Source organism: Sorex fumeus, unplaced genomic scaffold (assembly GCF_029834395.1).
Source record: "Sorex fumeus unplaced genomic scaffold, SorFum_2.1 ptg000037l, whole genome shotgun sequence".
Lineage (NCBI taxonomy): Eukaryota > Metazoa > Chordata > Mammalia > Eulipotyphla > Soricidae > Sorex > Sorex fumeus.
In genome coordinates, this window is record NW_026606094.1 from 32,272,642 (window position 1) to 32,560,999 (window position 288,358).

General features: G+C 35.4%; 1 protein-coding gene and 2 non-coding genes across 3 annotated transcripts; 1 reads left to right on the forward strand and 2 right to left on the reverse strand.

Annotated features, from left to right (window-relative positions):
• Positions 1-1,207: 1,207 nt before the first annotated feature.
• On the reverse strand, positions 1,208-178,432 carry SEMA3C (semaphorin 3C). The gene is made up of 17 exons (XM_056118107.1): positions 178,295-178,432; positions 83,940-84,100; positions 82,623-82,685; positions 73,791-73,910; positions 67,397-67,487; positions 64,518-64,637; positions 63,435-63,577; positions 61,184-61,298; positions 60,897-60,966; positions 60,193-60,337; positions 52,704-52,926; positions 26,028-26,116; positions 22,729-22,770; positions 19,451-19,608; positions 12,971-13,038; positions 9,411-9,541; positions 1,208-4,074 (listed from the first exon to the last, which is right to left on the reverse strand). The coding sequence occupies exons 1-17, from the start codon at positions 178,395-178,397 to the stop codon at positions 3,661-3,663; spliced, it is 2,256 nt and encodes a 751-aa protein (XP_055974082.1). The 5' UTR covers positions 178,398-178,432; the 3' UTR covers positions 1,208-3,660.
• On the forward strand, positions 29,258-29,360 carry LOC130027908 (small nucleolar RNA U13). Its single transcript, XR_008793114.1, has one exon. It is a non-coding gene; the product is annotated as a small nucleolar RNA U13 (small nucleolar RNA).
• Positions 139,371-139,473, reverse strand: LOC130027909 (small nucleolar RNA U13). Its single transcript, XR_008793115.1, has one exon. It is a non-coding gene; the product is annotated as a small nucleolar RNA U13 (small nucleolar RNA).
• Positions 178,433-288,358: the final 109,926 nt, after the last annotated feature.

Here is a 288,358-nt window from a genome sequence, read left to right on the forward strand (position 1 = left end):
TGGGGGGATACAAATTTTAGGAAAAAATAATCTTCATAAGTTTTCCATAGTCTTGTTGTGTGTACAATTAAGTAAAATTCTTAATGCTTTAAGCAAATATCATTAGTCAAATTATTTCCTTGGCTAGATTGAACTTTTTTTTTTTTTAATAATTTAACTCAAGTATGCTGCAAGGTATTTCTTGATTCCAATTAGAATAGGTAGGAACTCATCTTTTCCTTAAAAATTTTATTTAGTCAGGAATCTGAAAGTATCAGAAACATTTTGACTTTATAAGAGATACAATAAAATTATATCAAACTGAATTTAGTTCAAAATGTAAGTGAACGAAATACTGAGAAATAATAATGCAATTGGGGGGTAGCACATAATTATTAGGTTGAAAAATTTGTTGAGAAAAGTACATTTTTCTTCTTAGTTGAGATTTGAATCACAAAAACAGACTGAAAATAAAAATCTCTAACACTGTTGCCATTCAAATGTGTTAATAAAGTTATGAATTAAACAGTGGCTTTATCCCCCTACTTTTATAAAGGCTCATTTTACCTGGCAAGGAGTTATTCGATCCACTGACAGCAAACTCTTCAACACAGATCTTTGGCGCATAACTTGACAAAGAACACAACTGAAAGAGGCCTTCTTGTTTTAGCAAGATGTCACTGTCTTCTAAACAAAGAAAATATTTAGACATTTATTGATTATTTACCACATGATATATTTTATCGTAACAGTTTATGGTATGAAATTGAACAAAGTGTTATGACAGAGAGATTCAATACATTTACTAAGCAAAGACAGTAAACTCCAATTTAAATACAAGGAATTTGACTCCAAAGCACAAGGACTCTGAAACTTTAATCTGTTTCTACTGCCAAACAACATAGTTTAAATATCCACCTCACGTGATTGGATGTGCAAGACTCCCCAAAGAGAAAACTAATGAGTTCCTTGCAAATATGAAAAGCATCATGGAAATGCATCTAGAAACTGACAACACTGGTACTTCTAGGTTTCAGACTTTAAAAATGGGAGAGAGTGGTGCAAGGTGACTTTTTCCTGTATGTCCTGGAAGTTATGAATTTTAAGATTTTTAGATGCATTACATTAAATAAAGAAGACAAAATAGAAAAATGCGATTACAAGGTTCAGCAGGTTCTATAATGTCAATAAGTATTTACCCTGAATTAAAAATAAAAGTAGACAACTGTGAAGAAATCAACGTTTTATTTTGACAGGCAAATGATTCCTTCAGTATCCAATTAAATATTATTGTGCTAACTACATTTAGTTTTTTTTTCTTACACGGAGTGAACATTCACTGTAATGACAGCTTCATCATGCTAAAAATCTATTCACAAACCAACACTTTGAACAAAAAGTGCTTTTCTAGAGAATTTTATATACAATACAAAGGAAAATAATACATTAAGTGACCCAAATAGTCAAACTACACAAAATAAAACCAACCACCAACATTCAGTACATGTTGACATTGTTTTAAAGAAAATTTTCTTTGTATTTGGCAGTAATGTTCAAGATTTCTACACATTTAGAAGAAAAGTAATAAAGTATATACAATATAATAATGTTCAGAGTAGAAGATATTAAATTCAGGCACAAAAGATATTTCACAACCAAACACCCTTATTGTCTAACAGTCTTAATTTACATGAAGCAAGGGGCACCCTAAAGTATGACTTTAAGTTAATTTTTCTTTCTTTAACTCTGTACATAGGGTAGATTGGCCATAAACACAGAAGGTGATCTGAGTTTAATATTGGGACATATTTCTATTTCTCATCTAGGATAGAAAAGAGAAGTTTAATTGCACCATTTAAATAAGTACACCTTTTATACAATAAACTGTTTCAAAGATTATTTTAGAATCATATTTATTAGGAATAAAACCTTTTAAAAACAGCTCTTCTAAAAATGTACTTTACTTATTTTGTATATTTTGATTACTCTTTTGTCTACTGAAGCTTCCTTTCATATATAATAATCTACCATTACTTAGATAATAAATCATATGCTTAGATTTTGATCAATTAAACTGATTTTCACAATGATTTTAGTTCTTAAAGTTTTACACTGACGTTTTATGTGGCAGAGCTTAAAAAAGATGATATATTCAACAATTCTTGGATACATCTATGTACTGCTAATTGAAAATAAACTATTAATGATATCACATAATTTCTGTTTACACCTGGAAGCACAAAAGAGTGTTTAAAAAGCAAAATAAAGAGCAAATACTTTGTTTTAAAAATGATAGTGCGATTTTTTTCTTATTTCTATCACTTAAACATTAGTTGTAGTAAAAAATTCCTTAGTATTAAATTATTCAAATTAAATTATCCACAGAATAATAAGAACATAATTTTTTTATATTCTAAACTTACTACATTTGTATTTATTAGCAGTGAGCTAGTGCATCAACATTCTTTTAAAAGAAAGCATGTCAACTTGCTTTTACGTTAGATATTTTTTCATTTCTCTAGAGAAAATGAGTACCTCTTCAGCACACACAAAGTTTATTAAAAAATGAATGGTGACTTAAGAATGAGTACGCTTTTTTAGGTTGATCTTCTAAAAAAGCTGTGACTTAGTAACTGAAATTAATTATTGGAATTAGAAAGCAATCACAGTTTTGATAAACTCTTAATAATATTACATTTTCTTATGGGTCATTAGTCTTTTTTCCACTTTGGTGGTTTCACCCCTCATATACAAGTTTGATATGACCAAAAATGTTCTTTTATTTAATGGTTAGGTAAAGCAATTTCTTTATTATTAACTAACATTTTTTCTTATACTGTCTAGCTTGCCACATTGATTAGAACATGAGAAAAACATAGCAATCAATAAACATTGCAAGAATACATTTCCTGAATCTAGAATAAATTAATTTCCAAAAAGAAAGTATTTTGGTATGTATGATAATAACATAAGAATAAAAACTTAAATGCTTCCATGAAATGAAATACTGCCAATCTAAGATGTCTATGCTGAGGGTTATATAGTTCACTTTCCCGAAATAAGGGAAGAACAGTGATAGATATCAGCAACTTACAACTTTTAGAATCTTAAAAGCCAATAATATATTTCACTGAAAGTACATAAGCTCATTTCTCTTCAAGAAATAAAATTGTCTTACTCAACATTTAGGCACCTTCTTCCTTGTTTCTTATCAGGTCTACATCTTTTGACTGCTACTCTGTCACATGCATTTATTTATACAGCTTTCATGTAGTTTATAAAACTGGCATTTTACTTTCACACATAAAATCACTGACTTTAAGAAATTGAACCCCTAGATAGGCAGATCGCAGGTTTGTGGCCCTTGTTCAACTAAGGGATGCAAGAATTCTCATCTGATAGCCACCATATTGATTTTGAAGACTAGGTAAATAAAGACATAAATAAAATCTGGAGTTAAGTTAAATACTAATAAGCACCATGAAGACTATGGCATGTCTAGTGCTAGTCAATATCATACAAGAAAATGCATGCTCATTTCAGTTCATGTAACATTCACATTAAGAGTAATTGCCTTTCTCTGGAATTTCTCATGGATAAAGCATAAGATTCTTTGCTCAAAATTTGATCATTGAAGACAGACCATTTGCTACGGGAAACATAAACTTCATCTAAGAAAAATTATGACTCCGGCAACTGATTCCTCCTATTTCGACTTTTCCGACTGTTGATAAGAGCCTTTAACTTGCCATAGTCCCCTCTCATCTTTTGTGATTCTTCTCCCTGTTGATGATGCTGCCGAGTGTCTTTGCAATACTGATTAATCATCTGCATTTCTGAGTGGCTGAATGCTCCCATGATGTCCTTTGGGTGAAAGGGCAAAGCCCTTACAGAACTGGCCCAGGTCCATGGGGACCATTTATCTGTCACAACAGCCACCATCTCAGAATCTAGAACTTTGAAGTTGATCTTGGCTATGGTCTGCTTGAAGCTGTTTTCTGTTGCAATGCAGTGATATAGTCCTTGGTCAGAATCCTGAATGGAGCGGATCAGGAGTCCTTGTGAAGTGGCTATGATTCTTTCGTTCAGTTTGACCTAAGGACATATCAGAGTTCATAAAAATAATCTGTACCATTTAAAAATATATCATTAAAGAAAATACATGGTATAGTTCACATTCACAAATTTGGCAGAAACTCTGAAGATTAAATTATCTCCTTTTTGGTAGACATAAACTTTTGGTCGGTCATATTGCCTTTTTTGTGTGTGTGTGCAGATCATAGGGACACTGACTTTATTAAAAGGAGGTAAAATTATCACCTAAATTGCCCAAAATAACGAAGTGCATTATTTTAAATAGAAGATTTTCCACACATAAGCATAGAGTATTAGTTGCTTTTGGATTTTGAGTCACAATGAAATTTTCAGATAATTTAAGGTTTTGTTTTAGCTTGGGATTCTTGTCTTTTATTATACAAAAATACGTATTAGTTGAAATATGATATAAGGTCTGAGTATTAGCTTTTTCCAATGAATGAGTATCATTAAAACTAAATATTTTATAAGAAAGGAACATATTTTAAATATAATTGAGGTGTTTTACCCAATTAGCTCACACTAATAATTAATTGGGATGTTATTGACTTTTTTTCTTTTTTGGGTCACACCTGGCAATGTACAGAGGTTATTCCTGACTCTGCACTCAGGAATTACCCCTGGCGGTGCTCAGGGGACCATATGGGATGCTGGGAATCGAACCCGGGTAGGCCACATGCAAGACAAACACCCTATCCACTGTGCTATTGCTCCAGCCCCGGGATGTTATAGATTTTAAAGACTCCTAAAGATTTTTCTTTGTAATGAAAGTCAATAAATATCTTGGAGACTAATATTTAATTACTTCAAGGCTTAAACTTGAGAATTTATTATATGCTTGAAATCCATCCTCCTCATAGCTACAGCTATAGTTTAGTAAATAGCATTGTCCTCCCGTTGTTCATTGATTTGTTCGAGCGGGCACCAGTAAACGTTTCCATTGTGTTAACGACTCGTTGTTAATGTTTTTGGCATATCAAATACATCACAAGTAGCTTGCCAGACTTTGCCATGTGGGCAGGATACTCTCAGTAGCTTTCCAGGCTCTCTGAGAGGGGCAGAGGAATCGAACCTGGGTCACCTGCATGCAAGGCAAAAGCCCTACACTCTATGATATTGCTCCGGCCCAGGTTAGTGAATAAACAGTTAAAAACCTAAGTAGAAAAAAGTTACTTGACATGTGTAACAGGAATGTTACTTGACAGAAACATTCTTTCTCTAGGAACAAAATGAAACAAGATCAAAGCAAACTAAATGTATATGACTCCTTTTCTAACTGGTGTCTTTCTGTGTAGGCATATATTTTCTCATCAATAAAATCCAAATCAAAGACTAGTTGTTATAGATAAAATGTAACATTCACAAAAACACAAAGCACAGTACAAAAATATAAGCAACAGAACAGAACTTGGGCTGGTGAGGGAGTACATCAGATAATGAGCTTCTCTTGCATGCAATCAAATCAGATTCTATCTCCTGCACTACATATAGTTCTTCATGTAAAATTAGGAGTGACTCCTTAGCATTGAGTCCGGAGTAAGCCCTGAGCACAACCGGGTGTGACCCAAACATCATCACCACCCAAAATAAAATAAAACTAGAAGAAGTAGTACTAAAAGGTATAAAACAAAGTTTTGGTGTTAATTTTTAAATTAACTTAGTGAGAAATTCATTAAAAATGAAACAGAAGTAATATTTTTCTATTCATTCAAAATTGGGAAAGATTTTGGAGTCTGAGTTTTAGGGGATAGAGGATTTACTCCTTGTGGTGCTCAGGGGCTCAAACTGGGCCATGGATGAGGTCAGGACCTGAACCCTGTTTTAGCCTGGTGTCCAATTTTATAATACTCATATAATTGCTATATTGGTTGGTAAAGAAAGTACAGTTCCAGAAATTTATAGAAAATATACATATTTTCAGAATATGGAGTCATTAACATATTGCTCTTTAAAATAGAAAGAACCCCACAAAAATAAAAGATAAATAACATGGCAGTTTTAAAAATTATGCAGCCAATAAAATCAAAGTAACTTCATGTGTATATACATATGTGTGAATGTGTAAGTATGCGTATGTGTAAGAGAGAAGAAATGTAAAAGAGACAGTGAGGGAAAGAAGTGGGAGGAGAAGAGGGGAATAAAAATTATAATAGCTGGAGGAATATAAAATATTCAAAAAGACAATTTTGGTATTCTTATGCTTTGGTGAGTAATATATTTTGAAATGGAGTGAAAGAAGTTTTTAGTTTTTACTTTATGCTATTCGGTATAAATCATTTGTATTTTCTTCCCTGAGATTTTACCATTTGTCTTACTTTTAAAAATGTGCATTACTGGGACCAGAGAGATAGCATAGTGTGTAAGGTGCTTTCCTTGCAGTTTGTTGACCCTGTCTCCATCCCTAGCACCACAGATGGTCCCCTGAGCACAACCAGGAGTGATCCCTCTGCACAGGGCCAGAAGTGGGTGTGGCCCCCTCAAAATATTCATTATGTACATATCATTAGTTTAAAAAAGTGTATTTACTAAACTATGGGAAAACTATAATAAAATATCAATTTATTCTACTAAAGTAAAAATAAATAGAATTATGATTTGCTTAAATTCTGACCACAACAGATTTTCAGAATTGTATTAGTCTTCCTTTTTTATTTCTTTTGCTTTTAGGGTCACACCTGGTGATGCATAGGGTTTACTTCTCATTCTGCATTCAGGAATTACTCCTGCCAGTGCTTGGGGGACCATATGGGATGCAGGGAATTGAACCTGGGTTGGCTGCACATAAGGCAAATGCCCTACCCACTGTGCTATTGCTCCAGCCCCCAGATTTTCTTTTTACGATTAACTTATTTCCTCATTGATCATGGTCTTCCTATAAACTTGAATTAGACAGAAAATCAAGACACTAATTTTGGAGTTGACACAAACTTGAGCATCCAGAAACAGAACTGAAATGTCACTGGGGATAAAATCAATAAAACATACCATTTAATTTCTCTGGCACGTTTCTAGATTTTATATATTAATTTGGTAAAAATTTAAATAACAAATCTAGTCACCTGAATGTTATCATATATTGAACTTTTTACCAAATTATAAATTATCATAAAAAATCTGTTAGACAATCCCTTTTTTTACTGTAGTTATCAGACACATGTATGCATTGTTTCTACCAAGGGTGACTTTGCACAGCAATAATTCAATAATTTAAAAAATTTAGACTTAATTGTACTGCATATATTTTAAGATTTCCTGTATAACATCTTGTTGCAACAACAGCACTCAATTCATACTATTTATTAATTTAAGATTAAAATACTGTTGTCACCATAGATTTGGAAAAGGGGGGGCCCTCAAACTTGTCTCTAGTTTATCTTTTCTCTAGACAATTACATCTCTTATAAAAGTGGCCATTAGTCAGTGACACAAACAATTTCCCAAACAGCTCATAAAATCTTAGGATAGTACAGTTAAAAAGTATTTTTTCATATGGAGCTAAAGTTTATTTTAGTTACTTTGATGGAGTAACCATGTACTGTGGTTTGAAATTGTATGTGTTCTTCAGATTCATAAATAATGTAATTGCAATACTAAAACTATCAATAGGAGAACACATGTCAATGAGAAGACTTTATCAGACTTCTTTTTTTTTTTTTTTTTTTTTTGCTTTTTGGGTCACACCTGGCAATGCTCAGGGGTTACTCCTGGCTTTGCGCTCAGGAATTATTCCTGGCAGTGCTCAGGAGACCATATAGGATGCTAGGCGTCGAACCTGGGTCGGCCGCGTACAAGGCAAACACCCTACCCGCTGTGCTATCGCTCCAGTCCCAAGACTTTATCAGACTTTAAGATACATTGCTGTTACACCTTAGACTACCTTACGGCTTTATATGTACACGTATATATTTTTTACTCTTCATTCAATTTGTCTCCTGCCCCCGCGCCTGGCTGTCCTCACTGGGGCCCCTTGAAGGAGGGCAGGTTGAGTTTCCCTCTCTGCCCTGAGCAGAGCCCCGACAGCTGAAGGCCTCTGGGACTCAGCCAAAGCCATGCTGAGACCACTCTTCACACGCTTGGACAAGGAACCGGCAGAGGAACCCAGGTGTGCGGGACCCAGGGCTGAGATCTTCAAGCCTGCTCGGTTCGGGACTGGGCCTCCTCCACCCAGCTCCTCCACATTCCAGTAGCTAGACAGTTACACCTACCAACTTCTGTGTAACCCCATCAACGGCCAGGATACAGAGACTCTAAAACCAAGCTCCTGAAAGTGTGCGGCGGCATTTGCGACTGCACGACCTCTTACTCTCTAGTTCTCATTCTCAGAGAACCTGGCAGGCTACTGAGAGTATCATACCCACCTATATGCCTGACTGGGAACACCTGTAAAGGTGATTAGAGGGTGCCCCCAAAGCTTTGATCCCTCTCGAAGAGCTCGGCAAGCTACTGAGAGCATCCCACCCGCACGGCAGAGCCTGACAAGCTAACCGGGGCGTACTTGATATATCAAAAACAGTAGTAGTGAATGGTCCTCATTCACCTGACCCTGAAGCAGGCCCCAATATGTCCACTAGCACATGACAGGGATGAATGGAGACGTTACTGGCCCACTCGAGCAAACTGATGAACAATGGGGTGATAGTGATTCAATTTGTCAGAACAGTGACATCAAAATTATGGAATTATTTATAATATTTTACCTTGTACCATTTTTTCATGATTCACTTTTGATTTAGCTATTTTCCATCACTGGGAGGTGAATATAAGTATCCTTTTATTTGAAAATCTAGTCCTCCCCACAATATCACTAAATAAACAATGGTTTCATAAACAATGATTCTATATATTTCCTAAACCAAACCTGAGAGTTATGAATAACAAAGTCATGGAAACATTACCACACAGCAGAAGAATGCTCTCTGCTGTAAAGGTTTTAGTTTAATGTAATTTCTTATGATGGAAAATTAAACTCTTTTTAAAGGCCCCTTTTCATCTTGCGAATCACACAAAGGTGCTGTTGTGTGAAGACTTGGCTTCTGGATCTGCACACATCTTGTTTCTTTTACAAATGCTTCCTCACATCAATAGCCCTGTCAGAGTGCCCAAGACCTCGTTTCAATCATTATGTTACAGAGGTGAGTGAGCGGAGAGGATTTTCTAATTAATCCATCAACTCTGCGGACAAAGGATTTGAAAGAAGGTGGCACTTGTCATCCCATAGACATAAAAGGATGTTCATATGCTTTTCCTTTTTTGTTTGATCTGAACCTGGTTGAATAGTGGTGATTTAATGCTCTTTTCAAAGCCCTGATTGATTGCTGCTGTGCGTTATTACTCACCTCTTTCCTTCTGTCTTTGTCTTTCTGTAACAGCCACTTGATAGATGCCTGTGGAGACTTGGGAGCGCACTCAAGGAAAGTGGTGTTATTTTTTACTCCATACTGAACAATTTCAGCCGCATTTCTATATGCTGAAAATAAAAAAAAAGTAAGGGGTGAGAGAAAAGAAACAATGGAATTTAGAGTGTATTTTTCTAGATGAATGTTTATTTCCCTGTAAGTCTGTGGTAAACTACTGGAGCCTTCCAAAGGCAAATTAATCACTTAACAAAATGACCATTACATACTGTTTATTTGTTGTGTTCAATCAAATGGGAAAAAGAAAAAGACATGAGACAATCCATGTTTTTTCAAGAATCATTTTACTCCAAAGAATGTACTTAATACTGTTTTGAACATGTAATTATTATAACATCTTTGTAAGTTATATTTTCTCAGCTTTTTAGAATTGAGCATGCTGAGGCTATGAGTTATAAGGAACAATATTCTAATTAATGAGCTACTGAATGCCAGAGAATATTAAAGTCAGGCTCGTACCACTCTTAAACTCAAATTCAACATGTGATAGATAGATGAATCCCAGGAAAAGTCAGTGAGCAAAGAAGTGGCTGCAGAGGACAGTAGTGATTAGAAACAGTGTTTGGAATCAGAAGCCCCAAGACTTCATCAGTAATAGCTGAGTCCTTAGCCAATTTAGTTGAATTCTCTGATTTATTTATTTATTTTTTTTCCTGGGGCAGAAGGGCATCTCAAGTGGTACTCAGGAGGTCCAGGGTTCTCACTGAAGATTCTTGCTTTACACATGCTTCAATGCAAGGGCCCCAAGGGTGGTGCTGCCTGGTCCCTGGTGTGGCAAGGAACCCAGGTGTTGAGGAACTCCAGGTCTCTCCCTCTCAATGTATAGAGGACCATATAGTAGCAATAATCAAATCTGGCTGCATGCAAGGTAAGTTTTCAATTTTATTTGGCTCTAAAACATTCAGTTTATTATCTTTTCCTGCAGGTTATTTACTAAAATTCTTAAATTGGAAGAAAATTTAGTATAATTCTGTGATAATTTAAACAAAAAAATCTGCATTTATCAAGTGGAGATAATAATAGATCTTACTTTAGTACAGTTATTGAGTCTAAAGTAAGGTTGTACACACACACAAACACCTATTTTAGGTTCAGACACAAATTCAACACTGATATTTCTTAATTCGTACCTCTGCTGTCCATACCTACCAACAAGACCACTACTACTGTGAATGGAAAGTCACACACATTTATAAAGTACTCAACACATGAGAAATAGTAATCAGATTTATTCTATCAGTATGATGTATGGGACAATATATTTTCTCTTTGAAGTTAGTGTAGTTAATGCAGTAATACTATTACATTTTGTGTATTTGTTAGAGAGCTGCTCCTGGTTGTATTTAATGGACCACAAGGTGCTGAGGGTTCCCTGATATAAAGTAAACACTCCAGCCCTTTGAGCTATCTCACTGGCCCAGAATAGTATTCTTTACAAAATAGAAGCTCAGATCCAAAGACTAGAAATAGTCATTCCAGTGCTAAGTTTTACTAATTGTAGAATTGTAACATCCTGTTGATCTTAGGAGTACCTGTTTATAATTATGGTTGATGAGGTAGGGGAAGAGAGTTAATGAAGAAAAAAAATGTAAGAATACAATATTTCTGGGGCTAGCAAGATAATAAAGTCTTACACATAGCCAACCCAGGTTAAATCCCTGGCACCCCATATGGTCTCCAGAGCCCTACCAGGAGTGATCCTTAAAACACAGACAGGAATATGCCTGGAGCATGGCCAGGTGTGGTCCCCAAACAAAGAAAAAATATAAACAAAATAATACAAAAATACCCACAGTATTTCTATTTCAGGATGGAAGTTATGGGATTAAAGTTATTAAAAAATTCAAGGCAAGATTACCAAAATTATAAGGAATAAGTACAAACTGTAAACAAAGGCATTAAATTGCACTAATGTTCAGAGTAGAATTATTCAAATTACATGAAAGGTAGAAGCATCCAGTGACTGATGATTGCAGAATGCAGATAGGAATATGCTGTACAATATTATATTACTTATTCTTAAATAGGAAAGAAATTCTTATATGTTACTATATAAAAAAAATTCATGGCAGGGTTGAAGCAACAGCATGGGGATCAAAGTGCCTGCCCTCAATGGGGCTGACCCTGGTTCAATCTCTGGAACCATATATAGTTCCCCAAGTACTGGCACCACCAGGAGCACCGGATACCGGAGCACAGATTCAGGAGTAAACCCTGACCACTGCCAGGTATGGCCTAACATTCCCTTTTCCTCATAAATGCTGAAGGCATAAAGTAAGTGAAATGGGTCAGTTATTAGTGGATACATACGATTTGATTCCACTTATATGGAGTGCAAAGAATTTTTTACATTTTTTAGTCATCATGAGATACAGTTATAAAGGTGTTCATAATCAATTTTAGTGATACAGTGTTCCAACATCCTTCCCTCCATTAGTGTCCATTACCCACCACTCTCTCTTTCTCTCTCTCTCTCTCTCTCTCTCTCTCTCTCTCTCTCTCTCTCTCTCTCTCCCCCCTTCTTCTGGGCATTATGGTTTGCAATACAGAGACTGAAAGGTTATTGTGTTTGTTCCTTTCCCTACATTCAGCATGCAGTTTTTATCCAGAATGATCATTTCCAGCTATTTCTGTCATCGTGGTCCCTTCTCTATCCAACTGCCTTTTCCCCAAGCACTTCAAGCAGACTTCCAATAGTGGACCAATCCTTCTGGCCCTCGTTACTACTGTCTTGGGTGTTAGTCTCATACTGTACATAGCAATATTAAAGTTAGAGGTAACCAGAAGAATGGAGGCTAAACAAAGACGAGAAAGAGGTAAATTAGGAGCTAGTATTTAACGGTCTTAGAACTTCATGGGAAGATGAAAAATCTTTGAAATAGAAGGTGTGAACACATGTAATGCCCCAGAATGTACACTTTCAATCAGAATGCTACTGCAGTTGTTCTTTTAAAGAATAAACAACTAGAAATGTTTTTTTTTATTATTCAGAAGGCAAACTGTAGCTAAGAATTCAACTGCAATGACCACCTGTGTGAAAAACTAGCAAATACCTTTAATTTCCAAGGGATTTTTGTTTCCAGACACTTGCATTCCTCATCAGCCTGAGAAGACTTACAAAGAGTACTGAATTTTTAACTGCCATATACAAATACCAAGAATTTTTCTAGTAATTCTTTTTTTTAATGAAAAACCTGGATCATAATTATTTTCCTTAGTGTGGTCTGGAGCACTGTTGGGATTTACCAAGTTTGATCACTAGTCAAGATTGATACCTTGGGGCTGGAACGATAGCACAGTGGGTAGGGCGTTTGCCTTGCACACGGCTGACCAGGGTTCAATTCTCAGCATCCCATAAAGTCCCCCCAGCACCACCAGGAGTAATTCCTGAGTGCAGAGCCAGGAGTAACCCTTGAGCATTGCCGGGTATGACTCCAAAAGCACAATAAATAAATAAATTAATTAATTAAAAAGATTGATACCTTTTAGATTAAATCCTCTGCATTGAGTCAGTGGATTGCCATGCCTCACGTCTTGTCTTCGGCTCCTCCTAAAGCAAAGATATATTGTAAGCTGATCATACTTAAATATGAATTAAATTATTTGCCAATTGTTGAATTTTATGAATCTTAGATTTGTCATATACATATATAAAACAATTGCATTATATAGCACAACAAGCAAAAATAGAGCAACTGAAATTCTACTAGTAATGCATGGAAAATATCAACAATGCAATAAGAGAGAAGGGAGAGAGCTCTCTTTAAAAATTGAAGATATGAGAGTGTTTACTATCAGTGCTAAAAACCCCACATATGAATATCATTGAATTGGGTTAGCTGTTATGTCTTTCAAATTTTTCACCCTGAAGGATAAATCAGAATATTTAGTAAAAACAAAAATATTAAAATCACATAGGCATTACTATATTTATAGATTGAAATTAATTTCAAAATCAATAATAAAAAATCACTTTAAAGGTATATATAATAGCAAGTGTCTATAGTTTATGTAATCGATAGACTATATATATACCAAATCTTAAAATTATAGTTACAAAACTTTGTTCCAGCTATAGAATTATTTCTCAAAATGTTTAAGAATAGAGTGATAGTAGTGCGGGTGTGGTGATTGCCTTTCATACAGCCGACCCAGCTTTGATCCCTAGGATTCCATATGTTTGGTTCTCTAAGAATCACCAGGAGTGATTCCTGAGTGCAGTTAGGAATAAACCCTGAGTATCATCAGGTGTGGCAACAAAAAATACAAAAAATTCACATGACACTTAATGTTATATGTTATATTTTCATAACTAAATTAATGAATACACAAATTATTTAATCTTGTGTCAGGAAAGAAAATTAATTCTGTACTCCAGACTAACTCCTCTATCAAGTTTTTACTGCATTTATTTACTATATTTTGAAGATCACCAGGATTTACTCCCACTAACTTGTGAGTATATATCATATAAGCACCATACCAGGCTTCGAATGACTGAATCGGTCTTTTTCAGTCATCTAGATAAGCAGTACCAATGACTGAATTTATTGAACAATACTGTGAACAATACTTTGTGATTCCATATTAATAATCAGGAAAGTCACGATGAATTATCTAGATTTATAGTATTCTATAGCCAGAGATTTCAGACGTTCTTATGGAGAAGAATGTTAATAAGGCCTGGCTTCAATGATGAAACTAGTAAGGTGACCATCTGAACCCTTTTTATGTGTAGATTCCTTTTAAGACATTAATCTAAGATTATAAATGTTTGCTAATAGCACAGCATAAAACTGCATACAGAATTTTGTTTTGGTTTTGTTACAGAGTCACACTTGGCAGTGCTTAGGGCTTACTCTTGTTTCTGTACTTAGAAATTACTTCTGATAGGCTATGGGAACATATGGGATGCTGGAAAGTAAGCCCCTGAGTTGGCCTTGTGCAAGGCAAGTGCCCTACCTGTTGCACTATCTTCTATGGTCCCTGCTTACAGAATTTGATATTTAGGACATATTGCCAGTATTATCTCCATTAGATTCTATTCTTCTGAATAAACAATGAAATTATTTGCTTCTCACACAGAAATAATACATAAGTGCTTTAAGACTAAATTGATTATTTTGTTACAAATCTACACATATAGATAATTAATAGAATAAATAAAATTAGAGGCTAAATTGCAATCCTTGACAGAAATAAGGTTGAAGATGATAAATGTTCATATCATTTGCTATGGTAACTTCTTTATTAGGTTACTTACTGTGTCAATGCTATTTTAAAAATTATTACATGAATGTATATATTCAAACTGTTTCCAAATACCAGTGCATTTCTTTTTACCAACAAATGAACTTTCTATCCATATGAATTACTCTAAGTGAGCTTGAAGTTTCAGTAATATAACTAATGCAAAAATGAAACTGGGTAAGTTAACATTATTAAAGGAAATTAACATGGAAAATATTCCAGATAATAATATTGATCACCTGATATTGAATTTATAAATAAAACAAACACTACATAAAATAGTTTGGGAAATAATTTATTCACATGTTACTCACTGTGAATATATGCATATTTAAATCTGAAAATAATTTGGACATTATATTAGTACAGTGTTGGAGCCTGACCAGAGTCATGAGGATGTTCCAGGAATGTGCTGCCCTGCGAACAAGGCCGTATCACAGCTGCAAACAGCTAGGAACTCTTAGTGAACTGGGTTGGGGTCAGCATGTTCCAATGCCTTTTGTTACAGATTAACTGTGCTAAGATTGGATGAAAATTAAACAAATACCTTATAGGGTTATTGTGTAGGCTTGCATAGATGTTGATGTGGAATACATGGGAAGTGGGATGCAAAGATTTACAACGTGGTCTGATTTACTTCATCAAGAACTTTGTGCATCATTAGACTACAAAATAATATGTACTTTTGATCTTATGTATTTTGATCCTATGTACTCTGATGTATGCTGGATGATTTGACTGTCAACCCAATAAAAAGGGGCTACGAAAGCTATTCAGTGCTAAATGGCCTGAGTGAGCTATAGCCTTCCACTTTCAAACATTCCACATGCCTTCCTTATCTCTGCGTCCCCGACCAATCACTCGAGAGCTAACAGTACAGATATTTCTTATTCTTGATTTTGGGTCATACTCGGCTGTGCATAGGGCTTACTCATAGCTCTGTGCTCAGGAATCACTCCTGGGAGGGTTCAGGGAACCATGGGGTCCAGAAATCAAAGATGAGTTGGCTATCTGCAAAATCAATGCCCTACCTACTCTATTACTGTGCTGGGCCCTAGTATAATTTTAAATACAATTTTTACTAAGTCATCCAGAGATGACTATTACTAAGCTATTTTTTAGAATTAAGATACTACTAGTGACAAAAAAAAAAAGACACTAATAAAAATAGCACTGTAGCACTGTCCTCCCATTGCTCATTGATTTGCTTGAGCCGGCACCAGTAACATCTCTATTGTGTTACTGATTTTGGCATATGGAATACTTCACGGGTAGCTTGCCAGGCTTTGCTGTGTGGGTGGAATATTCTCAGTAACTTGCCGGGCTCTCTGAGAGGGGTGGAGGAATCGAACCCGGGTCAGCCGCGTGCTAGGCAAATGCCCTACCCACTATGCTAGAGCTCCAGTCCAATAAAAATAGTTATGATAACTATTTTAGATACTTTTTCCTTCCCTACTCATGGTGCATGGTTTATTGCCAGACATAATGTGTCAGTAAAGAACTATAATATTGTTTCAGTTCTTTGTTTTCCACAACTAGATGATCAAGATTATAAATGTGGTATTGGAAGGACAATGTGAAAATTACATTTAAGTATATATCTTTGAAAGGATAACTGTGGTTATCTTTGAAAGGATAACAGGTAAGAGAATACAGAACAACTGTGTAACCTCATATTTTAGCAGAAATTTTAAAGACATGGGCTGGGGAGATAGCTCAAAGTGCTGTAACACATGTGTTGCAAGCAATGGGCCTGGGTTCAATTCCCAACAATGCATGATCCCCCTAGCTTCTCTTTGAGGTGATTCCAAAGCATGAGACAGGGGTTGTTCCTCAGCATCACTGGGAGTGGCCTAAATTCCAAAAATAATATTGAAAAGCATGAAAAAAATGTATCAAGTATGCAGTGTTGGTCTGTAAGGTACAGAGATTTAGTAGAAAAATATTTTTTGCTTGCGAAATAAAATATGAGAAGTTCAAAGTCAAGACCTGAATGTTTTGTAGGGAATGAATACAGAACATCAATTTCTTCATGTTATATAAGAAACTGGTCTGCCAATAGAACTGTGGTAAAATGCAGTAAACTAACCTCCAGCAACTGCCAACACACACACACACACACACACACACACACACACACACACTTTCTTAAAAAAGTACTTTATCTCTCTCTCTTATGAAATTTATTCCAGATGTTAGACATTTCAGTTTGTATTTTTATTTTTAAATTATTGTGTATATTTTTGGAGGAGGGGGTGTTACACTTCTGAGCATACCCAATGGTGCTCAGGGTTTATTCCTGCCTCCATACTCAGGCATTACTCCTGGCAGTACTTGGGGATCATGCAGTGCCTGGGATTAAACTTCAGTTGGTTGCCAAGAGTCTTATCCTTTGTTTCATCGCTCTAGCTCAACTCTACTTTTTAAAGAAAAGAGCTTTGCTTTACAATGAGTAATAATTTTAAGTATTGTGTTACAATGATTAAAGCATAAAACAACTTGATTACTACAAAGAATAAACACCCCCCATTTTTTATATTACATTTCCTTGCACTTGGTGCCTAAATTCAAATTTCCAACCCAAGCAAAGACAGCTATCAAGGCAATGGAGTTGAGAAATTCTTTGTAGATAGAATTGGGTATCAAGAGAATATTGACTTTGTAAGCCTTCAAATTATATGGAGAAAATTAGAATATTGGTGTGAATACCAGGTGTATTATTTTACTTTATGCCTTTAAACAGAACTTAAAATGTTATAAACTAAGACATGTACATCTGCTCCAGATTTATATTGCTAACTACTCAAAATCCACATTTGACTATCTCTACATCAATAGTTACTATTTCTTTTATAGTCTAATATACCAGCAGATTCTGTGAACTCTGTTTCACCATCTCCAACTGTACTATTTTCGTGCAAGCCACAGTTCTTCCTTATCTGGACTGTTACAGCACTCTAACTACCCTGCATCTTCTCCTTCCCTTCCAAACCCTTCTAATCCCAGTTATCCCAGTGTACCCACAGATCTTTATACATCAAAAGTCAAACAATGTTACATATGTTCTCAGGACTCCACAGTAGTTTTTTGTTGTTGTTCTTTTTACTTCACTCTGAATAGCCTTTGGTAGCTTCCTAATTCCTCCACCTTCTGGTGCTCTAAATTCACTTCTTCCCACCCTTCTTTTTTTCTCATTCTAGTATACCATTCACCTTGACTCTTTTTATGAACAATACCAGCATGATCCAGCTTTAAGGGTTTCTGGTCTTTCTCCATAGAAATGCAGACTTCTCAAATAATGCCTGATGCTATTTTTTTCTTATTTTACTTAAGTCTTCGTTCAGGTATCACACTATTCGTTTATTGTCTGTCTTACCCATCTAGAACTTACTATATTTCAAAGCAGGTTTTTTTTCTTTTTTTATTCTTTTTCACATTTTTATTTTATATACCTAGCTCAAAGAAGAATGTTTCCCAAAGTGAATTATATCATCCACTAGTGGCTGTTGTAATGGAGGTGGGGGGGGCAGTAGTAATTCTTCATTATCTGGACTGTTAATCAGGAGTCTCTGGGTGATATTTTTTTCTGGAGAAAAAAAAAGTCAAATAATTTTGGGTACATCTACTCTAGATCACTCTCCAGAACAAATAGTTTCATGAAAGAATTATTTTACAATGAATAAAAAAGTAACAATAATCTTTTATATAGAACCTAGCATACAGAACAGCTAGGTCTATTTCAGTCTGAAAGGCCTATATTTGTCAGTCCTGAAAGGCCTGTATTTTCCACAGAGAACAAAGAAGCTATAAAACACCATGATTGGACCTAAATTCTCTTTTCTGCTGATAATAATTTTTATTGGTTTTGGTTCTATGACTAATGATGACCAATATGTAAGCATCACAAAACAACTGTGTCCATGGCTGACCCTGAATTTTGCATATTATTTGTTCTATTATTGATTTCACTATTGGCTAACCCTCCAAGTTGATGTAATATTGTAGTTGTCTGCCCGAGCCCCCCTCCCCACACCTCTGTTTTTTGGACCACACCCCACATTGCTCAGGATTTACTCTTGGCTCTTTATTCAGGAATCACTCCCACTGGGCTCAAGGGACCTATATAGGGTGCTTGGGATAGAAATTGAATCCAAGTCAGCTGCATGGAAGACAAGCACTCCACCCGCTGTACTATCTCTCCAGCCTCTCCTTTCTTTTAATCTAACTAGAAATCATGCACTATTCCAGGGTTTACTCAAAGCATGGTCATCAATCAAAGTTTTGAAAGCAAATCAGGGCACTAATCCTGAAGCAATGCTTTAGGTTATCTGAACTATAAGAGGATTAAGCAGCACTGAGAAACTCTAAATGGGTAAGATCCTAGGCTATCAAAGCACATAAAACAAAAAAGATAAAAAATTAGGCAATGTGAAGCAAAGTTAAATGAGACTTGAAATATCTGATTAGCTGCAGATGCCAGATGGTGAGCTGTGTTGCCCAGAAGCTGTAAAGGTAGAAAAATACATTTTTCAAACACTAACTTATTCTCAAACATCTCAAGTTCTAAAAAGCCTATTTCCTCATTCAAAAACTATATGAGGTGTTGAATGTAGAACTGATTCTAATGCTGTAGACCACCTTGTTATTATCTAGTGACACCAATTATTTTCTTTCAGCACCACTCTATGATGTCAATTTGACTTTCAACTCACCGCTTCCCAGTTGGGTAAAACCTAGAGCAAGAATGGCCATCCCAGGCGCAGTAAGGGTCTCTTGCCAAACAGCAGTCAGCACAGGCTGTACCATAGATGTGACAGCGATGCAGAGACACTTGGGAAACCCCTTCATTGGAGCTCACGTACAACTGTTGCTATTAGAGGAAAGATGATTTATTTCAGATGTGGAAATTAAAAGAAAACTTTCATCAATAGCATATTATAGCATAACCTCACAAACCCTTGGATTCATTCTGAAATAGACTAAAAATGAGAAGCAAAGTGCAGAAGGGTATAATGCCAAAATAAATAGAATTTTCCTACATTACTATGCCTATAACTTTACCACTTTCCTGTTTCAAAAAGAAATTAGGAAAAAAAAAGTAAAAGCACAAAGCCCTATGTAGAATGCTTGTGTGTTTCAGACATTGGGAGTCATTGTTCTCTCTGATTTGAGTAAGAAATTACAGATTTAAATTATGTTGTCTTATTATTATTTCTCTTTGAATGGTATCTCTTTACAAAACACAAGATAGCTTTCTTATTCTTTAAGTCTGGCAACGCATCACTGTAAATTTGAAAATGTCAATTTAAAATAAAGAGGAATTTTAAGTTCAGGGGTGGAAAAGCACACATAAAGAAATAGATAAAAATCATTTTTCATGTTTAAGATTAAATATTACTCCTTAAAGCAAATTGAAATTACTTAGAATATCATTTCTATTTAAACACAGTTTACCTTTTTGTATAATCCTATAGTATTCATCACTAAGACATAAGGTTTCATGATCTCTCATTTGCAGAATATGAAGGACTTTTTATGATACTGCTCTAAATCCCTTGGCTGCATAAAATGGCTCCTAGGAGTTGAAGGGTCAGTTTTCTAATTAACACTCCTTATTTTACAAATCACTGACACTACATAATTCAAACTAGCATACAATATCTTTGCTAGGATTTGAGCACACACTTGGATATATAAATGCACGCACACGCATATCTATACATTTCCATATGTATATTCAATCTAATGTTAAATCAGTAGCTGTGCCTTTGATGCATTAGGCTTGGCAGTTAGCTGCTTCTTAGAGTCCCTCTGGCACCTAGGACATTTTCTTCCAATGTGAACCTCTGAAAAAGGGTCAATCATTTTCTGGGTAATGAAAAAAAAGATTATTTAAATAAAAAATTTAAATTTTACGGAATGAAATGTGATATGAAGTTTGATTGGAATTAAAACCTGATAGTGTATTATTACTTTCAGTTATCATGCATTTAGTACTAATAAGCCAGATTCTATTCTAAGCATTTTATTTAAATTAGCTCTTACTACATTTTGTTCTTATAAAACTTTGTAGCATACTTATTACATAATCCCATTTTTTCCAAGAGAGAATGAAGATTTATAAAAGCTACACAGCAAATTTGGGGTGGAACCTGGATTAGGTGTATTCAAGGAAAGCATCTAAATCCCTGTACTATCTCTATGGGTAATTAATGTATTTTAAAGAAATTGATTTATTAGAGGAAAATAGACTATTTTATCCTAGATATTTTCTTTTTATAATACAGCTATTTTCTTCTATAATGTGTGTGGAAATAAAGTAGAGAATAAAGCAACAAAAATGATATTAAAATGGATTGAGCATAGTGAACTTTCTAAACTCATGATATTTAAATATATTCACATATTGACAATTTCACACTGAAAAAAAATGTGATACGTGGTTTTGAAAAGAAATTCCCATGAAATCAATCACTGTACCTGAAACCTAAAGGTTTCATTAAAATACTTAAATTTATTGACACTATAAGATGTTGAAAACGGATACATTTTCTTGTGTGTCTCCATGTGTTTATATTGGAATTTCATGCAATGTATTGTGAACTACAAGTTTACAAGTTAAACTACAAGCTGAAACTTGTAACTGTATGTTGGATCTCTATGTTATATAATTGCTTTGTGTTACTTTGAATTTTGTTCAAAACTTTCTCTTTCCATTAAACTACAGTAAACAAAGGTCTCACCCGCTGACTTCAAAGAATCCTGACTTGGGATCAACTTAACAGGACATTAGGGAAAATGACAAATGGCTTCTTATTACTTGGGAAAATGTTTGTTATATATCATACAAACATTTTTTACGGTTGAGATCTTTAGTTCTTTTTGTACTCTATTTATTTTTCATTATAAAAATTTAATCATGTGAAAAGAGTACAGGGCTAACTTTGGAATATGTCTTCATTGGTACCAGACCAAATATGGTGAAGATTACTATAGTTATGGCAAAATTGTGCTAACACATAAAATCATTATTTCAATATTCCAAAAAAAATAAGACAGACTCTTACAAAAAGCTGTTCCCAAGGATCGACTAAAGCAGCTTATATGCACTAATTCATTTGTGAGAAAGGCTTTGTATTACAGAGAAACAGATTACTGAACTCAAATTATTTTCTTATAATTTGTGATCAAGTAAGTTCTATGATGTCAGTTCTACTCTGAAGCATACTCCATTTCTAATCCTTCATTTCACCCTGAAGAACTTTTATGGAGGTTGTTGAAGAGTTTGTTCTTTACATATTAATATTTACACTTCTCATTTCTATGATTGGTGTATAATTGATCATAGAAATGGAGTCATAGAAATGAAACATATAATCACAGATTATGAAATTAAACATTTTTGATCATTACAGTTCAACATTTCTTCCCAAATCCTAAATCCTGATATGTTCATATGTTCAATCCAGATAGGTTCATATCTGAGACAGATGGATCTGTTTAAATGACATATATAAATCCTATAAGATAGAACTTCTTTAGACATAAGCATAAAAGTCTGTACTGCACATTTCAAGCATGTGACAGCAGCAGAAAATCAAAAAAGGATCGATTGCTATTCTAAGCTCCTGAGAATGTTTGTGATATTATAGTAGCCCAAATATCTTGCTAAATTCTTCCTTCAGAAAGATAACTTTTATTTTGGTTGGCTTCACACACTGGAATAGTTGAGGAGACAGACTCTACAGAGCATTAAAAAATCTTATATAGATTGTACTATTTTGATAACTTTTATACAAAATATATAGCTATTAGGAAGATAGTAAATGATACACAAAACTTAAAGGCTATCCTGTGGTATAGTTTAGGTAGTATTATTTGTTAAGTACTATAACTATAGTTAAGTACTATAATGTTTTCAGAAATTATAAAATGTATATTTTCATAATATCATTTTGACATGCATATGAAATAGCTTTATTATTTTTACCTTTTTAGATGAAATTTTCATCGTTGTAATTGGAGCATGATTCTGAAAAGTTAGAAAAAACATTAATTACCCAGGGTATCCTTAAAAAGGGCTCTGTATTTTTTTTTCACAGAAAGGTCAAAAAAGTGCTTGGGGACTGGAGAGATAGTACAGGTAGGGCATCTGCCTTGCACGGGCTTGACCTGCATCCATCCCTGTACCCCATAGGTTCTCCTGAGTCTGTTTGAGCAATGATCCCTAAACTTGCCTGAACAATATGAGAAGCACATGAGAGAGAGAGAGAGAGAAAGGGAGAGGGAGAGAGAGAGAGAGAGAGAGAGAGAGAGAGAGAGAGAGAGAGAGAGAGAGAGAGAGAGAGAGAGAGAGAATATAAAATATTTGAGGGAACTAAAAAAAAGTTGTATATTTAAATATTATGTCTTGAAAATAAAAACGTATATTGAAATCTAAAGATAAATAAGACTGGATGATTGGATCTGGGGACTTTGGTGGGTAGACTTGTGGAATAATGCCTCTTTTTATTTCCCCAGTGCTGTCTAAAACACTATTATTTAAGTGTACATGTTGCCTTGGAAAGATACATTATTAATTCTCTTTGTTAAAAACAAAGAAACATTTTTTGAAAAGCTCCTCTTTTGATAAATATGAGTTAGTGAAGGAATTTAAGTTTTTGAGATAGTGATTCTTTTTGAAAGCTGCTCTATTCATAACTTTACAGCTCGGTATAACAGCTAAGATCTTTTCAAGGCAACTAGAAATAGTTGTACCTCCAGGTTTAGATTTAGGGAAGTTGGATATATTTTCAGAAAATATTCTGTGAAGAGGATTAAAAGAATGAATCACAGTTCCACACTCTATAAAAACAAAGCATCTGGTTTTTAAAAGTTACATGGAACTTTCTGCAGTTTATCAGTGTGACACTTAGCTAAGGACTTTTTCTTTGCGATTTAAAGGCATTATTTCCTCATAAGCCCATCACAGTATATCATACACACCCAATTATTTTTACCTCACCTCAAAAAATGTGACACAAACACCATGCTGAAGACAGCAACTGTATTTGGTAACCCAGTCTCTTAATTTAGCCAGTATCAATCACTGGCACACGCATCCTTAGGAAAGCTCTAGTTTTCAGTCTCTCTCTTGGACTGATGTTTCCCACATGCATTTTTACTGACTGTTTTTCCATTGGGAGTTTATTCTTCATGGTGATAACACTAGCATAACTTGAACAACAGAATATAAGTAGCTAGTACATGATCAGAATAACAGATTTCTCTATGGCATATATGTTTGGGTTTGTGTCAAACTCACTTAACTAATGGTTCCGGATTATCAAAAAAAGGAGATATTTCAGAATTAAAAATGAAGTGCTGCAGTATGACATTTTTGTTATCTTCAAGTAATTCCAGAATAAAGTACTTTATATTATTTTGGCCAGCCAATTTGTCCCCATTAAATTGAATGAGAAAAATAAATTTTATATAATACAAATTTTGGTTAATTTAGTGAAACATTCACTTTTTTTTAAGTAAGGACTAGGAAAGGCACTTGAAGCATAGCTATTGCTTTATGAACAGTTTCAAAACACTAATAAAAAAAGAACTTTTGGAATACACCCAGTGGTGCTCAGGGCTTACTCAGCTCTGTACTCAGTGGTCACTCCTAAAGAAGTATGTCCCACAATGACAAAGAACCTTAGAGAGAGTTGAAGCTAGTATTAAAAACTGTAAATTTAACAGCAAATCTGCCAGATTTTCTCTGGTTTTGTTTTGTTTATTTTTGTTCTTTTGACATGCCTGGCTGTGCTTAGGACATGCTCCTGCTCTCCTTGTGATACTTTGGGACTGTATCACATGGTGAATACTGAACCAGGGTTGACTGTGTGAGTTAAGTACCTTACCCTCTACAATTCTTCTCTGGTCACCTAAGAGGCTTCTTAAGAGGCGTCCACACAGTCCCTGCTCTCATTATTTTATTATTTTAGTTCCTGCAGTGCCAGATATTGAACCAAAGGCCTCGCACATCAAATGCAAGTGCTGTACTCCTAAGCTACGTCCCCTGTATACCTGGTCTAATTGTAGCTCTGATTTTGTATTTGATTTCTTTTTAAGTTTTTTAAAATGTACACTCTATTACCGCAATCTAACAGTATTGCATCTTTATCATTTATGACGTATTATGCTGCAAATTTAGTCAATATTTTTGGCAACTGTGGAAATGTATATTAATATAATAAATATGCTCTGGGTCCACTTAAAACATAACAGGACTTACTGAACTCTTAATCTTCTGCTCTAGGGTTGAGAAACACTGCTTTTTCAATTGTTATAGATTGATCTTTTATCATCTATGGGTATGGTTTCTTAAATGGTTCATCTAAACATAGAAGTCTGCAGTAGGACTGATTCCATGCCAAAGTTTCTTTGCAATCCTAGAAATGTCTCTGGCTGGGCTTTACCCATCTTCCTAAATACTGGTAAAAGGGACCACATGAATTACAATGAGCTACCTCTTAGGGATTACAGTGTGTTTCAGCCAAATCTAAACTACTAGGTTTATAGAGGGATGAAGAATAAGTATGCTTCCCCAGGTAGGTTAGAGTATAGAGGAATGAACTTTACTCTATATGCCTTTTTTAACTGTGTGTGTGTGTGTGTGTGAGAGAGAGAGAGAGAGAGAGAGAGAGAGAAAGAGAGAGAGAGATGCCTTTTCCACTGTGTTTGTGTGTGATGTCTTTTTCACTGCATGTGTGTCTATTTCATGTATGTAAATCCCAAAGACAAAGAGAATAACACAATGGGAAAACTTAAATTCACACAAAACATTTTTGACTGGTAAAAGAAAAGGGGTAGGAAGGGGTAATTTTATTTAACTAGATGTACATTTGAATCCAAAGCAATAAAAAAGAAGGAATAAAGCAGTTTTTCTTGAAATTCCTGGCTTAAAAAAATAAGAGAAAGTTTATCTAACAATCAGAAATGTGAAAGCTTTGGGATTTTAGTGGCTTGCAAAGCAATGATAACAGCCCTTTCATGGAAAATCTAGGCCTTGACCACAGAACTCATTAAAAAAAATGAACAGATTCTTTAAATTGTGATGACAATTGATAAAAAGAATCCTTTTATGTTAAGTTAACTTAGAATATATATTTAAAAACTCCCTTTAAAATTTATAACATAGATTTTAGTGGGTCTTTTATCAAATATATTCTTTCTCTAAAATGACTATAAAAATGAAAGAATTCCATTTTTAATTTACTATCTATGTTCTAAGATTCAGAGAAAAGATGTTCAAACCTTGAAGACTTCCAACTCCTCCAGAATGAGCTCACCACTGGCAGAGCTGTTTGTCGGAAGAACCACCACCTTCTGTACTGTACCCCGATCTAAATCAAAGAAAGAAGCAATGAAATAATATAATAGTTTATTTGGAAAGGGAAAGGAGCCTGGCACAGTTTTAGGCACATTCAGATAATTTCAGGATAATGGTCTGCTCATAAATGATCCATCATTGGGTTTAGGGGACTGTATCTGGTGGTAGGGATTTCAAGCTGGTAGGCAAATTCTTTAATCCCTCTATTATCTGTCATTCCCAAGATTCATTAATATTTTTCAAAGGAAAAATGTTTAGATATAAGTTTACTGCTTTCAATTTATTTAACCATTCATATATTTACTTAATAATCAGGGATATATATTGGATTGCACTGGAGCGATAGCACAGCGGGTAGTGTTTGCCTTGCATGCTGCTGACCCAGGTTCAATTCCTCCACCCCTCTCGGAGAGCACAGCAAGCTACCTAGAGTATCTCTCCCGCACGCCAAAGCCTGGCAAGCTACACGTGAGATATTTGATATGCCAAAAACAGTAACAAGTCTCACAATGGAGACATAACTGATGCCTGCTCGAGCAAATCAATGAACAATGGGAAGAAAGTGCTACAGTGCTGCATCTGATACTGATTTTATTCTAAATCATATGCTTAAACTTAGATCCTATATATTTAAAATACATTAATATAAACACCTTACCACATCTTTGGTGTATTTATAATTATGAAAGAGGAAAATAATGTGCAAATGTCTTAAGAAATAAAAAATTCTGTTTTAAAGTCAAGTGTCTATTCTATTTGTTTATTTATATTTTTTTGTAATGGAGCCAAGTACCTATTCTTAAATTGCAGATATGAAATTTTAAGTGAGACCCTTAAATCTCAAAACCAAGATTATAAAATAGCACTGCCAAACTTTATTAACATTCATGTAATAATTAGATCATACAAAAATATTGCTACAAATAAATTTTTATAATTGTATTACAAACTTCAAGTGCTAAGAACCAAATATTTGATATGCAGCTGTTTAGAGGCAGTAAAATATTTCATTAATAATTCAAAATGGTTTTCAAATCATAAACATAACTGTGGCTTTACTCCAGACCTAGCATACCTATTCGTAAAGAAGTCTATTGTTTCACAATTTTTTTTAAGTTTGAAATGTTCATTTGGATATTCCTAAATTTAGATTAAAATGCAAAATTTGGGGAATTAAAGGAAGCTATACAAATAAACAATTCATTAATACATGTAGTGCATTCAGAAGTGTTATTTCATTAAGCAATTTCTTAAATTACATAATTTTACCAACCAGGTACACCTTATGTAGTCTCAGAAATTAACTCAGATTTCAAAATCTGGAGCTAAACTAAATTTGTATTTTTGAAAGTACAAATATATTTCTTAAAAAAAGATATTTCTATTAAGATACACAAGTTAGGTAAGTAACACACATTAATTTTTGAAGTCTGAGCATAGCTAATAACTTATAATTCTAAAGATGCAGCAGATACAAGAACATTTAAAATATTTTTTGAGGAATGTCAATATAATGTTAAAATGAACTGAGTTGCACAAAATTTAAAAAATATTAAGATCATTAAATGCTAAACACCACAAATATCAAATCTCACATTTTATATTGACCTCTATTTCAAAAGTCAGGGTTATTTGTGAATAAATATCCCATGTATCATCTTTAGTTTATTTCTAATAAAAACTAAAAAACTATTAATGAATATAATTTCAATTTTACTAAAGAAGAATTGAATGCTTGTCAGACAAAACTTATAAGCACAATTTCTGAATATAGTTAGAATACATAATATGGGCACTTGATATTATAATTTTCAAATTATATTCTAAAATTCACAGATTAAAACATTCAAAAATCAGCAACATCCCCAAAGTTTTATAGACTCTAATAGTAATTAAAGAGATTTTAAATTCTTCATTTCACTGATCAGTCTCCTTAAACTCAGTCCTGTTAAAAATCTGTCCAATTTTTCTTTGAAAATAAGTATTTCAACTATAATCTGGATATATTATTTGGGAATATGCTAAAGGTTACGTAGCTACTGGAAATAGAAGAATGTGTTTAATGATGCCTCCCAATTTCTATTAGCAATTCTCTTCAAGGAACAGTGGAAAAACTTCTATGGGAAGAGAATATACCAAAACCATGAAAACTAAAGTATGTGTATGTGTTTTGGGTGTATTCACATAAAATGAGAATATAAAACTATCTAGATTATATTATATTAATGGTATTTTAATTTATTTATTAATTTTTATTTTTGTTTTGTTTTTTGGCTTTTGGGGTCATACCAACGATGCTCAGGGATTACTCCTGGCTCTGCACTTAGGAATTACTCCTGGTGGTTGAGGGACCACAGGTATGACAGGGATCAAACCCAGGTCAGCTATGTGAAAGGTAAATGCCCTACCTGTTGTACTATCTATCTCTTGGTCCTACTTCTTTATTTTTAAGAAGTCACGACAGTTCCCTGCTACAGTTTCCAAGGACAACTGTGGCTCTATGAACAACATCTATGACCTCTTTTTGAGTATAGACTGAATAGAATGTTTATAGTCACAGTACCAAATAAAATGCATGAAAGCAAGTCTAAGTTACTGGGGTTCCAAAGATAAAACTATCAGTGCTGAAAATAATTAAGTATTCTTAAATGAAATGACTTACTTCTTTTATTCTTAATGTTTAAGCATACTATAAGAAAATATTTTACATAAATCATCACTTTTCTCCCTAAAGAAACCCACAGAAAACATTATTCATGCCATTAAAAATAAGCTAACAAAAAGGATACTTCAAAATGAGCTATGGATTCATTTTGAATTAAAATAGGAATTTATTAAAATCTCTTTATTTTGTTACCTTTTTTCTGTTTTCTTGAAATAATGAGTAGATTCCACTTATTTTAAGACCACTAATGGTCTAAGTACTTTTTCCATAAAATAAAACTCATTATGAACTTCTCCTAGACTCTAACAAAAACAGTTTGTATTGGTAAATCTGTATTGGTAATCTTTCTATATGAAAATGAACTTTATATAACTAGAAATCTAAGATCTCCACAGACAAAAAAAGATTTTTTGAATATCTAGTATGTGCCTGGCTCTATGATAAAAATGTATTATGTAAGTCTGACTTTTAAGTAAAAACATATTCAGGCTCCTTTTCCGGTTCATAAGCATGATTACTCGGTGTTCACACATTTGTGTGACATGTGCTTCCCTTAAGTCTTGTAATACACTGGCACATTACCCATCTGACATAAAAGAAATAAGAAAAAAAATCCATTTTAATTTCTTTAGTTTGGTTCATTTAGAGTTGTGCTGGTATCTTATTAGCTAGTATTTTGACAAACTCTTCACTACACTGGTTCCATTTTCATCAGTTACTACAAATGAATATATTACATGTATGCCAGCTTTCATATACATTAATTAGAATAGCTAATAAACAACTTAGTTTACATATTAATAGAAGAAAGAACAGCTTTAAATCCCTGTGGTACTTTTACTTTACACTATTAATAGTGGTTGATTCGGATTCTATGAGACTACATAATTTGGAGGAATGATTTTGTAGGTAAAATAACACAAATATACAACGTCACAGTTGTTTGGGTCCTTCATAGTTACAAATAAGGGACTTTAAAATTTATGCTAAACTTATTTCTAATAGCTATTTTGTTTAACCTATATTTTTTAAAACTTTTAATATTCAGCCAAGAGATTCTTTTACAGATCCCTTCAGGTTTACATTTTGGCTCTTTATACTCTCTTTAAAAGTATTATCTCAGGCATTCTTTATTCAAATTCAAATCTCACTGGAATTGAATTCTATTTTTTAAATTTTTTTAGTGAATCACCATGAAGTACAGTTACAGACTTACAAACTTCTGTGCTTGCATTTCAGTCATACAATGATTGAATACCCATTCCTCCACCAGTGCCCATTTCCCACCACCAATGGTCCCAGCATCCCTCTTACCACCCCAGCCTGTCCCATCCACCCTACCCGGCCTCTGTGGCAGGGCATTCCCTTTTGTTCTCTTTCTCTTTGGGGTGTTGTGGTTTGCAATAGAGGTATTAGATGGCCGTCATGTTTGGTCTGTAGTCTACTTATGGCCCACAACTCCCATTCTGAGCAGGTCCTCTGTAGGATAACATTGCTTTGTCCTTTCTCCCTTGCCACAAGGTGCTTAGGTTTATCAGGTCACACCCACCAAAGTGCTCCTGAGACACTCCCATTCTTTTGTTTATCTGTAAGCACTTCTCTATGTTCTCTTTCCAAAACAGTTAATCAGCTTATTCCCCTAACCTGTTTCTGTTAATTTGTAAGGTCAGATCTTTCTAGGACACTTATATTGTAAGTTAATATTGCCTTTCTCCTCTCCTTATGTCTTTTGAATGTTTATTTTAAAGCAATGTCCTTTTGTATAGACACAAGAAGATAATTAATATAATGCTTTTGTAACTTGGGATTTAATTGGCTTTGAATATTATTCATTCCTGGGCATCTGCTTTCTCAACTTAAGTCTCAGTTGCCCTCACTTCCTAGCGCCCCCAACAGCAGGGTCCTGATGAGGGACTGGATGGAACCAGGTCAAAGCGCCATGATTCTTAACTAGAAGAACTTGATCATGACAAATGCTGTCATGATCCAAAAGTAATGATGAGACTAGGACCCCGCTAGGGATAGGAAAGACAAATCTGGCCTGAGCACTGTAGTCTGAGATCGAGATGGCCCCAGGAGAGTAATTCTATAAGCTTAATGCATCTCTTACTATGTCCACACAAAATGATTAATAATATGAATGCTTATATATTTGTTGGACAAGGAGAGGAGAAACACACCCATGGGGTTGCACCTTTGAGTGGGTGGTCCTGCTGAAACAGAATATGTCCTAGAGGCAGCATCCTCTGAGGGAAAGAACTTTACCCCTATTGATTGTGACCACATCTATGTGTAAGCCCCAGTCTCTCATGGTTTGGGGATTTAATGAGACTAGAAGAGTGGGCTGGGGCGGGGGGGGGGAGATCAAGTTCGAGAGCCAGAGCTAGGAAAGGGGGATTCCAGATTGGGGCCCGGGAGAGAAGGAGAGAGTGAGAGAGACAGAAGTGAACAGTAATGAGAATGGAATAAATGGCATCTGATCAATCAACCGCCCTGGCTCTAGCTTTCTCCGCCGTCTGCGCCAGAGCCCAGGCCACCCCAAATGGGGGCCGGCCCCAGCCCCCAAGAAACTGGGTGGCCGGGAGAGAGCCGTTGGGGCCACCCCCTGGCCGCCCTTGGAGTTTTTTACAGTACTCCTAGCACCCTTTACTTGGTGGTCCCTTTTCTGTCTGAGCTGCCTTTTCCCCCAGCAAGTGAGGCTGGCTTCTAAGCTGTGGATTGATCCTTCTGGTACTTATCTCTATTATTCTTGGATGTTAGTCTCCCATTCTGTTACTTTATATTCTACAAATGAGTGCAATCTTTCTATGTCTGTCTGTATCTTTTTGACTCATTTCACTTAACGTGAGACTCTCCATGTTGATCCACTTATATGAAAATTTCATGACTTCATCTTTTCTAACAGCAGCATAGTATTTCATTGTGTAGATGTACCAAAGTTCTTTTAACCACTCATCTGTTCTCGGGCACTTGGGTTTTTTCCAGATTTTAGCTATTGTAAACAGTGCTACAATGTAAGAACAGATATCAATTCTACTATACTTTTTTGCATCTCTGTGATATATTCCCTGAAGTGGTAGGTATTTCTGGGTCAAATGGGAGCTCAACTTTTAATTTTTTGAGAAGTGTCCATACTGTCTTCCTAAAGTGTTGAACCAGTCGGCATTCCCACCAGCAGTGAAGGAGAGTTCCTTTCTCCTCATATCCGCACCAGCACTGGTTGCTTTTCTTCTTTTAGATGTGGACCAATCTCTGTGGTGTGAGATGATATCTCATTGTTGTTTTGGTCTGCATCTCCCTGATGATTAGTAATGATGAGCATTTTTTTCATGTCCCTTTTGGTCATTCAGATTTCGTCTTTCAGAAAGTTTCTGTTCATTTCATCACCCCATTTTCTCATGGGGTTGGATATTTTCTTCTTGTGGATTTCAACCAGTGACTTGTATATCCTTGATATCAATTCCTTATCAGATGGGTATTGGGTGAATATCCTTTCCCATTCTGTAGACTGTCTTTGTATTTTGGTCACTGTATCTTTTGAAGTGCAGAAGCTTCTCAGTTTAAGTTAGTGGGACTGAATTCTTAAGCACAGAGCAGAGTTCTAACAAGTTATCGATAGTTACCTGATTGGTCAAGATCTCTTGGATTTGGACTTTCAGAAATGAATATCTGAACCAACAATGTATACCATTTTACAAGGATCCACTTTATACATCTTTCGTATACTATGTGATTCTTTCCACAAGATATATACTCTTAAAAGACAGATTTAATTTAGACCATTTTAATTAGGCCATACTACAAGCCAATACTTAATGGAAAAATCAATTTTCAAATTCTAGAGATATTTCAGTTTGCTGTGGCACCACAATACAGTCTCTCTCTCTCTCTCTCTACATATATATATATACGTTTGTATATGTATATATATTTAGTTTTTCTCAAAAAATTATCAGCAGTATAAACTATAAAACCTATAGTTTTATTTTAACAACATAAAATCACAAATACTTAGTCTCTCTATAGAAAATGCTTTTGCTCTACTCATGTACTTTACCACTCACTTATATCTATACGTTTCTATCTATCTATCTATCTATCTATCTATCTATCTATCTAGTGCTGAATTTTCTTTCATAAACTTTCATTCATTGATTCAACAGCAACAAAAAATGAATATTTCAACAAATCTGGCACTCTATGCACTCTGGACGCAAAGATAAGTAGTGACAAGCACTAGAATTTATGGTCTAGAATTTAGAGTTTTAAGGAGTGTGTTTTCATTAAAATGCTAGTCATTGAGAGATGTACATTCCAGAACATCCATAAAACTCCCAATCACTGGTGTCTACATAAAATTTCCTTTGCACCCTTTATTTTGGAGATGATAATATAGTTAGCTCTTCAATATCATTCTTGAGGTATTGAGAATGGCATTCCTTAAATGTACTCCGAACTATAAATCATTTTTACTGTTTTTCACAAAATGAGATATGGTTTTATGTCCTAAGGAGAAAAGCACCATGACTAAGATATCCTTTCAGTGAAAGAGAATATTTTCCCCTTCAAGTCTCTTGGCATCTGTGTAAAATACAAGAGATAAGTGTGTACTTTGTAATGAATACTTGTTATACTTAAGGTCTACCCAGAATCTTTTTTGTTTCTTTTGGTAATAATATACTGATACATATTATGGAAACATTTCTCCCATTCTAAGACTCTCGGTGGAGGATAACAATTCTTTACATCATATCCATATATTTTTACCAGCTCCAAAGACATGCACATTTTAGGGAAACTGAATAAAGCATTTCTTTGTTCTAGTGATTCCAATAACTATGGATGTATAAGGAAGTCCTCCTAAGACATAGGTAAGTAAGAAGCTCTTTCTTTCTGAGATAGGGACTGCTAAAGCTGTGTAAATCTAGTAGTGCTGGCACTGTCCAGGTGATTACTTGCAGGATCTTTATTTGAGAATAAATAATATATAAGCACAAGAGAATGAGGGGGAGATGAGTTCCTGGCAACCTCATCACATTTAACACAAATTCAACTATGACTAAAGATTCTCCAGAATTTTCTAGCTGAGCCATGCATTACCACGTGTGCGCATCCACACACACACACACACACAAACACACACACACACACACACAACCCATTCTTTTCTTTTAACTAGTTTGAGTCTGGTATACAGTTATTTTCAGTTGGAAGAATCCTGACTAATAAAAAGTAAATAAGCAACATATGTAAATTGCTTACATACTATCTTGAACACGGTATACTTTCATTAAGTGCAAATTTTTTTTTCAGTTGTAGCCAACCACTTAGGAAATTTTTGATACTACAGGAGTCATCCTTCTTTTCTGAAACTTAACTTGCTAATTTATTAAAGATTCCTGGAACATACTAAAGCATTATGGTATGGACCAAGTAAAACAAATGTTATAAATTGTTTATATAATGAAAACCTATATACCAAGACATCGAAAAATATGTTGTCATGAACTACCAATAGTAATTTTCTCCTTTTGCTTCAGCAAATAATCAAATAAAATGTCCAGAAAAGTCTCTTTCTTCTTTTATATAGTTTATGTCATCTATTTTTATAATATAAGAGAATACAGCACTATTATCCTAATGTTTCCAAACAAAAAAAAATCTCCATTTATAAAACTCCATTTATAAAGCTATCTCACACAAGTGATCAAACATAGTTCATTATCCAATTGTTCCTTTGATATTTATCTGCAATTTTCAGTTTTATTTATTTATTTATTTATCCTTGGAGGATTTAACCTCAAAATTTCTATGTCAAACATTATGTTTGCCTCTGGGCTTTTGGTTGCTTAAGATTTGGGGAAACAGTAATACTTAATACTATTGTCCTTCTCTTCCCCTCATTACTAACCTGTAATAATATACTTTTTGAATGTTTGACCTATTCAATTGCACAAGTTACAATAATCCGAAGGATCCTAAGCTGTCACAATCTTGAAATTCTTAACAAGTTTAAACAAAGGATGTTGAATTTTTTTTGTCACTGAAAGTTATATTGCCAGTGTGATTTTTGGTAATTAATCACACATACCAAGGAAGAAGAGATTTTATTCAATTTGCAAAAGGCAAACATGCAATTCCAACATCATATATTCACATCTATATTTCTTCTTTATCTGCACTGCAATGACCCTAGATGTTGACCTAAGTAGTCTTATGCTTAATTTAGTGGGAAACTGTTGCAGGAAAATCATTTTTTCATTTTATTACTTAAAATTAGTATTACAAAAGAAATTGTCACTCTCTGTTAAAGGATAATTCTTTTATTTCTATCAGTTAAGTATTTTAAATCAATAAGAAAAAGCTATGGCAATAAAAGCTTTGTATTTAAATGATGGACAAATTACTAGATAATTTACATTTTTAATTTATATTAAACCTCACCAATTGGTTCCTTATTTTTTTGTGTCTGTTAAAATAGACAATCATAGCAGATTTCTTCTTAGCATTAGGTTATCAATTGGCTGCTATACTGTTTTATTAACTTTTTTAAATTAAAAAATTTTAACTGAATTATAAGCTTGAAATATTCATTAGAAATACTTATTTGTACTTATTAAAATCTTTATTAGCAGCCTACCCTATATACTTTTAAGAGATGAAAATTCTATTTCTGAATGACTCCCTGTTACCGAAAAGATAGGTTTTATTATTTGGTCATTGAACAGGATTTCTAACCTTAGTAAAGTGCTTTTCACACTCCACTGTAATTTAACTGATATGATCTTGATAACTTTCAGGTTCAGCTGTTGTAGCATGAGTCACAGTGGGTTATCAATTGCATTTCCACAGAGTCTGCTAGACCCATGGCCCTTCCAAAGTCCAAATCAACAAATGCTTTAAGTTAGTTAGTCAGAAGAAAGATCAACTCAGAATGATCTTTCTCATATACTGGATATAAACAAAATGTAGTAGAGGAATAACAACTGCCAAGAGGCAACAGGAACTGAGAACTGGACTTCAGTTGGAAGCAAACCACAGATGAGAAAAGGGTGGATAAGATAGGGAGGAAGACACTGAGACAAAGGTGGAGGAAGGTGGTCATTGAGGGTGTCATTGAGGTATAAAGTGAAACCCTATCAGTAACTGTAAAGGACAGTGCCTTAAAAAAAGGAAAAAAGGAAATGCCTGACATAGGGACAAGGGGAGGGTTTGGGTGTGGGTGGGTGTGTACTATAGACACTCAAAGAAGGAAGTTGACATTGGTGATAGGATTGGTGTTGAGACATTGTATGCCTGAAACTCAATCACAAATGACTTTATAATCACTGTGTCTTAAAAAAATGAATTTAAAAAATTTTAAATGTTATTAGGTATTTCTCAAAGTGGGCTGTTTTAAAAAGCTTGTAGGGTCAAAAAAATTTGGAGAGTACTATGTTAACCTTATTTAAACAATATCCTTTGATGCAGAATCATTAAAATATTTTTTTTAACTTTGAGATCAGTGTACGAGGATTTTCAAATTAATTTTGTTCATCTTAATTTTATTTGAATTCCAAGCTCATACTACCCTTGTTCCTTCAGTTCTCCAAGATGGAGAGATAGTACAGAGAAAAAAATTGCTTCCTAGGTCCGCAGCTGCCATGGGTTTGATCCCTAGAACTGTATAATTTCCCCAAACACCACCAGGAGTGATCCGCTAGCACAGAGCCATGAGTAAACTCTTTGCAAAAGTTCAGCTATTGCTGTATGAGTCACGATGGGTTATCAATTGCATTTCCAATTTACTGTTACTGATAAGGTTTCATGCCCAAACAGTGAGCCCTCGATCCCCTAAAATAAACAGTTTCTCCAACTATGTCTTTCATATTGCATCTCTGAAAATCACTTTGGAATTTTAGTCAACATTTGGATGTTATTACCCAAGTCATATCAGAAACAAATTTTTTAAAAGAATTTTAAATAAACTTTATTGAAGAACATTTAACAACTCAACTATTTTAGTATTGAAAAATAAACAACGTAATTCTAACTTCTTTCTCCTTAGTAATTGTATTTGATGACAAATAATTAAAGACTAGATTAGTTATCATTAATTTTTATACATTTCTAACTATCTTTTTCTTTATAATTTCAGCTAAAATGACAAGGATAAAATTAGTGGCATTTTGATGGGGGGTATGGTGCCGCCAACAGGTAAATCTGTACCTGTGAGGCGAGTGCATCAGCAGCCTGATGGCACCGTCAGACTTTCAGATACCACAAAATTGCTGCTGTGCCTTTGGCCAGACCCCAAAAACTTGAGGCAAAGTTTACCAAGAAAGCAAACGGCCAAAAGTTAGGTATGTGGGAGACACACCCACAAACCACCTCCAGCTCAGCTATATAATTGGAGGCATGGCCTCTCTGGTTCCTGATGGAACTGCTTAACGGCCATGATCCCAGAGACTCAGAAATGAATCTTGGAACCCAAAGGCTTTTGGCAGAAATGTGTCCTGTTCCTGCAGTAGGTTACTGGCGCTGGGCGACTCCAGGTGGGAATAGGTTTCATGCCTTGGCCTGTTCCCCTTGGTGGCCTGGTGACTGCCATCCTCCAGAGGCCGCTGGACAGTCAGGTTTGGGCCTGCAGTGACGAGACACGCAGGGCCTCACCAGATGGGAGTGGAACAGGCCCTTTGCTCCCCATCCCAACGAGACACCAAGTTGCCGCCTACAAACGGCCTCTCTGGCTCCTGATCAAGCTGATTAACGGCCATGATCCCAAAGACTCAGAAACAAATCTCAAAACCCAGCGGCTTTTGGCAGAAATGCATCCAGACTACATACAAGGTGGCTGCCACCTCAGAGCTTATTGGAAAGCCAGGTATGAGTCGGCGGTGATGGGGCAACTAGCAGTCTCATGGGAAGGGGGATGGTACCGGCTCGTCCTTCATGCCCTACCGAGGTCACGAGTTGCCCCCCAAGAGCAGCTCTACAGCATGGCCATGGCTTCAGAGGCAAACGGACTTAGTCCAGAGCCCAGCAGCTCGCAGCAGAAAAGTGAATGGACCATACGTTTAACTATGGCACCATGCCTCCCCAGGATGGAAAGAGTGTTGCTACCTTCCACCTTCTCCCCACCCCCGGCAGCAAGGTGGCCGCTGTCTCGGAGCTTATAGGAAAGCCAGATATGAGCTGGCGGCAGTGACGGGGCAACTGCAGTCTCATGGGAAGGGGGTGGTACCGGCTCATCCTTCACGCCCTACCGAGGTCATGAGTTGCCCCCCACGAGCGGCTCTCCAGCACAGCCATAACACCAGACACACAGAAACCAATCTCATAATTATCTGGCTCTTTGCCGAAATCCAAAATTGCGCGATCGCTACTGCAGCTGCACGACATTATATGATTCTCATAACCAGCTATAGAAAACGAAGTATTTCACAATGCCTTTTCAGCAATTCTGATTGTTTGGGGGGTAGGGGGTTCTAAACAATAATGGTGCATCTTTAGTCGAAATAATGAAAGTAATCAATGTAGAGAAGAGTTAAGCAGAAATCATCTGCCTCACAGGCATTGCAAGGGGTAGGAGGGGGTTATATTGGGCTTCTTGGTCGTGAAAAATAAGTATTGGTAAGGGAAAGGTATTTGATCATTGTATGTCCGAGACTTAAACCTGAAAGCTTTATAACTTTTCCCACAGTGATTCAATAAATAAATGTAAGAAGAAAAAAATAAATAAAATTATGAAAAAAAAAGTAAGGTGGAGTTCATGCCCAATTCAATCAGCTAGTCAGTGGCTGAATAAATAGCAGTACTCCTACATAAAAAAAATAATGGCACTTTGCAACATATCAGAGTGTTCTAGAAGAGTCCTAAGCAAATATATATATATATGCATATACATATAACTACAACAAATATTAAACTCACAAACATTAAGATAAAGATAAGATCTGAAGTTAAGCATTTTCAAACACTGCAGACATGCAATTAAAAATTCTTTCTGGAGGCAATATGTAGTTGGCTATGATGGAGTAACTGGTAACAGAACAGCCTTCCTGTAGTAAACAGCTATAAAACTGGAAAAACTATAAGAGATCATTCTTTTCTAGGTAATGAGTAACAGACAGCAGTAGATTAAAAGAAGGGAAACTCGAAGTAATCTTCATGATGACCACTTTCTATCTGGGATAAATTTCTCCACAGTGGTGCTAGTTTCCAAGTAGTTCATGATAATCCCATTGAGATGAAGAAGAAGATAGAGAATTTGGGGGTGACAGAAACAAGTAAGGTTTGTGATGTATCATAATAGAGAGGAAGTGGTCCAAAATGGGGTTTCAGAAGTCCCTGTTGGTTTGTGATTGATTCCTTGGCTATATACTAAAAGAAGGAGAACATCAAAGGTTTAACAGATTGCAGCTGTTACAGGGAGAATGAAAGAGATTAAAAAAAAAAGGTTTAACAGTTGTTCTGGGTGAAGTTGGAACTCTGACTCTCTGAGAGTAGCCAGGTCACAGTGATACCTTGTTAGGACTCCTGGCATCCAGTTCATATTAAAAAAGCTGAGGTTACAGAATAAGAGCAACATTCCAGAGTAAGGTGTAACTCTTGCCTGCTCTAGCAAAACTTAGAACCAAGATCCATTCACACACACAAAGGAGAAAGTTCAGTGCTTGGGTCATGCTAAATTGTCTCGACCTGAACACAAGGCTTTTAACATAGAGTAAAATATGTTTTAACAAATTCAAAGTAATCAACTAATAATTGATCACATGTTATACGAAGGATTAACATGCATTAGGGGAAAATAACAGAATCTTATTTATCCAAGGTATATCAGAATGTCAATTATTCAGTAATCTCAAATTAATATTTTTATACAATGAGAGGAAAGACAGAGAATAAGAATGTGTGATCAGTAGTGAAGAAGAGAGTTGAGTAACTCCCATACGCTAGGCTTAACAAGCAACAATTTTAAAGTTGTTACTACAGATATTGTAGATATTTAAAATAAAAAGTAAATTCATAAATTAAAGGAAGATGGTTTTAAATAATTTTTAAATAATACAAAGAAAAAAAGCAAAAATTAAAAAGTTATTAAATGAATATATTAGAACTCAAATACAATAAGTAAAAAAATTAACCCCATAAACTTAATAGTGAATTGTGACTCAAAGGGTCAAAGAAGTTAATGTAAAAACATAAAATATGTACAGTTGTAAGCACCAATTATAAAAAAGATTTAAAAAGTTGAAAGAGACTTTGGTGCATGTATTTATTTTATCAAATGGTCTAACTAGAAATCTCAAAGGAAATTAAGGAGTGATTAAGGAAGAACATATAAATATATATGCATATATATAATAAATGACTGAAAACTTGCTAAGTTTATAGTCATATTATGCTACAAAAAAGCCATTCTCAATATCTAAAATGAGTAAAGAAATAGGAGACGCACATAGACGCATCCTATTTAAACTGCTGAAAATAAAACACAAGTCACAAAACCTTTTAGAATCTAGAGTTTCTGTATTTATTTTACCCATCCCCTATTTTCAGAAGAAAAATTTAGCAAGTTGACTATACCTGATGGTAGACTACACTACACTTGCCTGCCCTGGAACTACTACTGTCACTGTTTCTGTCCTCCCGTTCATCAATTTTCTCGAGCGGGCCCAGTAACGTCTCCATCATGAGACTTGTTACTGTGTTTGACATATAGAATACATCATGGGGAGCTTGCCAGGTTCTGCCGTGCAGGTGAGATACTCTTGGTAACTTGCCGGGCCCTCGGAGAGGGGCGGAGGAATCGAACTACCATTTGCTAATCTAAGAAAACTTGGCACGAGGACAAAGCTGATCCCCATCCCTGCTGGAAATGATGGAGACAAAACACTTAAGCTCAAGTCCAAGTCCCTATCAAACATCTGAGAGAGACCTACCATGGGGTTTTTGTTTTTATTTTTGTGCCACATCCTGCAGTGCTCAGGGCACAAGGATAACTCCTTGATCTCTCCTTGACTATAAGGAGAGATCTATGAGGGTGGTGAGATGGATCCTGGGTTAGACAGAGGCAAAGCAAATGCCCTATCCACTATACCATTGTTCTGGTCCCTATTTTTCAAGTCTGTAAACAAATATTTAATAAAATTAACATACAATGACATTTCTGAAAATTGTGATAGCAATATAAAATATTGTACCTTCCACACCACCAGCACCACCACCACCACCACCACCACCACCACCACCAACAACAACAAAAGCCATTTGTGACATCTTATTGAGCAGAAACATAAACAAGATTTTTGGCATGTGAGTATGAGAACTATACAATGTTCTTAATACAGATCCATTCTGGTTTTTTAAATTCCAAGTCTGAAAATTTTTCTCTTTTCAAATTTGTTTGGTGGGAAAAAAAAATCTGTCCTGACATGAACTATTTTGGCCACAAAATCTTATCTGTAACTATTTGAGGTTATTTGGTCTGTTTTTGTTACATTTGGCTTGAAAACTTATTTGTTTCGATTCAGAAATACTACGTATCACCTGCAGTGTAAGATTCTGTAAACAATCTTACTGGTGTATAAATACATATTACCTTTTCCTATTTAAGTACTTCTTAATGCTGAAACACATTTTGGTTTCAAATATGAGAATATAATTCAGGATTTTTTTCTCATTTATTCAATTTTTTAAAGGTAAAGGCCCTCCCATTGATCATCGATTTGCTCGAGCAGACCCAGTAACGTCTCCAACATGAGACTTGTTGTTACTGTGTTTGGCATATCGAATACGTCACAGGGAGCTTGCCAGGATCTGCCGGGCGGGTGAGATACTCTCGGTAGCTTGCCAGGCTCTCTGAGAGGGGCGGAGGAATAGAACTCAGGTCGGCCATGTTGGCTGCGTGCAAGGCACACGCCCTACCACTGTGCTATTGAGAGATATTTGTTTAGAGAAATGTGAGAAAAGATATTTAATGATAATTAAATAAAACTATAGATGAAATTTCTATATTTCTATAAAAGATATTTAATGATAATTAAATAAAACTATAGATGAAAATTCTAATTATTACTAAACAATATTCTAGAGAGTATAAGTATTTCAAAGCAGGCAAGTTAAAGCTATTATATCAATTCAGAAAACTGCTACTGACTCTGCTTCAGAACAGGTATAACCCATTTGCTGAAAACTTGCGCCTTTGAATATCTGTGATGGATATCCTTAGGCCATTGGCACTCATGAGCAGATATACATTTGATATCAGTTTTTACATCATGAATAAAAAGAAAAATCTACGTCATTTCCCCTAGCTCTACCCGCAATGTTGTTCTCTATTTCCATTTATCCCTGGTTCTTGGCACCTACATATGGTAAAATTTTGACCAAATCTGCCTTCTGTAATACCATTTGTTGTTTTGTCTATAGAATGTGGCTATAGGAATTTTCCCCACTAGGTGTGGCCCCAGAACAAAAATAAAAAAGAGAAAGGGGTGGGGACAGAAGATCTGAATAGACACCTCTTCAAGGACAACGTACAGATGTATGACAAGTTTATGAGAAATATTATCTATCATGGGCTGGAGTGATAGCACAGCGGGTAGGGCATTTGCCTTGCACGCAGCCAAAATGGCCGAGCCGAGTTCGATTCCTCCGCCCCTCTCTGAGAACCTGGCAAGTTACCGAGAGTATCTCGCCCACACGGCAAAGACTGGCAAGCTACCCGTGACATATTCGATATGCCAAACACAGTAACAATAAGTCTCACTATGGAGACCTTACTGGGCCGGCTCGAGCAAATCGATGAACAATGGGAGGACCGTGACAGTGACAGTGACTTATTCAAGATCAAAGGAAAGAGCTTTTGTGAAACTTCTTTTAAAATGTACTTAAATAATTTAATGTTCCATCTGAAATTTTTATCATTCTTTTCCTGAAATATAACTTATTTATTGTTATGGAAATTATATGCTTTATTTTATAAAGATCTAGACCATATACAGAATAGGTCTGCTTCTCTCCTGAGGACACTTGTTACTTTCACATTCACTCTATCATCTTGGTAAACACTCCTTACTTTTCTACAAATTCAGTGAATCCCTCCACAGTTAGTCTAATCTCCATTGTCCCCTAGAGAGACCTCAAGGGCTGTCAGGATTCAGCTGACACTTAGCACTGTTAATGACTGCTTTTATCTACATCTCTAGCGCAGCCCATTCTGCTGAAGTATAGGTACTCCAACACCCTCTTTGGCTTGTTCAGCTGAATGATCCACCAAATCTTTAACTCAGTGTGAGACAGACCTGGGCTTGAGCTTAATGCTGTTACTAATCACTGAAAGACCAAAAGCAAGCCATCTAACCTATTAAAACCTCAATTTAGTCAACTATAAAGTGAGAATAATGAATTTATCTCACTGGTGATCTATGGGATTATAATGAGATAATGTATTTTGAAGCAATACATTTAGTATCTGATGCATTGCATTCACTGGAAGGAACAGATAAGTAGGCAATGCAAAAGGAATCTATTTTCTCTCCAAATCTGTCCATTATTTCTGTATTCCCTTGATCAGCAATGGTACTTTTCCACTTATTTGTCAAGCCACAAATCTGTAACACAGTCTAGTCTTTTGTTTTCCGACCTCCACCTAAATCAGTTTGCTGTTATCAGGTCCTTTCCTCTTTCTCAATATTTCTAGAACCTGTTAATTCTTCTCAAATTTTAACTTGTTTTTGTTCCAATAAGCATAAAAAAGAAATGTTTCTTTTAAAGAAACTTTTTTTTTATAAATTAACCTAAAGCTCTTTTTGTAATACCTTGTCACAGAGAGTACAGTTAAATATCCTGTCCATATACAGAAACCATGAATTAATAAATATGTATCACTTTGAGGCATTGATTTATTTTGTTTTGGGGCAACATCTGGCTGTGTTTTAGGAAGTATTACTGGTTGTGTGCTTAGGGATCATTTCTGGTGGTCTTGGAGAAACTATATCCACTGCTGGGGATTAAGTAAGAGTAGCTCTGTGTTAAACATGTGCTTAACCACTGTGCCTCTCTGACCTTTAAGTCACTAATTTAATGACAATTAGATAACAATATAAAATTATCTAAGTATTTATCAGGAAGCTATTTCCTTCCTGGATTCTTCAGGTTATTATATATAAGTTTCACTATATTACTCTTCATGAAAAATTTACAATGCTGTTTATGAATAATTCTTCATTTAATTCTTTTACTTTTAAAATATTTGTTCAACTCTATTCTTTCTAAGGCCATGAACCTTGATTATAAATTTCCCTTAACTGACTTTTTCTCCATGCCACTTAACTTCAAATGACAATATAATTTGCTTCTTTATAATGGCCATTTCTTAATTCAGTATAATGTAACATATTGGCAATAATATTAATCTCTGGCTGTGTATTTCAAGCACTCATAAGAATTCTTACTATACAATAGGTGCCAATAATAATTACTGAATTGATTTGAATTGCTTCATTCATTGGATACTGAGCTACCTAGAGAAAAGCATGTTGTTATTCTGTGTATATCATCAATGCTAGTGTAGAGTTGGTAAATAAATTTTAATAAGTGAATCCATAATATCTCTTTCATGTATTACTATGCAATTCTGTCCTAGCTGAGGGTTATAGAATGTAACATACTATTTATTTTTGCATTGATCAATAAAGTAAGAGTTTTAGAATATAAAATTTGGTTATTTTTTTATAAATTTTAGTAAGTGAGAAAGGTTGGGATAAACCTGGTGGTGCTCAGGGGCTATTCTGACTTTGAGATCAGGAGTGACTCTGGGTGGTACCTGTGGGAATATATGCTATTGTGTCAGGGATCAAACTTGATTGGAAGCATGCAAGGCAAGCACCTTAACTCCTAAACTCTTTCAAATGCACATATTTTAGAAATTTTTAAGAGAAGTATAAAAATAGCTTTATTTTCATTTTTTCAATTGTTATAACTTAAGAATTAGTTGCACTGCTTTGTACTACAATTATAAAATATCGCCAACAATTTTGTATATTAAAATAAGATGGATTTATTATTCTGATAGTTCAGTGGACTATAATTATAATATAGATCTCACAGAGCTAAAATCAGCATGCAGGAGTCTTTAATTTATTTCTGGAATTTCTTTGTATTTTACAGTTCTAGAGACTATCTGAATTATTTGGCTTAGGTGCCCTACTTCTATCATCTAAGTCAATAAAGTCTATATCTGAGACATCTTCCATTGTCACATCTCTCTTTTACAAGAACAATAAAAGATTCCCTACTTTTCAGAAGTCATAGGATTAAATGGGTACATCTAGAATTTTCAGAAAAATTTCCTCTTCTCAGGATCTATGAGGGATTTTTCTAGTTGGCCCTCTGACTGGGTTGAAGACTTCTAATCTACATCATTGATCATATATTCAAACACTTTTTCTGTCAAGTAAGGGAACTTGTGCTGAGTATAAAAAAAGCTTCTGGGTATATGGTTCTGGGTATAATACAAAGGTTTGAAATCTTTGTTTTTCCACATTAGTGGAAGATCAAAGAAAATATGTAATTAAGCAAAGTGAAAAATGTATGACCCTATGTGGTATCCTTACCTCAGAAAATTCAGTTTGAATTTTTTTTCCAATTTCTACTTCTATTCCCATTTTAAAACAATCAATTTTCTTCTTTGATGAGTTTAATTATTGCCCTTTCAATAAAAATATTTTTTATAGTGGGCTTAACAAAAACTTCCCCTACAATTATCAGGGAGCTATTGACTTCCTTCAGGTAGTCATTGAGAGTCTGGTTTAGTAGTCTGTGAAGCCTCTTAAGGACAAAGGCTGCCAAGTCTGCCTCAGGGAAACTTGGCAGCACATAAAGAACAAAAACACAGTGCGGTTATTTCTGTGTAACATACAGACAACAGACATTATAAATTAAAGTCTTTAGGCTAGAACATTTTCTTGCATTCATACAAGTGAAGAGTGAAATGCAGACAACAGACAGGAAAAAAAGTTTGACTATATCTGTTTTCATCTAGTAGGATGTCAATGATTTAATAGTAAGAGAACCAGAGTTAGAGAACAAATCACTGCTATCTCTCCTCCTGGTGAGTTCCATTACTACCTTGTCTGAAATCTTTCATATTTTCAAAAAAGGAAAAATTTCATTTTAATGAGACAAAAGTGTGCTCAAGATAATTATATGACTTTTGGTACATATAAAAAGAATTTTAAACACAGCTATAAATCCTATTTTAAAACAATTTTGAAATTAATGAAGATTCAGTAATGAATACAAATTAAATAATAAAAGTGAAATCTTCATTTTGGCATCTTCTTTTACCCCTCCCTCCACTCCCAAACATTAGCTACTTTATCCCTAAGCATGTGCTAAATGATATTAAAATAGAAGATTCATAGTCTATGCACTGGCATAGGTACTTCACCCATAAATACAGTCTGCTCAGTTTGTGCTGTCACCTTGTAACGTGCATCATGTTCATTTGAAGATTAGGAGTCAACGTGAGTGATGTCACTCAAACAATGCAGCATTTATCTTAATGTTGAATGCAATATATGGACAATATCATTATGACATATGTGACATTTAATTTGCTACAAAAGGATAAAAATGTAGAAAATCACTTTAACTTCGTAAAAGGAGACCAATATAATGCAGTGATGATAACTGAGAAAAAAGGTACAGGAAAAATTCCTAGAATATTAAGTCAGACAATAGAGCTGTGTGCTGGTTGTACTCTTTACTAAATATGTATGTAAACTTAATTTAGTGAGCTTTTGCCTAGGAACAGTTGCTGGTAAGTGCATAGCATTCATTTATTCATTCATTAGAAATCTACTGGGTGACAAGTCGGAGTGAGACATGAGGATATAATGCATAAATCTGACAACTTGCCTTATTTTCTATAGAGCCTACAATCTCCCAATCCCTATTAATAAGGGTCACACAAGCTCCAGTGACATATCTGGTAAAGGGTAACCATGACAAGTATATTTAATTAGCTTCATTATAAATATGAGCGGAGCGATAGCACAGCGGTAGGGCATTTGCCTTGCACGCAGCCAACATGGCCGACCCGAGTTCGATTCCTCCGCCCCTCTCGGAGAGCTCGGCAAGCTACCGAGAGTATCTCGCCCGCACAGCAGAGCCTGGCAAGCTACCCATGATGTATTCGATATGCCAAACACAGTAACAACAAAGTCTCCAATGGAGATGTTACTGGGCCTGCTTGAGCAAATCGATGAATAACGGGAGGACAGTGACCGATAGTGACCATTATAAATATAATACAATTATTTCAGAAGCTCAAAATGTATTTTTAAAGTAAGTGCAATACTAAGTAAATGTGTAATCCAAGACAAGTAACAAAACAAAATTTACTGGGGAAGGGAGTCTTGATTAGAATAGCACGGGCTCCCAGGGGTGACACAAGTTATACTCAGACATCACAACACTACCATTTATATAACATTTTTGTGAATTTTGAAAGATTCCTTTAAAAGAATGTATCGTTACCTTTAAAAGAACAATTTAAAGAAATATAGGGTTTTCAAATAAATTCTTTTCAGCACTTGGTCAAATATTTATTCTTAATAAACGGTCTTCTTAAAGGTACATTTAAATAGAGGTAAGTTTCTTGCAATTAGCAACTGCCACATGGACCACCAGTTTCTTTTATGTCACAAATCCTCTGTTTTTGCTCTCCTCCACATGAGCATGCTATACAACACCATAATTCATCATCTTTCTCCTGTCAATTTAGTTATTGTTGCAGTGTTCCATTAGTATTCCCTACAGTGAAAATCCCTGTAGAGTCCTCGTAAATTCTCAGAAGTTTCCAGATTCTGCTTTTGAAAGCAGTGAACCATAATGCTATTAAAAATGAGTGACTTATAAGGGGATTTGTTCCTTACTCCTAAGTCTAGGCATTTTTCTTAGAGTGACATTCAAGCGCAGTGTCAAACTGACAGCAGTCTTTCCTACACTCAAATGCCCTGCTCCTGCTCTCAGATTTTACATGGAGTGTTTTAAGAAGTTCCTTAGAAATCAAAATGCTTGGCCTGCGGTTCATTAAATGTGCCATTCCAAAACACGCGACTGCCAGAAAGGGTTAGTCACCATGAAGGCAGTCATCCTATAACTCTGGAAGGCAAACATGGGAACGGTTTAGTCACATATGTGGCACATACTTCAAAACTCCAAACTTTTAAAGTACTTGCTGGAGCCAACATTCCAATTTAGTACTCATCCAGTTCAACGGAAGCTAACAAGAAGCATAAAACACTACATAATACATAAGAATTTTGGCAGAATACTATACATATCGGTCTTATATTTTTTAAAAAAGTCATAATGACATTAAATCATTCTAAACCTCTAACGTCCATTCATAAGAATATTCTTGCTTTTTTTTTTATCAGAAGTCACATGTATTTCTGATTCATGAATAATATTAACAATATAAAACTGACAGAATATGTCTGAAGCTGACCAAGAAACTTAAATATTTTCATAACTTTACAAACAAAGGAAAATAGGCAAAAATCTCTCCACAGTGCAATGCGGTTGGCTTTGGATAAATGTCCTGGATATAAGCAGTAGGTGGCAAGGTTAAAATAGAAATGTTAATCCTATGAGAATACTCGTCTGCTATTTTACAGCCCTTCCTAAAGACACATATAAATATATAAATACATACATATATATACAACATAAAAATATCCAGAACTCTAAAACTGAGAACTAAAATATACAAACAAAATACCCCAAATAGAAATACAATGACCAAAAGAAGGCACTGATTTTAAGCTGTATATATTTTTTTTCTAAATATGATCTTTTTTTAAGAGAGAGAATAACAAGAATGTATGGGAAAATTAGAAAACTTAGATTTTTGTTTAAGGGCATATTAGCTTTTATTCAAGATAAGATTATGTTGGTCATAAATGTGCATTTATATATTATAGTTTCTTGATAAAAAAACACCTTAAGAAGTATCAATTTAAAAAAAGAAGTATCAATTTCTATAAAATTATACATGAAGTTACATAGTAAATATCACGGTCACAGTCACAGTCCTCCCGTTGTTCATCGATTTGCTCGAGTGGGCCCAGTAACGTCTCCATTGGAGACTTTGTTGTTACTGTGTCTGGCATATCGAATACGTCACAGGGAGCTTGCCAGGCTCTGCCGTGCAGGCGAGATACTCTCGGTACATGCCGGACTCTCTGAGAGGGGTGGAGGAATCGAACTCGGGTCGGCCATGTTGGCTGCGTGCAAGGCAAACGCCCTACCTGCTGTGCTATCGCTCCAGCCCATAATAAATATATAGTCAGAAAAATGTTTCTGGTAATAGCAAATAATAAATATCTTAGACTTCACTGGCTAAAAGGCTTAAGGTAATTTCTCAACTCTGCTATGAGGCATGCAAGCATTCAAAAACAAAAAACAAATTATGGATGTGGTTATAATCTAATATACCTAATTAATGAAGGCTGAACTCCAAAAATATCACAACTTTTACTCACAAGTTATTTTTCTTATTATTTAAAAATATTAAATATATATTTTTAGTTTATGGGAAGAAGTGTATCAATGGGTTCGATTTGGTCTGGGTTGTAGTTGGCTGAACTTTAGACCATACACTGATAATACTAAGGGTTATAAATAAAAGAGAAAAGGTAAAAACCCATGTACTTGTCTATCTGTGTACATATTTGTGGGTCCATGTGTCTATTTATTCATCTAATCCTGGCATCTGTCATCACATAAGAGAGGCAGGGCTACAATGTATATAGCCAGATTGCCAGCCTCTAAAAGTCAACAAGAGTGGTTTACTCTAATGATCTAACAGTTACCACTGAACTCACACCACTACCATGAGAAATCCCTGGCATTTGAGAATTTGGTAACACCTAAGACTTATTTTATAAATCCTAAGACATTTAGAAACAAGAAACTAACAAATACAGGACTAGAGATCTCTGATGCTCCAGAGCTTCATTCCAGAAAAGACTATGTCATTTACTTTTAGTAGCAAATAAACACAGGGGACTACCCTTTTGAATGAATTTCAGCAGCTATCCAGTAATTAGCTATGGAGAAATTATTTTATATTTTAATATGCAGGTGAGAACAATTCACTAGTATTAAGTTATAGTATTGTCCAATTGATTATAAGTCCAAATGAAGGACTATGGCTAAGTGACTTCCCACTGGCACAGAAAATGCTGTTGGCATATGAATTGCGATGGCTTGCAAATTCCTATTCTACTGATCAAAATACTCACGGATTTGTAAGCAGACATTAGCCCAATTCCCACTACATGCAGAAATATATTACTAATTGCTGTTTCTCAAAATGACACATGTTTAAGTAGCACGGTAGCACTGTCCTGTTGTTCATCGATTTGCTCAAGTGGGCACCAGTAACATCTCCATTGTGAGACTTGTTGTTACTGTTTTTGGCATATTAAATACCCAGGGGGAGCTTTCCAGTTTCTGCCTTGTGGGCGGGATACTCTTGGTAGCTTGTCAGGCTCTCCGAGAGGGACAGAGGACTCGAACCTGGGTCAGCTGCATGCAAGGCAAATGCCCTACCTGCTGTGCTAATGTTACTTTGCATTTCAGACTATACAGCAGCAAGTACTGAAAGGAATAAATGGAGTTATTTAAATGATTAAAAACCACTACTGCTACATTTTCTTATCAGAAGAATAACACCTTAGCAAAATCAGCTGTAGAGGTGACAATGGGTAAAGTTTCTGATCTAGCATCATGTCATTAACCCTGTTATAGTTTCTAAGTCAAGGATTCAATGGAGAGGAAATCAAAGAAAACTGTCAATAAAGAAATTGGCATTGGAAACTCCTTCAGATAAAGAGAATAAAATCAAAGACTAAAAATGGTCAAAGAAGGAAGAACTATTCTTCATGCACAGAGCAAAGAATGAACCTGTGGGAAAAAAATGCAACCAAATATGCAAGGACGCAAAAAGAGAACAATGGAACAATGCCAAAAGATTTTCAATCTCAAACCAATATGAACTATGATCATAGAAGAACAGAATACTTATACCTTTGGAGTAAGTATAAAAATAAAGAAGTTGGGGTGGGCTGGAGCAATAGCACAGCAGGTAAGGAGTTTGCCTTGCATGCAGCCATCCCGGGTTTGATTCCCAGCATCCCCTATGGTCCCTTGAGCATCGCCAGGGGTAATTCCTGAGTGCAGAGCCAGGATTAACCCCTGTGCATTGCCAGATGTGACCCAAAAAGCAAAAAATATATAAATAAATAAATAATATAATAAAAATAAAAAAGTTAACAAAAAGCAACTAATGAGGAAAACAGCACTTTGCAAACAAAAGGGAAAGTAACATTTAGGAAATTTTATTAATTAGGAAAGAAATATCCACATCTTCAAGTAATTTAAGTCTAAGTTACAAGTTGTTCTATATGACTAAAATAAAAATTGCACCTCTGCACATTTTAAACTTAAGTTTAAATACATTTTACTATATTATTAGACTAGTAGAAAACTAACTGTATAGGGTAGCTGTGATACTAGGATAATATAAGAAACAATGGATGGCAAGGTATTCAGTGATACTGGAAAAAACTGCTCCCTAACAAGCAAACTAGAGTATTTTGCAGTTGAATTTAACTAGTCAGATTTGCCTCAAAACTTCATTTTAACACAAGTGTTCAGTCTCATTTTATGAGTAGTAGGCTGATGCCCAAAAGTCTCCATTTCTTTCAAATCTTGGTTCTTGGGCCTGTTGATTTTGCTAGTCTGATAATCACATTTTGAGGACCACTATTCTAGAACATATGAGAATAGTTATTCTGTATTTTATAGTTCTATAACAAGAATATCTACACTTGATTTGTCTATTAAATTGACAAACTAGAAATTGTGGGTATATTTTAGTACTCTTACTATAGTACTGTCCTCCTGTTGTTCATTGATTTGCTCGAGTGGGCCCAGTAACGTCTCCATTGTGAGACTTGTTGTTACTGTGTTTGGTATATCAAATACGTCATGGGGAGCTTGCTAGGCTCTGCCGTGTGGGTGAGATACTCTTGGTAGCTTGCCGGGCTCTCTGAGAGGGGCAGAGGAATTGAACCCGGGCCAGCCAGGCTGGCCGCATGCAAGGTAAATGCCCTACTGCTGTGCTATCACTCCAGCCCACTCTAACTATAATAAAATTATTTGCATTTAGTTATTAAATTTACTTTAAAATGTATATTCTAAATTATGAAATATACATATCTATTAGATTCATTACTTCCAGTAGAATCATTATTATGTATTACTATACGATGTGTCAGGAACCACATATGTGGAATAAAATGTACCTATCTACATATTCATTTGTATCTATCTATACATAGTAGATTTATTTTTAACAGGAGAAACCGTCTTTTTATCCTATTTGCTTGGTTCTAAGATCACTTGAGTATATGGAATCCTAAGAAATAAACCTCAGATTCAATAGCCAAATCTTGGCTCTGTGTACAGTTAGTCTTGTGATGTGGAAAGCATTTCTGCACTTAAAGCAAGTTGTGTAAATTCTGTTTCCTTGTCTGAAAAACAGGCCATGAAAACATGTCACAGCAGAACAAAACAACTTAAAAAAATAAGCAAAAGCAAACAAAACAACAACCATAAAAAGGAGCTTAACTCAATTTTATAGAACTATAAACTCCCTTGCTGAGTAATTCAGAAGGAAGAAAACTATGGAGTTTTATTAACTCCATTATCAAGGGGTTTTACCTAGGACACTTTCAGGGAATATTTTGATAGAGCTTAGCCTGTACAACACAGCTGGGCATTGCCAATCATCTGTTACTGCCAGAGCAATCAACTCAACTCCATGCCCACTACACTTTACTACACATAAAATTTGAGCTCAAGCACTTACCAGTTCCTAGAAATAGGACATGGTATCTGCCATCAGCAGCGTTCACTCTGTCCACAGCTATCTTTGTGTATTTGTAGTCGGTGCCTATACGAATGATCAAGGGCCTTCTGTGGATTGGGTAAATTGAATTGTACATGAGAGGATGGTTTCGAATAAAAGTGACAACATCATCTGGGAACTCCTTGGTGGTTCGCATATTGGGTGTAAATGCTCCTCCAGGGCACTAAAATAAAAATAAAATAGAATAAAAAAATTTCCAAAGAACTGTATTAATCAAAGGTCTCGGATGTAAAAGTCTTTAGTAGTTCAAGTTTAAAGTATATTTACTTAATATACTTAAATGATGGTAAATAAGCCTAACTATAGTGTTATCTGGAAAAGAAACAGACATGTGTATAACCTGATTAGTTGAGTAAGGTTAGAAAGTCTATTTTTCCTCTTTGTTTTCAGGGCAGCCAGTGGTATTTTACATATAACTTTTTTACCCCTATCCACCAATTTTCTACCTCTTTTCTGTGCATTAATTCTGTGTCAGGATGTATTACTAGACTAAAACAAAACAAAATCTTTTTAAGATATAACCCAATGCTGCTACAAGCAAACAATTTAGATTACAATATTCAATTCAACCAGAAAGCTGATATAAAAGAATTTTATTCCATCTCTTCTCTGCTCCTAAATGAAGAATCTATGAAGTTGGACATGACGCTGTAAATAAGACCCTATAATTCCATTTTGAAAAATACCTCAATGATTTCTCTTACATTCATTAAAAAAAACTGCAACAGCTTAGCATGGCCCATGAGCCTCAAAGGTCTGATCTGTGTCTACCATTCCCATAGTAGACCCTGCTCTTTTTGAATCTATTCATGCTCTTCCATTAGAACCTTGAAATTCGCTATTCCCCAACTGTAATTTTTTTCTTTTACCTCCATCAATTTTCCATTCAAAAGTTACACTCTTAATGATGATGACACATTAAAAATAGCACCCACATAATCTTCAATTACTTAGCTGTATTTTTCTTCCTTTCTATATAATCTAACTATATATTTGAATCTTACATTGCCTGTATGGCCCCTTGAATATAGGCAAATGTTTTCCATAACTTGGCATATTCTATTCATGGCTGTACTCTCAGAACCAAGGAATAGTAGAAGCATGAGAGTATCTATTTGGAGCTTAATGTGTCTATTATATCTTCTATTCAACTTTGGTGCATTTGGCCTTGATTCTGGCTAAGAGAGGAACTAGTCAGAATCCTTAAGTTCAAAGGGGCAGAGAGAAAGCAATAACATCATTTGAAAAAGAGCTGCTGAACAGCTTTAGCAGTTCTGGAAAGAGAATGTGACAAGGGCCTTTGAGGGGAAGATTACATTTATAGGGCATCTGAGGCCAAACTCAAGGGTAAGCTGGGAGTTGCTGAAGCTTGGAACTCAAACTCACTAAGGAATCCAAGTGTTAAGTTATATGAGCAAAGCTATCGGGTGTAATCTTTTTACACAAACAATATTTGTCTGACCCTATCAAACTTTTGTCAATTTATATTTACTTTCAAAAAAAGTACTTTGCAACATTTTCTTGAAACAAAAGAACTCTTGTTCCAGATTTTATGATTATATTTGCAGAGGTCTGAGGTAACAGGTAAGCAATGATATAAATTCCATAGGAATAGCATAGGGCATTTCTAGTAAGCGGGTAGGCTTGTGGACAGTGACAAACTGGAACGTTAGGCTTATAAAAAGATGACAATGGATAGCTATTTCCAGTGGTTAGGTATTGTGAAGGAATATAAAGTCATGTAGTCAGTAATGGGAGAAGAGATACGTAGAATTTTATATGGAATTTACCAAAATTCTACTGTTGATTCAGTGAAAAGCAATACAACAATTCTAGGATTTAACAAAGCATGGCAAAATCTGGATTAAACTGCTACCGCAGTTACTGGACAATGCTCATACCAAGGCAGTGAGAGGCAGAACCACAACTGCAAGTAAGTCTCAGCAAGTTAATCATGTGGCCTCTCTCATTTACACTGTGTCATCTGACAAGCAGCTCTTAGATTAACTTTTACCGATTAAAACCATTAAAATTTTTATAGGGCCAGAAAATAGTTTGTTTTTGTAGAAAGCCCCAAGAAGCAATGAAATGACTTCACAAAAGAGAGAAAATGACACAAGCAACAGAACTAAACTTCTCATTTGTTATCCTATCAACTCAATTTTCATTTTGGGTTCAGATGTCTTACTTTTAGGAAAAAAATTATATTTGAATATACATGCTTATAAATTTCCAACAGTGAAAGCCAAATGAAGACAAAGAATTCATTTGTGGGTTTCAAAACTGATGGCCGAAGTTCCACACTTTTGAAAAGTATAGAATTATGAATATTTTCTACCAGTACTCTTCACACCAACTAGAAAAAGGGAAATGCATTGCTCACTAAATGAAAACATGGAAAGAGCAAATAAATGGGCAGTTAAAATAGTTCCCTTCCTTTGTAAAACACCACTAATTATAGCATGCTAAACTTAGATATCTCAAATACTTATAAAATTCTCACTTTTAAGATACAGAAAAACCCAATATTACCACATAGTACTATGCAATTTAAAGTCTTATGCTTTACTCAGTGATCTAGCTAGGTAGACATTATGTGTTTTATTTGAATAGTAATTATGTTCATATGTGAGTTTACATATATATATATCTGTCGTATTTCTGGGTTTAACTTAACGATCATTAAATACATACCAAGTATTCTTGAGTGGCCCCAAACTATTGCTATTATTATTAAATTTAACTTATTTTATTTTTAAATTCAGTATCTTTATTATTAAACTATTATTATTGAATGGACATTCAACCCAATAAACACAAATCAGTTATGTTCTGTCCATTCAACTGGTCCTCATTTGTGACTTTTGCTTATACTCATAATAAACTTTCTGCTCAGAAACAAGCAACTACTGGTAAGAATTTATTTCAAAATCACAGAATAAAGATATTTCTCCTTTTCTCTATTTTATAAAATAATTATTTTCAACAATTTTTTCTATTAGTTAATAGAATATAGGGAAGATAAGACACAGAATGAGTGATTGTGATAAGAAGAAAAGTTGATTAACCTTTGGGAAGTCCCTCTGCACTTGTGAGTTTACTCTGTCTGATACTGTCAGGTATCAGTGGGATGCATTCTACCTAACCCTCAGTCTTTGATATGTGGTGATACATGAACGCAGATACACAGAAATCTCAAGGTAATATAATGCCATGAGCCACCATAAAATAAGCTCTTTGTCCATTCGTTAGGCTGGTGATTTACTCTACAAACAGACACTAAGTAATCTGGGTTAAACTTCTCCTTTAAGTGTTTATTTGTCTCCACTTTTGGCTTTCTGTTTATCAAGCGGTGATAACACTTCATTTTTGAGTAAAGATATTTGGAGTGCCTGGATCACTAGTGTTTTAGGTGAATTTAGAAACAATAAAAATGCCATGTTATAGACATGTCAGCAATGATTGCTCTTGACTATGTTTTTATATCTGTAGGTGTTCTTACACATTTGTTATCCCATTAACTATATTTCTGTAGTTCACTTGATGCTCCCCAGTAACTGGCCTCATTTCCATTATTCTTTTTAAGTATTAATATCTTCCTATAATTTATATTCTTCTATTCAACATACATTTTTGAAGAGACTAGTAAGGCATATATAAAAAAAAGAAGCTTGGGACCAGAAAGATAGTATAGCAGGTAGGGTATTTGTCTTGTGTGTGCTGATATGGGTTCAATCTCTGGCCTCCCATATGGTTCCTTGAGCAATGCCAGGAGTGAATACTGAGTGTAAAGTCAGGAGTAACACCCGAGCATTGTTAGATATGCAATGCTCCCCCCAAATAAACAAAACAAAAGAATAAGCCTTCTTTTGCCTTTTAGACAGAATATTATAGTAAGAAAAATGAACATATTCAAAGCAAAAGAACAAAATATATACGAATAGTGTAAGACAAATATAAAGTAAGTGACAGCTTTACTCATAATCAATTATCATATGTTTAAGAGCCAGTATTTTTCTTTTGCTTGAAGGATAAGGGAGCTACTCCTGGTAAAACTCATCAGTCTGTCTAAATAGTTCAAAGCTCAGGTTGAGCAATGCTGGGGACCCAGGACTATAACCAGAAGTATGGGGAGATGGTCTGAGCATACGTTACTAGGGATGGAACTTGGGGCCTTAAAGATGCAAGGCCTGTGCTCCAGCCCTTTGTGCTATCTTCATGATTTAGTATTTCTAAGACATATTCAGAGAAGGAAAAGCCCTGAAGACCAATTGTATCACAGAAGTCTTTTGAAGACACACTGACAAAATCTGCAGTATTTAGGGAACATAACTCCAGGAGCATTTATAGATCATAGTATACAAAGTGGAAGGAAGAGGGAGTTGAGTTTGAAAAAAAGCAGAAAATAGAGGTGAAACTTGTCAGAAAAAGAGTAGCTTGATGATTAAGGGAAGCTTAAACAGTTGGAATATGAGTATTCCAAATGTTCCTTAAAAAGGTGGACTTAATGCTAGATAAGTAAATGAAGTTAGTTGCATTCCACCTACTTTCCCTCAAGGCCTTTGAAATGTGTATACTGAGAGACACTGGTCTTATGTGCAAATACTAAGCAAGCTAGGGAATTGCATTTGAAATTTGTTAGTTGTAGGGGGCGCACCCAGCAGTACTAGGTGGATAGAGTCACTTCAGGTAGTGCTGAGGGGTGCAAAAATCCACTCCTGGGTGTTTGGAGATTACTGTTACTTTATTAGATATCCAAAGAATTGCATTAAAAATTCACATCTGGCATTAGCTGGCTCACCTTCTGTATACTTATCCTTCACATTACCTATTTTGGCTGTCATACAGGCCATGCAGGGCTCTAGGGTTCACTGATTTCTATATTTGCCTTTCAATCTATGCTATAATATTTTCCTGTAACATCCTTACTTATACAACTTATCCATGTTGTATGATTCAATCTAATAATTTTAGTATGCCTTCCCAAACAAGGTTTACCTCTAAAAAAATCTCTCTAGACTGCAATATGGTTTTCTCTTTATTCATGTTTTTATATAATGATTGGAAATGACATGTAATTGACTTTATATGTGTACATGCCTTACATGTTCAATATTCTGTACTGAATGTTCTTAAAGAGTTAAAATAGAAGTAATTTTGATGTAAGAATAAGAATAATCCATAATGCATGTGCAATAAGGGGGAAAAAGCATCAGAAAGGAGTTTTTCTTGCCACCACTAAGTATGCAGATCATGCATTTTCTATGTTACTTGGTTATACCTGGTACTGGGTCTGTTAAAAATATCATAAAGGCAGATGGTTCTGCTCTACATATAAATAGATGTCAAAACTGAATACTTTTTATTAGATCCTGCTTTAACAGGATATTATATGCAAACAAAATCTTCTAAAAAGCTTTATGCATGTTGCAACAGACCAATGTAAGATGTTAGTTCAGCCACAGAGGGAATCTGTAGTCTTTGGCTGCCCTTTGCAACATACCAAAGGTGTCTTGTTTCTTCCACAAACGAATTACTTATGGAAAAACATTATGACACAATTGGCAGACTTCTTCCTACTGACTAGGGCTTGCTGGTTGGGCAGATACAGTTTGCTAACACAGCTATCAACTCTGACTTAAAAGAAGGATCTACAGAGAAATTAGAATGAGAGTATAAGATTTCTGCCAGTGTCATTTCCTTGGAATCCAGTCATTTATTTATGAGGTTGACCTGGCAACTGAGCTACTGTAGAGGGAAATAACGTTGATCTGTCATTGGGAAGACTGCAGAAGCTACATTCTTAACCCTGGAGAAGAGGGAAGCTTTGGAGTTACTTGGCTGGAGGTCTTCTGGTTACATGAGCAGGATATTTAATCCTGGAATCCCAGGGAAGACAGGGTGGAAATGCAATGCCCATTCTGAATCAGAAACCTGACTTCACGGAGTGTTGCTCAGTGTAGGGTGGAGGGACCAAATAATCAAGGAGGTATGCTTTTCCAGGAGGAGTTCCAGAGGTCATTCCTCCACCCTGCCTCTTGAACTCCCAGAGGATCACTCGACTGACAATTTTTTTAATTTAAAGGAGCTGCTCTGGTCTCAGCACCAGATGTAAGAAACCACATTATAGAAATATGTCTCAAATACTGACTACACCCTTTTTTCATGGAGTCTGCTCCAGATGTGTGTCCTGAAGCCCTGGCTTATTCTGTACAGCTTTTAAACAGGGGAAAAATAAATTTTCCTCTTTAGGAGCCAAAAGTAGGACATTAGACGAATTTTCTCTTATATGGATTTATTTTACTTTGCTAGAAAGCATTTATATATCTCTATATTTATATAGAATGGCCATCATTCAACATGAATTCCTTTCTCACTATCATCCTCAGAGTTCTTTGGAGTTGCCATTTGGGTAATGACCCCAAAATAGGGTAGGCAAGGGAGACTTTTCCTTAAGTCAGAATTTTAAAAATGCTGATTTGTAGTAATGGTGAATTAGGATGGTGCAAAATGTTTGGTTTCAGGTTACTGACTCTGGTGTATCTGAGTCTATAATTGAAACATCACACACTCCTCTGAGCAGGTATTACAGGGCCAAAAGCCCTGATTGAATCAGCAAAGTTCTCTTACCTGTTTGGTTTATCTGAGGGATTTTCTTGCAGTGTGTTGAGTCAAATAAAAAAACAGAGAGCAGGACTATAATCATTAGTCTTTAAAAATATTAATTTCCATCTTCCAGCATATTATTTATAATTTCAGCTAGAGTTGTGTCCAGAGTAGTTTTTATAATCAAAAACAATAGCTCAGATAAGGCAATTATTACATGCTCAATTAACATTTAGTTAATTAGAATTAAATAGCTCTAATTTTTATATTTATAAACTATTATTTGAATTACAATATCTCTTTTGTAGAAATGATTTTTCATATATACTATTTTCTTTATTTGATACAATTGTAACGTACAATATAAAATAAATATGTCATTGCAGTTTAAAATCTCTACACGAATTGTTATCTCTAAATCAATTCTTAGATGGGTATTTGTTCATGAGATTGCCTAATGTGAGGAAGGTTGTGACGAGAAACTGGAGTTCAAATTCTCTGGAAGCTACTAGAATATTTATATTTTCAAAACTTTAGCTTTTGTGGCCAAGAAGTTAGGAAACTATGCTTGGCCTAACATACCAGTTATGTTATGATATAAAAGAGGTTTTACCAGGAAGAGCACTAGTAAAAACTGCAGTGTTTATACACATGGCATTTTAGTAACATTCCACACAGAGAAATGGTGAAATGAAAATTTGTAGCAAGATCACCAGTAGGTAGGTCAATTGTTATATTCAGTAAGCATAAGCCTGGTTTCCTTTCCTTGTTTAATCAAATTTAAGTGCAAAATAATAATAAAGAAAATTTCCTTGATACTTACAGTTCCAGGGCGAGGATATGGAATTCTTCCTTGATAGGAAATAAGCTGATGATTGGGTCCTTCTTTGTGGGCAAAAGGCCCATTAAACACAGTCTGTATGTCAGATAAATGATACACACATACTGCTGATCCTTTAAAAACTGAGCTAAAAAGAGAAAACAAAAAGAGATTCAATTTCTTATTTTTGTTTTTTTTATGGGGGGTGGACCACACCTGGGGATGCTCAGAGCCCATTCAGAGATCATTCCTGGTGGAGTAGAGGGAGTATATGGGATGTTATGGATGGAACCCAGATTGGCTGCATTCGTGCCAAGTGCTCTTCTCTCTGTACTGTCTCTCTGATCTCAAAGATTCAAGTTTTATTTTGAAGATTTAATAAATATAGTTATTTTTACATGGTATGAAAGTTCTATTTGAATTAGGAGTTTAAAATAATTTAAAAAATATTTTCTATATTTATTCATGTTTTGTAATCCACATCGTCCTCTTTAACAACATTGAGATATAATCATTATAAATATAAAAACTATTCTGAAAGCATTTGTTTAGTTCAAATATATTTTGGTAATTTGGAAAAAGTAGGTAACATAATGGTATCCTAAATGCTTTGTGAAATGAGAAGTTAAACAGAAGAATGGTTTTATAGTAATTACTACTAAATAAAACTTACTGTTTACCTTGAATGGTAATGGTTTAATAGTTACCTTGATGTTGTAAAAATACCATATACAAGTGTTGTCCTTGGATTATCAGTTTCCAGCAGAAATACATCCTCTAAAAAGGAAATTCATAAAACATTTGACAATTGTACTAAGGGGCAAAGAGTAAAAAAATACTTAAAGAAATATATGAATGGCATCCAGATCATTACTTCAACATGGCATATTATTTTTACTGAAAACATGTGTGGAAATGAATTCTATAAGCTTATTAAAACATAAACTTAGAGCTCTAATTAGAAATTATTATTTTCAATTGCACATCTACATACCTAATTCATCAAAGTATGTTTCTGGGCCATCTTCATCTGTTACGGAGCACACCAGTCTTGCTTTTAAGAAGGTTGTCCACTTGTTGACAAGGCTACGCAGTCCACCAGTGTCATTCTGAAATCATTTTATAAACATATATCGAATTATCTTCATAATATTAAAGTACAATAAACGTGAATTCAATTTGAATTGCTATTTGAGAACCTGTTAAAATCTAAACTTTAGAAATGAAAACCATGTCTGCACATTAACATGAATCATCAGAAAGGAACATTTAAGATCAACAGTGCTATAAAAATAGTCAAAGTTGCACTATTAATCTCCTGTAACATGATATCTACTGAAAATGCTTCAACAAATAAATTTAAATATACTCATCTGTCTGAGTTTTCTAAATAATATATGACAAAAGTATTTATGAAACTGTTATGGAAAGTACATAATTCAACTTGCATTTTATTGAAAACTTATTGTTTACAAAATGAACATGAATTATGGGAGACTAAAGCTTATAAATTCTACCATGACTAAGAGGCTAGCTATTATTTAGAATAAATTGTCATAAACAGCTCTATTTTCTCCTCTTTGTTCTTCTGCATTATCATTTAATCTTTGACACTACTAATCAGATGCTTTCATATTTATTATATATAATATGATATATTATATATAACACATTTATAACACACACATATATAACACATATATTAATATAAACAAGGCATGGAAAGAGGCATTTGGATAATTTACATACGGGTCCAAGTAAGAATATATATATATTTTTCTGTATTTATTGGCCCTTATGCTGGCTTTAATGTTTTACTTCATATGACTGAAAAGAAAATGAGTTGCACAATCAGTTGAAAATGTAGTATTTAAAGATAAAGTATTGACTATACTCAGAACCTTAAGAAAAACTTTATACAAAGGATGCTAATAGTGAATAATTCAGAATCATGATAATTTTGTATGGCTATATATACTTCCTTTGCATACACACGAGCATGCTTATTTGTACTAATTATAATTTTATTTTACAATAACTTTTTTGGGGGGAAGCTTCTTGAGCAGCTGGGGGTCTGGGGTGTATTCTTAGCGACACAGTTCAGTGCTGCAAGTCTTCTGGGTTGGTGCTCAGGCTTAGCTATGCAGTGCTGCTCGGGGCTAATGGTATCTGAGGGATACCATGGAGATCCCAGAAATACTCAGTAAAGAGGGTGCTTCTGGGGATCAAACTTGCCTCACACATGCAAAGCCTGCATGCCAGCCCCATTAGCTATTGCCCTGATCCCCTAAATAATTTCTTAATTTTCACTGGTGTAGAGCATTTTAGTATTTGTTTAATTCTGTGCTTTGATACTTCCTTTGCAGGAATTGTCATTTTTCTCTTCAGTTTGCAGTTATTTGTTTTTTGTATCAATGTATTAAGTAGAAAATCAAGCATTAATCAAAATGGACAGTTTAAAACTACATCCAATTATTTTCTTCGATGAAAATTTTTGTTATTGAAAAACACTATCTTTTCATAATGAATAAGCATTAATAAGCATGATTATTACTGATTACTTATACTAATTGGAATAAGCATGGCTCTTCATGGCCAGAGAGATAGATAATACACTAGGCAGGGCATTTGACTTGCATGTTGCTGACTAGATTCGATTACACTGGCACCCCTTACAATTCCTGATCCTCACCAGGAGTAACCACTGAGTAAAGAACCAGAAGTATACCCAAAGCTCATTCAGGTATGGTCAAAAAAATAAGAAAACCTGTTCTCAAAATTTATCTTTAGTGGTACTGGGAATAGAACTCAAGGTCTCAATCATGCAGGGAAATTGCTCTACCACAGAATTGCATCCCTAGCCCTTTAAGATACTTTATTAATTTGTAACAGTCACTGTCACTGTCACTGTCCTCCCATTGTTCATCTATTTGCTCCAGTGGGCCCAGTAACATTGTGAGACTTGTTACTGTGTTTGGCTTATCGAATATGTCACGGGTAGCTTGCCAGGCTTTGCTGTGTGGGCAAGATACTCTTGGTAGCTTGCTGGGCTCTCTGAGAGGGGCGGAGGAATCGTACTTTGGTGGGTCGGTCCAGTTGGCCACATGCAAGGCAAACACCCTACCTGCTGTGCTATCGCTCCAGACCAGTAGATAACAAAATTAGAAATATCAATTATTGAAAAAAAATATATATAATTTGAATGTTATATTCTTTCTTCATGTTTGAACAACATTCATACTTACAGGACATATTCTAGCAATCATGGAATGAATCTGTTTTGTGCTTCTGCTACTGTCAGTCAGTTTCTCTTTGAAGAAGAAGTATACCTTTGCATCATTTGGATCAGTGCCATCTGGAATTACATGTGCATCCACGAACATAGGTTCTGGGAAAAAAAACACAGAAACTTTGTATCATCAGAATGAAAATCCATCTCCTGTCATCTACACAGACCACAAGCACAGGCCTTTTCAATCTTTAGTATAGAAGAACAATGCATTGTTCAGAGGCAAAAAGGGCAAATGCAGTAATTACATCCACTCTATGTACCACATTTGGAATATCAAGTGCCCCAAAGTATAGCTGTAATCTGTTAGCTTAAACTATTTTCTCTGTCAGCAATACAATCTGGAAGTGCAGTAAATGCAGAAATTCTTTGTGAGCTGATGAGTTTTTAAAAATTGAAATGCTATTCTACCACTTATTTTCCATGCAATATGATAGTGATTTTATAGGAAAAAAGATTTTGGGTTTAGAAAGAGTGGTTTTCAAAGTATCGCATATGAATTAAAAATCACTGAAGCAGAATGAGACGCCTGGAGTCCAAGATCTGAAAAAGTCCATTTTTTTTCTTAAAATATAGCATATGAAATGAAGGGGAAACTTTTCAATGAAAAAAAATGCAGTCATTAGAAGACACAGAAGGATTCCTTATTTAAAGAACAAAACAACTTTTAGAATGCTCAATTTCCAGATGTACTAGAGGACCAAACTGAAGAAGTCAAGACAATGCCTTCTTGTACTGGTCTATCAGCAAAAACGGAAGCTTTCGTGGTAGTGATTCATGTTTAGCTGTACAGTTCTAAGTGAACTGCCAAATACAGGGTCAGCTAGAAATTTTACCCAGGAAAAAAATGACAAGGATCTTCGTAGTTCCTTCCTCGTTTAAGCATCAGCAATTGATTGGAACTGTGTTTTGAAGTCAATAAACATTTTACAATGCAAATTCCATGTGACATCAAGAATCAGAAATAGTTGTATGCTAATAATCATAAATGTATGGCTCCATTAAATATTTACTTAATATTTATTAAATATTTTCTTACCACTAAGCCATTTGGAATTGTGTTGATCAGTTCTGACTGGATTCCTCTTCGTTAAGCTTCGGAAAATAGCAGCATCTGTCCCCATAAAATCTATATACATTCCAGAGAAAAGCTCCTCATCTATTGAAAATGAAAAAATGTAAACACAATTTAAGTTTTTGTACAAGAACTTCATTACGAGATATCACAGATACTAAAGTGCATATAATTGGTAATTGGATTTCATTGTCCATCAAATGAAAAAAAATTGAAAATTATAACTGGTGTTACTGCTGTCTCCATGAACACCATTATATTTATTTATTTATTTATTTATTTATTTTGCTTTTTTGGGTCACACCCGGCGATGCACAGGGTTTACTCCTTGCTCTTCACTCAGGAGTTACTCCTAGTGGTGCTCAGGGAACCATATAAGACGCTGGGAATCGAACCCGGGTCAGCCACGTGCAAGGCAAATGCCTTACCCACTGTGTTACTCTTCAGCCACAATATATATTTTTAAAAATCAAACCCAAAAACACTTTATTCTACATCAAAGCAAAAATTTCCCTTCCAGAACTTAATTGCATCAAATATCTTTGTTTACAGAGTATATGAAATGGGAGAAACACACAAATACTAAAGTTAATAAAATATCTTAATTAACTGCTTTCTTCCAATAAATACAAAATGTATTTCTAAGTTTCTAAACTTAATATCTAACATTGATAGTTTTAAGAAAGTTAGAACAGTTCAGTTAATTACCAAACTGAATTTCCATTTTCTCATTTGGAAAATATGGGAATTTGATTATTATCACAAAATATTTCACCACATATTACAATTCTATAATTTTGCTAAGTAGATTAAAGTAACAGCTCTTACTAATTAATGACAGGCCCATTAAAAATAATTAAAACTGTATGTTTTGCCTTCTCTATAAAGTACATTAAGGGAAGCAAAATGCTTCTTTTGTAATGGTAACAACAATACTGTGTTAATAGCAGGCTAATAAAACAATCATATATTGCATGAGAGATATCCATATATCATTATAAAATTAATATGTGATATTAATACATAAAGACATAAAAATATATTGTATAAACCAAAAATATATCTAACAATCAAATTAATATTAATGGAAAAATCTGTTGCATTAATTTATGTATATATAACAGACGTTTACTTTATTTGTTAACATCCTTATCAGTTTATTTTTAGTAAGAAAAGTAACTTTTGAATTGGTATGTGTCCCTTGAGTATAAGGTAGTAAAACATATTTTTTAAGTAAAAAAAATATGTCCACTGAACAACCTTGCAAAGAAAGTTCATTGGTGTTCTAGAATTACTCCCTCTGCTACCTTAATGTCTTAGGCATTCTGGCAAGCCTGAACATTTTGAAGTACTCTAAGTTCACTGTGTAGTAATAAAAAAATCTGTTGGCCAGTTCAGAATGGAATGTTTTTAATATATGCTCCCAGGTCATGAACTGGCTCCATAATTTAGCAACTAGGTGTGGCATAAATTGTGAAGCCAAGTTCTGCTTCCTAGGCAAGCAGGGGTCTGAATCCATGAGAACAAATAACTAAATGTGCATAAAAAGATTCTGAGTGATTTACCATCATTGACTATACAGATCGTACCCCCAGACAGTGAATCCTAAATTTATGTTACTACCTAGATTGATTAATATAGTTATCATTGATCATATCTGATTCCAGGAAGGAAAAGAAAACCGGACACTGAGAATTGTATACAGCACTCAGATGAGACACATAGAGGGCCAATTTTAATCCTATTGTTACCATTGCATTAGTTATATTGAAGCTATTAAAGACTGAATGTCTAATTGGCTTTATCTCCTGTCATAAATTCTAACTAATTTTAATAAGTTTGGAATAATAAGTGTTCTACTTAATTTTGTATCAATATGAAATAATTGATTATGTAACTTTGGAAAATATTTCAGTTGAGAGTAGTAGGTAGATTTTCATAATTTATTTGTAAGGTTTATAAAAAGATATATGTAAATCTTTTAATTTCAGTTAGAAAACACTTTGTGGGCTAAAGAGATGGTACAATGGGTATGGTGTTTGCCTCGCACACGGCCAACCTGAGTCAAATCCTGGCAAACTAAATAGACACAGAAGCCTCTCCAGGAATGATCCCTTAGCTCAGAATCAGGAGTAAACCCTGGTGCACTGTCAGGTGTGGTACAAAATCAAAACCAAAATATTTTTCTTTCCAATTATACTTATACTGGTGAGAAAAATTTCTTGAATTTTTTTAATAAGTGCTACTGATATCATCTGACTTCTGTTGTACTATTACATGACTGAAAATAGCAAAAAAAGCATCAAATTTGCACATTAAGATTAGATGGTAAAAAATATTGTGCAATGTTAAAGTAGGAGAAATGTAAATATTCTCAATATCAGAAAAGTATGTATAAAAATATTTTTATGTAAACCTGTGAACATTTTTGTAATTGGTTGATTTGATGTAGGAAATGATATCGGTGCCATATTAGATGAAAAATTACACTTATAATTTAATCATAAATTTTCATGGAAATGGAAATAAAAATTTCTATGTATCGGCTCATAATTATCATTATTTTTTCATGCAAGATAATTAATGCCAATGTCCAAAATGGGAACACCACATCATGACGTTTTGTCACTGAATTTTCTTTTAGCTTAGTTTTGTTTTGTTTGGGGCTATACTCAATGGTGCTCAGAGTATTATTCCTATTGGTGTTCCAGGAAATAGGTGAAGTGTGGGGGCTTCAAATAAAGATGAAATCCATGAGTCTTAACCACTGTACTATCTCATCAGGCTCACTGAATTTCTTTTTTGTTCTATACAACTCCTTCTCTACTTTATTTTCAACTTACTGATCATAACAGACACAGTGTTCACATTGGGGTTGAAAGAGCAGCGTCCTTTTCCAGATTCACACTTGGAGTCAATCATGAAAACTTGGTCCTTAATTAGAAATATAGAAATAGATAATGTAGAAACAATAAGTACATGAAATAAGGATGTATAAAGCATTATACACAATATGATTAAGTATTTAATAATTTAGCTTAAAGTGTTTCATGTAATCATTTATTTATTTAGAAAACATATATTGAGCACCTATTATGTGCTAGGTATTAAAATGCTTGGAGAAGAACCCCTGGGCCTTCAGCAGTGCTGTCCCCAGCAGACGTGTCTGGTCAGGGGTCACAGAGCTCTGAGAAGCAGCTGGACACGGTCGGGGTTCATGGTGAGTGGGCGAGACTCGAACCCCATCCTCCCTGCAGCAGGGCGCCACACAAAAAAAAAAAAAAAATAAAAAAAATAAAATGCTTGGAGAAACTAAAATTCAAAGGGAAAACATTCCTTTTAGTAGATGGAGAGCCTTATTATTAAATTATATAAAGTAAGCATTACAACTAAAATTCAAAGGAAATATATTCCTTTTAGTAGATGGAGAGACTTATTATTAAGTTAAGAATTTTAAATACCCTGAAAAGCAATTCAGGATATTTTTGAGCATGAAAAATAATGAAAGAATCAAAATGTTGCTTTAAGGTTGGGACTCACCATGTGATTCAAGAAAACTGAAAATGACAGTTATGAAAACAAAATACAGTCTCAAGGAAATAATTTAGTTTTCAGTTGCAATAGTCCAGGAATTAGGTAATAATAATCTGAAATGCCAGGATCTTAATGGTCACGGTAAGAACAGTAAAGGAGGAGGATATTATGTAAAGTTAAAATCAGCAAAGCTTGGAAATCAATTCCCAATTGGATGGGGATCAGGAAGACGAAGAATACAGAGATGACTTTGAAGTTTTGACTCCATAATAAAAATAAAACTAGCTCATTTTTGTTGATTGAATTTGGTGTCTTGGCCAGACATCCTTGAAGCAATAGGGAATCATAGTCATTTAGTCTGAAAAAGTTCAATAATATGAACAACTCTACAGGTGAGGAATGTATGACATGTCCAAGATTATGCAGCTAGTGACAAAGTACAAAACAAAAATTCAGTGTTCTGTTTCTTAACTATGATTTCTTTCCTTATTCTTTTTCATTTTCCAGATAAGATTTTATTTGAGAGAAGTGAAAAAAAGGGAAAGAACATTAAAAAGGTCCCTGATTATGGAAAGGGTCTTCTAAAGGAGGTTTTCCTCTATGTATTATTTCTAAATAGTCATCATCTATATAAAGCCTAAACTCAGTACAAAATGATAGAATTCAACAAAATGCACTAAGTCATAAAAAGTACCAGAACTCCTTTTAGGAATATTTAAAACATATTGCTCCTTTATTTTTGCATGCTATAGGATGAACCTATTTTTAAATTTCTGAATAAAAATGTATTGATAAAAAATTCATAGAAGGCAATACAATATACTTTAAATTTGAAATACCAATACAATATTGGACCTATATACTGATCAGCAACCTTTAAGATACATTTCCAATGATGCTGATGAGAATGCGTAACCTTAAATAAGGCACATCTTCAGCTTCTAGAGTACCAAGCAGACTGACACACAACCACACATGTATACACACAAAGAGATGTTCACTAATACTCCAAGGTGGTCACAGATTAGTACTGCATAAATGGGGAAAAAACACAAGAGTAGGAGGCCATCCAGAAATACTGGGAAATACTGGGAAGGAAATTAGGTCCAAAGGGGACCATGGTCAGATAAAAGGTTGGTAAATCCTGTACTGATACATAAGAGGTACTGAATCTCTCACTTTGATGTCAATCACTTCTCACAATTTAAAGTCAATGTCTCTATCAAAATTTTATTTTAGGAAACTTGTGATTTCAATTTATCTCTTTTTTATCATACGTTGCTGAAAAATTGTCAACCCTACCTTTAATAACGTCAGCGCAATTAAGAAAAACTTCCAATTGTCTAATCTCCCAAGTTTGGCAAAAACAAATGGCAGAAAATCTGCAATGTTATGTAGTAAAGTGTAGTATCTGTATTTACTAACTATATCCTTTCTTTACCATTTAAATTACTTTAGTTCCTACATATTACTCTTCCTGTGAACAGATCAATTAAGAAATTCCATATATTCTTCACTGAGATAATGATTTTAAATAAATAAATCACAATTCTGGTTGTAAATGAGAAAAGAACAAATGCAGGAGAAAGGGAATGAGTGCTAAAAATACAGTGATGAAGGGTTTTGATCAAAGAAGTTTATATACAAGACTATGAACATCTTCTTGTCAAGAAGAAAAGCTACAAGAAATTCTGAGAAAATATTAGTGACTAATTTATAACAAAAATTATAGGGTATAACTCTAATCCCTATGATATTCAAAGTCACCTGTGACATTCTTGGTCAGTCAAAGATAAGGTTGTCTGCTAGATGACAGGTAAAGTCAGACAGTGATGAGATGTTGTAATAATCCAAGAATGTGCAAAAACAGGGTTAAATATACTGACATCTCCCCCCAAGCATATGATCATCTAATCTTTGATAAGGGGGCAAGAAAAGTGAAGTGAAGCAAGGAAAGCCTCTTTAACAAATTGTGCTGGCAAAACTTGATGGCTACATGCAAACAAGTGGGCTCAGATCTCTGCCTAATGCCATGTACAGAAGTAATATCAAAGTGGATTAAAGACTTCAACATCAGACCGGAATCCATAAGGTACATTGAAGAAAAAGTTGGCAAAACACTCCATGCAATTGAAGCTAATGGTATCTTCAAAGATGTCACGCCACTGACCAAGCAAGTGAAAATAGAGATAGACAAATGGGACTATCTTAAATTAAGAAGTTTCTGCACTTCAAAAGAAACAGTAACCAAAATACAAAGACAGGGAAAGGATATTCGCCAAATACACATCCGACAAGGGGTTGATATCAAGGATATACAAAGTACTGGTTGAACTCCACAAGAAGAAAACATCCAATCCCATCAAAAAATGGGCCTATGAAATGAACAGAAACTTCCTCAAAGATGAAATCCAAATGGCTAAAAAGTACATGAGAAAATGCTCCACATCATTAATCATCAGGGAGATGCAGATCAAAACCACAATGAGATATCATTTCACACCTCAGAGACTGGCCCACATCCACAAGAACAAAAGCAACCGGTGCTGGCATAGATGTGGTGAGAAAGGGACCGACCTTTACTGCTGGTAGGAATGCCAACTGGTTCAGCCCTTTTGGAAAACAGTATGGACGATTCTCAAAAAATTAGAAGTTGAGCTCCCATTTGACCCAGCAATACCACTCCTGGAAATATATCCCAGAGAGGCAAAAAAGTATAATCGAAGTGACATCTGCACTTGTTTGTTCATTGCAGCACTCTTTACAATAGACAGAATCTGGAAAAAACCTGAGTGCCTGAGAACAGATGACTGGTTAAAGAACTTTGGTACATTTACACAATAGAGTACTATGTAGCTGTTAGAAAAGATGAAGTCATGAAATTTACATACAAGTGGTACTACATGGAAAGTATCATGTTAAGTGAAATGAGTCAGAAAGAGAGGGACAGACATAGAAAAATTGCATTCATCTGGGGAACATAAAGTAACACAATAGGAGACTAACATCCAAGAATGCTTAGATTAGTACCCGGAATTTTGCTCCATGGCTTGGAGGCCAGCCACACCCGCTAGGGGGAAAAGGCAGCTCAGATAGAGAAGGGGGCACCAAATAAAGGGTGTTGGGAGGATCCTCCCAGGATGGGAGAAGCATGCTGAAAGTAGACTATAGACCAAACATGATTGCCACTCAATGCTTCTTTTGCAAACCACAACATCCATAAGGAGAGAGAGAACAAAGGGGAATGCCCTGCCACAGAGGCAGGGTGGGATGGGGACGTGGGTGGGGGAGGGATACTGGGATCCATGGTGGTGGGAAATGGGCACTGGTGGAGGGATGGGTATTTGATCACTGTATAACTGAAACCCAAGAACAAAATTTGTAAATCTGCAACTGTAACTCAAGGTGTCTCACTAATAAAAATTTAAAAAAAATATTAACAGTTGATTTTAACTTTTATTTGTTTTTGACATTTTATTTGTTTAAGTTATTATTTTTTATGATATTTTACTTGTTTTTCTGAGTCAAACACTGGAAGAAATGGTAGTGGATATAAGAGAAGAGACACAGTTAGGAAATGACACAGCAACAATCCTAGAGTCTTTGAACTGCTAAAATTTAAATGCTATCAGGAAGCTCTAAATTAGTACGATGTAACAATGGAAGAGTAATGGGACATATTAAAGCTTATTATTCTATATGTAATTGGTATATATCCAAAAATATTTTTTGAGAACCAGTAAATAGCTTGTTGAAAGGCAAATGAAAAGGTGTTGGATAATGTCTCAGAAACACAAATCAATAATTGATTAACCTGGCTTGCTTTCAAATTACTTTTAAAAACATGGAGTGTCTTATAGTAGTACTAACACAGGTATTTGCAATAATGACAGCTTCTAAGAATCACAAAATACATGTGAGCTGAGAACAAGAAGGATAATTATTGCAAAATGCCACTTTCCACATAACTTAGCAATCATTTTGTGAAAGAATGTTTTATTCTAAACTAAATAACATAAAAAATACATCAGATGTTTGTAAAATTGTATCCTATATTTAAATTCTAATTTAAATACTATAGATATATTATGGTGTCATGGGAAGATGCTTTGGATACCAAGGAAAACATATAAAGGTTAAAATTAATAACCTTTTTCATACTTAAATTGCCTCTTCAGATGTTGATGTTATTTAAAGAGATTAATGAAAATTCTTCTTTAAAACATATCTTTTGAAGTGTGACTAAAGCAGTTCATACTTTAGCAAAGTGATTAAAATTTATTTCATGCTGGTTTTTCAAAGGAGATTATTTCTTTGGACAGGCTTTCCAACCAAGCCTTGATGTACATAGTGGGCAATTTGTACATGGGAAAATGATTCTATTGAATCCTGTACTCTGAAAAATGTTATGCTATTGTTGGCTTGTACAGTGACTGCATAGTCTTCAATGGAGTGTCAGACAGATTGCAGACGTCTGGGGCAGGAGTTTATTTAATCAATTGATCACAGGCATGTGGTTGTAATGACAAGCTCAATGCAGCCAACTGTACTTTTTCAAGAAGCATAGATTTACTTTTTCTTTAAGAATCTTAATATTTCATGTCTTTCTAAACCACTTGAAATGTTTCAATTCAGTATTAAGCTATAATTATTGATTTACTTTTAAAGACTTTTTATTCACCAAAAGACAGATTAGTACAAACTTTAATTCTGGAATAAATATATTTAATAATAAAAGAATAAAGACAAAATCTTTGTTAAATTATAGCAATCTCATAAAAGATTAATCTTTCTCAACAATACATGACAATAGTTATACTTAAACTTGTCTATAATTTTTAATCCCTAAAATTGTTTTAAGACATGAATTAAGAACTAGATTCACTAGATTTGTTATACAATAAAACCAAATTACAATAATTTGTTTTGAAAAGTATTTGTATTATATGAAGCAACTTGTTTGACTAGAAAAATAAGAGAAACTTTTTGTCTAACACAGTGTTCTTAGTTAATAACTGTAAAATAAGATAACATATATTCAAATATCATAGATGAAGGTCCAGGAAGCTAATACTGAACTATGTCTTAACCATGTTTTGAAAAATATTTAGAAATGCTTTTCTTTATGTAAACACAAATCAAATTTTGCAGTTCTTGAGCCAAGTTAAATAATCTAGTAAAAACTGATGATGACCTAAAAAGAAAGATTATATAGTTTTACTTAGTCACCTAGCATCCTATCATCTAAATATCATAACACTTAACACATTTGAAAGATGAATGAGAAAATACTTAGCTTGAATATAAGAAAGCAGTTTTACACTATAATATTCCTTTGACATGGAGCAAATATTATGAATGCCTAATTATGCTTTTTTCTCCATTATCGTTATTCTACTCCAAGATACAGATAAAAATACATTATTAGTAAATAATATAAATGAATACATAACTTATTATTTACACTAACAAAATACTGTTATTTATGTTTATATGTCACTTATTCAATAATATACACATATTGAGTTGAGGGGAAAACACTATACTTTAACTAGAATATAGGAACCAAATGTATTACCCTTAATTTTAAAGGGCTTGGAGTATTTTAAAGCTTATTGACATTTCTAAATTTCTAACTCTTAGACATAGTTATAAGAACTGCTTTACACACTAAAATTAAGAATGAAAAAATGTTACACTTACCTCTGATCTCCTCCCTCTGTTCAAATAAGTACAGACTGGGCTGAAAGCACCACTCCCACAAACATACAAATGAGTGCGGTTGAAAGTCTGAATCACACGAACAAAGTTCCCACAGCCATGCTAAAAGATTAGGTAAATATTCAGTTAGTAAGTTTTACTGTTTCTAAGTATGAACTTATACTTTGCTACAATTTTCCTTTCAGTTCACTTTGTTTCTTATGATTCTAGCTAATGAGAACAACATGGTTTACTCCACTGATTTGTTTCAGGAGGAAGGTGTCTTTGGTCATGAGTAAAATAGTTTTCTCATATTTCAACATTTTATATACTATTAAGTTGTAATGTTCTAAAACATGTTCTTAAGAAAGAAATTGTAAGTTACAGATTGCTTTCTCAATTTTTCTCAAAACAATATACATGTACACACATGTTATATAAAGATGTTTTCAAAGAAACTGTGCTTATACAAGCAGACATGTTATTACAAGCAATGTCAAACTTATTCCTTTATAGTTAGTGAGAAAAAAATTGTGCAAGATGCCAGCACTATTACTTTCTATGAAACATACAGTAGTCATCTCCTTATCGTCGACACCAATTGTTAAAACAGAAGTTGACAAAATAATGATTTGGCTTGGGGTCACACCTGATGGTGTGAGGGGATAATCCTGGGGCAGGGCTCAGGGGTCCTTCCTGGCATAGTACTTGGGGAACCAGGCAGGCTGAGCATTGAATAAAGACTCCTACACTCAAAATATTCGCTCTGACTCTTTGAGCCATTTATGCAGCCTCTAAAGGTTGTATATTTAACTTAAAGGTAAAGGTAAAGGTAAAGGCCCTCCCGTTGATCGTCGATTTGCTCGAGCGGGCCCAGTAACGTCTCCATTGGAGACTTTGTTGTTACTGTGTCTGGCATATCAAATACTCTTGGTAGCTTGCCGGGCTCTCCGAGAGGGGCGGAGGAATCGAACTCGGCTCGGCCATGTTGGCCGCTTGTAAGGCGAATGCCCTACCCGCTGTGCTATCGCTCCAGCCCTATATTTAACTTATTATTAATCAAAATTGTGTCATATCTTTTTTCTATTACTTGCTAACAAACATATATTTCTATATACATAATTCTATACAGCAATTTCTATTATAAAATTTTATTATCAAGTGATCAATTATTAACTCTGTATTAAATAAATTATCCCTTAAATATCAAACTATATCCTTTCATTTTAAGACATGGCATTTTTGTTAAATATATAATGTCATTCGCTTTTGAAACCTATTTACTGGAGCATGTGAAAGCTGATTATACAAATGCAGATGATAGTATGTTTTTCGGGAGAAAAACTATTGAGTGCAGCATGCATATAATATGTCTATGATATTGGAGCAATGTGGATTAATTTTTCATAACTCACTTTGCTCTAAGTTCTATACATAATTTTCCCTTAAGACATGAATTCAATAGTTTGATTAATAATAGATTATGCTTGATTAGTCTTCGTTATTAAAGTCTACCATCATGAATTATACTAATATTAGTAAAAATGAGAAAAATTAATAGGTTTTCATATTTCAAACAGGTCATACTTTCACATGCCTCTATCTCTATAACAGAGATATAAGTGTATTTATTGCTAACATTTTGAGAATGTATTATGTGCTAGATGTATATATAAACCATTATACATAATGTTATTTTAACTATTTGCCAGAAAGTTTGATTTTTTACCTTTAATGTGAGCTACATTTATTGAGCATAACATATGCTATTTAGACAGTTAGCAGTTATTCTATTTTTTTTAAACAATTCAACTCTTTTTAGAAAATAAGACTGAGAGCTTTCTTAGTTCACCTGATAGGTTATAGCATGGGAAATGAGTAGAGCAAATATTTGCTTTTGTTGGGCAACCATACCTGGCAGTACTCAGGGCTTAGTCCTGATTCTGAGCTTTATTCTGTGGGTAGAAGAGTAAACTAGGCTTTTATTATAATTTTTTGGGGGGTACAGTGTTGGTCAGACACAAGTGTTGCTTAGGGTTTACTTCTGGCCCTGAGATTAGGGATCACTCCTGGCGTCTTGGCCATTGATGGGGTTATGTAAGCATTACACCCAACAACTATGTAGGCGTTACACCCACCAACTGCCCCTGGCTGCCGTGTAATCCCATCAATCCCCAAGACCCAGAGACTATAAAACACGACTCCCGGAAGAGAACAGAGTAGTCTCCTGACGCCGCGCCTGGCTGTCCTCACTGGGGCCCCTTGGAAGAGGGTGAGTTGAGTTTCCCTTCCCACCCCGAACAGAGCCCTGGAAGCTGAAGACCTCTGGTTCCAGCCACAGCCATGCTTAAGACCACTCTCCATATATTCGGACGAGCCTCACACATGAAGGAACCAGCAGAGGAACCTAGGTGTGGGGACCCGGGGCGTAGATCTCTAAACCTGCTCAGATTGGGACTGGGCCTCCTCCATCCAGATTCCCCATCTTCCAGTATGTAGGCATTACACCCACCAACTGCCTCCCTGGCACCCCCGTATAATCCCATCAAGAACATCAAAGTAAAGAAAACCAATTGAGTTGACAAGAGTAATGTATGAGGTTCTTTCCATTTCCACTGCGCTGCCTTAGTTATTGTCCAGATTACTCTGTCCAGACCATTCTAATCTAATCAACTTGCTCTACGTATGCACTGTAGAAGATGCTAGCAACACTGGAATGAATCGATTCAATTCCTGCTTTTAGAGAAAGGAAGGCATAATAAATACATCATCAGGTTGCACTAGGTGCTGCAATCAGGATATATATGTATATAAATATGTATACACACAAGTACATATATATGTCTATATGTATATAATTGCTAACAAAGGTAAGAGAAGAGAAAGAATTGTGCTGCCCAGGGTGAAAAGGTCAGAGAAAGGTGTCATTTGAGCCGGACTAAAGAGTAAGCTAGAGATACCGACAAGTAAAAGCACATAGAAAGAACATTCCAGGAGAAAGCAGAATATGAATTTTAAAATGGAGGCATGACTGTGCAGGATTTCCTTGGGAAACAATGCCTGGAGGGAAGAGAAGTTTATTGTGTGATGAAACTAGAAAAGTAATTAAAGTTACTGTCCTCCTGACCTCAGCTTCAGATGAGCAACAGAGAGTAGATTTAAACATGAACTCATAGTGAGATAAACTGAGTTCAAACTGGCTTTACTTTTTACAAGTTGTTTCTATTTGAGACATTTATTTAGCCTTCCTCTGTGCTTCAACTTTTGTATCTGTATAAGGTGATGATAATATTTACTGTAATAACATACTCATAATAAAAATTGGAAGGTTAAAAAACCCATCACAAATTCTGGAGAGTCTTTCATGCCTGTGTTCAATTCTAATTTATCACTACAAACCCTGAAAAGCAGTCATGTCATTTGTTCCATGCATAGGTTAGTATAGTCCTGCCCATTGTAAGCATCCGATAAATGTTCCAAGAATGAGATTTCTGCCAAAGTCAATACCATTTATGCCTTCCTTTAGTGGTTTAATTGTATTTCAAAGTAATTTTATTGTACAATACTAAAGAAAAGTTGGACTGCTATCATACATAATAGAACACTGTTTTATTTACGCACACATGTATGCCATTTAATAAAATGCCAGAAAAATCTAACTAAAATTCGTGTTACTATGTTTGAGCAGTATGGTTTATTTCAGAGTAATACAATATTTTATTTGTGTACGTGTACATCCTTTTCTAAGCGCTCTGAAAATAACAAACCAGTAAAATAGGAACTATGAGTAGGTCTATTATAAAGCATAGGAAACAAAGCACAGCGTAGGTAAGTCTCCAAGGTCAAGAGCTGATAATAGACTTTGTTCTGTTACTTTCAACATTTCTTTCTAGGCCTTCTAAGATTTCCGTACTGAAGATACATGTTATATGATTTAAAAACAAATGTTTTCAAAATTATGTCTTAGACATAGATGAATGAAGCTTGAAATGATTGACTTTTCATGAACTTTACTATGCAAAGAGGGTGAAAAAAATCTTCTTGGCCTATATTTATTTATGGCGGAAAATAAATCAAATATTCTTTTATATCTGTTTTTAAGGAAAGTATTTTCTAGTAGTTTAGGGTAATCTCATAACAAATACATGGACTCTGATAACCTATAGTATCAGAGTTCAGAAATGTGTGCCTGTAATGCATTATGTCAATAAATGCCGTCCTGCTGACTTTTTTCAGTGAACTCTTACAGCACTTCCCCTATGTCCTATCTTACTGGTCATGTTTGACAGTAAGTGCTAACGCTGAAGTTCAATTTATTTAGATAAGAATAAAATTTTAAAATAAATTGAGCATATAAGAATGTGAAAATGTAAGGAATATCGAATATTCCTCATGTATATTCTTACATATTCCTCATGTAAGAATATGAAGAATTAGGGGCTGGAGCGATAGCACAGCTGGTAGGGTGTTTGCCTTGCATGCGGATGACCTGGGTTCAATTCCCTGCATCCCATATGGTCCCCCAAGCACCGCCTGGAGTAATTCCTGAGTGCAGAACCAGGAGTAACCCATGAGCATTGCTGGGTGTGACCCCAAAAAACGCTAGAACAACAACAACAACAACAACAACAAAAAGACTATAAGGAATTAAAGAAATGGGAGGTAAGGTATATGATCTTAATTGAAGCAGATAATTTTCTATATTTATTCCAAGAAATTATTTTCTTTATAAACAACTCATTAGAGTATGTTACCTAAATCAAATTTTAAATCACTTTACGTAATTTTCTAGCAATATCTGTATCTCTTTGATAAACTTAACTTTTTTCACAAGAAAAATATGTTTAAGTAAGGGTTGTTTGGTTTGGTTTTGCTTTTTTCAAAATAGTTACAGTGCTATAATAATAGAAATCCATACAACACTATGAATTGTCACCTTATGTTTTGCTAGTATATGATTAATAAATTTTAAAGCAAGAAATTTGAGCAAAATTTACTTTTAAAATATTTGAATAAAAAATTCACTACAAAAATGATTAATCAAAAGTCATTAATAAACTAATCAGCCAAGACACCCAACTGTCAAACTTGAACAATTACTTGGAACAGATTCCATGTTTGCTTGCTTCCACTTTATTTTTTTCCAGAGATTTTCTGAATTTTATGAAAATGTCTAGGTATAGAGCTGGATATTGGAAATAATGGCTTTTACTATACAGCATATCCCATTTGTGAGTAATGACTTATAGCTAAATATGCATTGAAGTAAGTACCAGAGTCTATCTGGCTGACACACTGGGGAAGGCAGCCAGCTTAGTCTGGTGGGGAGAGAAAGCTTTCCAAGAAAACTGCACCATCATCCAATGAGATGAGTAGATGCTTCCTAGGTTAAAAGGATGAGACAATGTTCAAACAAGAGGGAAGTCATATGTGTTGTCAAAAGCTGAAGGAACAAAACGATACAGTATAATTGAAATTTTAAAAAGAAAAGGGAGAAGGATAGGAAAGATCAAATATGATTGCCAGTCAATATATCCAATCTTCCTTAAATATTACAGTCACATATATCAGGTCTTTATCTTTTGTATGTATCCTTAGTGTTTACCATATTCTTCCTGGAGAGTGATATGTTTTATCTACAAAGGGTACAGATAGAGTCGTAATGCACTGAGTCAGACAGTGTTTTCTACTTGGTAGTAGTGCAGTTTCGGTGAGTTCCAAGCTCTTAACTGATTCTCTTTTGTTATCATAAAAATGTGGATAATCACGAGTGACTTTGATCTGAAAACTAAAATAAAGTACTTGGAATAGTCATGAAACATCATATTATGTGCTGTTATTGTTTAATAATTATTGTAAACATTAACATATGCCATGCCATCTATATATCATATATCTCTCAAAAATAAGGGCTATAACTTATTTACCTCTTGTTCTTCACAAATGACATGTGAGAATTATGACTTTGAATTCCCATTTTATAATTAAAATATAGGTATTTATGCAAACAAATCTAAGACTGTCTTAAAAGCTTGATTATTTAAAAAGTATAAAAGGAATGCATGTTCTGTAGAACTTCAAAGACATTTTTTCTCTTAAGTAAATAAGAGATGCATGAATTTGAGTAGCCTTATTATTTCTCAGTATCCAACAATATTGGCTGTGCTACTAGAATAGACACCTTCATCAGTTTTTTATATATATTTATGGGCTGGATAACAAAATTTAAAGCTCTCAATGAATGATATTACAGCATGAAAAATTTGAAAGCTAGGTAAATTTAAACATGCAGCAAAGGTTTCATATGACTTTAAATTAGAAGAAAGCAGTAGAACATTTCTACTTTGCTGAAGGGAGAAAGAAAATAAATTTGCTGAGATCTTCAGAATATGAAACACTGATCTCTAGAAAGAATGTACAAAGGTATCCAAATACTACATATTCTGGCAATTGTATTAAAACAAATGGAGAAAAAAACCTTTCTGAACAAAGGACAATTTAAGTCTGATAATCACAACCATAGAATGTAATTATGGCAAAGGACAAGACATGACCAGGTAATAGTTTAATGGATACATGATTATGGAAACAACTTCAGAGAACAAGAAAGGTCTAATCCACAGCACACTTCAATCGTCTGGAACAACTAAAATTCTAGAAAACAACCAATTCTGTGTAAACCAGTTACAATTTATTCTTTATTAGAATTACTTCCATATTTTTCTAGATCCCCTCCCCCTTTAAACTAGGATACAGGGGATGGAAAGATAGAACAGGGTTAAGGCTTGTGCTCGGCTGATGTGTGTTTGATCTCCTGAACTTATAAAGAACACAAGGAGTGATCCTTGAGTACAGAAACAGGAGAAAGCCCTGTCAGGTGTGGTCCCCAAATAAACAAACAAAATACAAAAATTAAGAATAAACTTGGATCCAGAATATCTGTCAGCAAATACACTTTTGCCAGCTTCTACTTTCTTTTCGTAAATTCCTTGTACACGGTGGACTATGAAGTTAAAAGTATAAAATCCAGATGGCGGAGTGATAGCACAGCAAGTAGGGCCTTTACCTTACACACAGTCAACCTGGATTTGATCCCCGGCACCCCATACAGTTCCCCAAGCACCACCAGAAATAATTTCTGATTGCAATGCCAAGAGTATATTCTGAGCATCACCAGGGGTGGTCCCCCAAAGCCCCTTGCCCCTTCCTCCCCACCCTACCCCACCCCACCCCACCCAAATACGATCCAGAATTGAATCATCCCAAAGATTTCTCTCTTCAAGAGCACACTCCAGTGACAGCTAAACATTTACACTGGAGTTTTCCTTAGCCCTGTCTTGATTTTAAACCTTCTCAGAACATTATATCTGAACTGAAAAATGTAATGTTTTACATTTCTATTTTTATACATATTAAGAAATGTGATGTAAAAATAAAATGTTTATACTGCCATCTCTCATAAATCTTTTCCTATTTTGAATCTATTTGATGAATCTCTGAAACTCTCATTGTGCTTAAATATATAGCCTTCATTCCCACAATCAGCATTCCTTAGCTCTACACTTAACACAGTAATTAGGCAACATTGTTTACACTAAATCACGGTTATTGTTTCTTATGACCTCAGACCTGCCTGTGCGTATATGTGTGTCTGTTTACCAGTTTTAATAACCAATCAACAAATTTGAATCTCATACCTCTGTTTACATATATTTTCACGTGTATTTTATTAATGCTGAATTTTCTAATAAGATCATAAAATTGAGGAGCCAGAGAAGTGTCTACTTTGGCACAAAATACTCCTCTAACAATTAATACTATACTATGTCAGAAACTTAACGAGTTACCAGTTAATGATTATTGACTGAGTTATTTAAAGTCTGAATAAATAGATTTCCTTATCATATTATTTTTGTAAGCGTAGGTGATTTAGATCCTTGTTTCCAATATGTTATTTTTTATGGTTTGAGACAAGAAGGTGAACAAACATTTATGCTTAATTATTAACATTAAGTGGCTCTTGTTAATTAAAAAAACACTCTATACATTTCTTTTATAATGTTCAAGAAGAACCTGATGTATCAGATTTAGTACATTGCTTTTTAAAATAAGTGTAGATGTATCTATTGTTAAATAAGTGCAGATGTATTTATATGTGGACTTGCCCATATATATCATGTAAAATATATAATACATTATATAACATATAATATACATACAATTATATAAACATATATATAATTTTATATATAAGGAAGTCTATAGGCAAATACATATGCATACATATAGACAAGTATATATGTATATTTAAAGAAATGCAATTTGTACAAGTGCTGCACATTGAACACGTATTATTATTTATAACTGCCTTGGTAGTTTGTCTCTGTGGTCATCTTTAATTAACACAGATACCATTCAGCACTACTGATTTATGCCTCAGGAATGCACTGCCTAACCACTACCCTTTGCAGAGAATCGCTGGAAAAGCCCACATGGTATCTGGGAGCTGCTCCAGACACTTGCATTATCATTATTTCAGCAGCCTGCTGAGAATTCTGCAGGTTGGATCCACTTGGAACAGGGATTATTACTGAAATCCATCATGAAATGTGTCAGGAAAGGTACAATAACAAAAACAAGGCAGGACATTTTTACCCAGTCAGGAATTCCTAAACCACAGTGATTGAGAGTTCCAATCTCTTCTCATTTACATTTTTACCATGTGTTCAGGAGAAGATTTAAAACAGCAACATCCTTTGTTTCACTTCTGGCTGCACTCAAGGTGCATGGATTCAAAGATCAAATATTTAAGTCTTAGAGTTTTGTAGGACTCACTGTGGGATCTTTGCCAGCCATTTTGCACTCTTCAACTTTGATTGTAGATGCTGGCCAGAAAACCTGCTCAGAAAGGAAAAAAAAATGGTTGAATAATATCACTTGTATGTATGAAAGCTCAATATTATTTATTTACTTAAAGCTAATATCTATATTTAAGGTATATTTATATTGATATTTCAAATTCTATTTTTTATTTTATGAATTCAGGCCAATAAAGATTTTAATACTTCATTCAAACAATTATGCTTTATTTCTTCCATTAACTTTTCCATTGACAGATCTCAATAATGTGTTCATTTACTATTGAGGTAATATTAAAAGAGTATTTATTAATGTATACAATATAATGTTAATTTTCCTCCTTTGACTTGTAGACTTTAAATGAATACTTATATAACAATGAATTCACATATATTGCTTTCAATTTAACATTAATTTTGGTTAACATTGCAGACTAGTAGATTTATTTTAAATTAGTTCAGCGGTTCTTCAACAGCTATGTGATTTGGAAAATCTAAGTCTTCCACTGTAAAATATTGTGACAGCATTCTAAATTATTATAGTGTTGAGTCAGGTCTATGGGGCTGCTTTTTTTCCCCAAATGTCAGCCTGCTTCCCACTGGTAAAAAATTATTTCAGAAATTTTCCTGCTATAATAAATATTATTATTACTCTCTACTTATTTACTCCAGTGAAGGTCTACTAGTTTCCTGGTTGTAAAATGAAAAGTCACTATACATCTGTTCAAACAACAATACATTTAATAACAAACAAACAGTACATTTAATCTTTTCAAGAATTTATAGGAATAAATATGGAAAACAATGTAGAAAATGCTTTTATTTGATATTTTTCATGGTATCTTGCATGAATTTCTTTTTTCTTTTAATTTTATTATTATTATTTTTATTTTGGGGCCTTATCCAGCTGTCTTCAGGGCTTACTAATGGCTCTTTGAGCAGGTATCAATCAATTCTGACAGGGTGTGGGGGACCATATATGATGTAAGGGATCAAATCCAGGCTGTCTGCATAAAAGATAAGTGCCCTACATGCTGTACTTTCTCTCCAGCCCTCTTTTTTCCATTTTTATATGTGTATACATAGGAAATATTCTCTTTCAAAATTCAGATTTTGTTTGTCAAAAATATAAAACTAGACAGGAAAATGAAATTGATTATATTTCAACCCAACTATTTAGTGAAATATGGTCAGTACTTAATATTGTTCTAATAAAATACATGATATTGCATTATGTTTCAAATTTTGTAAGACAAAGCCACCAAGGAGATCAAAACTGTCTCATAAAACTTACACTCAGAGGTTCTTGACTTATATTGTTAATATTCAAGGAAAGAATGTGATCTTTACTGCCCACATATATCCGGTCCTGATCTTCATCCATTAATAATATCCTGTAGTCTAAAGGATGGTGGGATAGGCTGAAGTATTCAGAGGTCTTGGTTTCTCGGAGCTCTGAAATAATTAACAACACAAGAAAAAAAAAGAGTAACTCAGTTATGTTATTCTATTATTTTAACAAAAAATCTTTTTTAAAAAAAATTTTTATTAGTGAAATACCATGAGGTACAGTTTTAGACTCACAAATTTTGGGGTTTCAGTTATACAATGATCAAGTACCCATCCCTCCACCAGTGCCCATTTTCCACCACCACGGGTCCAAGTATCCCTCCCACCCCCCATTCTCCCCAGCCCACCCTGACTCTGTGGCAGGGCATTCCCTTTTGTTCTCTTTCTCCTTTTGGGTGTTGTTGTTTGCAAAAGAGGCATTGAGTGGCAATCATGTTTGGTCTATAGTCTACTTTCAGCATGCTTCTCCCATCCTGGGAGGATCCTCCCAACACCCTTTATCATTAACAAAAAAGTCTTACATGAACAATGACCCCCAAATTCAAGATACATTTGTTGTTACAACATTAAATTATTTTAAAAAGTGACTTGTTAGTGGCCGCTTCAATCCACTGTACTCACAATGAATTAAGACATAATGTAATAAAAAAAAGTTAAGGTTTGTGATAATATTTCTAGGCTGAAAAATTACATTTTGAAATAATTCAATTCAGTTTAAAACTTGTTCCAATAAATCAACCAAAATATATGTATAACAAATGAGCAGACTGAACAAATGCCTAACACAATGAAAGTATGACTGTCTCCCTTCCATTTCTTAATATTTTATGGTTGTTGAGAGCTGAAGAGATAGTAGAGAGAGTAGGACAGTTGCCTTGCACATGGCTGACCTGGGTTTGATCTCAAGCAACACTAATAGTCTCCTCAGCCTTCTCAGGAATGATTCCCTGAGCACAGAGCCAGGAGTAAGCCCTGAGCACAGCTGAATGTGACGTGACCCAAAAAACATAACCATAATATTTTATTGCTAGGCTCTATCATTTTTGGATTATTTTCTGATATATATCATTTATATATGATATATATATACACATATATATATATATATATTTATATATATGCACTGTAGCACTGTCCTCCTGTTGTTCATAGATTTGTTCGTGTGGGCCCAGTAACATCTCCATTGTGAGACTTGTTGTTACTGTTTTTGGCATATCGAATATGTTACAGGTAGCTTGCCAGGCTTTGCCATGCAGTCGAGATACTCTCGGTAGCTTGCCAGACTCTCTGAGAGGAGTGGAGGAATCGAAACTGGATCGGCTGGGTCGGCAGCATGCAAGGCAAACGCCCTACCTGCTGTGCTATTGCTACAGCCCATATATATATATATATATATATATATATATATATATATATATATGCCCTACCCACTGTACTATCGCTCCATCACACACACACACACACACACACACACACACACACTTCTTCTGCAATGTAATTCTAATTAGTTGGGTGTATTTTTATTTCCTGTGAAATACTTGAAAAAAATGTTTTATTCAGAAGATAATGTTTATGGTACTATGGTTATTTAGGAAGGGAAAAACATAAATTTTCAGCTGTTCTGAATTCTTTTTTTTTTTTTTTTTTTTTTGGTGGGGCATACTGGGCAGCATACCCAGTGGTGCTCAGGGCTGACACCTGGCTCTGCAATCAGGGATCACTTCTGGCGGGCTCAAAGAATCACATGTGGTGCTAGGGATTGAACCCAGGTCTGTCACTGTCACTGTCACTGTCCTTCCGTTGTTCATCAATTTGCTCAAGCGGGCCAAGTAACGTCTCCATTGAGACTTGTTACTATTTTTGGCATATCGAATATGTCACGCATAGCTTGCCAGGCTTTGCCATGAGGGCGAGATACTCTTGGTAGCTTTCTGGGGGCTCTTTGAGAGGGGCAGAGGAACCAAACCTGGGTCAGCCGCGTGCAAGGCAAATGCCCTACCCGCTGTGCTAGCCTTTAGCAAAGCAAGTACCCTACCTATTGTACCTCAGGACCCAAAACTTTTATTTTTAATGGCTCATAAATTCTATTTTGTTAAATTATAATCTTAACAGAATGACAAACTCTAGAAAGAAATCTTCTTCCTAGGAATTAGTTTAAATAACTTGAAACTCCATCATGGTCATTTGACTTAATTACACCACAGCCAAGTATGAGTCCTGGGTGTCATGTGCTGGCATTCACAAATTAATGATGAACTATTTGTAATATTTCTGATCACAGCATCACAATTGAATTTCTAGAAAATCGAATAGGACTACAGTTTGGCTCCAAGCAAAACTAAGAATTATTACAGGCTGCCATATACTAAGAATACTTGTATGAGGAAAGGGAAGTCACAAATCCAACTTGTTTGCAGGCTTATTTGTTTTTGCTCACCAATTCATAAAGTCGTTCAAAATACCTTCAACATAATTTTGTGCCCATCTATCCAATGATTTAAATTTCATAAAAGTTGCACATTATTTTGAAGCCAATCTGTGATGCTAAACTTCCTGCAATTATTTTTTTTGATAGCAATCAGCATCAGTTTATTATAATAATCTTTTAACATAGTGGAAGATGAAGAATGTACCTCAAGATAGAAGCAGTCATAAGCAACAAACCTATAGTCAACATTCTGTTCAACAGAGAAAAACTGAAAGCCTTCCCTCTGAGATAAGCTATTTAGTCTTTATCTGTCTTTATATTCTCAATAATAAAATGATTAGCAATAGTAATTATACAGAGCACACCCATGTAAATTAACTGAATATTTGTAAATATTTTAAAATATTTGGTCCCATCAACGGCCAAGACGCAGAGACTATAAAACCCAGCTCCTGGAGGAGAACAGCGCAGAGTCTCCTGCCCCCGTGCCTGGCTGTCCTCACCAGGGCCCCTTGGAGGGAGGAGGGTTGAGTTTCTCTCCCACCCGCCCCCGCCCCAAGCAGAGCCCCAGCAGCTGAAGACCTCCGGAGCCAGCCACAGCCATGCTGGGGCCACTCACCACACATCCGGACGGAACTCATGCATGAGAGAACTGGCAGAGGAACCCAGACATGCGGGTCCCGGGGCTGAGGTCTCCAAGCCTACTCGGATTGGGACTGGGCCTTCTCCACCCAGTCTCCCCATCTTCCAGTAGGTAGGCGTCACACCCACCAGCTGCCGACAGCGCCAGATTGGTCCCATCAACAGCCAAGACACAGAGACTACAAAATCCAGCTCCCGGAAGCATCTTATTATCTTTCCTTTGGAGAACCTGGCAGGCTACAAAAAATATCCTGCTCGAATGGCAGAGTCTGGCAAACTTCCCATGTTGTACTCAATATGCCAAATACCAGTAACAATGATGGGTCTCATCCTCCTAATCCTGAAAGAGCATTGAAATGGCTCTTTTAAAATCTCAGGGCCTGCTCGAGACAATCGACGAAAAACAGGATGATTGTGATTGTGATTTTAAAATAGAGAAAACAAATATGTTCTAATAGGTTTTTTTTTTTACTTTTTTAAATTCATTTTTTTTCTTGAATCACTGTGGGAAAAGTTACAAAGCTTTCAGGTTTAAGTCTCAGTCATGCAAATATCAAACACATTTCCCTTTACCAATACTTATTTTTCACCACGAAGAACCCCAATAAACCCCCTCTCCCAGCCCCCCCCCCCATTGCCTGTGAGGCAGATGAATTCTAGTTAACACTCTATCTACTTTCACTAGATTCACTGCTTAGACAAAAGATGCACCGTTATTATTTAGTGTTTACACCCCCAAATCAGACATGCAGAAAAGGTATTGTGAAATAATTTGTTTTCTACAGCTGGTCACAAGAATCAAAAAGATTTTGGATTTCTGGTATTTTACTTATTAACCAAGTATTTCTGCTGAGAGTCAGATAGTTATGAGATTGGTTTCTGTGCTCTGGAGCCATGGCAGTGCCGGAGAGCCACTCGTGGGGGGCAACTTGTGACCTCGGTAGGGTGTGAAGGATGAGCCAGGAACAACCCCCTTCCCATGAGGTTTCAGTCGCCCCCATCACGACCAGCTCATACCTGGCTTTCCACAAAGCTCCCAAGCAGCTGGCATCTTTCTTTCCAGAGGGAAAAAGGCAGAAGGGACCAACACCCTTTCCCCTCCGGGCAGGCACGGTGGCGTGGATTAAGGCATAGTCCATTCACTTTTCTACTGCAAGCTTCTGGGCTCTGCATTAAGTCCTTGTGCTTCTGGAGCCATGGCCGTGCTGGAGAGCCGCTCGTGGGGAGCAACTCGTGACCTCGGTAGGGCATAAAGGACGAGCCGGAAACGCCCCCCTTCCCATGAGGTTTCAGTCGCCCCCGATGAACAACCGGAGGACAGTGCTACAGTGCTACATTAAGATTGAATCACTACTTATAAGAAAGACATAGCACTGTATAGCACTGTCTTCCCACTGTTTATAGATTTGCTCGAGTGGGCCCAGTAATGTCTCCGTTGTGAGAACTGTGTTTGGCATATCGAAAACATCATGGGTAGCTTGCCAGGCTTTGCCGTGTGGGCGAGATACTCTCGGTAGCCTGCTGGGCTCTCTGAGAGGGGCAGAGGAGTCAAACCCGGGTCGGCCAGGCCTACTGCATGCAAGGCAAACATCCTACCCACTGTGCTATGGCTACAGCCCAAGAAAGACATAAAAATACATCGACATTTAAATAAAATATTATTTTCATACTTTATGCCTTTTTTAACTTAAGGAACTGAAATTCTAAATTTATTAACACATGATATTAAAACATAGAATCTGATACATGCTGTAGCACTGTAGCACTGTCCTTCTCCCTTTGTTCATCAATTTGTTTGAGCAGGCCCAGTAACGCCTCCATTGTGAGACTTGTTACTGTGTTTGGCATATCAAAAATGTCACGGGGAGCTTTCCAGGCTTTGCCGTGCGGGCGAGATACTCTCGGTAGCTTGCCAGGCACCTCAAGAGCCTGAAAGTAGTTGAGAGGTCGCAAGGTCAACCCAAAAAGCAAAAAAGAAAAAAAAAAGTGAGGATTAGAGGATAGGCATTTGCCTTTTATGAAGCCAATCCAGGTTTCATCCCTGGCATCCCATATGGTCCACCGAGGACAAACAGGAGTAAGTCCTGAGCACAAAGCCAGGAGTAACCAGAGCATCACTGGTGTCACCCCGTCACCCCGAAACAAAACAAAAAACAGGAAATGAGGATTTTCTTGTGCTGACCATGGGGTTGGCCTGGGGCAGAGAGATAGCTCAGCTGTTTCAGGACTTGCCTTCCATGTGGCCAAACCAGGTTTAATCCCAGCACCGCATATGGTCTCCCAGGCATTGCCAGGAAGAATCCCTGAGAGCAGAAACACCCTGAGCTGGGTGTGGCTTTATTATCTGATACATAATGGAAGAGAAATATAGAAAGAAAACAGAGACTCCAAGAAATGTCATCTAAAAGTTGGTAAGGACATAGACTATATTTATTTGGCTTAAAATTATGGGTATTTTATAAATCTTTGCTGTTCATCCCCAGGAGAAAAGAAAGGATGCATATTTATATACACAGTGTATAATATATATTAAAATACAGTACATCGTGGGCTGCAAAGCAGACATTCAACCACTACCTTTGGAATAAATAATTTTCCAATGAAATATACATAGTTTCTTGCTTCATTTATGGACTTGGGGGCTGTATCTGTGGTTGCTCAAGGGCTATATCTGACTCTGTACTCAGAAGTGTCCCCAAACAATGCTTAGGAACTATATGTGGTATCGGGGATTAAGTCAGTCACATGCAATACAAGTCACTTAATTCCTGTAGCATCTCTCTTGTCCTACTGTTGTGTGATATAAATGAGGCCATGTGACAGATCTAGAAATTGAGGAATACAATAAAATGTGCAGTGGGTATTCAAAGATTTTTTTGTGTTTTTTTTGTAAGGTCTTAAAATTTGACACAAAATAAAAGAGGTCATTTCTATCTCTGCCTTTGGTGAAATGTGTTCATAATAGGTGTAGTTGACAAGACTATTATCTGAGAATGACAAACATCCCAAAACAAAAGTTCTTTTAGAAATCATTGAGTTGTGTATCTGATCCTGGAACAGGTCTAACACTGGACACTTTAGATATATGGGATAAAAACAAACACTTTGTACTCTTTCAAGCATCTTGAATTGAGGTTTGCACTCCCAATTGAATGGAAATAATAGAAATGAATACAGTCTGAAAATGTCTTTCAAAAATTCATAACCTGTATCTAATACCTTTCTACTCTGATTTGTTTAGTTTGGATATTTCTTATTTTCTAAAAATCCCTTCTTTTACCCTTTCAACTTCTCTTTCTAATATACATTGCAATAAAAACAACCATGTGGTCTTACCTGGCAAAATAAACTCAACCAAATTTACCTTGCAAATAACAAATAATGGTGAATTTCCATTTAATGCCTCCATTAGAATATAATTTTTTGCATTAATTCAAATATAAGAGATAGCAATAACTTCATTAACTTAAGACCTCTCTGCTCCAAGAATTTTATCTATCTTTCTGAGCTATGAAGCTACCTTCAAGTTCAATGACAGCTGGCATCTGTTAAACTACGAAGATTTAATTTAGAAGTTCCTTTTTAAAAACCGAGAAATAAATGTTGCTATTTTATCAAAACGCTGTTTAGAATTTCTGTTAGTAGACATAGTTGAAGTTTGTAGCTTGGAAAGAAGAAAAGTCAAACTAGCAAAAAGAAAAATGCTAAAAAATATTTTAAGAAGAGATGAGCTCAAAACAGTGAAGATTTCTATATATGAAAAGAATGACTGAAGAATGCATCATTTTGGTCTAATGTAAACCCAAGTTAAGTCAACAAATGATTCTATAATTTGGCCTCAATTTAAGACAATAACTGATTTAAAGATTTCTATACGACTCGATTGAAAAAAATCACAATTATTCGTCTTCCATCTAAACAGTCAGAGTATCCCTGTCCTATATTTCTTTAAATCTTAAAAGTGCTGTTTTTTTACAGTTAATTGTGCTATTTCTTAAGACTTGCTTGACTGATTTAAAAAGAACTTTGACTAAGAGTATATGGTACTAGAAAATGCAGTGGACCCTCAAAGAGTAGTGTAGGTCTCCTTCTCTCTGAGATTATCTTGGAAGCAGCATTGAAAAAAAAGTAAGTGCATGCCTCTATCCTGAAATGCACATTAATATAAATTTATATTATGGAAAATTATTGTAATACCCTCCACCCAATGTTCCTGAGGGAAAATTTGCAGCATAGTAGGTTTACCTGAAATGCAAGTACTCACATAAACCTCTTTTTGTAATGGAAGCTATTGAGAATCTTGAAATTTAACCAACACTAGCAGACAGGTTTTCCAAAACATAAGCCCTGGCAATAAGCTTATGGGTCTACCTGAATATAACCAATATATTGCAATAGCCTTTAAACACAATTAAGTATATAGTAACAGATTGTCTGTTAACTCTACATACCTAACAACATTAAGAACTAACCTTTCTTCTGTTAAGCCAATTGGTGATCTCAACATTTCTAAATAGAATACATCATTAAGAAGTTATCCATGTGTTAAAAAATGTGAGCTTGGTGGAGGAGAATAAAGAGTATAGGCTTCTCTTTTATAAATAATACATATGTTTCAGCACTTAATAATAGTATATTATTCTGAGTAGAGGTAAACTCATTTGCTCAGAATATTGCATTTTTTTTATTTTTAGAGGCTTCAGCACCCCTTCATGATGAAAACCCTAGCCAAAATGGGTATAGAGGGAACTTTCCTCAACATAGTTAAAGCCATCTACCACAAGCCTACAGCAAGTATCATCCTCAATGGGGAAAAACTGAGAGCCTTCCCTTTAAGATCAGGGACGAGACAAGGATGCCCAAACTCTGACACTGCTATTCAATATAGTACTGGAAGTACTTGCAATAGCTATTAAGCAAGAAAAAGATATTAAGGGCATTCAGGTAGGAAAGGAAGAAATCAAACTCTAACTATTTGCAGATAATATGATACTATACTTAGAGAACCCAATAAGCTCCACCAAAAAACTCTTAGAAACAATAGACTTGTATAGTAAAGTTGCAGGCTATAAAATCAATACCCAAAAGTACATGGCTTTCCTATATGCAAACAGTGAGAGAGAGGAAAGCTACATGAAAAAAACAATCCTGTTCACAATTGTGCCCCAGAAAATCAAGTACCTAGGAATCAGCTTAACTAGGGAAGTAAAGGACCTGTACAAAGAAAACTATAAATCGCTACTTCAGGAAATAAAAGAGGACATGAGGAAATGGAAAGATATAACCTGCTCAGGGGTCGGGAGACTTAACATTGTCAAAATGGCAATACTACCAAAAGCATTGTATAAATTCAATGCAATTTCTATAATGATACCCATGACATTCTTCAAAGAAATGGAGCAAACACTCCTGAAATTTATATGGAACAATAAGCCCCCACGAATAGCTAAAGCAATTCTTGGGAAAAAAAAATGGGAGGAATCAACCTCCCTAACTTTAAACTCTACTACAAGGCAGTAATAATTAAAACAGCATGGTACTGGAACAAAGGCAGAACTGCAGACCAATGGAACAGGGTTGAATACACTGACATCTCCCCTCAATCATATGATCATCTAATCTTTGATAAAGGTGCAAGAAATGTGAAGTGGAGTAAGGAAAGCCTCTTTAACAAATTGTGCTGGTATCACTGGATGGCTACATGCAAAAAAGATGGGCTCAGAACTCTGCCTAACACCATGTACAAAAGTAAGATCAAAATGGATTAAATACATCAACATCAGACCAGAAACCATAAGGTACATTGAAGACAAAGTTGGCAAAACCCTCCATGACATTGAGGCTAATGGTATTTTCAAAGATGCCACGCCACTGGCCGAGGAAGTGAAAACAGAGATAGATAAATGGGACTATCTTAAACTAAGAAGCTTCTGCACCTCCAAAGAAACAGTGACCAAAATACAAAGACAGTCTACAGAATGGGAAAGGATATTCGCCGAATACACATCTGACAAAGGGTTGATATGAAGGATATACAAAGTACTGGTTGAACTCCACAAGAAGAAAACATCCAACCCCATCCAAAAACGGGGAAATGAAATGAACAGAAACTTTCTCAAAGAAGAAATCCGAATGGCAAGAAAAGCATATGAGAAAATGCTCTACATCATTAATCATCAGGGAGATGCAGTTCAAAACCACAATGAGATATCGTTTCACACCACAGAGACTGGCCCACATCCACAAGAACAAAAGCAACCGGTGCTGGCGCGGATGTGGCGAGAAAGGGACCCTCCTTCACTGTTGCTGGGAATGCCGACTAGTTCAGCCCTCTTGGAAAACAGTATGGACGTTTCTCAAAAAATTAGAAATTGAGCTCCCATTTGACCCAGCAATACCACTCCTGCAAATATATCCCAGAGAGGCAAAAATGTGTAGTCGAAGTGACATCTGCACTTGTTTGTTCATTGCAGCACTCTTTACAATAGCCAGAAACTGGAAGAAACCTGAGTGCCCAAGAACAAATGACTGGTTAAAGAAACTTTGGTACATCTACACAATGGAGTACTATGTAGCTCTTAGAAAAGAGGAAGTCATGAAATTTACATACAAGTGTACAATATGGAAAGTATCATGCTAAGCGAAATGAGTCAGAAAGAGAGGGATAGACATAGAAAAATTGCATTCATCTGGGGGATATAAAGCAACAAAATATGAGATAAATACCTAAGAATAGCTGAGATCCACACCAGGAGGATTACTCCATAGCTTAGAGGCCAGCCGGGTATTCTAGGGGAAAGGGCAGTTCAGATAGAGAAGGGAACACCAAATAAAGGGTGTTTGGAGGATCCTCCCAGGAGGGGAAATGCATGTTGAAAGTAGACTATGGACTGAACATGATTGCCACTCAATGCCTCTTTTGCAGACCACAACACCCAAAAGGAGAGAGAGAACAAAAGGGAATGCCCTGCCACAGAGGCAGGGTGGGGGGTGTCGGGGGGATATTATCCATGGTGGTGGAAAATGGGCACTGGTGGAGGAATGGGTATTTGATCATTGTATGACCAAAACCCAAGCACAAAGATTTGTAAATCTACAACTGTACTGCATGGTGTTTCACTAATAAAAAAAAAAATTATTGATCTCAAAAAATTCAACCATGTGTTAGTTGAAAATTAATTCCCAGGAACTTTTTATTAAATTATAATTAATTAAAGCTAAAATAATTATTTGTATTGATATATGAAATATTTTTATTAACTGAAAATTAAATCACAGAACCAATGGTTACTCATTAGCCATATTCATTATTATTCACATGCTATTAATTTATTCTATGCATATTTATTGCGTCCTTACCACAGTAGGCTAGAGTTTTACTTAAATTAGATGATTTACAACTGAAGACACCATGCCTTTAGGGCAACTTCAACTATTTATTTTTAATTTATTTCTGACAACCCAATTCCTGCATTCTAGTCATCTATTTGTCTAGTCTACCAATGTATTCTCCTCTATGTGAACCACAGTTTTCCCTCAGGCAGAATGCACTGTATACCTTCAAAGTAAATCTTTTGGATATCTTTTCCTTCAGAGATATTGCTCTTGACAGGGTAATTTCCTCTCTTTGGATATCTTACCTCTCAAGAATTTTAAGTAGAATTAGGTTGAATGACCCATATTTTCCCTCAGGTCCATGATTTTGAAACTGGGTTGGAACTTCACCTGTCCTTTTAGGAAATCAGTAAATTTATAAGACCTTCTTACAAGGTCTTAGTGGGACCTTCTGCAACTACAAATTCTAATGTTTTTCTTTTGTTTGTTTTGTTTTGGGGCCCTACACAGTGATGCTCAGAGGTTACTCCTGGTTCTATGCTCAAGAATTATTCTTGCTGATGCTGGGGGAAACGGGTAGACTATATGAGTTTTAATTCTTGTGACAACAGATACCTGAAGGTATGCTGAAAATGCATGTGCTCAAAACCAGTAGACCAAATAGGTACTATTTTGGGTATACCCTTAAGAAATAGTGTTGTAGATGCTTTGTTAATGTTTATTATTCAATTAGCTTTCAAGGTTTGTTTATACCTTAATAATATTCCTATTACACTCATAAAATAAAATTCAGTGCATTTTAACAAGCTAACCGGTCACACAGAATTGAGCAAAAGAAGCAAGAACAAGGATTCAAACCAATGTAGATTCCTTAATCTGTGAAGTAATTTGGATACTTTTCCAATCAGACAGGTAATGCAATCGTTGGTACTGTCATGTTCTTGCTCTATATAGGAGTCTATAAAGTGCAGAGTGTAATATAAAAAATGCTACAATTTCTTTCTTTCTACTCAAATTTCTTTGCTAGTTTGGGGCAAAACTTTTATTGAGGGACAGCAAAACAACTTGAAAATGATCAAATTCTTAGCAAGTTTTTCTTACTAAGCCAGGGTATCATGACCCAGAAAAGCTACACAAAAGCAAGACAACTCCAATTTTTATTGAAATACAATAAAATTTGTTTGCTGATGTTTGCTCATTTTCCTTTGTGGTTTTCTCATCTCTAAAATGCTGCCTGAAAGATCATTTGAAACAGCCTAAAATGGCCTCATGTAGGTGAAAAAGTCAATTTTTTCATGATTTTTTTTTTAATTTGTGTATGGGTGTGGTGAGCTAAGTATCGGCAAAATGTGTAAAGGATGAAAGAAGAAATAAGAAAAAATGTTTTATTCTTTTGGTCAATACAGGGCAGTTGTGAACACTGATTCATCACTCACGTGTTGCCTCTCTGCAGCAAAATTCTCAAGAGGGCCCACTTTTTGCTTTTAGTAGATTCATGGTTTAGATATTAAATTATATGGCCACTGTACTTTTACGTTTCCTCTTTTTTAATGATCCACAGTGGCTTTCATATACTCAAAGCATCAAGATCCACATTCTCATAATGGTCTCTGAGAACTGCCATGGTTTGGCTTAAATATTTTACTTGAAAATCTTTAACACCATGACTTGTCTAATTTCTTTGTTTTCTCACCCTTCGATCCTTTCACATCTTCAGACTTGCTTACCTCCCTCCCTTCTGCCTCAGGGTCTTTGGGCATGTTCTGCCTCCTGCTGACAGGATTCTTCCTGCCCTTTTCTAACTCCTACTCATAACTCAAGCAGCAGTTTCAGTGTGATTTAAATCGGGCCCCTTCATAAAGGCTTCCTTGATCCTCTAGATGAGGTCAGGTCTCAGGTCTGCTGATGTTTGCTCATTTCCCTTTGTGGTTTTCTCATCTCTAAAATGCTGCCTGAAACATCATTTGAAACGGTCTAAAATGCCATGGATTAGAGACCTGAGGGAATTTACACTGTATGGACTTGCTAAGACCCCCTCAATCTTCTCTTTGGTGTTGCAGCTGGAACTACCCATAAATATGTGACAAAGCTCTCTTTAACGCAGTACTTTATTTATTTATTTATTTGCTGCATTCAGTTTCATGATCTTTTAATCTTGGTCAATTAAATTTTCTGAGTATGAAACAGTAAAAATGAGAAAAATGCTGACACATTTCAAAGGGTGTTGTGGCATGAGGTTATTCCTATTAAAATTATGAGACATATGGGAAAGGGAAGGGCCAGTTTTGGAATTAACCTACTGGAACTGAAGTTTCAGCTTTATTGTTTGAACTTCTTGATTCCCTGCCCCCACCGTGGACAGTAAATTCTACAACTACAAAATAAAAGGAAGAATGAGATTATTTATTAACCAGAATGATCTCTAATGTTCCCTGCAGTAATAAAAATGCCATGAAAATAATTCCTTTCCCACTGTTTTCAAGTATAACCTAATGCTTTTGAATTTCTGAAAAGCTAATATAATCCTTCCTATTACTGTAAATCTTATAGGAAAAGGTCTATTTAAAAGCCAAATCTTATCTTAGAACTATAACCACAGTAATACAACCCTATCTTTTCTGGAAAAACTAAACTGACCAAAAAAACCAAAGTTCTCCCTGCCAAAACACATTCCATTTGGATTGTGTGGTTCAATCAACTGGAGAATTACAAATTCGAAGTTCACTTCCTCTCTGCTCACTACGAAAACAGTCTCCAAAGATTTTAGGTGATAAAATTTGGCTCAGGGTATGGGAAGTGGTAGCTGTGTTTTATGTCAGAAAATAGAGTACATGCAAATAAAAATGATCTCAGATGTCTTAAACACCTCAGAACTTGAAGATGTAACTTGGAAGGAAGAACCAAATCTAGTTCTATCACTACATTGTAGAAGACAGCAAGGATGAGCAAACGCATCCATATGAGAGATGACCCTCCTACTGTCAAAAAGGCCTCAGTTTCAGAGTGCCTACTTGAGATATAAACAATGATGATAAACTTGCGGAGGAGGAAATACTTCATCTGACACCTCCTTTCTAGAGCTCTCGACACTAGACAAGTTGTGTTGGGACATCATGTTAAAAAAGAATGGCTCCATCCATGGTGACTAGCAAAACAAAAGCAGATAACAGAAAGGCAATAGCAAAAAAAAAAACGAGTTATGATAATAACTGAAAAATGGTATAAATTAAAGTACCTCTACTGAATATAATATCATGTCATAATGTTGCCATTACAATCGCTTATGCTTAGATTTAGCACAGGAGAACCCTTTACCCAAACTGTTACATTTTTAAAACCTGTGGGATTCAGGACTGTAGAAATAGTCTGGCAGGTAAGGCACTTGTGTTACACACAGCCTATCCCCTAGGAAGCCAGGAGTGATCCCTGAATGCAAAGTCAGGAGTAAGCCCTGAGCACCGCCAGGTATGGGCCCCCCAAGTCCTCCCCGAATCAAATACCTATACAAAATGTAAAAACAGTTGTTAGAAAGAGTTCACAGAAAATATGACTAGGAAGTAAAAGAACATCTTAATATTAAAAGCAATTGAATTACTTAAAACCAAAATCAAGACAGAAAATTTAAGATAGGGAAACAATATCACAGACCACATGAGTATGATTGCATGGGGAAAGTACTGCCCAACTATGTCGGCTAGATCCCAAAGCAGAGAAAGTAATTAGACCCTTCTTTCCACAGTAACCCCCAAAGTGAATGAACTGAACCATCACATGGGAAGGTTTATACAGTAGCATTTAACACTTGTCTGTCACAAAATTGATACTATTTGTTGGATTTTCATGCTTTCCATAAACTTTCTTTGGCTACACTGTAGACTTCCCGTGAGAACTTTGAGCCAGCATTCTTTCTTTATATACTTGATTATATATAGCAAGGGTATTAGGAAGTTCTATTGCTAACTAAGGTCGCTTATCCCATCTTCTTCCCCATAAATTTCTGACTCTTCATACCACAGATCTCTCTATCATAAAACATATAGTTCTTATAAAACAAGAGCTACAACAAATTAAAAATTTTCATTATGGAATATATTTATTCAGTCATTCAACAGATCATCTTTGAATCAGAGACAAGGGAAAAATTAAAAAAACTTGGTCCTTCAAATGAATAGCGATCATTCAGGAAATTAAGCAAGTATTAAATAAGGATGGTCATGTAGTCTGGAAACAATTGAGAAATCTTAACAGAGAAAGTTTTTTTTATCTTATTTCTTCAACAAATGTCAACGGAGCAGCACTGTTAAGGAAATAACCATAGTAATAAATGCAACTTCAGATGCAAAGGAAACAGTTCAGTGTTTAAGAAAAAGGTAGCTCCTTTTACATCAAGGATTAAAAAGTGTTTTGTGGATAAGTGGCATATAAGCTGTAAATTGAAAGCTATGTTTGAGTTAATAAAGAGAAAATAATTTCCTGGAGAATGGAAAGAGATTGTGCAGAAACCCTGAGGTAGAAGATTCAGTGGTGATTACAAGGAAGTTTAGGGAATGAGCTAAAGGACGATTTTGTTGAGTTATTCTAGAGAGATGCAAACAAAATCAAATAACATGGGAAAAAGAAAATGTCTTGACTACCACACATGATAAGAACATAGAAAGATGCAAATTCTTGTGAATCAAAATGCAGGATTTTTTTCAAAGTCTATAGGACATGTCAATAAATAACTTGAAAAAGTGCATAATGTGATCACATAAAAGTTTGCAAGAAAGGCAATTCTTCCAACAAAGCTTTCACAAAAGTAAGATCTTGTGATATAATTTTATTAGATTAAAATAGAACAAAATTTTTATAAACTATAATAGCACTGTAGCACTGTCCTCCTGTTGTTCATTGATTTGCTTGAGAAGGCTGTTGTTCATCAAATTGCTAGAGTGGGCACCAGTAACGTCTCACAACAAATTGTGAGACTTGTTGTTACTATTTTTGGCATATTGAATATGTCACAGGTAGTTTTCCAGGCTTTGCTGTGCGGGCAGGATACTCTAAGTAGCTTGCTGGGCTCTCCAAGAGGGACAGAGGAATAGAACCTGGGTCAACCGCATGCCAGGCAAACGCCCTATCCACTGTGCTATGGCTCCGCCCCATAAACTATAACATCCAAATGAAATTAAAAATAGATTAAGACTTAGAAAAATGTGAGTTGTTAATATTCTTCCTTATAATATGTCTAGTTAGAAGCCGGAGTCTGATAATATAGTTGGCTCAATTCAACATCCTGTCAGTTTAAAGAACTGTAATTGGTCTTCAAGCCAGAATCAGACAGACTTTCCTACTGAAATATAGTCTCAAACAGGAGTCTACCTGCATTACACATAGCAAAATGTTGAACTAGACCAGGAAACACAAACCAATGATCACTAACTGGAAAACAGCTATATATTGCCAAAAAATTTCAGTCTCCAGATTCTTTCACACTGAAGGCAGACCACCCACAATTTTCATTAGGATAAGACTATCTGTCATTTAACTCAACTCTCTCCACCAACTAAAATTCTGCTTTCTCTGGGTGAATTCTTAAACCTGTTTCAGCTGAGCACAGGAAAAAACATAATAAACCATGTACCATAAAAATCATAAATTAAAAAAAACCCTAGAATTTATGAAAAATAAATATAGAGATGTTTTCCTAGAGACACAGCTATTTTATCTAAACATTATTTAATTCAGTGACTCAATGTTTAACCAAGTTACAACATTTGGCTTTAAAACAAAGAACCAAGTTTGGGGAAATGCAGAGGACAGTGGAGACATGTTCAGTTCACTTTAAACACATTCATCAGTCATTCAAAGCAGACGGCCTCTTTCTCCTTTCTTCTTGTATGTCTCTCCCCCAACACTGTCTAAAATACAAGGTCACTGACTCTGCAGTGCTCAGCTGCTGGAGAGGAGATTTAAACAGGCCTTGGGAGTGTGCCTCTACATAGTAATAGAACCACCCTTTGATTCTTTTCAAGAAGTGCACAAAGGATCAGACCATGTTTCCTATAGCTTTGAAAGCCCAAGACTCATCATCTATACAATAGCTTTTCAGTGTATATTCAAGGCATCTCTTCGCGCTACACTTGGAAACCATTTCTTTCCACATTTCACATGATGGCGTTTTGAGATGGAGTGGAGGCGACATCACTCAGTCTTTCAAAAAAAGATTAAGTGTTGCACTACTGTTTTTCCTTTAGAAACATAATATTTATCATTCCTACATGCACTTCAAGAAGAAGAGCAGAACATGGGAGCTGATATTTATTTTACAAAATGCTGCCGCCTCTATGAGGCAAATATTAATTAGGATTGTCTCTTGAATTTCCAGGGTACAGGGAAATCTTTTGATGGGTTTAATTAGGTTCACTTTCATAAGGGAGTGGCAAGCTATTAGAAATCAAAAGGTTAGACTGAGTATTAACAGACTACAGTCACCTTTTTAACATGGAGGAAAGTTATTCCACTGATTTACATCCACTTTTATCCCTGAATCTCAAAGAGCTGAAAACATTTTATTAGGCAAAATTGACAGGGTTAGGTGATTGGCATGGTTTTAGTTAAGAGATTTCACATTAAACAGTTCAAGTGGTTTAGCAGTTTAATTCAAACAAATCAAAAACTTTTATGCCTTTAAAAAAACCACAAGTAGATAAACAGATTTCTGATTGTGCACATACCTGTCTTTGACCTTTCTTCTTCAAAAACCATATGCATCATATTTTCCCAATTTTGGAACTTTGTAAGCTTTATTACTCATGAATAATGAACATATTATAATAATCAAGTAAGTCTTTCAACATGCAAGTGGAAAATTAATTTGCTAGTACAATTTATGCCTGACAATTCTTTTTAACTTAAGATACATAGATAATTTAAATGGCACCCTTTTAATGTAACTCATTTGTCGGTGGAATAGGTTTGGATTTGGAGACAAAGAAATTCATGTTCAAATTTTGGCACTACATCTATCTGTCTTTGTCTTCAGCAAATTGCTTAAATTATTAGTGCTTAGGTATTCCTTCCTGAATAATGGAAGAAACAATGCCTGTTTTCTATGACCACAGTGCTAACTTAAAAAAAATAAATGTGAATCACTTTGAGCATAGTAACTGTTGTTCATAACAATTAGTCTCCATGCCAAGATGAGACTTTCAATTTTAAATAGAGTACTTGTGCACTGTCATTGCTTTAAGCTATCACTTTGCAGTTGTCTTCTAAGTTAATCCTTGCTAAATAAAGTATGTTATATCAATGTCTATTTGTATTGAAGGGCATAAGTGACAACAAAAATAGCCAGGATGCATCAAAATCCCAACAAAAGCAATGATAAGATTTCAACAAAAATTATTTAAAACATACACACATATATATGCATATATATAATCTTTTTCAGTTAGCCACCCTTAAATTTCCATATTTCCATTTACAATAGATAATATCTACTGAGGATATACAAATAATCTGTCAATCTACTTTTTATTTATTTATTTTTTTTTTGCTTTTTGGGTCACACCTGGCGATGCTCTGGGGTTACTCCTGGTTTTGTACTCAGGAATTACTCCTGGAGGTGCTCAGGGAACCATATGGGATGCTGGGAATTGAACCCAGGTTGGCTGTGTGCAAGGCAAACACCCTACCGCTGTGCTATCACTCCAGCCCCTCAATATACTTTTTGAAAATAAATCATATTCATATAACCACCAGAATAATCATATTAACTAGATCCTATTGTCTACTGTATTGAATATGGAAGAAAAATGTGACTGAAACATGGGTAATTTTCCCAAAATTAAATTCAAGTCTGGGTGATCCAAAGTTCATACCCTGCAGTCTTTTAAGCAGGTTGAAAACACAATTAGTGAGAGAACTAAGTCTCCCTTCCCTCAAATATTGCAGATAGACTCAAAATGTATCACATAAATAAATTACATGTGGATTGCTTATTAAAAGTAAAAATAGCACTGTAGCACTGTCCTCCCATTGTTCATCGATTTGCTTGAGTGGGCACCAGTAATGTCTCCATTGTGAGACTTGTTGTTACTGTTTTTGTTCTATTGAATACTCCATGGGGAGCTTGCCAGGTTCTGCTGTGCAGGCAAGTTACTCTCAGTTGCTTGCTGGGCTCTCCAAGAGAGACGGAGGAATCGAACCTTCCTCGGCCACATGCAAGGCAAACACCCTACCCACTGTGCTATCACTCCAGCCCAAAAGTAAAAATACTAGTGATAAATATAATTCCTCCTATACTAGGAATAAATATAATGCCCAAATAAATAGAAAATACAAAAAGTACTTAGAACCATTACAAAACTCAGTAAACAAAAACAATCACTAACAACCCTTCCTACAACAATAGAAAAAGATGGAGACAGGAGTTGGATAGATACTTCCATGAAGACATACAGATAGCTGATAAGCATATGAAAAAGTATCCATCATCACTTATTAGGCAAATGGAAATCAAAATAGTGATATTATCATTTCATAGCAGATTAGAATGGCATATATCAAAAAGACTGAAAGCAACCAGTGTTCGCAAGTATATGGTGAGGAAGAAACCCTCCTCATCCATGGTTAGTGGGTGATATTGGCTGTTTCAGCCTTTATGGCTAACAGTATAGAGATTCATTAAAAAATAATCAAGGGGCAGGAGTGATAATGCAGTGGGAAGGACATTTGCCTTTCATGAGGCTGACCTGGTATCAATCCATGGCATCCCATATGGTTCCCCAGCACTTCCAGGAGTAATTCCTCAATGCAGATCTATGAGTAACCACCGGTCATTGCTGGGTGTGACCCAAAAAGGCAAAACATAAAAAATAAGAACAGGATTCTCATATGAATCATGATTCCACTTCTTAGCATCAACCCTGAAAATGGAAAGGCATTTATTTGAAACAAAAACACACATACACACACACACACACACACACACATAATTATTGCAGGCAGTACTTAGTGCAACAACTAGGATATGGAAACAACCTAAACTTAAATAATGACAGATGACTGGACAGAGAAATTGCACTCTACACAACAGAATATTATGCAGCTACAGGAAAAAGTTGAATTCCCAGTATGCTGCAACTTGGATGGAACTGGAGAGTAGGATAAGTAGTGCAAGTGAGAGGGTTAAGGCAATTAATACTGGCTGATCACACTCATCTGTTGTTTATAGAGTAACAAAATAAAGGACTAGAAGGTGTCAAACAATGATAAACCTTTGGTCCGGGATTACAAAATCAAAAATGTCAAGTAAGGTGGGAAGTGGATTGTGGAGAATGATGACGTGGACTGGATGTAATAAAAGGTCACTGATGGAAGGTCCTGGGTGCTTTGATGAGAGTGAGGTGAGGTAACAATTGTATATCAAATCCAAAAGCATTATCACTATTGTAAGTGACCCAAACTATAATAATTATTTTTTGTAAATATTGAGCAGGAGGTAAAGATAGTGGGAGTGGGAGTGGGAGAAGTAGAAGTATTGTTTAAACTCTATTATTAACAAAACTGTAAATTACAATCTACAAAGTTTTTAAAAATTTTAAAATCTTCCTTCTAGGAGCTCTTACTCAAAGGATATTATCAGATCTATTGAACACATCAAACTCCTAGTAGTGGTAGAGTGGTTGTCACAGAAATTAACTTAGATCTTGTAAATCGAAATTATTTACCAAATGTAGTTTTCAGCTTTACAGAGAAGATATCCTTTTGCTCATTTGCTAAAGAAACCCCTGCCATATTGTTCTTTAAGAAATCCCTTAAAGAAACCCCTGCCATATTGTTCTTAAAGAAACCCCTATCATATTGTTCTTTAAGATATTAGCTTTAAGATGTTATCTCAGATTTATCTTGAATATTAAGATAATTATTAGGCTCAAAATTATCTTACCTGTTATTCTATCTGAAGTAGGATTCATATCAATGTGCAATTAGATGAAATCACTTATGGAGTAAATGTATTTGTGTGCTAATTTTTAACAATGATTTCATTTGAAACCACCTAACAACCTAAGATCCTCAAGAATGTAAATGTGTTTTTCTTTACACAGGTTGTCTTAAGATCAGAGATAAATTATACTTTAGCCCAATACACCTCTTTCCAACAAGAATTTGAGAGGAATCTCAAAAATGTGTAAGATGTAAACAGGGGAGAGGAGCTGAAGGTTTATAACAGCCATGACACCTGTGCTGAAAAGCCTTCCCCCATTATTTGGTATCCATAATTTAAAAACAAGTATGATGCAAAAATTAAACCAAGTAATTGAGGTTCAAACTAATTTTACTTTAAAAAATTCAGTAAGTTGTGATACGATGTATGTTCATCCTTCAAAGATCATTTTAATGTTAATATTACTTATGATTATATTGAATAATCAAATTTTTCATATATTTCCCAGGATCTTACATAATTTTATGTTATACTCTAATTAAAGCCAACCAAGGTCAATAATGGTTTATAGTGTGAATATAGGGGCTAGAGTACTAGAGTCCTTGTCACTTATTCCTTATGTTATCTATGGAATTTATTTATATGGAGCTTCTTTTAAAGTGGGAAAACAATGTCATCTCTTTCATGGGTTTATTGTTAGTGCAGCTTTACATATATTTATTGTTCAGACTGTATTAGTTATTATCTCTATTTCTAAGAAATAGTTATATTCTTTGAAGAGGTAGGCCCCTTTCTCAAGATAAACAATTAAAATGGCCAATGAGAAAAAATTCAAATCATCTGACTCTAGAACCAGTCCTTTCCAACACAGCACACTCTCATTTTGTACTATTGTTTTATTGTCATCTTTGATCCCTACTTGACAATTAACAGACTAGGTATTTTTTTTTTTGGCTTGTTTGCTTTTGTTTGGTTTGAGGCCATACCTGGTAATGTTCATGGATAACTCCTGGCTGTGCATTCAGGAGTCACTCCGGTGAGCATGTGGAACCCTAATATGGGATGGTGGGGATTGAACTTGGGCTGGCTGCATGCAAAGCAAGTACCTTACCTGCAGGACTATCATTGCCAGCCCAGATCATGTATTTTTTGAGGAAACACAGGCAATGGCTAATTTAGCAAGCTTTAGTAACTTCCACTATCTCTAACTTAGGTACCATAAAACTATCCCTTCCCTCTAAACTTTTATTTTGTAAAGTTATTTATCTTTTCCTGAGAGTTATATTCTCTAACTAGAGGAATAAAACTTTCCAAATGAAATCAGAAACTCCAAATTAAAACAGCCCAGTAAGCATTTGGTCTTTCTGAGTCTCCAGTAGCTGTTTCCTAACCACACTGTCTAACTGTTTACAAAGTACAGTCAGACCTTCCTTTACTCCCAGTCTGTCAGAGGCTCCTAGATTCCACACTGCTTCTTCACTTAAAATGATAACTATTGTGAAGAAATAACTGTAAGGAAATTTGAAAGTGGACACAGAAGCTAGTAATCCCCCTAGGTACCAGAAATTTGACATTCTCTATTGCATTTTGCTTTTGCTAAAACATGCATTACCTAAATTCTTGGGTGAAATCACTAAACCAACTGTTGAAAATGTCACATGACTAAACCAATAAAACATGTTTTTTTTTTTTTAAAAAATACTATCTTTAAGGGGAGATAGCTTGCTCACAGTAACATAATACAAAGGGAGTAAGATAACTCCCCTTAAAGATAGGCACAGAATGACACCAGCATCCATCACCCAACCTATAAACTAAGAAATTCTCAACTTCTCCCTCACAGCCAATCAATCAATTGAGAAGTCTTGCTGATTTATCTTTGAAACATCTCTTAAAGCTGTCACTTCTTCTTCATCCCATCATCACTCCTTAATTTTACACACATATCATGTCATCTCTGACTGGATAACTGCATGGACCTCCCAACTGTTCTTCTTGCCTTTAGTTTTATTCTGTATCCAAATACTTATTAAATGCTGAAAACCATGAGCACAGCGGAGAAATCTGCATGCTAAATGAAAGGGATATAGAACTACAACCCTTAGTTGTAAGTCAATTAGAATTCTCATATTAGCTTTGTAGTTTTCTTTGAGTTAACTGCACTCAAATAGTTAAGCACAATTCTGCCTTCTAGAATCCTATCTCATTTTAAACCTATTCATTCACTACCTTTTTCCTAAATGAATACTTTAGAGCTTTGGATAAAATCAAAGAACAGTTTAAGAAGATAAAGATGTTATAGTCCTTCTCTTTCTCAATATTTCATATATAATCATATCTATGTGATCATCATAATAAAATGTGACATACAATTTTAGGGTGTCAATGTTACCCTGTAAGTCATTCAAATATCTCTTTAAGTGAAATAAGAGGGCCCACACAACCAACCAGGTTCTAAATGTCCCAGTTATGAGAAAAATTCCAGACTAATAAGAATGTAAAGTCAAGGTCATTTGTATTCTGACCCTTGCTTAGCTACTCCAAACCCCCAAACCAGTATTTCCTCCTTAAACTTTACATTTGCAAGTGTTATTGCTTGCAATGTCTAAAAAAATTCTTAGTTTGTCAAACTTCTCAAATACAGTCATAGTAGATTGCTTTGCTAACTTTACCCTATTTTTTAATACCTTTATTCTTTCACCAAGTCTTTCCAGTCACTTAACTTTTATGAGAAACAAGATTACAAAAATACATACTATTTTTTTCTGGAATTGAGTTAAGCATTTTAATCACACATGTCTAATCTTTGCATTATGAGATGGATACATAGTATTTTAAGTATTATATGTACAGAATCTAGATTTAGAGAAATTAAGTAGTTGATGATAGATTGTAGCTAGGGTGGGGCAGAGTTAGGATTCAGATTCATTCTGGATAAACTGACTTAAGTTCATTTTCATATTGTTACTCATTGAATATATCCATTCTTACCCATATCAGATTAAACCAAATTTACTGCTATAGAAACCCTGAAAATCACAGAATTCTTTAGAGAGACTAGGGAACTAAATCTGTTCAGTAAATTTTAAATGCTTGCTTCCCAGACTTCTTCAGTTTTCAGCTGATCTGAGCAATAGGCAAGGAAAGAAGAAAATAAAGTATCATTGTACTGCCATGTAGCATTTTCTCAATTCAGTTATTTTCCATTCAATGGGGAGGGGATTTGAAAAAATAAACAATTGTTTTATGGAGAAAAACAAACACTTATCTTATGTTTTATTTTTGTAAAGTATAAGGTATTTTCTATCTAAATAAAAATTAAGCTGCACTAAGACATACAAAATACAATTTCAAATTAGTTAACATTACTTTCTGTAGACATCATATTACTCTATCAAATAGCTATCTTCTGATTTTCTGCATTTACCATATTGTGAAATGGTAACAACTGTTAGCATTCTCTGCCAGAGGCAGAGGACCACATTTGTACAGCAATTTTACAGTAACTAGAATATCATTCTTCCAAAAAAAAAGGGGAGAAAATTCACTTGGCATGATTATAGGGCTTATGTAACATTTGGGACAAGAAATGAGGATTGTGGTTGGTCCATGAGCTCCTCGAGATCGAGCAGTCTATCTATCTATCTAGCTAAATCAACAGGCATACGAGAAACTGCAGCTACACACAAGCACAGTGGGACTTTAGAAAAAATTTCTTCAACAGAGAGTCAGTAGCACTGTAGCTCTGTCCTCCCATCGTTCATTGATTTGCTTGAGCGGGCACCAGTAACGTCTCCATTGTGAGACGTTGTTCCTGTTTTTGGGCATGTCAACTACATCATGGGAAGCTTGCCAGGCATTACCCTACTGGCAGGATACTCTAGGTAGCTTGATGGCTCTCCAAGAGGGGCGGAGGAATCAAACCTGGGTCGGCCAAGTGTAAGGCAAAAGCCTTACCTGCGGTGCTATTGCTCCAGCCTGAGTCAGTAGCAAACATTCAAAAATAATAGTTCTTATAATCAATATTTAAATATTTTGTGTATAGTTGCACTCAACCTCAATTTCTGCAAATCCAAATAAAAATTTTAACTAAATATTAGCAAAATTCTGACACTGATATTTTACCATTGCAAGACTTGTTCAAACCATATTAACCCTTGCTCCTGAAGACTTCAAAATTATTCTAATTTTCTCTCTAATGGGATCCTTCTTCTTTCCTTCTATTATCTTCATTGCTATACGTGCACCTGACCCTAATGTCTAAGAATTGCAAAATTTCTGAATAAGCAAGTGTAGCTAGTAAACTTTGTTTGTGTCATTATGCTTTTCTTTGACAATACTCAGAATAAAATGAATGCAAATCATTAAAGTGAAGGAAATGAAACAGAAACTAATTACAAAAAACATTCCCTTTTAGATTTTGACTATGACTATGCCACCTGTTTATAGTTCATAACTAAATTGAAGAACCTAACTTTTGTCCCTAGAAAAAAAATGTAGTCTTCCTAATTAGAATCTATATAGAGTGGAAAAGTAAATAATCCCCTTCCTTATGCAATATACACTATGCATAAATAAGATAATTTAACTATTATCACTTATTAGATATTTTTGACCTCATGCCACTCTAGACAGAGAATAGCACTCCATGTCAAGTCTTGTGACTTCCCAAATATTTATTCTCAGTAAATTTGAAAGAAAAAAAATACATATATTTACATAAATACAAAAACAAAACAAGCTATTTGTCCTTTCCTTTCATCATTCTTTATGTTTTTATTCTACAAATATTTTTGTTGCTATTACTTTCTGAACTATATATGGAAAAATCTAATATACCCTGGAAGTTGTAATTTTCATAACTTGTGCATTTTCATCATCTTTTCCTTACGTTATTTTAATTTAAAAGGTAATTTAGCATTTCTTTCTTGCATATAACTTATAAAGTCTATATATTTTACAGAAGTTAGTTTTATCCCATGTTTCCCTTTCAATTTTTGATCTCTAACGAGTTTACTTATAATGATTTTGTTAAAGAATCTAGATGGAATTCTTTTTCTAACTCTGAAATCTCTATCTTGAGACTGAACACAGCCTCTAATATAAATGACATAAGATCACTCATAAACCTACTTCAGCACCTATCCCTCATCCAACTTCATAACACATGTTCCTCAACATAAAAAAAGGTTTACTGTCTCCTTAATTCAGCTTTTGAATGTCAAGCAAAACTTCATTTAACAGCTAAGTTTCTAAATTTAGCCTTAAGTATTTCTATCTAATTTTATCATGAGTGGATAATTACTTCATCTTCTTAAGTTACTACTACACGATATTTATTTGAATTTAATTTTATATAAGTTACAAAGAGATGTATTCCTAGAATTTCAAACAGAGGTAAAGTAGCAATGCTGGTTTTAAGTAGTACCAATTATATAATGTTTGATGCTACTGGTACATACAAGGAAAGAAAATATATTACTGATAATACACACTTTTCCTGATTAAAAAGTATTAGCAATTAACTGTATTACTTTTATCATAGTCTATTTCATGCATGATAAAAAAAGTCATACAAAAAATACATTTTCTCAAAGAAGGTGCTATTGAATACAGTAGATAATTTAATGCAAATTTTAATAACAGTTGTGCAAAGAGAGAGAGAATGAACATTATACATGTTGATATAGAGTAATAGTTACTTTTAATCTCAGTTGGCACAAACCTAATATGTATTTTGGTTATAAAAGACAGGTATTTTATAGAGCAAGAATTCCCCTTAAGAACACAAAATAAGAACCTTATATAACCTACAAAGACTGATATCCAGGGAATACAAATTAAATTATGAGTTTCCACAAAGGCTAGTTTTCTATTATAATTTTAAAAACTATGATAATTTCCTATAGATTTTGTATGAATTAAGAAAGATTAATCCATGGATTGCTAAAAGGAGTATAAATTTGTATAACAAATTGTTACAAGATTTGATTTTATCTTTCGAATCTGAATCATAAACAAGTCAATTTATCCATAAGTATACAACCAAAAATTATACAATATCTTCACAGAAGCTTTGTTCATAATTACCCCAAAATAGAAATGGAATGCATGTCTTTCTACAGGTGAATGGAAAACTTATGATATTTTTTGACAATGGGTACTACATAGCAATTAAAAGGGATGAACTCCTACACATAATAATATTAATTTCTCAAAAATAATATTCAGGTAAATAAGTGAAATGGTAAATTTTTCTGTAATTTCATTTATAGGTAAAGGTAAAGGCCCTCCCGTTGATCGTCGATTTGCTCGAGCGGGCCCAGTAACGTCTCCATTGGAGACTTTGTTGTTACTGTGTCTGGCATATCGAATACTCTCGGTAGCTTGCCGGGCTCTCCAAGAGGGGCGGAGGAATCGAACTCGGGTCGGCCATGTTGGCCGCTTGTAAGGCGAACACCCTACCCGCTGTGCTATCGCTCCTTTTCACTGTATCACTATATCACTGTCATCCCGTTGTTCATCGATTTCATCAAGCAGGCACCAGTAATGTCTCCATTTGTCCTAGCCCTGAGATTTTAGTAAGTACCACATTGGAGGCTCTTTCAGACTCAGGGGAATGAGACCCATCATTGTTACTGGCATTTGGCATATCGAATATGCCACGAAGAGCTTGCCAGACTCTGCCGTGCGGGCAGGATACTCTCGGTAGCCTGCTGGGTTCTCCGAGAGTGAGAACTAGACAATAGGCAAAATTAATCTATGGTGTGAGATGTCAGGGTAGTTGTTACATTTGCAAAGAAGAGAAAGGCTAGTCATTTGGAGAAACAGAGAGGATTATATAGATTTTTAATTAAAATATGGCATCAAGTATGGTGTCTATGTACTAAATAACATAATACACATATACACTGTAGATTCACTTTTTCTGTCCGTGTTTGGTTGGTTGAAAATTTGTTAAACTTCTTTAAAAGAGAAATGGTATGAAAATCTATACACACAGTCTCTGAACCAGGGTGTGTCCCATTTCCTCTTGGCTGTAACAAATTACCACAAGCTTTGTGGTTTGGAAGAAAAGAAATTTATTCTTTAACAATTTTGAAAACCAAAAGTCCCAAATCAGAATCACTGAACTGAAATGGAGGTGTTGGCAGGTCCACACTCCCTGTAGAAGCTCTAGGGAAGAATCTATTTCTTCACTTTTCCAGCTTCTGGGTCTATTGACATTCCTTGGCTTGAAATCACCTCACTCCTTTGTGGTCACAATGTTTCCTCGTTTTCTCTGGCAAATAATTCTGCCTGCAGTTTACTTATAAGAAAAGTTGTGAATGTATTAAAGCCTCAGCTGAATAATCCAGGAGAGTATCTCCACCTCAAAAATTTAAATTTATCCACATACCTTACATCAGAATTGCCTCATAAGATAACAAGTTCCAAGGATTAGAAAGCATCTATCTTCCTAAAGTTTACCACACACAGTGTCATTGTTAGAAAGTGGTTATGAGTTCACACAGAGAAAAAGAAAACTGAGCATGAGAATCAACTGAACAGTTTTCATGGACCAGAAGGGGAAAATTGAATTTTTTTGGATAATCATACCAGATAATGGAGAGAACAGAAAGTCACAGTCCAAGTGGCAACGAAAAGATGCCAAAAAATGAAGAAAATAAGTTTAATAGAATCCATGCCATTAAAATATAAATTGAAACACAGCTAAATGTGGTATATTTTCATGGAAATATAGATTTTGGCGAAGAGATAAATGAACACTTCCTTGAAGAAATATACACACGACCAGTGGACAAATGAAAAAGTTTTCACCATGACTTATTATCAGGGAAATGCAATTAAAAATGACAATGAGACACTACCTCATGCCAGTAAGTCTGGCCTATATCAAAAAAGGAATGAAAACAACCAGTGTTGGTGGGAATGAAATGAAAAAGGAACCTTCATTAACCATCCTTAGAATGTTATCTAGTTCAGCCTCTACGGAAAATAGTATGAAAAATTCTTAAAAAATTCAAAAAGAACTCCCACATGACTCTGTGATTCTAGGCCTTGACATATATCAAAAGAACGCAGAAATCTTAAAATGAAAAGGTACAGATACACCAATGTTCACTGCAGCAATATTTGCAATAACAACAACATAAATAAACAAAATGACCCATGGCAGAGAAGTAAAGAAGCTGGGATAGAAACACCAAAATAATACCATTCAGCTATAAGAAAAAGATAAAATACTGCCTTTTGTTGCAACATTGATGGAGTTAGAGGAGTTTATGTTAAGTAAAATGAGTCAGAAGAACAAATACCAGATGAGATCTCTTCATATATGGTGTACAAAGGAACAAAGGAAACAGACAGTAACAAACTTGGACTTTGATTATAAAACTGAGGCAAGCAAGGAGTGGGGAAAGAGGGTCTAGAGACTTGAGGTAAAAGAGGCAGAGAAAAGTGACATAAGGAAATGATGGACGGAATTGGGCACTTTAGAGGTGCTGAAGGTGCAGTAATTTAGTACACCGAAACTATAACTATTAACAGTACTGGATACCTATTACTTCACCTACAGTTGAGAATAACTGATAATCAATTTTGTTTTAATACATCAGAATCTACTAAAAGTAAAAGCACAAATTTTAATATAATAAAATGGTTCAAAGGTATTACTGAAAAGTTTCTTCTGCTTTGATTTGATTTTTACTCTTCAGAAACCCTCTGTCTTCTCCAAATGCCTGTTTGTATTACTCTTACAGAGGTGCTCAGGCTGCTAATGAAAACACATGGACAGAGATCAAGTATTTTATCATCACTCTGGCATGACCGCCTGAGACAGATGCAAGTGTTGAAAAAGAGCTAAAGTCCATTTCCCAGTTGAATTTCTGGAAGCAATCGTTGTGGAGAATCAAGATTATCTCCTGTGTCTGCTCCTTTCATTATTGTTACATGTGCAATATAATTTCTGACCTCACCAATGTTACTGATTTAAAATGCATGTCCATCTTCTTGGAACAGTAGCTGGTGTTATTATTCACAAACCCCTTTAAAATAATATTATTTTCTAAAATCCAAGGAAAAGAAAATAATTTCATTGTCATATTCTCTGTAGTAAAAACTCTCTTATGCAATTAGAAAATAAATTTTATTCTAATATTCTGAGTAATAATCAGACATCAAAATAATCAAGTTAAATATATGAGAGGACAATATGAAAATTAATGTAAGCCATAGGATCCTACTCTCAATCAAACTTATCATTAGTCTACCATCAATGAGCTAATTTTATTAATGCAACATAATATAAATAAGCTAATAAAGCTATTAGTATTATATACTATATAAAATAAGGATCCTGAAAAATTGGTGACATGTTTTAAGTGAGGTTACTGATTAAAAAAATATTCTTACAATCTTGGAGAATAATACATTGCCCTCATAATGCCATTAAGGACAATGACAAAAAGCTTCTAAGTGCCCTCACCTATTCTTTATGCTTGAGCTGTTATCAACACAAACTCCCCATGAACTTGCACAAGAAAGTGGTTAAAAATCTACACAGGGGTGAGGGGTGGAAAGAGAACAGGGATTAGATGCATATCTTGCTTTTAACAGACCCTGGTCAACTCCCCATCCCAGCATCTCAGGCTATAGTCGGGAGGTCCCAGGCACCAACAGAGCGGCCCAGATGATTTCCAGCACTGTAGAAACCCTGAAGAATAGCATACATGGACCCTTGCATTGAACTGTGAGTCTTGTTGGCCAAGAATTTCCTTGGAGGTGCACTTGGCCAGGGAGAAAGCTCAACCACTGTGCAAGCTCAAGGTCTAGCGTGAGTTGATCCCCAGTGCTGCCTGGTCTCTTCATCACCATATTAGGAGAATGCTGGATGTGGCCCCAAATTCATGAGCGATGCTGGATGTGGCCCCAAATCCAAAAATGTTAACATGGAAAATTTTCTTAAAATGATTGTATTTTGAAGCAACATCCCCACACTATCCACACGAGAAGGTGTTGCTATTAAAGAAACAGCATAGGCACCTGTCATGAGAAAGGTCACAGCTTTAAATTGGAGCCAAGTTTGGGGTATTTACTCCTGGGCCAGAAATAAACCTCTTTATTGTTGGATCCCAGAGGAGACAAAAGTTTTTAGGGAAGACTGAGGTGACCAAAGGAAGAAAAGATTTTTCAATATTATAATATCTAGAAATATATTGATGTTTATCAGCTAAATATAAGATTTGTATGCATTACACCAATCGTTGGCCATCTATCATCAAAGCTTTATGGAGATATCTGTCAAACAATTAAACCAAGTTACTTATATTATGACTTACACATAACTTATGATTGTCTAAAATTCCCAAGTAAAAGATCAAAATAAACTTTATATTTTCTACAAATAATATTATTTTATGATTTTTTTCTTTTTGGGTTACACCCAGCAATGTTGAGGGGTTAGTTCTGGATCTGCACTCAGGAATTACTCCTGGTGGTGCTCAGGGGACCATATGGGATGCTGGGAATAGAACCCAGGTTGGCCTCGTGTAAGGCAAATGCCCTACCTGCTGTGCTAACGCTCCAGCCTCTATTTTATGGTTTTCACATTGCTCTAGTAGTTTGAAATATTTAGAATGTGGGGCAGCATTGTTTATATATTTAGATATATAGAAAACAGGACATAATCAGACCTTTTAAAAAAACATTTTGAGATGATTCGGTGTGTACACACAACTTATTATCTACTATGTCACTGCACAAGTTTACAAATTACACAGATCTTTAATATAATCATGGTCACCTCTGGTATTTAAAATTTGGATAATAATAAAAATATGACAATCTACTATGTATTATTGTATTTCTCTAGGCCTTTACAATGCTGTGGGGTAACTCATTTTATCTTCAAAAGAGTCACATTAGGAAAGAACCTTTATAATTTTATTGAAACTGAGACATGTTGAACATGAAAGAGAAAGTAATTATTCAAAACAATTGACATAAAGGATTGTCCTTAGCAAACTAAGAAAAAGTATTACCATACAATTTGAATGAGTTGTCCTTATGTAGTTGAGGAAGTTGTAGCACAGATGTTTCAGTAATTTTCCTGCATTTACACATATGCTAAGTGTCAACAGGATTGCATCCCTGAATTTTGGGCTCATTCAACTAGACAACTGCTGTGGAATCAGCATGATGCAAATTTAAGGAAACTGACGGCAACGAACAGAAATTAAAGGGCCAAAGAGATAGTTCAACTGGCTAGTGTGCATGTATGGCATGTAGGAGGTCCCAGTTTGATCCCAGGTATTACATGGTCCCCTGAGCACAACTAGGAACCACCTTGAGCAGAGCACTAAGGTAGGAGTAGCCCCTAAGGACCACCGAGTATGGTTCAAAAGAAAAAGAGACTAGAATGTTAGCCATTATCTCCTTTAAACTATTCACTTAAATTTAAGCTATGGAAATAACTGAGTTCTTACTGTTTAGATTTCACTTTATGATGAGCTCTTTTCAAAAAAAACCTTTCTCAGTCACATGTTATATTTTAATGGGACTTGGATGTATCTGACAGTCTCGTATTATGTATTTATATAAATGATATCACTTTTGTGAATTTATTTCCTCAAAAAAGAGAGTTATTTGAAGGAAAATAATTGAACTAAATATATATTATAGAATACTGTTTTCAATAGTCTTATAAATCAACAAATGTATTTTAATGAAATATTTTGTCACTTATTTAATTTTTAAAGCATATGATTTATTTGGGTGTTCCCCATGAATCTACAAATAAAAATTTCAGTTTTTCCTACTAAATGAAGGTGTTCATCTGATAATCTAAATTTAGAAAATTACCTATTCAAGGCTTCATTTTAGGGTATTTGTTGAGTCTACCCATTTCCTATATTTAGCTGGCACACCACAGCCACCACTGATACACAGTAACACACTTTCAAAAAATAAACATAAATACAAATTAATCAATGTAACCTAACAAAAAGGTAACTTGGAGGAATTAGCCAAAGTGTAGCATTCAAAAGAATGGTGACACTCCAGCCAGAGATTTTCAAAAGACAGAAAATCTTGCAATGGCTGGGAAAGTGGTTTAGAAAAATTTATGCCAATTAAAATGAGAACTTCATTGTTCACAATTAAGGATTAATAAACAAAGCAGAACTAAGGGTATAAGTTCTTCACTAAAAAAATTGTGATAAAGTTTATCTTATTCTCTTACTGGCATCTGTGAGTAGCACACGTTTTAGCACTTGTCTCTACTATGGAATGAGCTAGAATTGACAAGAAAAAGGAAACTGACCTTTTCTTTATCTCAGTCCTACGGTCCATGGTGCAAAGACCAAGGAAACCTCTCCCTACTTCTTTCATGACACCAGAAATTCAATGTTTAATCTGTTCACATCCTAAATGTTTGATTTCTTCACCTCCCCTATGCTTTGGAATGAAAATTACAATCCTGGAGACTTAGCATGAAGCAAAAATCAACATTAGCCCCATCCTCCCATTCCTCCCTTCTTCCTCCCTCTTTATTCATCCATAACAACCACATGCCAATGAATAATGGAATCAGGATTAAGTAGAAACCAAGGTCCTAAAACCACAAATTTCACCATTAATATATGTTATGAAAAACAAAATCCTAAAGTTAACCAATTGATTGTTTAGATTCCCTTTGCCTTCTTATAACATACTTGTATTTCTTAGAGTCAATATCTTGATTTCCAAGAAGAATTCAAAATTCTTCAAATGATGCATTTGGGGTCTTTTTTTTTATTAGGAGTAATTAAACTTTTCATTAAGTACTCACATACATAGTAGGCAGAGCGATAGCACAGCAGGTAGGGCGTTTGCCATGCATGTGGCTGACCCAGGTTCGATTCCACCACCCCTCTCGGAGAGCCCAGCGAGCTATGGAGAGAATCACGCCCACATAGCAGAGCCTGGCAAGCTCCCCGTGGCATATTCAATATGCCGAAAACAGTAACAAGTCTCACAATGGAGATGTTACTGGTGCCCGCTAGAGCAAATCGATGAACAATGGGAGGACAGTACTACAGTGCTACTTACATACATATATGCTTAAATTCTAGAAAAATATAAGATAATAATTTCATAAATGTTTGGCAGTTAAAGTAAAAATTAAAACTAGAAGGTAAAGTAGGTTCAAAGGAAAAAGTAAAACTACATTGCATATTCATTGCTAAGTTAGCTAGCACAGATAAGAATGTTAAATAGAATATTTACTTAGAGTCCACCAACTTTTGATATTTTCACCCAATATCAATTTTTATATAAAATCCATAATATCATATAAAGGCGTATTTTCCCATCTAGGACATTGTTTTAAAAATTAAAATAAGACAGAAGCATTTAAATGTATCAAACATTCACTTGATCCCTTGACATCCTGTTACTCATCAATTTGCTTGAGCGGGCACAAGTAACGTCTCCATTCGTCCCTGTCTTGTGCTTGTGTAGCCCAATGGCGTCTGCTTGTTCTAGAAATACGAAGATCCTCAAACCGAAGAGCTCAAACCGATCGTTCACGGTCTTGATGAAGAAGTCTGACCATCTCGTAGGTGGGCGTGCACAGGATCTTTTGACATCCCATGGAATCCAGTCGGTAACAGCTCTAGTCCAGCAGTCATCTCTAAATCTCATTATGTGTCCAGCCCATCTGATTTTCGATACCTTGGCAAACGAGACAGCGTCCTTGATTCTTGACCATCGACGGAGGTCAGAACTCTGGATTCTTTCTCTCATTTGAGTGAAGTGTGATACTCCAAGCAGAGCTCTTTCGATTCCTCTTTGGGAGACCCAAATAGAGTTCTCATCCTGTTTTCGTAGGGCCCAGGTCTCTGAGGCATATGTTAATGCATAAATACCAGATAAATACCTCACCAGCAGACCTCCACTACCTCCACTACCTCCACTACCCAGCTGCCGCCACGTTCCAGGATGCTTTCCAGCCGCTCGGGCCAAGACTCACGCACAAGGGAAGACACACAGAACCAGGTAAGCGGAACTCTGAGACCTTGGACTCCAGGCTCAATGGACCGGGGAACAGAGATCTTCTGCCTGCTCCCACCAACCTCATGTGACCAAGAGATTACACACAGAAGACCCACACTACCGGTACCAGATAAATACCTCACTGGCAGCCTCCACTACCTCCACTACCCAGCCACTGCCAAGCTCCAGGGCACTTGCTGGATCACGTGGCCATTTCACATCATAAGACACTTAATACCCATCTTTCAGGATTGCCGCACCATATTTGATAGGGTTCAAATATGGCTTGAACCATGGGAACACCTGCAAGGGCGATTAGAGGCTGCCCTAAAAGCCTCTATCCCTCTCGGGGAGCCTGGCAAGCTACTGAGAGTATCCAGTCCGCACGGCAGAGCCTGGCAAGCTATCCGTGGCATATTTGATATGTCAAAACCAGTAAATACCAGTATCAAACATTATTTCCTAGAAAATGTCACTCTTCTTTTCCTCTAGATCTGTGACTATTTACTAGTAATATATGAATGGGATTTTTTTTGAGATCAATTAAAGCCTAGATCAATTAAAGAACTAGATCAATTAGAGTCAAGCACATAAATATAAAGGAACTAAAAGTTTCTTTGCTAAACAAGCAAACTAAGCAACTGAGATTGTGCATTTTGTTTCACACAATCTCCAATACTTACAGTATGTTAACTCTATAAACTGTAATCTGTTATTAAGACTGGAATTTCTATTAGTAAAGATAGTCTATGATTTTTAACACAAATTTGAATCAAAGGGTTTGATAAATTTTATTTTCTGCTAAAACTTCCATAAGTATTCAGATAGTGTATTCTGATATAGGGAGTTGGCTAAGCTGTTGTTTTAACATTGCCATTTAAAAAACATCTCTGAAGGATTCAGCCACACATATAGCACTGACATATCGAAAATACCATTAGTGTTTACTACTTTAGGCATTATAGACTGAACTTTTTCTGTATATTTGTTTGGCTCGCAAGAAATTCTTGTAAGAATATGTATTCTGATCCCACTATAAGACATTGAATCACAAATTCTTTGGATGGGACTCATGAATATCCATTAAATAACTTTACAAAAATACTGAGTGCCAAGTAGGACTATTTGGGATGCTAAGAATTGAACCCAGGTTGGCCACGTGCAAGATGAAAGTTCTACCTATTGTGCTATAGCTCCAGCCCCTCAGCATACTTTTATAAATGCAAAAACATTCAATAAAAAAATCAAGAAAATTTCATTTTTCCCCTCCACCTGACAAGATGTGTAATTAATAGATGAGGCATTTTAATAATTTATCATAATTTGGATAGCACAGCGGGTAGGGCGTCCGCCTTACAAGCGGCCAACATGGCTGACCCAAGTTCGATTCCTCCGCCCCTCTCGGAGAGCCCGGCAAGCTACCGAGAGTATTCGATATGCCAGACACAGTAACAACAAAGTCTCCAATGGAGACGTTACTGGGCCCGCTCGAGTATATCGACGATCAACGGGAGGGCCTTTACCTTTTACCTTTTACCTAATTTTATGTAGATATATTTATGTTTTTATTATTCATTTAATTATTTTATTTTTATTACTTGTTATTGTGTTTTTATTATTTGGTTTTAAACCCAATAGAGTTTAGGACTTTGTCCTGGCTCTATGATCAAGGATCACTCCTAGTGGTAGTCAGGGGACTATATGTGGTGCTGGGGATCAAACCTGATTGTCCACAAACATGGCCAACTGTCCTACTTACTGCACTATCTCTCTGGCACTGATATAGATATTCAGATACTATTTTATCCTTAATGTTTATGGATCAAGAAATGACTTCATTTTCTGCATATCAAAAGTATAGTTTTAAGTTTTAGAAAGCCTATTACAGAACTTTTGGTTGATTTGAAAAAATTATCCAACAGTCTCCCAGAATAGACATCTGATCTGGTCTGCATATACATTTTCATCTCTAAAAAATCTCCATGAAGCATCAGGGAATCTTGTTAGTTCACAAATGCTTAGAATTTCCCTCTCAATCAGGACTATACACTGCAAGAACTAAATCCTACATGTTGAAAAGGAGGAACAAAAAGAAAATTCTGATTTTTGGTGCATGCTTTTTCTATGCTAACAATCATTTAAGAACATAACATTTGAGACTTAACACCCCGTCTTTGTTAAGAGTTTGCTGACAACCTTCATTGACGTGTCTCCTGGGTTCACTGGACAGTAAACTCTTCTCTGAGACAAGGCACATGGCCTTATTTGGTGCTAAGAACTTAGCTTTCAGCTCAGTGGGCTGGCACAGAAAATGTTTCTGAACTGAGCTGAAATTTAGAAATCTCTAACACCTTTCACATATGTTTCGGTTTAGGAGTCCTTTTGTAAGTCTTCCAAAAAATATTTTTTAAATGATTTAGTTTTCAAGAATATCTCATCTATGGAGTTGCAAACTTATATTTAAACTTGGGAAATATATTTTAATTGAGAAGTATAAAGCATAGTCGTATTTCTATTGCAACTAGGTTAATCAATGTACACTAGTATTTTTTACCAAATTACTACTCATTACTAGTACTATTTTCTGGGAGAAAGTAATTGCTGTCTTATTCTTATAAAATAACCTATGACTCTTTCTGTAGCACAGTTTTATGATCATAAAAATAAGTTTTAAAAATATATTTTAAATCTTGCCTATGTTAACTTCTGAAATTGACCATTAAGATGTAGGAAACCTATGAATACTGATAATGTTTCATTACAATATCTCACCATTTTTATTAGAGCTACTTTCAAAGTAGAACCTCATCCTAATTGACCAACATGAGGCTCCAGACCCACAATAGATCCAAATGTGTCAATAAAACATGGCAGAGAAACTGACATGAAACGTAAAATCTATATAGAGCCTGAATTCTGTCCAGTGACCTGAAAATTACACAGGTCTACTGTAAGTTGATAGTACTAAAATAATCTCAAGCAGAGAGTAAGAAGCAAAATTAATTGAAAGAAACCCAGAGTGGAGACTTGAGATCCCAAACTTCAGAGGTCAAGGGCCTTTAGCCATTATTCTTCCAGCAGTAGCAGAAACAGCACTGGCAAGTATATTCAATCAGCAGGACAGAACAGTGAGTAAGAGGCCACCCACATAAACCCTTGTTTGCTTGCTTGGGTCTTTCACAGAATACCATGAAGACAGGTGTTTGGGGGCTTGAAAAATTTTGTTTGAAGAGACCTACTGTTTTGTGAGTGCTTTTACTTCTGTAGAAACCTGAAAAACATACTTTGGATATTTTTTTCTTTAATTGATATTTGTTTTCTTAGTGTCAGTACTGCTGACATAGCTTTATGCATGATTTTAAATTAAAGGCAACCTGGATGAAATAGTATGGATTTTTATTTAATTAACAAGGATCTTTATCCAGTTGATCAAGCAAAGTAAAATGAGAATATGAGAATTTTTATGCTTTTTTATTTTCAGAAAACAGTACTACCAGATGGATTTTGAATATAAAGTACATGGAAACATTCTTTTCCCCTACATTCATCAAAACTTCGATTTTTACACATGGTCAATTATCCCTACATCATGGGAATGTTCTTAAACAATTGGAAAGGACCTTCAAAGGGAACTGCTTCCAGATCAATTTTTTTCTAAAAACTAATTGCAGATGCATTATAAATAATTCTATCATTTGTAATAATTTATAATGTGAAATACAATATTAAGTCCTACTTATCACTTAAGAGCATGATGTCACATATTTGTTTGTAATGGTTTTCAATATTCTGGACCTGCTCTAAATGCCCAATGAAATGTTCAAATTTTACAAGCTGCTTCATTTTGTGTCTACATCACATTTTATAAGAAGTATTTTGGCAATATATCAAGTCAAACATACATTAAGCCAGAATGTAACTCTGTTGACATACATTAAAAACTTATACATTAGAATAGCTAAAGTCTTCAGAAATATGATATCAATGTTCTAAAAAATGCAAAAACAATCATCTTTTTTTTTTTTTTTGTGACCACACCAGTTGGTACTTGAGGCCTATTCCTCACTCTGTGCTCAAGTTTCACTTCTGGTGGTGCTTAGAGCACCATATGCAGTACCAGGAATTGAACTAGAATTGGCAGCATCACAACCAAGGAAAACACTTTTACCCCTGTACTAGGTCCTCTGACCTCAGCAAGTTCCAATTACTTAGCACTTTAACAATTCCAAAGTACACTCAGAAATATAGAAGATAGATATAATTTATGAGTACAAAACTGATTCTCTGGTAAGTTATTTGTCAAAATGATAAGAGTATGTAATGCTAGTTAGGCTAGGATTAAAATAAAAACATTTCTGGGACCATCAGTACTTTCTTTTTTCTTATGGTCTAAATTCAAATTTTAAAAGACCTACTTGTACAGTCCCTGCTGGAGTGATAGCACAGCGGTAGGGCGTTTGCCTTGCACGCAGCCAACATGACCGACCCAAGTTCGATTCCTCCGCCTCTCTCGGAGAGCCCGGCAAGCTACCGAGAGTATCTCGCCTGCACGGCAGAGCCTGGCAAGCTCCCTGTGACGTATTCGATATGCCAAACACAGTAACAACAAAGTCTCCAATGGAGACGTTACTGGGCCCGCTCGAGCAAATCGATGATCAACGGGAGGGCCTTTACTTTACTTTACTTGCACAGTCAAAATCACACTTTAAGAAGTTCTTAGTTTAATACACAATCTGGAATCATACTTTATAACCATTATTTTCTTTTTTTTGTTTTTTTATTTTAAATTTTTATTAGTGAAACACCATGAGTTACAATTGTAGACTTACAAATTTTTGTGCTTAGGTTTCAGTTATACAATAATCCAGTACCCATCCCTCCACCAGTGTCCATTCTCCATCATTTACATTTTTTTTTTTAAATTTTTGTTAGTGAAACACCATGAGGTACAATTGTAGATTTACAAATTTTTGTGCTTGGGTTTCAATTGTACAATTATCAAACACCCATCCCTCCACCAGTGCCCATTTTCCACCACCACGGGGCCCAGTATCCCTCCCACCCTCCATCTCTCCATCCCACCCTGCTTCTGTGGCAGGGTATTCCCTTTTGTTCTCTCTCTCCTTTTGGGTGCTGTTATAACCATTATTTTCATTGGTACTTATTTTTCACAATTTTTTAAGCAGTTAGGTCATTGAATAAAGCCTGGTTTATGAGCACAGTCCATGATGATGTCTGTGCATAATCATAGTTAGCTTCCCGGCCAGGTTCCAGGGTAGCTATAAAGGGTTCTGTTTTGACTAGAAATGTATGCGACTTCTGAATTTAATATGGTATTGAAGGAACTTATTCTTATAGCTTCTTATAACTCAATAGTAACTTAAAATAATCACTCAAAATATGAGCTAAGATAAATGAACATTTGCATTTACAGACACTGCATATTTAATTAAGGATTTCCATGGTAGAAAAATTAAAAGAGAATATAAACATCCTCCAGAGTTCAACTACTCTTTCTCTTAAAAGCTAACTACTGCTAAACAAGATCTGCTCATAAAGACTGCAGAGAAAAAAGTATGAGGCTGAAATTATGGAAATAAGCAGCAAAAAGTTAGAGAATTCCAGGGAAAGAGTCAGCTTAGATTGGCTATGAAGTATCATTTTTTTAAAGATGTGTCAATATGTGAGACAAGCAACAAATTCACCAAGTTACATGACATTAAGCAAATTCGTAATATTTTCTAATCAGTGGTTGCAGGAAGAGATTTGAGAGCCACATTCTAATAAAAGTACAGTATTTCAAAAGACTGAAGTGAAGAAATTGCTAGTAAAGAATGTAAGTTTGTGAAATCAACCTTTTTCTCACTTTGCCTATAATGTTGAGTCCATCCACACTATTTCCATCTGGTCATTCTGGGTTCTACTGTATTTATCTGTGAATTGCTAGTTCAGGTCGGAGAAATATGATAGTGCTTGCTTTGTAGGAAGCTTCTCTGAAAAAGTTGTGACTTTAAAACATCATATAGCTATGCAGGATAAAATATAAAGAAGCATTTGAAGACCTTCTGTAGTGGAGGTTAAATGGACTAAAATTACTTTTAAATATTTCTTCCTTTAAGAGCAGTTTTACCAACTTTTCAACTTACTCCTCTTTGATTTTTTGAGAGGTCAGAAGTTTTTGAAACCTTTGTGCATTTCTTCCAGCTATAAAGGAGAAGAGTGAGGTTGTAAAGTATCATTATAACGTGGGGAGCATCTTAATCATTTCTTTCTCTATGCATATGCATAAACACAAACATACATTAACCTCTCATGGAAGACATCGTGAAAGCAAAGCACTTTGTTCCTTTTGTGACCAATACTTAATGCAAATGAGTTCAGCAGGCTAGCAATAGTACAAACTCATGATAATTAAGAACTGGAGTCTTGGTTTCTGTTTGAATAATGGCAGAGCATGAAGAAGGCATTAGAAATAAGCAAAGGAGGTTTCATTTCTCAACTATTTTAGTCTGTGTGCTGCCAAATTTCCCCATTCTTCAAGAGAAACAATTTCATTTCTATTATGAAATCTTCTGATTTATAAATTCTGGTAACAAAATTATTTTCTTTTACACAGTGCAGGCCACAGCTGTACATGTCTGTGGATCAATCTGACTTGTGGACAGCAATTTTTACATAAAGGCTGCAGCATTTCTCTCTCTTACTAAATACAAACAAAACAAGTGGCTGACTTAAGAGAGCACCAGGAACAGTCCATCTAGTTTTTTTCTTTATATTTTAAAAGAGCACTTTGTGTATTAACATACAGGCTCATTATTCAATTTTAACCTGAGGATAAATATATAATTTCTTTCTTTGTAAGCAAGATTATTAAGAAATATTTATCATTAGATGAAATGTCATAATTTGCTGTTTGGGGGATGGAGAGCGAAGGTGACTGTTGCCTGGAGATACTCCACAAGTAGCAGATTGCAGGAATCCACAGAGAGTTTCTGTGTGGCTCTATCATCTGCTCTTGTGGATACAGCCCTGTCACAAACAAATTGGGGCAAACAACCAGTAATATTTTGGAAATCAATTTATGTGCAAATTGGGAAGTGCTCATTGTAAGATCATTAAAAGGCTCTGTCAAAGCTAAAGCTCTGTCAGGATGAAAGATAGCTCAAAGAGCTGAAGTTCATTATTTGCATGCAAGTTGTCTGGGGAGCCAACCCCCAAACCGCATGGTCCCCAAGTACTATTGGGAGTACCCCAGGCATAGAACCCACAGTCCCTAAACACTGCCAGGTGGCCTAAACCATCTTAACTCCCTGCAAAAGTGAAGTTCTAATATGAGATTAAAATGTATATATATATACAATTAGATACTATGTACAATCATTTACTATTCCAAAAAGCTAAGCTTTATACATGTTAAATGTATGCTTATTAAGGAAAATGCCTCACTTATATAAAAGGGATAAATTATGAGTAACTATAATTTTAACTACAAAGAAGATAGTGAAAAAATATTAAATCATGCAATGCAATTTCTAATAACTAAAAACTACTGAACTAAAATGCTACCTCTCCTGCTCAGAAACACACATTTGGCAGTTCTGCAAATAATCACATATGAATTTAATGTTCATAATTAGTTGCAATTAGCTAGCAAAATGTTAATGAAAGTGTGCTCTTTAGCAGCAAAGCCAATCAGCATCTCATTACAAGGAAAGCAGAGTTTGCTTGATGTATTAACACTTGTTCATAGATCGATTCTTAAATGTTGAAAAACACATTTTTGTTATTACTTTTAACATTTATAGCTTCATAAAAATGCTCACAGAAGTAAAATTGTGCAGTAAGTGGTGTGATTTTATTGACTTAATTTTCATCTCTACAATCCCCTTCGCCATTCCAGAGTCTGTGCCAGGCCCTCCCATCAGGGCTGTATTCATATTTATTGATGCCCTTCATGCCAGGCATTGTGGTAGGAAGAAAATGAATCAGAGTAGCCATGAGTAAAGTCAGATGTTTTTAATTAACAGGCATTTTTAAATGGTGCTTTGAATAGTAAAATTTGTCACTTTATACTATATTTTGTTTCACAAACCAGTAGCCTCTGAGAATACTATTCAGTTACTTAGCATTTTCTAAGTCCCCATATCAGTCTCATCCTTGATCCTTGGGCCATGTGTCTGTAATATCTAATTTTTCATGAGTGATTTAATTCTATAACTCCATAGGAACATGTGGTTTACAAATACACGAACAAAGGCAGAGCTGCTAAGTTGATTGTTCAAGATCACATAGCTAATGAAACACCTAACCTGTATTAAGCAGAAGAATTTGGTACAAGGGTTAAAATTTTACTTTGAAATTGTATTTTAAGAAAGTGCATCAGAAAGAGACACTGTACATACTAATGCGATTGCCGAAAGTGGTTAATATTGCCCCTGGGGGAAGCTGAGAGATGACTGGGAAAAGCAAGAGCCTCTGATTCAATCAGCCAAAGGTGCGTTCTGTTTGTCTGCATAAAGAAGAAAGATTTCAAGGGGAGCACTGAATAATTTTTTTCTCTAAAAAATGGGAGCAGTAGACCAAACAAGTTTGAGGAACTCAACCCTCATTCTAGCCTCTGTTCCCCCTGGGTGGGAGGGAGAAAACCCTCTTCTGGATTCTTTCAAATCACATCTCAGATACCACACCTTCTCACTCTATATTAACAGCTTACTTGGGGTTAAATGTGTAGTTTGCCTGACTCAGTTCAAACTGTAATGCTGCCTCTGTGAATGGGATTTGGCCACCTTTAATTTATGGACCTCTATAAAGTCAACCTGAGGTACAGCCTATAAATTTGTCAGCCTTACTAATGAACTACACTGTGTTTTCTGTCAGGGTGCCATTGAAATTGATGTGACCTCATTCATTACCACATATATTTATAGCTTTAAGAAAATCATAAAGATTTCAAAATCTTCTGTCCAGTTAAAAAGTCAAGAGGATAGGGGGGATGAAAAATTGGTAAAATATGTGGGGGTAAAATTAAGATGATGGTATTTCATTTACCTTTCAGTATAAAATAAATTCCAATATACCACTTTTATCCCATTACAACCTTACTTGGAAACATTTTTTACTTCATTAACTGCATGGTCAATTTTATAATCACTACCTTATAGACAAAGCTTTCCACAGAAAAAGTTCAAACCAACGTTTTAGAACAAATATCCCATTTAGATATTTTATGTTCATGTATTAACTCTCTTATTCTATGCGCATTTATTGAGTGCATAATAAGGCACTGTTCCAGGTGCTGAAAGGCACAAAAGTGGTGCTAAATTCAAGAAATTCCTACCTACGTGAAATTATATATTAAACAAAAACAAATAATAAAGGTAATTTTAGTGCTTGTTATATTTATAATGAAATTATTTATAACATTTTGGGCCTCAAAACTTCCTTACACTCTTAATAATATTATACACCTTAAAAATATTATGCAGGGGCTAGAGAGATAATGCAGTAGGTTAAGACTCATGCCTTGCTTCCTACTCATGCTGGTTCAATTCCCCAGCACCATATAGGGTTCCAAGTACCTTCTGTGGTCATTACTGAGCACAGAGTAGGGTATAGCTCCTGAACACCAGTGAACGAGGCTCCAAAATAAAATCAAAACTATACAATACTTACAATATAAATGTTGTAGTATATATATAAGATTGTACACTGTATCATTGTATCACTGTAATCCCATTGTTCATCGATTTGCTCAACTGTGCACCAGTAATTGATTCTAGCCCTGAGATTTTAGCAGCCTCTCTTTACTTGTCCTTCCCAATGGTGCCATATTGGAGGCTCTTTCGGGGTTAGGGGAATGAGACCCATTATTATTATTATTTTTGGCATATCGAATATGCAACCCACAGAGAGCTTGCCAGGCTCTGCCTTGTGGGTGGGATACCCTTGGTAGCTTGCTGGGCTCTCCAAGAGGGACAGAGAACGTATATAAGAGAATATAAGCAAGTATGTTAAAACCAAACACATGTGTGCTGCTTGAGGTACATCAGTGGGCTAGACTCTACGAGGTCATGTGTATGTGAAAGATTGTATACACACATAATTTTATTATGTACCTGATACTTGGTAGATGCATGCATTAAAAAGTGTGTGCATCTACTAATATCAGGTCCTTAATAAAATCTTAAATATTCACTAATGTATTAAAATAACCATAGATATTTTATATTACATGACTTAAGAAAAATAATTTTTTTTGGTATTCAGGACCTCTCCTCTCCTGGTTCTGTGCTCAGGGGTGCTTGGAAGAACCACATAAAGTGCTGGAAATCAAACCTGATGGGCTGCATGAAAGGCAAGCTCCTTAACCCCTGTACAATTTCTCTGACCCACTTTATCTTTTTTTAGCACATGAATAGAGTGGTTTTTGTTTTCCTGAATCTAGATGGCAGATAGTGTTGCACTAGATTGAATTAAAACTCAAATATGAAAAAGTATCTCTCTTCTATTATGCAAGACAAGGCACTGTAGATAGCTGGAAAAAACCTGTTAAAAACACTGCTGTGATTCTAATTTTTCTTATATGGGAGATATAGTTATTTTTCTGGGTGTGTGAAAGACCAGTCTGAGGAGCGAGCAAGAGGAGGGGCAGAGAAAAGCAGAGTATGAATTGTCATCACAGAGAAAGGCAGAGGCATGAAGAGCAGCGCCCAAGTCAGAGACAATGGGCCTATGGGTTTTGATACTATCATGTTAGACAGATACACTTGGTCTAAACTGCATTTTCGTACTATTGTTGTGGAGTCAAAGATTTTTAAATGAAAATTTCACACAATATGTGAATTCTTATATTCTCTCAAAGTAGCAGAATACAAAGCAATGCTCCAGTTCATTTTCTAGGTAGATCAGTTAGAACTATAAAATAACCTGTGACCTTAGAAGAAGTCATAGCCACCACCACTCTTGCAGCTTCTTCCAAGGTGAATCCCACAAAACAGTCATTTCTCCTGGTCTGATTCCTTTATTCCAGGCAGCTTCTTGTCCCACACACATTAGTTACATGTGTGGGACTCACTGGCTTTTGCAGCATTTTTTTTTATTTGAAGCAAAAAAATGACATCAATGGATGCAAGGAAGCAAACTCTCATTTGTATTTAGTTTTTAAAGACAACTCATCATTCCTTAGTCATTAGAAAATAGAGGGCAAGAGTAATAGTTCCTGCTGAAAGGTTTGCAGTGCTTTGCTCCTCCCCTTCAGTTCTCAAATGCATCAAAAATTTGTCTTTCAATCAGAATTCCCTTCCTCCCACTCAAGTGCCTTCTCTTTGTCTTCCTCCAATATCTGCCTCAAAGTTACTGCTCAGAGTAGAATGCAGGTGAGAAGTATACTGGACCACAGTCACACTGTTAGGGTTTCATAGTACTTTTGTGACTTACACAGAGAGTATAGAATTTATAATTATGGTTTCAAAGATTTTCAAAGAGTAATCTCAACAGACTGCTGATTTCCTTATGATTTGAAGTTATCTCTCGACTTCATTTACAGCCTAGAACTGTTCCTTACAAATCAGCAAGAAAAATCACAACTAGAATTGTATTTACAGATATTACAATTCTTTAGGTGCTTCCCATGAGTTGAGTAGATTCTTAATTTTATACCCCTTGTTCAAGGGTCAATCAATTAAGCTAAGCACATATTTGAAAAATCAAATCTAAACTATAACTAATTGCTATTATATGCATGTTCTACTTTATGAATTTGTATTTTGCAACAGACCACTGGCAGTGTTCTTAACCTTCTCTCAGTTTCTACATCATTGGAAAAGGAGCTATAATAAATAACTCCTTATCAGAAGTTATAATAAATAACTTCCCTAACAGGATGTTTTAAAAATTAAGAGATGATATGTATATGAAGTTTGTTTCTTTTTGTTAATTCTCATAAGCAGTATGACTTTCAGATGTGTGTCCTCACATAGAAGAAAAATATCTGCTATATCCATAAATAAAAAAATCTATTTGTGACATTTTTTATAACATATTCCCCTATAAGAGGTTATGCAAGCATCCCTTTGGTGATTTTAATATTTAGCAATACAATTTTCAAGCATATTAATTATGAATATACTTAAAGATATCTTTCTAGGAAGAGATTTATGATTTAATAACTTCTCTAATGATCAACTTTTAATATCATTTTAATATTACATTTTTCTATTTATGTTTTCATTGTCCAAGATTGCAAAAATATTTAGAGCTTACCACCAATCAGAAGAGTACAGCTCATCTTGAAAATGTATTTTAGACAGTAAAGGGAATATGTGAACTCTAAAATTGGAGGGTGTGTTTGGGTCTACCTTATGTTGTGCCTTATCTAGCCTCCTTATGTAATAAATTATCCTATAACTGAAGATTATAGCAATATCTTATCTATAAAGTGTTTTGAAAGGTAAATATTTTTGGTGACAACTTATCATTTGCATGCCCAAGAGGAAAACTGAAATAAATAACTCATCTTTCCATTCATTAAAAATCATTTCTTCAATATTATTTTGATCATCAATTATTGCATTTGGTAATATAAATTGAAACCATTTGATAATATTTTAGTTAGTCCACATGGAAGTTCTTCAAATTTTAATATTTTTTTGCCAATTGTCACATGCAAAATACTCATTCATAAGCAGTGTGAAAACACTTGTCAGTAAAATTAAAATGCTGCTGTTTGGGAAAAAAAAGCTCCCAATTCTTTGCTCTTTCCATCACTGTATTGCTCCCAGCAGTTCCTAGGGAATTACTTTCAGGGTCACGCCAAACTGGACCCAAGAGATTGTAAAAATTACATCCCAGTGGTGTTGACATTCTGCTTTGTCCCACAAGCTGCTGAGGACAGGCAGGGCGCCATCTGTCATGTTAGATGGCCACAAGCTAGCTCTAAGTGGTAGAGATTACTTTTCTGACATTCTGTAGTTTGCTTCAGAGACAATCCTGTGAGGTCTGAAACAATGAACTGATCTAGGAAAAAGATCAGGCCAAGATGATGAACATTTACTGATATTAGAACATACAGCTCTAATACCTAAATCCCACTGTCACAGGAAACATGCATCAATCTTTCTTAATTGCGCTAAAAACTTTATAGTGGCTAGAGTAAATTTTTAACTAGTCTACTAATTATGTATTATCCTTTATTACATTTGCTAGGCATGCCCATCTGGATTGTTCATATTTGGAATAGTTTGTCTCATTCTTCTCTGACTGTACTGTTCTTTAACCTGTACTGTTTTTTAAAACCTGTAGTTCTTTAACATCAGCACCATACATTCCTTCATGAGAAGATTTACAAAATTGCTGTAAAGAACAAGCTCAAACATCTCAAACAATCTCCAAAAAAAAAACACATGGTTTTAATTATCATAAACTTCATCATCATATCTGGCCTCTAAGGTTTATTTTAGCTTTGTTCTGATTTTGCCATTTGTCACTAATGTGTCAAGGAGTATTTAAAAAAGATATATCTTTAAATATCACTTGATCACTTGATATCCCATTACTCATCGAGTAGCTCAAGCGGGCGCCAGTAACGTCTCCATTCATCCCTGTTCCGAGCTAGCGTAGCCCAAGGGCATCTGCTCCTTCTAGGAACATGAAGAGCCTCAAACTGATTGTTCAGGATCTTGACGAAGAAGTCTGACCATCTTGTAGGCGGGCGTCCACGTGATATTTTGATGTCCCATGGAATCCAGTCAGTAATGGCTCTAGTCCAGCAGTTGTCTCTAAATCTCATTACGTGTCCAGCCCATCTGATTTTCGATGCCCCTTTGGAATTTTGGGATAACAGCAACATCAGTTAGGCAAAACCATCAATTGAATATGATGTGTTCAATTACATTGTGGAACCGTCCACTGGGATACTCCAATGTCCAACGTCTAGATTTGGCCTTCTGGAACTGTCAGTCACCATGGTCTTGGATGGTCTTGGTCGACATGATGAACTCAGACAGTCTGTCACTCTGTCCGTTCCATTCTAGGCCATGAGTCCCGATGTGGAGTTCTTCAGCTGATCTTCTCAGTCCTATCTTGGCATTAAAATCACAGACAATGATCTTGTAGAAGGTGTGGCCTTCTTTATAGAACTGCTACAGCTGCATGTAGAACTTCTCAATTTCTCCTTCACCATTATTGGATGTTGGTGCATAGACAACGAAGATAGAAACTGTTGGCAGTGAGCCACATCTATTCAAGTGTAATCGTCTGATTCGGGTTGTTAGGTATTCGAATGAATCAATGCTCATGGCTAAGTTTGTGTTGACAAGGACACCAACAACACTGATGCCTCTTTTGTCATATGTTATAAGGAACAGTTATTTTCGAGTCTCGAAAATAGCATGATGTGATTGATGCCTTCTCGTCTCGGTCAGATCAATGATGCTGTACTTGATCTTTCGCACTTGTACCATCAGGCCCTAGATGAATGCATCACATGCCAGCATATGTGCATTGAAAGTACAGACAGTCATTTTTGTCTTTCTTCGTTTTGGCAGCCTAGTTCGGCCTTGAGATTTTAACAGCCTCTTCTTCCACATCCTTCTCAACACTGCCGTGTTCAGGATCAGGGGAATGAGATCCATTTTATTAACTGGATTTGGCATATTGAATACACCTCGGATAGCTTGCCAGGCTCTGCCATGTGGACGGGATATTCTCAGTAGCCTGAAAACACAAATAAACTTTACAGGTGTTCCTATTCAGGCATATATGCTTATATGATACTCTCATTAGCCTGCCGGGTTCTCTGAGAGTGAGAATTAGAGAATAAGAAGTCGCTTCCGGGAGCTTGGTGTTATAGTCTCTGGATCCTGCCCATTGATGCGGTTACACAGTAGTTGGTGAGTGTAACTGTCTATCTACTGGAAGGCCCAGTCCCAAATAGTGTAGGCTTGGAGATCTCATCCCTGGGTCCCACACACCTCGGTTCTTCTTCCGGTTCCTTTATGCGTGAGGCTCATCCAAGCATGTGAAGAGTGGTCTCAGCATGGCTTTGGCTGAGTCCTGGAGGTCTTCAGCTGTTAGGCCCTGGTGAAGACAGTCAGGCACAGGGGTAGGAGACTCTGCTTTGTTCTCTTCCAGGAGCTTGGTGTTATAGTCTCTGGATCCTGGCCGTTGATATTTAAATTAAATATTTAAAGTTATCTTTAAATATACTTATCTGATTACATAACCTTATTTTTCTCTTTTCTGAAAATTAATTTCCATCTTTACAAAATTTTAGTGATTATTTAATTTAAATTTACTTTCGTATCTAATCTTTAGTCTGCATTAAAAGCAGAACTGATTAAAATTAAGCATCCTGTAGTTTGCAAAATCATCATAGTAACTGTTTCACAGCATTCAAAATTTAAAAGAATTTATGATGTGTAAAACTGAATATAGAAGCTGAAGCACTATGACTGAAAGAGACCTAAATCCTTTCTGCTGATCCTATGAAATGAATTCCCACTCAAAATGGGACTACTTATTTCAATCTAAATAGTATATTTAATTATAAATTTTGTAATAACCAGTTCAAAATTTATATTCTTCATTGAAATTTCATAACTTTTATAATCAGTCTCCTCCAGTAATGCAAATTTTGTTTTCCCAATGAAATTTATGATGTTTTAAGTCCTAAGGAATAAAAAAGAATGTAACTTCACACCTGACATTGGAATAGTGAGGCAATTTAGGAAACTTTATGTAGTAAAAGCTAAAGGGCAAAATAACTGATAGTTGGGGGGGGGGGGGTAATGAAAAACAAATAAAGTATGTCTTCTGTCAGGAGGTACAGAGCCCAGAGACTGAAGTATCCATTGCAGCCTGGAGGACAAAAGGCAGGAAGATGGTTCAGCATCTTGGACACCTGCCTGTGCGCTCAAGATGTACAAGTTGTGGGGATGGAGAGATAGTATAACAGGTAGGTTGCTCGCTTTGCATGTGGCTGACTCAGGATTGATCCCCAGAATCCCAGGATTTCCCCCAGCCAGGAGTATTTTCTGAGTGCAGAGCCAGGAGTAATCCCTAAACATCACCAGGTGTTGCTTAAAAGCAAAAACAAAAACGATGTACAAATTGTGGAAGAGGAAGCAAAAGAGCATAAATTTCAACTACATCCTACACTTCAGTGATGTCTCCCACCTCCTCTCAATGTAGGCCTTCCATTAAATTATTCATAAAATCTAGTTACTCATGGCTTTGCTTTATAATGAACATATTACATATATTTACATAAAGACATAGTGTAAATCACCAACTTTGAGAAAGAATAACAGAAGTCAAACCACAAGCAGTTAGCTAGTATTTTAAAATGAGTTCTGGATGCAGAGCCAAAACAAATTTAGGGTGACCTTGAGCCAAATACTCACAAGACTTCTCTGTACATTTTCTGAAATTCAGTTCTTTTGGAAGCTCACGACAGTGCTTGTCTAAGGACAACTGCGCCCTTCAACTGAATACCTTTTTGAACTTTATCTCCTACTAGTCTATCTCTCACTCAGCCTGCTTCAGTCACACTGGCCATCTTCCTACAATATGCCAGGAATTCTCTCTCACACTCTTGGTCTTTACTCAGGCTCATTCCTCAGTCTAGACTACTCGTCCAAAGACAGTCTCTTGGCTAATATTCCTCAACCCTTCTCCATTCAAATCTCACTGTCTCAAGGAGACCTACTGTGATTATCTTATATTACAGGCTGCTTACAACCCATCCCTGAGAATATTTTTATACTCTATTTCTTTTCCATAATGTTCCTCACTGCTTAAGTTACCAATACTATACTTAAATGTCATGTGTTGAAATTTTGTCCTTTCACAATGACATAAGATCATAAGGTGCACTAGAATCACTTATCCTATTCAGTGATGTATTCTGAATGTGGATAAAAGAATCAGTTACAAAGGCTAAATAGTATTTGTTAAAAAAAAAAAAATGAATGACTCTGGGGCTGAAGCGATAGCACAGTGGGTAGGGTGTTTGCCTTGCACGCAGCCGACCTGGGTTTGATCCCCAGCATCCCATATGGTCCCCCCGAGCACCGCCAGGAGTGATTCCTGAGTGCATGAGCCAGGAGTAACCCCTGTGCATCGCCGGGTGTGACCCAAAAAGCAAAAAAAAAAAAAAAGACTGAATTATGTGGGGGTTGAGCGTAGTTAAAATTGTCACATCAGTTGCATATTTTAGAAATACATTTTGAATAACACAGCCGTAGGGCATTTGCCTTACAAGTGGCCAACATGGTTGACCCGAGTTTGATTCCTCCGCCCCTCTTGGAGAGCCTGGCAAGCTACCTAGAGTATTTTGCCTGCACAGCAGAGCCTGGCAAGCTATCCGTGACGTATTCAATATGACAAACACAGTAACAACAAGTCTCATGTTGGAAACGTTACTGGGCCCACTCGAGCAAATCGATGAGCAATGGGAGGACCATGATTTTGAATAATTTATATAAATATTTTGAACAATCTGCTCTTTTCAGCATGAGGAGGGGCAAACATCCTCTCTGTTTTTTTTTTTCATTTATTTACTTTATTAAGATTTTTTTTTGTAGATTTACAAATTTTTGTGTTTGGGTTTCAATTATACAATGATCGAGTACCCATCCCTCCAACAGTGCCCATTTTCCACCACCACGGGTCCCAGTATCCCTTGCACCCCCTATCCCCCATCCCACCCTGCCTCTGTGGCAGGGTATTCCCTTTCGTTCTTTCTCTCCTTTTGGGTGTTGTGGTTTGCAAAAGCAAACATCCTCTTTAAATGTTAGGCTTACCTTTATGTATAAACAATAACTATCAAAAAATGTATCATACTACAGTAAGAAATCAGCAAGTTCTTAGGAAAGTCCTTACATTATAAATAATATTATTTCTTTTCGCTAACAAACTACATTAAATTTGATGGAACGTTATTTGCAGTGGTATTTCTGATGAAAAAAATCTATCAAAAACTAAGGTTATTTTGTATTATTCCTATAGATTTACTTTTTGTTTGCCTGGAGAGAAAACAGACATACACCTAAACAAACAGTTCTCAGATTCATCATTTACATTATAGAAATAATTAAAAAAAATTACTTGTCCAAAGACATATCAAATATTGCTCTGTATATTTTAATATATTTTATACATTATATATATTTTAAATATTCTATATATTTTAATATTGCTCTATATAGCTATATATGATTCTTAGCTCATCTTGTATTATTTTACCACATCAACAAAATAACTTTAAGATATGAGGAAATTTTTATATGTGTTTTTTTGATGAAGTCATGTTTTTTACCACTAATATAGCAACACCAACTTCCAAGAAAATATATTGACACTTCTCAGAGTACCCTCAGAATTTTATACACTGCTTACTAAAAAATGGAGTAGTTCTGGCACTATTGCAAGAGCTTTGCATGTGAAACTGATTAGGGAACTGAATGCTACAATTGTTATACTCTCTAAGAGCTTATCTTTTTCAAAAAAAAATCAAATCTCTCCTCTATGTTGTGCTTTTCAAGGTAATCATGAAAACAATGATTTGCATTTACAATTGGATTCACTGCAGCAGCAGAGAGGCAAAGAGTTGCAATAAGGTTAGAAAATTAGGTTCACATTGTTTTTTGTGGAGCTATCGAATGAGTAGACCCAAGAACACCCAATCAGTCAGTGCATTAACACGAAGACTGTTTAGGGGAAAAATAACAAGTTGCTGAAACTTGTAGTGATAAAAATTTGCTGAGCCTCTTCCATTATGGGTACAAAAATATTTCTTATTGGGGGTAAATCAAGAAATAAACTATTCTTCTTATTCAGTTGATGTAATCTATTAGTAAATATGCTGCATTATATTTCCATAAAACATGAAATAGAACAAAATTCTAGTTTATGGAAATATTTAGGCACACATAAAGTAAATTTCTTTTTAAAGTTATACACACAATTAAAAAATTACTTAGACCAAGTGAATCACACTTATTTTAATCATTGTAGCTCCCCATATAGGTGATTATACCTAGTTTCCAAAATTTTGTGGATTAATTATGGTACTAGACTAAGAAAATGTCTTCCATCAAATCTCAACAAGTCTCAATTATTAAAATGAGATATGTTAATCATATCCTTGAACAGAGTGCACTTTTACTGACCTGAAAAGCAATAAACCTTATTGCAAGTAAGATTATTTTCTGAGAATGGACTGTGGGAATAACTCTGAATCACAATAAAATAATGAGTAAATCATTAAAGTACATTCTCATGTTTGTATGCATGTTTTTTCATGCATACTAAATAGTATACTTTTTTAGCCACCCCATTGTCTCCACTCTACATTGTCTACTATGTATTGCATCACATCCACAGTTTCTAAAATCTAATCATATGCAAAAAGGGTCAGTCATGTAATAGAGCTCCTGACTCATAGTAGGTGCCATCATCAAAGCTTAGGTGATTTGTTAAGAACCAACATTAATGAAATATATTTTTTCTCCATCAAGCATATTAGAAGTAAGATTAGAATTGGCTTTCTTCATAGAGGAGGCACAATTACATCATGTCTCACTTCAAACAATTTATTTTTATTGTATGCATGGCTGGGTTCAATAGTTCTTTCCTTGTTTTAATTGGATATACTTATCCTTTAATTTTTTTTTTGTATAAGCCCTAATAGAACCCTGAGAGTTATCTGGAAACTTTTACACATAAATGTTTAATATGGACAGATTCCATATAGAACTGGATAATACACATGTGAAAACTTTAAAAAAAAAGAAAAGGTAAAGAAGAAGAGTGAATTCATAGATGATATATTCTAAACCCATGTATATAACAGATGGACTTATGGCAAACACACATGAACTAGAAGAATGAGAATTCTGCAACATGGTGATCCTAGAATCAGACTCAGAAAGCATAAAGTTCTCACTCAATAAATAAATGTGTAATGTGTTACAATAAATGTGTAAATGTGTTCAAATCATTTCTTTCATGGTTTACAATAACTTTTTTCTTATAATTTTCTCTTGTTTACCAATACACCATAAATACAGCCTGTATGTACATCTTTTATATTTAGTATCAATACAATACAAAAATGGCAATGCTAAAAAATCAACAGTTCTTTTCCAAAATTAAGCAAAGGAGACTGGAAAAGTTAATTCTGCCAAAGCACTTTACAGTATACTGGAAATTTATATGTTGTTCCAGACCTTAGCATTATGTAGGTTCACTCAATACTTTGTATTTGCATTCTGCCTGATCTGGAATTGTTTCAAACTGGATGCATCAGAGATAATTTACTTATATTATCAAATAAAAGCAATTGTGTAATCCAATTACATAACTTTATAAGAGAAAAAAATACAGTTTTACTCTGACCACAATAGCTTTGGAGAAAGGCCGCTTATTCCCCCAATTTAGTTTTTTGCATACTCAGACATAAGGTCACCACCCTCTCCTTGGAATGACATTCAATGTTTTGTGTCCTATGACTCATGCATGCTTCTTGCTGTCCCTCCCACTCTGGATACAAATAAAGGATCATAATTTGCTTCAAGACTTTCTTCAGAAACAGCTTCACTGTTCTGCTGCTCTTCCTGGTATTAAAGCACATCTTTAAATCATAAGAAAAAAGATCCAATACAGCAACAAAATTAACTTGTAACACCAATTAACCCATACGCTTTGGGAATCACCACTCATCTTTTCACTTGGTAGTGATTATCCCCTGCAATAAATGTTTCTGATTGTGAGGCATCATGAAAAATTTCAAAGATGCAGACCCTGGTTTCTATAAAATCAGAGTCATGGTCATTTTGTAAATCTAAACTTTATTTCAGTAAAGAATGGAACAAAACAAGTGCTATGTTAATTTAGCCCTCTTAATTCAAAATACTTATTTTGAGTTTTGTAATATATTAGCAAGCTTCTGACTTTATAGCTATAAAATGATAGGAAAGAGGAATTTAACCCAGTTTTGTTTTTCAGATCAAATAGGTAATGTGTCAAGTGCAGAACAAGATTTAAGAAAGGCACATGTCACATAAACTTATGAACACCCAATAATCATGCTTATAAACCAGAAATGATTCACTCCAATTTTTTTATTCGAGCATATGAAAGTACATAATATATTAATTTAGAAACCATTCTCTTACAAAGTGCTAAATATTTAAAATGGATCAAAGTTTCCATTGACTTTCTACATACTACAGAAAATTAAGATGAATCTTAAGATTATCAGGTGTAGTGGAAATAAAGGTAACTAGGATTTTCTCCATCATATAATAAGTACATAATTTGCCTTTAAACTGCTACAAAAACATTACAGTATCATAATTAACTTCTCAAACATGAGGATGCTGTCAGAACACCTTTTTTTTTAAAAAAAAATTCTAACAAACTATGAAAAAATAATGAAACCTTTGATAACAGACTTTGCTCTAAAATCAGCAGTAAAGAGAAGAGCAAACATTTCCCAGACAGACTAAAAAGTCCAGGCAGAAAGTTTAGCCTTGACGGGAAAGTGTTGATGCGAGAAGTCTTACTCTTTCACACACAGTGGCATTGTTTTTCTTTTCTTTTTCTTTATTTTTAATCTAAACTGGCGCAAGATAGCCAAGATGTAAACTGTAGCCACATGTTCAGCAGAAATACTGAAAAGATGGTTTCTTTGTTGAAGAATTTCTTTCTGTTTGCTACTGCTTTAATGTACACCATAAATTTCTGTGTAAAGGTCACAAGATTGTGATGACACATCACAAACTGGGTTGCAATAATATGTTGATTGTGTTGAAAACTATGTAACAAACTAGAGAATAATAAACATTAAGCTCAGCAGATAAATAAAAAATACTGATTAGAGGCTTTAAGAAATGAAGCATTCTAACGAAATCTGGGTCACCACTAAGGACAAGTAAAATATCACACTGTTGGGTGAAAGGTATTATTTCATTAAATCAGTTTAGATGCAAGCTTTCATAAGATTAAAATTTTGAAATAACATTTCTCTTTAATTAGAATCAGACCAGGAAGCTGATTCTCTTATGTAAGTTTAGCTTGTTTAATATTTTATTACTTAATATTTCTCCCTCTATTTTCTTTCTTAGAGATCTCACAAATAGATGGGAGATGTATGCTGAAAGTAGACAAAGGACCAAACATGATGGCCTTTCACTATCTGTATTGCAAACCATAAAGCCCCAAAGTAGAGAGAGTGTAAAAAGGAAGGGTGTGAGGGTGGAGTAGGGGTGGCGGGAGGGACAGTGGCGACATTGGTAGTCGGAAAGGTACACTAGTGGCTGGATGGGTGTTCAATCATTGTATGACTGAGACTCACTCATGAAAGCTCTGTAACTGTATCTCACGGTGATTCAATAAAAATAAATAAAACTAAAAAAAAAAAGAAAAACTTGAAACACAGAGAGGCTAAATATTGCTCCTAAGACATGAAGTTTCTGAGGGGCGAAGCCAGGATCTGAACGTATTTTAAAAAAACACATAAGTTTTTATGTCTTCAGACACTGTGTTTTAATAAAGATGTTCTCCAATTTCTCACTCTATTTTTTATTTCAATCTCATCTTTATTTGGGGGGGGGACTCCTCCAGCAGTACCCAGGATCAGGGGATCACTCCCAGTGATTCTCAGAAGACTGAACTGGTGGTTTAGTGCTCATATCTGAGGATGTGGTGCTGTTTGAGCTTTGGGGAGCCAGGGTCCACCAGGACCACCGTAGCAGGGCACAGGCTTCCCGGGACAAGAGGCACAGGGATGACACCCTGCGATGCTCATATTGTCTGGTGGTGCTGGGGGTTGAACTAGGGTCAGGGTGCATGCAAGCTATGCGTTCTAACGCTTGCACTAAATCTCTGCCACCTAATTCTTTTCTCTTGAACCCTTAGGTTAATTGCATAAGCATCAGTTAACTTAAAAAAAACATATTCTTGAATTTACTTGAAAGCACAATTCAATTGCTATTTAATAGAAGTAACAATTCTTTGACTCTTTGATAATGAGGGTTTTGAAAACAAGTTAATTCTAGGTGGTTGTTACAGTTATATAAATTTGCTATATTTAAAATATGCTTCAGTCTATATCTCTATATAGACACCTCTGAACTCTATGGCTTATACATTTGAGCCCCCTCACCACCAAATTTCACATTTATATATTTATAGGAACTGTTGTCCCAGGTTAATGATTCAGCCTGTGCAGTTCTTTCATCTGTCTTGTCACTGCCCAGTGAGCCATTAGTTTACACAAATCTGCAGGGCTAAGCATCTATTACAACAACCCTGCTGGTGACATTGATTTTTCAGTTTCAGTTGTCCCTCTTGAGACTTCTGAGCAGCTGTGTGTTTGGTAAGATTCCACTGAATCTACAGTACACTCACATTATCCATTCAAACTAATTCAAATAGGCCGACAGTCAATCACAAGTGAATGCATCTCCCGTTGATGATGCTATCTAAAACCAGCTAGCAAATTAATATAACTGCTCATATCAGGTTTTTTGTAACGTTTGTCAATTTGTTTTATTTGCAACATATGGTTAAGTGCTTCTCAGATAACAATTGTGCTGCAAACATATAATATGTACTTATATTTAAATGTCCATGCATTTATAAAAATGGTTTGACTGAATATGTGATTTAATCAGAAGTTAAACCTATTAAAAAAGCTTACTTGAAATTTTGAAGCTTCTCCATGGCAAATGAATACTAGAATCTGTTTGTTTAATAGTGATCCTAATTCTAGGTCTTAGTAAATATGTTCAAATTTCTTATTATAATCTGTGCTAAATATTTACATTTATTCTAGTCTGTCACATCAATTTACATAGTTGAGCCATATAAATAACAATATACAACTATAAATATTTTATGACATGCTAAAAAAAATTAAGATTGTTTTACGTATTGAATGCTGATTAAGTTTTCTCCCATTCTAATAATGCCATTTAGATCTTTAAAAGTGCATCTGTATAGATGTCAAATCTTTGATAATTTATGGTAAACCATGGTATCAAAATATTCTGTGAAAAATTTCTATTCTTACATAGATATATAACTTTATAGAATAATCCCAATATTTAATGATAATTTACAAGTAAATCTCGGTTTTATCACGAGAAATACTCACTTTTTTTAGCTTTAAAAATATGTTTAGCTTGGGGGCCATATCTGGTGATACTCAGGGATAATTTATAGCACATACATTGGGACAGCTCCCAGCAGTGCTTGATGGATCTTGGAGTAACGGGAATCAAAACTGGGTTTCCCGCAAATCATGGGCTCCAGCTATGGAGTTATATCTCCTGCCCCAATGTTTTATTTTAAATGTCCACAGAGTTTTGCATAGGCATTTATTAATATATAAACAAATTAGTTCATCAATTTTTAAGCAGTATACAGACTTTGCCTCTCACTCTTCAGTAAATATACTGAAATTGGAATAAAGCTGAAAGATTAAATTGATAAATTCAACTCTCAACCAATATTAAATGAATGAACCAAAGTTTCACATCAAATCATTATAAAACATTTAACAAATTACAGTATCAAGAAAATCACATCAAGGCAAAGTTTAAAGATTATCTTTAATCTGTCAAATCCATTAACGACAAGCTGAATACAGATTTTATCATTCAAAGCTAATTATATCATAGAAGAGATCTTCTTTATACCTGAATATCATCAAGAAGGCTGTTTTCACTCAGGATGTCCCAGAATGAGGCAGGTGAGAGCCCTCCCTGCCCCAAGGGACCCAGTCCCGGTAGCCGACCTCCACTGCCCAACCAGCACCACACTCCAGACTGCTTTCCACATGCTTGGGACGAGGCTCACATATGAGTGAACATATTCCTGGACACATAATAAGACACTCCCTACCCATTTTCCATAATTTCAACCCAACCCAGGTGAAAACAAGACTCTGTAGGATTATACTCAGAAATTTCTGATTCTCACATTTTCTTCCTGAATAATATGATGCGTAGAAGGCATTTATTTCTAGAATAAGTATACTAATTTGTCAAATTAAAAATTATCAAATTACTACACCATATCTGATGGGGTTCAGAGAGTAGACAACAAATCATAGAGAAAAAGATATAAATATATTTCAGTGCTGGAACGAATGGAGACGTTACTGGTGCCCACTCAAGTAAATTGAAGAACAAAGGGATGACATTGTTACAGTGATATAGTGATCATCAAGAAAGTGAGTATAAAAATTTGAGCTGTAAGGTACTGTGCATTTGGAGAGGGCAAAAAAAATATTCATTTAGTAATCAATGTTAAAAATATGAGGATTTCTTTAGAAAGATAAACATATTTGGAACAGTAAGTTTTTTTCCCTTGAACTCACTTTCTTGATGATCACTATATCACTGTAACATTCGTTCCAGCACTGAAATTTTAGCAGTCTCTCCTTACTGCCATATTGGAAGCTCTTTCAGGGTCAGGGAAGGGAAATGGGACCCATTATTATTACTGTTTTTGGCATACAGATACCCCACAGGTAGCTTGCTAGGTTCTGCAGTGCGGGTGGGATACTCTTGGTAGCTTGCCGGGCTCTCCAAGACGCATATATTTATATATTTTTCTCTATGATTTGTTGTCTACTCTCCAGCTTCAGAATCAGTTAGCACCCTGGGCTCAGAGGTGTAGTTATTTTAAGCAGAAATATAATGATAGAAATGATGACACATGATATATTGTAAAATGCAAAACAATTAATTTGTAGCATCCTGTGAAGTAACATCCAATAATATATTTTTTCACCTACAACAATTTTTAATAAAAAATTATAAATAAAGGTAACCAGATGGATTTGGGAATGGGTGAACAATTGCATTATACTTTTGGCACCTTTAAGGCAAATTAGCAGCCATATCATTCAGTTTTCAGATGTTTGCTTTTCTTATATGCAGTATATTGTTCTTGCAATTGGAAAAATAATTAAAATGTGCATAATTGAATCAAATTATATGTGTGTTAAGAGAAACCATTTGTTTTTGGAAGTCCAACATATTGAAGGCACTGACATGCGGATTAAAAGTGTTGCCTTTCACAATTTAGGCGACTGTCCAATAAAATCTATCACACTTTCAATACATAAATCATTTAGCTTTTATTGCTATCAGTTTTGGGTAAAACTTTACCATGGTTCAATCAGTGGCAAGGAATAAAGCTTATTTTACTTTTAATCTCTCCCATAGCTGATACAAGAAAACTTCCCTTATCTACTCTGAGAAAACCTTAGCCCATATCAGCAATTACTAAAGGAATATTTCCGTTTTCAGATAAACAGATACAGTTTCTGAACTGGACTTCTCTAGCTACAAAGATATCACCCCATGTACATGCAGACCCTTTTCAATACTGAACAAAAAGCTCAATAAAAAGATTAATTACAAAGTTGAAAGTGAATTAAAAAAATAAGTTCAGAAAGCTTAAAATCTTGAAAGGGTACTTGATAAAACAAACTTTGGAAATCACTTCTAAACAACCAAATCTAAAGAGTCAAAAATGACCAAAGTTACTTTTCACTTGAGGTTTGGCTGAGTCATTTTATTATATATACTTTCTACTTCTCAGTCTGTTGGAATCAAGACTTAAGTATACCCGTTCAGTGATGACTGAATTTTCTCCAGCTAGCTTGACACATGATAAACTATAAAGTTCATGAAGTTATGAAAATACCAAAGAAGAATCAAGATCTCAGTGTCAGAGAAATATCTCTACAGACAAAGTTTATACTTGGCAACTTAAAAAATACAGGCGTAGGCCACCACAGGATATTGTTATCATAGCAGCAATCTCTCTAAAACTCTCAAGAACAATAAAATAGCCTATACATCAACTGGATGCACTACATTGACACAAAACTATTACTGTGTTCTCTGAATGACTGTACTTCAGTGTGCATATTTGGGAAACAAATGTACATATAATCTTTGTGTTATGTAAGGCCTGCTTCCATATATATACTTATATATATATATACATACACATATACATATTATATGTATTCAAATAGAATTATCTGATTCAAATAGGAGTGATCATCTAAAAAATGTAATCCTCTTCTTGACTCTTCTACAAAGTACCTATCATAGACTTGAGATACTAACCTTCTGCAGAGTTTAAAAAAGAAAATGTCTTAAGATACCACTTATAATTGGTGCTGATAAACCTAAGCAGTCACAGATAAAAGAAGGAACCTAGAATGCTAACACCATATACAAAAAATAACTGAAAATTGATTGAAGACTTGTGTGTAAGACCCGAAGATATAAAACTATGAGGAAAACGGTGGTACACTCCTCAACATCAGAGATATGTGTGTATAGGCTACATGTACACGCAATGGCAAAGAAATGAACAAAAAATAAATAGTTCTATGCGACTGGTGCAATAGCACAGTGAGTAGGGCGTTTGCCTTGCACACGGCCGACCCAGGTTCAATTCCCAGCATCCCATATGGTCCCCTGAGCACCTTCAGAAATAATTCCTAAGTGCAGAGTCAGGAGTAAATCCTGTGCATCACCGGGTGTGACCCAAAGAGAAAAATAAATAAATAGTTCCACATCAAACTGAAAAGCTTTTGTACTAAGAAAAAAGAAAAAAAAATCTTAATGCAAATTGGTGTAAAAAGACATCCTACTTAACAGAAGATATTTACAGATGTTATATTTAACAAAGGGTTGATATTCAAAATACACACAAAAAGCTGATAAAGCTCAACAATTAAAAACATATATTCATATTAAAAACAGGTTAAAATATCCAAATAAAAACTTCCCCAAAGAGACCAGATGGCCAACAGACACATGAAACGTGGTTCATTGTTTCTTTTTATTAGAGAAATGCAAATCAAAACTATGAATATATCACCTAAGATCTGTGAGACTATTATCCAAATGAAAAGAAATAACTAATGTTTGGGAGAGTAGACCCATTTCACAATGTTTGTGAGAATGCAAACTGGTATAATTATTAAGGAAACGACTAAGGAGAATCTTCAAAGCATTGATAATAGATATTTCCTATAGTAGTTATTCCACTTTTGGCTATTTACCTGAAAAACACAAAAATGCCCCATTTATTGAAACATGACTTACAATAGCCAGAAAATGGAAATATGCCCTTTGGATGGAAAATCAAATATGTAATAAAATAAAAATATACAAATGAAATAATATATATACAAATATGTATACACACAATGGAGTATAATTCATATACTAGATGAAAAGCAGTCATTTGCAAAAACATGAACAGAACTAGAGAAAATTTTGTTAGGTGAAGTAAGCCAATGTAGAAAGACAAACACCATTTGATTTCACTCATATGTGGTATGCAGAGAAAACAAAGAGATGAGGTAAATCAAACAAAACTGAACAGACCAATAAGCAGTTATTAGAAGGACAGGGGGAAGAAGGCTAGCAAACTGGAAGAAAAGGAACAAGTATATGGTGGAAAGAATTAAACTTTCAGTTTTGAACTTAATATAGTACATACATTGACAGTAATGCACATGAGAAACATATTGTTGTAATGAAATACTTCCACAAAAATACCCAAATTAAAGAGAAACCAGATATTATATTTGTTATATATGTATATTTATTTATTATATATTATATTTATATTATAGTTAAACAGAAATAGACTAATTTATTTATAAATAAAACTTTGAAATCACTGTGAATGATAGACTCTTAGGTTAACATACAAAAATCACTAGTTTCTATTGCCTTGGGGGAAAAAATCATTGCTTTAAAAATTAAGGTTGTTTTGATAGTTATCTTGCAATATTTTATAATCTTTAGCAGTCAAAAATTAGACGTACATTTATAAGTAGAAGGCATTAAAGATTATTAAAATTTACTCGAGAGCTCCTCTTTAGCTATATTTTCTCAATTACTCTAATATCAAGGTGGTATATTTCCTCAAGAGCTGTAAAGATACTTTTAAAGGATTTTATATGAATAATTCTTATAGACAGTTGTGATTAAGGTTTAGGGTTATCTTGTTATATGATCCATAAAAGATTATAAATAGTTTATTAGAAAATTCTGCTTTGATTTTTGCTTTAAATGAGATGCTCTATAAAGAAAGCAGGGCTTCAAATAATGTTTTGTTCAATCAATAGTGGCTGAGATTGCTTATTTCTCCACAATACTATAATAAAAAAATGTATAAAGTTATGTTATTCATTAATTGTGCTGTACAGATATCTCACTAAGATAATTATGGATATTATCTAAAAGGAGATCCATGAAAAATGATACGCTTTAAGGTTTGAGAAAATGAAGAAAAGAGCAAGAGAATATCTTATGTTTAAAGAAAATCCAAAGAACAATCTACTATTTTGAATTTAAGAATATCAATTAATTTCCAGAAATGCACAATCTCTAAAAATATTATCTGAAAAGCATTTTTTTTCAGTCTCTAAAGATTCAGGTGTAAGTACTTACATCTACATCTACTGAGGTTCTCAACTAAAGAGTCACTTTGAAGAACAGTATCTTTATTTAAAGACTGGAATGTGTGTTTGTATCATGATCTTTTTCTCCAATTTTCATCGCTTTGCCACGAAAATATTACTTATGATTTTTCGCTTGTATGACTTCACTTGTCATTCTGTTGTTCATCGATTTGCTCGAGAGGGCACCAGTAATGTCTCCATTCATCTCTGTCGCATGCTAGTGCAACCCAATGGCGTATTGGGGGCTCTTTCAGGGTCTGGGGAATGAGCCCCGTTATTGTTATGATATGGTTTAGGCATATCAAATATGCCACGGTAGCTAGTCAGGCTCTGCTGTGCGGGCTGTAATGATTTTTATATTGAAGTAATAAAAAGAATTAACTCGTTATTTTAGACTCTTTTGTTATTCATCAAAAAACAGGAGCTAATAATTAGTGGTGCAACGGGAGTTGACATCATGCTTCAACTTAATGCAATTTCTTAGGCCTGAATTTCTTTATCAGAGGAGGAATGCTGAGAAGGAGAGCAAATTTGATACTGAGTTTCTGCTTGTTTTTAAATTTTAATCATTCATTTTCCTTTATTTTTATTTACACTGGTTTCCTTTGGGCTAGGCTGAACTTTGAACTCCAACTCTTTTCTTTTCCATGGAAACCTGACTCATCAGATGTATAACACATTATCCTGATTAGTTTCTTCATTCCTGTTTCATCCTAATCCCTATAATTAACATAAATCTATCACATGGGGTCTCAGTCTCAATAGAACAGGCTGGGAAATTAATGTCTATGCTGATGCTCTACCAGCTACACTTTGTCTGTATTCGTTCTCAGTTATAAATTCTAAACTATACCCTTCTTCAAATGCAAATCAGTTTATAAATGTAAAACATCCCTGTGACTTTCCTTATTTCTGTTGATATCACCACCAGTACTAACATTAATTAATAATGATTGGTTTCTTCACATCTTTATTGGCATTATTAATTTACAGAAGGCACAAAATTAATGACTTAATAATGTTCTGCTTAATAAAGGAGATGATACTCTATTAATTTTTTTGAAGACGGAGGACCACTCAGTTGTGCTCAGGGCATATTCTTGGCTCTGAACTCAGAGAGGGACTCAGAGAACATATGGGGTACTGGGGATCAAACCCGGGTTGGTTGCATGCAAGACCAATGCCTCACCTGCTGGGCTGTTCCTGCAGCTTCAGGAGATACTTTCAAAATCAAAGGTTTTCCATTAGAATTTTCCAAATGAGGAAATGCTTCAAAGGCAGAGGGAGTTGTCATATTGAACCTACACTTTGTATTTAGAGCTAGTTGTTATCCTGTCCTTACACAGGCACTAGCACTGAGATCACACAAACCGTTCAGAAAATTATATGAACATTATTTCTAAGGTAGACTAAAGGATTCCCCAAAACAAATTATCTCCGTATCAAAAAAAAGAATGTTAAATTGCACTCAGCCACTATGAAATAGGTAAGCACTTAAAAAAAGCAAGGGTCTGAGGAGACAGGGTTGACAGACCCTGGCTTGATCAATATGGCCCTGGAGGCCCCCAAGCACTGTCAGGTGACCCAGGTACTCCCTAGCATAGCGGGACCTGAGCAGCAGCACCTCCTGGGGAACCAGCATTGGACTACTTGCCAATTGGCTAACAACCAGGGGAAAGGGTCCAGGTCACCCTGAGAATTGCTGGGAAGATGCAAAAGTATAAGTAAAGGGATACATGGAAAATATAAATAAATAAGCAAAACTTAAGAGTTAAACGATTGAATTGTTTTTAATTGGGGGCCACATCCAGAGTGCACAGGGTTGGATCCTGTATCTGCTGAAGGAACAAAGTGAGTGGTCAAAGAACCCTGTGCATGACAGAGTTTAACCCCGGATCTGCTAAATGTTACGCAAGCACCACACCTGCTGTACTATCTCCCTAGCCCAAAAATGCTTTGAGCATGTTGATGCTATATGTATTTTGACAAAAAGAGAATTAAGAGACAACTCTCTCTTTGAATATAAGTGCTATAGCTTTTCAGTATCAGTCTTTGTCATACATAAATTCTGAGGAAACTAACCCAAACCCACTAATGTGTGGTTATAAAATAAGTACCCAGTTTATAGATTGCCATGTACTAATACAAATAAACATTATGATTATAATTTAAATCATGGAGGTTCATAAATGAAATAGTCTCCTACTCTTCTTTCCCTTCCCTTCCCTTCCTTTTCCCTTCCCCCTACCTCCCCTCCCCTCCACCTCTTCCTATTCTCCCCTTTCTTTCCTCCTCATTTCTCCCTCCCTTCTTCCTTTCTTCCCTCCTTTTCCCTCTCCTCCTTCTCTCCCTCCCTCGTTCTCTTCCTTCCTTCCTTCCTTCCTTCCTTCCTTCCTTCCTTCCTTCCCTCCCTCCCTCCCTCCTTCCTTCCTACCCTCCTTCCTTCCTTCCCTCCTTGCTTCCTTCCTTCCCTCCCTCCCTTCCTCCTTCCCTTCCTTCCTTCCCTCCTTCCTTCCTACCCTCCTTCCTCCCTCCCTCCTTCCCTCCTTGCTTCCTTCCTTCCATCTCTCTCCCTCCCTCCCCCTCCCTCCTTCCTTTCCTTCCTTCCTTTCTTCCTTCCTTCCTTCCTTCCTTCCTTCCTTCCTTCCTTCCTTCCTTCCTTCCTTCCTTCCTTCTCTCCCTCCCTCCCTTCCTCCCTTCCTTCCTCCCTTCCTTCCTCTCTCTCACTTTCTTTTTTTCTTTCTTTCTCTCTCTTTTTTCTCCACACTGTGCTCAGTCAGGGGAATATATGTGGAGCCAGAGATCAAACTCAAATATACTAGTATGCAAGACAAGCACCTTAACCTCACAGCCCCTTTAATAAAATTATTATTATCATTTAAAGGGCTGGAGCGATAGCACAGCGGTAGGGCATTTGCCTTGCATGCAGCCAACATGGCCGACCCGAGTTCGATTCCTCTGCCCCTCTCGGAGAGCCCGGCAAGCTACCGAGAGTATCTCGCCCACACGGCAGAGCCTGGCAATCCACCCATGATGTATTCGATATGCCAAACACAATAACAACAAAATCTCCATTGGAGATGTTACTGGGCCCGCTCGAGCAAATCGATGAACAACGGGAGGGCCTTTACCTTTTTAACCTTTATTATTATTTAAATGCTATTTTCTCTGATCTCTCAATGAAGAAGAGAGGAAGCATAGTGAATTTGATGTGTATAAGTATAATTTGTGGAAAAAGCCCTCTGAATCCCTAATATAGTGAAATACTGTTCTTTATGTTGTGTAGTTATACCACAATATCATTTTAGTTGAATATTATCAAAATTAAATATTACATATTTTTCTCATATCTTTCTCACAATTAATGGAAACTTTTATGGGTGCATGCTTCTACCAACAGACTTATATTTCTTGTTAACTAAATTCACAAATTTCCTTAAAGCACTAGCTTCCAGTAAAGAGGTATTAGGATGCTCTCTGATTCTAACTAATTAACACTAAGAGGGCTTTTGGAGACAGCTGACTACAAACACTTTATTCCATTTTCAAATAGTAACTTCAAATAGTAGGCATTTCAATAAGTCAACCGATTTTTGTTTGTCTGTGGTACAACTGATCCCATGTCACAGCCCTCAATTAACAGTCTATGATTAAGTCTTTTAAAAGAATGACTTAATTCCACTCTGATCCCCTTTTTATCAATCCTCACACTGAATTTCAATTTCTCCACATACACCTTACACAGACAGGGAGAGAAGAGAGTAAGACTAAATGGGAATGCCAGAGATAAGTCAGAAGTTTTTCCAAGCCTAGTTATGTTATCTAGTGTTCAAAATATTTAGTCTCTTTGGACCTCAATTGTAATCTTTAAAAGAACCAGATTAAGTAATCTCTAATTTCTCTTTTAGCAAAAATATTCTGATTCTAAAAATAGAGATGTGATGCATATACTTTCTTACCACCAGTCTTAGTATTTGGTTACATTTAGACTGTTAAAAATAAGACTATAACAGAAAATAGCTTCAATCACTAATGATATCTAACCCAAACAGAGTGACCTGATTTCTTTATTATTTATTTCAGTGTGTGTGTGCATGTGTATGTGTGTGCACGTGCACACCACACACACACACACACACACACACACACACACACACACACACATTCTCTTTGGAGGTTCCATTTATTTTCGTTAACTTTTCTCTTAAACTAGTCTTTACTTATGGTGCTTAATCACCATGTGGCTTAAAGTAACAAACCAAGGAGTCTGTGTGTGGTGAGCATGTGGTTATGAACAAGAGGAATTCTGAATTTAAAGGGCAGAAAGCAATGGAAAATGGAAGCCAGCCGGCTAACTCTGTTTTTCCAGCTGTTTCACTCTTAAGAAACTTCCAATAAAACAGATACTATTTCTTTTTTAGCCTCATTAGTTTTCCCTATGTAAACTGACAATATAGGGCAGTGTTCATGAATATAATGTTCAGATAGAACACTTCTTTAAGTTTTTAGATTATATCTTTGACAGAGTAACAAAGAGGCAAATTTAAGAGGCATTAGATAAATATCTTCAGATATTCTAACTCCTGATAAATAAAACAAATTTAAATTCTTAATATGCACAAAAGAGAAAGGAGGTCTCGATCACTAAGGCATGTAACTCAACCAGAGTGACCTGATTTCTTTATTATCGATTTATCCCAGTGGACACTATATAATAAAATACTTTAAAAATTGCAGCAAATCACTAAAAAAAATAATAATTACCAATTACTTCATTTTATAAAATAACTGTAATTACAAAAATTTAAGGTATTGATTCAATTTGGGGCTAAATCAAAATTTGTCTACAATAATTAAGTTTATAACCTATTCTTATTTTCAAAGTTTTATATTCTTGCTTTTCTTTAAAATGACTGGTTTTAAGCATGTGATGTTAGGTTGATATGAACATAGTTTTTATACACCCCCTTAATATTAGCAAATTAAAATGAAAATACATAGAATACAGTAACGTGAATGAAAGCTTTTTATAATGATACTAATATGCCCAGATTGCTTTTAGAATGAAGTATTATAATTCACATAACAGTATGAATTTTTGATTTCCTTGATATTCAATTTAGATTCCTTGATACTCAATTTAGATCATGCCTTTTCATTAACTCAATATTTAAAAACTGAATTTATCAATTTTTAATAATGATGCATTATAAACTTGAAAAAATTACTTCAAATAGCAATACAAATAAGGACTATAATGCAATATCTCTGGGTGTTTATTGGAATCACCATTTACATCAAATCCAGCAGAATAAAAAGTTCTTCTGCACTTTAACCATTACAACTATTTCAGTGCTTCCTCATGCCACAATGCCATTTAGTTAGGTCTCATTCTTGAGCCTAGTATCAAGAATAGGTAAAATCTCAGATCATATTTCATTAAGGAATCATTTTTTTAAAGATTAAATGGGAATCAGAAAAAGTCATTTGAGTAGACACTTAGACTAGCCTAGCAATATTTAGAGGTACTGGTGACACACTAGCACCTCAGATGAAATATTGTTAGCGACTTAATAGTTGAAAGGATCTTTATAACTGACATCAAATCTAATGGGTGTTATTTCAGAAATAATTTCCCCAGAAGTTTCTATTGGGTCCTACGCTAGCACTTCCTAACCTGTGACTCAACTGGTTTACAACTGGGAAGTGCGAGGACATGCACTGTGCTCTCAGTGATTGCTCCTAGCTGGGCTCAGGAAACCATATATGCAGTTGGGGATCAAACCTGGGTCATCCAAAGGCAAAGTAAGCAATTTACTCACTGTACAATCACTCTGCACTCAACGAGTCTACATCTTATTGTCTTCTCTTTCTGTGCTAAAATTGTGTATCTCTATCTTAATCAGTCAAGCCTTTCTTTCTTGTGACTTTTACTGCCAAATGATTTCCAGCATCTCTTTTCCCACTGTGTACCTCAACTTCATCATCTACTGATATTCCTATCTTGTACTGCCACCTCACAATTAAGAAAACAGGTGAGCCAATGCTAGACAATATGGCAGGTCCTGCAGGGCTACTGCTCTCAACAGGGGTAGTGAGGGCATACCTGAAGAACAGAGAGCACTCAATGCCTATGGGAGAGCAAAACTACAGAAACTGACACTAACTATATTCACTTCTCCCTCTAACTTCCTCAGTAGTTATTAATAAAACTAAAATATAAAACTCCCTAGAGCTAAACAAATAAAATATTCCTTTTTATTTCCCGAGTTGACGCACTGTGATTAAAGCTGGGAGGGAATGGGAATTTGAGAATGTCCATCAAAACAGTAAAACAAAAAACACCCCAAAAATCATTAAAAAAAAACTATTTGTTTTGCTCCTTATAGAATAAGTAGATCTCCAAAGAAAAGCCACATAAAATGGAAAATTGGAGAAATACTCGAGATACCAATAAAGCCCGAAATAGATGAGCCTCAGACCACAGGATTTAGGTTCACTTACTTGCCCAACACCGTTCTGGCCTTCCATCATGAACACCACAGAAGAAAATTTAAAAATATATAAAACAACATGGCACATGATTTAAAAAGAAAATTCAGAGGTAAGGGTGGAAGAGAGTAGAGAGTAGAAAAGAGAATCTGAAAATTCAATAATAGAAAAATAGATGAGAAAAAATGACAGGAAACAGTTTGAAGCTCTTAGTTGAGAGATTTGATGCTAGGGAAACCTGATAATGGAAATTCAAAGGGATGACTTCACAACATTGCATTTAGAGTTTAAAGATCAATGCTTTAGTGAGCCTTGGAGTAAGCTCAAATTGCTGAAGCACAGACTTTGGGAGACCCCAGTTTGAACCACTGCACCTGAACGATCCTCTAAGCAACTCAGAGAATTATGATCCCCTGAGAAAAAGAACCAGGAACAGCCTCTGAGCACTTCTGGCTGTACCCGCTCAATGAATAAAAGATCAAAATAAAATGAAAATGAAGAAACCGACTTTCTTAAACTAAGAAATGTTTTGTCCATTAATTAAGAAAATTTCATTAAATAATGTCTTTACTAACTGATAACATAGTAAGACAGTAAAGAATTATTGGAGCATAAATACACAATGAATTCATAATAAAACTCTATAAACTCTTCATGAACTTAGAAGTAACTATGTTTTCTTTAATTGCAGTTTGACTTCTACTGCTGAAACTCTTGCCAATTGTTATAAAGAACAAGAGAGAATTTAGATGCAGTTTATGTTGCTCATTTTCAGAAGATTAATTTTTCCTAAATTATTTCCAAGATTATAGGATAAATACATATAAAAGCAAAGTACTAATTGTGAAATAATTATTATTATAGATAAGTAAAGCTGAGCACTATATATAAGAACAAAAAACAAAGATAAGGACATGCCATAATGATTAAAATTAAATAAGTTATTATACGCATTAGATAAAGACATATTTATATATATTACACTTAGTAATGCCAGCCCGGCCAAGCCGGGTTCAATTCCTCCACCCCTCTCAGAGAGCCCGGCAAGCTACCGAGAGTATCGCGCCCGCACAGCAAAGTCTGGCAAGGTACCCGTGGCGTACTCGATATGCCAAACACAGTAACAACAAGTCTCACAATGGAGACGTTACTGGGCCCGCTTGAGCAAATTGATGAACGATGGGAGGACAGTGACAGTGACTTAGTAATGATTATTGTTTGGCAATTTTAAGAAATATATGAAGAGAACAAAATTACACCAGTTCTGTAGTTTTAAAAACTTGGGAATCAAACTTCCACAATAATACCAAATACCAGGACACTTGTGAAAGGTACTGTCTTACTACCTTTGAAAGGTACTAGCTATATCCACATAACCGTAGGATTTCTGATATAAGACTTTCAATGGAATGAAGGAATAAAAAGTTTTCACCTCACTATTGGATGCAAACCAATAACCCACATTATTACATAACAGACACCCTACAACAGTTCTGACATCAAAAACCGAAGAACTGCTAATTAGGTAAGTGTATATATTTTACCTCAGAGGCAAGTCTGCCAATGTAGGTTAAATAATTTTACAGAATACTGTTCTACATATGCATAGATGAAAATATATTCATAAAGAAATGTTGCTGATTCTTTTAACTAGATAATCATTCTTGTATGCTTTATTTTCTCAATACTTTTCATTCATATCTATTTTAATGAATGAAAACAAACATAGTTGCATTATTTTGTTCAGATCAGATATCATAAACATATATACACAAGAACTTTTTTATTATTTTAATTCTTTTTTTGTATGTCTTCTTTGAGAGAATTCCATTTTGGTTTTTCTTGTGGACTACACTTGGCCATATCTCAGGGCTATTCCCAACTTTGAACCTGCAGACTGCTGCTAGTAGTATTCAGGGACCATGAGGTGATAGAAATTGAACCTGAGTCTCCCACATATGAATTCTAATTTCACATTCTTTACATGGGGTAAAGGAGGGTTTGGGACATATCATGGAAGTGCTCAGGCTATACCTGGTTCTGCTCAGGGGCCCATATGGTGCCAGGTATCTGTACTAGTATCAACATATGCAAGGCAATCACCTCAATCCCTGTTATCTCTCTGGCCCTGGTTTTTAAGTTGTATTATTTTAACAAACCTCTAGAGAAGTCCAAAAGAAATTATGTTTTACTTTGGTATCATTTGTAATAGCTGAATTATTTCTATACTATGTTGTTATTATTATTATATAGAATTTTTTGTCTGCCATCATGCCCCACTCCAGACACCAATTCCCTCCCTGCTGGTGAGTAACATAGCAGGCAACAATCAGTAAGAGAAACCAGGTTAGAAGGTGACAAACTCTGTCCCTACCACTCTTTGCAGGAGCCTGATTCTTTTCAAGAAAATAAAGAAATACATATTACCAACTGAAAAGTGCCTGATTCTTACAATGCAACAAACAGCCAATTGATTTTTTTGTGTGGGGGTGGAGGGTCTCCCACACAGTGCGGGATCTGGAGTCAACTCACAGGAATGTATGATCAACCTACAGGCTGTGTTTGGGCCCCTGATACAATGCTGCTCAGGTCCTGCAATACTGAAGACCCCCAAGGCAACCACTGGTAGGTCTGTGGCACCATTGGTACCTGGTACCAGGGATCAAATTTGGGATCCATTGCATGAAAGCAAGCACTTCAAACCTTTTGACTATCTCCTAGCCTGAGATGATTCATTTTTGAATATATATGCCAAGAATACTTTTAATAGGACTCAAACCTCTCGGTTTTTAGACTAATGATTCTTGACATACATAACTCAACACTTTATTTAGACGATCCTTGTCATCTTCTAATCTTTCACTGTATGCAAAATAAAAATGATCTAATCATTATAATATTGTTATTATGAGGCAAGTATTGCTATGTTTTATGTGTTAGCTCACTTAAAATTTAAGATATTATTTGAAATACTATCAGATATGAAATCAACTGTTACTAGTTTTAGGCAAATTTAGGTAAATTAATTTTTATGTTACTTGCATGCCCCGTAAGTGACAAAGCAAGTTTTAAATTCATAAAATCTGCTCTTTGATGGGATCTTTATGTGTACATTTACCTTAGGGAGAGTCACACAAAATAGAAAAAATGTTTCAATTTTGGTTTAAACCAGATATAACAGGAAGACCTATTAACTACTGATTTATAAAATTTCCATTAACTATGAAGTCTCTTCATATAAAAATTATAAAATGTTATTTTACAACTAGGTTATTTCATGCATTATAAATCCTCCATCATCATTTAGCAAAAATTAAATATGGAAAATGTATAATTTATGTTTGACTGCATGTTTACTAGAAGAGAAGAGATGGGATATAGTCCCCAAATGACTTAAAAACAAATTGAGAAACACTGCTCCATTACACCTCATTTTGTGCATTGTGTCATAAATTAAGTGTCATAATTAGGTGATAAAATGAGACACAGATTTGACTCTTGAGGAAAGGAGTTTAATTCATTTCATTTAAATTGACAAACTTCAGAAATAGATTAGAAGCTTTGATATAAGAAGAAAGTTTGACAAGTTTTCTAATTGTCAAGTTAGAATTCAATTACAATTTAAGTACTATTAAACAAGCAAAATATTCTATCAAAAATAAAAAATACATTTGACTACAATCTATTAAAATGGTTAGCATATATGATTAGGTCATGTTTGACAGAAGTAATTTCCATTCAACACTGCATTTTTTTTTATCCATTCAAGGAAGTATGGTTGTGATGTTTGTATTTTGACATACATGGAGTAGAATTCTTACAGTGTAGTAAACTAGGTATCAGTAACTCACTCTTGGGAATATTTAAAGTGTTTATTCCTTACTTGTAATTTCTTTAATCATTTTGTTCTGTCTATTGTTTTGTGAGACTTGCTACAAAGTCTTAAAAAAAGTTCACTTAATCTAAACATTTCTTTTAAACAAGATATACATAACACATACGTACATACATATAGAGATATAATTAGATATGGATATATAGACTGGATATTTCCATTAAAACAAATCAATTGACTTAGACAATACTAATTTTATGTAAGTTATAGTCTAAAAACAATGTCCTACAATATCATTTGCTGCTCTAGTTAGCAAAATAGGTGTCTTATTTTCACCATAATTTGCCCCAAGTAAACAAATTTTTTATGAATTTTCTCATAGTAGGTACACTGCAGATAATAAGTTAAACAGATACCTTTCATAAAAAATTTTTTCTCAAATTCAAGACATCCCTTGTGTTCTGAAGCATATACCATAAAATTCCTAATAATGCCCAAGTTTTAAGTTTGTTATTCTAATATGAACAAGATGGTGTATCTTTCATACTGACATATTAAATTATTTCATTTGTATTCCATTTATTGACTTGTGAATATTGCTTGTTTTTATACTTCATAATCCTTGCACATCATTTTTCTCCAGAAATTCTTATATCCTGAGTATACTGATATATTTCATAAGCTAGTGAGAACCATTGTCCTTTGTCTTTATTATCTGTGAGACCACAGTAGGATTATAGTGAAAATGGTAGGCTAATTTACTAAGAAGGAGGTTAGAACACATTAAGAAAGAACTTTATGAATCATTGGCAGTTTGTGAGCCTTCAATATAGAGCTTGAAATATTTCATAAATTGGGTTGTGTTTGTGACCTTTTTCTGTTCTAGTTCAAAACTCTAAAATTGCTAGTGCATATAGTCACTGTCACTGTCCTCCTGTTGTTCATCGACTTGTTCGAGTGGGTTCAGTAACATTGTGAGACTTATTACTGTTGTTTGGCATATCGAATATGTCACGGGTAGTTTGCCAGGCTTTGCCGTGCATATAGTAAGAATCCAATCACTTATTCTTTGTTTTCAGGTATTATTTATGTACTATGTATCACACATAATTTAAAAAGGCAGGGCTCAGAGAGATAGTACGGACTAAAGGTGCTTGCCTTGCACATTGCTAACCCCAGTTTAATCCCTGGCACTGCATGTAGTCACAGCACAACACCAGCAGTTTCTCTAAAATAAGAACCAAAAATAAGCACTGAGTATCACTGGATATCATCTAACCTCCTCTCCGCCTCCACAAGCTTCATAAAGCAGGAAAGCAAATGCCAAAAAAAAGAAAAAAAAAGAAGAAAAGTATTTGTACTGCCAAAGGCAAAATATTCTTTCTTAAGGAAAAGAAACCTTTCATAATTTCTCTCCACTGCCAGACTCTCTAACCACTGTAAATCACACCTTCTGGAGAATCTGTTGCTCCACAAGAAAGAAAGGGTATGCAAATGAAATTATCTATGAGAAGGCATCAATTTCATAAACCTTTATTTAATCAAAGAACTAGTTTGAGAGTCAGAGAGATAACAATGCCATTAGGGAACTTTCCTTGCATGAGATTGTCCTGAGTTTAATCCCCAGAACCCCATTAGGTTCCTTGAGTTCCACAAGGAGTGCTCCCTGTGTGCAGAGCTAGGACTAAGCCCTCAGCACGATCAGGATTGGCTCAAAACACCAAAAAAAAAGTATATAGGTTGATTTATAAAGAATATCACTGATATTTAGTACTTCCAAATAAAGGAAATAAAAAATAAAACATAATTTTTTAGGCGGTGGCACTGAAATGGCTCTACATATTTCACAGAGAAGTGAAGGGTAATTGTCACTTTAAATGCACAGTCAAGCAGTATCATGCTACCTAATGATTTCTCTGTCACTGAAATACTCAGTAATTGAGTAAAGAAGGTACATTTTTATATTTAACAAGAAAAAACTGTCCTGGAAACTGTTAGAACAGTAGACTGAATAGAGTTCTGTCTCGTTGTTGAAAGAATTTCCATATGATACCATGTTGTCTAATAGAAACAGAAAGTTTGGGGATTGCAGGCATGTTTCTTAAGTGCCACTGCAGATTGCAATCATCTGGAGTACTTTAAAAACACCAGTTTTCACATACCATGCCTGGAGATATTGATGTAAATTTTTGGCTGTGCCCCCTCCCCACCCTACCCCCCATCAAGATTTTATAAAACTCCCAGGTAAATCCAATGTGCAAGCCAAAGCTGAGAACCACGATTGTAAAGATTTGGGTTTACTCTTATCAAAAGCAATTATTTTCTTGACCAAATAAATATACGTCGTCTTTTCATCTTAAATTTAGAGGTAAGGGAACAGACAGGGAGGAAGAGAGAGAATGAACCTGAGGAGAAGGAAAGGAGGAGGAGGGAAAGAGAGAGGGAGAGGAGAGGAGAGTGAAGGGAGGGGAAGGCATGAGAGGCAAGAAGGGGGGAGAGAATGAAGGGAAAGAAGTGAAGAGAAGAGGAGAGGGAAGAAGGGACTATAAAGAGTGAGGACTACAAACAAGAGAAAAGCAAAGGCTGAACTATGAAACAAAGGAAACCCTAAGCCCAATTATCCCCATTCCTTCACCACCACTATAGTTGGTTCAGGTCCGATTTTAAATGCCCTGGGAATTAGGATATAATCTGGCAAATTGGACTCAAGCAATATGTAAAATGATTATTCAGACATTTTTAAGAATTCTGTATAGTCGAAAGTACTACTGGGAATCTGAAGGTTAAACAAAACACAATAAAAAGGGTCACTGTAGAAACTTGGAGAATTTGGTTAAGTACTACAATTTATTTCTTGGCCTTGTTGAACTTCCCTCCCAAACTAGTTTCTAACCATGATAAAAAACTGTAATCATTCCACTGAAAGATAAATGCCCTTAATGAAATTATAGATAATATTTTAAGCCAATATAAGGCAATGTTTATATTTCAAAACTGTACTTGTCTTCAAATGCCTATTTATGCCTCTTTTATGTTACACTTTAGAGTGTGCCTGGTGTAATGGCTGTGCAATTTATATATTTAGTATGATTTCCATATCTCTTATCCTGCTTGCTAGAATAGGTATCATGATGGATTGGAGTCTTACCATACTTCTCCTTGTACCTATAGAAGATGTAATCCAATATAGTATAAATTAGACTTTCTAGAATATTCATGGAATACAATGATGTTCTTTTTTAAAATTGAATAGTTCATTTACAAAATACTTCTAAAATAGAACAGATGAGTGGGAGCAAAGGAATAAGAGACAGATGTATTTGGCATTCTTATAAAATTCTCAAAGCTTTTTCATATTGACCAAAAATTTGCCAACAATCAATTCTAACCAGATTTCCCACTTCCATGTAAGGTGAACACAATTTGAACTACTATAACTTAAAACAGAGACTTAGATAACTTGAGGAATTGTCTACACTGTTATCAAATCTTAACAAACTTAGCTTTAGCTTTAAAACTCTCAGTATTTTTACCAAGAAGCCATTTTAGAGAAGTTTGGTTCTTTCTCTTTTTTTTCCCCCATTTTTGGGTCAGCTGGCATTGTTTCATAGTTACTCCTGGCACCACACTCAGGAAATACTTCTGGCAGTGCTGGGGGACCAGAAGGGATGCCAGGATTGAACCCACATCAGGTGTGTGAAAAGTCAGCACCTTACCTGCTGTACTACCTCTCCAACTCCTTTAGAGATTTTTAAATTCTGCCTTATCATCAAATATTTACAGTAACAACTACAAGTTAGAAAGCAAATATGAGTGTTCTAAAGGCAATTTTATCACAGTGCATATTGCTCTGACTTTCATTTCCAAAATAAATGATTAATTTGAAGTCTAGGTCACATTTAACTTCATTCAGGCTCCACAATGATCAGCACCTGGACTCTACATGAATAATCCCAAACTTGGTCATTTTTTAAATCTCATTTCAATTAAAAAAACAAAAACCCAAAAAGCAATGCGAATTAAAAAAGTGGAAGTGTTAGAATCTATGAATCTTATAGTTTAAATTTCTGCTCGGATTCGGGCTAAGCATCCTCCACCCAGATCCTCCATCTTCCAGTAGGCAGGGGTCACACCCACCAACTGACCCCCAGCGCTGTGTAATCCCATCAAAGGCCAAGACCTAGAGACTATAAAACCCAGCTCCCAGAAGAAACAGCGCAGAGTCTCCTGCCCCAGCGCCTGGTCACTGGGGCACCTTGGGGGGGGGGGGGGGGGGGGAACGGGTTGAGTTTCCCTCCCCGCCCCAAGCGGAACTCCGGCAGCCAAAGACCTCCAGAACCAGCCACAACCATGCTGAGACCACTCTGCACATGCATGAAGGGACTGGCAGAGGAACAAAGGCATGCGGGCATGCGGGTCCCGGGGCTGAGATCACCAAGCCTGCTCCAATCGGGGCTGAGCATCCTCCACCCAGATCCTCCATCTTCCAGTAAGCAGGGGTCACACCCATCAACTGCCCCTAGTGCCGTGTAATCCCATCAACAGAAAGACCCAGAGACTATAAAACCCTGCTCCAGGAAGCAACATCTTATTATTTCATTTTACTTTGGACAACCTGGCAGGCTATCGAATGTAACTTGCCCACACAGCAGTCTGGCAAACTCCCCGTGGTGTACTCAATATGCCAAATACCAGTAACAATGATGGGTCTCATTCTCCAAACCCTGAAAGAGCCTTGAACATGGCACTTTTTAAAATCTCAGGGCTAGGAATAAGTAGGCATTACTGGTGCCTGCTCAAGGCAATCGACGAACAACAGGATGATCGTGATCGTGATAGTGAAATTTCTAATGACATAATGACATATCTGGAATGTGTATACATAGAGAGATATACAGATATATACATATATGTATGTCAAATACATCAGAAAAATAGAATATGTGTTTAAGTAAACCAAGTCAGGTAATTAAAGAAAGATTCTGTAAAGAAATATGTTCAAAAATAAATTATATATAGACATGGATATTATGCACATAATGAGATGTGGATACTGCTTACATAATGATACATAGATATTGCTTATACACATAATGTGAGAAGCTTTCATTTTTTTAAATCTGGAATCAGAAAATTTTCTCACTCTGTAACGGTACAGTAGATACTTTAATTTCCTTTAACAAAATATATCCCATTTTAAATTATTTTCCCTTTGTGACAAAATTTCTTACATCACTATAGTTAGTATAATTAAATAGAAAACCAAAGTATATAATATTAGCACAAAGAGCTCTCTGCTTATCCTACTTCAGATATAACATTATTTTTTAAAATATAACTGCACAGGAGGAATGCATTTTCTGAATTCCCAGAAAAAAAAATACACACAATTAGCTTTTCACACAAAGGTTTTAAAACACCAGTCGTTATCAGCAGGCTTGGAGTCCTAATGGAAAGTGGAATTGATGCAATTATGTTGTAAGGTGGCAGGAAGCATGGCTTTTAAGAGAATCAGCTTAAAGGGAAAAAATCATAGTTGCATGTGTATTAAAGCTGTCAAGATGCTAAGCTAAAGATCTGCTCTCTGTGTCAGCTAATCCCCAGCCTGACACTGGAAAGTAACTTTCTGAAGCCATGCCAAACCCTTTGCTTGAAAATAACATCTTAATTGGTTTCTTCTAATAAAATTCAAAACTGCTCTTTTGGTGATAATACACTCATTGTTTTATTTCAGTTTAATGTTATGGTCTCTTGGAATGTTGCAAATATCACTGTTTGGACGGGGAGTACAAGTCTGATTTTACAGAGTGAAAATTTGGCAAAATGGACTAAAAAAGTCAATGTTTCTGAGGCAAAAGGATTGCCTCTATAAAAAAATTGGTACCATTCAAACCTAGATTCAGATGTGATAGAATGAGACACCAATCTTACTCCATTTTCTTTATTATTATTATATAGTAACTTTTAGGGAGATTTCAGAAAATTCTTAAAGCTTTTATTGGAATCTAGAACAAAATAAATTATCTTTTAAAAATAAAAAATAATTTAAACCAGGAGGTGTGTTTCTTTTTAAGTTATGTTACAAATTCTATGATAGTAGTTCTGGTAGTTAAGTGATTGGGGAAGTTATACAAAGTGCTTCAAAGTATGTACTACATTATATTATTAAAAATTCTATAGGTCTGATTGTATTGTTCCTTTATTATCTGTTTTTCAATTCAATCTACTGAGTCACTGGAATATAGACACAGCTATAATTACACAATTAAATTAATAAAAAGCATGATTTTTTTTGTTTTGGGGTCTCACCCATCAGTGCTCATGGCTCTTACTCATAAGTCTGTGCTCAGCGATCACTGCATGTTGCTCCACGAACCATATGCAGGCGGGGGATTGAACATGGGTCTACTGCATATAAGTCAAAAGCCTTAAACATTGTATGATCTCTCTGGTCCCCTAATATTCCTTTTATACAAAACAATTTTAGTATCACTTTGCTAGCATTCATTTATTCACTGGACAAAAGGTCCCTATGGTACAATTATACTTTTTTTAGAATTATAATTTTATACACAGTAGTCTCATTTCATTTAAAAGATGTCCTGGGCATATATACCATTTCTATCTGAAACAAATACATCATTTAAGGAATTCTAGGATGTTAACTCTCATTTAACTCAGATTATAATTTGGTTAGTATATATTTTTTAACTTTCTGACTCACTGTCAACATTATCAACTTCAAATAGTAAATGAAGTGTCAGCTTGGTACACTCCACATAGTCTGCACAAGTTACATTAATTTATGAAAGAGTAAAGGTCTTTCCTAGCAAATCTGTGAAATAATGATGTTAGAAAACAAAAGTTCATCATGAAAAGACTATGGTCCATATCCTATAATCGATAGTCTGCTAACATCTTGGCAATTGATTCTAATTATAGAAACACAATTAATCTCCATTGCAAGATTTCATTGCTTTTAAAAGAAGCAAGCATAGTGAACAAATTTAGGCACTTATCTTATCAAACCAATGCATATTATTCCCTCAATATTTCTGTTATCCCTGCTAAGGATAGATTACCTGCCTCTGATGGGTCTCATCTAGCATGTCATTTCATTTAAGCAACTGCAGGGAGAAAAGGCTCAATATTTTACCCTGCAGCTCACCTGTACTAGCCATTCACTTATGTGTGTATGACTATCTTCTATAAATTATGAAGACATTTGTTTTGACTCATAGCTATCAGTTATAGATATTTGACATTAGCTATTACACTATATAGAAAAACATAGGAGCCAATCTACATTAAAAGTCGGCTTCCTGTAAACCTATTTGTTTTGTTTGTGGGCCACACCCTGCAGTGCTCAGGGATCATACCTGGTAAGCTTGAGGGACAACATGTGGTGTCAAAGGTAGAACTCAGGTCAGCTATATGCAAGGCAAGCACCCACCCTGCTGTATAAGAAAATAATGTTGGTGCAATAATAGTATATGCATTAATCAGATAAAGCATATCATACTTTTGTTTTTAAGAATCTTAAATGCTAGGGTTAAAAATTAAGAAATTACGATAAGGTGATTACATTACAGTGAATGTACTGTAATCATTTCAAACATGGTCACCTATTTTTTAATGATGTTTTCTTCATAAGGTAATATACATTAAATAGAATAGGATATTATTGTAGAGATTGACAATGGGAAAAATAAAAATCCTATCTTCCTTACCATATCAAATATAAGTCATGATGGTAAGAGCTCTAACTCTCTAAAGGCAAGACAAGCAAATTATCTTGAACAACATATGTAATAAATTTGCAACAAAAATATTTGGTATTTTTGTATGACCTTTATCCTCTCAAAATAGAGCAGGAGGGTGAGAATGATAGTACATTGGTTTGGCTATTTGCCCTGACTATGGTAGACCAATGGATGCACCGCATATGGTGCATTTGTTCACCAAGAGATCCTTGAGTGCAAAGCCACAAGTAAGCCCTGGGAAAAGGTAGGTGTGGCCCAAATCGAAATCAAAAATAATAACAAAATAAAACCCAAAGATAATTGTAGAGACAGTTATAATACGGTGCAAAAAATATTTTAAGGTCTAAAGTATAATAATACATAGTTTACTACCAAAAATCAGTTCTTGGTTAAAGTTTAAGTTATGTTAAAGTTACAGGGCTTTGGCTGTTGGGGAACAAAATATCACAAGGTAAATCTCTTAGCATTTGTGTGAGTGTCGTAGTACTTCTGCCATTCTGTATCACGTATTTGCAGCATCTGATTCTCTACAAGCAGTATTCATAACTTTCTTCTTATACTACTTCTTTCTTCTAGACTTATCTTGTCACCATCAAACTGGACCATTTCAGTCAAGACACTCAGTGTTTCTAACACTTCCGGCTTAGATAAGTCATAGGCATTTTGTAACAAATAATTGTGGATATTTTTTCTGAAATATGAAGTACCCTTCAGAAGTAACTGTTTGGGATTCTCACTGAAAAAAGCAGGCTGGGTTAAAAATGATTATTTCTGAAGAGCACACCAGGCAGAAATGTAGAAAGCCCTTGCCATCTTTTACAGCTCAGCACATTGTTTCACAGCTACTGCTGCCCTAAAATAGCACAGACCTCAGCACTCAGCTGCCTTTCTTTATGTGTCCTTCTTGCCAATTCATGCTCTCTGTTAGAAAATGTCCAACCTTTCTGTTCCTTGCTTTTAAACCGAGTTTCACTAACAATGGAGGTCCTCAGTAATGCACAAAAGAAAATGTAGAAAGCAAAAGGGTGTTGGAATTTGTCCAAAACTTGAAGCTTTTTCTCAACACTTTTTTTTTCAACAGTGTTGAACTAAAACCAAAAGGAGAGTTTTTAATACCTTATTATCTACAGGATATCTAGGAAATGAAAAAAAATTCAATCTGTCTCTTTGTGCTGTATTTAGTTGAAGATGCAGTGGAACCAACTGAAATAAAATATTTATTGCTTTTATTCTCTTTAAGAGAAAGAATAATCTATATTGAATTTATGGAGATATATTCTTATTTTTATAGTTTTCTCTAGTCTGAGTTTAGAATTTTTTTCATAGAAAAAATGGAAACCAAAAATGACAATAATAATAGAAAGATGTCTCAATGGACTAATTTAGACTCATCTTCATAAGTCCAAAGTGAGGGGGAATCATAGATGGCATAAAGAATAAGTTGTATTCTTTTCATTTTCAGGTAGCTTAATATTGATTTATTTGTCATTAGGGGAACTATATCGAGTGGTACCCAAGGATCACTCCCAGCATGTTGCTCAAGGGTGGCTACTAGTATCTGGGGACTTGTGCAGAGTACCCAATATCTAAACCAGGCCTTCTGCACAAAACATGAGCTGTAGTCTGCTGAATTATCTCTCTAGCTCAGGAAAGTTTGATGTTTTAAGAGAAAAATGAAACCACCATACAACAACTTTAAGAAGATAAATGACTCTATGGAACACACTCTTGAGAAAATATTGCTTTCTTTTTATTGTGATTTCTGTGCACCTTAAATTCATTACTAGGGACAGAAAGACAAGGGCTAAGGCCCTTGTCTCGCACATTCCTGACACTAATTCAATGCTTTGCACTGGATATGGTATACTGAGCACTGACCAGACTGATCCCTGAGCACAAAGTCAGGAGCAGACTCTGATCATCAATACTGACCATCTGGCCGGGAAAAAAAGGAAAGATTAAAAACAACAACAACTACTACTACAAAAAAATCCAAACAATTCTAGAAGCATCTACAATTCTGGCTCTTTTGGTTGGAGCACACCTGACAATTCTCAGGGCTTGCTTTTGTACTGCACTCAGGGATCAACCCTGGAAGGCACAGCTCAGGGGCCAAATGGGATACAGAGTAATTAAATCCAGGTTGGCTGCAAGCAAGAGAAGCAAGTGCTGTACCTGCTGTTCTATCTCTCCAGCACTTGGTTCAGGGTTTAGAGTCTATTTGTTTTAAACATGCCTTTTTTCATCCCTGTGACCTTAGGAATGTTACTTTTCTGTTACCTTCATTTTATAAGAAAAAAAATAGTGACTAATTCACAATCATGTTAGAAAATTAAATAAGATGATGTGAAATATTTAAGATAGTTATCTGGCACCAAATGTAATGTTAATGATTTACAAAATGAATACAAATAAATTAACACAAATATTTTAGAAACATGTAAGATAAAATATTCACCAGCATTTCTGGAGAGCAACAAAGAAAACATTTTTCTATTTGTTTGTTTACAGGTATATTTTCCAAAATCAAAATTGCAAAGATATGCTATGTAATGTGTACTTCTTAATAGCATGTGTAAAATAACACAACACATTAGTAAATAAGTTCTTTTTATATAGCACCTGAACCATCTCCATTTGACAGAGTTCTATTAAAAATATTTTTATGTATCCAGACATAATCATGGCACAGGACAGTTTTACGGAACTGCCTTTTTGGAATTGCTGAAAATAGCTTCTAGATTGACTCTTCTGATTAAGATTACTGATGCATCGCTTCTTTATTCCCAACTGGAGGAACTTGGAGCCTTTAGGAATGACTTCATATCACAATATCATCTTTTGGATACAAAACAAGCTGATTAAGAACTGATAAAACTCATTCAGAATAAGAATTCCTATTTTCTGAAAACTAATATGGCTTCCATCTTTTAATTTAAAAAAAAAATGGCCAACAATATCCTTGTGGCATGTTTCTATCAACTAGTGAGATTCTTTGGAATACCTAAAAAAATTTCTTCTCTAACTCAAGGCTGTGAAAGATACTATATATACATTTATATATAACATTTATGTATTATATGAGATAAATATATGCAATATATAATAAAGCAATATATCTTATTAAATATATATTAATTTTGACAACTATATTTTTGGGAAAGTTGACGTATGAGAATAAATTTCTTCACAATTTCTTCTTATCTTTTATTCTAAATATATAGCAGTCTTAACTCTCCTCTTATTCGATGACTTAGTATTACACTTATTTAGACTCTTCATGGCTTAAGTAACTACCAATTCACAGCTCCATTCAACATTCTTGTACTGGCTCAGTGGCAGCTTCACGAGGTCAAGAAGGAGCTTCTTCACAATGCATCTCTTTTTAGACATTCAGTTTATTAAAACATACAGGTATTGATTAAGATATTTAATTAGCATTTCACTGGTGTCACCCCAAAGGGAATTAAAAGAAAGTGCATTACAACAAGTTCTTATCAGAACTAAATATTTCATAAGGTTCACTATCTTATCAAATATTTAGTTTACTAGAATAGTTTGAATATTTGCAAAGATTTACAAAAAATAAAGTTGCTTTATCTCTTAAGTTACCAAAAGACAAAGCTATTTTCAGTAATTGTGCCTTGTAAGGTTAATGCTACCAGAGTACATAGAGGCAATTTATTATTTTGAGTTTATTGTCTAATAATAATTCATTGGCCTTGGAAACTGGATTAATTCACTATTTCACATAGATTCTTTTACTTCTTGTTAAACCAATTAAGTGCCTTGTCAAAAAAGATATATGTAAAAGATAAAAGTATATTAAAAATTCTATAATCTGTCTTTTATAATCTTTATTGGTGACCTGAAGAATTTGACAATTTCATAAAGTTGACCTAGAGAACTTTACAACTTCAGTCAGCACCAAAAGAAGACCAAAAAAAAAATCAAAATTAAAAGGTACAATTTGGGTGGTTAGGACAGAGTATGAACACTTGCACTGTACATCTCTGCCCCAACTTCAATCTCTGTACTTTGTATAGTTTCCTGAGTATCACAAAATTGGCCCTCCAAACCAAAATAATGATTACCAAAAGTTGGCAATTCTATGCAAACCTAGTCCCTGCTTTGACTAATGTTTTACACAAGGAACCACACTGTTGATTTTATGTTTCTAAACTACTGTCATTCGCATGGAAATCTTTTAATTATTATTTCCAACTAGAGTTTCAGGCAATTAGTCACAGGCTTAAACAACATGGGAGTTTAGAAGTAGAAAGTTTTTACTGTTCTAGGGAATAAAAGCGAAGATTTAATAGCAGTCACAAGTGATTTATTTTTCTGTCATACATTTTAACTGTGAGTGAACTCATTTTTGAGCTTTCATTACTCGATAAGTGCTTTAAAATACTTCCATGAGTACCTTGATAAGAGATTTGAGCCAAAAGAAAATGGTAAATGAAGCAAGACTGATGTTTATTCAGTAAAATGATATTCAGGTTTTCTTATGCCTGCAGGATTTTGACAATCTTAGTTTAATCCTACTTCTTTACTTGAGCATAATAATATTTTACTAAACCCAAACCAATGTAATATACATGATAATCCAGTATTCATCAGGATAACCTAAAAAAAAAACTAACAGCTAAAATATCAGAGATTTGTACTACAGAAATAAAATATACACACGATAATCACTGCTTCACTGTCACAAAAGTGTCAGTACTATGTAAAGTTTTTCATTTAGGGGCCTAGAGAGATAGCTCAAAGAACTGGAGCACATGCTTCACATGCAAAAGGTCCAAATTCAAGTCCCAGCACTGTATGATCTGCTGGGCACCAGGAGTGACTACCTACAGAACATTGGGCATGACCCCCAAATCTCGACTTTAAACTAGGCATTTCTTCATACATAACATATTTAACAAGCAAATTTTTCTGATTAAATTCAATTTTTCCATTACAGGTATAGGAAAAAATATCAAGTACACTGTTTAACACTTATTGTTTGTTTTTGTATATATACATAACATATTCTTGATATTTATATGAATATTATTATATATTATTTTGTTTCTAATGCTTCCAGATATATCTGTAGATATATTTTACATTATAGTATATGGATCAGAAATTACGTGGTTTGATTCCATCCCAAAATTTTATGATGTTTTAAAATGCAAATAGTAGCAAACTGTTGCCTATAATCTCAAATCACATAATATTCCATGATAATGTAATCAAGGCAAATAGATTGGGTTCTAAACTCACTGTGTAAATTTGAACTATAAAGTTCAAGCTCATTGTGTAAAACTGGACAACTGAAATGCCAAAATTTTAAAACTATAGTTTATTGGTGAGAAACAAAACTTTTAAATATCTAGGCATGCTATTATATCTAGTTTCTACATATGCTTGATAGGTTACTGATCAGAATACTATAAGAGGATGGGTAATTTTACAAGAACTCTCTTCACAGTATACCCCCCCTTCCCCTGCCTTCATTCCCCATACTCTCTTTCTACTTTTGGGCATTATGGTTTGTGGAGGGATGGGTGTTTGACCATTGTGTGATTGTAACCCAAACATGAAAGCGTGTAACTCTCATGGTGATTCAATAAAATAAAAATAAATTAAAATAAAAATTTAAAAAAAAGAACTCTCCTCACAAATATTGGAATGCTGCGTGTCTAATGAATGCATAAAATATCTACAACAGAAATAATCTAAAATTTTAAAGGTAAAGTGTCTATAAAGTGAGAAATAAAATACTTAGAAGAATATTTCAAAATTAACTGAAAAGGATTAATATAAATGCCAAATTTCCAGACCACGCTGCAACTTTAGTTAACAACGTAAGGGAAGTTATTACCATTGAATATATCTGAAATCTTATACTAAAGAGCTTACATAGAGCATTGTAACATACTCAGAAAATATATGTGCCCTGTCTTCATCAACACTCCAGGGAGCAGTCTAAGTGGCACACATACCATTGCTCGGTCTGAACTAAACCAAATAACCAGGGCTAAGCACTGATATAAACCCTCCCAAGCAGACTGTAATAGTCAGATACTCAATTCATTCTCATGCTCAAGTTCTTTTAACAAAATATTAAGTCATTTCAGGGAATTATTGTAGGCTTGCTTAAAGAAGAAGATATTTATAAAATAAAATTAAGCTCAAAAAATATATAACTCTTAGGGCAACAAGGCATACTTTTGAGGAAGGATAGAAACTAAAGTCCTGGCCAAGTTTCAATTGTAAGGAATTAAATAATGAAATGTTTGATTTTCATGTAATTGTTGCTCTTCCCACACTACAATGCCATCCTACTTTAAAAACGTTTTCAAATATATTGCTAATATTGAAATAAATGTTTCCTTCAGACAAATGGAATTATGACAGACCTTCACTAACTTAGATATAACTAAATACTTTTGGGCATTTTTCATCATGTGAAAAAGCACTACCTTGAAACAAATATAGAAGTCAATTCAAATGGACTAAAGACCTTGCTGTTATAACTGGAGTCATAAAATACATTGAGAAAAATAGGCAGAACTTTCCATGATACTGATTTCAGAGGTGTCTTCAATGATATGACACCATTGGCAAAGAAAGTAAAAACAAAAATAAACAAATGGGAATATATCAAATTAAAAGCCTCCTGCAAAACAAACTTTGTCTAAAGCAAAAAAGGTACCCTACTGAATGGGAGAAAACATTTGCTCACCATGCATCTCACAAAAGGTTAAGGTAAAGGTAAAGGTAAAGGCCCTCCTGTTGATCGTCGATTTGCTCGAGCGGGCCCAGTAACATCTCCATTGGAGACTTTGTTGTTACTGTGTTTGGCATATCGAATACTCTCAGTAGCTTGCCGGGCTCTCCGAGAGGGGCGGAGGAATCGAACTCGGGTCGGCCATGTTGGCTGCTTGTCAGGCAAACGCCCTACCGCTGTGCTATCGCTCCAGTCCAACAAAAGGTTAATGCCAGGATATACAAAAAAATGGTCAAAATTTAAAAATAACATAAAGCAAAAAACCCCATCATAAAATGGGGAGAAGAGCTGGGTAAACATTTCCCTAAATAAGCATAAAGAATATATGACTACTTTCAGACATATATTGAAATTGTTATCACTAATTATCAGGAAATATAAACCAAAATAATAATGAGATATCATATTAGTGTGAATGGCCTGTACTAAAAAGACTGGAAGCAACCAGTATTGAAGAGATACAGTGAAAAAAAGGCATCTGTTCCCTGTTATTGGGGGTGTAATCTAGCTTAGTCTCTTTGGATAACATAACAAGACTCAAAAAATTGAAAACAGAGCTACTATATGATCTAGTAATTCCATTAATTCCAGTCTTTGGTACCCAAGAACATAAATATTAATTTAAAGAGATATATACATAACTATGTTCACTGCTCATCTATTTACAATAGCCAAATGTAGCAAATGTAGCTTATTAAATTGGAAATTAAAACTAGTACAGATCCTACAGTCATATGTAGTGATGATAAAATAATGTTATTAAAAGCTTTATAAATGTTAAAAGTTTATATGTACAATCTAAATTTATAGTTGAGAAAGAGCTCTTTTCATTAAAATTTATTTCATTTTAATCAGTAATTTTTAACATTTATTCGGCTTTTACATCTTCACATCCATTTCAATATAGACAATATCTCCACTTCTCTGAAATTCAGAAAACTTTTATGAAAACTACAAGAAATAGATATATTTTATCAAATTACAGAGTATTTTCTTAGTAAAATATGTACTAAAATCACTACTAGATAGAAGAGAATATTTTCAGCAAAGTTTTCCTTTTATATCCTAGAAAGAAAAATGAGTTTTTGTCTATCACAGATCTGGGTGCGTTGATTTTATGACTCATAGATTGAAATTATTTTTTCTGGAGAAAATAATGACAATAACTCATGAGATATGAATCAAATTACTAGATTTCTTTCAACGAAAGTTCAACACAAACCAAAAGCATTTGAATCATGATTTTATTCATTTGAAAATCTATTTGGCAAAAACGAAAAAATTTGAAAACTACCAAATGTAATATCTAATTACAGTTTTCTTAGCATGCAAGATTTAGTAAAGGAGAAATGTAACTAATTAATAACATCTGAAGTGCAGTCTCCCATAGGACTGATGACCATCTGGTTGACCTTGTGCCAGATCAATAGGGAAAGAAAATCTGTAAATCATTGTTTCCCAAATGTTATCACTCTATCATTCTACTACAAGAAGGGTGGAAACTTGGATAAGTGAACAGATCTCTTGCTTCACACACACCTTTAAATTGACTATAATTCTTAATTGGACTATAAGACAAGACCATGGATTCTTTTAAAGTGTCACTCTGAAAGACACAGGCAAAAGACACAGTTTAGAGTAAAGATTTCCCAACCTGAGTGCCAGGAGATAGAAATCACATAGGATTATAGAGATATAAAAGACCTTTGCCTGATGTAATTTGGTATAAATTGAATTTTCTCAAAATCATCTTCTAATTGCTGAATTTAAGTTGGTAAATTTGAAATATAAAATAAATGAAAGATAACATATATGTACATGTATTTTATACATATTTCATATATGCAACCTTATACAAAGTTTGATTCGATGTTAAGACAACAATTTCATAAGAAAAATAGTAAGTCAGTCTGATAGTCACATGTAATATAAAATTAGTAAGAAACTAAATACGAGGGACTTGAGAAGATATCTAAAACATATGCACCATAAAATCTCTTAAGAAAATATAGGAAGAAACATATATTAATGAAAAAATTAAGATGTTAACAATTACTTTTACGCAAAGTACTTTTCCTATGATTACCTGCCTAATACATAGTTAATTTCCCTATAATATTTGCCCAACACATAGTTAATCTTTCGACATTAACTTAGAAATTGTAAAGTAAGTAAGTAAAGGCCCTCCCGTTGATCATCGATTTGCTCGAGCGGGCCCAGTAACGTCTCCATTGGAGACTTTGTTGTTACTGTGTTTGGCATATCGAATACGTCACGGGGAGCTTGCCAGGCTCTGCCGTGCGGGCGAGATACTCTCGGTAGCTTGCCAGGCTCTCCGAGAGGGGCGGAGGAATCGAACTCGGGTCGGCCATGTTGGCTGCGTGCAAGGCAAACGCCCTACTGCTGTGCTATCGCTCCAGCAACTCCCTAAAATTTATTCTCCATCTTGATATCTCTTCTGAAACCACTAAACATATTGAGACTCAATTACCTGACTATTTACTATCAAAACTCTTGAAAGAAAAAGACATCAGAAACTAAAGATATTTAAGATCAAGATATGTGCTATTTTATAAGATAAAGTTAATTTTATCCCTTAAGAGCTAATTTCAATAACATTTTTAACATTAGACATTTATTATTTTAAAAGCCTATCACAACTTTTAGCCATTCTACATATAGCACTTGCTGTCCTATATAATATCAAAGTTTTGTTTTAAAAGATTAGATATGTTATAGGGGTTAAAATGCATGTCTTACATACATCGAATCATTCTTTGATGACTGGAGTCACATGGTACCAATGAGCACTGCCAGCTGGAGCCCTGGAGGCCTGAGAGAACAGTCAGGTGGTCCTGGAGGCCCTCAAGTGCCATGTGGGTGGCCTGGGTAATCCCTGACACTGTGGACTCTGAGTAGCACCACATCATGGAGCTTTCACACAAACATTCTGGCCTATTTGGTCAAGAAGCCTCACAGGGATGGGTATCCAGCCTCCTGAGCACTGCCTGGGAGGCCCCCTCAAAAAAATTGTAATCGTTCATTTCAAATAAAAATATAAAGGATTATCTCTAGTGACACAGTGGTTTTGAATATTTACACGCTTTAAATTAAATCTGGGTTAATATCCAAGATCTAGAAAGCATTCACAACAAAAAATAAAATCAACAACAAAAAATTAAACAGCATACAAAAATGGAGAGGAGTAGATACTTTCCCAACGAAAACATAAAGACAGCCAAAAAGCATATAGACACAGTGCTCATCTTTCATTGATGATTAGGGGGAAGCAAGTCAAAACAATTCTTAGATATCATCCACGCCAGTAAATATCACAAAGTCTGGAAACAGCCTTTGTTTGTGGCAGCACAAGGAGAGAACTGACCCACAAAACTGTTTGTGGGAATTGGGGGAGATTGAAAGGGAGGTATGTTGGGATCTTGAGGAGAGGGAGGTGGGTATAATGGTGATGAGTGTGGTATAGAATTATGTGCACGGGAAGCCATAATTAACAATAGCGTAAATCACAGTACCGCAATTTAAAAAAAATAAAGTAGGGTTGGGAGATCCAGGTGGAGCTGGCAATCAATCAAACCTGGATTACGCATTACTCGAATGCTAGGCATAGTTCCTAACCTCTGTGCTATCTTCCAGCCCCTATCCATTTTTTAAATTCAATTTATCTACAAAATGAAATGGACTGATGTTATTTATTTCATCTCATATGCAAATAAAGGAAATCATATGAAAGAAGAAACATCAATAAATTGTGCATAGAGGACATGATAACAATTCAGGGAAGGAAAAAGAATATACATAAAACTTAAAAACGGTTTAATCAATTTTGATGCAATAGAACAGATTTTTCTACTTAATCTATGAGACCATTCCATCCTATTCTTATATATGGTGGTGGGCTGTTAAAGTAAACCCTAGGGATGCTTGGTATACTCTCAGTTCTGTGTTAGGAGGTCCCATGACAATGCTCAGAGTTATGGTGTCTACGATCAAAAATCAGGGGTGGCCAAATGCAAAACAAGTGCCCTAACCCCAGCACTCTCCAGTCCATCCTCCAGTATTTTGAGAAAAAAAATAGAAAGTTGTGCTGCTATTTAATCGATTTTTTCTCTTCTTTTTGTTTTGTTTTAGGGACACATCCATTGGTGTTTCGGAGGCTATGCCCAGTTGAAGGCTTGGGAGATCACTCACTGCAATACTTGAAGAATTCTTCAGTATTGGGAGTAAACCCAGGCTTCCCACAGGAAAAAACATGAGTTCAAACCATTAAGCTTTCTATTTGACCTTCTCTTTTTATCTATATTAGATTTGTTATTGCATAGTTCTTAGCTATAAAAGGCTTTAGTAATTAAAAAAAATAAAAGGACAATTCTGTTTTTCCTTTCTTCACAACTGAACTGGATAGCCATGGGTTTTAAGAGAAATGCCTGGTTTAGATTCTAAGGAAGCAATTAAAAGCTCACACACTGTATGTTCTAAATAAGGCTCCTTCCGGATAGATGATGACCTTGGGGAAAGCACTTGGTGACTTAAGACCCAAGGAAAAAAAAGAAAAGACAGCCACTGGACTGAAAAATGTCAGTTATATTGCTCTCTGAAATTGAAGATAACAGAGAGTTTTAAAATACACTGCCTTAAGATGATCTGGAGAATACATTGTTTCCCCTGCATTGCGGCCCCAACTCAAAAACAAAACAAAACAAAAAGACACACAATGATACTGAAGTTTATGCAGAGACAGAGATAAAAGAGATAATCCAAACATTAGTGATTCTGATGGGCAGGGTGATCTTCCTGATCCATTACTCATTCCACCTCTGTCCAATTAGTATGGATTAGTTTGTTGGCCCAGTAGATACATCCATAAGTCATTAGAACTATACACAGTAAAGCTCATCTTACCATTTGGAAAACCATTCCTTCAGAGGACCTTACACTCACCTTTTATATCTAGAAATTGAAATTATACCCACTTCCTCAAGTTTCCTAGAGATAACATTTTGAACACAACAGCATCCAAAAACATACTTCTAACTATTCTCTTAGGTCCTTTCCAATAATAAAGAAAATTTGCCAACTTCAGGCACTCCTGAAAGGTACAGAAGACTTATCATTACAACAACATATGGAGAGAACAGTTTTGAGGCTAAGAACTCAAATTTAAAACGATCGTTTTTAGTAATTAAGCTATGTAAACTGTTCTGCTAAGAACAGCACACACAGGTGGTTCTCAACAAAAATGTATTCATATAAAAAATGAAAATTTTATTCCTTGAGATTTTCAACATCTTCCCTGAATTCACATGCAAACACTGAAGAAATCTTTTTAAAATGAGAAGGTATGCTTCAAGTATTTTCATAAATAAATATAATAAAGAACTTTTCTCTATTAACCACTAACATGTCACACAAATGCAACCCACTAAATATTTTTAAATAGAATTTTACTAAATTTAATTATTTTAAAATCTATTTACAACATTTTAAGAGTATTTTCCCCAGACTTTTTTCAATTCTCTTACCATCAAATGTTAAATAGACTCTTGCTTGGGGCTGAGAGGATCCTTTTACACAGATGGAACAAACAAATACTCCAACCAACACAGATATTGCCCGGAATGCCATTCTTCAGATTTACAAGTTAGTATCCAAGAAGAAATACCTTTTAAAGAGAAACAACAAGTTTATTATATTTCATTGTACACATTAGGAACACACACACACACAAACGCATGCACGCACACACACACACACACACAGAGCAATCGAAACAGAGCACCCTATTCATAAGACAAATCTGAATTCTTACAGTCATGCAAACAATAGGAGGTGCTGTGACTTTGCTTCTTAGAGGTGGAAATTCAGATGAGTCACTGTGCCTGGAAATTTTTGCTAAAGAGAAACTGTTTCATCTTCTGGCAAAATAATGTATTACAGCTAAATGAAACAGAAAAAAAATCACTGATTTTCAAAAGAAGTCTCAATTTGATATTCTCTTTTAAAATTACATTACATTGATATGGCTAGAGAATAGTAGCAATAGATATTTATGAATGAAAACTTATCTTTATTCACTGAGAGGCATAAAACCCCACATGAACATTCATGTGTACTTATTTCTGTATGTCTTAGCTTTTTTTTTTTGACAAATAGTCTGTAAGTGGTACCATTACATGTAAATCTACATGTGTTCAATCCTTGATCACTAAAACCACTCAAATCAATTTTCTGCCAATTTATACAGATTATAATGCAGCCACTAAATGATGTAGATGAGGTAACCATGGACTCATGCCAAGTTCTAACCAATGACCTAGTGGTGAGCAATCCAGAGAACCATGTATCTCTCACTGCATTATTAAATAAATCAAAGTTAAAGTGGGCTGTCAAAATTTCAAAAGATAAATCAGAGACAAGTATTACAGTTTCAATCTGTAGATATAAAAATTGATACGTGCTGTTAACTGTTTGAAGTGCAAAGAAGATTAGGCAAAGTTTAAGTATAACCCAATCGCTCTCTATTGGTCACAATATGCAAAATAAATCCAGGACCATAAAAGAAATCTCATCATCATGTGACTGCATAAATATACAATGAAAGGAGTTTAATCTAGAATTTTGTTTCAGCTGGTTACAACAATGTTGACCTTCAATAGTATATGGCTTCTAAATATGTTAACACTGTCTATTCAATAAATCCACTAACAATTGAAAATAACAACCTCTTTGATGCAGTATACAAAGAAAAATTCAACACCGTCATTTTATACAAGTATGTTAAATTCATTTGGTAGATGTTAGTGATGAGAGTTAAAAGTACCACTGTATGACTCTTTTACCACACAGATGGATGAAACCCTAAACATGTTTGTTTTGGTAATTTTCAAAAGAAACAGTTCCTTCCTGCTTCCACAACCTCTTCACCTTGTCATCCCTAAATTAACTTAGAAGAAAATTGATTTTATGGGTGCCTTTCACTTAGTAATTTCTCTCTTGTTTTGCTGGCTTAATAATTTAAAGGTCCACCCCCCACTTCCAAATAAAAGGCTATAAAAATGTCTAACCCCTGTCTTTTTATAACGCAGGCTGATACAATTTACACTTTTCCATACTGCTATGACCCGTATCTTCTCTGATAGGTCTCTTCAAATAGGACGAATGTCCCAAATTGCAAAGAATAAGGGAGATGAAATTGACAGGTTAAAGGAAGCAAGCGTACAGGATAATACATTTAAGCTGTCCCAGAAATGAGAAGTGACCGAAAGCCAAGTGCCTTGCACTTGCCACCCCCACGTGCCTGGATTTTAGACCCGGTTCCTTTCAACCCCCAGACTAAGACCTGCTGCTGATCGTCTGTCTGCACATCGGTCCGGACACTGACCACACATAAGAGAAAGAACTTCTGCGTCCTCTCCAGCGACTCAGCCTCTGAAAGGACCGCAACCCCCTCAGTCCCACCCTCTGCAGGTGTCCCAACCTCAAGAAACGACTCGGGCCGGGCTCTCCGCCAGGGGAACACGTCCCGGACACACGACCTGTGCTCTTAAGAAAACGCGCAGACTGGGGCACGGGTGACGTGTGAAAAGTCACTCCAGCTACCCGCCCGAAAGTTCTGGCTGGCCTCCTTGAACCATCCCACGTTCGCGGACCAGAAGGTGTTCAGCTTACCGAGGTGGGGACCAGCTCAGCAAAGTCGGCAATTGGTTCTGGGCTGGGATCCGAGAGTGTCTTAAGCCCCGGAGCCCAAGGGGGAAAAAAAAAAAAAAAAAGGAAAAAGAAAAATCAGAGTTTCAAGAGCGCCCCCGGGGGAGAACGCTCCCAGCGCGGTCCTCCCGACCCTTTTTGTAAAGGAATCCTCTGCCGGCGGCGCCGCGGCACCCGGAGCCCTTCTCCGCCGCGCTCAATCACCCGGCGCGGTGAATGGGGAGCGCTCGGGCGCGGGGGCCGGCGCGCGGTGTCGGGTTACAGCAACGCGGCGCGCGTCTCCCGCGGCCCTGCGCGCCCACGGCCAGCCACCCGCGCCGACGCCCCACCCCGAGCGGGTGCCCCCCGCGGGAGCCGCCCAGGGCGGACCTCGGGGCGCGCTGCCCTGCCGGGGCCACTGCGTGCCGCGGCAGGCGAGGAGGGGGGGGATGGGGGGGGGGGGGGACCCGCTGCACGCCTCCGCGCTTGGAACAACTTGCAAGGTTTTGTTGTTGTTGTTACCGGCAGTTCTTGGAAGACTTGCACCGGCTTCGCTTGGCCGTAAATATCAAAAGTGCAAAGCAGAGTTGAGCCAGAGAAAGATCGCTCGCATCCTTTTAAGGCAAAGAGAGGCGGATTTGAAAGGGCACGAGTCTGGTCCTTTCCCCGCAGCATTCCGTCCCCCCCCCCCCCCAAAAAAAAAAACGATTGAGATAAAGCGACTTTCCTGTCGCTGAAGTTATCCTTCTCGGGGTTACTGTTTCCTTAGGCGTTTTTCTTTAATGTCTGGAGAGGAGTCGTCTGTTGATCGCTCCTCATTGACTCATATCCAGCACCCCCCCCGCCCCCGCGCACCCATGCTCACCAAACTTGATTTTACAGAGTTTGATGGAAAGACTGTTCAATTATGCCAAGAGTTTTGCAACTCTGGATCTCTACAGTTTTGTTTTGTTTTGTTTTTTAGTGCTACTTTTCAGTAAGCTTTAAACACTACAGCAGATTGATGTTTAGCTGGAAATTATTTATTCTCACCACAATGCACCAGATTCTTGATCTTCGACCCCCATAAAAAACGAGCAGGTTCTTAGCTTTGAAATTACTGTGAGCTGTATAGCCCAGCAGATGTCACTATTCTGAAGGAACGTGAGTTTGCTGTTTCTATCCTGTTCCCTTATCATTTTCTGTATAAAATAAAGCAGATCTCTAAATTCTTATCAGCTGCACTATAGATAAAATCTCTGAGAGTGCAAAGTCATCGTTGGAGCTGCATGGTTGAATTAAATCTCAGGTAGGAGGAGGTCACAAAGTGATTAAGATACATCTGTTGAGTGCAAGCGCCGCCCCTGCCCATGTCCATTCTACACACGTTTCTTACTCTGTACTGCTGATATAGGAAACAAGAACAAAAATTAATGGTTTAAAAATAATATTCCAGCGCCAAAATATCTTGAAGATACAGCTAGCATATAAATGAATTCCAATTAAAAGGATGTCTTCTTTTTAAATAGTACAGTACTAAAATCTATTGTGATGATTAGAGCAATAAACATATGAGCAGCTCCTTAAAGTACTTTTGTAACGATGACCTCAGCCCAAAAGAGGTTATGTTGCTGAAAACTGATATAAGCAGGAATAAGCACTATGCACAAATCTGAAATCTTTCTGATAATGATGAAGACACAGATTTATATGCTGATCTCTATTATCTTATGAATCTAATTCAGCATTTATAAATTATGGAGGGAGAAGAAGAAGCATTAGAAGAAATATTGCTACAAGAATCACAAATTTTATAATTACTGAGAAATGTGAAACCCTTATGCTCTGATTGATCTGTAACTTCAGATAAAGCAGTATATGTTTTTATTCATTTGTTTTTAATTTTTAGGGACCAATATGAATAAATATAAGGCAAAATAGATATCAAATGATACACTTACTAGGAGTAGGAGGATTCCTACTAAATTCCATTTTAAAAAACTTGAAGAATTAGCTCCATGTCTCACTCAAACTCAAAAGATTCTGTAGACTAAGACAGATAATACAAATTTTATCACAGTCTATGAAACTGTACTGCAATTCCCTCTATCTTGCCTAAATTAACTTCTCATTGTATTTACTTGCAATGGTATTTGCTTAGTACTGAGACATTTACTAATGGCACATCTCACAATGGTCATGAAAATATTGATTGGTCAAAACCTGATTCAAGTACAAGGACGCAATTAGTGCACTTGTAGAGAAATTTTAAGAGCTGCAAATGATGTGCAAATGAGATTTATCTATGCTCCCATTTCTCTAAATTGCTTAGGATACTAGAACATCTGAGAAAATTAACTTAGATAAATCTGCCACACTAGTTGTCAGATTTACTTTTTTAGAATGCAGTCTTTGACTCTGACCTTACAGGTGGAAACAGCCTGAGCCAACTAAAGAAGCTAGTTCAGAAATAAGGTGGGGGGGAGGGTGGCGGGGAGGGAGAGGGAGAGAGAGTGAGAGAGAGGGAGACAGACAGACACAGAGAAAACAGTAAGTATACATCAAGAATAGTGAAACAGCTAAAAGTAGGCCACTAACCAAATTTTACCCTCACCAGCATGTCATGGGGTAAATATCTAAGTTAAAATACATAGAATCATTGCCATTAAGATGGTTTAAGTATGGAAATAGAACAAGAAACTTATAACTGCTGAACACTATGGTCATTTTTCAATATGAGCTTTAGCAACAGTTGCACTCTTTTTCTGCCCTCTCCCTTTTCCTTATAAATCACTCTTTTTTTTCTATCTTCTTACTTTTCTCAAATTCCAAATGCATCCATTCTTTTAAATTTCCTGAACTGTATGCTTAGAAAGTTTTGTACTTCCAATTTTGTTTAGAACCAGCCTTACTTCTTCTTGTATTACCATAGCTGCTTTAAGACTCAGCTGGTCAAACAGGTTTAGTCCAGAAATCTGTGTGTGGAATTGCTATCTGCACAGTTGATAGTGCTGTATTACCTCCATTAAAGTTATTCTTTATTTTTAATAATATGACTATGTCTCCATTTCATTTGTTACCCATTGCTAATATATCATTGAGTCTTAATCTCTTTATTATTGATATATACATATAAACATATATACATATAAATAAAAGTTCTAGGGTATTCAAATTATAGGGATCTTGGCATTAAACAGGTAAGAGTAGTTTGCTTTGGAGAGGGAAACTAGTAAGAAAGATAATTTTTTTTATTTGACTTTCTTTACCTTTTTCTTTACCTTTGTCTTTGTAAACTAGGTGGAATTTTAAGTTCATGCAAATCACAAAAAAAAATTCTTCAGCATTCTATAAAAATATCTAAACATGTCAAACACAATAAATGGCCACATTTTCCAACTCAAAATAAGAGCACATGTCTTCTAATGGTCACATTTATTGGCACATCAAATATAAAAGTAAAACAGTAAAAATTTTCAGTGCCAAGTCTATTAGTGATTTTAGTTTTTCTGTATAAAAATGTCTGCAATGACAAAGTTGTAAAACAGTTGTGACCACTTTCTCAGACTTTCCATAGGGGTAAAATGTAAACACATTATTTGTTTTAGTCTTATTAAAACATTTCATGTCAAGCTTAAGTGAGTATGCAGTATATATCTTTGATATTAGCAGCTCCACCTAAACAATTGTGTGTATGCAAACTACATATAGATAATATATAGTTTTTGTTAACTGAGCCTAGATACACACACTCCTTTTTCTTTAAAGAAAACCAAAACTGCTTTTATGGATGTATCATATTAAAAGCTCTTTTCCTCCACCTTAGGGTACAAACTCCTCTTATATCTATTTTCACTAGAGAGCCAGTAAAGTGCTATGTTACTGGTCCTGATTGTCAGACTGTGTAATGAGGCTCAAAAATAATAACTAGCTGGAGCAATGACTCAGGACTGTTAGTTATGGGTAATTGACCCTCATCTATGGCCTTTCAGCATGGTCAAAGATGCTTTTCATAGAATAGTCATATTTTACTACTTTCTTGTTCTCTACTCATGGACTTCAGATGGTTGAGTAGAAATTAGTGTTCTAAATTGTTTACACGACTTTCTCATCTTAGCAGAGAAATTTTCATTATGAAAATCATATAGTGAGTGCAATCTTCTGTTCCAGTTATTCCATTAGATTGGGCTGTGTGGTAAATTTGTAAAGCATCACTCACTTACCTTACTAATTCTTTGTCATAATATTTAATTATTTAGAATTCCAAGTAAGATTCAATAGGTATATAATGTTGCTTTTTAAATAAATACAATTTATTATGTAGCACTCTCAGGGTATATTTAAATGTAATAGTTTTCTTTAACAGATTGTATTCATTGAAATGAGATTATTGAAGTTTAGGTCAGACATCTAACATTTAAGGAGAATGGATTATTTAATAGGTACTTTTAAAATAATACAAATAATATATATCTCTATAGAAACTGATGTAGGGATGCATATCACATATATGTATGTATGTATGCATATGTATATATGCAATATTCAGATAAGAAGACCAATTCAGAAATCTAAGTTACTGTCGCCTACTTGTGCCCTGTTTATAGGCAATGCATTTAAATCTGGCTGTTTCAGAGAACAAGAACTTCCAACTGTTCTCTGCCCTTGGGGTGTTAATTTAATAACCCAGTAAACAGAAATAGGGAATGGATACCTTTGCCTTCAGGCTGCCTAGGTTTTGTAAAGATTTTTTTTCTCCTCTCTATACTTAACACTTTAGCTCATTTTAATTAAAAATGCCGGCATATTCATCATGAAAATATAGACACCTTGAGAGCAGAATAATTCCCTAATCCCTGTATATGTTAAATGGAATAAACTTGATGCTCATTAATCATCTTTGACAAATAAGACAAATTTCAGAAAGTAAGGATAGAAGAGAAGACAGAGTCAATAATAAATTGGTTAAGTAAACTACCACATGATTATTAAACAAAGATGCATGCTAATTTTTCATCATTCACTGAAATACAGTCATAGTTATAAGAACTGGTTTTACTGCCTTTAAAAGTCTAACTAGTTATCTAAGTATAGTAAATGTCAACCGGAATGTTATGCAGTGATTCAAACATATGTAACATGAAGCTCATCAATATCAGGGAAGACTAGGTCTGATTGAAAAATTCCAAGTCACAGTTTACCTGTTTTGTCATTAGGGTTGCTGAAATTTTTTAATTTTATTTTTTTCTAATTTAGCACTTAAGTATAAAGGCTTATTCATCCCTTTCACTGCTTCTTCCCTCCCTCCCTCCTTCAGTCCCTTCCTTCCTTCAACCCTCCCTCCCTCACTGGAGGTAATCAGAGATTACTACTGGTTCTGTGATCAGAGATCACTCTGGATGGTGCTCAGGGCCCATTTGTGGTGCCAGGGATTGAAAATGGGTTAACCACAAGCAAAATATGTGCCATATCCACTGTACTATCTCTCTGGCCCCCTTTTAGTGCATGGTCTGGGTTAATCCATCATTCCTTCTGCTCTTTTTCCTGGTACCTTAAATTTCATTTGTAGAAAATGCCTTATCATACAAGTACAATTCTTTGATTATCCATTGCTTCTCAAACCTCTGTCATTTTATCACAGTATTTCTCTCATTACCAAGCCCACACCACTATGTGCCAATTCTTATTCTTTGAACTCCATCTCAGATAATTTTTCTGAACTCTTGTCCTGGGTATTGCATAAGGGTAGTAATTTTTAAATATAACCTGATACCTGATAATTTACCATCATTTTTATTATGATCAATTTTTAGCTGTCTCTTTGTGAAAAAAGAGTTATACCAGTCACCTCCAGTTTATTGGTTAATTAGACATTATAAATGTGTTCTGATAACTTTTCTCTTGCATTTTTTGATAAATGTTTTTATGTCTACTTTGTATCACTTAGTATAACCTTTGTGTGTAAGCCCTTTGTTCCTCCCAACTGCTGTAGCACAGAACATAGAAATACTAGAATTTTGTAGCTAGCAAAGAATCTAAGTCATGGCAAGCAGTGACTGCTGGATAAATGACCTCTATTACTTAACCCAAACTTTTATTTTCAATATTTACTGGACCTAAATACAACCTAAATAAAATATTTTGTTTTCCTTATAGTGTTAAATTTTATCACATGAAATTTCTTAAAGCTTTCTTAAGTGACTACCTTTTAACATCCAAAACTCAAGTCCCAATGGTAATTATCTATTTTCATTTTCAGGCCGCATTTGAATCTTAATTTGAGCTTGTAAAGACTATGGCAACATTTGACTGCCTTGATTCTTGATAATCAGCTGCTATAGTAACAGGTGGTATGAGTTAATTTTAAATTCTTTTCTCATTTTGTTTTAAAGTTAAAATTCAGTAAATATGTTTTGAGTTCTCTGTTTAAAATTTAAAACAAAATTCTCAGAAATTTTTATCATATTAAACAGAAAATAAAAGCATGACTGAAAAATAAACTAGTAGCATCAATTTTTGGCAAAGAAAGGGAAAGATTATCTATTTAGAGAAATTGAATATAATTTCATTTCTTCTCATGTTTCACTGTTGGTTTGTTTAATTTTAGATTTTTTAAGGCAATGTCTTAATGTGATGCAACAAGGACATATTTTGAGAAGTAAATTTAGTAGAAAATGCATTTTCATATTTTAATCTACAAATTTTGCTGAATTCCCTTGACTTTTAAATTTAGTGTATTTGTAATTTATGATAATCCTATATTAAAAATATGGAATATCTAATAAATACATTAATGATAGTGTAATTGTCAGAACAAACTTTCCCAAAAGAGTCTTTACTTCATTTAAAAGATTACTCAGCATGTTTCTCTAATGCATTCAGGCTAAAAATACCATTATGTGCCAATTTTCAGTAAACATAAGTGATTTAAATGAAGAACTTTTTAAAATTATAAAATTTATCATCCGTGGCTGGGCTTAGAGCACATACACCACAGTTGTGAAACCCTGAGTTCTATGCATTCCCCCTTGCATCTTGAATTTTTTAAAACATAATTTTGAATAAGATAGTAGTATAACTAATCAATATTTTTAAATCATTTTCAAGGAACTATATAAAATATCTGAAGAAATAAGTTTCGTCTGTGAAAAGAAAGAATATTGGAATTTATTCTCGTAAGTCTATCTAAGCTCACATATGAATTTAAGAACTTCAGCATATAAATGAAAAATAAGACATTTTCATGCAATTTTTGTATACACTCACTAATCTTGACTATGCAAGATGCTGCATTCCCTTGTAAAGATATTTTTATCACCAGACAGTATAATTAAGTTCTCATGTGGAGTGGATGGGTAACTTAGGTGACATTTTAATGGATTTCAAGTGGACCTTGACACTAATCTTATCTAACTTATATACGACTTTCACCAGTCCATTAAGTCTATATTACTTATTCACTCAAATTGTGTGAAGCAAAGACTTACTTTTCACTCATTTACTTTTGTACATGCACTGTAGCACTGTAGCACTGTCCTCCCATTGTTCATTGATTTGCTCAAGGGGGCCCAGTAATGTCTTCATTGTGAGACTTGTTGTTACTGTGTTTAGCATATCAAATACCGCACGTCACGGGTAACTTGACAGGCTTTGCTGTACAGGCGTGATACTCGTGATACTCTCTACTCTGGGTAGCTTGCTGGGCTCTTCGAAATGGGCAGAGAAATCGAACCCAGGTTGGCCGGCCAGCCGCGTGAAAGGCAAACACCCTACCACTGTGCTATGAGTACATATTTTTATTTGTCATGAAAATATGAGTCCATTTTGGATCTGTGCATTTGAATTTGACATTTTATATGATGTTATATTTAGTGACAGTAATCGCCATTTCAATGAACACTAGGTCATTTTTTCAGTGAAGGTATTTACAGAATTTCCTAACCTAACTGCCCTGTTCTCTGAAATTTTTATTAAAACTTTGGGGATGGAGCAATAGCATAGCGGGTGGGGCGTTTGCCTTGCACGCAACTGACCTAGGTTTGATTCCCAGCATCCCATATGTTCCCCTGAGCACCGCCAGGAGCAATTCCTGAGTGCATGAACCAGGAGTAACTCCTGTGCATCGCCGGATGTGACCCAAAAACAAACAAAAAAAAAAGCCCAAAAAATAAAACTTTGACGTACTACTATATGTAAAATAAAAGCTAAATAAAGAATAAATAAAACAGCAATATTACTCATAAAATAACAAAAACAATCAAACAATCCCATCATATCAATGGGCAGAGCAGCTGAGCAGATACTCCCCCAAAGAGGAGATACAGATGCCAATAGGTATATGAAAAAATGTTCTTTATTACTTCTATGAAGGAAATTAAAATCAATCAAAACAATGCAATATCACTTCACACCAGTAAAAATGTCTTAATTTTCAGCAGGTAGGGTGTTTGCCTTGCACACGGCTGACCTGGGTTCAATTCCCAGCATCCCATATGGTCCCCTGAGCACAGCCAGGAGTAACTCCTGAGTGCAGAGCCAGGAGTAACCCCTGTGCATTGCCGGGTGTGACCCAAAAAGCAAAAAAAAGTCTTAATTTTTTGGGGGGAAGGAGTCACACTCAGCAATGCTCAGGGGTTACTCCTGGCTCTGCACTCAGGAATTACTCCTGAGGGTGCTCGGGGGACCATATGGGATGCTGGGGATCAAACCCAGGTCAGCCACATGAAAGGCAAATGCCATCCCCGCTGTGCTATAGCTCCAGCCCCCCAAATGCCTTAAATTAAAGGGAGTAGGAATAACCTGTGTTGGTGGGGTGTGAAGAGAAAGAAGTTCTTGATTATTGTTGAGCATGCTGTCTGGTTCATCCTCTGGAAAAGGGCACGGAGACTTCTCAAAAACTTAAGAGTTGAGTTTCCATATGAGTCACTTGGCACCTATCATTTGTTTGTTCCAAAAAGATATATGAACTACTTTTTGCGATGCAGTTTTATTCACAGTAACCAATATTTGAACACAACTAAAATACCCAAGAACAGAAGAGTGAATAAAGGAACGTGTTATATCAAACAAAAGAATCCTACTCAGCTATAGGCTAAATTGTAGTTCTCTTCCCAGACTCCATGCTTGCATGAACCTCATAAACAGACTGCCACTCACCCTAAATTGAGTTATAAGAATGCTGTTTCCATGCTATCTTTGCTATCTCCTATGCCCTCATTTGCAACATCTCATAGGATACACTACTGCTATTGTTATGCATTTAATTGACATAGACCAGCACTTCATCATTTCTGTTTTGGGAACCCACACATCTAGAAAGATTTCTGTTTTATTAGCTTGGCTTTTAGTTTTTGCCAGTCTCACACCAACTTTTCACTAACTGAAAACTGCAGTTGTCCCAATACCTTTCGATGAAATTAAGCACTTTAGAACCTGAAGACTAATATTCATATTCATCCATAATGGCAAAGAAATGCATCACACCATGTATTGTTGATAGACAATTATACAGGTAAGCTACTCCAGGAAATGTAAGTCTGACTACTCATGACATCTTCACCTACCCACCCATTCGCTTTGTGCCAGGGATATTCACTGGGTTGGGTGAAAGTAGTATTAGAACTGCAGTGCTCTAAACAAACTATGAAAGTCCACCACTTTCAGAACTATACTGACATTAATGTATATGCACTGAGACTTCTAAAGCTCAGGGCTTTCAGTATACAAGAAGACAAATGTGAAAACTTATGCCACTGGCATAAGACATTACTCCTCTGTTTATTACCTCTCAAGTAGTATGACAAACAGAATTATACCATGCAACAATTATGTAATGAAAAGTTATAAACCGATATTTGCACTTCAAAGCACTGAGTGTGATAATTATGCGGTGAATATGGTATTGAATATTGTATTATAAACTATGTTTAAAAGGACATAAGTATAAAAACTTTGTATTTTACATGCTAATTTAATTTCCAAAATAATCCTGAGAAGTCTTTTAATCCCCATTTATAAATAAGAAAATATTGATGAAGACACAGTTTTTCACATAATTATATTATGGAGCAGGAATTCAATTTCAATCTACCTAATTCCATGATTAGGATTGTTAATCAACCTTTTCTTAGGTTCTTCTCACTATCAGTTGCAAAAACTCTCAGTTCTTCAGAATTGTTTCTGGTTCATTATTTTTATCCTAATTTAGTTCTCCTCATTACTTAAATAACTTTTTTGTAGTTTATAATTTTTAGAAGTTCTAAACATCCATCAATATGCCTTCTAGTGTCCTTTTTCCCCACTAGAATATAAATTTCATAAGAGCAATACATTTATTCTCTATCACCAGTATACTTACCCAATTCCAATACCTAGTATTAATATGAAGTAACCCAAAATTTATTACTTGAATGAATACATGAACTTACACAATTTACAAACTCAGTATTTTCTATTACAAGGTCATTATAGGAATCTTTTCATATTGTTTGTTGTTGGTTCCAGTGATTCTCAGTGAATCTTGGGGCTTACTGGTTACTGCAATTTTTGTTCAGGAGATCATGCATATCAGGAATCAAGCCCAGGATCTCATACATGCAAGGCAATTAACTGCTCACTACTGAGACAATCTGTGGCCCAACAATGAATATTTTTTTGGGTATTGGGGTGTTTTGGCAGGTTACTGAGTCTCACCTGATGGTACTCAGGGTTTACTCCTAGATCTGTGTGGTCTCAGAGGACCATATGGGGCACCATGTATTAATACCTGGTTACCCATATGCAAAACAAGTGTCTTACCCACTGTACTATATCTTCACTCCCCTCGATGAATATTTTTAACAAAATCATTTACTTTCAGATTCAGCATATTAGGATGTGTCATAATACGATTAATCATATTTTCTTCTTTAATTTATTTTAAAGTGTTTTCATTTATTTTCAGTTGTGGGGCAACTGAAAATAAATAAATAAATACTGGAAGTATACATGACTTTCTTTTGGCTTTGTGCTGAATAATCATCTCTGACAGGGGTCAGGGAACCATATATGAATGCTTACCATCTATACTAACTTTCAAGTCCTTCTGCTCCAAATTTTCAGTTTGCTTTGAACTTTTTTGCTCTAGACTAAAGCTTCTCAATCTTTGAACTGTAGTCATTTGGGGCTATAGATTTCATTGGGGCGGGGGGAGATGAATAGCTCTCTCTTGCATTGTTAAATATATAGAAGTACCCTTGTTCTTTTTCATTTGGAGTCAATAGCTTACCTATCCCTAAACGTAAAAATAAAAGTTTCCCCACAACCAAAGTTACCTCCATCTGGGAAATATATCCCTAAATCATACTATTGTGGTAACTCTCTTTGGTATAAAATTTCTTTTCATGTGTAAAATTGTTTCTAGGTGTTGATATCTTAGATTCCTTTTAAAGATAGAAAATAAGAACTTAAAGAGTTAAATGCACTGCCTAAATATACAGAGTTTTGAAGTGGCAAAATATTTTTCCCCTAATCACAAGGAGTTTGCCAAAGCGTCGAAAATCAGATGGACCAGTCTGTAAAATCTTATCATGCCGAAGGTTGTATGTTCACGGGCTCACTGGACGGCACTGTTTCACCGCCTGCGTTCGGTGCTCTTGAGCCACTGTGTGTGGCCTGAATCGGAACGGCTGTTGGCCAAGGGCAGACGGAAGAAAAAATGGGGTCCAGGCCGGTCTATATCAATAGTAGTTTATTCCAATCCTCTTCACTCCTGTCTTTTTCTGCCTCCTTTTCTCCTGGGCCCCAGTCTTGGAAGATCTCTCCTTCTGGCTCTGACTCTGGATCTCTGGAGCCCGAGCTCTCTCACTTCTGACCCCCTTTTCCGAGCTTATGTCTTAGTTTATATAGCAGTCACATAAGGCGGTGACATAAAGGTGGGTTGAATACTGACGAATCAACAAAGAGAGGTAAGACCACTCCTCTAGGAGATTAACTCAAGGATAAAATCTCATCTACAGAGATTACTTCAGATTACCAGGAGATCCACCCAAGGGTGGGATCCCAACAAGGGTGTGTTCTTCCTTCAGTTAGTAATCTACTTAAATAGTTGTAATAAATCTACTTCTAATATTTCTAGCAATGTCATTCTGTATGAGCACAGTAAGAGATATAAATTTAGTTTGGTTCTTCCTGAGAACATCTCACTATACATTTCGCAGTCCTCAGGCCAGGTTAATCTTCCTAGCTCCAGCAGGGTCCTAGTCTCGTCGTTACTTACTTTTGGATCATGACAGCATTTGTCCATGATCATGCCCTCAACTTATAGTTGAGTATCGTGGCTCTTTGGCTTGGCCCATTTCAATGTCAGGGTAGCTCACTGCTTGCCCTGGGTCCATTCAGTCCCTCGTCGGGACCCTCCTTTTGGGGTGCTAGGAACTAAGGGAAATTGAGTCAAGAAATCAGATGCCCAGGAGTAAATATTATTCGGAGTCAATCAACTCCCAAGTTACAAACATAATATTAACTGTCTTCCTGTGTCCACACAGAAAGGACATTGCTTACAATACAAGTTCAGTGTTCTTAGATGGGTGTGACCTGACAAACCTAAGCTACCTGAGGAAGGACAAAAGAGTGTTATCCTACACCAGACACATAATGCGATTTGGAGAAGACCACTGGACTAGAGCCATTACCGACTGGATTCCATGGAACAACAAAAGAACACCTATGAGATGGTCAGACTTCTTTGTCAAGACCCTGAACAAACAGTTTGATGCTCTTTGTGTTCCTGGAGTGAGCAGATACCATTGGGCTAAATTAGCATGTGACAGGCTTGAATAGAGACATTACTGGTGCCCAGTTGAGCAAATAGATGAACAACAGGATGACAAGTGATTACAAGTGATTACAAGGAGTTTAGGGGTTTATGTTTAACCACCATGTCTTGGGAACCCTAAAATTAGTGCTAATGTGCTTGGGCCCAGAGTAAGGAGTCTCACTCATGATTCACTTTTTTCATTCTACTTCTATTCCATTCCCCTGAACTATCTTGCTCTTTCCCACACAGACTTCTGGCAGTCTATTTTCTTAACCCACATTTGGAATTTCCCGCCTCTTCTCTTTCCCTCACTTCTTTCTCTGATGTCAGTAGGTTCCAAGGAAGCAGATACAGAGTCAAAGGTGTTAAGCATAAGAGATTTATTAGAAAAGTTTCCATAAGGGATACTGGTTGGGGATATGGAGGAGACAGGGGAGGAAGAAGAAGGAAGTCAAGTAGCAGTGCCAAAACAGTTTCAACTATAAACCTTTGCAAAGGGTAACCTCAGCCTGATTCTGTAGGGAAATCCTGAGGATACTTTATGCATTAAAGTCACTTCTGTTGAAATGTAAAAGACCTTGTGATAGCACCTGAGTGTCTTATAGGTTACTGAATACACTCTAAGCACCTATTAATCCTTCAACCCCCTCAATCCACTGCTCCCCCGTCCCACAAGCTGTATAAAAATGATTCAAATAAATATGTGAAGAACTCCCATACTATTCACTGTAGGATAACATTGGGTTTGTCCTTTCAGCCTCGCCACGGGAAACTTAGTTTACCTTAAAACAATGTCACAATGTCCTTTCTGTATAGACACAGGAAGACAGTTAATATTATGCTTCTGTAACTTGGGAGTTGATTGGTTCCGAATAATATTTACTCCTGGGCATCTGCTTTCTCAATTCAGTTGTCCTTAGTTCCTAGCACCCCAAAAGCATTGTCCCAACGAAGGACTGAATAGACCCAGGACAAACTGTGAGCTACCCTGGCATCAAAATGGGCCAGGCGAAAGTGCCATAATACTCAACTATAAGTTGAGAGTATGATCATGGACAAATGCTGTCATGATCCAGAAGTAAAGACGAGATTAGGAGCCTGCTAGGATTAGGAAGACTACCCTGGCCTGGGGACTGTGGTCTGGAATATATAGTGAGATGTTCTCAGGAAGAACCAAACTTTATGTTGATATATCTCTTACTGTGCTCATACATAATGACATTGCTAGAAATATTAGAAGTAGATTTACTAGCGCTATTCAAGTGGTTTTACTAGCTGAGGAAAGAAGAAAGCAACACCCTGGATGGAATCCCACGCTTAAATAGATCTCCTAGTCACACGGTCAACAGTCACGGTCCTCCCGTTGTTCATCGATTTCCTAGTAATCTGGAGTAAATTCCTTAGATGAGATTTTATCCTTGAGTTAATCTCCTGGAGGAGTGGTCTTACTCCTCTTTGTTGATTTGTTAGTGTTCAACCCACCTTTGGATCACCACCCTATGTGATTGCTATATAAATCCTATGAGAGTAAGAATCAGGAGTGAGAATCAGGCGAGTGAGAATGAGGGGTCAGAAGCAGAGGCAGAAAAAGAAAGTCAGGGAGTTGTTGGAGCAAGAAGGGTCTCCAGAGACAGAAGCAGAAGAGCTCTAGAGAAAGAGTTCTGAAAAGACCAGAGGAGAAACTACAGAGAGAGTCAGAGATAGAGAGACAGACAGAAGAGAGCACAGTAGCACACACAGAAGCAGAGCAGAAAAGAGGAGCCATCCCAATCCAGTCCATACACAGCGGCTCAAGAGCACTGAACACAGGCAGCAAGAGAGAGCCACCCCCGAGAGCCCACCAACAACACACACATCATCATCCCTTCCCTCATGTGCGAGAATATTTTTTACAATTCACTACATAATTTTCAGGTAATTTGAAAACTCCATTATGAAATTTACCATCTGCTTGTTGTTTTGTATTATTGTGACCTGCCTTAGTTCTGGTAAATAAACTAGAAACACAGCTAGCTGGGGGCTATGTTTCTGAAATCAGGAATTCTGGGAAAGCCTCCTGTGGGAGACTTTATTCTTTATCAAAAACAAAATTGAATTTAGTAATGTGCATGGAAATTCACTAACATTTGAATGAGAGATCCTGGATCAAAGTGACATCTTCAAGGACTCCATTTCAAGTCCTTAGACATAACTGGACTTTAGGGCCTAAAGAAAATTACAGTGATCTCATTTAGAGATAAGTGATATACCTCAAGGAATTTAAATTTAAGTTTTCAGTTGAAAACTGGCTAACTTTCGATAAGTATTAACTCTTTTGTTGTAAGAAGAACACCCAAGGTAAGAAGTAGCAAAAATAAAATCAATGGCTTATTTCAGAGCCATAAGGAAACTGTCACAAAAGTCTTGACACATATGACCACAAACCGAGCATCATGCAACTATTGCCCAACAGAGTTAAACAAAGTAATTGCACTTGACCTTAATTGCCCAGTAACTGTCATACAAATAACAATGATACAAACAGCACAATCCTACATATGCTACATAATGAAGAGAGAATTTTTTAAATTTCTTCATTGAGATCCTGTGAGCTCACACCAAAATAAACCTCAACTATAAAGATTCAAATGGATATACCTAATGCAAATCATAGATAGGCATAAATTGCAATATCATATCTGTGCAAGCATGCAATTTAAAGTTGCAGAACTGACATCATACAAGTGTCATTTCTTGGTCATTCTTATTAATAGAATTTTTTATTCTCAGGCTTTACATTTGGTCACTTTCATTTCTTCTCTTTGTTTCCTCTCCCATTTCCTTAATCTTTAGCTTATAAAAATAAGCTAATACATCCTATTTTTTACTTATCTCTTTTTTACAAAAGCCTTCTCACCTAAAATAAAAATGAAAATTTTTTTCTTAAAAGACATTCATTCCAAAAAGGAATTCAACTAATAAGTGTTTTCAATGCGCTTCAAATATCCTGATGATATTACAGTTACTGTAGGCAGGTAGAAGTCGCAATATTGCATTGCCAACCACAAAGGCTCAAGTAAATTTGTATAATCAGATTGCTCTTTAAGAGTCACAATTCTGCAAAAAGGCTCAGTTTTCTCTCCTATGTCCAGGAAATACTAGCTGATGAGCGTCTCCTGCCAGCACTCTCATAGCTGCACCAGACATCCATTTGCAGAAACTCCGGCTGAGTCATGTCTCCACTCAGCTACTCAGTAATGAGCCATCTCCAGGGACATTCCTGAGACATGCCAGAGATATATTTTGGTTCTCCACCTATATCTTTGTCATGCCCCAGGCCGTGCCCACATTTAGTGGAATTTCCAGTGCATGGCCTGCTTAGTAGGATAAAGGGAAATTCTGCAGAACTGCTACTTAATATTACTCAATAAATCAGTAACAGAAGCAATGAATGGAATGGAATGCAGAATTCTTGGCTGTTAGCCCTAGATGGAACCACTTCCTTCTTAGGAGCAAATAATGGTTAATAGGTTGGTTTGGAGAGCAGTAGGAAAGAGAGGGGGGATAGTTTCTAAGTAGTTAATTTCATTCTGAAAATATGGAACACATTTTCCCTTTTTATACGATGGAACTATACTATATCTTCTCTTTTTCTTTCTCCCTTTGGAGCAATGAGTATACACCAAGGTAAAATAGAGTCAATGAACAAATGTTTGCCGCTTTTCCTTGTTAAATAGAATGATTCAAATGAGTTACTGAACAAACATTTGCTTACTGAATAAATAACATTAGAATTCATATATTAAATGCGTATGTTAGGCTCCAATGATTATACAGATTTTCCTACAGACAAGCTATTCAAAGAAAAGCACTGATGCCAATTGAGAAAGACAAACATATGGGGGAGGGGAAGTAATGGTATAATCTTCTATCACAAAATAGGCTAGAGACAGTGAAGTATAGATATAATGTAAAAGCAACTCTTTTATCCACACTGTTATTCATATACTTTGGCTTCTCTACAGATGGAAAAATATAAATAGGCAAATTTTCTTTCAGACGTATGAAAAGTACTTCATATCACACTTTCCTGAATCAATTATAGAAGATTCCATACTCTTATTAACTTCTTGTTGGAACTAATAAATTTCTTATATGACTGCTCTTCTATTCTCAAATACACCCTACCTTTCCTTCACATATGACAAATATCTGATGGGTTAACAATAGTTTTTGCAAAATATTCATTTTGAGACATGCACTTAGATGGCTGTGGTTTACAGGAATGGGTACAATATAGGCAACGTAATTTTGATTCATAAAGTGTAAGGATTCATACTTTTAGTCCACATTTTAAAAATATAATGAATGTGGAATTGAAAGATAAGTATAGCAGGTAAGACTCTCCTCTTGCCTTGCATGTGTTCGACCTAGGTTTGAAGCCCACCCTCTGTCTGCTTCCCTGAGCCCCACAGGAGAGATTGCTAAGCAGGGATAGGAGTAAGATCTGAACACATTTAGGTGTGACCAACACTGCCCCTGCCCCAAATACACACATACACTTTTACTTCAGAAAAATCTGAGCATTCCACTTCATTGCTTCAATCCTTGACTGTACACCATTTCTTTGAAAATTAAAGACAAACTCTTTAGTATGGTCAAAGGGTGTCTAATATGATTTTAACCAGACATCTGTCTGCTAGTGTCATTATGTAGTCTAAATTCTGTGTGCTTTAAATCATTCATTGTTATCAATAGGTGCTACCCTGTCAAGCCAGTGCCTTTCTGTATGTTATTTTCTTTAGCAGGAATCAGTTGCTCTTTCTTTCATACTACCTCTTTTCAGTTTTAGGGTTTGTTTTAAATAGAATCACATATGTGAAGTCTGCTCTGAGTCTCCCAGAGAAAATTATTTACTCACTAGGCTATTTAGAAGCCAACAAAAATATGGCATGTCTAAAGTGTTTTAGGTTGCTGTGCTAAAGCTAATAAGATATGGTGTTGCTCTTAGAAAGATTATGCACTACTGCAGCTGTAAATATATTTAAATGAAGATTTTATTTTGTTTTATATTTTGCTTGTTTTCTGATATTTCTCAATGAACTATAAACTCTTTTTAGAACTCTTTATCAACATCAATTCTGTCTAGTCAGAAGTCACTGGAAGCCATAAGCAAATTGACATCAAGAGGGAAATAGAATGAACATGAAAAAACACTCTAGGACTTTGCTGTTACTTTCTCTTATTGGTCTGTGCATTAAAAATAATTCCTGTTACACCACCATTTAAAATAGTCATTGGCTTTTAAATTTATTATGTATAATAGCTTCTGTTGGGGCCTAACTGGTCACTAATCATGCTGAGAATGGCGTTAGAAGATGATGGAAAAATTCAGGTACATAGGGAAGTACAATATGAATATACTTTTAAAAATGCTAAATAGTTCCTTTCATTCTCTTAACAAAAGCTAATCCCTTAGATAGAGTAATACATGAGTCAGAATATTAATATTTACATGTTCTTATTGTCTCTTCAAGAATATTTATTGATGGTGATCTTTAGCTTTTTCTAAATAAAGGATCATGCTAGAGATGGTACAAAATATAGATAAAATTTGTTATAGTGCTTTCATCTGACAGCAAAGTCAATAAATAATTAGTGTGTTTCTTGTCATTTAGCACATGATAAAAACTGTATTTTATTATCATTTTGAAAATTCAGAGAATTCAAATAATACAATGCCACATTTAGGGTCAGGAAGGTTATATATAAGGAAGTAACATTTCTGATAATAATACAAGAAAGTTAGGTAAAGAAGTTATGGCATCATTCCAGGCATAGGCAGAAGCTTTTGTAAATGACTAATGGTTACATTGTGGTTGGTTCATTCAAGCATATGAGGAAGGCAAGTATTACTTAAGTCAGAAACCTGGGGCACTATATATTAAACAGAATCTCAGAATCACATAAGTGTAGGTCACAGTCAGGAATTTTAATCTTATTATATAAATGATGGGTAGGCATTTTCTCTTTCCATTAAGAGATCCTTTCCATTTGATGGGGTCAGAGAGAGTACAATGCGTAGGACTCTTGAGTGACTGACCCAGCAGCCATCTCTTGCACCTTGTATGATTGTCTGAACCCTGCCAAGAGGGATACTTGAGCATAAATCCAGGAGAAATCCATAAGCAATACGGGTATGACCCAAAACAAAAACAAACCAAAAGAGAGACAAGGATTTGAATAGAACACATCTCATCAAAAGTTCTGGCTAAAATATCATAGCTTAGAGATGAAGTAATGTGGGTGTGAGATTCAAAAGTAAAAATATTTGAATATATTTAACTTGATTTTGATTGGATAAAGTCATAAAGAAGATGAAGCACTGTCTTTCACTGTCCTCCTGTTGGTTTATCAAGCAGGCACCAGTAATGTCTCCAATTTGACTTGTTGTTACTGTTTTTGGCATATCGAATACATCACAGGTAGCTTACCAGGCTCTGCTATGTGGGTGGGATACTCTCTGTAGTTTGTCGGGATCTTGGAGAGGGCAGAAGTATCGAACCCAGGTCGGCCACATAAAAGGCAAACACCCTACCTGCTGTGCCATTGCTCCAGTCCAAAGAAGAAGAAGAATCAAAATATTTGCAAGCTTTTGGTCTGAAACAGCAATGTGGACTTTGATGACATTCCTCTACTGGAACACAGAAGGAGATCAGTTATGACAGATCGCACCTCTGCTTTGGATAGACCAGAGATGAAGTAGCTAAAGCATGTGGGTGGAACTTGTTAACCAGTAGCAAAACATTGATATGGAGTTCATATGACAGATAATAGGATTCAGATTTCATTTTTATAATCTTCCACATATAGAGGGAAAATGAAGCAATTGTAGGCATAATTAGGGCCAGGCGTTTTTTTTTAAAGTATGATGTGCTATGATAAAGATGTCCTGTATTAAGTATTTCCGTAAGTAATACTTGCCTTCCTCATATAAAAGAGCTTAAAAGAGACTTTACAATTCAAAAGTTTAACAAAGAAGGTATAAGTTCATCAAAATAAAAGTATATATAATTTAGTTACTAACTTTAAGCAAGCCACCAATTTAATAGGAGAAATTATTTTTATAATATTTGCAAAGGTATCAGTAATTCTTGGGTAATGCACGTTTCATTGATATCCAGCACAAACCTTATTTCACATTCCAGTAATTTAAGTTCAGAAAAAAATTTTTAGTAATAATTTAATCATAAAAATTGGTTCAAAATATATAATTTAATATTAATAATTGGTATTTTATTAAGTGTTTTTTCTGATTAGAAGAAAAACTGTAGTGTTTCATTAAATATTAGTTCTGCACTTATAGGAAACAAATACTTTCATCATTGCCTAAGTTACTAGAAAACAAAAAGTTTAAAAACTCTTGGAAGAAAATAAATTATTTTATCCTATTGAAAACATCTCTAAAACACAAACCTCTTTAATTCATATCACTATTTTTTGTACTGTTCATAGTCTTTAGATAATTGAATTAAATTTTTTGAACAAATATTTCACTTGCCTAAAAGTAATGCTGGGTGTTTTTAATTTGCTTTCCTACAGTGAAGTGACATTTTTCTTACAGAGAATATACTAGTCTGTTAGTGTTTGAATTCCTTTCTGATACTCATAAGTGTGCTTATTATAGATTTCATTCTATGGAAAACAAGTACAATATATTATTTGCCTGAAAATTTACTTTTAGCTTATATTTTTGGGTAAGAATTTAATATGTTTGGACCAGGAGATGTTACAGGTTTTAAGGCTCTTGCCTTGCAAATGCCCCCAGGTTTGATTCCTAGCATGTATCATCCCCTGAGTAGCACTGTGAGTGATACTGGAGCAGAAAGACTACTCGGAGTAACCCAGAAAACTTCTGGATGTGACCCACCCCCAGAAAAACGAACAACAAAATAATTAAATACGCTAATTTGGAAAGTAAATTATAGTCAAATATAATTTTTTATTTAATGAATTATTTTCTACAAATATTTATTTTGAAGAATAGTTTATTCTCAAAAATAAGTCAGATTGCCTAGAAATGTGACATTGTAACCATTTGTCTAGTAGTGCCACAAGAAAATCTATTTGGACAAGAAAGTGCACATAACACTCATAAATTTCTCTAAAGCAAAACAAATACTCTGGACTCCTGGAAAGTACTTTCAATAACTATTGAAACTAATGAACATTCAAGAACAGGCTACATAACTAAAAAATAAATTTTTTCCAAAAGAGGACTTCTAAAACTCTCAAGTTTTGAGAAAACACACCACCATTTGATTTTACAATCATAGAAATAATGTCAAACCTCCCATATAGTAGTAAGTGGTCTGAATACTTGAGAACTAGGTAGTTTCAGAAGTTTATTTCTGGTCTAGAACAATTGGAATTTGAGGTATAATTAGGGGAATGAAGGTTATTATAGGTAGAGAATCATAGAAAAAAATACTGTTTGAGACGAGTCATGAAAGGTTAAAAAAATAAAGAAGTTTGCCTGGGAATATATCCCAGAGAGGCAAAAAATTATAGTCGAAGTGACATCTGCACTTGTTTGTTCATTGCAGCACTCTTTACAATAGCCAGAATCTGGAAAAATCCTGAGTGCCCGAGAACAGATCACTGGTTAAAGAAACTGAGGTACATCTACACAATGGAGTACTATGTAGCTGTTAGAAAAGATGAAATCATAAAATTTACATACAAGTGGTACTACATGGAAAGTACCATGCTAAGAGAAATGAGTCGGAAAGAGAGGAACAGAGAAAGATTGTATTCATCTGGGAAACATAAAGTAACAAAATAGGAGACTAACACCCAATAATAGCTGAAATAAGTACCAGGAGGTTTATTCCATGGCTTAGAGGCCAGCTGCACACACTAGGGGAAAAGGCAGTTTAGAGAGAGAAGGGAACATCAAGTAAAGGGTATTGGGAGGATCCTCCCAGGATGGGAGATGCATGCTGAAAGTAGACTATGGACTGAACAGGATTGCCATTCAATGCCTCCTCTGCAAACCACAGCACCTAAAAGGAGAGAGAACAAAAGGAAACGCCCTGCCACAAAGGCAGGGCAAGATGGGGAATGGAGGCTGGGAGGGATACTGGCATCAGTGGTGGTGGAGAATGGGCACTGGTGGAGGGGTGGGTACTCGATCATTGTATAATTGAAACCCAAGCACAAAAATTTGTAAGTCTACAACTCTACCTCATGGTGTTTCACTAATAAAAGTTAAAGAAAAATAAAGGAGTTGGGACAGAAACAATAACTCAATTGACTGAAGCATGCTATCATTCAGGAGCTCTGGGTTCAAATCTCTAGAGACACATGGTCTATAGAACACTACTAGGACTGACTCTTGAGAACCCAATAGTGCCGCTGAGCAGTGATTAAAAGGTGAAAGTAAAAGGGATGATTAGGTGAGGTGGAGTGAGGTGATGCAAAAAAGAGGGGTTGGAGGAAGCAACTAGTACAATGATGATTTATAGCACTGAATTTATGGAATTCACAGCATTGTATGCTAAGTAGGTAGTAGCAGGAGACCAGGGAGAAATGGCAAAGAGTTTCAGATCATTGACAAGTCTTTTCCTCCTTCAGAGAAAAATTATTCCCCCTTCCAATCATCTGCTCATCCCAAAAGGTGTGATTCGATTACAAGTTGCCAATACATTGTCTGGCTTCCAGTTTCTCCTTAAGCAGGAATAGGTAGATAATTCCTACAAATATATCTCTGTTTCTTCTTTAGTCACTATAATAGAATAATGCCTCTGCCCTCAATGATTTCTCTGTTCTAATTCATGGATACTGAGAGTACATTCGATTACATGGCAAAGGATATATTAAAGTTTCAGAGGTAGTTAAGGATACTAATGAGCCAACTTTAAAATATAGAGATTATCATGGAGTATTCAATTAAATCCAATGTACATAGAAACTTCAAATGGTGAAGGGAAAGGTAGAATTAGAGTTATGAGAAATGAATACCAATGTATTCAGGAACTTTGAGAAACTGAGTGGAATTAAAATAATTTAGAATTTCTGTGTTTCTTCTTCTTTATAGCTAGTGCTTCGTGTTTCAAATTTTATTCCTTTTGTATCCCTGTCAATACAGGTTAATATACCACTTTCTCTTCGTTCCAAGATATAATCTTTTTACTTTTTAGTATTAATTTATGATTGCAGTACTTTGACTCCTGAACAACACAGAAATTAGAGTCATTGACACATCTCCCAGATTTATCGAGTAGAAAATAGACTTACCTTCCTTCAAATTTAATTACTAACATTTTAATGTGGACCAGATCCTATAACAACAACATAATCAATATACATTTTGAAATATTTTTCATTTTTCTGTATCAAATACTGTGTTCATATAAGAAAGTAGCACTGTAGCACTGTCTTCCCGTTGTTCATTGATTTGCTCAAGTGGTCCCAGTAACGTCTCTATCATGAGGCTTGTTGTTGCTGTGTTTGGCACATTGAATACACCATGGGTAGCTTGCCAGGCTTTGACTTGCAGGTGAGATACTCTCAGTAGCTTGCCAGGCTCTCCGGGAGGGGCGGAGGAATCGAACCAGCTCGACCAGACTGGCTGTGTGGAAGGCAAACACCCTACCACTCTGCTATCATTCAAGCAAAAGGAATGTTATTAAATGTTATGAAGAAAGTGACATAGGAAAAAGAATATGTACTATGTACTATTTAATATGTACAGTGCTATGATATATCCACTAAGAAAATTTGCAAGCATGTGAACCTGCAGAATTCAAACTTGTTTAAGGATCAACCATATAAAGTCTGACACTTAACATAATAGATAAAATGCTGCTTTTCTTTGATATTTGAGAACAGTGTCAGAATTTATATATATATATATTTATTAGTTAAACACCATGAGGTACAGTTGTAGACTTACATATTTTTGTGTTTGGGATTCAGTTATACAATGATCCAAGTACCATCCCTCCATCAGTGCCCATTGTCCACCACCAATGAACTCAGTAGCCCTCCCATCCCTCATCCTCCCCCACCCCACCCCACCTCTATGGCAAGGAATTTCCTTTTGTTTCTCTTTCCTTTAGGGTGTTGTGGTTTGCAATAGAGGTATTGAATGACCATTGTGTTCAGTTTATAGTCTACTTTCAGTGCATTTCACATCCTGAGCGAGTCCTCCAAATGCCCTTTACTTGGTGTTTCTTCTCTATCTGAGCTGTATTTTCCCAAGCATGTGCTACCGGCTTTCAAGCCATGGAGCAGACCTCCTGGTACTTATCTCAACAATTCTTGGGTGTTTGTCTCCCTTTCTGTTACTATATATTCCTCAGATGAGTTCAGTCTTTCTATATCTGTCCCTCATTTTCTGACTTATTTCACTTAGCATGATACTTTCTATGTAGAACCACTTGTTTGCAAATTTCATGACTTCATCCTTTCTAACTGCTGCATAGTATTCCATTGTGTAGATGTACCAAAGTTTCTGTAACCAGTAATCTGTTCTCGGGCACATTGGTTTTTCACAGATTTTGGCGATTGTGAAGAATGCAGCAATGAACACACAAGTGCAGATGTCATTTCAACTATACTTTTTTGACTCTCTGGGATATATACCCAGGAGTGGTATTGCTGGGTCAAATGGGAGCTCAATTTCTAATTTTTTGAGCATCATCATACTGTTTTCCAAAAGAACTGAACCAGTCAGCATTCCCATCAGCAGTGAAGGAGGGTCCCTTTCCTGCCACATCCGTGCCAACACTGGTTGCATTTTTTTCTTTTGGATGTGGTCCAGTCTCTGTGGTGTGAAATGTTATCTTGTTGTTTTGATCTGCATCTCTCTGATGATTAGTGATTTAAAGCATTTTCTTATGTGCCTTTTAGCCATTCAGATTTCTTCTTTGAGAAAGTTTCTGTTCATTTTGTCGCCCTATTTTTTGATGGGGTTGGATATTTTCTTCTTGTGGAGTTCAACCAGTGCTTTGTATATCCCTGATATCAACCCCTTATTGGATTGGTATTGGCTGAATATCCTTTCCCATTCTGTAGAATGTCTTTTATTTTGGTCACTGTATCTTTTGTGGTGCAGAAGCTTCTTAGTTTAATATAGTCCCATTTGTTTATCTCTGTCTCTACTTGGTTGGTCAGTGACATGTCATTTTTGAAGAAACCATTAGCCTCAATATAGTGGAGGGTTTTGTCGACCTTGTCTTCAATGTACCTTATGCATTATGGTCTGATGTTGAGGTCTTTAATCCGGATGGATTCACTAGCGAATTTTTCCAAACATTTAAAGAAGACCTGTAGCCAGTTCTCTTCAAGCTTTTCCAGGAAATTGAAAAAACAGGGATGCTCCAAAACATTTTCTATTAGTCTCATATCTCCCTAATACCAAAAGCAAAGAATGACAACACTAACAAAGAAATTACAGGCCAATATCTCTGATGAACACAGATGCAAAGATTCTCAACAAAATGTTAGCAAATAGAATCCAACAACTCATCAAAAAGATCATACACCACAACCAAGTGAGATTCATCCCTAGATGAAAGGATGGTTTAACATTCGGAAACCAATCAATATCATCTATCATATCAACACAAGTAAAGATAAAAAACCATTTGATCATATCAATAGATACAGAGAAAGCATTTGGCAAGATCCAACATCCGTTTATGATGAAAACTCTCACAAATATGGGCTTAGAGAGAACTTTCCTCAAGATAGTCAAAGCCATCTGTGACAAACCTGTGCCAACCATTATCCACATGGGAAAAAACTAAGGTCCTTCCCTCTAAGATAAGGGAAAAGACAAGGATGCACACTCTAGCCACTTCCGCTCAACATAGTACTAGAAGTACTTGCAATAGCTGTTAGGCAAGAAAAAGATATTAAGGGCAACCAGATAGGAAAGGAAGAAATCAAGCTCTCATTATTTGCAGATGTTATTATATCTAGAGAATCCTAAAGCCTCTACAAAGAAATTCCTAGAAACAATAGACTTGCATATTTTGGCTATTATGAAGAGTGCAGCAATGAACATAGAAGTGCACATGTCATTTTGACTATACTTTTTTGCCTTTCAGGGATATATTCCCAGTATTGGTGTTGCCAGGTCAAATGTGAGCTCAATTTCTAATTTTTTTTGAATCGTTCATACTGTTTTCCAAAAGTGCTGAACCGGTCGGCATTCCCACCAGCAGTGAAGGAGGGTCCCTTTCTTACCACATCTGTGCCAGCACTGGTTGCTTTTGTTCTTGTGGATGTGGGCCAGTCTCTGTGGTGTGAGATGATATCTCATTGTTGTTTTGATATGCATCTCCTTGATGGTTAGTGATGTAGAGCATTTTCTCATGTGCCTTTTAGCCATTCGAATTTCTTCTTTAGAAAAGTTTCTGTTCATTTCATCACCCTATTTTTTGATGGGGTTAGTTGTTTTCTTCTTGTAGATTTCAACCAGTGCTTTGTATATCCTTGATATCAACCCTTTATCAGATGGGTATTGGGCAAATATCCTTTTCTATTCTGTAGAATGTCTTTGTATTCTGTTTTTTGTATCTTTTGAGGTGCAGAAGCTTCTTAATTTAAGATAGTCCCATTTGTTTATCTCTGTTTCCACTTGGTTGGTCAGTGGAATATCATCTTTGAAGATACCATAAGCCTCAATATTGTGGAGGGTTTTGCCGACCTTGTCTTCAATGTATCTTATGGATTTTGGCCTGATGTTGAGATCCCGAGACCAGATAACTGGTTAAAGAAACTTTGGTACACCTACACAATGGAGTATTATGCAGCTGTTAGAAAAGTTGGTGTCATGAAATTTACATACAAGTGGTACTACATGGAAAGTATCATGCTAAGTGAAATGAGTCAGAAAGAGAGGGACAGATATAAAAAGATTTCATTCATCTGGGGAATATAAAGTAACAAATTGGGAGACTAGCATCCAAGAATAGCCAAGATAAGTACCAGGAAGTTCACTCCATGGCTTGGAGGCCAGCCACACATGTTGGGGGAGAAGGCAGCTCATATAGAGATGGGACTGTCCCAGCTCCCAGGTAACCTCTGATTCCAGAAGTCACACCCACAACCTGCCCCCCAGCGCCATCTTTACAGCACACAGCAACAAAGAAGAAAAACCACTGGGAAGCTCCACAGTTCCTGGAGAATGTTCCAGGTCACAAACAGAGCCAAGATCACCGGGAAGTCCTAGATGGGGTAGATGCCGCATCCCGCCTTCTCCAGATGGAACCCCGGTGACCATGAGCCTCTACAAGCATAGCTCGGGCATGTGGGAACCAGGACTTTTATTCCAAACTGTGCGGCCGCATAAGCGGCCGCACAACATCTCCTTATATACAAAGTGATCAATGGAAAGTAAATCATCCAACTTTTCTCCCTGAAAATCAGGCTTAACTCTTTTACAAACCACAGCACCCAATACGAGAGAGAGAACAGAAGGGAATGCCCTGCCACAGAGGCAGAGTGGGATGGGCAGGGATGGGGGGTGGGAGGGATACTGGGATCCGTGGTGGTGGGAAACAGTCACTGGTGGAGGGATGGGTATTCAAAATAAATAAATTAATAAAAAATAAAAAATAAAAATAAACAGCATGGTACTGGAACAAAGGTAGAGCCAAGGACCAATGGAACAGGGTGGAATATCCGTACACAAAACCCCAAATAGATGTACATCTAATCTTTGATAAAGGAGCAAGAAATGTAAAGTAGAGCAAGGAAAGCCTCTTTAACAAATGGTGCTGGCATAACTGGACAATCACATGCAAAATATGGGCTTAGACCTTGACTTAACACCATGCACATAAGTCAGATCAAAATGCTATTATTTTTTGAATGTGGTTTTTCAATCAGATTTTTGTATCGTTGATGACATCTTAGAATTGAAGAGATGAGATGATGTCTAGTTGTCATAAGCAGTGAATGAATTGGTATAGGCATAGCATCCAGAGTAGCACTTAGTATATGAGCATTACTAAACAAATCTTAGTCATTATTATCATAAACATCTTTATAGATGTTTGATAACATCTTAATAAACCTTAGGCAAGACATAAAAATCCTTAAAGTTTAAGATTTTATTTTGCTTTGCTGTGTTTACTCCTAGGTATACCCCCAGTAGAACTCTACTCTTGTTATGGCTTTGGGGGACATATTATTTGCTAGGGATCTAACCCAGTTCATCTACATGCAAGGTAAATGCTGTACCTGCTGTGCTTTTCCTTTTGCTCCAGCAGCTTAATTTTAAGGCCTGAATTTAAATCTTTCTCTGATTTAAACATGTGAGCCTGGATCTTTGTATAATTTCATTTGAGTTTTGCTTTTCTATTATTAAAAATTGAAATCATAAGAGGACAGTGTTTGTTTGTATATTAAAAAGTAGAAGGTTGATTGAGAACATCTCTTTTATGAGCCCATAATACAGTGCCTAGAACAGAGAAAAAACTTAGCTGAGGACATTTCAATCTGCTCTCAATTAATTGTAGCTGGTCTGTAGAGCACGCAGAAGTTTGCATCTTGGCTCCACTCACTTAACCTGTATTTGCCAGCAGGTGTTTCCAGGAAATAGAGAGACCAGAGATCAGGACAGATCTGCAGGGCAGATCTGCTCTGTCTAGTCTTGGCTTGCATACCGATTCCTTTATTCATTCTCATTACTTTGGGATTTAAACTTGATGACATCTTGGTGCCTAAAATGATACATGATCTTAGCTTTGATGCTGCTGTTTGTGGAAAGATAAAAAACTGTCATGGAATATCCTGGTAGTGACCTTGGGTACAAGTTTCAAACATATTGTGCAGTGACCTTCCACTGTCTCTGCGGAAATCATTCACTTTGGTTTGTGGTTTCAAATGTTTTTGTTGCTGTCAGATAATTGGCAGAGGGTGGGTGGGTAGGAAGAGTTAATCTCATGTTGAGAAATACTATAGAGTTATTGTACAACTGATAATTTTTAGGAGTTTTGCAAACCAGTTTTGAAACAGTTTATTTTTAAATTGAATTGAATTGATTACTTGAAATTAAACTATATTAAAACCAAAAATGATAGACATCTAAAACTCAATATTTCCCAAGTATTTTGCTATGGCTATTTCATGCTTTTGAGGCAATTTAAATCTACATTCTTTTCATGTTAAAAAAATGCTATCTATTGTGTGGTACTGAACTCTGGTCATTGAAAAAATGAGAAAACTTTAGTAAGCTTTGAAAAAATACTGCAGAAGATGATCTATTTCTACTAAGAGGCACTTCAACATTGATCAGCTCACCTGAGTGAGCAGACACTTTTTGGGACATTGTAGTAAAAATGCTGTTTAGCAATAATTACATATGGGTTCTTTATGAAATTTATAGAAATGCATCTGATATAAAAATAACTCAAATTTTTAATTCCCATATTAAAATATGAATCTGGTGGGTTCAAGATGGAAGCTGGTTATGTTAGTAAGGTATTATTATTAAATACTCAGAAATTTTGACATCTAGTTAGCAAATTATTGGTAGCTTGAAATTGTTTATAGCATACGATTATGTCACTATACTCAGGATAATTTTTTTGTTGCCTATAATAACTATTTTACAAATACTCAACCTAAAATTCCTATTTTTTCAGAGAGCTCTGATGAATTTCATTGTGTGTTTAGTCATTTAAGGGTTATTCTGATTCAGTCTTTTCTGTATCTGTTCACAGTCTAAGAATATGAGAAAAAATTAAATCAAATGTTCAGAAAACAAATTTAAACTAAACTCCCCCAAAATGAAATCATATATACATATTGTTTGTATATGTATTATATGTATGTGTATATATACATATGTATAGTATACAGCACAATTATGTTTGCTCTTGGAATTATTTCATTTGAATTTTATAACTCATATACCACCTAAAATATACTGAAAACACCTTTTTTAATGGTTTTAGTAAATAAGAAAATTTATTTAGTAGGAGTAAAAGGACATAGTAAAAATATTTTTGAAAACCTTTCTATATACAACTACCATATATTATATATAATTTTAAATAGAACTATTTACATTAAATATATCTATACATATATAAAGGGTCAAATTCTAAGAAATAATTATAGAGTCCTTTGCTCAAAAAATAATCTTTAAAAGTTTAATGCTAGGTTCTAAATTCTTGGTTTGGATAACAATTTTTAGATGTCTAAATATTTAGTTATGTAGCTTAAAATTGAAAACTATCATCCTCCTTTAATTATTTTACTTATAGTATTGAGAATACTAACATAAATTATTAAAATATTGTTAAATCAAAGTGGTTTTCACTTATTTAATAATAGAATAGTTAATTACATTTTACATGAATATTTTAAAGAACTTTGTGGTGAATCTTTCTAAGAATAGCTACAGGAGAAATATAGAAAATTACTAGAACACTGGTGTTGACTTTTTAATTTTCCAGCTAAACAGTTCTGACTTTCCTATTTTGAGTATGGTGCATCATTGCCAAGAATTTCCAGAAGAAACCCGAGACTTGTGAAACTTTATCCTTAAATTCCAGAGTGTCTATCACATCACTAAACCTTCTTTGACTTTGTAGCTCTACAATCCAAAACCTGCCCAGATGATGTTCCCAGGATAGAACTGAGGAGGGAGTTGTTTGTAGTTGTGCATCGAGTTAATATGACATGGCATAAAGAACTTTAAAAGAGAGAAAAGCTATTGATACTCACTTATGGAATTCACTGGACTTTTTATGATGGTAAAATGAATGTGATTTCCATATTATAATATTTTATATTCTTTTAGAATTTTCTCCACATTATGAGAGAAAATTTTATTTAAACCTTAGTACTTGAGTTAATTTTTGGTGGTAAAGAAAAATTTAAAAAATTCTAATTATTTTAAGTCATTATATTTATTAAATATCTAATAGTTATGGATTTAGAATGTGAATATTGAATTAAATTAGTGGGTATAATGAGTACAAAGGAGACATTTATTCCTAGGAAACTATGTAGTATTGTGAAGGAGATATGAATTGTGAAGGAGATATGAATTAAAAGATAATTATAAGCATTATTAGAAACAAGATAAAGTGAAAATCACTAATACAGACCTGAATATAATTTGTGGAAATTCAAAGCTATTTTTTAAAAGTCAAGTTTGCTAATATTGAAAGGAATAAAAATTTAATCAACCAAATAAAGGAGTTAAAAATTCTAGTCCATACTATCTTAAACTAAGAAGCTTCTGCACCTTCAAAGAAACAGTGACCAAAATACAAAGACAGTCTACAGAATGGGAAAGGATATTCACCGAATACACATCTGACAAGGGGTTGATATCCAGGATATACAAAATACTGGTTAAACTCCACAAGAAGAAAACATCCAACCCCATCCAAAAATGGGGCAATGAAATGAACAGAAACTTTCTCAAAGAAGAAATCCGAATGGCAAAAAAGCACATGAGAAAATGCTCTACATCATTAATCATCAGGGAGATGCAGATCAAAACCACAATGAGATACCATCTCACACCTCAGAGACTGGCCCACATTCAAAAGAACAAAAGCAACCGATGCTGGCGTGGATGTGGCGAGAAAGGGACACTCCTTCACTGTTGGTGGGAATGTCCACTGGTTCAGCCCTTCTGGAAAACAGTATGGACGATTCTCAAAAAATTAGAAATTGAGCTCCCATTTGACCCAGCAATACCACTTCTGGGAATATATCCCAGAGAGGCAAAAATGTATAGTCGAAGTGACATCTGCACTTGTTTGTTCATTGCAGCAGTCTTTACAATAGCCAGAAACTGGAAGAAACCTGAATGCCCAAGAACAGATGACTGGTTAAAGAAACTTTGGTACATCTACACAATGGAGTACTATGTAGCTGTTAGAAAAGATGAAGTCATGAAATTTACATACAAGTGGTACAACATGGAAAGTATCATGTTAAGCGAAATGAGTCAGAAAGAGAGGGATAGACATAGAAAGATTGCATTCATCTGGGGGATATATAGTAACAAAATATGAGATTAATACCCAAGAATAGCTGAGATCAGCACCAGGAGGATTACTCCATAGCTTAGTGGCCAGTTGGGCATTGTAGAGGAAAGGACAGCTCAGATAGAGAAGGGAACACCAAATAAAGGGTGTTTAGAGGATCCTCCCAGGAGAGGAGATGCATGTCGAAAGTAGACTATGGACTGAACATGTTTGCCACTCAATGCCTCTTTTGCAGACCACAACACCCAAAAGGAGAGAGAGAACACAGAGGATTGCCCTGCCACAGAGGCAGGGGGGGATGGGGGGATGGCGGCGGGGGGGGATATTATCCATGGTGGTGGAAAATGGGCACTGGTGGAGGGATGGGTATTTGATCATTGTATAATCAAACCAAGCACAAAAAATTGTAAATCTACAACTGTACCTCATGGTGTTTCACTAATAAAAAAAGAAAAATATAAAAAAAAATTCTGGTCCATAAACATTTTTCTCATATTTTATATACTGATTAGTATATTCAGGTTATAATCACAAAATACCATAGAGTATTGGCCATATTTATAAATAAAATAAATATCACAGCATTAGCTTAAACATAAAACATTTATTCTTCAGAGTCCTGAAGACTGAATAGCTAGTCCAAGATCAAGGCTAAGAGATTTGATGTCTGGTAAAGGCCCTCTTCGTAGTTCTTAGAAGTCTCCTTCTTTATTCCATCATGGGGTAGAAAGAAGGATCTGTTTTTTGTTTGTTTGTTTATTATTATTTTTTGTCTGGAATTTCTTTGGTAAGGGCACAAATACCACTCATAAGGATGCTATTATTTTCACATAATAACCTCCCAAATGTCTCCATCTCTAAATAACAGCATATCATGATTAAGATTTCATCATTTTGGCAGGCGACCACCCTCAGTCTATAGTATCACTTTTGAGAATTTCTGGAGAATATGCTTGTTGAAAGAAATAATTTGCCAAGGAAAGTGAAGAGACACTTTTTTTTCACACCTATACTCACACAGACACCTAACATTACTTCACTACACACATACTACTACGTATGTAATTATAATTTTTTCATCATCCATAATCAACTAACTTCTATAATAAATTCTTTAGTTCTCAGGAAGAATTAAATTTTCCTCAAGGATACAACAGGACTATTTAATAATAACTTCTGGGGCATGGAGTGAGAGTGGGAATTACATGCTTCTTATCTATTTTTCTATTTACTGTTTTTTTCCGATATCTGCGAAACATCTATACTTATATGCAAAAATTTCTGTTTCTTTACCTATATCTCTCTTCATCCACACAAAGATACTTTATAACCATTTATTTCATTTTCAAGTGGATAGAGAATAAAATAATTGTCAAAATAAAAATCCACTATCAGTGGATTTTCTTTAAACCTATAGTTTCTTTTTATTATTGTGTAGTTTAATTTTATTTAAACACATCAAATTTAACATATGAGTGATAGCACAGCGGGTAGGGTGTTTGCCTTACACATGGTCGTCCCGGTTTCAATTCCTCTGTTCTTCTCAGACAGCTGGCAAGCTACCGAGAGTATCCTGCCCGTTCCCTGTGGCATATTCCATATGCCAAAAACAGTAACAACAAGTCTCACAATGGACATGTTACTGGTGCCCACTTGAGCAAATTGATGAACAACGGGAGGACAATGCTACAGTACTACAGGGTCTAGAATCCAAGTCCTTAGTTCAATAATAATATTAGTATAAGATAACAGCTTAATTTTCCATATGCCATAGTAAATAAATACTCTTATTATAAGCTTGAAAAACTGGATGTGGCAAATAAAATAAAATAGAATTACTTTGTCACACTATCAAAAATAGTCCATTTAGGTATCTTGAAAACATTAATTCTGCAGTTACAAAGAAAATTGCACCAGAAAATCAATCTTTTCTCTTAATGAATTAGTGTGTTTCTATTTGTTCTGTCCATACAACGCATGTATCCTATTTAATGCATATCAACAAATATAGTTATATATTTTAGTTTCTATAAATTTCTTAGTCCTAGCAGCACTGTACATATAATAAAAGCTATTATGGATGGAGTCTTTGCCCAGTATCATTCTAATTGGCTTTCTATTTTTGCTTTAAACAATTTATCAATTTCTCTTATTTATTTTAAAATATATAAAGTTCCCCAGAGGGAGGTAGGTCAGTCCATTGCCCACCAGTCACTTGCTTCCACACTCCAAAATCACCACCATTTCTCTGGCTGGCTGATCTTCATCGTCTTGGGGGGAGTTTACCGAGAAATTAACCTGCCAAAAATTTAAGCTATTGGCCCAAGAAGTAAGTGAAACCTCTGAACAAGAACTGTGTGCTCAAAGTAGATAAAGGGACAAACATACTAACCTTTCAATAACTTTATTGCAAACTATAATGCCCCAAAGGAAAGATAGAGAAGGAGAAAGGAGAGAGAGAGGGGGGGGGAGGGAAAGTGCCTGCCATGGAGTAGAACGGGATGAGTGTGGGGACCATGGGAGGAAGGAAACGAAGTAATTGGTGGTGGGAAATTATACATTGGTGAAGGGATAGGTGTTGAAATATTGTTTGAATGAAACCCAATCACGAATAACTTTGTAACATGTTTCTCATGGTGATTCAATAAAAATATATAATTTAAAATAACATGAGATATACAACATTAATTAGTTTGTTTTTATATGAGTAATAAATGAAAGAATTGAAAAATTTTAAAGCATTTCCATTTTAAATTGTTAGATATTTTATACAATGAAAATACAGATTATCTATGATAAATCTCACTGTTTAATTTTGTTTATTCTTTATCCTATTATATGCTATATAACTTTCAGTATATTATTAACAGTCATAGTAATATGGTAATAGAGATCATCTTTGTCTGATCATAAAAATAGTTATAATCTATGTATTTAAATAATAGTAATTAATATTTTATAAGTTGCTAAAGGAAAATAACATTTCTAGTTTAAAAATACATTCTTTGGATCTGATATTCTGTGACTGGTCTCAAAATTAAAATATTCATTTCAGCAAATAAGCATATCATGTGCATACAACAATTATTCAATGTATCTCATCACCCCTAATACATTTGACCTAATTATCATCCAATTTTATATATTCCCAAGACGTGCTGTATCTTATTTAAAATACTCCAACCCATTTTAAACTCATACGTACTATAAATAAGTTACTTTTATTGTGTGTTTGTGACTTACAATGCACATCACAACATCTAAGAGATATGGCTTAACTCACTTTTTTCATGACGTCTCTTTTGAATCCTTGTACAAAAAAACTCTTCTGAGCGTTTATTCCAACATTTATCTGGTATTTACATACTATTATACAGTATATTCTTTTAAAGATAACTAATTTCTTCCTTTAGTTCTCCCTATGTCATGCACTTATTTCAAAGATTCTGAATTTTGTTTATACATTAGAAAGTATTAGCCATACTTTTTTTCCTTCTTTTCTGCTTTTTGGGTCATGCCCAGCGCTATACAGGGGTTACTCAGGAATTACTCCTGGCAGTGCTCAAGACCATATGGGATGCTGGGGATCAAACTCATGTAGTCCACGTGCAAGGCAAATACCCTACCTGCTGTACTATTGCTTTGGCCCCTAATATACTTATAATTGTGAATAGTAATGAGGGATTGTCATTTCCGTGTAATATTTTATTTTATACGATTGAGTTTGATTTTATTTTTCTCTTTGTGGGGTGATATTTTTACCCGAAGTGTAACTTTTCCTCTATTGGTTTTGTTTTTCCACGTAGTATCTTCTGTTTTTGCCTTTTGAAACTGATTTCACACTTACTTCATAACTATAGGAACTTTGTTGTCTACATACAGCAGTGCCAGGACTTCAGCCAAATTATGTGAGAGAAATTGAGGTTATTCACATTTGTTCAAAGTAATTGACAATAATGTTCTTGTGTATATTAGGTTCAAATGACATGCACTTACGGGTTTGCTTCAATTTTTGTGACACATGCATACTATATGATGATAACTATAACATTGATTTAATTTCTTATAATGCATTTGTTCATTATTTAAAGAATATATATTGTACTCTGTTCTGGGTGCTGACAATACACTGGTAAAGAAAGGAAAGCCGGCCCTTTACTCTTCCAAAGTTTAGATGCTTGTAAGACAGCTATGCAATAATCTGCAATTGCTGAAGTGAATATGGCAAAGAATATAGAGGTAATGTAAGAGACAGAGTTTTGACCAGGGAACCGAACCAGGTACTATTCTTGGGGAGCTATCCCTGAGGCAGTGATCTTGTGTGAACATAGAAGCAAAAAAATAAATAAATAATAAATAAATAAAGGCCCTCCCGTTGATCGTCGATTTGCTCGAGCGGGCCCAGTAATGTCTCCATTGGAGACTTTGTTGTTACTGTGTCTGGCATATCGAACACTCTCAGTAGCTTGCCGGGCTCTCTGAGAGGGGCGGAGGAATCGAACTCGGGTCGGCCATGTTGGCCGCTTGTAAGGCGGACGCCCTACCCGCTGTGCTATCGCTCCAGCCCAGAAGCAAAAACAGAGATCAATTTCTTGAAAAGGGAAGACAGGTGTTTTAGTAGAGAGAACTGCATGGTTAAAGACCTTGTAATAGAATGAAAATGAGTGTTCTTATGATGACACAAAAATAAAAGAAGAAAATAAAGTGCAGAAAAATATGACTAGAGAATGAGAGGGAGGCCACAGCTAACACTTGCGTTGGGATTTTTGTATCATCATAAGAACATAAGGAAGTCAAAAAAGGGATTTAAATGGGTGAGTTACATATGTAGAAAAAGATTTGATGCTAACTGGCAAATAGGGATACAAAATTTAGGTTTTAAACATGCATAGTAAGAGCAGAAACTCGTTAAAAAGAATATTAAACATTGCTCTATTTTATTTACAAAAGCACTTTAAGTTATGGTTAAAAATGATATTATTCATGCTGGCATTTGTAAACTGTGATATGTCTGATACAATGACAAAATGCCGTTTGTAAATAATATATGAGGAATTCCAAAGAGGAATCGAAAGAGCTATGCTTGGAGTATCACACTTCACTCAAGTGAAAGAATCTGGAGTTCCAACCTTCGTTGACGATTGAGAATCAGAGATGCTGTCTCGTTTGCCAAGGCATTGAAAATCAGATGGGCTGGACACATAATGCAATTTGGAAATGACTGCTGAACAAGAACCGTTACTGACTGGATTCCACAGGATGTCAAAAGTTTGCGTGGCCGCCCACCTACGAGATGGTCAGACTTCTTCTTCAAGACCCTGAACAATCTTTGTGTTCCTGGAATGAGCAGACGCCCTTGGGCTTCACTAGCATGTGACAGGGATGAATGGAGACATTATTGGTGCCCACTTGAGCAAATCAATGAGTAATGGGATGTCAAGTGATCAAGTAATCAAGTGATATGAATTGAAGTTTAGGAGTGTCCCAGTGTGTGTGTTTTTTTTTTTTCAAACAGTAGACAATTTGTTTTCTACTGTTAAGAGTAACATGATGTTGTGTGGCTGCAGTAGTGACTGTGCAATTTTGAAATTTCAAAATTTAACACTTAAATCTGGAGGGATTTCTGCCAAAACCTGCTGGGCTCAGAGATTTGTTCCTGAGTCTCTGGGATCATGGCTGTTAAGCAGTTTGATCAAGAGTCAGAAAGGCTGTTCATGGGCAGCTACTCAGGGTATCTTTGGGACAGGGAGGAAAGGGCCGGCTCTACCCCCATCCTGTGAGGCCCCATGTGTTTCGTCACTGTGGGCCCAAACCTGACTGTCAGTGGCCTCTGGATGATGACAGCCACCGAGCCACCTAAGGGGAGCAGGCAGAGGGACAACACCCTTTCCCCTCTGGGGTGTCCCGGCAATAGTAACCTACTGTGGGGTCCTGACGCATTTCTGCCAAGAGGCACTGGGTTCTGAGATTTGTTTCTGAATCTCTTGGATCATCGCCATTAAGCAGCTTGATCAGGAGCCAGAGAGGCCATTCGTGGGCGGCAACTCAGGGTATCATTGGGATGGGGAAGAAAGGGCCAGCTTCACCCCTATACTTGAGACCCCACATGTCTCGTCACTGCGGGCCCAAACCTGACTGTCCAACGGCTTCTGGAGGATGACGGCCACCAGGCTGCCAGGGGAAAAGGCCAAGACACAAAACCTATCCCCACCTATTCCCTATTCAGTTGTCCCAGCGCTGGTGACCTACTACAGGGACCAAAAGCCGCTGGATTTCAAGATTTGTTTCTGAGTCTCTGGGATCATGGCCGTTAAGCAGTTTGATCAGGAAGCAGAGAGGCCATGCCTCCAATTTCATAACAGAGCCCGAGGTTATTTGTGGGTGTGTGTTCCACATACCTAACTTTTGGACATTTACTTTCTTGGTAAACTTTGCCCCAAGGTTTTGGGGTCTGGCCAAAGGCACAGCAGCAATTTTGGGGTATCTGGAAGTCTGAAGGCACCATCAGGCTGCTGATGCACTTGCCTCACAAGTACAGATTGACCTGTTGGCGGCACCATATTCTGGCCCAGTGTTTTTAAAGTAAAACACCAGAGCTAAATAACTGACAGAATTCCTATTCATGTAATAGGAATTTGATATATACATATATTTAACCCTATGTCCCTGGTTTTCAGCTTAAGTTATAAATGACTTAAAACTGTTACCATCTGACAGCCTCTGACATATTTTAAATTTACAATTTCTCAGCCTAATTCTGGAGAAGGTGCCCCTGTGATAAAGCCAACCACTCAATTGCCACCAATTGGCTGCTTCTTCAGCAAAGTCAGCAAAAAGGTCAGAGATCAAGTTATTTGATTAAATCAACAAAATGGAAAAAGACCTATAAGTCAATTTCCCCTTCCTTCGAGACCATACTAGATCTACCTCCTATAACTTCTTCTCAAACATACTTATCTTTCCGAAAAAATATATCAAATTTTATAAATTATCTGCCTCTTAGATAAAAACTTAATTTTGGTGGGTGGGGATAGGGGCTACTCCAAAACTGTGGTCGTTGGATCTGCTGGGGTAACATCCATCAGGTCTCAACCACTAGGTCCAGTTTTGTGAATCTGCTCCAGCCCTGAGATCCTTAGGAGCTTCCAGAGCTGAGCCTTGCAGTTTCTCAGGGGGAACCATGCAATATGATGATTCAACTCAGGCCTTTACACATGCAATGCATTCACCGTGGCCTCTCAGCTCTCTCTCAGGCCCGTAAAAATTTCTTTGCACTTTGCTTTTTATGCCCAATTATTCTTTTTTGCCTCCTTAGTAAACATTTAAAATAGTTCCTACATGTTTTCTGTATTCCCAGAATTCAGATGGGAAACTGAGATATTCTCTGAGGTCATCAAGAAGAAATGAATCTGGGAACAGAATTCTCTAATTTTCTCTGTGGGTGGGCCTTGTATCTGGGAATAAAACTTCGAACAAGGGTTTATAGTAACTATTAGCAATCTACCTACAATAACACAGACCTAATGTTTACTTGATTTTATAGACAGATATTGGCCAAGAAAAAGAAATCACTGAAAGCACTAAGCAAATAAAATACATTGATAGTGATAAAGGAAAATGAGACTATGTGATTTAAAATAGCCAGTTTGTTATATTTTTAAACCTGAGTAGAATATACAGGATAGTAATCAAAACACATTTTCAACAACCGCAGCTTAAAATGTAATAGTGGGGAGGTAGGTAGGTAGGGTTGAAGTTGTTTATACCATGTCTTATTAATATAATGTTTCTGTACCTCCTCCCCATTTCAGTAGTGAAATTCAGGCTTCTATTTATTATGAGGTTATCTGAACTGGTGCCTTTGAATGTGAGTTAAAATGTGAGAGCAGGGCCCTCAAAAAAGGCATTAGTACCCTTATAAAATAGACCAGAGAAGAAACTTCTGCCTTTCTGTTTCTCATATGAGAACACAGCAAGACACCTACTTTGAGTCTGCTCTCATCAGACATTAAATGTGATAGCGCCTTGATGTTTGATTTTTCCAGACTCCCAAACTGTTAGATATATATTTCTATTGTTTATAAAACACCCATTCTGTGGTGTTCCGTTATCACAACCTGAAGAGATTAAGAAAACATATGCTTGAAACTATAAGATAAAGTGTTCTATTAAAAAGAATAGGTTCTTTTAAAAATGCCTTTAAAATATGTCCTTTTATGTTCTTACAATGTAGCCTTATAAGATTTCTTGTTTTACAATACAGGAAATTGGAATTTAACAGTGTGGTAAGTGAAAAGCAAATCTAGAATCAAATTCAGGGATTTTATTTTTCAAAGTCTATTATTTAACCCCCCTCCCTGCTTTAATTTTTCCTATTAGAGTAGGTTTTTATCATTCATGGGACCCAGGCAGAATGCTTAAGTACTATAACAAAGAAATCTTACAGTTATTGGGCAGTGGCAAAGAGAGAAGAAAGCTTATATAGATGAACAAAGAATTTTAATAGCTTTGTGTTTCACATATGGAAAAACCATCTTGAGGTCATCTAACACCTGTTTTTCCAGATTCCAATATATCTGTCTTACATAGACTTTTTATTTTCCTTTTGTGTGTGTGTGTGTGTGTGTGTGTGTGTGTGTGTGTGTGTGTAAAGGACCTTTCTACTAATAAGTTATATGAAAGGCAGAAATAATGTGGGAGTATTATGAAACTCAGGCAATTTTTGACCCCTGCTTTTCTTTGTAAAAGTTAATAACAATTCTCTCTATATACAAAATGTTGAGTTTTCCAAATAAAGAGATTACATTGAATAACTGATATTTTTCTATAGAAATTGCCAAAATATTTTGCCTTTCCAAGGGTTGTGTCTTAGGAAGTCATTCCTAGAAAAAAAATCAAATGATTTTATAACAATGCTGTAATCTACAAAGTCTATGGTAGTCCTACTTTTATTTAGTCTTGTTCATCATAATTCTATTAAAAACTTAATCTTACAGAATGTCTGGAACATCTAATGACCTCTTTCTCTTTGTGTCAAGTGAACTATTTGAAGGTCAAACATTCAGTTAAGTAACAGAAACAGCCAGTCAGCTAAAATAAACTAGTAAGTATATAAATATGATATAAAGAATCAAGTATTTCTTCATGTTAGGATTTTTATTAAAATATCTTGATTTGGGGGAGTTACTTGGAGCATTATGACTTTCATTCAGCTGTCCAACATTTACATGCAGTTCATGAGAATATTATGTTATTTCTCCGCATTTGATTTCTAATATACATGTAGATCTGAAATTTTTTTAGTATGGAATTATATTTACTAAAGTTGAATATTAGTAGTTATACAAAAGTTATATATATAAAGTATTTTTAGTTACAAAATGTAGTGTTATTATTTTTTGTTACAACTGGTTAAATAGTGATTCTAAAAACAAATCAGCATTCTGAGTATTGGGAAAGGGGCTGAGTTTAAGCATTTGATGTATATAATGTTATTACCAATGTTTATAAAAATGTCTAACAGCACCAGTATTTCCCCTAAGATAAAAGGGAAAATATTTTTTATCCTCACAATCACATATATTTTAATAATATATTTAGCATTAAATCTAGTCATATTAAAATATTTTACCACGAAAAGTTTAACATAAGCAACTTTAACAAGGAATTGGAAAAGCAAAGAATTCATCAGTAATAATTAAAGCTAATTCTTATGCAGGAATGGAACACATAAGGATCAGCTTACTACACTAGAACTGATACAGAGTGTCCATGGAAATGTCTCCTTCCCAACAGGCCTGAGATCTAGACTCAGAGAGATGACTAAGTGCCACATTGGTGCACTAAAATGAGATGCCATAGAAGATCTTGCAGGCAGTCTTGTCCTATAGAAATTTCTAGAAATATTTCTCATAATATTTAGATAAAAATATAAAAATGGCGAGATGTTCTACCAGAGAAACTTTAGTATGAAACTACCTGAGTTGGGGGAATGGTGTTAGGGGAAAAAGTTGATCTTTACCAGCTTTTCAAGTCAGACTGAAATATGTCTTTTAGACAATTGCAATGATCTGCCTGTCACAGGTTGGTTCCCTGAGAAGGGAAAAATCAGAGACAGTGTTTAATACTAAATTAAAAGAATTAGCAGGACCCTGGACTGTCCACCTTCCCTGAGCACCTTCCTCTCTATCCCCAACACCGCACCCAGTTTTCTCCCTCTCCCAGGTCAGTGAATAATTGGACCAGCGAGGCCACTTCCCTCAATGCCCATACCCCCCACCCCCCCACCCCTGCACCCATAGAGGGCGTGGACTCAGCAGAAGTAGGCGTGACCTATTTTGGAGGCAGCAGCCTCTCACGAGACTGCAGTTATTTTCCCCATCCTCAGCATTCTGGACTCACATCTTTATCTTCATCACCTAATTCTATGGAAAATATCCTGACCATGTCAAACACTCTAGAATAATAATCCAGTAGCTTCTTCCAATTGTACCAAAATATTGGAGGTTACAAGAAGCTCTATAAGCCCACTATAAAACACATCCCCCCACCCACAGCTTCACTAGAGATCTCACATAAGTCACTAAGGAGCACCTGAGAGGAAGGTGAAACTCTAGAAGGAGGAAAAGGCAACTACCTTGGACTGAACTCATCTAGAACCCGTTCTCACAACTAGGGGAGATTACTGATAGTGAACTGGAAGGTCCCACCTCCAAACTACAAAAACATGAAGAAACATCTGGAAAACAGTATGGGCGATTCTCAAAAAACTAGAAATTGAGCTCCCATTTGACCCAGCAATACCACTCCTGGGAATATACCCCAGAGAGGCAAAAAAATAGTCGAAGCAATATCTGCAGTTGTCTGTTCATTGCAGCACTGTTTACAATAGCTAGAATCTGGAAAAAACCTGAGTGCCCTAGAACAAATGACTGGTTAAAGAAACTTTGGTACATCTACACAATGGAATACCATGTAGCTGTTAGAAAAGATAAAGTCATAAAATTTACATACAAGTGGTACTACATGGAAAGTATCATGCTAAGCGAAATGAGTCAGAAAGAGAGGGACAGACATAGAAAGATCGCATTCATCTGGGGAACATAAAGTAACAAAATAGGAGACCAACACCCAAGAATAGCCGAGATAAATACCAGGAGGTTTACTCCATGGCTTGGAGGCCAGCTTCACACTCTAGGGGTAAAGGCAGCCCAGATGTAGAAGGGAACACCAAATGGAGGGTATTGGGAGGTCCCCCAGGATGGGAGAAGCATGCTGAAATTAGACTCTATACCAAATATGATTGCCACTCGATGCTTCTTTTGCAGGTCACAGCACCCCCAAAAAGAGAGAGAACATAAGGGAATGCCCTGCCACAGAGGCTAGTTGGGATGTGGGGAATGAGGGGGTTTGGGAGGGATACTGGGATTAGTGGAGGTGGAGAATGGGCACTGTGGAGGGATGGGTACTTGATCATTGTACAACGGAAACCCAAGCACAAAAATTTGTAAGTCTACAACTGTACCTCATGGTGTTTCACAAAAAAAAAAAAAATGAAGAAACAGCGAAAATCCCCACCACAAAGGAGTGGAAGATGAAAAGGGTCCAGATGCCTCAACGAGCATTATCCACAAAAACAATCTCCCCAATAAAGAATTCAGAGATGATGTTCATTGAAGATGTTTAATGAACTCAAAGACACGATGGAACAGACATCCATTAAATTAAAGGAGGACATGCAAGAAAAAGTGGAACAGGCAGCTGGGAAAATACAGGAAGAAATGAGAGCAGAAATTAAAAAGCTACAAAAAGAAGTGTAACGAATAAAGGACTCTGGGGATGAAATTAAAAACTCAGTGGGTGCCCTCAATAGTAGAATGGCTACAGCCTTAGACAGAATTAGCAAGCTTGAAGATGAACTGCAGGAAGCTTACAGGCAACAACAAACAATGGGAAAAGACCTCAAAATAGCTCATAAGTGAATCAGAGACCCAGAGTATGATTTCAAGAGGAATAACATTAGAATCATCGGAGTACTAGAAGGACAGGGAGACAATCCCAATGAAAAAGCCATGGTTAAAAATATCACTGCTGAAAAGTTTCCAGAGTTGGACAAAGCAAGCATCCAGATCTAAGAAGCCCGAAGAGTGCCAGCTAAAAGACACCCTAGTAAAAAGACTCCAAGACATATCATAGTCAGAATGATGGATGCCATGGATAGAGACACAATACTGCAAGCAGCAAGGTCAAAGAAGGAAATCACATACAGAGGAGCACCCCTTAGATTTACAGGAGACCTATCAGAGGAAACCCTCCAAGCCCGAAGGCAATGGTGGGATATAGAGAAAAAACTCAATGAACTGAACGCCTCACCAAGAATACTTTATCCAGCTAAACTCTCACTCAAACTCGAAGGAACTATACACTATTTCATGGATAAACAACAGCTCAGGAACTTCATAAACTTAAAACCAAACTTAAAAGAACGACTAAAGGGGCTACTGTAAGAAACAAAACAAAACAAAACAAAACTAAAAATTCTACAATCACAACAAACCCCTGCAGAAAGATGGCACAAAACCCCATGACTATAATCTTCCTCAATGTCAATGCCCAAATGAACCAATTAAGAGACACAGAGTGGCAAAATGGATTTGGAAACTAAACCCAAAATTCTTCTGCCTACAAGAAACACATCTGAACAGTTAGAGCAAATGCAGACTCAAAGTCAAAGGATGGAAAACAATCCTGCAAGCAAACAACTCCCTCGAAAAAGCTGGGATGACCATACTGGTATCCTACAACATAGATTTCAGGATGAAAAAGACTAAAAAGGACAGTGAAGGCCATATTTTACTAATCAAGGGATAGGTACAGCAGGAAGGAACCATATTCCTAAACATGTATGCACCTAATGAAGGACACGCTAAGCACTTAACTGCTAACAGATTTTAACAAGGGCGTTGCTAGCAACACAATATTCGTCAGAGACTTCAATACTGCCCTATCACCTCTAGATATATCAACAAGATTAAAACTCGGCGAGGAAACACTGGCTTTGAAGGAAGATATAGAAGAGACGGGCTAATAGATCTATACAGGGCTCTGCATCTCAAAAAAGAATACAGTTTTTTTTTCCAAAGTGCACATGAAACACTTTCCAAAATAGACCACACGCTGGGTCACAGAACATACCTCAATAGAATCCAGAAGATAAAAATTGAATCAACTATCTTTTCAGACCGCAATGCACTGAAGAAAGAAGTTAATCACACACAGACATGGAGAACCAAATCAAACAAAATTAGAAATTAAGCCAGCAATATCACTTCTGGGAATATATATCCTGGAGATGCAAAAAGCTATAGTAGAATTGACAGCTGCACTTATATGTTCATTGCAGCACCATTTAAAATAGCAGAAATCTGGGAAAACCTGAGTGCACGAGAATAGATAACTGGTTAAGGAAACTTTGGTACATCTACACAATGTAATACCATGCAGAGGTTATAAAAGTTGAAGTCATGAAATTTGCATATAGGTGGTTCAACATGGAAGGCATCATGTTGAGTGAAGTGAGTCAGAAAGAGAGGGACAGACATAGAAAGATTGCACATTTGTGGAATAAAAGGTTACAGAATGGGAGACTAACACCCAAGATCAGTAGAGATAAGTACCAGGAGGATTACTCTGCAGCCTAAAAGCCGGCCTCGCATGTTGGGGGGAAAGGCAGCTCCGATAGAGAAGGGACCACCAAGTAAAAGGTGCTAAGAGGGCCCACTTGGGATGGGAGATGCATGCTAAAAGTGGACAATAGACGGAACATGATAACCACTTAATACCTCTATTGAAAACTACAAAACCCAAAAGGAGAGAGAGAGAGAGAGAGAGAGAGAGAGAGAGAGAGAGAGAGAGAGAAAGAGAGAGGAGAGAGAGAGCAAAAGTGAATGCCCTGTCATAGAGGTGGGGTGGGGTGAGCGTGGGGAGATGGGATGGGGGTGGTGGGACGGATACTGGGATCATTGGTGGTGGGGAGTGGGTACTGGTGGAGGGATGGGTGCTTGATCATTGTGTAACTGGAACGCAAGCACAAAAGTTTGTACCTCATGGTGTATCACTAAATAAAAAATTAAAAGAAAAAAAAGAATTAGCAGCAATTTTTAATGCAATGTAAGGGTTCAAACCCAGGACTCTTGCTAATGTAAGCAAGACACATACTTTACTGCTTAGCTATATCTCCAGCCAACTCAATAAATATTTATTGAAATAAAGCTAAACAAATTAATAACTATATTTTGTCACTGTCACTGTGCTCCTGTTATTCATAGATTTTCTCGAGTGGGTCCAATAATATCTCCATTGTGAGGCTTTGTTGTTACTGTGTTTTGCATAATTGAATACACCACAGGGAGCTTGCCAGGCTTTTGCCATGCAGGCAAGATACTCTTGGTAGCTTGCCGGGCTAAAAAAAATAATTAATAAAATTCTTCTGGCAGCACCAGTGAAAAGTGTACCTACAATGAAAACCAAGGTTTCTAATTTGCAGGAATATGAGGCACAAACTCTCAAGTAGGTACCCAGAAGTGGTGCCAAGTGAGGTTATTTGTGCTATTAATATTTTGCTGTGAAAGTCATCTATTCTTCCTGTTTGGAGTAAACTTCCACATGAAGGTCTATAATTTAAAGTAATGAACCCTCTTTTGCAGCCTAGAGGATGATGCTCCTTTCTCATGCTGTCATTTCAAATGACAACTTTAGCTCTATTACAGGGCCATCCCTCTGCTCCAAAAGGATAGCCTGGTATATAATATGTTCCTGGCTTATGTTCCTACTCTGAAATTTTCTTTTTCTCTAAAATGTGTCCTCATCTCTAATGTCACAATTTGGTTGAGTTTCATGCAATTGAATCATGTATTCAATGAGTCTGAATTAAGACCTTGCAATCTCAGAAGAGACACATATACCAAAGTAGCTGTTTAGAACTGTCAGTATAAACTTCTGACTGGACTTTTCAAGGTAGAAGATGATCAATAGAGGACTACTTTCTATCCTGTATTCAGTTCTACAATCTTTAAATGGGATAGTAATATATAAGGCAATCTATATTGTTTCTGAAAGATGAATTGTGGAGTCAGTGTATAAACTCTTCCACACCAATCGTCCCTTTATTCAATGCCCATTGTACTAGCACTAGAATGATAAATCACAAAGATTTGACTACCTACAACTATACAAGTAATTTTATTTAATGAGTTTGTCTAATGAGTCTTTTGGTGGAAATGAATGTATGATACAAATTCAAAGATTTCATGCCTCATTCCCAGCTGTTCATTTTCATTTCTCTATTCCAAAATGCCTTAATTCTGACACTATAATATTTCTCCTTTTAGGTCTCTGATTTGGTCTCTAATATACCAGAAAAGTCACTGCCCAAACTATGCTTCAAGTACATTCTAATCTGGAGCTACTTCTTATTTCATACAGAATATATGGTAAGGTGCATCAATCAGTGTTTTTTCCATTGTGAAGATCCAAACTGCCTTAGAAACTTTAAACATACTTGAAAATATTAGCTGCTATGGGAGGGGCCGTAGGACACAGAGAATGCACTTCTACCAACAGATAAGGTCACTGATGACTTTGTAAACTAGCAGTGACAGAAATAGTAGCCATTACTGCACCAGCAATGACAACAATTGGGGTGAAAAGGTGTACCTAGTGGTTATTGCCTTATCTTTAGATATTTAATTTGGGTAGAAACCATTTGTGGTTCGCACAACCTTACAGAGAGTCTGGTATCTGAAGTAAGAGTTACCATCATTATATATTTCATAGCAACAAATTCCTTTATAAAGATCTTTGCTCTTCTGAAAATTATAGATGCTGATAATGAATAGAAATGTTACCAGTAACAGAAAAACTAATATTTGGTAGCTTCCTTAGAAATGAAAACATTCAAAATTTCCCATTATGTGTTTTAAAGATTGTCTTAAATTAATATATACCATCAACAGATGTATTGCTTCACCATTTTTTCTTATTGAAAACAATGATTTGGGTTTCTTATTTAGATCTATCCAGGAAAATGAATTTATCTTGCTTTTGGTTCAGATTTGGAAAAAAAATCAATGGACAAAAGTGAATTAGACCACACTATTAATTTCCAGACCAATATTCAATAATATCAGTTTGCTTTCTCTCCTTTCTCCTTAAGTACAGACTAAAAACACAAGCCTGTATCCCAAATCCAAATCACACAGCCATGACCTAGAGAGCAAAGGGTTAGAGGTTTGTATCAAAAAGTTCTCTGAAGAAATTTGTTTTACAAAGAGATAAATTAAGTTTTAAAACTAATTCATTTTTCTAAATCTAAAAATGTTTTAGTTGGCTACAACCTAGATTTCTATACTCTTGATTAATTTTATTTTCATTAAATATAAAGGATATTATGAGGGATAGTTGGAATAATTAGAAATAATGAAATTTAATTCCACATAAAATAAACTATTGGACCTCAATATATTACTTGCCAAAGTTATGGCATTCATATTGAATATTTGCTATGTGTTTTATTAGATTAAACTGCTCATTTGAGATTCTTAAAGGACTCCTTTCATTTCTATTGTGATTTTTCAACGTTCAGCAGAAGACCATGATAATTCAGGAACTAAATCTAGGTTTTACTTCACCATAATAGATAATAGAAATGCTCTTGATATATCTCTTTGTTCTTTGTGTTTCTCTTTTCACACGAATAATTCTGCCTTTGTTTACCACCTCTTAATAGTGAGGTACAGATGGGTAAAAGCACAAGATAATTGTTGGGAAGACAAAGTAGTAAGAGATACTGGTTTTAAATAGAATTTTTCTAGTGTGTAATTTAAGAGTAATAGTACTTGGAGGACCAGGAAATAAGGCTCTGTGGTAAAGACCCTGCCTTGCAGGTGTGAGGCTGAAGTCTGATTCCAAACACTTCCAACATCATTGAGCGTGATCCCAGCCATGTGTCATCATGGCACCACTAGGTGTGATCCCTATAACCAAAACAGAGTGTGTAGTCTCTGAAGTCAAATGTGCAAACACCAACACACTGCACCAAGAGCTGAAAAACATGGGCAACAACAAAATAACCAATCATAGGCTGAGGAGTGAGCAAGTGCAATTGACTAGATATGTAAGACAAGGGATGAATTGTGAGTTTCCACAGAAAAAGCATGGGGGCATGCATGGCCCTCGAGATTTTGGTGACCGAGAACTCTTCTCCTGGCTGACCCATGTGGAGGAATGGATAAAGGACCGGGAGAATGGAGAAACTCGGCCTAAGCCCCAGGCTGGTCAGTAGACAATTTATTTCTCTCTCTTCCCCAGTGTTATTTGATTTTTCCTCTTACAGCACAATTGTAGTAGTAGTTTTTGTCATAATCCCAGTCATCATAGTTTCATCATCCTAGTCTCCTCATAGTCCTCAAAGTCCTTTCCCTTGTTGTGTCTTCTTCCTCGTCTCGGCATAGTATCATATTCCTCTACTTCCAGTCTTCATTATATAGTCCTCCTTCTAATCCTCATAGACACTCTAGTCCTCAAAGGCCTCAAAAATCCCACAATCTCCAAAGTCTCAGTTCTCCTCCTTTACAGCACAGTTATATAGAAATCATGAAGGGTGGGGGTACATATAGGTGGGGTTGAACATTGTCATAACAACGTACTGAGGAAAAGTCACTCCTTCAGGAGATTAACTCAAGAACAAAAATTTAATTTGAGGAAATTATTCCAAATTGCTAAGAGATTCACTCAAGGGCAGGATTCTGTCATCTAGGGTATATTGCTTTATCCTTTCCTCAGCTAGTAATCCATTTCACCAATCATAGCAAATTTACTTCATATATTTCTAGTCATTTTGTATGAACGCAGTGAGAGATATATTAAGCTTAAAGGTTGGCTCTTCCTAGGAACATCTCACCACATATTCTAGACCAGTCTTCAGACCACGTTAGTCTTTCCTAACCCCAACAGAGTCTTTATTCAGTTACTTCTTTGTGAGTCATGACAGAGATTGTCCCATGACCAACCTCTTAACTTATTATACTTATGGAGGTTAGCTTATCTCCTTTCGATGCCAGGTAGCTTACAGCTTGTCGTGGGTCCATCCAGTCCCTTCATTGGGACCCTACTTATGAAATGCTAGAAACTAAGGGCAACTGGGGCTTAAGACACATAAATATGAATGCCTAGGAATGAATATTATTTTGTAGTCAATTAAATCCCATTTTACAAAACATAGCACAAACTGTCTTCCTATGTCTATACAAAAAGGACACTTCTAAATAAACCATGCAAATGACATAAAGGAAAGCGAAAAGCAATATAGGATTATTAGTGCTTGATGGAATTGGGAGTTTCTCAGGGGCACTGTTGTGGGAGTAACTCAATAAACCTAAGCTCCCTGCGGGAAAAGCAAAGGCAACCCAATGTTATCCAACAATGAAAAAAGGGAAGAAAAAGACAATAACTATCCTAAATAATTGTGATATAATTATCCCTCCCCTTATTTATAGAGTTTTTGTGTAATCTTGTTTCAACAGTGTCTTAAGGTACAAAGGAAAATTTGTGAATGTTAAAAATATAATTTCATAGATAATGTACAAATGCAGACATTTAACCACACATTTGAATCATAAAATATAAATACAATACATATTCTCATTCACTCATGGTTACTGTATTTCATTGTATTTGATACATGTTTATAATTAATTGAGATATAGACACTATTTTAAAAACATCTATTAAACACCTTTAGAAGGCAATAGTTCCTGCCTTTGAGACTCCTACGCAAGTCATAAAATTAAACTAAATATCTTTCTTGGATTATATTGACTAATCCATGCAGGCAGGTGATTGAAATGCAAAAAATATATTGACTATATTTTGTTTTTTCAAGTACAGAAGACTTTAAAAATATTTCACTAATATTATCAAAAATAGAATAACAAAATCATTTAAAACATGAAAATGAATTTAATCGTATATTATAAGCCTCAGTATTTATAGTCCTAAAAGATTACTTTCAGTGTCTAAGTAATTAGTTTAAAATTAGTTTAAAATTCATCATTTTACTTTTGAAGATTTATTAGTTTAGAAATCAATGTTTATATTGCATTTATCCTTCTGTGATTGCTTTCTCTGTGGTGGAAAATAATTTGCTAGAGTTAAGTATCCTCATAATTTTTAGCATTTCATGATTAAGCATATTGTCTGTTTTAGGGAACCTTTCATGTACATTTTAGAAAAAGTTTATTCCACAATTTGAAGTATGGTCAAAATGTTTAAAAATATCATCCATCCTTCCTTCTTTCCTTCCTTCCTTCCTTCCTTCCTTCCTTCCTTCCTTCCTTCCTCCCTCCCTCCCCTCCCCTCTCCTCTTCTTTCCCTCCCTCCTTCCTTCCCTTCCTTCCTTCTTTCCTTCCTTCCTTCTTCCTCCTTTCCTCTTTTTTTCCCTTCCTCCCTCCTTTCCTTTCTTCCTTTTTTCCTAACTCCCTCCCTACCTCCCTTCCTATTAAATACTGCTAATCCCTAAAATACTGCTATCCCTCTTTCCCTCCAACCCTCTCTCCCTTCCTAATTTACAAAGTCACTCATTCTAATGTTTCAGGCATATAATTTTCCAATACCAATCTCATCACGTGTGCCAACTTTCCTTCACTGGTATTCCATTTTCTCTCTGAACCAAGTCTGCCTCCTAAAGAGGCATATTCTAAATTTGGTTATAGTTTCGATGTCATGCGTTCAGCGCCATTGGCTCTGTGGTTTAGCTACATACATATACCTCATCTTTATCACCAATATTCCCTAACCCATGTTTCTATTACTGCCTGTTGGCCTCTCTTTCCTCCTTGAATTTTCCCCTTTCCCGTTATCATTTCTAATCAATAGGATCAAGGGTAATCTAGGTATCCTCCTTTTATACCATGCATTCCATCACTGACATATTCTATATACCACATTACACATATAAGTGAGTCATCTGGTGTGTGTCCATTTTCCTTATTTCACTTAATAGGGTATCCTCAGTTCCATTTGAGTTGCAACAATTTGAATGATTTAATCGCTTCTTGCAGCTACATAGTATTCCACTGTGTATAAAAAACACATCATTATACACACATCTCTTGCTGGACACCAAGGTTGATTCCATATCCTAGCTACTGTGCAAGTGCTATTTTCATAGAAATTATACAAATTCACATTTCCACTAACTAAACACAAGGATTCATTTTCTATTAACAACACACTGTCACTTATCTTTGGATAATAACCATTCCAACAGATATTAGTGGATCATATTCATTTTTTTATTTGCAGATATTGCTTTACATGCAATACTAAGATACTGCTGAAAATGAGAATTGATGTTTAGATCTATATTCTTTGAAGATGCATTATGTCCCAGAACTATTTGTAAATAGCTATATTGAGTGCTTGATTTATTTGAGAAAGAGTTGATCTATTTTTTCATGTTTTATATTATTCATAACTGTTGTTCCTTGTAGTATTTTATTTATAAAATAAAATCTGCTAATAGTAATTTGGAAAAAATCACTGAAAGAGAACATTATTCAACATATTTTGAGTAATAGCTTGACATGTGCTACACCAGATTTAAATTTTAATTTCCATGATGATTAATAATAAAGTTTATGAAAAAATTTTACTGACTTAATCTATTATATTCTGTGTATACTAAGATTTTTATTAATATTTCTGTTATACTGAAATAAATGGCTTTTCCAGATAGGAAAAAGCCTTTAACATTTTATCAAAATTAATAATGTATATTTGCAATATTTATTCACCTCGTTTTAACTGAAATTGTTGCAGTTCTCTCATTCCAGATTTCTAATAATAGGTATAAATGGAGTGTTATGAGTCTCCTTGAATCAAATTTTGATTCCTGGATTTAAACTAAATTAAAGTTTAGATTATGTAAAAGAAATAAGTATTTAAAAAGTTAGTGTAAAAACCAAAAAATAACTTAAAATAAACTCAATCATAGCTATATAAGCTAACCATGAGTATTTTTAGATAATTTTCTTTTTAACCTTAAAATCAGTATATATAAATGCATGCAGTTATTTAAATTTCCCCTCCCCCCATATTCAGACTTTGTAGCATAACATTCTGCATTGTTCTTTTGGTTTTCCAGACACGCCCAGCAGTGCTCAAGGGTTATGCCTGGCTCTGTAATAAAGGATGATTCCTGGCAAGGTTTGGGTCCACATTGGGTGCCAGGGATTGAACCAAGGTCCACTACATGCAAGACAAATGTTCTACCTGCTGTACTGTAGTATAACACTCTTAACTGCTTTCGAGACAAAGAATCCCAATACATTTTATCAGGAAGAGGAGGGGGTGGAGTGACACTACAGTGGGTAGGGCATTTGCCTTGCACTTGGTCTACCTGGATTCAATCCCTGGCATTCCGTATGGTCCTCCAAGTAGTTCCAGGAGTAAATTCCTGAGCACCAAGTCAGGAGTAACTTCTGAGCATCACTGCATGTGATCAAAAAAAATTAAAAAATACAAACAAAGCCTTAAAATTTATCAGGAAGAATTCAATGAATGAAAAATATATAAAGTTTACTTCCAAATAAATGAGATTTAAAAAAGCATACAATAGTTTTTAACTTGACTCCTATTTTTATAAAACTTCTTTGGGTATTAGATGATATTTTTTTGAGATTTGCATTTCTCTTGAAAAAATATATACAGATAAGAGGGATATAATTTGTCATTATTAGACAAAAATATGTCTTCAACTAAAAGGAATACTAGAACTTTTCTTTCAACTCTCGTTCATCAACTTGTTTTAAAATATCTTTTAACAGTTCAATTATTTGAATTAAGGTTTTATTTTATTTTAAATTTTAGGCCACATCAAGCTGTGGTCAGGACTAAATGTTGGCTGTATGCTCAGGTATCACTCATATAGGTGTTGAGGGTAGAACAGGGAACAGTGAACCACATTCAAGGAAAATGTTTTACCCACTTGTCTTCTGCCTCTGGCCTTGGGTCTGAATTGTTTTTATTGCCGTTTACAAATGAAGACACCCTGGAAAGGACAGTATAAAATCAGTTATACTTTTGTGAATCTGTTTAATCAGTTTTTTTTTTTAAAGAGAAGGTGAATAAGAGATTTCTTAGAAAAACAGGCAGAAAATAAGACCTCAGAAGGAAATTTGATGTGTAGCTCAGGGAAACATAAAGGTCAAACAAGTAGAAGAGATAGCAGGAAAGGGACATTGAAAGATTGGGAGTGGAATAGGAAAAAAGTCAGAAATGGTTCAATTCTGACCTTAAATACAATCCTCGTTAGTTCAGCTAAACACACAAAGAGATCATTTATTCTAACTCCTTCAATTTAAAGATAATTTAATTTGAAACCTGACAGTTTATAAGTGTTTTCTCAAGGTGAAAGAGCTGGATGTAGTAAGAAGCAGGAAAAGGTCCAGCTCCCATGACCAGGCTCCACTTTTCTCATTTCAGTACATTTCATTCTTATAAAGTAAATAAGTTAATTTCATTTCTAATTTAAAAAGTTTTATTGAGGTGATGTCGGCTTATTTGACTATTTTAAATCTATTTGAATGTTACCACACGGCACCTCCTATTAAATGCCACTATCAAACACTCTGCTACAGTCCAATGCACCACTTCAAAAATTTCAATTATGCCAATATTGACTGCAAATGTATTGTTATGGAGAACACATTGTAACTGTCCAAATGAGGCTGAAAAATGTTTCAGTATAGCTGGCTGGGGGCAAATTTAATTACCAAGAACTGAAATAGTTTGAAACCAATCACAGCAACAGGAAATTACAAAATAGATAAAATGTTGAGAATTTATTTGAACATCTACCAATTTCCCTTGGAATTCTCATCTCCTTAGAGGAACAGTAATTTATTCTTCATCATTTTCCCCTAACAGTGCTAAATTCAGCATTAAATTAAGAATTATGTATGTTTACCAAGACCAGTAGATAATCTATTTATATTTTTATGAATATATATATACGCACACACACATTTTCCGACTTTAATTTCTATAAGCACTTCCTCTAAGGGATTTTTAGTAGTGTAGGATTACTCAGAGTATACACCTAGATTAAAATACAAACCACACATTCCATAGACTGAATGTACGAGCATCCCACAGTAATATCAATCCTGAATATTTTTTTTAGAAATTTCTGCCAGAACTCTACGTCTGGAAAGTGTTACGCACAAAAGCCTGATAAATAATAAAAATAAATAACAGAACTGAGTATTCAACCAATGCAAGTAACAAAAGCTGTAAGGACAATTTCAAACCAAAAGACCCTAAAAGGCTCTTCTATATCTATCTAACTACCACTTAGGAAAGGGAGGAAGAGGTAGAGGATGAACAATCGCACTTCTTTCTGGTTAGCAGAAAACACGTTTTGCTTTCTTGGAATATGTTTTGGTGGTCATGTGAATGAGAAAACACTTTGGGTTTACAGTCTATAATCTTTCAGAATATAATGCTTATTTTATAAGACCACATCTAATTAATTTTTATATAAACTTTTTTTTTCCTCATAAATATCAATGACAAAAATCTGCTTTCCACACTAACTGTGAAAAATAGTTTAAGTTCTGATGATAGTATTCTCAACCTGGGAGGAAGCTGTTTTCCTCTGCATGATTTCTGAGCCATATTCAGTCAATCGAAGATAGAACCTAGGCCTTTTACAACGCTGAGGTGTATTAAGACTGATATAAAAAAATAAAATTTATCTCCATAATGAACTAGAATAACTAGGGGCTTCCTGAGGCTGCTTATATAAAGGAAATGGTATTCTCTGGGAACCTAAGTAACCTAAGTTGAGGAAGAATAAGGCAAGGAAAAGGGCCTTCAAGATAGTAGGGATGTGTGGCCTGAGAAGAAGAGTCAGCATAAAATCACATCAACTGGACCCCAAAATTTGTAATAATTTTTTTAAATCACATACTATATAAAAGTCATTCATAATATATGAATATTATGAAAATTCATTTGAATTTTTAAAAAATGGTAAATTTACATATAGCCTCACACCCTTAAAATATAAAAAGACGGCTGAAGGAAAGTATGCAAAGATACACAAACATGTATGAAACAGTTACGACCCATTGCCTTTTATTATGGAATATTCTATTTCTGGTGGTATTTTAAATTATATTTGTATATGCCTACAACATTTGCCTTGAAACCATTAGGTTCCTTTGACTGAAATACAATGGAATGTCTTGCTGCTAATACAAAGAAGAGGTTTAAAATTCAACCACAAACTTTTGGAATTGATTGAAGAAGTTATATATGCCCATTCAAGTCAGACAGGGAACAGGATCTTTTCCACTTTGCACTGAGGGTTTAGTAGTTCCTGAGTAGTCCTTATTTGCTATGCAGTCTTGTTGTAGCATGTTTGAAATTCCCTAACTATAGAATTGGAAAGCTCTTCTTGGATTCACATTGGCTATTTTTTTTTAAAATTCAAGACTTCTCTTCAAATGATTGCTTTGGATTCTGCCATAGAATCTATAAAAGCTGTAAGAAAACAATTTCTCAAGAGTGAAGCACACATTTTTTATACTATTCCTATTCATTTTAAGAAACATTTTAAAATTTTACAGTTTTAAGTCACCAGTCTAGTTTCTTTAAAAGCAAGCAAAACCAACAAAAAAACAAAAAAACAAATGCATGATTCTCTTTTCACTTATTATGGAAATGGCCAGATCCCATTTTGAGCTGTATTCTAATTCCAAGAATGTGGTAAAGAACGATGAATCATTTCTTTTGCTTCTTACATAATTTGGAGATGGAATCTTTGTAGATTTTCCTTAAGTATTTTTTGCTATTTGTTTCTTTATGGGTCTACTTTTTCTAACTGCCAATAAATAAGGATGCAGAGGAAATTAAGGTTTTTATCACATACATATATAATCACATGATTGTTATTTTTTTCCCCAACGTATTTCAATTATAAGCATGACTAGCTCATTCCATCTTACCACACTAAATGTCATAACAATTGCTAAGTTTTGCCCAAGCATGCTTTTTAAGATAGGGAAGAGGTGAGGCAATTGATACAATAGCCACAGTTTTGAGATGATGCTAAAATTTCAGTGTTTATCCATTATATTGGATGGGTTTTTACAGATCTTCAAAAGAGTAACATTTCAAATTTTATATATCAACAATGAGAAGTGATGACAAAGTCAAGCATTATGTACTTCAAGGCCATGATATTAAAAATTCCTTCACTGGGTGGGGTAGAGATTGTGGCTTTGCTTTTCTTTATAGGCTGATTTTTAAGAGGGTGATAAACCAATACAAATTTAAAACCTAAATAATAAAACTATTCCTGTAAGAGTAAAGTATAAATTTCCAAATAATAAAATGTAGGGAAAACATCTGTTTTGAACTACTTATAAGCATTAATAAATAAGAAAAGTAAAACAAATGTTTATTTTACCCTATAAGAATCCTAATTTTTAGTTTCTTAATTGAAGAAAAATAAGTCAATTTTATTTTAATAAAATTTATTTTATTAAAATTTATTAAAATAGAATTAAAATTTATTTTATTACAGAAATGTATTTGAGTATTCTCTATCAACTTGCATTGCTCTTATGATCCTTAGCAATTTTTTTGAAATGCATGAGATTATTGTGTTGCATAAGTGATTAGAACATACAGTCTACTGGGGTAGGTTAACTGCTAGGATACACTTGTCTCATCATTATTATCTGGTCTTGTGAGTAAATATCTCCTCTTTTCTAGAAAATATTATTCTGAAACCTTGATCTCACCATCATTTTCCATAGTTTAAAAAAATTTTTTATTTTATATTTAATTTTTTTTGTATTTTTTTGGGGGGTCATACCCGGCAATGCACAGGGGTTACTCCTGGCTCATGCAGTCAGAAATTACTCCTGGAGGTGCCCGGGGGACCATATGGGATGCTGGAAATTGAACCCAGGTCGGCCACATGCAAGGTAAGTGCCCTACACACTGTGCTATCATTTCAGTCCCTTATATTTAATTTTTCTCATCAAGGAAAGAAAATGCTCCAAAATACTTACGGCATAAAAACATATCACAATTTTATAACACACTTTTTGGTATCAAAGAAAATCATGTCATATTATTTCCTTCCTATTGGCCTCCAGATAAAGTTACTTTTAGATGAAGATTTCAAGTGAAATTATTTTATTAAATATTATTTCATCTTGTTACACATGAGCATATTATCTTACATTATCTCAGCATTTCTAGTTTGTTTGTTTGTCTTTATATATTATTTTAATTTAACAAAATTTCAAATTTTTGTAGCATGAAGTATGTTTTAAAATGGAAGGTGTTGACTTTGTTAAATATTTGCATCACAAAGGAAAATATGCCATACTCTATAATGCTGCATTTAGAACGGGCAAAAATAAAATTAGTACATTTCTAGAAACTCATCTTTTTATAAATGGAACACAGAATCAAAATGTTACTAAGTCTGAGTAGTCTTGGGGTAATGGTACAATAGCAAATTGAAACTCATTTTAAAACCACATCATGCCACATCTAAACTTTAAATATTTTGTGCAAACTATATATATTTTTCATCACAAATCACGAATCATGACCATCCTGTTATTTGCCGATTGCCTTGAGCAGGCCCCAGTAATGTCTCCTTCATCCTAGCCCTGAGATTTTTAAGAAAGTGCTATATTCAAGGCTCTTTAGGAGAATGAGACCCATCATGGTTACTGGTATGTGGCATATTGGGTACGCCACGGGGAGTTTGCCAGACTCTACCGTGTGGGCAGGTTACATTCGGTAGCAGCCACACGGTTCGGTTCCAGGAGCTGGTTTTTATAGTCTCTGAGTCTTAGCCGTTGATGGGATTACACGGCCCCAGGGGGCCAGTTGTTGGGTGTGACCCCCGCCTACTGGAATTCGGAGGATCTGGGTGGAGGATGCTCAGCCCAGATCCAGTAGGCCTGGAGATCTTAGCCCCGGGACCCGTTTGCCTTTGTTCCTCTGCTGGTACCTTCAGGTGTGCGGAGAGTGGTCTCAGCATGGTGGTGGCTGGCCCTGGAGGTCTTCGGCTGCCGGAGCCCTGGTTGGGGCGGGGAGGAAAGCTCGACCTGCTCCCCTCCAAGGGGCCCCGGCGAGGACAGCCAGGCACGGGGTCTCAGGAGACTGCACTGTTCTCCCTCCGGGAGCTGGTTTTTATAGTCTCTGAGTCTTGGCGGTTGATGGCATTACAGGGCGCCAGGGGGCCAGTTGTTGGGCGTGATATCATTTACATCATTTTGATGTAAATATGTTGAAAAACATATCTACATAAAATATCGGTACAGTTCTGTTTCTTTAAAACAAATATTACTGAGATTTTGTTTCCAATGACTGTCAATTACTTATGTCCTTCGTAAGATTAGTGCTTATAATCTCAGCTTCAGAAAACATAGATATTAATGAATATTTAGTTTAATACTGAATCATACAATTAATTTGAATTAACTGGTGCCACACAACATATATTTAGTAAGTGATTAAACTATTTTATGAGACAGCTAATTAGTCTTTTAGCTAAAAATGTATTTATATCACTGTTTTACATGTGATCTTTAAATATATCCATTGCAGGTTTTTCTTGACATAGAACCTATGCATCACTTACCAGTGTTCCTGAACTCTGGACTTGAAATGTCAAAGTTTCCCGCTAGCGTGGCAATCAGAAATGTCTCAGTGAGTTCTCAGATGTCCTCCAGAGGGTAAAATCATCCTGGTTGAGAAATACTCATCTGTCACTGTCCTCCCGTTGTTCATCAATTTGCTCGATCAGGCCCAGTAAAGTCTCCATTGTGATACTTGTTACTATGTTTGGCATATCGAATATGTCACGGGTAACTTGCCAGGCGAGAAACACTCACATATTCTATTTAGTTATATGATGCTGAAAGTTGTTTTCTATTCATGCTGATAATACAGAATCATTTTCCTTTTATAAACATAATTTACAAACATTGTCAAATTAGAATATAAAATGGAAGAGCAAAGTCTTTTCAATTTTCATTGAATACATCTTTTAATAGCTGGCATGTTTGTGGTATTTTCAAATATATAGAAAGAGGCAATTATTTTATTCTGATTTAAAATGCATTAGTTTTAATATTTAACACTAATTTTTATTAAATAATTTCTATATAAGCATTTACATTCATTTATTTTAGTTATTAAATTAATTGTGATAATTTCATTAGTCATCATAATGATTATATATTAGTAATCATAATAATATCTTAGTTATTTCAAAATGCCACCAAAAGTTGAAAAACATTAATTTTTGCCTCAAATATTTTTCTACTTTATCTGCCAATGAATAAGTAACTCACTGAGAAATAATGGGGATTTCAATGCATTTGACCAAAAGTAGTAAAATAAATATTCCCACTCAACCAGTGAATGAAAATGCAAAATTGAAGTTTTTATTTAAATTGCACATAGACTGGTGTAATTAAGGGAATATTTTCTCTATAGACGCTTGAGTGATCCATCCAAGTGTCAAGACAGGCTAAAGTAGGATCTACCTCTAGCGGGAGAATAAATCTAGCTAGAATTTTCTGTTTCCCCTTTTTTTTAAAAAAAAATTTAGTTATTCTTGTAAAATTCCTCTTTGTTACAACTAAATCTATTACTATCCTGAAAGAAGCTGAGAATTAAACCATAAGTGTACAAAAGGGCTTCACTATGAATCTTTATCCACTTGGACTTAGGAACACTTCTCACTTTGGAACAGAGTCAGATGGATTCTGTGATAATGGTGATAATTAGAATCCAATGTATTTATATCCTTTCTCTGATACTAATGAGAAAAAGAACAGTTAATCCCATATAAATGTTTCTCTGTCAAGCATGACTCATGGGGAATAAAGTAGGAACAAACCTTGAAAAAGTAATGGCAACAAGAAATTACATGAGCAAAAAGAAAAAGTCTTGAAGAGAAACTCCATAAAGCAATGGAACCAAATAACAGGACTGGTAATAGAAATAGGGGTACGCTGTAGAGGATGAACCTCAGCAAAAAACAGTCCCAAGAGTATAGAGTCACCATGGATTAATAATATTAGGTATGATTGTAACGACCACCACTGCACTAGAGTGAAGGCTGCTCTAACTTGGAGTTTCAGAGGTGAAGTATTTACCATGTAGAAGCTGAAGCATGACAGGTAAGGGAAGTGCACCTCCCCGATGGTATGGCTGTTATCTGGGCAACCACATGCCTGACTATAGGCAACCACGGGAAGCTCATCTGTGGGAATGGATCTTTCTACACTTGGGGTGCAAGATATATTGCATGCTGCATGTTTCCTTGCTTCCATACCATGGGAATGTATGGGATAGCAAGACAGGGATGGGTAGCAACAGAAACAGATCATTAATTTAGAATAGAAATTTGTGACCTCTCATGCAACTTGACTTCTCACACATTTTGGTTAAGTAGTCTTTGTAACCCTTAAGACCTGGTGACCATGATTCTCTGAGAAAACTATTTCATAAGTATGCCTGTCAATCACTAGAAACATAAGATTCTACCTGTAAGAAATCTAATAGTGGAATCCAAAGGAAAGAGATAAATCATTAACACTAAAATATACTGTAGATGAATAACTTTGGGTCTTCTACCTTCGAGTATAAGTCATATGTATTATGAATCCACGTGAACAAAACAGCATAGAAACCATCAAGGAGTTGGAAGCAGGAGAGAGACAATCTAGGAACAGAATATGTCATTGTGCGGTGGCCCGCTGCCTACCATTCCCATGTGTAGCAGATGGCAAAAAGGCAGTGAGGGTAGGAGTGGCTGGCACTTCATTGACTGCCAGGCTCCGTCTGCGCTCTTGATAAATATTAATTAAAAGAACTGAATTCATTGAAGAGTACTGTCCATGCTGCTCATTATGACAAGCAGTCTTTGTTTTGTTTTATCCTCATGTTAGCATGACAGGGAAACTTTTCCATGTCTTTATAAAGACTGAATAAGCCATATAGATAACATCCCCAAAGGGAAACTCAAAGCTATGGATCTTTTTTTTCTAAGCTTATTTTATAAGCATTAGTAAGATCATACCTCAGTGATATTTTAATAGGAATTTTTTAATGTTTAATTTCAAAAATAGTAATTGACCTGTGAATAATTATAACACTTTAAGCAGCTCCTATCTGATAGAAACTGGAAAAATTTCAGGGTTTTTTTTTTTTTTTTGCTTTGCCTGGAATAAAGTGGACTAGGAAGAAAACACAGCACATGATACACTTTTGAAGAGGGCTATGGCCTGAGGTTCACCACCCTTGTAATTTAGGAGTTAAGAAAATGTGGCTGGGCTACTGGATTGAAAACATTTCAGTGGTCTATGTGTTTTTCTTCAGGAAAGAAAAATTTATAAGGTGGCAATCTAGATACAGTGAATCTGATCTGTGCATTAGTAATCCTCGGAGGGAAACACTGAGGCCTCAAATCTCAGTGTTCAGAGGTATTCCCAAATCAATGTCTGTTAATTACACTTTGAAGTGATTTCCCAGTTAAAATGACATACAAATAGTCTTCTTTGTTATCATAAGGTATCCAGAATCTCCGCCTGCCTTGCCAGCCTGTGGGTTCATATGAGGATTCATAAATATTAATGCCCAATTCCACAAACTCTCTCATAATGGCAAGCTATCACTCTCCCTTCTAGTGTGCAATGTCTGAAAATGTTGGCCAGTTATTTCTGGGAGTCCTCATGTGCTGTCTCATAAATAAGTTCTGTTTCTTTTACTTCAGTCTTCATGTTAATGGATAATGCCAAGCAATGTTCCTGAGGAGACACATGGTCACTTGCAATTTTCCAGTTTTCAAAAAGATGTTATTAGGTCCCTTTCCATATTTAATGGTGCTTCTTTTCTCAACCTTGTGCTCTGCTCTGTCCTTGTGTTCTTGAGAACACAGAGTTAGAGCCTCTCTTGAATACAGCTCCTTCTAATTTTGGTTACGTCTGACCTAGCAGTGGGCACAAGAAAGGATCTTTCTAACTAATCTTATTTTTCCCTGAATTACAACTAACACATACATAAAGTCCCTAAATTATAACTATATATATATATATAGAAAGAAGGATAAGCATCTGTTTCCTAGGGAAGCATGTTTAAGCTTCCCATCTTTATATCCTCACAATTCTCTATAATTCTATTTTGGTAGTTAGTTATTTTATTTTATTTACTTGTATTTCCCCTATAACATCTTTCTTTGTAAGGAGAAAAATGTATTTAACATAGTGTTCCTTAGCAGAGCCCCAGTGCACAAGTCCAGTTGGTACCACTGATTTTGATTTCTCCAAGTTGAGTACAAAGACATCATTCCCATGTTTAATAAAACATGGTAGATGCTTATTGAATGAACAAATTCTGTTAATATGTCTTAACATTTTTTACAACTTTACTTAAACTTCATGTGTAAAATTCCCTTCCAAGAATACCAGTGAACATATTTCTAAATAAAACAATCTACCAGTTTAACATACCCTCAAATTCCGAATCTTAAATTTCACATAGGTAAAATGCCTGAAATGTTCTGCATAATGAAATCAAGATGAAGTCCCTATACTATAATATAACAGCGTATATAATGCAATATGACCCTTTTAATGTTAGGGAAGTTAAAGGCAAGTCAAGTTTTGTAAGAAATAGGCTGATATTTCTACCCCCTAATGTCGTAAAGGTAAACCTAGCAATGAATTTGGCAATGAAGAAGCAGTAAGTGACATGGGTCATGGATTCATTCATTTATATACATAACAATGCATAACAAATTCTACTGTAGCTAGCAGCTTTATAAAAATAAGCAGCATGATGAGATCAATCCAGTAACATGAGTACAACTGAAGATATTTGGTGAACAAGATAATAGAACGAGAAAGATATTGACTAAATCACTATTAGCCATTTTCTATCAGAATTTTTGCTTAATTTCTTAAGAGGAGGCGAAAAGGGGCTGGAGCAATAGCACAGGGGGTAGGGCGTTTGCCTTGCACCCCGCTGACCTGGCCAACCCAGGTTCGATTTCTCCGCCCCTCTCAGAGAGCCAGGCAAGCTACTGAGAGTATTTTTTTCCCGCATGGCAAAGCCTGGCAAATTACCTGTGATGTATTGGATATGCCAAACACAGTAACAAGTGTCAAATGGAGACGTTTCTGGGCCCACTAGAGCAAATCGATGAACAATGGGAGGACAGTAAGAGTGGAAAACAAATGTTTCATGTACTCTGAATATCATTTATATTTAACTATCTAAATCTTATTATACAATTAGCAGCATTGCCTTAATTTGACAAGTAAGGAAACGGTAAAAAATTAAGGAAATTTTCAAGGTCAAACTGTCAACAAGATTAGTATTGAGATTTGAATTCAAGAATCTACCTATAGAATATGTGCAATGAATCAAATATATACAATCTTTTGTCCATTTCTAATATTAATCTCATATAAAATTAAGTAGGGGGTCAGAATGTACAGTGGGTATGAAATTTTTCTTGCACATGGCTGACCTGGATTTAAGTACCCTGAGTGAAGTCCACCTGGCCCACCAGGGGTGATCCCCAAGTATGGAGGCAGGATTAAGTCCTGAACAAAGCTTAGTATGGCCCCAAACCAAAAATAAATAAAATAAAACGAACTAGGCAGATGGAGAAATAGGTATACAAACACTGGAATTGAGTTAGTCAAATAATGACTTCTTCCTCTTGTAGTGTTAATTATTTGATTTTCTTATTAAAATATTAATATAATTACATAATAACATTATTATGTGCTGCATAATTGAACAGTCTGTTATATACCCTTTAAATTAGCATTATCTGGGACCAGAAGAGATAGTAGGTCATTTTGTCTTGCATGTGATTGACCCAGATTCAATCCCCAACACCACACAAGGTCCCTTGAGATCCACAAGGAATGATCCCTAGTGCCGAGCCAAGAGTAAGCCCTGAGCACAGCTGAATGTGGCCTACTCCTTCTCAACCACCCCTGCCCCCAGAGGAGCATGATCATTTCAAAATGACTTCTCTTCATTGTTGTTGACATAATCTGGAGTCACAATATAGTGATGTTAGTTATGGAGATTTGTATTAACCACTGACATGTCTAAATAAAAGATTCACCATCATTCTGAGTTAACAAATAACAACCTTTTAAATTATAGCTGTAACTATAGAATTAACCAAATCTTTTTGTAATGTTCTTTGAGTGAGTGAGAAATAATATACATTAGTTTAATGTGTTCTGTGTCTATGTATATTATGTATGAATCAAAGTATGATTTAAGGCAATATTTTTAATGACTAATGGGAGTAGTAGTAAATAAAACCTTGAAATGTTATATTAAAATAGAATGAGCATATTTTACATCCCCCATCCCACACATTGGTTCATAATAAACTAGAAATAATTTCTGTCACTGGTTCTGTACACACCTTGAAATCTTCCCTTGGGAAGTCTTAATAGTGATATATTAGCATTTTTATTTATGCAATTTTGCCTGAATATGAACAAACAAAAAGAACTTAAGTCACGGGTCATTTATATCCATTTTATTAAAATGTGGCTCCTACTAGTATGCACTTATTTTTTCATAGCTCAGTAAGTGGAAAACTGATGCCAAACTGTTATATTTCCCCAAACATTTTTAAAAGTCGTCTACCAATTTTGTTTATTTAAATGTACCAGAAACAATGGCCCAATCTATCCATCTGCTGTTGGCACATTTTCTGCTATGTACAAATCACCCTATCCAAGTGCTTTGCCTCCAGACATACAAAGAAATGTAGTAGAAATAATGGAATTAACAGATTATTATTGTAATACTGGGGAGAAAAATACTGACTTGTGGAGATTATAATTAAGAATTTTAATACTAAAAGTTATTCTGAATGTTTAAGTGGCAGTGACAAATAGAAACATGGAAGATGACAGATGGCAAATATATTTTCATTAATTGACAATGACAGTCCCCAGCACCAAACAGTTTTAAAGTCATGTAGTTTTCAAGTGAAATAGATTTTATTCTATACTTATGCTCACCCAATACATGTAATTATCTTTAACAGACAAATCTTTTGAACTGCAAGTAGTACTTGATATGTACAATTAAAATGTTTATGACACTGAAAACTTTATCTATTCATGCATATTGTATTATACTATTTAAAATGGTTTATTATTCATATAATGGCTTCAGTCTTTGAAAAAATATTTTCCCACAATATAATGAAAATACAAAATTACTGAAAAGTTGTTTTGCCTAAGTTACATGTCACATGGTTCATGGATATTTAAATTTAAAAAATGAGTAAAACCATCTATAAGTTAGCCATATGTCAATATTTTATGTGCAAACTTGGTGCTTTAGGAAAAATATTTTAGTTCAGACTTTTGTCAGACTAGGATGTATTAGATTAAATGCAGTGAGGTATTAATGTGTTCTGTTTTGAGGATGCTACATAATGTTTATAGAAATCATCATCCTAGTATTTGTAAGGACCGCCTACCAATTAGAGTATATGATCATTAGCTTGTCTTTAAATATAGAATACATTAGAAATGCTAACAGTGTTGTATAGTTAAACACAAAATTATTTATGAATTTCAATTTTGTTACATGGAAGCTACAGTTTAAAAACTACAGCAATTCATCTGAAAATAGGGGTGTGCATACAAAGGTGGCCCGCCCTATGCCCAGGTTCTAGCTAGTCAGATGAAAAAGCATCCAATCCACCAGATTGACAGAATTTCCTGACATTTTTCTCATTAACTCTGAAAATAGGCTTAAAAGATTTGTTAGATAAAATCTTACTGGGATTTGAAAGCTAATAGTTTTCAGTCTCTAATTTACATGAAGTTCTAGCTAAACCAATTTCAAAAATGAGACTGAAAATAGATACTAGTAACCTCAAATAACTTCAGGAGTGCGCAGTCACCTGTGTATTAATAATGTGCATACAATATGTGCCTCATAGAGTTCAATAATTAAAAAATTGTCCTGGCTTCAAATAATTTCTCTTCTTATCAGCCATATATATCAAACTATCAAGTAAAGTTCACTGAAATACCATTTTCCTGTTGTCATATTTTAGAAATAGCATGTGACACTCAAGTTTAGTGGCTTATCAATAGGATTTAAATTGACTCACAGTTCATCACAATATGGGTGCAACTTAGGGGGTAACTTTTTTATGGATCTCAGATACTTTTACTCAAGTACAGGAATTCATCCGAAACGATTGGGGTAGGTAATCTTGAACGACCTCTCCTATTGACTATAGTAGATGGCCATTGGATGGCTTGTAGATAACTGGTGAAGCAGCAATGACGGAATTAGTGGTCTCTCGTGATTACTATAGAATTCTATGAGAGTAAGAAAAGGACAAACACCTAAGAACAAAAACTACTTAATTTTCTGCTTGTCTCACATTTTCTATTGCCAACTGACAGAAGCAAGTCACCGAGTCAAATGTCAGCATGGCTAAGCACACAAAATTTTAGGGAAAAGGGGATAAACTAGAGATAGGTACGGGGGGGTGGGGTGGGGAGAGGGTAATTTATAACTATTTTTAGAATCTTCCGTACTTATTAAATATGTCAGTTTAACACATGGACCTGAGCACTAACTAGATAGTATTAGTGATGTTGATGAAAAACAAAATGTCAAAATATTCCATTGGATTTAGTTTCAATAGGTTTTAAAAATGCAGAAATGGTGGCTGGCGTGATAGCAAAGAGGGTAGGGCGTTTGCCTTGCACGTGGCCAACCCATGTTCAATTCCCAGCATCCCATATGGTCCCCTGTGCACCGTCAGGAGTAATTCCTGAGTGCGGAGCCAGGAGTTCCCTGTGCATTGCCGGGTGTGACCCAAAAAGCAAATAATAATAATAATAAAATAAAAATAAATTAAAAAATAAAAAATAAAAATGCAGAAATGTGTTTAATCTAAAAATTTAACACTGACCAAAATTTACCTTGCACAACGAGAAAAAATTTATTCGGACTGCTTTTATTCTCCAGTGCGGATGGGGGCAGGGGGATTGGGTCATGCCTGGCAGTATTAAGGAGCTATTTCTGGATTTATACTATTTCTGATTTGTGCTCAGGAGTGACTCCTGGTGGTTTTAGAGGCACTTTATGTGGTGCTAGGCATTTGAACCATGGTTAGTCACATCAAAGGATAGCACCTTATTTTTATTTGTTTATTTATTTAGTAATTTTTTTTATTTTTGGGTCACACCCGGCAATTTATAGGGGTTACTCCTGACTCCGTGCTTAGGAATTATTCCTGGCAGTGCTTTGGGGACCATATGGATTGCTGTGAATTGGACCCGGGTCAGCCACATGCAAGGCAAACATTCTACCCACTGTGCTATCACTCCAGCCCCAAAAGGTAGCACCTTATCTCCTATATTATCCTCCTGCCCTCCCCATCAGCTATTTCTCATATATAATTATCTACTATATTATATAAGTAACAATCCAAATCAAACTTTTATCTTTTTGTTTATCTTTTTGTTTATTAACGTAAAATATTTCTACCTATAGGATTTTAAATAATTTTCTCTACTATGGTCCTCAACTTATAGTTGTTTATCTCAAAAGATGATATACATTTGCTACTGAATTTCTGGTCATGGTCACGCTCCTCCCGTTCATCGATTTGCTCAAGTGGGCCCAGTAACGTCTCCATTGTGAGACTTGTTTTTACTGTGTTTGGCATATCGAATACTTCACGGGTAGCTTGCCAGGCTCTGCCGTGCGGGCGAGATACTCTCGGTAGCTTGCCGGGCTCTCCGAGAGGGGCGGAGGAATAGAACTCGAGTCGGCCATATTGGCTGCATTCAAGGCAAACACTTTACCGCTGTGCTATCGCTCCAGTCCAAATTTCTGGTAGTTGTCAATATACCAATATACGTTGCATGTTTCAATAACAAGAATTGATTCTACTATTGAAAAGATGTTTAATATAGCATAGTAGCTAAGAACATGAGATTAAATTTCAAGTCCTCTATTTACATAAAGCTTATGCAAATTATTTGAGTTCACTAGGTTTTAAATGCACAGATAAATATATATCCTGTATACTACATGAACTATGTGAAAAACAATTTTTAAATGCTAGGAGGTAGGTAGTATAGTTTAATTTGTACTGATTTTCAAGAGTCATAATACTTAGTAATTACTATTTATGGTAAAATTTGATTTGAAAATAATAAATATTCTAAAATAAGAAATAACATCCTAAGGCAAGGCAAGCATGTTAACCTCTGTACTATCTCCATCTCAATAAAGGTAAGGGAAAGGCCCTCCCGTTGTTCATCAATTTGCTCGAGCAGGCCCAGTAATGTCTCTATTGGAGACTTTGTTGTTACTGTGTTTGGCATATCGAATACATCACGGGGGGCTTGCCAGGCTCTGCCGTGTGGGCGAGATACTCTTGGTAGCTTGCCGGGCTCTCCGAGAGGGGCGGAGGAATCGAACTCTGGTCGCCCATGTCGACTGCGTGCAAGGCAAACGCTCTACCGCTGTGCTATCGCTCCATCTCAATATAATAAAAATTTATACTGTCTCTTCTTTTCTTTACCAAATATCTATTCATTACTGGTACATTTCTATATGCCACTTTTTATTTACTTCCATTAATATTAATTCAGAGTGATAGTGTGGTGTGGTTTGAAGGTAAGGTAAAGGTAAAGGCCCTCCCGTTGATCGTCGATTTGCTCGAGCGGGCCCAGTAACGTCTCCATTGGAGACTTTGTTGTTACTGTGTCTGGCATATCGAATACTCTCGGTAGCTTGCCGGGCTCTCTGAGAGGGGCGGAGGAATCGAACTCGGGTCGGCCATGCTGGCCGCTTGTAAGGCCAACGCCCTACCGCTGTGCTATCGTTTGAAGGTAAAAATAAAAATTCATGTTTTATGGCTTTTCACTGTCTACCACTGATCTTACAAACACACTTCTGATATACTTCAGATCATTGTATTTATACAAATGTTCTCTGATGAATGAATCAATGTATCTAAGTGACACTGCACTACTGTTTTTAGCTGCTTATATCTACTAATTCATACTAGGACTGAAATTGCTCCTAAATGACTTGAGCAAATGTAACTTGTATGGGACAAACATGTCCAAATGTTTTTTTTTTGGATTGCCTTTGTTTATTTAGAATCTGGATAGTCTTGAGAAAGAGGGAGAACTCCATGAGGAAAATCATAACACCCCCCCCCCCCCCCCCAAAAATTATCAGGACTGAGATCCAAATTCAGAGAAAGGAAAGAAACAGGAGCAGAGCAAAAAAAAAAAAAGGGTTAACACAGATTCATGAGAAATGCTAAACTTTGGCAAAACATTTCAATTCTAGAAGACAGAGACTAAAGTGAAAAATCTTTAGAACTATTATCTTTTGAAATAAAAGCAATTTTGGCTTAGTATCTTTTCTGTTTAACTAGCTGGATATTATATGGGATGTTGCATTCTTACTTCATGAGGATAGAGATCTTTTCATTTGCTTCAAGGCAGTTTTCAAATTCAATCAGGAGTGGTATGTTTCCAACTTCACCAGCTCAGAAGCCACAGCAATGGTTGGCCTTAGAAAGTGCACTGGAAACCATGAACTTGGCAGTTAATAAACTTGACCGGCTTCAAAGTTTTGGTTCAACCATCAAACAAACCATTGAAAAACAATTTGAAAATTTTCTATTGTATTTTTTTTTTGTCTTAAGCAGTTTTCTGGACATTCCTCAAAGCTATACCATAGAAAGTTAAGCTCCTTGTATAAGAAAAATACAGAAGACAGGGTTTGAGATATTTCAATACCCAGTGGCCTCCTGGGTAAAGAAGCACCAAGTCTGTGATTGGAAATAAAAACATTTAATATCATTTCTACTACCTTTAGTGGTTAATTAATGGCTCGATAAATGTTGGGTACCAAATTCTAAAGCAGGGGAGTTCTTGGAGCATAGATTGGCTATTAAGATCAATGCCCTATATCTGCAGTGTACAGATAGTGAGTGCTGACCTATGCTTCATATAGTAGATATACTTGAGACCTATGGTACAGTTAAAAATGAAGTATTTCATAAAATAATTTAAATCAATAATATGATACAAAATAAGGTATATTTTGATATATTTAGTATTACTTCAGATTACTTAGTTCTCTTAAAGATTGGTCTAGATATAATTATAAATTGTTACCAGATTCTCCTATCTACCTGGAAAAAATTATATAAAATATGCAGTTTAAATTCATACAATATGGTTTAATAAATTTTGATATTTTTGGTCTTTTCTCATCTCTGTTACTCTTGGCTGACCTAAATAAGACTGGAGCCACTCCCTTCATTTTCCAGCAGAGAATGCATTCATTCTTCTACTTATGGTAGTCTGATGTTTCTAATCAAATCCCAGGGTTGAAGGTTTGGTTAGAAAGCATCAGCATAACACATTTCAATATAGAGAAGTTACTATAAGTATGACTCTCTTATTCCTAAAATAAATTAACAGCAATTGACATTTTTTCTAAGTTCTGAGAGGTTTAGCAACTTTGATTGGTATAAACTATCAAACACTAATTTTTTAATTAAGGTTATTAATGTTCTTATAATTTATAATTTTTTCTTTTTTATCATTTTGGGGGCTTCTCTGGAAGTGCTCTGGGAATATAGGGTCCATTTCTGGAGATACTTGGTCAGCCTGAATGGGCCGTTTAATGCTTGACTTAAAAATGTAGAGCTACATAGCCCTGTGGTGCCAGGAACCACGAGGGCCAACCCCGTTGGTGTTCTAATAAATTTTGCTCTTTAAACTAGCACATACACAAATAAAATTCCTTCCCCATTTTGTCAATGCAGCTTAGTTTTTAGAAAAAAAAAGAAAAACTGGAATTCTATTTTAGGGAAGAAAAACTGTCAGGCAGCAGGGAGAAAGAATTGTTCCATCTTTTCATTTTTTTGTAATAGAATATTTTTAACATAATAGATTTCAGTAACTAACCACTGAATTGAAAAAAAATACATTTATTATGTATGCTTTTTAAGATAATGAAGCTAGTACTTAAATTTGGATTGGATGGTTTTTTACTTAAATAGTAATAGGCTTCAGATACAATGTTGTAGATGAGGCTCAGTAGTTTCAAGAGAATTGAGTTCTGGATTCTTTTATTGTCTTGATAGAGAAAACACATTAGACATGGGGAAACAATCACAGAGAAGTGCTCAGTAGTTTATTATTGTTAATTATTGCAGTAGTTATACAAATTACAAATCTTGGACTATTGAATTCTCTCTCCCATATATAGGTAGCACCATTTTTTTTTTTTAGCAATGATTACATTTGTGTAACTGGTGTTAACTAGGTGGTGGATAGGAAAATTGTGCTGGGGCATTGGGAAACTATAAATGAAAAAAATGTGTAATTGACCTAATAGAAAAATCATATAGTGGCATATCTACAGTAACTATCATAAATCCTACTTGTTTTTGCTATTGTAGAAATGTGAACAATCTAAATATTGAAAAAGATTATGTGAAAAAGATATGAACAGCATTAGGCCTGAGACAATCCTGATTATTATTTTAGCATGGTAATTCATATACATAAACTTTTTTATGCTAATTGTGAGAATAAGACTGAATGCATGTGAAATAACTTATATATATATAGTGATTGGTATATAGTAGAGACTCAATAAATACTAACAGATGTACCCTTGTGAGTCCATAATAAGTAGATAAAGAGATTATGACTCTATTCTGGAGAGAATTAAGACAAAGGGAACAATTCTCTAGCACTGACAAAATCATGTCATGTTGATCAAGATGAAAGACAATCTTGATTCTAAGAAACCAAAAACATCAAGACATTTTCACAACTAGGTAGGTGAATTCAAATGATACAGAGTAATTTCAGTTTAGATGTCTATATGAATTATTTATAGTTACAACTCATTAATTATTTGTTCCTTAAATATGTGAAGGGCTGGAGTGATAGCACAGCGGTAGGGCGTTCGCCTTACAAGCGGCCAACATGGACGACCCGAGTTCGATTCCTCCGCCCCTCTCGGAGAGCCCGGCAAGCTACCGAGAGTATTCGATATGCCAGACACAGTAACAACAAAGTCTCCAATGGAGACGTTACTGGGCCCGCTCGAGCAAATCGACGATCAACGGGAGGGCCTTTACCTTTACCTTTACCTTTAAATATGTGAAACAGTTCTATAAAATATACAGAATTATTATCATTTCTTCAGAAGGAAAGTAAGATTCAAAGAATGTAATTTTCTCAAATAAGTATCCAGATACTTAATTTTTATACCTTTCCCCATTTTGATCACCAGCATTCTCATTCAGGGCATCATCATTGCTGAATATTCTTTGACCCATACTTTGTACCCACTAGGTCATTGTGCAGTAAGTTTTCATATTGTTTAGAAACAGTCAATCAATTGGTACTAAATTGTACACTTAACAGGCATTTATTAATCAAAACTTTCAGTCGCTTCCCAAAGCATCAAGAGAAAATTCAAATCAATTATATGACTGTCTCTAAACACGTCTGCAGTTGGTCCAGTCACCAAGTTTCAAGCACAGTGCTTCTGTTTGTGTTTCCTACTAACAAGATTTAATTAATCTATACAGAGTGAGCAAGATTCTACTCAGCATTTAAGTACAATACTAAACAGCTCTGAATTAAGGATTATGTATGCTGTTTCAACAAATTAAATCTGGAGGGATTTCTACCCAAAGCCACTGGGTTCCAAGATTCATTTGTGCGTTTCTGGTATCATGGCCTTTAAGGAGCTCAATAAGTAGCTGGAGGAGCAGTTCATGGGCGGCGACTTGGGGTCTTGTTGGGGCCGGAGAGAAGGGCCAGTTCCATCCCCCATCCCATGAGGCACCAGGTGTCTCAAAGTGACCTGATTTCTATGAGCTTCTGTTTTCTGTATTGTCAGACAAGGCCTGGATGACACTATTGAGGGTGTGATGTAAATCTCCCACCCAGGAGATATTCAGTAAATGCTAACTCTTGCTCCTCACCTCAGAAGTATAGGTTCTTCTCAGCACAGAGCCAGTTTGAAGATTTGCACTAAAGAGTCTTAGGGATTGCAGTGTCATTCATGAGTTTAAAGGTCCCTTTGTCCCCGCTCTGGAAGGTTGGGATGTGCTTTTTTCATTTTGGTTCTGGGATTAAAGTAGCAAAAGTGTCTATGAGCCTACTAAAGATAGGCATAATGAAATAACTCTCTCTTCAAATCTGCCATAGTCAGAAACAGTTTCAGGGTAGATTTCCTGGTCTTTTGTAGTGATTCAATTCTGTCTTCTATGTATTCCTTAAAAATAAGCTGGTAGAAGATATCTTAGGTGGTAAAGCAGAGAAACCACATCCTCTATACTCCTTTTTCATTTCCAGAATAGGCTTCCCTAGAGTGCAGTTCACTTTCTTAGGGACCCTGGACATTTTCACCACATCATGGAATCCTGGCTTGCCACCACAAGGAAGTTGGCATTGCTTTTGAAACGTATCCCATTTCCACCCGTACCCTGAGTCAGGGTACACACAAGAAAGTCTCTTCTCTGGGACTGGAAATTAAATGGGCAGCTTTTACATTTTTTCCCAAGTATTATGCAGTGCAGTATTATGTAGCGATAGCACAGCAGTAGGGTGTTTGCCTTGTGCAAAGTCAGCCCGGCAGAGCCGGGTTCAATTCCTCCGCCTCTCTTGGAGAGTCCAGCAAGCTACCTAGAGTATCTCACCTGCACGGCAAAGCCTGGCAAGTTACCCATGATGTATTCAATATGCAAAACACAGTAACAAGTCTCAAAATGAAGACATTACTGGGCCCGCTCGAGCAAATCGATGAACAATGGGAAGACAGTACAGTGCTAGTCCATTTTCAGAACAATAAAAAAAAATCCATTTCCTGTCTTCTCATCAACCTAAATTTTCTTCTTTAAAAGAACCTCTTTGTTCAACGTAAGTAGGATTTCCTGTCTCCATAAGGCACATCCGTTTCACATATAGTTAAATTTGTTTGTATTGATATGTTATGAGATTATGTATATTTTCTCTTTCACAGTGTAAGAGCCACAAAAGTAATTACATGTCTATAGTCTTCATAATTATAAATATTTCCTAATGGCTAATAGTAGTCATGAAAAATAGAAAATCGAAAATATTTTTGAATAAGAGAATAAATATCCCTATAAAATAAACATAAAAACTACAATTCTGAAATTGGTATGCTGTGCATGACAATACATTAAGAAATAAGAAAGAGCTCAAACAACTTAATATCACATGTCAAGAAAGTGAAAAATGCAAAAACAAAATCAAAATTCAGAAAAAAGGAAGGAAATAATAAAACATTAGAGTGCAGACAAACCAAGCTGAAATGAAAAGGGCAGTACAAAAAAAACCAAGAACTAGTTCTTTGAAAGAACAAACAAGTATGACAAGATTTTACCAGACTCACAGAAAGAGGGTAAAAAAGAAAGAGAGAAAGGCAAACCATAATAAATAAAATAAGAAATGAACAGGAAGAAACTACACCAGATTATCACAGAAATACAGATAATCACAGCAAAAGTGAATATCATTATGCCACTAGGTTAGATATTAAAAAAAAATTCCAAGTTTAGGATCAGATAAACTACCAAGACTGAATCAGGATGAAATATAAAACCTGAACAGGCCAATGACAAGAAAGGAAACTGAAACAGTAGTCAAAGTTCTCACCCAAATATAAAGCACAAGTTTCAGTTGGTATTAATAGTGAGTTTTCCAAATCTGCACAGATGAATCACTCCTTATACCTCTCAAGCTCCTCCAGAAAAATGAGAGAAAAGGGTAGTCTCCTGAAAAGTTTCTATGAAGACCTGAATTTTAATGTATTAATGCCATTTTGCTTTATATAATATGCTAAAATCAATGTAACTTTCTTAAATTTGATTTCTGAAGATTTTTTATACAGTTTCCATTTAATTCTTATTTTATGTATTTCAGTTACAAGATTTCCATGCTTTTAAACCAAATTCACTTAATAACAGTTCAAATAAGTGGATGATATGTAGATTTCTTTCTTACTAAAAATTGGAGTTCTTTAATGAAAATGTAGCAACACTTGGTACTGTTATCTCTACAAAGTGTTTATCCTCTTTTGGAGACCCTGGCAGGGGTGGAGATCATTGTAAATCAAGCCCGAATTTATGCAGCTGGCTTGCAAATTTTGACTCAGTTTAACTCTGCTTTATCCTGCTAGTAGAGAATTATTCTTTGGAGCACTAATAGAGAGCCTAGGGTATTTATTAGCACTCTCATCCTCAATAGGTTCTTAATTATAATTCTTATCTTTTGCACCAAGAGATATCTCTCTTCTCTTTTATAATGGTTTCTATTTTCTGCTTGAAGTATTTGGACATTGAATCAAAAAATACTTCAAGGGGGAGGAATACTGCTAAACAGAATTTAAAGTCAAATACCTTTGTCTCCTTTTCTCTTAGATTTTGCTTCCTAACTTCTCCCACATGCTACATATACTGACCTCAAAGTTTTCTTCAGTTTGTTTCTTAGCTTTTGCCTTTTGCATGGTTCTTAGACTCTGCTGATACTCAGAAAATGCTCAGATTCTTTCATTTTGTCTTCCTTTTTGTGGCTTTTTGGGTCACACCTGGCGATGATCAGGGGTTACTCCTGGCTCTGCGCTCAGGAATTACTCCTGGCGCTTCTTGTGGGGAGTAGGGGGAACGAATGAGAAGCTGGGTATAGAATTCCGGTCAGTTGCATACAAGGCAAACACCCTACCAGCTGTACTATTGCTTCAGCCCCTTTTCTGTCTTTTCTAATTGTCCTAACCAGGTGTGATAGTCAGACAAAAATTACTTTACTCTAGCCACCAGGTAATTCCCAGCAACCTGATTTTGTCCATTCAAGAGTTACAAATTGTTTTGAATGTCAGAATCTGAGTGATTTGAACAGAATGACATAAGCTTCAATGAAGACTATAAGAAAACAAGAAAATATGTTTGCTATAATATGTGTGAAATTTTTTAAATAGGCAATCCAAAGGAACTGTGCCAATAGAATGCTTCTTCTTGTTTCTGAAAGAAAAATAATTGAAATGGAAAGAAATTCCAGCTTTTCATTTTCTGAAAACAGATTATATTAGAATATAAAATGGTAAAAACATCAACATATAGTCACTTACCATTTAGAGTGGAAAAAATAAATTGATTGCAGTACATAGGAATGTCCCTTGTAATTCATGGGCGAGCTTAAATATTACCACAAGTTTTCCAAATAGGGCAGAGGTAAGAAATAGGCTAACACTATAGTAGATTAATAGTGAAAGCTTCAATGACAAGAGTTCCTAAAATTGAGATATTGCAGGTCATGCAGCCCAAGAACAATCACCATCAGACATACTGTTTCACTTTTATTGTGCCAAGGGACATTAATAAACCGCTGGCTGTTGCCAAAAGATTAGGACAGTGAAAAGAAACTTATTGAAATGATCTTAAAATCTTGCAAGTATCTCTCAGCTGCAATTATACTTTGAATATGAATTTTAAAAGTAAAACCTATATTAACTATTTCATAAGACAATTTGGGGGGAGCAGAACCAATATCAAATTAAATATAAAGAAAACTCTGATTCATTTAGAGTTTGAAAAGAAAGTACCCAAGTGTATAAAAGTGTAGAAACATACCTGTAACTCTACTTTATTCATTAAGTCTGGATTTTCCAAAGAACACATTCTTCAAAATAAAAAAATTGGATTCATAAGGTATTTTCAATGTTAAATAATTGAAATTGGGCCATAAATATCTCAATGCTTTACTATATCATACAAATATTATTTTATTAATTTTACATAAAAATATACACAATCCAATTATTTAATATTACCTACACATTCTTATAATTAAAAAATACAGAATACCTTATTAGTACTGTAGACATTCTCCTATGTACCTCAATTGAAAATAATAAATTTACAAATAACAATTGCAAAAATCAGGATGAGGTAAAGGATTAGACATTTTTTTTTGGTATGGGAAACTAGCAGAGCTCATGTTTTACTCCTGGCTTTGTGCTCAGGGATTATTCCTGTCAAGACTCAGGGAACCAAATGGTTGCCAGATATCTAACCTGGGAGAAGATTAATTTCAATATCTATTTTGGTTTGTATATGTGGAGACTGCTGATTCACAAGTGACTTGAATAGTTATGGTAGAAGAAAATCATGACTCAATTATTCCATTACTTTTTCACTCTTGCTCTAATTTGTTATTACTCAATCAAATCTTTATTTTGCCTAATTCACGAACACTCTTTTTAAAAATGCTTTTTTATTATGGCAAATGTATTATTTTCCTAATTTCTACAGATTTAGTTGTTTTTATTGTTTTTTTCCCTTTTATTATTTTTTTGGTTTTTTTTTGGGGGGGGTGCACACCTAGCGGTTCTCAAGGATCACTCCTGGTGGACTCAGGAAACCAAATGAGGTGCCAAGATCAAATTCTGGTGGACCATGCACAGAATAAATGCCTTATACCTTTTACTATCACTCCACTCAGCTACATATTTGTTTTCTGTATCATTCATTTGATACTTTTTCATTGTTATCACTGTCATGCCATTGATAGCTGATTTACTTGAGTGGGTACCAGTAACGTCTCTAATCCTCCCAGCCCTGAGATTTTAACAGCCTCTTTTTACTCATCTTTTCCCAATGACTGGAGGCTCTTTCAGGGTCAGGGGAATGAGATTTGTTGTCGTTACTTTATTTGGTATATTGAATATGCCATGGGGAGCTTGCCAGGCTCTGCCTGTGGGGGTGGGATACTCTTGGTAGCTTGTTGGGCTCTCAGAGAGGCATATATTTATATATTTTTCTCTATGATTTGTTGCCTACTGTCTGAACCCATCACATATGGTGTAGTAATTTGATACTTTTTAATTTGACAAATTTGAGGGAATAAATAGAAGAATCTCTGTCACTGTCACTGTCCTCCCATTGTTCATGGATTTGCTCGAGTGGGCCCAGTAACATTGTGAGACTTGTTACTGTGTTTGCCATATCGAATATGCCATGGGTAGCTTGCCAGGCTTTGCTGTGCAGGTGAGATACTCTCGGTAGCTTGCCAGGATCTCCGAGAGGGGTGGAGGAATCAAACTCGGGTGGGTCATGTCAGCAGCATGCAAGGCAAATGTTCTGCCCACTGTGCTATCACTCCAGCCCAAATAGAAGAGTAGAATTAATTATATATTAATATCTCTAGTGCACGTGGAACATTCTTCAAGATAGATTGCTTGCTGGGTCACAAAACACACCCCTATAAAATTAAGAGGATAGAAATTGTGTCAACTATCTTTTCAAACCATGATGCTTTGAAAATAGGAGTTAACCATACAAAGTAAAGGAGAATCAAATAAAACACCTGGAAATTAAGCAGTTTGCTATTGAACAACCAGTGGCTTAGAGAGAAAATTAAAAAGAAAATTAAAAGATTTCTGAAAATAACAGAGACTGAGGACATGAGCTACCAGAATTTGTGGGACACAGCAAACTCTGACAAATCAGGCCAATATCCTTGATGCAAACAGATCCAATATCTCATCAAAAAGATCATGTACCACAACCAAGGAGGATTCATCATGAGGATGCAAGGATGGTTTAACATTACAAATTAATCAACATAATACACCATATCAATAAAAGAAAAAATAAAAACTGTATGATCATATCAATAGATGCAGAGAAAACATTTGACATGATCCAGCGCATTCATGTTAAAAACTCCAAACAAAATAGAATTTAAAAGATCTTTCCTAAATATAGTCTAAGCCATCTACCACAAACCCAAAGCAAGTTTTACTCTCAACAGAGAAAAACTAAAAACCTTATCTCTAAGATCAGGCACAAGAAAAGGTTGCCCATTCTTGCCACTTCTCTTCAATATAGTACTGGAATTACTGTCCATAGCAGTTAGGCAAGAAAAAGATTTTAAAGGGCATCTGGATTGTAAATGAAGAAATTAACCTCTCACTTTTGCAGATGATATGATACTATACTTAGAAAATCCTAGAAACTACACAAAAGTTCCTAGAAACAGTAGGTTTGTATAGTAAAGGGCAGGTTACAAAACCAATATTCAAAAGCCCATGACTTTTCCGTACACAAATAATGAAAGAGAAAAAAAAGAGGTATCAAAAGAAACAATCCCATCACAATTTGCCTTAGAAAATAAATTACGTCAAAATTAGTGTTTAAATAAAGTAGTTAATAAATTAGCTTAAATAAAGAAAAGTCTAAAGAAAAGTACAAAACACTACTTCAAAAAATAAAAGAGTACATGAGGAAATGCAGACACATTCCCTGCTCATGGTTTGGGAGAATTAACATTGTCAAAATATTATTCCCCAAAGCATTATATGGATTCAATGCAATCCCTATAAGTATACCCATGAAATTTTCAAAGATACAGATTGAGTACTCCTGAAATTCATATGACACAATAAATCCCCATGAATGGCTAAAGCAATCCTTAGAAAAAGAAGTTGGGAGGCATTACCTTCCCCAACTTCAAACTGTACTACAAAGTAGTATTAATTAAAAAGAATGGCATTGGAATATTGGAATAAAGACAGACCTGCAGATTAATAGAATAAAGTTGAATTTTCTACACAGCCTCTCAAATATATGATCATTTGATCTTTGATAAAGGAGCAAGAGAGATAGAGTGGAGCAAGGAAAGCTTATTTAAAAAGTGCTGACAGAAAAACTGGGCAGCTACATGCAAAAATAATAACTCAGACCTCTTTTTAATGCCAGGCACAAAAGTCATATTAAACTGGATTAAGGACTTCATTATCAGACCTAAATCCATAAAGTACATGGAAGAAAACATAGACAGAGTCTTCCATGATGTTGAAACTAAAAGCATCTTCAAATATAAAACACTGATTAAGTAGAAGCAAAGATAAAAAAAAAAAACACCTGTGACTACATTAAACTAAGAAGTTTCTGCACCTTCAAAGAAATGCTAACTGAGATACAAAGACAGCCTATGGAATGGGAAAAATTATTTACTCAATATCCACTGATAATGGTTTACTGTACAAGATATATAAGGCACTGGTAGAACTTTGCAAGAAAAAGACATCCAATGCCAACAAAAATGGGGAGAAGAAATTAACAGAAACTTCCTCAAAGAAGAAACACAATAGCTCAAGGCAGATGAAAAAATCGTCTACCTCACTGATCATTATGGAGATAGAAATCAAAACAACAATGAGATATCATGTCACACAACAGAGAGACTGGCACACATCAAAAAGAGCAAGAACAATCAATACTGGCACAGATGCAGGGAGAAAGGGACTCTGCTGTATTGTTGGTGATAATTCTGACTGGTCCAGCACTTTTGGAAAACAAAGTATGGGAATTCCTCAAAAAAATAAAAATTAAGCTTCCATATGACCTGGAAATATCACTTCTGGGAATATACTATGGGGGCCAAAAAAATAACTGCAGAAAAACCATTTGCACTTCTATGTTCACTGTATCACTATTCACAATAGACAGAATCTGGAAACAACCAGAGTGCCCAAGAGCAGAAACTATGACACATCCACACACTGGGATACTACACAGCCACCAGGAAAACTTCAGACATGAAATCTGCTTATAAGTAGATGGATATGAAGAGTATCGTGCTGAGTGAAATAAGTCAGAACAGAACAGGAGATGCAGAGATAGAATGACAGCACTCATTTGTGGAATATAAAAAAAAAATGTAGCATGAGACTATGAGAACTAAAGACAACAGAAACAAAGACCATAAGTATTGGTGCGTGGTTGCATAGTTGGAAGCTTGCCTCAAGTGTTGGGTCAGAAAAGGAGGTAGTTAGGATAGAGAAGGGACCACTGTGACAATGAAAGTTGAAATGATCACTCGATAAGAATTGCGTGCTGAAATTAGGTAAAGAAACAGACATGGTAACTTCTCAGTACCTGTATTGAAAATCATAAAGTCCAAAACGGGGAGAGAGAGAGAGAAAGAGAGAGAGAGAGAGAGAGAGAAAAGGGAGAAGAGAGAGAAGAGAGACAGAAATAGAGACAGAGACAAAGAGACAGAGACAGAGACAAAGAGACAGAGACAGAGATAGAGAGTCAGAGACAGAAACAGAGAAAGACAGAAATAGAGACAGATAGAGAGACAGAGAGAGAGAGATGCCTGCCATAGAGACAGGCTGTGGGAAAGGGTGATGGGAGGGAAACTGGGGACATTGGTGATAAGAAATGTACTCTAGTGTAGAAAAGGGTGTTGGAGCACTGTATGATTGAAATCTAATCATGAACCAATTTCTAACTGCATCTCATGGTGATTCAATTAAAAATTAATTTTAAAAGGAAAAATAAGTAATTTTGATATACAAACGCACTGGAGTATTACTCAGCTATAAGAAAAAAATGAGATTCTGCATTTTGCTATGACTTAAACGGAACCAAAGAACATTGTATTACACTGGTTTGTGTAAATTTTAGAATATAATTTTGTATAAAATTTAGAATGTCACTGATTTTTTATAAAGCCAAAGTAACTGAATAAAATAAAATCCTCTATCAGATAGAAAATAAATTCAAATACTCGTAATAATGTAGATATAGGGAAGAGTACTAAAATTATCATATAAAGGGAGTAGTTTTTGGAAATGTACTGGTAGTCAGACGATTTTAATCAGCTAAAATTGTTTTATCTGATTCTATTAATAAATACTTGAAGATATGAAATAATAGTGAAGATATGAAATAATAGCTTCAAATTACTCCAAACTCATCAACATGTGTTAGACACAAGTTGCATCTTTATATTAATGGTATCAAATATAGATCCAAATATTTTAGAAGAAAATATTTCAATATAATTAAAAAATTTTTCTCATATCTACATCAATAAAAACTAAGTAAAAGCATTTGTAATTAAGCAATTCTTTGTGTTCATTTATGTCATTCTAATTCTCTTCACCTTTGTACTCAAAATCACTGTCACTTTCCTCCTGTTGTTCATCAATTTGCTCGAGCAGGCCAAGTAACATTGTGAGACTTGTTATTGTGTTTGGCATATGGAATACATCTCAGGTAGCTTGCCAAGCTTTGCCATGTGGGCAAGATACTCTCAGTAGCTTGCCAGGCTCTCCAAGAGGGGCGGAGGAATCAAACTCGGGTTGGCCATGTTGGCTGCGTGTAAGGCAAAGTCCCTACCCGCTGTGCTATGGCTCCAGCCCACTCAAAATTAAGTAAGTAAATATTTAAATTATTAAAATGTAAACAAAGATCCAAGTAGGAAAAATCATCTTTCTTTCAATAATTTAACCTTCAGACTTTCCTAAAATTTTCTCATACTAATTTGTAATTCCAGATTTACAAAATCTTGAATGAAGATATTTCAAATATATGGACACAAATGATATCCACCATTACCAGCATAAACAAATTTAAAGCAGGAATTTTTAGATTGACAATAAGATTATAGAAATAATAAAATAATAACTTAGTTTTCATTGTATGAAGTTTAAAAGAGAATGAATTAACAAGTCATCTGTTTTTGTGCAAATCCTCTTTGTATGGTATTTGAAATTCATAAGTAGACTGATAAATTGTTCTTGGAAGTAGCTAACCCTCTAAAGACCAGATTTTTTAGTAATTATATTAAAAAAACTTGTCTGCATTTCATTTATTGGAATATATTTGTCTAGCAATTGACTTGACTTGTTCATTCTCATATCTTGACTCTCTCCCTTTGCACCATGGCCACATTCAGATTCACAATGAATATCTAGTTACATTCTTTCAAATTATTTTCTGAACCTGGCTTTAATTATGTACCACATGATTATTAAAATTTTATATGTTTCTGTCTCTAGATCAATATTTTTAATATCCAAAATTAATACAAAAAATTGGAAAAATAGGTGTTTTCAGTTGCAATTGTGTTAAGAATATTTATGGGTAAGTAATATTAAAATATGTACAGTAAGATGTGAAGAAAATGCTGGAAATATTTAAAGCATCACAATAAAGTAAAAGTTTTCCTCAGTCTGATGAATCATATCAGACTGAGGCAAAGGACAGATATTAGACAGAATATTTTAAGACATGATTATAAAATATAAATTAATAATAAGAAAATTAAGTATTCAAGGGGTAGGAAATATTAATGTTGCAATAATATATAAACTAGAAATAAAAATTCTCTAAACAACATGGCACTTCAGGAAACATTTGAAGTAGATATCTCTCTGGCCAGGGAGCAGCGTTATGTACAGAAGAGTTCAGTATATACCATATTCCTGAATTGCCAGGTATGTGTGAAGAACATAAAGGAGTCCGGAGCAGCAAGAAGCTAGAGAAAATGGGGAGAATAGCAAGTAAATAGCAGGAGACATGGGTTGAAACAAAAGAGTTGCTGGGAGAGTGGGTAGGAAGTTTTGGGGTATTTTAAACAGGAAAATGACTAAAATGAAACACTGATTTAAATACACTAGGCTAAAATTTAGAGATAAATACTAGAATTCTATTAAACCTCAAGATACAAATTTCACTATTTAGGAAACTTATTTAGATAACATGTTGGATAAAAAGTTTAGGGTAGTTAACTTTGTCAAAACCTCCAAAAGATGTGACTAATTAAAAACATCTAACAAAATCTTAAAATTCACATTGGTAAAATCATGTTTACATGAAGAGAGTAATTGTCTTGTCTTGTTGCATCATCCGGGTTATTGTGTTCTATTCTTGGAGCTGAAATTTAAAAGGGGCACTATTAAAACAGATCATGCCAAGCACAGATACAATAGAAATTCAGGATGCTAAGAGGACAGGAAATAATTTTATAACCTGTAGGATAACACTGTTCTGTCCTTCCTGCATAGCCTCAGGAATAGTTGATAGTTGATAGTTTATTGGACTGAGGAAAAGAGAAAAACACCTTAAGGAGGTATTTTGCCTGGGGCAGTCAGGATGGGCTTTCTTATGTTGATTTGGCTACCTGTCTGGGTGGAGTGTCAGCCCGGACTGCAAGGGAGTTGGAGAGACAAGGGAGCTGGAGAGAGAGAGTATAACTGCAAGATGGAGAGACTAGCAAGGGGAACATGTGCTTGAGAGAACCTAGGCTCTCCATAACATAAATTGCTTCTATGGGATAAACTTCCTTGTAATAAACTGCTACAAAGATCAACCGGCCCGACCCTTGTCTCTTCCTTCATCTGCCCTTGGCCAACAGCCGTCCGAATCCAGGAGGCACACAGTGGCTCTAGGGCACTGAGTATGGGCAGTGAGATAGAGCCGTCCAGAGAGCCCGCGAACACACAACCTTCAGTGTGCATAGTTTTTTACAATAACCCATGTAAAACAATAAATACGACCTCATGCTTTTACTCTTACATACTACTCCATCTATCCCCTGCCTGATACTTTCAACATTTCTGTAGAACTGGGCTTTCAGAGATGTCAGAAAATGTCACTTCTCATTTTGAAGCTCTACAAGAGCTTCAATAGTAGTTATAAAGGCCTGCAAAGTCACATAATACAGTTGACCCACTTAAACTCCTAGTCTTCTACATACATATCCCTCTCTACCCATTCCACTCCTCGCTGCTTTGCTGTATCCCTGCCCTGTTTTGACACATATCCAGTCACGCACTTAATTCCATTACCTCTTTGAAGTCATTGCTTAAATATCACCTTAGTGAACTTATTCTGGTTATTTAATTTACAATTACAAGCAACCCCTATTGCTATATCTCTATTTCCCCACCCTGTATTTTGTTAGTCCACAGGGCATATCAATGTTTATGAAGACATATTTACTAATGTTATCATTTTTTTGTGTTGTGTTTGGTTATATATCTTGTGTAAATAAAAACTCTATGGGGACAAGTATCTTTATTTTGTTCACTTGTCTATCCCGAATTCTCAAAGCATGAGATGCAATAAGATATAGACACTTCTAAATTGAATTCAAGGGATTTTTAATTTGACTTCACTCTTTCTCAATAAGACAAAAAGCATTATGATGTTAGGATAATTAATAATAACTAAAGGACTTAATCTGTTTTCTAGATGTGAGCAGTAGTCAATAGAACTTTCTACAATAATGAAAACATTCCATAATGCATAAAAAAAACTTAAACAATTCTATAATACAATGTTGTAGTACAGTTCCTAGCATACAAGCAAGCACATTTTACATGCTTAATAAACTGGCTGAAAAATAGAATTTTTCAATTTAAATTTAAAATTAAAATTTGTGTAGTTATAAAACTTTACTGGTAACATACAGGACAGCATAGCTCATAGAAGGCACAAACAGAAATGACTTAACAAATCTTAATAATAAAGATGTTTGTTTTAGTAAAATTATTACAATCAGAAAAATTTAACAAAATTAGCTGCATTTTGCATGAAAAATTTCTACCTCAATTACCACAATGAAGTGATGCTCCCACAAAATGTCTTGAGCACCATTTATTAGAATTTTTTTAGCAAAGATTCATACCTAGGTGAGTTAGTTGTATCTTCAAGTGTAGGTATTTTCCAAACTTGATATACTGTAATTATATTCTTGCTACTTAAAATTCACATTTATAATAACTTATAAAATGTAGAGGGAAATCCAGTGTTCCAAAATGTGCACAAACATATGACTTCCTTGAAAATCCTTAGTGATAGACTATGAAAAATAATTCACATTCAAACAGTGACAAAACAAAATAAAATTATTTTAATTCAGTACATACTTTGATTAAAGAAAGACTCCCCAATTTACTCCCATGAGGGTAATGGGCTTAGGAATCAGCAGGCAACAGAGACATGGAAATAGCATTTGCTGGTGACTGAAAACCACCAGGTGTCCACCAATATAATTCTTTACTTTGATAGTTACACGATTTTCTCTGGGTCAAATTGCCAACCCATGATGGACATATTTTTTTACCCCTGTGGTGGTTGTGTATGTATCGAGCTCCTAGAACTGACTGAAGCAGAAGTGATATGACCTAAGCAGAAGCAGTATGTGATTCCTGCCTTGTTTACTTAAGAAAAGAACTCTGAACAACTGCTCTTTTCATCCTTCCACTGGCTGAAATGGGATTGATATAAGGGCTCTTAGATTTTATTTTAACTATATCAAGTAGTATTAATTCATAAATTAAGATTAGTTCTATTACATTTTCAATCTATAGAATGATTAATAAGAGAATTTTAAAGATGCCCTCCTCCTCATATTGAGAAGTTATTTTAATATCCATTTTTCTCAGAATGTAATTTCTTCCTGGAAAAATTCACATTCAGTTTGCAAGCACAAATTTTGGGAAGAGTCACAGTGATCATCAAGTTACTCGAAGCCTTACGACTGCTACTACATGTGCCTGGTGGTTTTATGTTTTTATTTGAAATATTTTATTTGAGAAGAGAATAACTATATAAAGCCCTGGCAAAGAGCATTGGTAGGCAGATACCTTTCTTCTTTTCCTACATAGTATTTAGTGTTTGACAACAAATACAGTTAAATTTTAGGCTACAAGTTTAGATAGCACTCAGAGGAAGTGAATCACTTTCCTGACACAAACATGTAATTAAAATCAGACAATGAGAGTAGTTAAACATGGAATTACCCAGCAGATTGTTTAATGATGAACTTCCTTTTCCCTAGTTGAAAGGTAAGAGGTCCTTTCAACTACTGAGATGTCTTAATACAATTCATCTCTTAAGACATTTTTGACAAAAGCCACAGCTACCTGATTGTATATTTTCTCATGGGCTGTTGGTAGGTTTAATACACATCTCAGTAAGCAGAAGTATTCTCCCGTTCACAGATTGCCAAAAATCAAAGTTTAAAAAGACTTCTTTTACTCCCTGTCTTATTTTGATAAACTGTAATAAGAGATCCTAAAATATATAACTGTAATAAGATGACCTAAAATATAGCCATTAATCTAAATTCTATGATCAAGAAAGTAAAAATGCAGGTAAACTGAAACTTGTATTAATTGTGAAATAAAAGTGAGATGCAATTATATATTAAGTAGATGGAATATTCAGTCAACTTGAAGTTTTGATTAACTTTAAATGTTTTAGAACTTTTTATTTATTTTGTTTTCTTTTGTAAACCTACATTATAAGTTTGATCAAAACAAATACAGTCTACTTCAGGTATCAGGAAATTGCTAAAAAGTTATATAATAGAGAAAAGTACTGTGATTCAGATATTCTAATCCTTACAAGCAGATTTACTTCTTCTAAGAAAGTATAGAGGAACTCTAGAAATATTTTCATATATAAAGCTAAAAGGTTGTAAACGACTGTGTTGCAACAGGGCGGTATCTCAGAAACTTTCTTAAACTTGAAGTGTTTCGCATGGGTGAGGTCCAAGTACGCTTAGAGAACTCTGGGGCAATTCCTGACAATACTTCATCCTGGTCCTAATGCATATTCATATGCTGATTATATCCTAACAGTGATAACTGAACAAAAAGTAGAGAAGAGATAGAATTATTTCAGGCTTTTATATTTCTTGTTTTGAGTGGGAAGATTTTGGCACCTTCAGGGGGCCTAAGGATCATGCACTCTAGCACTTGAGCTATTTCTTTGTTCCAGTCACTAAGATTTTTTAATTCTTGTCTTTGCTACAAATCTTAACTGTCCCCCAGTAAAATGAATAAACACATTTTTGCACTTAAAGAGCACATCTTATCATTTCTTTTCTCTACTTTTTTTGGACAACAATCTGAAATTCTCAGGGCTTACTCCTGGCTCTGTGTTCAGGCATAGTTCTTGGTTTGCTCAAGGGACTGCATATAATGCCAGGATTGAACCCAGGTTGTCCTGTGCAAGGCAAACACCCTACCAATTGTTCTGTCTCTCTCACCCCAAATTACTTCATCTTTTGTAACACTTTTTAGTAATTCTGTCATAAGAAATAACTCCCTTATTTTCCGTTTTAAAGGTTGTCTTCTGATGCCATTGGTCTAAACTCTATGATCAAGAAAATAGGAATGCAGGCAAACTGAAACTTGTATTGATTGTGAAATTAAAATGAGATGCAGATCCTGGAAGGATAGTTCATTCCATTTAACTTATTACCCATTTTGGTTTTCTTTTATAGTTAGTCACATTTTCCTATTAGCATGTAAGTTTTCTGAAGAGTTTCAGCAATTTTTAGAGTCCTTATCTATTTTTTGCTGTATTTTTACTGTTGTTATCTATTTTTAATCTGCTCTTTATCTATTAAAATGTTACTCAAAAGTAATTGAAGCATTGCCTCATTTATGAATAAAGATCTTATTTTAAAAATGAACAAATGCAGTTTTCATTATGTTTATTGCTCAGTGTTTATGGATTGTGAAAGAATTGACTGGTATTTTGTCTTGTTTTGTTTTAGTTTCTGGGCTACACTCAGTGGTACACAGGGCTTACTTCTGAATGTGTTCAGGGATCACTCCTCGGAGTGCTTGTGTCATGCCAGGTATCAAACCCAGGTGGGCTATGTACAAGGTAAGCACCTAACCTTCTCTACTACCTCTCTGGTCCTAAGAACAGACTTTTCATTTTTCAAAAAGAGCAAGAAAAACTATACATCTGATAAAGTCTGTAAACTACTTTCAAAACTTAATAACAACAAAACCAACCAGATAGATAGATAGATAGATAGATAGATAGATAGATAGATAGATAGATCAGAGAATTATTTAGGGTGTATGTATGTATGTATATATGTATGAAGAAAATAGCTTAAAAGTCACATCCTAAAAGAAAACCTATAGGTGACCAACAGGCATATAAAAAGTCATCACAGATTATTTTATTTGAGAATGATATTCCAATGACATATCAAAAAAGTTAGAAATAATTAGTGCCACTGGGCATATTGTGAAAAAAGGAACCCTTATTCACTGTTAGAGGGACTCCAAAATAATTCAACCTTTATGGAATATAGAATGTAGACTTCTAAAAATTGAAAATAGAACTTATGACCTAGCTAACTTCATTTCCTGAAATTTCTGCAAAATTACAAATTCAGAAAGATACATATATATTATGCTCATTTCAAATAGCCAAGATCTTGCGATATATAATAAATAAAGGGAAATACTGTATTTTAACGCAATAGAGATATTACTATATGGTCTAATATGAAAGGAATTAAATCAGGATAAAAATAAAGTCTGGGTAATCATACTTGTATGTGTTATGTAGAAAAACAGCAAAGAACAGACAATGTTTAAGGAAAACAAACTCCTTGATTCTGACAATAGATGTGAGGTTTCCAAGGGAATACAGAAGACGGAGGTAACTAGTAGGAACCTGGGTAATGGTGGGGACATACTGGCACCAGGGTGATGGGTATGACGCAGAAATATAGTACTTCAAAAGTATTAATATCAACACTACTATAAATCATGTTATATTATTTATAAAGCCGCATTACTAAAAATAAGTATAGAGCTTCCTGTATAGAACAGATTATATAAATTTATGTTTCCCCACTAAGCAAAGCTGTAGTTCAAAAACAAAATAAGAAATAACAAAGAAGAATTGACATATTTAATGAAGGACTCAGAATAATACAGACCTAGAGATAAAATAACAATATAGTGACAGGATAACTTATGCATTCTGATGCAACAGAAAAAAGATAACCTAAACTCAGTGTTGTAACAGAACACAGTCAAATTGAATTAATTTCTCTTTCTCTCCAAATAAATCAACTGATGAATAAACAAGAAATCAGGTAGTTTAGAATTGCCAGACAAAAGTTTTTAAATAAAGAATCTGAAATTATTGCTTAAGTTGGGGTTGGAGACATAGTATTGTGAGTGAGATACTTGCTTGTACAAAGCCAGTTGGGTTTGATCTCTAAAACCCCGTATGTTTCCCCAAACTACATAAGGAATATAAGGAGTTATCACTGAGCATAGAGCTAGGAGTAAATTGTGAGTACTATCAGGTATGACCTTAAAACACACACATGCAAACATGTACATGTATGTATGTATATGTGTATGCTTTAAAACATATATATGTGTATATATATATTTGGGGGTAGAGCGATAGCACAGTGGGTAGGGCGTTTGCTTTACACGTGGGTGACCTCGGTTTGATTCCTCCATCCCTCTAAGAGAGCCTGAAAAGCTATCTCGCCCACATGGCAGAGCCTGGCAAGTTCTCCGTGGCGTATTTAATATGTCAAAAATAGTAACAACAAGTCTTATAATGGAGACACTACTGGGCCCACTGGAGCAAATCAATGAACAACAGGAGGACATTTATGTATTTGACAAATAATTATGGACCTGTTAAATTAAAAATAGAATGTATTGACAAAGAAATAGAAACTACAAAGAGGAAATTTCTCCATTGATTAAGTTCTATGATACTGAGTCAGGTGATTTGATTACTATTACATTCTCTCAGTAACATGTTAATGTGTTTTGTTTCATCTGAATTAGAACAAAATAAAATAAGACAGAAGCTTAACTACCCTTTTTCAGGACACACATATAAGACAACCACTGAACATAGAATAAAACACAATTCTGCCTTCATCCAGTGACCATTCTCTACCAAATCCCAGGTCCATCACACCATCTCAAACAATAATTTCCTTTGATTCAAGTTTTAGGGGGAGAAGAGTGGGAAGATATTTTTATCCACATACATGAAAATTATTGTTGTCAAATTTAGATCAGATATCAAAGAAAAAAATTAAGAAGAAAGTGTCAACAACTCAAGATTTAGAGATAGTGTGTGCACAGTGGTACTTCTTGTTAAATGGCAGTAGACAAAAGTAAGGAAACATGTCTAATCAAACCCAGTTGTTTCTCTAACCACTTTTCTCTGTTTCCAGCTGCTCCAGCCTTTCACTTGATGGCAGGAATTTAATGACAGCTGTTGTAAGGATTATGATGAGAGACTTCCCACTTTAAATGATCTTTTCAGACAAACTAATAACTTTGATCTGGTATTTTCAGGTTCAATCTAGTAGTAGAAGTAGAAAAACAAACTAGTCTTATCATTCCACTCAAAGTTTACCCAAAATAATATTGAAAATAATATTATGCTGTTGCATTTGGTTACATTACAGTGCAAATTTAAAAGACTAAGTGAAGTAGAAAACCTATCAATGCAATATAATCAATTATCTTGATTTTCTAGGAATACATATTCTATTCCATAAACAACAGAAATTGGTCTCGTCTTTCCAAATTCCAGAAGCTCTTTTGCAACTATGATAAGTATTAAATGATAAAAATATATTCTGAATCTTATGATAGGAACAGCTTTTTAAAAATGTGTTAGACGCACCTCTTTTGAAACATCACGGATAATATGGAATGATAATAAACTGAAAATTCTATGAGAAAAAAACGATCTTTTCAAAACACAAAGATGTCAAAATATAATTCACCGAGTGTTATTGACTAAAGTTAGTTTTTCACTTAGAACATAATGTGTACCAGAATTGGTTTTTCTATGACTGCCTAGTTCTCTCCAGGGCTCGTGTCAAATCACTCTCTCATTTTATTGCTATTACTTATCTTCCCAAAGGGCCTGTCTAATCTGAAAATGTCTCTGTTCTGACATTTCTGTATATTGCATATCTCTTTGTACTTCCATACTGTCCTTATCTTTGCCCAGACTTTTGACATTTTCCATAGTTTGGGGATTTTCCCTTTTTCTGGTCTAACGTCTCTCTTTGCTCTTAATTAAAAAAAAAATCAAAGCAAGACATATGCTATGAACTATATTTTAAAGATGAATAATGTTCTCTTGTAAGTACTTACTGCCATATTTCCCCTGAATGTTATCCTATCACTTCTGTTGGAAGGAGAAAGGGGTGGGATCCCAAGTGATTTTCAGGAGGTTTGGGGGTCCCAACTGTGATTCTCAGCATAGGCCAAGGATGTGATTGATGTTTGAGGATGTGATGCTGTGTTACTCCTGCAATGCTGGGGGTCTCCAGAAATACAACCATCAGTACTCAGGAGTCTCCAGGACTGCACTCGGCATTGTTAAGGGACCATATGGTGCCAGGAATCTACCTGACTGGGTACAAGCCAGGCATGAGCCTTAATCGCTGTACAGTTTTCCCTGACTCTCATCCGACCACATTTTTATTACCAAGGTGACTCTTCTGATATGTTTTTCTCTCCAGTTTGAGAGAACAAAACAGAATAAAAAACAAATAAAATCCTCTTCATTTTTATCTGTTTTTTAAACTGAATCACTGTGAGCTACAGTTATAAAGCTCTCACGTTTGAACTTCAGTCATACAATGATTGAACACCCTCCCTCCACCAGTATACATTTTCCATCACCAATGTCCCCAGTATCCCCTTCCCCCATTCCACCCCTCTCCCGACCTCTATGGCAGATAATTTCCTCCATACTCTCTCTTTACTTTTGGGCACTACGGTTTTCAATACAAATACTGAGAGACAATCACGTTTGGTCCTTTATCTACTTTCAGCACACATCTACCATCCTGCCAATCATCATTGACTTAGTGATCCCTTCTCTATTCCAGCTGCCTTCTCCCCCAGTTCATGAGACAAGCTACCAGCCATGGAGAAACATTCCTGACCCTCTCCCTACTGTCCTTGGTTGTCAGTCTCATATTATATTATTTTATATTCCACAAATTAACAATCCATTATTAAAATATGCACAACTACTTTAAAAATCACTCTGCTTATTTTGAAAAATTGCCTCCCCTATTTCTTTAGCTGATTCCTCTGTATAGCTGCTTTCCAAAAATCGTTATGTCTTTTTATTTTCTGAAAGAAGAGATAGAAAGTCTAGGGGGTAGTATTTAAGAGATATGTGGAGGAGTTTAGAAGAACCAGAGAGAGAGAGAGAGAGAGAGAGAGAGAGAGAGAGTAGTATGATTAAGGTCCTTGCTTTGTACATGTATGACTTCAGTTCAATTCCCTGTACCTTATGTGACAACACTGAGGTTGTCCCAAAATTTAAAACCATATCTAAAAAGAAAGAACTTAGATACATTTTAGCAGTTTGCTGTATTCTTTATTAATTAATTTTTGGTGTGAGGAGGTAGTTTCAAGGTTATAATGTCCCTCAAATTTGCTAAAAACTAAATCTGTAATTAATACACACACATACACATACACACACACAACACACACACAGGCCCACACCCAGTTCACGCCTTGGTGGACCTTGTGGTGCTGGCTTTGAATCTAGGATTCCTATATGCAAAGCATGGAATTAGTCTGTTAAACTATCCCATGGCCCCAAGTTTTTGGTGCCTAAGGCATAGAAATAACTTAGTATTTACCCAATTCTTTCAGAGGATAATAGGGAAAGAAACAGTATCTTATGACCACATGTTATCTCAGAACATCTGTGTTGTAAGTTTAGAGTCCATTTGTTCTATTAATAAACAGACAACTAGGATCTGTAATCCTTATTTGTACAAAATAAATCCTATTAGTAAATAAATTTGTAATTTCTTTTTATGTGGAATCCGGCATTTGAACTTCAAGAGATAGTTATTAATACAGACTCTAAAAGCATGCTTATAAAGAACTAAAACCAAATCAAGCTATCATGTCAGCATTGTCAATTTTTACTACATTTATTATAGCTGTTGGTCCCATTATTGAAAACACCTTCTGCTCTATATCCATCTGACTAGAAATATTTCAGTGATTTTCTTAATCTCGTGATATTGAGTATTTATATTTCTGTTTTTCTTACATGCTTTTCCAGATTTACTAAGATTTTTATATCAAATATTAGAAATTCTAGTTACTTTGCTCTAGTTAAGTTATTTATACATTGTTTTTTCTCTTTTGATATTTCTCGGTGTATCTGCACAAGCTTATAAATAAACATTACTTAAAATATTAAATAAAAATTACAAAATACCTTGTTCATCTAAAAACATACTGTTACAGTCCTCCCATTGTTCATCGATTTGCTTGAGCAGGCCCAGTAACGTCTCCATTGGAGACTTTTTGTTGTTACTGTGTTTGGCATATCGAATACATCACGGGTAGCTTGCCAGGCTCTGCTGTGTGGGCAAGATACTCTCGGTAGCTTGCCGGGCTCTCCGAGGGGGCGGAAGAATCAAACTCGAGTCGGCCATGTGGGCTGTGTGCAAGGCAAACACCCTACCACTTAAAATTTATAGTGGGCAATTTTGTAATCTTAAAACTTTAGGTCATCCAATTCCTTCATATTCTTGTAAGTTTTGGAATCCAAACTGTTCATAGTATTGTTATGGTTGAGGTAAAAGGATGGGGGAGGGTGCCAGGTAGTCTAGTTAAACACAATCATTTTATATCTCACCAGCATGAGTTGGAACCAGTGAGAGATCATGGAAATGGCTAATGAGAGGGGAATAAAGTAAAGTTTAAAAATGGTACACAGGTCAGACAACTTTCTTTTGACTCCTTACCTGTGCTATGCAGATGGCAGGAAAACAAACAGTTCTCATCTAGGTTACAGTCAAAGAGACAAAGAGCAGACCTTGAGAACCAATCTATTGTATGCCTGATTCCTGTTATAAGATATATCAATTTTCACATAAAAACTGATTATCTTATATCTCCTGATTTTATATTGGAGTTTTGCTATCTAATCAATTTCAACTCTACAGATTGTGACTTTCTGGATTATATTAAAGTTAATTAAGAAAAAAATGGTAAAAGGCTGGATTACTCCTAGAATACTCAATATTCACACAACATTTTAGTTAGCTAAGTATATAGATTTATAATACTCGGTATGCTCAATAATTGGTAAGAGTGGTAAATCATCTATTCCTTCAAAAAACCCCTTTAAGAGTGTGATATTAAAGTAAATTTGTTTTATTTAAATAGAACTAAAAATTACTTAAAGCTAATAACAGATTATGTTCCGGGCAAAAGCCATGAATTTCAAGAACTAAAAATTTCCCTAATTTCTTCATCTTTACTCCTGCCTCTATCACTTTCTCTCTCTCTCTCTCTCTCTCTCTCTCTCTCTCTCTCTCTCTCTCTCTCTCTCTCTTTTTCTCTCCTCCCAACCTCCTCCGGGCAGGGCGCTTGCATTATATGAGGCCTACCCAAGTTCAATCCACCTGTATCCTGCATGTTCCCCAGAGTATCACCAGGAGTAATTTCTGAGCACATAGCCAGGAATAACTTTTGAAGACTACCAGGTGTGTTCCCCCCAAACGGAAACAAACAAAAACTAGAGGGGATAGGAAAGTATGGTAGCATGCTTGTCTTACATAGGCCGACCTAGTTTTGGTTCCTGTCAACCTATATGGTCCCTCTGAGCCCTCCACCCCGGAGTTATCCCTGACCATAGAGCCAGGAGTAAGCTCTGAGCACTCCCAGTTATGGCCCCCTAAAACAAAAAGCAAAACAAAAGGAAAGAAAAAATAGAGGGGGGAAATGTAAAATTCAAGTCACAGGAGTATAAAAATCATAAAATATGGGAGAAATGAAGAGATTTAGGTGCAGAATAGAAGGAACAACAATACTGAAGAGCACTTTAGATTAAAGATGGAGAGCAGGCATGGTGAATGCATTTTCAGATGAGATAAACCTGCTGAGTGTTCAGGGTACATTTGAAAAGTGAAAAAGAAGATCTGAACAAGAGGCAGATTTGAGTATTGTGCCCCACAAAATAAAGCAAAAACAAAAAAAAAATGCAATGAGGATGTCTATGTTTTGGAATGGGTGTTGTATTGAAAAAACATTGTCTCTTGCCACAAGAATTATAGACTTTATCTCTTTACCTTAAAAGGCCTTCTATGTAGCATTCAGTGCTTTATTGTGTGATTGTCTTGCTGAAGGGAAGAGGGTTTTCTTAGGATAGACTCAATGTAGAAAAGTGTCCCTCTGCTGTTTATAAAGTTATTTTCATAAACAGCTTTATCTGCATCTGATTCTGCTTGTGCTTGAACTTTTTGTACTGGTTCTGTCTCCACAAGTTGAGGAATGCAGAAGAATTCTGTAAATAACTATTTTGGTAGCAAAAACTTCCGTGGGATTTCCAACCTGAGCGAGGTTGAGTTTGTGGTCTATCTGAGCAATATTTGACTAGATTTAGTGATATCTGTTTTGTTATTGTTTTGTTTTTGTTTTTAATGACCTACAACACAAAACCAAAACAAACCTCTTAACATACAGATACAACAGAGTGGGGGTGCAATCAATAACTAAAGCAGTACACAGATAGCTGGCCTCCAGGCAATGAAATTTAGAAGAAAACAAGACCTTATGTAAGGAAGTTACTCTGTCATTAGTCTTAAAGTAGCCAAAGATCCTGAAGTTTGGACCCACCTTGTGGATGCAGAAACTGAGCCAAAAAAAAAAAACCTCTCTAACTGGTGCCAGTGATGACCCAGAGAAGGCTGCATCTCCTGCTGAGAGAAGTTCCAAAGGAACATAAGGTTGTTGTGAGGGCATGAAGAAGATCACAAAAAGTTCCAAATACTTTTTAACAATACCCTAGCAACGGACTCTTATTGTCATAGAAATCCCCAAATGGAGTTAGTAAGAAAACCTATATAACCAACTCTGCAAATGTGAGGGGTTGAGGGGTCACCAGGATCTCAACCTGAGATAAGCGCTATCAACTCTCTCCCTTATGGAGAAACCAATGTTCTGTTTTGAATGTCTCTCTTTGTCTCTGTCTCTGTCTCTGTCTCTGTCTCCCTGTCTCTGTTGCTGTCTCCCTGTCTCTGTCTCCCTGTCTCTATCTTTCTCTGTCTCTCTCTGTCTCTCTCCCACTCTCTCATTTTCCTCATAATCTCCAAACAAATGGTTTTACTTCATCATTCCGTTCCTTAGGAAGTTCTTTCCTGTGAGGGAATGCAATGTTCCTAGTAAACCTGTGTAGAAATTAGTACTGACTTTCCTTACCTCAAAGTCAAAGTCCTTGCTCCAACCTCAGTTTCATGGCTTGCCAAGCAATCAATTGTCAGGGATTATTTCCCATGCTGGGAAGAACAAGAGAGACTCAGATATAGATTGATAATTTCTCCTTGAAACTGGTAAAACTGAGACGTCTGTACCTGTCAGGGTCTGAGTTATAACTGTCATCAGTCCTCAGATTCCTTGAGAACTTCTCATGGTATTCAAGGTGGGTAGAGAGAGAGAGATGAAGTTGATGCCCCTCTCAAGGCTGCCACCTTTCCTCTCCCCACTTCATATAAATCACCTGCAACATATTCTAGTAGATTTTTGAGGCTATGTTTCAGAGATAAGATCCAGAAATAGAGAATAACTAACTGGCATGTGTAGCATCATTTCAAAAATTCAAGAGTCAAAGTATGTAAATGCAAATAAGTATAAATCATTAAACCATGCTTATTTCTATCAATCTGGTCACACTTAATCACTTAACTTCCCGTTAGTCGTCGATTTGCTCGAGCGGGCGCCAGTAACGTCTCCATTTGTCCCTGTCGCGTGCTAGTGTAGCCCAATGGCATCTGTTCGCTCCGGGAACATGAAGGGCCTCAAACCGATCATTCATGATTTTGACGAAGAAGTCTGACCATCTGGTAGGTGGGCGGCCACGCGGTCTCTTGACATCCCGTGGAATCCAATCAGTAACAGCTCTAGTCCAACGGTCGTCTTTAAATCTCATTACGTGACCAGCCCATCTGATTTTCGACACCTTGGCAAATGAGACAGCGTCCCTGATCCTTGATCGTCGACGGATGTCAGAACTCCAGATTCGTTCTCTCATTTGAGTGAAACGTGATATTCCAAGCATAGCTCTTTCTATTCTTCTTTGGGAGACCTGAATAGCGTTCTCATCTTGTTTGCGTAGGGCCCAGGTCTCTGAGGCATATGTTAATGCAGGAAGAACAGTGGAATCAAAGAGATGTGCCCGGAGCCATCAATCTGGTAAAAAATACAAATTCGTTACTGATACCTATTAATGTAAGATAAAGCAATTTTCCTCTACATGACTGAGAACTTCTTTTGGTTTTTCAGGAAAAACTGTGTGTAAATAATAAGTTTAAGTTAAGGGAGTGGGGTCACACCCAGAGGTGCTGGGGGCTAGTCTCGATCTGATGTTCAGTGGTCATTGCTAATAATTCTTGGAACACTGATATCAGGTATCAAAGCTGGTGCTCCCACAGGCAAATCAAAAGCTACAGCACTTTATACCATCCACATACCCTTAAAATATTTATTTTTGACACTCTCTTGATGTCTGAGAACACTGCTAGCAATTCTCAGAAACTCGACCAACAGTTCATTGCAAGGGCTCTGCAATGCTGAGGATTGCTTGAGACACTGGTATTTTGGGGGCCTATTGTTGCTGAAACTGGATCACTGGCCAGGTCTGACCCAAAAGCAAAACAGACAAAAATACTTTTGAATTTTCACTCACCGAATCACAGAAATTTCAGGATCACAGCTATTGTTGCTCTAAGCTTCCTGGGATGTGGCTGGTGATGCTTGGGAGAATATGGTGCAGGGAATCCAACCTGGGTCATTCTAGGCATGCTCTACTCTCTCTCCTCTTTTCATGAAAGTTCTTCATTTAAAATAAGGATTCATGTTTAGCATAAAATAATGTCGGAAGTCATTGGAGCTATTATATAAGCAGCTCTTTAAAAAAATCTAAAAGATGTTTAAGTTTGTTTGGTAGCATCTGATAAAGCAAATTAAGATTTAGCTCTGCAAACTATCTAGCTTTCAGTACTAGTGAAATAAAGGAGCTAAAATCATTTCAAATGTGTACACCAACAGCAAGCTTTCTTTTCAGAGAATCCCCTTTAATCTCATTAGCACCCAGACTCATTGTGAAAAGTTTGCAGACATACATAGAGGTGGGTTCCTCTTGCTTTGGTGTTGCCTCGGACCTTGAATTGATCTACCTGTGTTAGTGAAGATGTATTCTTTACCCTAACATACACTAATCATGGGAATGAGACTTCTTGTGGCCTATGTGGTTAAACAGAGCTGTTATTCAAATATTACCCATCACTATGACTTGCGATTTTGTTTAGGATACTTTTGTTTATTTTACAATTTGTGAAAATAAAAGTGCTAAGGTCTTTCTAGTCATTTCATGATATCTATGCTATATTTCCCTTGATAAAATCGTGTGGAAGAATTCAACGAGGCTAATTTATAAGTTCAAATGACACTTACATTCAATCTTTTCTTTACCAAGATCTCTCTTTTATATTTGTTAGGGTTGAATTTTATTCTCTGAGATGAGAGCAAGACTAATCAGCACTGGCCTGTGCTTAGTTATAGAACTTCCAGAGCTTGAAAAGATCTTGAAAATCAAGTGTTCCAGCACTCTCATTTTACAAATGAAGAAACTCAAACCATGAAGACTTGAGTTTTCTGTTCAGGGAACATTTGTTGAACATCTGTCATATGCTTAGCCCCAGGCTAAATCCTGGGATAAATACACAAATTATAAATAATAATATAAGGATTAAATATGATTTCATATGCAATGAATGGAACACAATGTCTTGCCTGCCATGCTCATTCACAAAACACTATTTGAACACTGTACATTTAATACTCTGCCTCCCAAATTTCCTGGTTTGTGGGGTCTAGGAAAGGCCTTATAATTGGGTAGCAAATGAGAATTCCTTTAGGATTTCACTCTCAGTATAATAAGACACAGACTATCTACAGTCAAATGTTTTCACTCCAAGCTTTTCTTTTTTTTTTTTAATTGAAAAAATCTTTTAGAAGACCCGAGAAGCAGTACATCAGGTAAGGCACACTATAGACTGAGTTCAATTCCAGAACCATATATAATCCCCCAAGCTCTGCCAGGAGTAATTCCTGATCAGAGAACCATTGATAAGCCTTGAGCACTGCCAGGTCTGACCCAAAAGCAAAACAAACAAAAATACTTTTGAATTTCTACTCACAACTCATTTGTGTTGTTACTATTGTTGTTTGGGGGGCCATACCCAGCAATGCTCAGCAGTTATTCCTGGCTCTGCACTCAGGAATTACTCCTGGCTGTGAATTATTCCTGGCCCAGGGGACCAAATGAGATGCTGGGGCTAAAATAATAGACAAGAACCCTAACCACTGCACTATCTCTCTAGTCTTTCGCAACATTTTAATGAGCTATATTATGACTTGTGGTTTCTTACTCAGATACACACATCAATAAGTTAGAGTGTAGAGAGGAAAATATGATGGAGGAGAGAGCTAATGAGAGCTTATGAAACTATACAATATATAGAAAACTTGAGTATAAAATATATGCATCAAAGGAATTATTAAGTAATGATTACAAGGAGCATGGTGCCATGCACCACCATGCTGAGACCACTCTCCACACACATGAAGGTACCGGCAGAGGAACAAAGGCATGCAGGTCCCCGGGCTGAGATCTCCAAGCCTGCTCGGATCGGGGCTGAGCATCCTCCACCCAGATCCTCCATATTCCAGTAGGCAGTGGTCACACCCACCAACTAGCCCCTGGCGCCGTGTAATCCCATCAACAGTCAAGACCCAGAGACTATAAAACCCAGCTCCCAGATATCTTATTATCTCATCTCTACTTTGGACAAACTGGCAGGCTACCAAATGTAACCTGCCCACACGGCAGAGTCTGGCAAACTCCCCGTGGAGTACCCAAAATACCAAATATCAGTAACAACCTGATGGGTCTCATTCTCCTTACCCTGAAGGAGCCTTGAATATGGCACTTTTTAAAAATTCTGAGGGCTAGGACGAAGCAGACGTTACTGGGGCCTGCTTGAGGCAATCGACAAACAATAGGATGGTCGTGATTGTGATCGTGATTACAAGGATGATCGTGATCGTGATTACAAGGATGTGAATCCTGCTCTGAATAAACCATATTCAAATCCTGTTTGCCTATTTTTGCCTCAAGTAGTGATCAGACACTGGCGCTCTTCTTGCTGACTTTACAGTGGGCACCACAAGGTGGTACTGTGACAACCACATGTCTGAAACTTCAGTTCTCAGACCAGCATGTGGTGTTGTGCAGGTCAGAGGATCTAAAGGGCTCCACCCTTTGACCTATCTCTCTACCCTACCTGCCTATCTAGAGAATATTATTGGCACTCATATGATTTAAGTACATTGAAATCATCATTGTAATGGCATTGGAAAAAAAGTACTGAAGTATTATCATGTTGGGAGCAGGTGTGCATTCGGTGATGCCCACGGCTTATTCCAGGCTCTGTGCAAAGGGATCATTCCTTGCAAGCTCAGAGGACCATAACAGTGCTGGGAATTTCACAGTGGCTGCCCTATACTATCTATCTGGCCTGAGATTGAAATATTTCAAATTTATAATAAAAACATATACTGGATAAAATAATACTATTGTATAATATAAGGACTAACCTGAGAATCTGCTTGCTTCCTTGCTTCCTACTGTACAAAACTCTCAGACTCTTGAATGCTATTATTTTCTAGAGAAATAACCACATGTCTATTTCTTTATACATGAATTAAGACTGAGAAGACTGAATAGCTTTTCAGTCACCACCATAAACAATCATAGTTAAGACAAAGGATATTGAGAAGGGGAGAAAGATCAGCCATTGGAACTTACCAGGATTGATACTAACAATCTAATTTTTCTCTATCCATACTTCCTTTGGTATATTTCACCCCTTTCACTACAAGATTACTAACTAAATCAGTAACTTATTTGTCACTATCATTCACACTTCTGTCCAGTCCCCATATTCTTTTCTGTTCTTCACCTTACCAGCAATTCCCTTGTTTTCAACTAAACCAAACATAAGTATCATCACTTCTTGGAAACATCTAATAGGCTTTATTTGTAATACTCAAATAAATACAATTTTTCAGTAGGTATAAAATAAATCAATTGCTTCATTAAATCTCAAAATTTCTTGCTCCCTACTATATAAAGCTATCAGACACTTGTAATGCTACTATTTTTAGAGAAAAAAAATCACCTGTCTATCTTCTATATACATGAATTAAAACTGAGAATACTTAATAGTTGTTCAATCACCATCTTAAATAATCTTGGTTAAGACAACGACATAGTTTAGGAAGGGGAGGAAGATCAGCCATTGAAATTTATTAGGATTGATACTACCAGAAAATATATTGCCATTGTGATGTAATTTAGCAAAACAACTCTCTTGACTTGGACTGCAATGAAAGAACGTCACACACACTGGGTGACAAATAACCATCACAATCTCATAGATCTAGTGGATGAAATAAAAAATCAGGATTTAGCTTGGTTGGTTTGGGGGTCTACCTCCTGGGTTAATGACTATTGTCACGTTGTGTGTTCAAGATGCCAATTGCAAAAAAGAAAGGATCTTTCTGGCTCGTTGTGACCTCATAATAATCCCATTCTATGATCATCAAAACCAACTGAACCCTAAAGGTCCTATCTCTAAATACTATTGCCATGGATGTTTAGGGTTCAGTTTTAAACACATGAATTTGGGAGGAAGGGCATGATTATGTTTACAGAATTAAACTTGAAGAATCCTAAGCTATTCTTAGTATCTTCTAGTTTCTAAGGTATTCTCGGTATCTTCTGCTAACTATTGATAAGCAAAAATTACCATTGTGCTCATGTATAGAAATAATTTACTAATTTTAACTCTTTGTCTAAATAGACAAAGTATCCTGTCCATGAAAATGAGTTTTAATAGGAAATCCTATGATTCTATATGGAGAAAATATCAACCCCCCAAAAATAATGTCATACTTTGGAATAACCTTATTTTTTTGTTTTGTCAGTTCTTAAAATAATCTAAATATTCTCTAACAATCAAAAATAGATATAAAAAATAAAAAAATAGATATAGATGTTAAATAAGACTGAGCTTACCAGCAAAAGAAAAGGCAGATAATAGAAATTAGTTTGCAATTGCATTGTGATTTCTGCATTTTATCTTTTCTAAATATAATTAAAGCACGTTCAATAACAGTTGATTATAATACAGATAATAGTGACATCTTACAAGATTAGGAACAGTTTGGTGAGACTCTCATGTGGCAAGGGAGAAAGAACAAATCAGTGTTATCTTACATATTTCTCTACTTAGGGAATGAATAAAAAAGCAATTGAGACCTCACAGAAGAGAAGAAAGAATGACAAAGGAGAGAACCACCAATTTCACACACACACACACACACATACACACACACACACACACACATGCAACTTTGCTGCAGTTTGAGAAACTGCATTTTCTACTACTTCCACCATTTCTACTACTAATATTTTAAATCAATTGAGAGTTGATATTGAAGTGAATTAAGCACCAATAAATTATTTTTAGCAAGGAGGAAAACAACTGGAGAAATGGAGAAATGGAGAACCAAATGGAATTGTATGTCTTCCCTTTTGTGTTTATATGAACTACAAACAAGTCAGGTAACAAAGTAAAGGGCTGGATATAGACAGGAAATCTTGGACTTCCTCATAATTTATCACCACTTACAAAATGGAAATCATCAAAATTTCTCACAGACTGTTCTGATTGCAAAATATATTCTGTTTTAGTCATTGATGGAACAGGGAAGCATATGTGATGCATAAGCCTCTGAAAAAAATGATGTGATTTTTGCCAAATTCATAAATAATTTTTGGGTGATGATGAATGCTGATGGCTGAATTTAATTAGTAATTAAGTCCCTAAAGAAAAGTAAAATATATTTTAGTTCTTGACTCTGGATTCATGGATCATTTCATCACTTTTTGTTCAGAGGACCACATGAGGTTCTGGGTATCGAACCAGAATCAACTGCATGAAAGGAAAATCCCTTACTCTATCTCTCCAAATCACAGAAGGGCATTCTCACAAATGGCATTTATGTAATAGAACCAAATACAACAGTGCTTTGTACAATATTCAGTACTATGTTACTGCAGTGTGTACGATTAAAAACAAGTTTTTTTTTATAATCAATTCTCTCTATGGGATTTTATGCGATCAAATTCTTTTACATGGTACATTTTATGTCTCTAGAATTAATCAAGCAGTGTCTACTCGTCCCTGTATGAATGACCAAATGAGCATACATGAACACACATTGCACTGATTTCTAATGTCAAGTATAACTTTTGTTACATAGGTGGTTCCTACTAGCTACTGTAGTACTGTAGCACTGTCCTCCCATTGTTCATCGATTTGCTCAAGCGGGCACCAGTAACGTCTCCATTGTGAGACTTGTTGTTACTGTTTTTGGCATATCAAATACGCCATGGGGAGCTTGCAAGGCTCTGCTGTGGGGGCGGGATACTCTCGGTAGCTTGCCGGGCTCTCTGAGAGGGATGAAGGAATCGAACCTGGGTTGGCTGCATGCAAGGCAAATGCCCTACCCACTGTGCTATTGCTCCTAGCTACTATGTATAAGAAAATTGGAGACACAAGTTGATAGACACTGCTCTAGAAGACCATCTTCACTACAACTAGAAAACCTAAGAAAGACACAAAACTCTTTGTTTTCTATATTCTGGTGATATTATCACATAGTACAATGTAGTCAAGAGATCTTATTCAATTTTATAAAAGTTAAGCTTATTTTAAAAGGATTGTTAAAGTTTAAGATTGAGAATATTATCTAAAAATAATTATGCCCTTATGTAAAGTATAAGCCCTTAATGTTTTTATAAAACCTGATAAATGGGAAAAATACATTCATAACTCTTACAGAGATCTATGTCAATAAGCCCTCCATGCAATAGGATTAATTTGTAAATGATGCACTGTTTTATTTTAAAATAAAAATTTTCTATTTTAAATTTTAAAATAAAATTTATTCATACCTGAATGTTCATAAAATAAGAGCAACATGTGCTTATATAAAAATAATAAGAAATGTAAGCATTACAAGATCAATGGCACATTGAAGATGGCCAAAAATCAAGGTTTATAAAATAAAATTAACTCACTTCTTGAATTTACTCAAAGAAACATTAAAAAAAATGTTTTCACAGTTGTCTGAATCCCTTGTCAACAAGGAGTCCAGCTGAATAAAGTAAAAAAGAGTGACTGGTAATATGAGTTGACATCAAAAGTTTTAAAGAATTCCAAACTTGAGTAGATATCTTGACAAAGGAAAATTTAGAGAACAAAATAAAATAAAAAGTTACACTTTTTCTTCTTCTTATAACTATTTCTTAAAATTTACATAACATGCTTTAACTTCAAAATGAAAAAAAGTAAGCCTTCTCTCAAAAACTATCTAAATATGAACTCTGAACATGATAAAAATTTTTTTTCTCTAATTAAGAAAGTAGTAGAAACACACTGGTCTCATTGGTTTTAGACCTGACATAAAAAATATGGTGAAGTACAAGCTTAGTACCTTCAGAATAAAAATAAAGTATAAATCAATATAATATTATAGCAGGATTTTTGATATCTTAACTCAAATATTCTGGTTGAATTGTCAAAACTCAACTTTTATAATGAGTAGAAGTTTTTCTTAGTGATTTTGTCTAAACTTTGTTTTGGATAACTATATTAGACACATGTAGTTAGTGAGAAATAATGCTCCTTAATTATAGTAAATAGAATATACGTGTGCGTTGGGGTGGGTGTAAAAATATATATATTTTTATTTATACTGAAGTACACACACATTGTTTTAGTAGCCACATCCAGTGATGTGTGGGGGTCATGGGTCACTTCCTCGTGATGTTCAGCCTGATGTGTAGGTCTAATGGTTCAGTGCTCAATCATTATTACATAATGGTGTAAAGATTATAGCTAAGGAAAGTACCAGTGGGAACATTGCGTGACCTTTACTAAGATTGACAAGAGACATTTATTAATAAAATTAGGTCTAAACTTGGCAGTGCTTGGGGCGATTGGGTCATACAGTGATCAGGGATCAGTCTTGTACTCTCCAATTATCACTTTGCCTGGCCCCAAGGCACACTATTAATGTTTGACTTCCATGTAGCTTGACCAACTGAAAAATACCTCTGGAAACTTGGAGTTCATTTCATTGGGTTGTTTCTTTTTTTCACAGTTGTTTCTCATCATAAATTAATGAACTCTCACACATTTGACAGTTTTCTGAAGTTATATATTCATGATATATCAAAGTTAAGACCAAAAGAATGACTGGATTATAGCTAGGGAAAGTACCAGTGGAAACATTGCATGACCTTTATTAATCTCGACAAGTGATATTTATTAATATGCTATGTGAAAAACTTAGCTTGCAAGGACAAGGAGGGCACCAATATATCAGCTCTCCATTCTTAGGGAATTGCATCGTTTCAAGATAAAAATAATAATGCCAAAACCTAATTAACAAATACTTTTAGTTGGAACCAGTACTATAAATATATAGTTGTTACACTACACATTATGTTGCCCCTCCCTTCCTAGCTCCCCAGATCTATTTGTATTGATTTTATCAAGGATTTAATGTTTTCTTACACAAATTCTATACTTCTAAGGAACTGATGTCTTCTTAGCACTTAGTTTAAATATAGTTCTTTTAAAAGTAATTTTTTGCAAGCAATTTTTTGAATAACTCAAGCTAAACAAAACAGTTTTTGCATCTACCTAATCTGAATGTTAATTCAGGACAGTAACCTTATTTCATTGACATGTCATCAATGGAATAGGAAAAAATTTCATTATTAATCTTTAGTTCTTGGGCCACAGCTAGCTGTCCTCAGGGCAAACCCCTGGCTCTGTGTTCAGGGAATATTCCTTACAGAGCTCAGGGAACTCTATGGGGATGCTGGGAATCTAACCCAGTAAAGGAAATCCACTACTCACTGTATTTTATCATGGCCCCAAGGATGTAATTATTCTACACATGTTAAGGGAAATCTTACTCACTCTTATAAGAGAATGGTAGAAATTACCTCTTCCTATGGCTGTGAGGTGTAGAGCTACATTTGCCATATCCTGATGCAATTGAGAGACTCAGAGAAAAATAGTGTAACAAGACCCTTG

Bases quoted from the DNA above. Each gene is read 5' to 3' on its own strand.
- SEMA3C (XM_056118107.1), bottom strand. From the start codon at position 178,397: ATGGCATTCCGGGCAATATCTGTGTTGGTTGGAGTATTTGTTTGTTCC. The intron at 61,299-63,434 runs GTAAGTATGAAT...AAATGATTTCAG, and splicing joins TGATTGCTAGAATATGTCCT to AATGACACTGGTGGACTGCG. The intron at 4,075-9,410 runs GTGAGTAATAAC...ATATGTCCTTAG, and splicing joins ACAAAGACAGAAGGAAAGAG to GTCAAACTGAACGAAAGAAT.